This window comes from Zootoca vivipara, chromosome 9 (genome assembly GCF_965207765.1).
Source record: "Zootoca vivipara chromosome 9, rZooViv2.hap1.1, whole genome shotgun sequence".
Classification (NCBI taxonomy): domain Eukaryota; kingdom Metazoa; phylum Chordata; class Lepidosauria; order Squamata; family Lacertidae; genus Zootoca; species Zootoca vivipara.
This window is the reverse complement of record NC_142592.1, coordinates 68,999,920-69,243,712: the sequence shown is the minus strand read 5'-3', so window position 1 is coordinate 69,243,712 and position 243,793 is coordinate 68,999,920. Positions and strand designations below refer to the sequence as shown.

The 243,793-nt window shown below is 47.2% G+C and overlaps 12 protein-coding genes across 21 annotated transcripts; 6 read left to right on the top strand and 6 right to left on the bottom strand.

Moving 5' to 3' along the window:
• The first annotated feature begins 809 nt into the window (after positions 1 to 809).
• On the top strand, positions 810 to 11,545 carry LOC118090873 (uncharacterized). Its single transcript, XM_060279279.2, has 2 exons — positions 810 to 948; positions 1,845 to 11,545. Exon 2 carries the CDS (start codon positions 2,028 to 2,030, stop codon positions 4,287 to 4,289), a length of 2,262 nt encoding a protein of 753 aa, XP_060135262.2. The 5' UTR covers positions 810 to 948; positions 1,845 to 2,027; the 3' UTR covers positions 4,290 to 11,545.
• A 3,617-nt stretch (positions 11,546 to 15,162) lies between these two features.
• Positions 15,163 to 82,852, top strand: LOC132592710 (uncharacterized). Its single transcript, XM_088676553.1, is given in 11 exon segments — positions 15,163 to 15,304; positions 21,843 to 23,004; positions 25,424 to 25,536; positions 42,091 to 44,185; positions 44,187 to 44,261; positions 44,263 to 52,236; positions 53,417 to 53,591; positions 69,861 to 70,034; positions 73,417 to 73,547; positions 74,454 to 74,636; positions 82,552 to 82,852. Coding segments are annotated over 5 exon segments (3,444 nt in total). The 5' UTR covers positions 15,163 to 15,304; positions 21,843 to 21,970; the 3' UTR covers positions 44,390 to 52,236; positions 53,417 to 53,591; positions 69,861 to 70,034; positions 73,417 to 73,547; positions 74,454 to 74,636; positions 82,552 to 82,852.
• Positions 44,400 to 46,131, bottom strand: LOC148684693 (uncharacterized). The gene is made up of 3 exons (XM_088652551.1): positions 45,936 to 46,131; positions 45,090 to 45,616; positions 44,400 to 44,411 (listed from the first exon to the last, which is right to left on the bottom strand). The coding sequence occupies exons 1-3, from the start codon at positions 46,129 to 46,131 to the stop codon at positions 44,400 to 44,402; spliced, it is 735 nt and encodes a 244-aa protein (XP_088508677.1).
• On the bottom strand, positions 46,131 to 48,066 carry LOC148684692 (uncharacterized). The gene is made up of 2 exons (XM_088652550.1): positions 48,027 to 48,066; positions 46,131 to 47,201 (listed from the first exon to the last, which is right to left on the bottom strand). The coding sequence occupies exons 1-2, from the start codon at positions 48,064 to 48,066 to the stop codon at positions 46,318 to 46,320; spliced, it is 924 nt and encodes a 307-aa protein (XP_088508676.1). The 3' UTR covers positions 46,131 to 46,317.
• LOC118078815 (uncharacterized) lies at positions 53,453 to 78,315 on the top strand. Of its 2 annotated transcripts, XM_088676539.1 has the most exons (4): positions 53,453 to 53,591; positions 56,446 to 58,092; positions 58,175 to 58,222; positions 74,637 to 78,315. In XM_088676539.1, the coding sequence occupies exons 2-4, from the start codon at positions 56,574 to 56,576 to the stop codon at positions 76,079 to 76,081; spliced, it is 3,012 nt and encodes a 1,003-aa protein (XP_088532665.1). In that variant the 5' UTR covers positions 53,453 to 53,591; positions 56,446 to 56,573; the 3' UTR covers positions 76,082 to 78,315. The 2 variants fall into 2 exon arrangements, with proteins under 2 accessions (XP_088532665.1, XP_088532664.1); XM_088676538.1 differs by lacking the exons at positions 53,453 to 53,591; positions 56,446 to 58,092; positions 58,175 to 58,222 and having other exon boundaries at positions 74,637 to 74,702; positions 74,787 to 78,307.
• Positions 81,661 to 148,083, top strand: LOC118091222 (ciliary microtubule associated protein 1A). 7 transcript variants are annotated; one of them, XM_088676547.1, is made up of 9 exons: positions 129,503 to 129,706; positions 130,198 to 130,310; positions 132,613 to 132,835; positions 135,137 to 135,277; positions 136,084 to 136,287; positions 138,476 to 138,577; positions 142,563 to 142,684; positions 145,487 to 145,627; positions 146,716 to 148,083. In XM_088676547.1, exons 4-9 carry the CDS (start codon positions 135,169 to 135,171, stop codon positions 146,794 to 146,796), a joined length of 759 nt encoding a protein of 252 aa, XP_088532673.1. In that variant the 5' UTR covers positions 129,503 to 129,706; positions 130,198 to 130,310; positions 132,613 to 132,835; positions 135,137 to 135,168; the 3' UTR covers positions 146,797 to 148,083. The 7 variants fall into 7 exon arrangements, with proteins under 7 accessions (XP_088532678.1, XP_088532673.1, XP_088532672.1 ...); XM_088676546.1 differs by having other exon boundaries at positions 130,198 to 130,339; XM_088676548.1 differs by lacking the exon at positions 132,613 to 132,835.
• Positions 92,208 to 106,377, top strand: LOC118078816 (regenerating islet-derived protein 3-gamma-like). Its single transcript, XM_088676516.1, has 6 exons — positions 92,208 to 92,430; positions 100,049 to 100,129; positions 101,686 to 101,798; positions 101,902 to 102,039; positions 102,935 to 103,046; positions 105,698 to 106,377. Exons 1-6 carry the CDS (start codon positions 92,343 to 92,345, stop codon positions 105,769 to 105,771), a joined length of 606 nt encoding a protein of 201 aa, XP_088532642.1. The 5' UTR covers positions 92,208 to 92,342; the 3' UTR covers positions 105,772 to 106,377.
• On the bottom strand, positions 108,471 to 127,227 carry HDAC8 (histone deacetylase 8). 3 transcript variants are annotated; one of them, XR_004693380.3, is made up of 11 exons: positions 127,097 to 127,227; positions 125,552 to 125,604; positions 124,042 to 124,172; positions 122,207 to 122,348; positions 119,322 to 119,434; positions 116,694 to 116,771; positions 114,656 to 114,764; positions 113,764 to 113,936; positions 111,494 to 111,592; positions 109,868 to 109,973; positions 108,471 to 108,872 (listed from the first exon to the last, which is right to left on the bottom strand). XR_004693380.3 is itself a non-coding variant. In XM_035128397.3 (11 exons), exons 1-11 carry the CDS (start codon positions 127,193 to 127,195, stop codon positions 108,850 to 108,852), a joined length of 1,122 nt encoding a protein of 373 aa, XP_034984288.2. In that variant the 5' UTR covers positions 127,196 to 127,227; the 3' UTR covers positions 108,471 to 108,849. The 3 variants fall into 3 exon arrangements, 2 of the variants coding, with proteins under 2 accessions (XP_034984288.2, XP_088532671.1); XM_035128397.3 differs by having other exon boundaries at positions 111,494 to 111,588; XM_088676545.1 differs by lacking the exons at positions 108,471 to 108,872; positions 109,868 to 109,973; positions 111,494 to 111,592; ... (2 more) ...; positions 116,694 to 116,771; positions 119,322 to 119,434 and having other exon boundaries at positions 122,203 to 122,348.
• Positions 148,084 to 154,428: 6,345 nt separating the features above from the next.
• TYMP (thymidine phosphorylase) lies at positions 154,429 to 188,178 on the top strand. Its single transcript, XM_060279272.2, has 10 exons — positions 154,429 to 155,170; positions 163,399 to 163,566; positions 166,057 to 166,259; positions 167,608 to 167,706; positions 170,871 to 171,000; positions 172,607 to 172,725; positions 177,720 to 177,882; positions 179,949 to 180,179; positions 182,912 to 183,052; positions 187,427 to 188,178. Exons 2-10 carry the CDS (start codon positions 163,449 to 163,451, stop codon positions 187,594 to 187,596), a joined length of 1,374 nt encoding a protein of 457 aa, XP_060135255.2. The 5' UTR covers positions 154,429 to 155,170; positions 163,399 to 163,448; the 3' UTR covers positions 187,597 to 188,178.
• A 1,352-nt stretch (positions 188,179 to 189,530) lies between these two features.
• On the bottom strand, positions 189,531 to 196,132 carry LOC118091448 (ciliary microtubule associated protein 1A-like). Its single transcript, XM_035128468.3, has 6 exons — positions 196,024 to 196,132; positions 194,826 to 195,029; positions 192,532 to 192,633; positions 191,330 to 191,451; positions 190,209 to 190,349; positions 189,531 to 189,760 (listed from the first exon to the last, which is right to left on the bottom strand). Exons 1-6 carry the CDS (start codon positions 196,130 to 196,132, stop codon positions 189,680 to 189,682), a joined length of 759 nt encoding a protein of 252 aa, XP_034984359.1. The 3' UTR covers positions 189,531 to 189,679.
• A 7,423-nt stretch (positions 196,133 to 203,555) lies between these two features.
• LOC148684691 (C-type lectin lectoxin-Thr1-like) lies at positions 203,556 to 213,117 on the bottom strand. The gene is made up of 6 exons (XM_088652549.1): positions 213,113 to 213,117; positions 208,116 to 208,321; positions 206,583 to 206,662; positions 204,810 to 204,944; positions 204,387 to 204,498; positions 203,556 to 203,638 (listed from the first exon to the last, which is right to left on the bottom strand). The coding sequence occupies exons 1-6, from the start codon at positions 213,115 to 213,117 to the stop codon at positions 203,556 to 203,558; spliced, it is 621 nt and encodes a 206-aa protein (XP_088508675.1).
• Positions 213,118 to 213,765: 648 nt separating this feature from the next.
• LOC148684690 (ovocleidin-17-like) lies at positions 213,766 to 221,410 on the bottom strand. The gene is made up of 6 exons (XM_088652548.1): positions 221,331 to 221,410; positions 219,909 to 220,114; positions 218,778 to 218,857; positions 215,871 to 216,005; positions 215,453 to 215,558; positions 213,766 to 214,972 (listed from the first exon to the last, which is right to left on the bottom strand). The coding sequence occupies exons 1-6, from the start codon at positions 221,408 to 221,410 to the stop codon at positions 214,890 to 214,892; spliced, it is 690 nt and encodes a 229-aa protein (XP_088508674.1). The 3' UTR covers positions 213,766 to 214,889.
• Positions 221,411 to 243,793: the final 22,383 nt, after the last annotated feature.

Here is a 243,793-nt window from a genome sequence, read left to right as displayed (position 1 = left end):
AGGAGGGGAACCACTGCATAACAGGGCCCCCAGGGTCCAGAAGGATACCATGATCAAATGTCTCCAAAGCCACTGAGAGATCTAGCAGAACCAGGAAACAGGTTTTCCCTCGGCCTCTAGCCCTTTGGAGATCATCAGCCAGAGCAACCAGGGCAGTTTCAGTCCCATTATGAGGCCTCAATCCCGATTGGAAGGATAATGGGGGCAGAAGCTTTCCCGGTCATGCAGCTCACAAAAGGTCCAGGCACAATACTTTCATTAGCTTTGAAGGGGCCATTGGTTACTTGGTGGTCTTTTCTTCAAAAGACCAATATATTGAATACTTTTTCAGTGACGTATGATGTAAATAGTGCTTCTGTTTCCTTATTCCAAATAGGAGAGACTTTGATAAACAGGTCTGAGTTCATCGCTCCGCCTGAAACTGCTGTGTTAGCAGCAATGGAAGCCTGGGCAGTGTGGTTGGGGGTCCTGGGCTGCCTAGAACCCCTCCTCAGCCTGTCTGATATGGTCCCAAGGAAGGCAGAGCAGAATGTTTGGCACCAGTTTGGCTGCAGGAGTTCCTGGACGGAGGTGTGCAGGACAGCATCCAACGGTCTTAGAGAGGTTCTCCTCCAGAGCCTTTTCTTCTCCTGAGGATAGCCCACGAGGCAGCGAAGGTTTAGGATCAGGGTTTTCCTTCTCAATGGGCTCCCTTCCCCGGTTGACGAGCCCCATCTTCCCTTCCCTTTCCTCTGCAACATGGACAGAATCTGCCTTCCTGACTGTGAGATTCACTATTGTTCTCATCCTCTCCATCCACCAGGGCCTGCCTTCACCTGCAGCAGAATTCCCCAACCCACCAAGGATTTGAGACCCATCAGCTATCCTCACTTTGGTTTAGCCGGCCAGTTGAAGCCGTTGCTTGGATCACGGCCCCTGTTACACGCTGACAGCTTCTGGAAGCCACAGGTGAGCGCTGAGTGCAGGGTGGGGACCAAGGGTGGATAACTTACCTTAAAAGGTGCATGACATGTCCCCCACCAAAAGTACTACCGCTCCCCTAATAGCCCAGGACACCCTATAATGATGATATTTAAGATGGATCAGGAATAAATTCATATCTCAAGATAACACAACTTCAGGTTGCTAATGAGACAATACTGCGTATTTAAGGTTGACGTTTCCACTAAGTATAGTTATTCATTTGCCTCTAATATCCTGCGTCTCAGTGTCACAAACAGGATAGTCCTGTGTCAGAAGACAAGATCAGGCAGCACACCATCATTATAATGAACAATGGGGGAGGGTGTTTCCACCTGGGATTCCCAGGCTCCAACTGCTTTCCTTCAGCTTCTCCTGCTTTCTCCATGCAGTGTGAGGCATGTAGACCTTGTTACGACTTTTACTTCCTCTAGGTCCATCTCCAAGAACAGGAGCTTCCCTGAGCACCCATTCAGTTGACCCCAAGCGCCAAGCCTTGTCACTGGTTCTCTGACTGACCCAGACCACAGTCCCTGGAAAAGACGTAGACCTGGGTCTCACAGAATGGTCCATATGGACCTCCTGAGGCCAATGGGACTGTGCAGGGGATTCATGAAAATCTAGAGGGGGAAACGGGGTGGATGGAGGAATGATGAACCAGAGAAAGAGAGGGCCTATTCATTGATAGAGAGCAGCTGATGATTGAGGATTATGAAAGGTTCCTGGTGTATTACTATCATTTGATGACATTGCATCTTCATTTCCTAAAAGCTGGGAACATGTGTAGGAGGTGGGGGAATGTAGGAGACGTTGAAATAAGAGAAGGGGCTAATGGCGCTTGGTGTGCCCTATTTTCTGTGTTCTCTTCCTTGAAACCCAAACAGGACTTCTTCTCAGCCCACCCTGAGGAAAGTGGTGGAGAAGAGAGTCAGAATTCCAGGGGACCGGGCACCTTTCGTTTCATTAGGAATAGACATCAAATGTGTGAAATGTGTAATATGCTTCACTGACTGAGCACAAATAGCTCACATCAACTATCTCAAAGAGCGAAGAAACCATTTAAAGGTATGGAGAGTGGAAAGAGTTTTAGTGAGAATGCAACCCTTAGAACACAGCAACGGGTTCACACAGGGGAGAAACCATTTAAATGCATGAAGTGTGGAAAGAACTTCACTTTCAATGCATCCCTTAGAAGACATCAACGGACTCACACAGGAGAGAAACCATTTAAATGCATGGAGTGTGGAAAGAGCTTCACTTTCAATGCATCCCTTCGAAGACATGAACGGACTCACACAGGAGAGAAGCCATATAAATGTATGGAGTGTGGAAAGAGCTTCAGTCAGAGTGGACACCTCAGTATACATCAACAGACTCACAAAGGGGAGAAACCATTTAAATGCATGGAGTGCGGAAAGAGCTTCAGTTTCAATGCAAACCTTAGAAGCCATCAATGGACTCACACAAGTGAAAAACCATATAAATGTATGGAGTGCGGAAAGAGCTTCAGTCAGAGTGGACACCTCAATATTCATCTACAGACTCACACAGGGGAAAAACCATTTAAATGTATGGAGTGTGGAAAGAGCTTCAGTTTCAATGCGTCCCTTAGAAGACACCAATGGACTCACACAGGAGAGAAGCCATATAAATGTATGGAGTGTGGAAAGAGCTTCAGTGGGAGTGGAGACCTCAATATTCATCTACAGACTCACACAGGGGAGAAACCATTTAAATGTTTGGAGTGCGGAAAGAGCTTTAGTCGGAATAGAGAGCTTAAATTACACCAGCGGACTCACACAGGTGAAAAACCATATGAATGTATGGAGTGCGGAAAGAGCTTTAGTGATCATAGATACCTTAGAATACACCAACGGGTTCACACAGGGGAGAAACCATTTAAATGCATGAAGTGTGGAAAGAACTTCACTTTTATTGCATCCCTTAGAAGGCATCAATGGACTCACACAGGAGAGAAACCATTTAAATGCATGGAGTGTGGAAAGAGCTTCAGTCGTAGTGGACACCTCAGTATACATCAACAGACTCACACAGGGTACAAACCTTTTAAATGCATGGATTGCGGAAAAAGCTTTAGTAGCAGTAGAGCCCTTAGAAGACATCAACGGACTCACACGGGTGAAAAACCATATGAATGTATGGAGTACGGAAAGAGCTTCAGTCAGAATGCTGTCCTTAAATTACACCAGCGGACTCACACGGGTGAAAAACCATTTAAATGTATGGAGTGTGGAAAGAACTTCAGTGGGAGTGGAGACCTCAATATTCATCTACAGACTCACACAGGTGAAAAACCATATGAATGTATGGAGTGCGGAAAGCGCTTTAGTGAAAATGGAAAGCTTAGAAGACACCAACGGGTTCATACAGGGGAGAAACCATTTAAATGCATGGAGTGCGGAAAGAGTTTTAGTCAGAATGCAACACTTAGAACTCACCAACGGATTCACACAGGGGAGAAACCTTTTAAATGCATGGCGTGTGGAATGAGCTTTAGTCAGAATGGATACCTTAAATTGCACCAGCGGACTCACACAGGGGAGAAACCACATGAATGTATGGAGTGTGGAAAGTGCTGCAGTTGCAATGAAACCCTTAGAAGACACCAGCGGACTCACACAGGGGAGAAAACTTGGAAATGCATGGAGTGTGGAACAAGCTTCAGTAACAGTGGAAACCTTAGAAGACATCAACGGACTCACACGGGTGAAAAACCATATAAATGTATGGAGTGTGGAAAGAGCTTCAGTGGGAGTGGAGACCTTAGAAGACATCAACTTACTCACACGGGTGAAAAACCGTATGAATGTATGGAGTGTGGGAAGCGCTTTAGTGATAATGGAAACTTTAGAAGACACCAACGGGCTCACGCCGGAGAGAAACCATTTAAATGCATGAAGTGTGGAAAGAGCTTCACTATCAATGCATCCCTTAGAAGGCATCAACTGACTCACACAGGTGAAAAACCATATAAATGTCTGGAGTGTGGAAAGAGCTTCAGTCAGAATGCGGGCCTTAAATTACACCAGTGGATTCACACGGGTGAAAAACCATATAAATGTATGGAGTGTGGAAAGAGCTTCCGTCAGAATGGTGACCTTAAATTACACCAGCGGACTCACACGGGTGAAAAATCATATAAATGTATGGAGTGTGGAAAGAGCTTCCGTCATAGTGGACACCTCAGTATACATCTACAGACTCACACAGGGGACAAACCTTTTAAATGCATGGATTGCGGAAAAAGCTTCAGTATCAGTGGAGACCTTAGAAGACATCAACGGACTCACACGGGTGAAAAACCATAGGAATGTATGGAGTGCGGAAAGAGCTTTAGTCAGAATACGGGCCTTAAATTACACCAGCGGACTCACACGGGTGAAAAACCATATGAATGTATGGAGTGTGGAAAGAGTTTCGGTCACAGTGGACAACTCAATATTCATCTACATACGCACATAAGGGAGAAACCATTTAAATGTATCGAGTGCGGAAAGCGCTTTAGTGAAAATGGAAACCTTAGAAAAAAATCAACAGATTCACACAGGGGAGTAACTACCATATTTTTCGCTGCATAAGACACACTTTTTCCCTCCTAAAAAGGAAGGAGAAATCTCTGTGCGTCTTATGGAGTGAAGGCCCGCTTGCAACAGCAGGCTTGGTGTGCCTTATGGTCTGGTGCGCCTTACGGAGCGAAAAAATATGATAATTAAATGTATGGAGTGCAGAAAGAGCTTAACTTTCAATGCAACCCGTAGAAGACACCCAACAGGTTCACACAGGGAAGAGGCCATTTAAATATATGGCATGTGGACAGAACTTCACTCAGAGTGGAACCCTTGATTTACATATACAAACTTGCACAAGAGACAAACCATGTAAATGTCAGGAAAGTAGATAGAGGGTCAGTCCTAGTGGAAGTCCTATATCAACAGACTCATGAGCAGGAAGAACTTTAATAGTTTAACCGTACAAACCCATCAACAACTCAAGGAGGAGAAGCAGTTTAAATGGAAAGATTTGCAGAAAATGCTTTAGTTACAATGGAGTGTTTAAGAAACATCTTGGGACTCTCAAAAGGGAGAACCCATTTAGATGTATGGAATGTGGGACCTGTTCCTCTCAGAGTCCACTTTTTTCTTCACAGCAATGAACTCAGCAGGAAATCATTCTTAAAAGCATGATGTGTATGTGAAGTTCTTGTGTTTATATGTAAAACTGAACAGTAATGAAATATTGAAGGCAATGTCTCACAATAGGGAGTATAATTTTAGATGTAAGATACCTTTTGATAGAGAGGGGAAATCTGAATTGCTGGTGGGGAGTGAGGATTAGGGCTGGGCGATATACTGATATCTCATCCAATACCAGTTTCTACATCGTGATAACCTTTGAAAAACAATTGATATGGCAATAAACCGTGAATCACAGCGTGTGTTTCTGGGATGTGCCTGGAAGCAGCCGGCAGAAAACTTTGCTTCGTGAAGCCCCTGAAGATGCCAAGTTGCTGACTTCCCTCCCAGACGACAGGAAGCGAAACACACACCTCCATTGCCCTGTGTCGTTCCAGCCTCTTTCCTCCCTTGCTCCCTTCTGCTGGTGTGTGTGCCTGACTTAGTTATCCTGTGTGGTGCATTCTTTTACTGCTGAAACTGGATTTGCTCTCAGGAGCTAAATTTTGTGCCTCACTGGGGACGCAATGAGAACTGTATGCCTTGAAAGCTCAGAAACTATGACTGAAGAAGTCCTACTTTCCCTGTGTGTGTTTTTGACCTCAGTGTGGGAATTGCTCTACATGTGGCCCCTATCCCACTACTTGGCTCATGCCCTGGAGTTGCTGTACTCAGGCATGCGAGACAGGTGTGGGTGTGTCAGACTGGTTTTTGCACCAAACTCTGTCACCCCCCCACCACCACCACCACATGATCTCCAAACACTGCTTCTTCACCAGAACATTATCCCCGCTCCCTGCACGTTCCGAAGAAAACTTAAAATTAGTCTAAATTCAAATAAACTAAATCATATAAACACAGACTTCCCGTCATTCCCCGATGCAAATTACGTCTACAACATTGAATGCACTTAATACTTCTTACCCTACTCTTACTAAAAATTTCCAGTACTTTCTTATAACATATTGTGCCATATTTCCCTATTTCATAATATAGCGGAACCTCGGTTTATGAACACCTCGGTTTATGAACTTTCGGTTTACGAACGCCGCAGACCCATCTGGAACGGATTAATTCACTTTCCATTACTTTCAATGGGAAAGTTCGCTTCAGTTTATGAACGCTTCAGTTTAAGTACTCAGCGGACCGTCTGGAACAGATTAATCCACTTTCCATTACTTTCAATGGGAAAGTTCGCTTCAGTTTATGAACGCTTCAGTTTATGAACAGACTTCTGGAACCAATTACACCCATGCTTCGGGTTAAGTACGCTTCAAGTTGAGTACTCCGCAGACCCGCCTGGAACGGATTAATCCACTTTCCATTACTTTCAATGGGAAAGTTCGCTTCAGTTTATGAACGCTTCAGTTTAAGTACTCAGCGGACCGTCTGGAACAGATTAATCCACTTTCCATTACTTTCAGTGGGAAAGTTCGCTTCAGTTTATGAACGCTTCAGTTTATGAACAGACTTCCGGAACCAATTGTGTTCATAAACCGAGGTACCACTGTATATGGTTTACACAAGAGTCATTCTAGTGCTGCCATAGAGATTATGTCGCTATTGTCTTTTTAGGTATTTCTTGAACATATCCCATTTTTGTACAAATGATTGTTTTGTATTTCCCCTTAGTTGGGCCAGTTCTGCATAATCTAATAACTTGTTCTGCCCCCCCCCCCCTACTGTTGGTATTTTTTCACCTTTCCAATTTGATGCAATTAATAATCGGGCAGCGGCTGTTGCATATAAAAATATTTCTCTTATATTTTTTGGGGATGTCACTACAGTGGTACCTCGGTTTATGAACACAATTGGTTCCGGAAGTCTGTTCATAAACTGAAGCGTTCATAAACTGAAGCGAACTTTCCCATTGAAAGTAATGGAAAGTGGATTAATCCGTTCCAGACGGTCCGCGGAGCAACTGTTCATAAACTGAAGCGAACTTTCCCATTGAAAGTAATGGAAAGTGGATTAATCCGTTCCAGACGGGTCCGCAGAGTACTTAAACTGAAGCGTTCATAAACTGAAACATGGGTGTAATTGGTTCCGGAAGTCTGTTCATAAACTGAAGTGTTCATAAACTGAAGCGAACTTTCCCATTAAAAGTAATGGAAAGTGAATTAATCCGTTCCAGATGGGTCCGCGGCGTTCATAAACTGAAAATTCATAAACCGAGGTGTTCATAAACCGAGGTTCCACTGTACTTAAGATTCCGAGAAGAAAAGCCTCTGGTTTCTTGCAAAAGTTATGAAGATCTTTTTCATCTCATCATAAATGAGATTCCAAAACTCTTTAATTTTTCGGCAAGTCCACCACATATTGTACATACCTGTATCTCCTTTTGTTTCTCCGCACCGCCAACATTTATCTGAGATCAATTATACATCTTGAAGAGTTTCGATGGTGTAAGGTACCATCTGAATTGCATTTTCATCATGTTTTATTTCATTGTATAACATGCCGTAAAGTTCATATTCGTTTTCCAGAGGGCTTCGCATTCACTCATCATGATGGTACGTCCGATGTCTTGTGCCCATTTAATCATTACAACTTTCACCTCCTCCTCCTTGACTTCCCAGTCAAGGAGGAGGCGGTACATTCTGGAAACAACTTTGGTATTTTTTTTAGCAGTTCTTTTTCTAACTTTGAGGATTCATCATTAAATCCATTGTTTTTGGTCTTGTTTAAATGTCTCAAAGAGCTGGTGGTATTCTAGCCATCCTGATAGTTGGTCTTTTATTTCTTCGTATCTCTTTAATTTTATTTGATTGTTTTCTTTTATTAATAATGAATTATAAGTCAGCCAGTTTCCTTTCATATTTTTCTTTTTGACTGTCTTTGCTTCTAAGGGAGAAATCCAACGTGGAGTTTTTGGTTCCAACAGGGCTCTATATTTTGCCCATACTTTAAACAATGAATTTATTCTTATGTGATTTGTAAAACCTTTGTGTACTTTAGACTTTTCATAATTTGGATAGGCATGCCAACCAAAACTTAAATATTGCCCCACAATATCTAGTACATCTGTGTTTTTAAGTTGAAACCAATATTTTATCCAAGAGAGGCATGCTGCTTCGTAATATAATTTTAGATCCTCAATAAGTAAGTTATGTTTTATCCTCTACAACCCCTAACAAAGGCATGCAAGTCCTTATATAGACATTTTGAAATTGCCCACCCTGGAGCCCAAGACTGTCCCCAGAACCATCTTAAATACATCACAGAAGGGGTATAGCCCAAGACTGCCCCCAATACATCATACCTACATCAGAGGAGGGGCGGACTACAACAGAAATCTGGGTGTGCTATTTTTCTCCTGTCTGCCAGGTTACCTGATTGGATTACCTGGGCATCAGGGCCTATTTCCCCCCCCCCTTATGATAACTACTCAATTCCTGAATCCAGGTCACAGGTCACAGGCTCACCCTATTCATATCTTAAATGTGCCCTTAAGACAGGATTTGTGAGCAAAGAGACAGTGGGGAGGTTTCCCACTTTCACCTTGCAGAGAAATATTTGAGGTCCATTTGGGAGGGACAAAATGGTTCCAGGACTTTTTCCGTGGGCTTCAGACATGTGGTGTTTGTGTGTATACACAGTGAGGGGAAAAATATTTGATCCCACTGCTAAATTTGCCCATTTGCCCTCTGACAAAGAAATGACCAGTCCATAATTTTAATGGTAGGTTCATTGTAGCTGTGAGAGACAGAACAACAACAGGAAAAACACCAGAAACCCAGAAGACAAAAGTCACTGATTGATGTGCATTATAATGTGTGAAATAAGTATTTGATCCCTTTGCAAAAGATGACTTAGTACTTGGTGGCAAAACCCTTGGTGGCAATTACAGAGGCCAGACATTTCTTGTAGGTGGCCACCAGGTTTGCACAGATCTCAGGAGGTATTTTGTCCCACTCCTCTTTGCAGATCCTCTCCAAGTCAGTAAGATTTCGAGGCTGATGTGTAGCTACTCGAACCTTCAGCTCCCTCCCCAGATTTCCGATGAGATTAAGGTCTGGAGACTGGCTATGCCACTCCAGGCCCTTAATGTGCTTCTTCTTGAACCACTCCTTGGCCATGTGTTTTGGGTCATTGTCATGCTGGAATACCCATCCTCGACTTGGCTGAGGGAAGGAGGTGCTCACCCAAGATTTGACGATACATGGTCCCGTCCATCGTCCCTTCGATGCAGTGAAGGTGTCCTGTCCCCTTAGCAGAAAAACATCCCCGAAGCATAATATGTCCCCCTCCATGTTTGAGGGTGGGGGTGGTGTTCTTGGGGTCGTAGGCAGCATTCCTCCTCCAAACACGGCGAGTTGAGTTGATGACAAAGAGCTCGATTTTGGTGTCATCTGACCACAACACTTTCATCCAGTTCTCCTCTGGGTCATTCATATGTGCATTGGCAAACTGCAGACGGGACTGTACATGTTCTGTCTTGAGCAAGGGGACCTTGCGGGCTCTGCAAGATCTCATTCCTTCATGGCGTAGTGCAGGCATCCCCAAACTGCGGCCCTCCAGATGTTTTGGCCTACAACTCCCATAATCCCTAGCTAACAGGACCAGTGGTTGGGGAAGATAAGAATTGTAGTCCAAAACATCTGGAGGGCTGAAATTTGGGGATGCCTGGCGTAGTGTTACCAACTGTTTTCATGGTGACTATGGTCCCAGCTGCCCTGAGATCATTGACAAGTCATCCCCCCCCCCTGTGTAGTTCTGGGCTACTTCATCACCGTTCTCCTGATCATTGAAGCAAAATAAAAAAAAATCATTCCAGTAGCACCTTAGAGACCAACTAAGTTTGTAATTGGTATGAGCTTTCGTATGCATGCACACTTCTTCACCAGACCCTTATATATAGGGAGAGGGTGGGTAGGGGTATTATTCAGAAGGGTGGTGGGAATGGGTGATTGGTTGATAGGTGTGGTAAACCTGTTAACAACTGTTAACATTTTATTTTATTTTAATCTTTGCTGGAAGCCGCCCAGAGTGGCTGGGGAGACCCAGCCGGATGGGCGGGGTACAAATAATAAATTATTATTATTTTTATTAACGACTGCAATTGGTCTTACAGGAAAAAGCAAGGGGTGAGATGGCTAATGTCTCCGTAACACTAAAAATAGCTATATCATGTATAATGAGATAAGAATCCAATGTCTCTATTCAGACCAGGTCTCTCCATCTTTTTAAGTTTGGTAATAAGTTGCAATTCAGCAACTTCTCATTCCAGTCTATTTCTGAAATAGCTCCTGATCATTGCAACTCCACGAGATGAGATCTTGTATGGAGCCCCAGACTGAGGGAGGTTGGCAGTTATTTTGTGTTTCTTCCATTTGCGAATTATTACACCAACTGTTGTCACCTTCTCACCAAGCTGCTTGGCAGTAGTCTTGAAGCCCAGTCCAGCCTTGTGCAGGTCTACAATCCTGCTCCTGACATCCTTGGACTGCTCTTTGGTCTTGGTCATGGTGGCTACTTTGGAATCTGCTGGATTGATTGCTTCTGTCGACAGGTGTCTTTTGTACAGGTACTGTAACGAGCTGGGATTACAGGTAAGACCTCTCCCTTACAGCAGGTGCTTCCATTACATACAGTGAAGATACCAGGTAGCCTGACATCTGGCTGGTTGATAGGGGATCAAATACTTACCGTATTTCACTCATTATAATGCACACCAATCTCTTACTTTTGTCTTCTGGGTTTCTGGGGTTTTTCCTGTTGTTATTCTGTCTCTCACAGCTACAATAAACCTACCATTAAAAGTATGCACTGGTCATTTCTTTGTCAGAGGGCAAGCGGGCAAATTTAGCAGGGGATCAAAAACCTCCCCCCCTCACTGTATATATGCTTGCTTGGAACATTTATTTTACATATATATTAGACCTTAAAATTCTTACAACAATTGCATATGGTTGCATGAACTTTTATGATCTCTCCCCATTTCCCACAATACATTTTTTCACACAATTTTTAAGTACTGTCTCCCCCAAAATAATAATAGTATTTACACTACCCCCCCCCCCCCCAGCTGCAAGGCTTTCCTTCTCTTCACCCTGGAAAGTATTAGGATTCAATCCACCATCCCGATGGATTTCTGTCTGGGGCATGTGCTGCCTTTGGTCGCCTCCTGCCCTCTAAGGGATTATGGAGTCAGGGGGAGCCCTGGATTCCCCTCTTCCAGAGGAGGCATTAGCCGTGGGAACCAATTAAATCCGTCAAACCGTTGAATTTTGAAGATTATTTGAAGTTTCTACAGTTTTCTATATTGGATAGTCGGAGGAAAAAGTCCGATTCATGGTATCCGTTTATTGGTACAATTTTAAGGCTGCTTTTCTTCCTTTTCTTTTTAAAAAAATGTATTTTTATTAAAGATTTCTTGAGTTACAAAAGTATGTGCGATGTCTCTCTCTCGTATTTTTCCCATGTAGTGTATCACCTTTTTAAAGGCCAATTTTCTGGGGCTCTTTGCTGTTGTGCATTTATGGTCCCTGTGTCAACGGTCATTGCCCTGGCCTTAGGTAGAGGCTGCGGTGGGGACTTGGGATTTTTGGGGAGCTGTTTAACTGCCCCCAATTCCTGGTGTTAACAGCACCAATACCTCAAACGTAGAATCATAGAATCATATAGTTGGAAGAGACCACAAGGGCCATCCAGTCCAACCCCCTGCCAAGCAGGAAATACCATCAAAGCATTCTTGACATATGCCTGTCAAGCCTCTGCTAAAAGTTCCAGTCTTTGGCCTTCATTCAGCCCAGTGTTGCCTCCAAGCAGCCGGTCTTGATTCAGATTCATTTCATGGACAATTACTGGCCCAAAGTCACCCACTGAGCTTCATGGCTGAGTGGGGATTTGAAACATAGGCTCTCCCAGACCCTAGTCCAATTGTTTCTCCATTATTTTCTAACATATTTCCTGTTACAGGTAGGTAGCCGTGTTGGTCTGAGTCGAAGCAAAATAAAAAAATTCCTTCAGTAGCACCTTAAAGACCAACTAAGTTTATATTTTGGTATGAGCTTTCGTGTGCATGCACACTGTGTGTATCTGAAGAAGTGTGCATGCACACGAAAGCTCATACCAAAATATAAACTTAGTTGGTCTTTAAGGTGCTACTGAAGGAATTTTTTTTATTATATTTCCTGCACTTTCTGCTGCCTGGATCCGGGATCAGCCCCTCCGTTGCTCTCTAGATCCACAGAAGGAAGAGGGGAGGGGGGGAACCTTCCTCTCCCCCCCCCCACATTCAACTCTTCCTCTCTCCTCCCGGGTCCGGCACATCCTTCCCTCACACAGCACCCACAACCCAAATCCCCATATGTTGCACTTCTTCTCCTTCCCCCCGCAATACTGCTTCTGTTAAGGGAATGGGGGGGGGTGGAGAGCCCCCCCTCCCAAACTGCCTGCTTCTCCCGGAAGTGGAGCTTCTACACCGGATTGCTGCTCTGCGACGTAGCTCTAGGGGCGCGCGCTTTCGGAAAGGGGAGGAGGGGCGGCAGGGGAAATCCCCCCCCCACGTGGGAAAGAGAATCGGGAGCGAGGACAAAGAGGTAAAGGGGCCGCGGGGGAGGGGGGGAGAAAAGGACCCAGAGACCCCCCCGCCAGCTCCCCAGAGCGCCTTTCGTGGGTCCCATCGGCAGGGCCTGGATCCCTGCACGCGCCTTGGCAGGGGGGGGAACATGGGGCGCCCACCCAGAGGTTCCCCACGAGGACCCCCCTTGCCCCGTTTCCCCCACGCAGGGATCCCTGAGGTCTGCGCATGGAGAAAGGCGGGCCGTGAAAGGGTTAAGGGGCGCGGGGGACGCCTGGATAGAGACCCCCCTCGTCCCTTCTCTACTCGTCTTGGGGGGGGGGGCTCCGGATGGAGAAACAAGGGGTGCGGAGGGGAGACACAGGGACAGAGAGGGGAGGTCGAGGAAGTGGGGGGGAGCATCCCTGGGGCAGGGAAGGGCAGCATTGGCGGGGGGGGGGGGAAGAGAAGAGAGAGATCGGAAGACCAGATTTTAGGGAGACGTCCCCATCGTGGAGAGGGGGGGGGAGCTCCGGAACGACCGTCTTGGTTTCTCCCTCCCACCCAGGAATCTGCCACCCCGTCAAGATAACCAGAGATGGATGGGATCCCTGGAAAGGGGGGGTCCAGGCCCCCCACCATTTCCTTCCTTCCTGCATGCTCCATCCTCTTCCCACCCCAGAAGCCCCTTCCCTTCCCTGCCCAGACTCATAGGTTCCGCCAAGTCCAACTGTTATGTATTAAGTTAACTGCAGTACTCCTTCTGGCCAACGTGGCTGCAGTTCTCACTCAGGTCCACAACATGCAAATGAAGGAAGTTTGTTACTGTTGCAAGTTACTGTTCAGTCTGGACTCAGAGCTGGTTGTTTTGAGAGCTGTGTCTTCATAATAATAATAATAATAATAATAATAATAATAATAGTAAATTATTTATACCCCGCCCATCTGGGCGGCTTCGAACAGAAATATTAAAATACACTAATTTCTTAAAGATTAAAAGCTTCCCTAAACAGGGCTGCCTTCAGATATCCTCTAAAAGTCTGGTAGTTGTTTTTCTTTTTGACATCTGGCGGGAGGGCGTTCCACAGGGCGGGTGCCACCACCAAGAAGGCCCTCTGCCTGTTTCCCTGCAACTTGGCTTCTCGCAGCGAGGGAACCGCCAGAAGGCCCATGGTGCTGGACCTCAGTGTCCGGGCAGAGCGATGGAGGTGGAGACGCTCCTTCAGGTATACTGGACCAAGGCCATTTAGGGCTTTAAAGGTCAGCACCAACACTCAGAAACGTACTGGGAGCCAATGCAGGTCTTTCAAGACCGGTGTTATGTGGTCCCGGCGGCCGCTCCCAGTCACCAGTCTAGCTGCTGCATTCTGGATTAGTGCAGTTTCCGGGTCACCTTCAAAGGTAGCCCCAGATAGAGCGCATTGCAGTAGTCCAAGCGAGAGATAACTAGAGCATGCACCACTCTGGCTAGACAGTCCACGGGCAGGTAGGGTCTCAGCCTGCCTACCAGATGGAGCTGATAGACAGCTGCCCTGGATACAGAATTGGCCTGCGCCTCCATGGACAGCTGTGAGTCCAAAATGACTCCAAGGCTGCACACCTGGTCCTTCAGGGGCACAGTTAACCCATTCAGGACCAGGGAGTCCTCCACACCTGCCCGCCTCCTGTCTCCCACAAACAGTACTTCTGTCTTGTCAGGATTTGTCCTCAATCTGTTAGCCACCACCCACCCTCCAACCACCTGCTGACAGTCAAACAGGGCATTCACCGCCTTCACTGGTTCCAATTTAAAAAGAGAGGTAGAGCTGGGTATCATCCACATACTGGTGAACGCCCAGCTCAAATGCCCTGATGATCTCTCCCAGTGGCTTCATATAGATGTTAAAAAGCCTGAGGGGGGAGGAAGATAATGGTGGCAGGAGCTTTCCTGGTCCTGCACCCCCAAAAGCTCCAGGCATAATACTTTCATTAGCTTTGAAGGGGGCACTTGATACTTCTTCAAAGGACAAATATTCTGCATACTTTTTCATTGACGTATGATATAAAAAGGAGTTATGTTTTATATATTCCACATAGGAGAGACTTTGATAAACAGGTCTGAGTTCATCGCTCCGCCTGAAACTGCTGTGTTAGCAGCAATGGAAGCCTGGGCAGTGTGGTTGGGGGTCCTGGGCTGCCTAGACCCCCTCCTCAGCCTGGCTGATATGGTCCCAAAGAAAGCAGAACAGAACGTTTGGCACCAGTTTGGCTGCAGGAGTTGCTGGAAGGAGGTGTGCAGGACACCATCCAACGGTCTTAGAGAGGCTCTCCTCCAGAGCCTTTTCTTCTCCTGAGGATAAACCACGAGGCAGCGAAGGTTTAGGATCCGAGTTTTCCTTCTCAATGGGCTCCCTTCCCCAATTGACGAGCCCCACCTTCCCTTCACTTTCCTCTGCAACATGGACAGAATCTGCCTTCTTGACTGAGGGATTCACTATTGTTCTCATCCTCTCCATCCACCAGGGCCTGCCTTCACCTGCAGCAGAATTCCCCAACCCACCAAGGATTGGAGACCCATCAGCTATCCTCACCTGGTTTAGCCGGCCGGTTGAAGCCGTTGCTTGGATCCTGGCCTCTGTTGCATGCTGGCAGCTTCTGGAAGCCACAGGTGAGCACTCAGTGCAGGGTGGGGACCCCCAAAACATGTCGGCCACCAAAGGTACTACTGCTCCCCCAACACCCCAAGACATCCTATAATTGTGATATTTAAGATGGATCAGGAATAAATTCATGTCCCCAGAAATAACACAACTTCTGGCCATTAATGAATCAATACTACATGTTCAAGGTTGAAGTTTCCCTTAAGTACAGTTATCCATTTGCCTTTGATATCCAGCTTTTTCAGTGCCAGATTAGGATAGTCCTGCGTCAGAAGAGGGGCACGAGGTCCGGCAGCACATCATTATAAAGAACAATGGGGGTGGGTGTTTCCATCTGGGATCCCCATGTTCCAGCTGCTTTCCTTCGGCTTCTCCTGCTCTTTCAATGCAATGTGAGGCATGTAGACGGAGGTCCATCTCCAAGGACAGGAGCTTCCCTGAGCACCCATTCAGCTGACCCCAAGCGCCAAGCCTTGTCACTAGTTCTCTGACTGACCCAGACCACAGTCCCTGGAAAAGATGTAGACCTGGATCTCACAGAATGGTCCATATGGACCTCCTGAGGCCAATGGGACTGTGCAGGGGATTAATGAAGATCTAGATCTGTTTGTTTCTGGTTGGTGACCTTGCAGTGACCTTCTGGTGAGTCAGGGGAGCCAGGTGATTAGCTGTGGGCGGAGCTAGTCAGTGCTTGGAGTGCAGCAACTGAAGAGGGAGCAGAAGGGCTTCTGCCTCTTGGATTTAGGTGACTGTCCAGGCTTGTGTGTCCAGGCGCGCAGTTTGACCCATCTTTTAGTTTTAGCTCAGCAAGTCTCACACATTTATTAGGGGGGGGGGGGAGCCTAGGCTTCTTCTTCTTCACCACCGACTTCAAGCTTTTCAAGATGGAGGGGGAGGGAACAACTGTAGTCACTTGCAATTCCTGCGCAATGTTTGTTTTCTTGCCAAAGGATGTAGGCAGCTACACTTTCCGCAATTGCAAGTTGGTTGCCCTACTGGAAGGCAAGGTTGCCCTACTGGAAAACAAGGTCCAGCAACTTCGGGTCCGTGTTTCTACACTCCAGAGAATCAAAGAGCTGGAGCTTTACTTGGATGCAGCAGAGCACACTGTCTGCACCAAGGAGGAGGAGACAGGGGACATCCCTGAGGAGGTCAGTTCCCCAAGACAGCAGCCAGATGTATGGAGGAACGTGACTCATAGAAGTAGAAGGCCCAGGGATCGCTCTGAGTGTTTAGAGCTACACAATCGATTTGAAGTCCTCTCCCTTAACATGGAAGACGAGGAACAGACTCCGTTTGAAGATCTCTCCCTCATCACAGTTGATCAGGAATATGAAGATGAGCAGCAAAGTCAGTCCTCCGGGAATATGCAGGTAACCTTGGAAGAGACAGCACATGGAAGAATCCCGAACAAGCCTATGAAGAGGCGTGTAGTGCATAGCTGCCAAGTTTTCGCTTTTCTCGCGAGGAAGCCTATTCAGCATAAGGGAAAATCCCTGTAAAAAAGGGATAACTTGGCAGCTATGGGGTGTAGTGGTGATAGGGGATTCCCTACTGAGGGGTACAGAAGCAGTGATCTGTGGGCCTGACATGATGTCTCGAGAGGTGTGCTGTCTCCCCGGGGCCAAGATCAAAGATGTAACAGAACAGAACGGCTGCAAGGAATCACAAAACCCACTGACAAATACCCCTTCCTTTTGGTGCATGTGGGAACCAATGACACTGCAAGCCATAGCCTCCAGAAGATCAAAAGTGATTATGAGGCTCTGGGCAGGAAGTTGAAGCAATTAAATGCACAAATTGTCATCTCATCTGTCCTCCCAGTTGAATGACATGGCCCAGGGAGAGAGGGGAAAATAGGGGAAGTGAACAACTGGCTTCGCAAATGGTGCAAACAGGAACGGTTTGGATTCTTAGATCACGGTCTGCAGTTTCTTGAAGACGGACTTCTGGCAAGTGATGGGCTGCACCTCACAAGGGTTGGAAGGAATGTTTTTGCCATGAAACTCAAAAACCTCATCAGGAGGGCTTTAAACTGACTTATGTGGGGGAGGGAGACAGTGGTCCTGAAGGTAGGAGTCTATCAAATGCTGAAGATGATCATCCAAATGTCAAGGACCAAATGGAGCAAACAGCATGCAGACCTAGTGGCGGGAGGAAAATATCATTAAATAAGACACATGGGGGAATGATCAATGGTCTTCAATGTCTGTATACTAATGCACAGAGCATGGGAAATAAACAAGATGAACTTGAGCTCTTGGTACAGCAAACTAAATACGACATAATAGGCATCACTAAAACCTGGTGGGATGAGTCTCATGATTGGAATGTAGAAATAGAGGGATACAATCTATTTCAGAGAAATAGACCAAAGAGGAAAGGAGGAGGCGTAGCGTTATATGTCAGGGATGTGTATACCTGTGAAGAGATCCAGGATTTAAAACTTCAAAGCCAAGTTGAGTGTATCTGGGTCAAAATTAAGGGATGTGTATACCTGTGAAGAGATCCAGGATTTAAAACTTCAAAGCCAAGTTGAGTGTATCTGGGTCAAAATTAAGGGAGAGAAAAATAACAGTGATCTCATTGTGGGAGTTTACCGGTACTATAGCTCCCCAAGCCAAACTGAGGACACAGATGATGCCTTCCTGGAACAGATGACCAGGCATTCAAAAGGAAGTGAGATAGTAGTAATGGGGGATTTCAACTATCCTGATATTTGTTGGATGTCAAACTCAGCCAAGAGCATAAGGTCGAACAGATTCCTCACTGGCCTTGCAGACAATTTCATTGTCCAGAAAGTGGGAGAAGCAACAAGAGGATCAGCCATTTTAGATCTGGTCCTAACCAATAGTGATGACCTGGTTAGTGGGGTAGAAGTGGCAGGATCATTAGGTGGGAGTGATCATGCTCTTCTGGAGTTTATTGTTCAGCGGAAAGGAGCAACCAAGCATACTAAATCTCAAATCCTAGACTTTAAGAAAGCCGACTTCAGAAAACTTAGAGAAACGCTGGGTGAAATCCCATGGACAGAAATGCTAAAAGGGAAGGGAGTTCATGACGGTTGGGAGTGTGTTAAAAGGGAGATATTAAAAGCACAACTTCAGGCAATACCAATGAGACGGAAACATGGAAGGTGCCTAAAGAAGCCAGGGTGGCTATCTAAAGAACTTTTAACTGAGTTAAGATTTAAAAGGGAGATGTACCAAAAATGGAAAAAGGGGGAAATCACCAGAGAGGAATTCAAACAAATAGCCAGCACGTATAGAGACAAAGTCAGAAAAGCTAAAGCACAGAATGAACTTAGACTTGCTAGCGGTCACTCTGACCTGCACATCACCACTGGACGTTTTACGGTCGATTGGTGACGTGCCAACTACAAAATAAACACCTCCACCAAAACACCACAGACCAGGATACAGATAAAATAAAACGAAGTTGCTTTATTGTGTGTTCATATGCTTAATGGTTGCAGTACAAATCTTAGGTTGTTCTAAATTTCAGATGGTTCCTATACCGGCCTATTACCTCTAATTATAAATTACCGGCCTATTACCGCTAAAGTCAACTAAGTAAATATTTATTAATAATCTCACAACTTTGTATCCCGTCTGACTAAATCACCACCTATTCTCCTTCCTCAATATATTAAACCAGCTCTCTCTGCATATAACCAACCACTCCTAGCTCAACACCAACTCCCACTCCCTCAACCTCAACTCAACTCCAACCTCAACTGACTAACTACCACTCGGGAGGGGTTTTTATCCCTGGGCTGAGCCCGCCCCCGAGGGTTCTATCTGCTCTAAGCTTAACCCCTCACATGCTGGGTTTGTCTAGGTGGCGAATCGCCACATACCTCCCCCCATATTAAATTTGTAACAGGGCGTTGCTAGTTTTAAGTAACCCCCTGTTACAAATGGCATATTAAAAGGTCACACAACTAACTAATTTCCTAACATAAACATTTAAATCATGTTACTCTTACCTTTTAATTTCTTTTACACATATAACATAACAGTTTCAGCAACAGTAAAAATACATACCCTTTTGAAACCTTTATTTACATGTAATAGCATATTTTACCCAGACATGCAATAGTTCATTACTGGCATGGTGACTCAGTTATGGCTCAGTCCGAGAGATCAGGTCTTCTTGATAATGCATCAGCGATGACGTTCATAGTCCCTTTAACTGGTCGGATGGAGAAATAAAAGCAACAAAAAGGGCTTTTATGGGTATGTCCGTAGCAAAAGGAAGAACAAGGAAACACTGGGGTCACTTAGGGGAGAAGATGGTGAAATGCAAACAGGGGACAGAGAAAGGGCAGAACTCCTCAATACCTTCTTTGCCTCAGTCTTCTCCAAGAAAGAAAACAACGCCCGACCTGAAGAATATGGAGCAGATGATTCAGCAGGGGAAACACAGCCCAGAATAAGTAAGGAGGTAGTACAAGAATACTTGGCTAGTTTAGATGTATTCAAGTCTCCAGGGCCAGATGAACTACATCCAAGAGTATTAAAAGAACTGGCAGAGGTGATTTCAGAACCACTGGCAATAATCTTTGAAAATTCCTGGAGAACAGGCGAAGTTCCAGCAGACTGGAGGAGGGCAAATGTTGTCCCTATTTTCAAAAAGGGGAAAAGAGAGGACCCAAACAATTACCACCCAGTCAGCCTGACATCAATACCAGGAAAGATTCTAGAGCAGATCATTAAGCAAATGGTCTGTGAGCACCTAGAAAGGAATTCTGTGAACAGCTGCTTAAAATCCCAGGACTTTGGAGCATGGGGAGTCGAAAAAAAATTGTTTTAAGGATTTGGCATAATATTTGGTTTAATTGATATGTATATGTATAATTGGATATAATTGAAATAATTGAATTGTTTTTTTTAATTGGAAAATTTAATAAAAAAGTATTTGTAAAAAAAAAAGAAAGGAATTCTGTGATCACTAAAAGTCAGCATGGGTTTCTGAAAAATAAGTCATGTCAGACTAATCTGATCTCATTTTTTGACAGAATTACAAGTCTGGTAGATGAAGGGAATGCTGTGGATATAGCCTATCTTGATTTTAGCAAGGCCTTTGACAAAGTGCCCCATGATATTCTTGTAAAGAAGCTGGTAAAATGCGGGCTAGACAATGCTACCATTCAGTGGATTTGTAACTGGCTGACTGACCGAACCCAAAGGGTGCTCATCAATGGCTCCTCTTCATCCTGGAGAGTAGTGACTAGTGGGGTGCCACAGGGTTCTGTCTTGGACCCAGTCTTATTCAACATCTTTATCAATGACTTGGATGATGGGCTTGAGGACATCCTGAGCATGTTTGCAGACGACACCAAATTGGGAGGGGTGGCTAATTCCCCAGAGGACAGAATCACACTTCAGAATGACCTTAACAGATTAGACAACTGGGCCAAAGCAAACAAGATGAATTTTAACAAGGAGAAAGGTAAAGTACTACACTTGGGCAAAAAAAATGAAAGGCACAAATACAGGATGGGTGACACCTGGCTTGAGAGCAGTACATGTGAAAAGGATCTAGGAGTCCTGGTAGACCACAAGCTTGACATGAGTCAGCAGTGTGATGCAGTAGCTAAAAAAGCCAATACAATTCTGGGCTGCATCAATAGGAGTATAGCGTCTAGATCAAGGGAAGTAATAGTACCACTGTATTCTGCTCTGGTCAGACCTCACCTGGAGTACTGTGTCCAGTTCTGGGCACCACAGTTCAATAAAGATACTGACAAGCTGGAACGTGTCCAGAGGAGGGCAACCAAAATGTTCAAAGGCCTGGAAACAATGCCTTATGAGGAACGGCTTAGGGAACTGGGTATGTTTAACCTGGAGAATAGAAGGTTAAGGGGTGATATGATATCCATGTTCAAATATATAAAAGGATGTCATATGGAGGAGGGTGAAAGGTTGTTTTCTGCTGCTCTGGAGAAGCAGACGCGGAACAATGGATTCAAACTACAAGAACGAAGATTCCAGCTAAACATTAGGAAGAACTTCCTGACAGTAAGAGCTGTTCGGCAGTGGAATTTGCTGCCAAGGAGTGTGGTGGAGTCTCCTTCTTTGGAGGTCTTTAAGCAGAGGCTTGACAGCCATCTGTCAAGAATGCTTTGATGGTGTTTCCTGCTTGGCAGGGGGTTGGACTGGATGGCCCTTGTGGTCTCTTCCAACTCTATGATTCTATGATTCTAGAGGTGGAAACAGGGGTGGATGGAGGATTATGATGCAGAGGATGGGAAATGTCCAAAGGAACGAGGAACCAGAGAAGGAGACAGAGAGCAGCTGCCTTTCCTGTGAGGAAACAATGGATTTGAAAAGGCTGTATTCCCAGATCATGCTGCTTTATTAACGATGATTGAGGACTGTGAAAGGTTGCTGATGCATTACTATCATTTGATGACATTCCATCTTCATTTACTACAATCTGGGATCATGGGTGGAGATGTAGGAGGCATAGAAATAAGAGAGGGTGCTAATGGTGCTTGATGTGTTCTTTTTTTCTTTGTTCCCTTCCTTGAAACCCAAACAGGACTTCTTCTCAGCCCACCCTGAGGAAAGTGATGGAGAAGACAAGTCAGAATTTCAGGGGAGGGAGCAACTTTAATTTCACTAGAAAAAACCATTATAATGTGTGAAATGTGGAATATGCTTCACTGAATGAGCACACATAGCTCACATCAACTATCTCAAGGAGCTAAGAAACCATTTAAAGGTATGGAGAGTGGAAAGAGTTTTACTGATAGTGGAACACTTAGAACACATCAGCGGACTCACATGGGCAAGAAAGGATTCCAATGCAAGGAGTCTGGAAAGAGCTTCAATCAGAGTGAACACCTCAATATTCACCTACAGACTCAAACAGGAGAGAAACCATATGAATGTATGGAGTGCGGACGACACTATAGTGATAGTGGAAACCTTCGAAGACACCAACGGGTTCACACAGGAGAGAAACCATATAAATGTATGGAGTGTGGAAAGAGTTTCAGTCACAGTGGTCACCTCAATATACATCTACAGACTCATACAGGAGAGAAACCATTTAAGTGCATGGAGTGTGGGAAGAGCTTCAGTCAGAGTGGAAACCTTAGACAACACCAATTGGTTCACACAGAGGAGAAACCATTTAAATGCATGGAGTGCGGAAAGAGCTTCAGTCAGAGTGGAAACCTTAGACAACACCAATTGGTTCACACAGAGGAGAAACCATTTAAGTGCACGGAGTGTGAAAAAAGCTTCAGTCAGAGTGGAAACCTTAGACGACACCAATTGGTTCACACAGAGGAGAAACCATTTAAATGCATGGAGTGCGGAAAGAGCTTCAGGTTCAATGCAAACCTGAGATGCCATCAACGGACTCACACAGGAGAGAAACCATATAAATGTATGGAGTGTGGAAAGAGTTTTAGTGATAATGGAAACCTTAGAAGCCATCAACGGACTCACACAGGAGAGAAACCATATAAATGTATGGAGTGTGGAAAGAGCTTCAGTTTAAATGCGTGCCTTCGAAGACACCAACGGACTCACACAGGAGAGAAACCATATAAATGTATGGAGTGCGGAAAGAGTTTTAGTCAGAATGCAACCCTTAGAAGACACCAACGGGTTCACACAGGGGAGAAATCTTTTAAATGTATCGAGTGCAGAAATAGTTTTAGTGATAATGGAAACGTTAGCATACATCAACGAACTCATAGAATCATAGAATCATAGAGTTGGAAGAGACCACAAGGGCCATCCAGTCCAACCCCCTGCCGAGCATGAAACACCATCAAAGCATTCTTGACATATGCCTGTCAAGCCTCTGCTTAAAGACCTCCAAAGAAGCAGACTCCACCACACTCCTTGGTAGCAAATTCCACTGTCTAGAGCAGCAGAAAACAACCTTTCGCCCTCCTCTATATGACATCCTTTTATATATTTGAACATGGTTATCATATCACCCCTTTACCTTCTCTTCTCCAGGCTAAACATACCCAGCTCCCTAAGCCGTTCCTCATAAGGCATTGTTTCCAGGCCTTTGACCATTTTGGTTGCCCTCTTATGGACATGTTCCAGCTTGTTAGTATCCTTCTTTAACTGTGGTGTCTAGAACTGGACACAGTACTCCAGGTGAGGTCTGACCAGAGCGGAATAGAGTGGTACTATTACTTCCCTTGATCTAGATGCTATACTCCTATTGATGCAGCCCAGAATTGCATTGGCTTTTTTAGCTACTGCATCACACTGTTGACTCATGTCAAGTTTGTGGTCTACCAAGACTCCTAGATCCTTTTCACATGTACTGCTCTCAAGCCAGGTGTCACCCATCCTGTATTTGTGCCTTTCATATATTTTTTTTGCCCAAGTGTAGTACTTTACATTTCTCCCTGTTAAAATTCATCTTGTTTGCTTTGGCTCACTTGTCTAATCTGTTAAGGTCATTTTAAAGTGTGATCCTGTCCTCTGGGGTATTAGCCACCCCTCCCAATTTGGTGTCATCTGTAAACTTGCTCAGGATGCCCTCAAGCCCATCATCCAAGTCATTGATAAAGATGTTGAGTAAGACTGGGCCCAGGACAGGACCCTGTGGCACCCCACTAGTCAGTACTCTCCAGGATGAGGAGGAGCCACTGATGAGCACCCTTTGGGTTCGGTCAGTCAGCCAGTTACAAATCCACTGAATGGTAGTGTCACGGTGGCCGGAGAAGGCTACTTCAGAGTAACTACTCTACACAGCTCTGCATTTTATGCTTTTATTGGTGCTGAGTATTTACAGTGCTAATGGCAGTGCTATTTACAAAGACACATCTGTTCAGCTTGAATCAGAACCTCCAAGTGGCTTTTGGCGCGTCTTGCGCCAGCATAACAACTTGGGGAGACCCATCCTCTTCCCCCGACGCTTTCTGCGAAGTTCCGGAGTTGGGGGGACTGGCCTCCCCCCCTTCCTTCCCCCTTCCTGTCCCACCTGGGACGATGGCTCTTCTACCCTGCCAGAGCCTTGGACACCACTTCCTGTTTCCCCACTTGAGCTGGAGCTTTCCCTCTTTTCAGCCTCACTCGGGGCTGGGCTGGAACTCAGGAGGGGAGGGGCTTCGCGATATCCCTTGCCCCTCACATCCAGCATTGTCTAGCCCGCATTTTACCAGCTTCTTTACAAGAATATCATGGGGCACCTTGTCAAAGGCCTTGCTGAAATCAAGATAGGCTATATCCACAGCATTCCCTTCATCTACCAGGCTTGTAATTCTGTCAAAAAAATGAGATCAGATTAGTCTGACATGACTTATTTTTCAGAAACCCATACTGACTTGTAGTGATCACAGCGTTCCTTTCTAGGTGCTCACAGACCGTTTGCTTAATTATCTGCTCTAGAATCTTTCCTGGTATTGATGTCAGGCTGACTGGGCGGTAATTGTTTGGGTCCTCTCTTTCCCCCCTTTTGAAAATAGGGACAACATTTGCCCTCCTCCAGTCTGCTGGAACTTTGCCTGTTCTCCAGGAATTCTCAAAGATTATTGCCAGTGGTTCTGAAATCACCTCTGCCAGTTCTTTTAATACTCTTGGATGTAGTTCATCTGGCCCTGGAGACTTGAATACATCTAAACTAGCCAAGTATTCTTGTACTACCTCCTTACTTATTTTGGGCTGTGTTTCCCCTGCTGAATCATCTGCTCCATATTCTTCAGGTCAGGCATTGTTTTCTTTTTTGGAGAAGACCGAGGCAAAGAAGGCATTGAGGAGTTCTGCCCTTTCTCTGTCCCCTGTTTGCATTTCACCATCTTCTCCTCTAAGTGACCCCACTGTTTCCTTGTTCTTCCTTTTGCTACGGACATACCCATAAAAGCCCGTTTTGTTGCTTTTAACCTCTCTAGCAAGCCTGAGTTCATTCTGTGCTTTAGCTTTTCTGACTTTGTCTCTACACGTGCTGGCTATATGTTTGAATTCCTCTCTGGTGATTTCCCCCTTTTTCCATTTTTGCACATATCCCTTTTAAATCTTAACTCAGTTAAAAATTCTTTAGATAGCCACCCTGGCTTCTTTAGGCACCTTCCATGTTTCCGTCTCATTTGTATTGCCTGAAGTTTGCTTTTAATATCTCGCTTTTAACAAACTCCCAACCATCAAAACTCACACAGGGGAGAAACCTTTTAAATGCATGGAGTGTGGAAAGAGCTTCAGTCAGAGTGGATCCCTTAATTTACGTCAACAAACTTACACAGGAGACAAACCGTATAAATGTCAGGAAAGTAGATAGAGGTCCAGCCGTAGTGGAAGTTCTACATCAACAGACTCATGGACAGGAAGAACTTTAAGAGTTGAAACCCTACAAACCTATCAACAAACTCAAAGAGAAGCAGTTTAAATGGAAAGATTGCAGAAAGTTCTTTACGTAGTTACAATGAAGAAGAGTTTGGATTTAATATCCCACTTTATCACTACCTGAAGGAGTCTCAAAGCGGCTAACATTCTCCTTTCCCTCCCTCCCCTCCACAACAAACACTGTCTGAGACTTCCGGTCTGCCGCCATCGTCGTTCGGCGGGGATCGTCTTGGTCTCCGAGACCCCCACCACCACCGAGTAGGGGGTGAGTTGTGTGAGCGCCGCGCCCACCCGGAGAACCCCAGATAGAGTGTTCTGGGGGCTTGGATTTCCCAGCTGTGCCCCATAAAGTCACGTTCGCTGTCCGGAAAGCCCCTTTTTGGAGCCCTGAGAGCAGAGGGAGCGTGACGGAGCCTTTGGTCCATTGCTACCTTGACGGCGGAAAGCTCCGATCCAAAGACAACGGAGTGGCAGATACCTCCAAAAATAGAATTTGACTGTGAGTAAAAGGCAATAAGATTGACTTGAGACATTATTTAAATTTGGCCACGGGAGGAGAGTAAAAAAAATAAGGGAACGGAGGTCGCTCCCCCCCCCCACCGAAATACCATTCCGCAGCTAATTTACTGCAGCCACGTTGTATGAAAGGACACGAACTCTCCTAAGAAAGTTAACTTGAATTCTTCCCTTAGGTGGCAGAGCCAAGGGGAGAGGGTATTTTAATTTTGGATCTCTGCAAAGTACGTCTTGGTGGTCAAAAGACCCCTCCCCCGTACCCTGGGAGCAGGACTCTCGAATGCCACTACCAGTTGAAACAGCAAGGCTACGAGGGGAAAGATTGTATCAACAATGGTGAACTTGGGATTTATAGTTGCAATATAATTGGTACATTGATTTGACTTTGAAGAGACTTTGGAATCTAAGAAGTCTCAGAACTTGGAAATAAAAGAAAGGACATATTTTGGATAAAATAAACAAAAGGAAATAGCACCACCCCTGGCACCATATTACATGCCTTCTGTTGTAATATGAGAAGACAAAGGATGCAGCCAGACAAAACATCTGACATGCAGCTAGATGAGAACAGTGTACAACAGATTTTGGATCTAACCCAAGAAATGACTAAAGAATTGTGCAACTGTAATAGAAATCCACAGCCACTAATGGAAAATCTACAAATACAAGAGCAGGAGGAAGAAGAGGATAATAAGGAAAATCCACAAGAAGAAGAAAAGAAGGATCAACTGATTGAAAAGCAACCTGTGAGAGAGGCTGCGAAAGACTTTTATTTGATTCAAGAATCTCCAGATCAAGATGAAACTTGGGGTCCTGATCTGCCAGTGGGAGAGGGAGACCAGGCCCCACTTAGAGATAATCAAGTTGTGGCAGAAGAAGATGATTGGGACTGGTTTTGTGCCTCTCTAGTGAGAGAAGGTCATTGACTATGCAAAAGCCTTTGACTGTGTCGACAACAGCAAACTATGGCAAGTTCTTAAAGAAATAGGTGTGCCTGATCATCTCATCTGTCTCCTGAGAAATCTCTACATGGGACAGAGAGTCCCATGGACTGCTAGAAGATCAAACCTATCCATTCTGAAGGAAATCAGCCCTGAGTGCTCACTGGAAGGACAGATCGTGAAGCTGAGGCTCCAATACTTTGGCCACCTCATGAGAAGAGAAGAATCCTTGGAAAAGACCCGGATGTTGGGAAAGATTGAGGGCACTAGGAGAAGGGGACGACAGAGGACGAGATGGTTGGACAGTGTTCTCGAAGCTACGAACGTGAGTTTGACCAAACTGCGGGAAGCAGTGCAAGACAGGAGTGCCTGGCGTGCTCTGGTCCATGGGGTCACGAAGAGTCGGACACGACTAAACGACTAAACAACAACAACAAACAAGTGAGAGAAGGGGGACACAATCCAGACAGAAGCCTCGTAACAACAGGGGACAAGGAAAATGAAGATGTTGGATGGAGACTGGCTGAACATTTGAAACAACAAAAGGGGAGAAAGGGGTGAATGGTATGGGATGGAGTGGTTAAGGGAGGGTGTGGGGTGAAAAACTTTTATGAAATGTTAATTAATGGATGGTTTATGAGGTCTGAGAAATGGAAAGGATTAAGGATCTGGTGGTGGAGTTGAGGGAATTGTTACCCAGGGGAGGGAGGGGAAGATTTAAGAGGATTTGTAAATATATAAGAAGATGGAGGATTTGGGGGAAATGATATATATTTTTGGGGAGTAATTAAAGGCTAAAGGAAATAATTAGTTAAGTTGATGTCTAATATTGAGTAAGATATACGACTGAGTGAAGAATAATAATTGTAATTGCTGAACTATTTTGTAAGCATTGTGAAAGCTGCATAATGAGATATAAAATAGATTCGGGAAGGGAGGGACAGGGAAGTCGATGATATGATATTAATAAGATTTTGTTATTTGGTTCTGTTTATTTTTCTTTTTATTTCTTTTGGTTTTTATCTTTTTTTACTATTCTTTATATATTTTCTATATTGTAAAATCTCCAATAAATATATTATGAAAAAAAACAGGTTTTTGGGCCACGGTGTCGCCAGGAAGCTGTGGATCCTTGATTTTTGTGGTGCAGGCTGTGCCCCTAGGCATGATATGTGATTTGAGGGTGAGTTAGGGGTGGCCCCATGCAAAAAGGTGGAAGATCCGTGAGGATCTGTGCTTCAAAACCACGTTTTTGGGCCACGGTGTCCCCAGGAAGCTGTGGATCCTTGATTTTTGTGGTGCAGGCTGTACCCCTGGGCATGATATGTGATTTGAAGATGAGTTATGGGTGTCCCAATGCAAAAAGCGTGCAGTTCCATGAGGATCTGTGCTTCAAAACCACGTTTTTGCACCATTGCGGCCCCACAAAACAGTGGATGCGTGATTTTTTTTGGTGGTGCCTACAGACTAAGATGTGGTCTAGAGTATCATGGTGGTTTTATTTTGTTTCTATATAAAAATCATATGAATTCATGAGGACCCGTGCCTTGGAACCAAGTTTTTGTGGCGCTGCAGGGCAGCAAAGTTTTGGATCCACGTTTTTTTATAGTCCAGTCTGTAGTCGTGTCTTCCAGATGTGATTTGACACTGGATTTGTTGGAGTTGTTTTTTAAAAAGTGGAGGGTCCATGAGGATCCATGTAGATCCGCGTTTTACCCTCTTCCCAGAGTGGGGGTAGGCAACCTTAGGCCTGGGGGCCGGATGTGGCCCAATCACCTTCTCAATCCGGCCCGCGGACGGTCCGGGAATCAGTGTGTTTTTACATGAGTAGAATGTGTCCTTTTATTAAAAATGCATCTCTGGGTTATTTGTGGGGCATAGGAATTCGTTCATCCCCCCCCCAATATAGTCAGCCCCCCCCCCAAGGTCTGAGGGACAGAGGACCAGCCCCCCTGCTGAAAAAGGTTGCTGACCCCTGGTGCAGAGGCTTGGATTCTGTGACTCCTGTGTTATGGGGAAAATGGGGCTTTGGCTTTTGCGCGCGCGCGCGCACACACACACACACACAAAAGAGACATCCAAGTAAAATACAGCCGGTTATAGAAAATTCTCGGTGCGTGGCTGCTCAGCCACCCAGCTGCTCAGCCAAGAGCCCACGGTCGGAATAAAGGAAGGAATCCAGCCACCAACCGGAGCAAAATAGCAAGGTTTATTGCGCAACAGGTTTGAGCAGGTGAAGCAGGGTTGCAAGAACTTTTAAAACATTCCCACCTAAATTCCAACATTTGGTTTCGTTGTATACCAGGCGTTCTAGTTTTAGGAAAGAGCCAGAAAAGCTGTTCTCTATCTACTTTCTCTTTACCATTCATCTATACAGTAGTGCCTCGGGTTACGAACACGATCCGTTCCGGATCGCAGTTCGCAACCCGAAAAGGTCGGCAACCGAGCGCCGCTTATGCGCGTGCGCAAAGCGCACACGCCGCTTCTGTGCATGCACGGGTGCGCGAGCGCGCCGAAGACACTTCCGGGGTGGCGGAGTTCGTAACCCAAACTGTTCGCAACCCGAGCGGTTCGTAAACCGAGGTACGACTGTATATATAAAAATGTAAAAATCTTGAAATTGTCGGCCCCTATCTTCTCCGTAACCGGTTGACCGATCGTCCTGAAATTTTGACACAACGATCCAGGCCACTCCCCGAGGGTTGTTGGGGACAAAAAACCCTCAAATCACACACCTGTGCAGGTGTAGACCTGATTTTCCACCAAGTCAAACAGCGCCCTCAAGTGGAATTCCTCCCACAGTACACCCCCTCCCTTCCTGTGAAATCTAAGCCACACCCACAAATCAAATGACATCATCAACCAAGCAACTGAATCCACCAAGTCGGCCATTATCAGACCCCTAGGCCCTGCCAGGCTGCTAGGCCTCCACTAGGCCCGGGGGGGGGGGTAAATAACCCACAGCAACGCACTTGGGGGGCACCGCAAGGGGTTTTTACTTTACAATTTAGCACCATTACCCCCCCCAAAATCCCCCACCAAATCATCCTTCAAAACGTCATGAGATACGCCAGTCATGGAGGGAGGGGGGAACAAACAGAATAGATCATGGATCGGGACACGTGGGGGCAGTCACAGGGATTAGCCACAACAACGTGCCACACCCACAAACCCCGCCTCCGCCAAAAGATCCTGTAAAATAGGAGGCCTTGGCTCCATTTTACAGACTAGGCCTCAGCTCTACAGCCCTTTAAATACTATCCCAAATGGAGCCCTGGGTGGGAGGTGGGGGGAGGAGGAGCCCAAATAGGTCATGGGCTGACGTAGGTTGGGGGGAGCAACTGTCCAACAGCCACCAAAACAGCCATTCCACCCCAAGCCCAAAGCCTCTCCCAGCGGCTGCATTAATAAACGCCTGGCAACATTAGGCAGTCGTTCATCATTTCTCCTAGCACACACTTGGGGGCACAGCGAGGGGTTTTCGCTTTATAATTTAGTGGGCGTTGTGTCACATGCGAGGCTCTGGCGGCCATTTTAAGTAAGGGCAGTCATGCCCCTTTTAACCTAGGCTTTACCGTGTTTCTCTGAAAATAAGACACTGTCTTATATTTATTTTTCCTTTTTAAAAAACCCCCACATTGGCTTATTTTCAGGGGATGTCTTATTTTTTATTACGCGTCCAGCCTTGCCTCTTCCTTGGGGCCCTCCAGAACTGCGCCTATCACTATGACTTATTTTCGGGGTATGGCTTATATTGCGCAAATGCTTAGAAATCCTGCTATGGCTTATTTTATGGGTATGTCTTATTTTAGGAGAAATAACTGATTGTAAGCCTCTGTGTCTTTTTAAAAAAAACAAAAACAACCATGCACTTTCTCTCCCCAGATATTTGCAGTGGCCACCCCCCCCCCACCCCATTTACAATCCCCTACCTTCCCCTTGCCACTTCCTGGGTTTTTATGGAACTGAACAACTTGGGTGCTTCAGAACCCGCCTTCTGTTGCCAGGCCCTTACAGGGCCCGGGCCAGGTAGATAATGTGGCCCTGTTTTTAACCCTTTTGTTACTTTTTTCATTTTACTGATTGTGAATATGCTGACCGAGGCCCCCTTTAGATTCGGAGGCCCGTGCCAAGTGGCCCATATGACCCCCCCTCCTTCTGTCTGGGCCTGTCTGTTGCTACGGGGCTATGGGGCTTTGCTATTTGACCCCCCCCCCCCGTCGGGATTTTTAAAGTAGTTCTCTGCGTCCCAGGGCACATCACCACCCCCCATCCTTAATCTAAATATATAGAAATGTTCACGATGCGTGCGCAGGGGCCAATGTATGGAGATACAGGGGGAGGGGACAACAGAGGGCTCAGACAAAAGTAAATACTGGGAAATGGAACCCAGAAACTGACATTTCCTTCTCCAAGGGTGGGGGCCAATGTAGGAAGATACCGGGGGAAGTGGCCAACACTCCCCAGGGACAACAGAAGGCTCAGACAGAAGTGCATGCTGGGAAATAAAACCCAGAAGCTAACAGTTCCTTCTCCAAGGGTGGGGGCCAAGGTATGGAGATACATGGGGGGGCAACACTCCCCAGGGACAACAGAGGAAAGGGTATGGCAGGTCGCTGGGCCTTAGTTTGGGGACCCCTGTTCTATGAGGTGTGATGGAACTGCAGAGAATGATATCAGAGCCAGAGCATGGCTTTCATTCCCTTTTCAATGTCCGGTGCTGAATGGCCCCGATTGTGTAGCCTAAATGACACCATCCACACGAGGGAGGGATCAGCACAGACTTTGGGGGAACTCAAGGTTTGCAGACATTAGTGATGGCATCTCCTGAAAATCTCAATCACTGGTTTTATTGTTATACTAGCTGACCCGGCTACGCATTGCTGTGGTTCTTTCCTGTGATCCCCACCCCACCCTGTCCTGATCCATGACGTATCCTGTCCCTCCTCCCTCCACCCTGGCTCATCCCTGTGTTTCGGTAGGATACCCAGGGATGAGGCCAACACCACTTCCCAGGGACAACAGAGGGAGGAGGGGCAGGATACACCATGGATCGGGACGGGGGGGGGGGATCACAGGAAAGAACCACAGCAACGCGTGGCCGGGTCAGCTAGTATAGAATAAGAGAAGAAGAAGAAGAAGAATGTACATTTAAAGTAGACTGGAAAATGTTTACTGGATATATGAGTGAAAATGTGTTCATTTAAAAACGCTGGTAGCATTAAGATAAATTCAACAGTGTAAATAGGTTTTGATGGTGTAAGAATGGATTAGTGAATGGTTTAGTTCATGTAAAATATGCAAGGGTGTATGGCATGCAAAATGAACCATGGAAAGAGAAGAATGGAAGTCATTCACCTGAACCACTTTCAGTACTTTAAATGGGTTTGTATGTGTCTCGGTCTCCTGTTTGGCCTGATCGGAATAACATCTGTGGGACCCATCTTTGGGCTACAGGAAACCATGGCTAAGGAGACAGTGTTGTGCAGTGCTTAGTGAAGGAGCGTCTCCACCTCCATTGTTCTGCCCGGACACTGAGGTCCAGCACCGAGGGCCTTCTGGCGGTTCCCTCATTGCAAGAAGCCAAGTTGCAAGGAACCAGGCAGAGGGCCTTCTCGGTGGTGGCGCCCGCCCTGTGGAACGTCCTCCCATCAGATGTCAAAGAGAAAAACAGGTACCAGATTTTTAGAAGACATCTGAAGGCAGCCCTGTTTAGGGAGGCTTTTAATGTGTAATAGATTACTGTATTTTATTTTTCTGTTGGAAGCCGCCCAGAGTGGCTGGGAAAACCCAGCCAGATGGGCGGGGTATGGAGAACTCAAGCATTTTCATCAATATGTTAGACACAGTCAAAGCCATGAACATGATAATCTGACACATCAGGATCTGTACAATCAGCATTCCCTAATGTAGAAGCAATTCTGAGAATGTTCCTTTGTCTGATGATTGCAAATTGTCATGGAGAAAGATCCTTTTCTCAGCTGAAGAGGATAAAAAAATGAAAATTATACAGTAGTGATGTATGGAAGTGAGAGCTGGACCATAAAGAAGGCTGATCGCCGAAGAATTGATGCTTTTGAATTATGGTGCTGGAGGAGACTCTTGAGAGTCCCATGGACTGCAGGAAGATCAAACCTATCCATTCTGAAGGAAATCAGCCCTGAGTGCTCACTGGAAGGACAGGTCCTGAAGCTGAGGCTCCAATACTTTGGCCACCTCATAAGAAGAGAAGACTCCCTGGAAAAGACCCTGATGTTGCAAAAGATTGAGGGCACTAGGAGAAGGGGACGACAGAGGACGAGATGGTTGGACAGTGTTCTCGAAGCTATGAACATGAGTTTGACCAAACTGCGGGAAGTGGAAGACAGGAGTGCCTGGCGTGCTCTGGTCTATGGGGTCACGAAGAGTTGGACACGACTAAACGACTAAACAACAACAACAACAACAACATACAGTTGAATGAGTATTGGGTAGATGCATTAATATAATTAGTCCTGTTAAATAATTTTCTGATGTACATGTGTGTATAGTATTGGTATTATTTATGAATGTGGCATATTACTAGAAATACTGTCTTTTACACTTAGGAAGTGTAACAGGGTACAAAGGTCTGCTGCCCCATTGAACAATATCACTACTATGGGTGATATTGATATTATATTAAAAATGCATTGTATTAACTACAATTGCATTGTACAGGTTATAGCACTTAATTTCTTATTAATAAAGCTATTTATAATTATTAGTAGTTTGCATCATATATTTACACCTACTGTATTATTATTTCATGTTATAGCAAGTTTCTAGAGACTAGATTGAGTCTTTCTAAGTTGCATTTCTAAAGGAACTTTTGTTATTGCCAAATGCCAACGTGTTTGCATTATTAAGTTTGTTATGAATTAAAAAATGATTTTAAGTTAGAGCTTAATAATTATTTAACTATTAATATACTTCTTAATTGTATTTCAGTTCAACAATTACTTTGATAAAATATGTATTTTGTTATGTGCAAATGCCTTGAGATACCTATTAGGTCCATCAATTACCATAAAGCATACATTCAACACAAAAAACTGCGACAATTTGTTGTTGACAGCTGGACATATAAAGGGCCCATTACCCCATTAGGGCCTCATCAATAGGAATATAGCATCTAGATCAAGGGAAGTAATAGTACAACTGTATTCCAGAAAAACGTCTACTTCTGCTTCATTGACTATGCAAAAGCCTTTGACTGTGTCGACCACAGCAAACTATGGCAAGTTCTTAAAGAAATGGGAGTGCCTGATCACCTCATCTGTCTCCTGAGAAATCTCTATGTGGGACAAGAAGCTACAGTTAGAACTGGATATGGAACAACTGATTGGTTCAAAATTGGGAAAGGAGTACGACAAGGTTGTATATTGTCTCCCTGCTTATTTAACTTATATGCAGAATTCATCATGCGAAAGGCTGGACTAGATGAATCCCAAGCAGGAATTAAGATTGCCGGAAGAAATATCAACAACCTCAGATATGCAGATGACACAACCTTGATGGCAGAAAGTGAGGAGGAATTAAAGAACCTTTTAATGAGGGTGAAAGAGGAGAGCGCAAAATATGGTCTGAAGCTCAACATCAAAAAAACCAAGATCATGGCCACTGGTCCCATCACCTCCTGGCAAATAGAAGGGGAAGAAATGGAGGCAGTGAGAGATTTTACTTTCTTGGGCTCCTTGATCACTGCAGATGGTGACAGCAGTCACGAAATTAAAAGACGCCTGCTTCTTGGGAGAAAAGCAATGACAAACCTAGACAGCATCTTAAAAAGCAGAGACATCACCTTGCCGACAAAGGTCCGTATAGTTAAAGCTATGGTTTTCCCAGTAGTGATGTATGGAAGTGAGAGCTGGACCATAAAGAAGGCTGATCGCCGAAGAATTGATGCTTTTGAATTATGGTGCTGGAGGAGACTCTTGAGAGTCCCATGGACTGCTAGAAGATCAAACCTATCAATTCTTAAGGAAATCAGCCCTGAGTGCTCCCTGGAAGGACAGATCGTGAAGCTGAGGCTCCAATACTTTGGCCACCTCATGAGAAGAGAAGAATCCTTGGAAAAGACCCTGATGTTGGGAAAGATTGAGGGCACTAGGAGAAGGGGACGACAGAGGACAAGATGGTTGGACAGTGTTCTCGAAGCTACGAACATGAGTTTGACCAAACTACGGGAGGCAGTGCAAGACAGGAGTGCCTGGCGTGCTATGGTCCATGGGGTCACGAAGAGTCGGACACGACTAAACGACTAAACAACAACAAATTCCGCTCTGGTCAGACCTCACCTGGAGTACTGTGTCCAGTTCTGGGCACCACAGTTCAAGAAGGATACTGACAAGCTGGAACGTGTCCAGAGGAGGGCAACCAAAATGGTCAAAGGCCTGGAAACGATGCCTCATGAGGAACGGCTTAGGGAGCTGGGTATGTTTAGCCTGGAGAAGAGAAGGTTAAGGGGTGATATGATAGCCATGTTCAAATTTATGAAAGGATGTCATATGGAGGAGGGAGAAAGGTTGTTTTCTGCTGCTCCAGAGAAGCGGACACGGAGCAATGGATTCAAACTACAAGAAAGAAGATTCCACCTAAACATTAGGAAGAACTTCCTGACAGAGCTGTTCGGCAGTGGGATTTGCTACCAAGGTTTGTGGTGGAGTCTCCTTTTTGGAGGTCTTTAAGCGGAGGCTTGACAGCCACCTGCTAGGAATGCTTTGATGGTGTTTCCTGCTTGGCAGGGGGTTGGACTGGATGGCCCTTGTGGTCTCTTCCAACTCTATGATTCTATGATCAAACCTAAATCCGGCCCCGGTAGCAGAAGATTCTTCCTGAGCCTCCCCTCCCTGAAACGGGTGTGACATCATGGATGCAGAGCAGATCCAAGGAGCAGATCTCTACGCCTGAATGAAACTGATCTGCGATGATGGATTCCGGAGTCAAGAAATCCAAAAGGGAGTGAGCAGGAATCGTCAGGCATCCCGGTTGAGAGACTTGTAATGTTGCCAAAACATGAACTCTGAGTGTGATCTGATTTCCATGCACAACTCATTTGGTGACGTAACCGGGGGTGTTTTTGGGGTGTTCTCTCTGTGACGGGGAGGGGGCTACTATCTGAGGGTGTACAAATTGCAACGCGCTTTAGTTCTGGGCTGCTTCACTCCTTGCATGGGGGGCGGGGGCTCTGCGCGCAAACAGATCAACAGCTGCATCGCTTTCTTACTGGCCTCATTGTGTTACCTCTGAAGGGAGACACAAGGGATGAATTTACCTGGGTGTCTCGTGCGTGTGCGCGTCGTGTGTGTGTGTGTGTGTGTGTGTGTGTGTGTGCAAAAGCCAAAGCCCCATTTTCCCCGTAACACAGGAGTCGCAGAGACAGAGTCCAAGCTTCTGCACCAATACCTAAAACATGGACGGATCTAATATCGTGGCGTGGGGTGGGGGAGGGGAGGATTTTGCTTTTTGCAACGTACTGTAAACATTGTGGGGGGGATTGGGGAACCCAATTTGCAGCTCCCTCCCCCACTCTAAACCGTCCTCCCCCCCCCTAAATTTCTCTCCTCCCCTCCCGGCATATCCTTCCCTCACCCCGCCCCCACAACCCCAAATCCCCTCCCCAACATGTTGCTCCTCCTCCTCGCCATCCGGCTTCTGTTCCGGGAATGGGGCGGGGAGAGCCCCCTCCCAAACTGCCTGCTTCTCCCGGAAGTGGAGCTTCTACGCCGGATTGCTGCTCTGCGCCGTAGCTCTAGGGGCGCGCGCTTTCCGAAAGGGGAGGAGGGGCGGCAGGGAAACCCCCCCCCCCGTGGGGAAGAGAATCGGGAACGAGGACAAAGAGGTAAAGGGGCCGCGGGGGGGGGGGGGAGGCAGAAAAGGACCCAGAGACCCCCGCCAGCCCCCCCTTGCCCCGTTTCCCCCATGCAGGCATGTCTGGGATGGTGTGGGTTCCGCGCGGAGAAAGGCGGGCCATGAAAGGGTTAACGGGCGCGGGGGACGCCTGGATAGAGACCCCCCCCCTCGTCCCTTCTCTACTCGTCTTGGGGGGGGCTCCGGATGGAGAGACAAGGGGCGCGGAGGGGAGACACAGGGAAAGAGGGAGGGGGTCGAGGAAGTGGGGCGGGGAGCATCCCTGGGGCAGGGAAGGGCAGCATTGGCGGGGGGGGGGGGAAGAGGAGAGAGAGATCGGAAGACCAGTTTTTATAGAATCATAGAGTTGGAAGAGACCACAAGGGCCATCCAGTCCAACCCCCTGCCAAGCAGGAAACACCATCAAAGCATTCTTGACATATGCCTGTCAAGCCTCTGCTTAAAGACCTCCAAAGAAGGAGACTCCACCACACTCCTTGGCAGCAAATTCCACTGCCGAACAGCTCTTACTGTCAGGAAGTTCTTCCTAATGTTTAGGTGGAATTTTCTTTCTTGTAGTTTGAATCCGTTGCTCCGTGTCCGCTTCTCTGGAGCAGCAGAAAACAACCTTTCTCCCTCCTTTATATGACATCCTTTTATATATTTGAACATGGTTATCATATCACCCCTTAACCTTCTCTTCTCCAGGCTAAGGGAGAGGTCTCCATCGTGGAGCCCGCGGGGAAGCTCCGGAACGACCGTCTAGGCTTCTCCCTCCCACCCAGGAATCCGCCACCCCGTCAAGGTAACCAGAAGAGAGGGATCCCTGGAAAGGGGGGGTCCAGCCCCCCCACCCCTTCCTTCCTGCATGCTCCATCCTCTTCCCACCCCAGAAGCCCGTTCCCTTCCCTGCCCAGACTCATTGGTTCTTCCAAGTCCAACTGTTATGTATTAAGTTAACTGCAGTACTCTTTCTGGGCAAGGTGGCTGCAGTTCTCCTTCAGGTCCACAACATGCAAATGAAGAATTGAGAGTGCTGTTCACGGATTGGGTAGCGGTAGCTAGGGGAAGTTTTGTTACTGTTGCAAGTTACAGAATACTATATAAGCCAGTTGGCTAAACTACTGTTCAGTCTGGACTCAGAGCTAGAATAAAGAGCTGGTTGTTTTGAGAGCTGTGTCTTCAGCCTTCTAATAATAATAATAATAATAAATTATTTATGCCCCGCCCATCTGGCTGGTTTTTCCCAGCCACCCTGGGCGGCTTCGAACAGAAATATTAAAATACACTAATTTCTTAAAGATTAAAAGCTTCCCTAAACAGGGCTGCCTTCAGATATCCTCTAAAAGTCTTGTAGTTTCTTTTCTTTTTGACATCTGGCGGGACGGCGTTCCACAGGGTGGGTGCCACTACCGAGAAGGCCCTCTGCCTGGTTCCCTGTAACTTGGCTTCTCGCAACGAGGGAACTGCCAGAAGGCCCTCAGTGCTGGACCTCAGTGTCCAGGCAGAGCGATGGAGGTGGAGACGCTCCTTCAGGTATACTGGACCAAGGCCATTTAGGGCTTTAAAGGTCAGCACCAACACTTTGAATTGTGCTCAGAAACGTACTGGGAGCCAATGCAGGTCTTTCAAGACCAGTGTTATGTGGTCCTGGCGGCCGCTCCCAGTCACCAGTCTAGCTGCCGTATTCTGGATTAGTGCAGTTTCAAGGTCACCTTCAAAGGTAGCCCCAGATAGAGCGCATTGCAGTAGTCCAAGCAAGATAACTAGAGCATGCACCACTCTGGCGAGACAGTCTGCGGGCAGGTAGGGTCTCAGCCTGCCTACCAGATGGAGCTGATAGACAGCTGCCCTGGACACGGAATTGACCTGCGCCTCCATGGACAGCTGTGAGTCCAGAATGAATCCCAGGCTGCGCACCTGGTCCTTCAGGGGCACAGTTACCCCATTCAGGACCAGGGAGTCCTCCACACCTGCCCGCCTCCTGTCCCCCACAAATAGTACTTCTGTCTTGTCAGGATTTGTCCTCGATCTGATAGCCACCACCCACCCTCCAACCACCTGCAGACAGTCAAACAGGGCATTCACCGCCTTCACTGGTTCCAATTTAAAAAGAGAGGTAGAGCTGGGTATCATCCACATACTGGTGAACGCCCAGCTCAAATGCCCTGATGATCTCTCCCAGTGGCTTCATATAGATGTAAAAAAGCCTGAGGGGGGAGGAAGATAATGGTGGCAGGAGCTTTCCTGGTCCTGCACCCCCAAAAGCTCCAGGCATAACAGGGTGGATTTGATTTAAATCAAACTGATTTAAATCACGATTTAAATCACTAGCCAGTAAGGCTTGATTTAAATCATAGTTTTCTACATAAAGACTAATTCTTGCTGGTATAACTTTAATATGCAAGTAGATGAAGATTTTTAGAATAACAACTTTTCATATGAGTTTTTTTATCCCGAGTTTAATAGGTTAATCATTCATATTTGGACAACTTTTCTGCTGTACTTACCGTGTTTCTCCAAAAATAAGACACCGTCATATATTTATTTTTCCTCAAAAACAAAACAAAACAAAACAAAACACGGTGGCTTATTTTCAGGGGAAATTATTAAGTATGGTACAGTTTAACCTACAAGGTTAAACTGCCTATCAATATGGCTTATTTTTGGGGTATGGCTTATTTTCGGAGAAACACGGTAGGAAGGAGAAAAATAATCATTACCTTAATAATAACAATTTAAATAGATTTATTCCACTGAAACAAGAACATCACAGCATATGTTATTTGCTTAAACAAACATCCATGTTTGTTAACTAATTTGGCTAAACAAAAACAAAAAATATATTTTTAAAGAAACTTTAGACTGTCAGCCCAGCCTACACATGGAAAACGTAAATGCTGTCCACTCCAAACAACCAGAAAAATATTGTTTCTATTCTATTCACTGAACTTCTTGCTAACATTTTTGCTGTGAAGAAGAGGCATGTGATTTCTGCTGAGTCAAATTCAGTTTTGAGAACTGCAAAAGTAAACCAAGCTGTGATTAATGGAATTTATTTACCAAAAAAATTAAACATATACAACCTTATTCTACATAATTAAAAAACTAATCTTTATTTCATGATGGAATAACCTTTGGATGGTAATATATTTTCCTCAAAAAGCATTTTATTTTAAAAAATCCGATTTAAATAAAAAAAAATTCATTTTTTTATTTTTTTTAAAAAATCATTGATTTTTATCCACCCTGAGGCATAATACTTTCATGAGCTTTGAAGGGGGCACTTGATACTTCTTCAAAGGACAAATATTCTGCATACCTTTTCAGTGACATGTGATATAAAAAGGAGTTATGTTTTATATATTCCACATAGGAGAGACTTGGATAAACAGGTCTGAGTTCATCGCTCCACCTGAAACTGCTGTGTTAGCAGCAATGGAAGCCTGGGCAGTGTGGTTGGGGGTCCTGGGCTGCCTAGAGAACAAGACCCCCTTCTCAGCCTGGTTGATATGGTCCCAAGGAAAACAGAGCAGTACGTTTGGCACCAGCTTGGCTGCAGGAGTTGCTGGACGGAGGTGTGCAGGACACCATCCAAAGGTCTTAGAGAGGTTCTCCTCCAGAGCCTTTTCTTCTCCTGAGGAGAACCCACGAGGCAGCAAAGGTTTAGAATCAGGGTTTTCCTTCTGGGTGGGCACCCTTCCCCGGTTGACGAGCCCCATCTTCCCTTCACTTTCCTCTGCAACATGGGCAGAATCTGCCTTCTTGACTGAGGGATTCACTATTGTTCTCATCCTCTCCATCCACCAGGGCCTGCCTTCACCTGCAGCAGAATTCCCCAACCCACCAAGGATTTGAGACCCATCAGCTATCCTCCCCTGGTTTAGCCGGCCGGTTGAAGCCGTTGCTTGGATCACAGCCCCTGTTGCATGCTGGCAGCTTATGGAAGCCACAGGTGAGCGCTGAGTGCAGGGGGGGGACCCCCCAAAACATGTCGGCCACCAAAGGGAGTTCTGCTCCCCTAACACCCCAAGACATCCTATAATTATGATATTTAAGATGGATCAGGAATAAATTCATGTCCCCAGAAATAACACAACTTCTGGCCATTAATGAATCAATACTACATATTCAAGGTTGAAGTTTCCCTTAAGTACAGTTATCCATTTGCCTTTAATATCAAGCTTTTACAGTGCCAGATTAGGATAGTCCTGCGTCAGAAGAGGGGCACGAGGTCAGAAGAGGGGCACGAGGTCAGCACTTCATCATTATAAAGAACAATGGGAGTGGGTGTTTCCATCTGGGATTCCCATGTGCCAGCTGCTTTCCTTCCGCTTCTCCTGGCCTTTCCATGCAATGTGAGGCATGTAGACCACAGTCCCTGGAAAAGACGTAGACCTGGGTCTCACAGAATGGTCCACATGGACCTCCTGAGGCCAATGGGACTGTGCAGGGGATTCATGAAGATCTAGAGGTGGAAACGGGGTGGATGGAGGATTATGATGCAGAGGATGGGAAATGTTCAAAGGAATGATGAAGTGGAGAAAGAGAGGACCTGTTGATGGACAGAGAGCAGCTGCCTTTCCTGTGAGGAAAGAATAGATTTGAAAAGGCTGTATTCCAAGATCATGCTGCTTTATTAACGATGATTGAGGACTATGAAAGGTTGCTGATGCATTAGTATCATTTGATGACATTCCATCTTCATTTACTACAATCTGGGAACATGGGTGGAGAATGTAGGAGACATCGCAATAAGAGAGGGTGCTAATGGCGCTTGATGCGTTCTTTTTTTCTTTGTTCTCTTCCTTGAAACCCAAACAGGACTTCTTCTCAGCCCATTCTGAGGAAAGTGATGGAGAAGAGAAGTCAGAATTTCGGGAGAGGGAGCAACTTTCATTTCACTAGAAAAAACCATTATAATGTGTGAAATGTGGAATATGCCTCACTGAATGAGCACACATAGCTCACATCAACTATCTCAAAGAGCGAAGAAACCATTTAAAGGTATGGAAAGTGGAAAGAGTTTAACTGATAGTGGAACACTTAGAACACATCAGAGGACTCACATGGGCAAGAAAAGATTCCAATGCAAGGAGTCTGGAAAGAGGGGAAACATCAATATACATCAGCGGACTCACACAGGTGAAAAACTATATTAATGTATGGAGTGTGGAAAGAGCTTTAGTAATAGTGGAAGCCTTAGACAACATAAACAGACTCACACAGGAGAGAAAGCATATGAGTGTATGGAGTGCGGAAAGCACTTTAGTGATAATGGAAACCTTAGAAGACACCAACGGGTTCACACAGGGGAGAAACCATTTAAATGTATCAGGTGCGGAAAGTGCTTTAGTGAGAATGGAAAGCTTAGAAGACACCAATGGGTTCACACAGGGGAGAGGCCTTTTAAATGCATGGAGTGCGAAAAAAGCTACAGTCAGAGTGGAAACCTTAAATTACACCAGCGAACTCACACAGGAGAGAAACCATGTAAATGTATGGAGTGTGGAAAGAGCTTTAGTAATAGTGGAAGCCTTAGACAACATCAACGGACTCACACAGGAGAGAAACCATATGAATGTATGGAGTGCGGACAGCACTATAGTTATAGTGGAAACCTTAGAAGACACCAACGGGTTCACACAGGAGAGAAACCTTTTAAATGTATCAAGTGCGGAAAGTGCTTTAGTGAGAATGGAACGCTTAGAAGACACCAATGGGTTCACACAGGGGAGAAACCATTTAAATGCATGGAGTGTGGAAAGAGCTTCAGTTTAAATGCAAACCTTAGAAGCCATCAACGGACTCACACGGGTGAAAAACCATATGAATGCATGGAGTGTGGAAAAAGCTTCCGTTTCAATGCAAGACTTAAAACACATCAATGGACTCACACAGGAGAGAAACCATTTAAGTGCATGGAGTGTGGAAAGAGCTTCTGTCAGAGTGGACAACTCAATATACACCTACAGATTCACACAGGGGAGAAACCATTTAAATGCATGGAGTGTGGAAGGAGCTTCAGTTTAAATGCAAACCTTAGAAGCCACCAACAGACTCACACGGGTGAAAAACCATATAAATGTATGGAGTGTGGAAAGAACTTCAGTAAGAGGGGACAACTCAATATACATCAACAGACTCACACAGGGGAGAAACCATTTAAATGCATGGAGTGTGGAAAGAGCTTCAGTTTCAATGCGTCCCTTAGAAGACACCAACGGACTCACACAGGAGAGAAACCATATAAATGTATGGAGTGTGGAAAGAGTTTTAGTGATAATGGAAACCTTAAAAAACATCAACGGATTCACACAGGAGAGAAACCATATAAATGTATGGAGTTTGGAAAGAGTTTCAGTCACAGTGGACAACTCAATATACATCTACAGATTCACACAGGGGAGAAACCATTTAAATGCATGGAGTGTGAAAAGAGCTTCAATTTAAATGCGTCCCTTAGAAGACACCAACGGACTCACACAGGGGAGAAACCATATAAATGTATGGAGTGTGGAAAGAGTTTCAGTCACAGTGGACAACTCAATATACATCTACAGATTCACACAGGGGAGAAACCATTTAAATGCATGGAGTGTGGAAAGAGCTTCAATTTAAATGCGTCCCTTAGAAGACACCAACGGACTCACACAGGGGAGAAACCATATAAATGTATGGAGTGTGGAAAGAGTTTCAGTCACAGTAGACAACTCAATATACACCAACAGATTCACACAGGGGAGAAACCATTTAAATGCATGGAGTGTGGAAAGAGCTTCAGTTTAAATGCTACACTTAGAAGCCATCAACGGACTCACACGGGTGAAAAACCCTATAAATGTATGGAGTGTGGAAAGAGTTTTAGTGATAATGGAAACCTTAGAAAACATCAACGGACTCACACAGGAGAGAAACCCTATAAATGTATGGAGTGTGGAAAGAGTTTCAGTTACAGTGGACACCTCAATACACATCAACGGACTCACACAGGAGAGAAACCATATAAATGCATGGAGTGTGGAAAGAACTTCAGTATGAGTAGACAACTCAATATACATCTACAGATTCACACAGGGGAGAAACCATTTAAATGCATGGAGTGTGGAAAGAGTTTTAGTGATAATGGAAACCTTAAAAAACATCAACGGACTCACACAGGAGAGAAACCTTATAAATGTATGGAGTGTGGAAAGAGTTTCAGTCACAGTGGACAACTCAATATACATCTACAGACTCACAGGAGAGAAACCATATAAATGTATGGAGTGTGGGAAGAGTTTTAGTCACATTGGAAATCTTAGAAGACATCAGCAGACACACAGGGAAGAAACCATATAAATGTATGGCATGTGGAAGGAACTTCAGTCAGAGGGGAGCGCTTGATTTAAGTCAAGAAACTTACACAAGAGACAAACCATATAAATATCAGGAAAGTAGATAGAGGGTCAGTCCTAGTGGAAGTCCTGTATCAACAGACTCATGAGCAGGAAGAACTTTAATAGTTTAACCGTACAAACCCATCAACAACTCAAGAGGAGAAGCAGTTTAAATGGAAAGATTTGCAGAAAGTGCTTTTGTTATAATGGAGTGTTTAAGAAACATCTTGGGACTCTCACAGGGGAGAACCCATTTAGATGTATGGGACGTGTTCCTCTCAGAGTCCATTCTTTTCTTCACAGCAATGAACTCAGCAGGAAATCAGTCTTAAAAGCATGATGTGTATGTGAAGTTATAATAATAATAATAATAATAATAATAATAATAATAATAATAATAATAATAATAATTTATTTATACCCCGCCCATCTGGCTGGGTTTCCCCAGCCACTCTGGGCGGCTTCCAACAGAAAATTAAAACACAATAATCTATTAAACATTAAAAGCCTCCCTGAACAGGGCTGTCTTCTAAAAGTCTGGTAGTTGTTTTCCTCTTTGACATCTGTTGGGAGGGCGTTCCACAGGGCAGGTGCCACCACCGAGAAGGCCCTCTGCCTAGTTCCCTGCAACTTGGCATCTCGCAACGGGGGAACCGCCAGAAGGCCCTCGGTGCTGGACCTCGGTGTCCGGGCAGAATGATGGAGGTGGAGACGCTCCTTCAGGTATACTGGACCAAGGCCATTTAGGGCTTTAAAGGTAAGCACCAACACTTTGAATTGTGCTCGGAAACGTACTGGGAGCCAATGTAGATCTTTCAAGACCGGTGTTATGTGGTCTCGGCGGCCGCTCCCAGTAACCAGTCTAGCTGCCGCATTCTGGATTAGTTGTAGTTTCCGAATCACCTTCAAGGGTAGCCCCACGTAGAGCGCATTGCAGTAGTCCAAGCGGGAGATAACTAGAGCATTCACCACTCTTGCTAGACAGTCTACAGGCAGGTAGGGACTCAGCCTGCGTACCAGATGGAGCTGATAGACAGCTGCCCTGGACACAGAATTGACCTGCGCCTCCATGGACAGCTGTGAGTCCAAAATGACTCCCAGGCTGCGCACCTGGTCTTTCAGGGGCACAGTTACCCCGTTCAGAACCAGGGAATCCTCCACACCCACCCGCCTCCTGTCCCCCACGAACAGAACTTCTGTCTTGTCAGGATTCAACCTCAATCTGTTAGCCACCATCCATCCTCCAACCGCCTCCAGGCACTCACACAGGACCTTCACTGCCTTCACTGGTTCTGATTTGAAAGAGAGGTAGAGCTGGGTATCATCCGCATACTGATGAACACCCAGTCCAAACCCCCTCATGATCTCTCCCAGCGGCTGCATATAGATGTTAAAAAGCTTGGGGGAGAGGACAGAGCCCTGAGGAACCCCACAAGTGCTGAGCACTCATCCCCCCCACCACTTTCTGAACATGGCCCAGGAGGAAGGAGCGGAACCACTGTATAACAGTGCCCCCAGCTCCCAACCCGTCTTGACGGTCCAGAAGGATGTTATGGTTGATGGTGTCAAAAGCCGCTGAGAGATCCAGCAGGACTAGGAAACAGCTCTCACCTTTGTCTCTAGCCCACCGGAGATCATCAACCAGTGCGACCAAGGCTGTTTCAGTCCCATGATGAGGCCTGAATCCTGACTGGAAGGGATCCAAATGGTCCGCTTCTTCCAGGCGTGCCTGGAGTTGTTCAGCAACCACTCGCTCAATCACCTTGCCCAAGAATGGAAGATTTGAGACTGGGCGATAGTTGGCCATATTAGCCGCATCTAACGATGGTTTTTTAATAAGCGGTTTAATGACCGCCTCTTTCAGCGGGGCTGGGAAGGTTCCCTCATAGAGGGAAGCATTTACCACCATGCGGAGCCCATCGCCCAGCCCTTCCCGGCTAGCTTTTATTAGCCAGGATGGGCAAGGGTCAAGGAGACAGGTGGTTGGTTTCACTCATCCAAACAGCCTGTCCACATCCTTGGAGGTAACAGATTGAAATTGATCCCATGAAACATGACTAGACAGGACTCTAGCACTCTCCCGCCCCGGCCCTGCTCCCATGGTGGAGTCTACCTCCCTCCGAATCTGAGCGATTTTATCTGCAAAAAACTTTGCAAAAGCATTGCAGGAGATATTGGGGTCCCTATCAGGCCCCGATGAAGAAGGTGGTTCAGATAGATTGCGAACCATCTGGAAGAGTCTCCGGCTGCTGTTTTCTGCAGATGCGATAGAAACGGTGAAGAAGGTCCTCTTCGCCGTCGCTATTGCCACTTGGTAGGCTCGAAGTTGAGCTCTAGCCCGTGTTCGGTCGGATTCAGAATGAGTTTTCCGCCACCGGCGCTCTAGCCGTCTCAGCGACTGTTTCATCGCCCTCAGCTCCGGGGAAAACCACGGGGCTGTCCGGGCTCCATGCAATCGGAGAGGGCGCTTCGGAGCCAAACAGTCAATGGCCCTGGTTAACTCTACATTCCAGCGGGCCACCAGGGAGTCGGCTGAGAGGCCATCAACATGGGATAAAACATCCCCTACCACTCTCTGGAAACCATTTGGATCCATTAAGTGGTGGGGGAAGACCATCCAAATAGGTCCCACCTCCCTGCAGAGGGGAAGGGTCGCGGAGAAGTCCAGTTGCACCAGGTAGTGATCTGACCATGGCACTTCATTGGTTTCGCTTTTACTTAGTGTCAGATCACCAACATCCATAGAGGTAAACACCAGGTCCATGGCATGTCCACGGCTATGGGTTGGGCCAGACTTATTCAGGGACAGCCCCATGGAGGCCATGCTTTCCACGAAGTCCCGAGCGGCCCCTTGCAAGGTCGTGTTTATATGTAAAACTGAACAGTAATGAAAAATTGAAGGCAATGTCTCACAATAGTGAGTATAATTTTAGATGTAAGATACCTTTTGATAGAGAGGGGAAATCTGAATTGCTGGTGGGGAGTGAGGATTAGGGCTGGGCGATATATTAATATCTCATCGAATACCAGTTTCTAGACCACATCGCGATAAGTGAAGCCCCTGCAGATGCCCAGTTGCTGACTTCCCTCCCAGACGACAGGAAGCGAAACACACACCTCCATTGCCCTGTGTCGTTCCAGCCTCTTTCCTCCCTTGCTCCCTTCTGCCGGTTTGTGTGCCTGACTTAGATATACTGTGGGTGTATTTTTTTACTGCTGAAACTGGATTTGCTCTCAGGAGCTAAATTTTGTGCCTCACTGGGGACCCACTGAGAACTGAATGCATTGAACCCTCAGTAAACTATTACTGAAGAAGTCCTGCTGCCTGTGTGTGTTGTTGTTGTTGTTGTTGTTGTTGTTGTTGTTGTTGTTGTTGTTGTTGTTGTTTTGACCTCTGCATGGGAATTGCTCTGCATGTGGCCCCTTCCCCGCTGATACTTAGTTTATGCCCTGGAGTTGCTGTACTCAAGCATGCAAGATGGTGTGTGTGTGTGTGTGTGTGTGTGTGTGTGTGTGTGACTGGTTTTTCCACCAAACTCTGTCCCCCTCCCCCCACCACATGATCTCCAAACACTGCTTCTTCACTAGAACTTATCCCTGCCTCCTACGCATTCTGAAGAAAACTTAAAATTCTGTAATTTAATGGGAGATTCCCCGCCCCTAAGTCTAATTGCAAGAGGGAGAAGGAGGGGCTGCAGGTACCAGGGAAGTCTCCTGGGGGGGGGGGTCCATCTTCACTCATGTACCCCATGGGGCACCCCAGAGCTGCTGCTTATTCTGGGGTTTGGGGATGATAGTACTTTCCCATTGTCCCAGAGGTTTTTATTCTTCCTGCTAGAGGACCACAGTGCATATTGTTGTTGTACTGATTTTATTGCTGCTGCTGCTGCTGCTGCTGCTGCTGCTGCTCTGCTGTCATGGACTGGCAGGGAGAGAGGGGGGGGGAGGCACCAGCTGGGGAACCGACCAGGGAAGAAGGCTTGGATACCGGGTGTTGTATGCCCCCCCCAAAGGTAGGGCCGGTGCTTGGGTTTTTTTGTGCCCTAGGCGAGATCACCTTTTGGCGCCCCCGCCCCCCCCCCCCGGTGGCCAATCAACAGTTCTCTCAGCAGCCCTAAGAGGAGGATAGCTGGCTGCACATACATATTTATCCATTTGTATCAGCAGTGATCTGCATTGGACCAGCACAGGCCACCTGTGTATTGCGGGTACCCACTGATAAAAGTGAGACTGATGCAGAACCCCGTTCTGTCAAAAGTTTGACTGTGGGACCTGTTTCACCCTCCTCTATATGACATCCTTTTATATATTTGAACATGGCTATCATATCACCCCTTAACCTTCTCTTCTCCAGGCTAAACATACCCAGCTCCCTAAGCCGTTCCTCATAAGGCATCGTTTCCAGGCCTTTGACCATTTTGGTTGCCCTCTTCTGGACACGTTCCAGCTTGTCAGTATCCTTCTTGAACTGTGGTGCCCAGAACTGTGGTACTATTACTTCCCTTGATCTAGACGCTATACTCCTATTGATGCAGCCCAGAATTGCATAGGCTTTTTTAGCTGCTGCATCACACTGTTGACTCATGTCAAGTTTGTGGTCTACCAGGACTCCTAGATCCTTTTCACATGTACTGCTCTCAAGCCAGGTGTCACCCATCCTGTACTTGTGCCTTTCATATATATTTTTTTGCCCAAGTGTAGTACTTTACATTTCTCCTTGTTAAAATTCATCTTGTTTGTTTTGGCCCAGTTGTCTAATCTGTTAAGGTTGTTTTGAAGTGTGATTCTGTCCTCTGGGCTATTAGCCACCCCTTCCAATTTGGTATCATCTGCAAACTTGCTCAGGATGCCCTCAAGCCCGTCATCCAAGTCATTGATAAAGATGTTGAATAAGACTGGGCCCAAGACAGAACCCTGTGGCACCCCACTAGTCAGTACTCTCCAGGATGAGGAGGAGCCACTGATGAGCACCCTTTGGGTTCAGTCAGTCAGCCAGTTACAAATCCACTGAATGGTAGCATTGTCTAGCCTGCATTTTACCAGCTTCTTTACAAGAATATCATGGCGCACCTTGTCAAAGGCCTTGCTGAAATCAAGATAGGCTACATCCACAGCGTTCCCTTCATCTACCAGGCTTGTAATTCTGTCAAAAAATGAGATCAGATTAGTCTGACATGACTTATTTTTCAGAAACCCATGCTGACTTTTAGTGATCACAGCGTTCCTTTCTAGGTGCTCACAGACCGCTTGCTTAATGATCATGCTATAAAGAAGCTGAGCCACTTCATCAAGTTAGCTAATGGAATTAAATTCCATTGTGCAGACAAAAAGGCAGTCAATAATGGGGGTTGATCAGGACGCATCTGCTATGAAACTAATGAAGTTGAAGTTTCAGGGCCCCTAACCCGAGAAGGGGCCCAGTCACAAGCAACTTTACCCCACATTGCTTTTAAAAAAAATTGCTTTAAAAAGTGCATTATGCATGTATATGACATTTCTCTAATTTTCATCACAGAATAGTCTGAAGGGACCACAAGGATCATCAAATATTTCACCCCACATGGGACTTGAACCCATGACCCTGGGATTAAGAGTCTCTTGCGCTACCAACCAAGCTATAACTCAAAAACTATAGGGCATTGGAAATGTTCATTCACGCCAGTGGCTTTCCAGTACTGTACAGAAATCTTAAGCAAAATCTAAGATGTAGTAGCTATTTTTAAATAAATAAATGTGATCTTTCTTGGAGCAAACCCACTTAAGAAGATAACAGTGGTTTACAGGTCTCTGGTAGAGAGGGAGGCAGAGGGAGGGAGGGAAGGCAGCAGAAATGAAAGGAGAAATTGGGCACACACTCTTTCTTAGGGGCCAAACCCAAAGCGCCCGCCTCGCCGGCGCACTTACTCCTGAAAGGCCTGCGCTTGGTCCTGCGCCTCCAAGGCCGGTTCCTCAGAAGGCAGCGACAGTTCAAGCGCGGAGGGAGTTCCATGGCCACGAGAGGCTGCAGCTCGAAATGACGCATGCCCAGCAGGAAGCAAGAACACCTCGTTTCCTCTCTGGCCGGTGGGGTGTGTGGCCACCAGCAGCAGCAACGGCAGCGGCTCTGGGGAAGCCCGGCGACGCGGGGCAAGTGGCTCTGCTGGGCGCCCGCCGCCGCCTCCCCCTCCTCCCACACCATGTTTTATGCATGAGGGCATGTGGGCGCTACTGAGGGGAAGGAAGGCACGCGCTTCGCTTTGCGCCTCTGGCTTGTGTGAGCAGCTGCAGCGAAGTAGCCCCTCGAATCGGCGCAGAGGCTCTGAGGCGCGCTGGCGGTGGCCGGCTGGCTGGCTGGAGAGCGCTGAAGCCTTGCCCCCGCTGGGCTCAGGGCGCTCGGCCGGCCGGACAGTGCCATCGCTGATGCGCTGGGCGCGCGCACGCTCGAATTCCCACGCCTCCCCGTCATGCATCGCGGCCCTGCGCCCCCTGCAGGGCATTGCAGGGAAGCGCCTCAGCAGCAAGGGAAACAGGAGGGAAAGCGGCGGGCGGCGAGTGGAGGGCAGGGGGCAGGCTGGCAGCGCCCCCTCCATGACAGAGCTCTAGGTGGTTGCCTAGCTCGCCTTTGTGGACACTCCGGCCCTGCCCAAAGGCTATCAAAACTCCTAGCTCTAGGTCTAGCCAGTGTGGTGTAGTGTGGTGTAGTGCTTAAGAGCGGTAGACTAGACTCGTAATCTGGGGAATCAGGTTCGAGTCTCCACTCCACATGCAGCTGCTGGGTGACCTTGGGCTAGTCACACTTCTCTGAAGTCTCTCAGCCTCACTCACCTCACAGAGTGTTTGTTGTGGGAGAGGAAGGGAAAGGAGAATGTTAGCCGCTTTGAGACTCCTTAGGGTAGTGATGAAGCGGGATATCAAATCCAAAATCCAAACTCTAGGTCTGGCCAATAAAAGGCTGATATGGGAGCGGTTGGGGGCCAGGCTGGTTCTTTCTTTTTCACGTCTCCTCTGGAAAAGTGCTCTTTCTTTTGGGCTTTGATTACTTCTGCCTCCTTCAGTGCCCACGGCACCATCAACGAGGTACAATACTGTCCTTTGAACTTCTGTAGCCACGTAGGGCTCTCTCTCAGGACCGCTACCCAGGAGTCGGCGTATGGAAACTGCTCCCAACATCCAGGGTGTTTTGTCACACTTCGAAAGATCTGGTTGGTTAGGTCCAGGTCCTACGAGCCCGGGGGGAGGGGGGCTGTTTGCAGGGAGTTCTCAGTCATTTGGGGTTCATCCCTCCACCGTATTTGCGTTTGAATTTGCCAAAATTATTCACCATGCCTTGTAATGGAGTCCATTTCTCCTATGAGTGTGCCCCCCCCCATTATGCCTCCTGCTTGAGTTGTCAGCCTTCAGTGCCCACGGCACCATCAGCGAGGTACAATTCTGCCCCCCATTCCTGGTGTTAACAGCACCAAGACCTAAAACATGGATGGAGCATTCTGAGGTCATGGCGTGGAGTGGGGGAAGGAAGGATTTTGCAACGTAACCATTGTGGGGGGGGGGCACTTTGCAGTTGGATTGCTGGGATCAGCCCCTCCCTCGTTCTCCTGATCCCCAAAAGGAAGAGGGGAGGGAAAAAACCTTCCTCTCCCCCCACTAAATTCCTCCCCACTCCTCCCGGCACATCCTTCCCTCCCTCCGCCCCCTCAACCCCAAATCCCCTCCCCAATATGTTGCTCCTCCTCCTCGCCATCTGGCTTCTGTTCCGGGAATGGGGGGGAGAGCCCCCTCGCAAACTGCCTGCTTCTCCGGAAGTGGAGCTTCTACACCGGATTGCTCCTCTGCGCCGTAGCTCTAGGGGTGCGCGCTTTCGGAAAGGGGAGGAGGGGCGGCAGGGGAAACGCCCCCCCCCGTGGGAAAGAGAATCGGGAGCGAGGACGAAGAGGTAAAGGGGCGGGGGGGGGGGAGAAAAAGAAACAGAGACCCCCGGCAGCTCCCCAGAGCGCCTTTCGTGGGTCCCGTCGGCATGGTGTCGATCCCTGCACGGGTGCTGCGAAGGCGGCTTTCCTTGGTCCCTTAGGCGCCTTGGCAGGGGGGGGACATGGGGCGCCCACCCAGGGGGTCCCCACGAGGACCCCCCTTGCCCCGTTTTCCCCACGCAGGGATCCCTGAGGTCTCCGCATGGAGAAAGGCGGGTCATGAAAGGGTTTACGGGCGCGAACTACGCCTGGATGGAGACCCCCCTCGTCCCTTCTCTACTCGTCTTGGGGGGGGGGGCTCCGGATGGAGAGACAAGGGGTGCGGAGGGGAGACACAGGGAAAGAGAGGGGAGGTCGAGGAAGTGGGGGGGAGCATCCCTGGGGCAGGGAAGGAAAACATTTGGCGGGGGGGGGGAGAGAGATAGGAAGGCCAGATTTTAGGGAGACGTCTCCATCGTGGAGACCGAGGGGAAGCTCCGGGACGACCGTCTTGGCTTCTCCCTCCCACCCAGGAATCCGCCTCCCCGTCAAGGTAACCAGAAGAGAGGGATCCCTGGAAAGAGGGGGGGGGTCCAGTCCCCCCACCCCTTCCTTCATGCATGCTCCATCCTCTTCCCACCCCAGAAGCCCCTTCCCTACCCAGACTCATAGGTTCTTCCAAGTCCAACTGTTATGTATTAAGTTAACTACAGTACTCGTTCTGGGCAACGTGGCTGCAGTTCTCACTCAGGTCCACATCATGCAAATGAAGGATTGAGAGTGCTGTTCACGGATACAATCCATCAGCATCCCATGACAGCGACTGCATGAATCTTCCCAGGCAAAGGACCCATTTTCATGATTGACAGCGCCTGTGGCTGGAGGCTATATACAAAGGGTTTGCCTTTGTTCGTCATTGGTCCCCCTGGAGAGGAGAGGAAATCCCGAGAGGAAGCGGCTCTTTGTTTCCGCAATCCCACCCTGGAAACAGCCAGAAACCTTTTCCTCTCTCTCAGGCTTCCATCTTGAAAGTGTCTTTCCCACTGCCTGGTTCATTGAGGATGAGGATAATGTACACCTGTCATCAGAAACACGGGTGCAGAGTCCCTGGAAAGGCTCTCAGGATTGATATAGAAGTTGAAAGCATTTCTGTTCCTCTTATTGTAGGCAGTGACAGAGAGTGACTGACAAGCTGAGATACAACCCATCAGCATCCGATGACAGTGACTGCATGAATCTTCCCAGTCAAAGGACCCATTTTCATGATAGACAGTGCCTGTGGCTGGAGGCTCTACACGCAGAGAGTGCCTATTCGGGCCAAAGACTGCCAGTTTTAGCACAGGTGAGGCGTGTGACCTCCCCAAAATTACAGACTGTTTGTGAATTAGAATTTGTGGGTGGGATTATAGTTTACGGCAACCCTGTGACTTTCTCCACCCATAATGTTTTGAGATCTGATATTGCAGTACAAATCCAAAGTAACTACAAAAAAATCACAATATAAGAATAACAACAACAACAACAGATAGTGGTTCATTTCCATGACCTCTGGTGGAAGAGCGTTCCACAGGGTGGTTGCCACCACCGAGAAGGCCCTCTGCCTGGTTCCCTGTAACCTCATTTCTCACAGGGGTGGGGTGGGGGGGAGGGACACTAGCAGAAGACCCCCGGAGGAGGACCTCAGTGTCTGGGCTGAGTGTTGGGCTTTAGGTTGCAGATTTTTCTCCTCCATAATGATCTCCAGATCAAGTGCGACATATAATTAGCAGAGTAGGAGAAAACAGCAGCAAAAAAATTCAATCAGCAGAGAAATTTGTTACTGAAGGTTAATAAGCATAACAGGAGCAAAAAATTAACTTACAATAAAACCCTAACTTAGCAAACCAAAACAGCACTCAAGTAAGAAACACACAAGCAGAGTACAGTACAGAATAGCAGAATAGGAAGTGGGAGCAGGCGCCTTTCAAGCTTCATCTGGTTCCCAAATAAAAGTAAGGATCTCCTTCTATCTCAGGTCGGGGACAGAGGGTGGCGCTAAGGAAGGACTCATTGCCACAGCCCTCCTTGGTGTGTGGAGTCCCCAGGGCGCAATCCTTTCCCTGATGCTTTTCAACATCTTTATGCGCCCCCTTGCCCAGATTGTCCGGAGTTTTGGGCTGGGTTGTCATCAATATTCTGATGACACCCAGCTTTATCTTTTGATGGACGGCCGCCCTGACTCGGCCCTGGACACACTGACCAGATGCTTGGAAGGTGTGGCTGGATGGCTGCGTGGGAGAGAGTTAAGCTAAATCCTTCGAAGACAGTCCTCTGGCTGGGTCGGGACGACATGGAGTTGGGGAGCCAACTCCCATCTCTTGTTTTGTTGTTGTTTAGTTGTTTAGTCGTGTCGGACTCTTCGTGACCCCACGGACCATAGCACGCCAGGCACTCCTGTCCTCCACTGCCTCCCGCAGTTTGGTCAAACTCATGTTCGTAGCTTCGAGAACACTGTCCAACCTTCTCGTCCTCTGTCGTCCCCTTCAACTAGTGCCCTCAATCTTTCCCAACATCAGGGTCTTTTCCATGGATTCTTCTCTTCTCATGAGGTGGCCAAAGTATTGGAGCCTCAGCTTCACGATCTGTCCTTCCAGGGAGCACTCAGGGCTGATTTCCTTAAGAATGGATAGGTTTGATCTTCTAGCAGTCCATGGGACTCTAAAGAGTCTCCTCCAGCACCATAATTCAATTCCCATCTCTTGCCGGGGCTCAATTAGTGCCAGCGCCTTCTGTCAAGAGTTTGGGTGTAACCTTCGACGCCTCCCTTTCCATGGAGGCGCAGGTTACAGCCACAGCAAAGGTGCCATTTTTCCATCCCCACCGTATCAAGCAGTTGGTCCCTTACCTCTCTCACCCTGATCTGGCCACAGTGATCCATGCGACGGTCACCTCCAGGCTTGATTATTGTAACTCGCTCTATGCGGGGCTGCCCAGAAACTCCAGTGGGTGCAGAATGCTGTGGCGAGGCTCCTTACGGGGTCCCTGCCATGGGACCACATTCATCCAGTGCTTTACCAGTGGAGTCCAGGATCAGATTTAAGGTGCTGGTTTTGACCTTTAGAGCCCTATGTGGCCTAGGATCCTTGTACCTACCGGACCGCCTTTAGGGGATTAGGTACTACTGCTCCCCTAACACCCCAAGACATCCTATTATTATGATATTTAAGATGGATCAGGAATAAATTCATGTCCCCAGAAATAAGACATCTGCTGGCCATTAATGAATCAATACTACATGTTCAAGGTTGAAGTTTCCCTTAAGTGCAGTTATCCATTTGCCTTTAATATCCAGCTTTTTCAGTGCCAAATTAGGATAGTCCTGCGTCAGAAGATGGGCACGAGATCAGGCAGCACATCATTATTATAAAGAACAATGGAGGTGGGTGTTTCCATCTGGGATTCCCATTTGCCAGTTGCTTTCCTTCCGCTTCTCCTGCTCTTTCAACAGTGGAATTTGCTACCAAGGAGTGTGGTGGAGTCTCCTTCTTTGGAGGTCTTTAAGCAGAGGCTTGACAGCCATATGTCAAGAATGCTTTGATGGCGTTTCCTGCTTGGCAGGGGGTTGGACTGGATGGCCCTTGTGGTCTCTTCCAACTCTATGATTCTATGATTCCATGCAATGCGAGGCATGTAGAGCGAGGTCCATCTCCATCTCCAAGAACAGGAGCTTTCCTAAGCACCCATTCAGCTGACCCCAAGCGCCAAGCCTTGTCACTAGTTCTCTGACTGACCCAGACCACAGTCCCTGGGAAAGACGTAGACCTGGGTCTCACAGAATGGTCCATATGGATTCATGAAGATCTAGAGGTGGAAACGGGGTGGATGGAGGATTATGATGCAGAGGATGGGAAATGTCCAAAGGAACAATGAAGCGGAGAAAGAGAGGGCCTGTTGATGGACAGAGAGCAGCTGCCTTTCCTGTGAGGAAACAATGGATTTGAAAAGGCTGTATTCCCAGATCATGCTGCTTTATTAACGATGATTGAGGACTATGAAAGGTTGCTGATGCATTACTATCATTTGATGACATTGCATCTTCATTTCCTAAAATCTTGGAACATGGGTGGAGAATGTAGGAGACATCGAAATAAGAGAGGGTGCTAATGGCACTTGATGTGTTCTTTTTTTCTTTGTTCTCTTCCTTGAAACCCAAACAGGACTTCTTCTCAGCCCATTCTGAGGAAAGCGATGGAGAAGACAAGTCAGAATTTCGGGGGAGGGAGCAACTTTCATTTCACTAGAAAAAAACGTTATAATGTGTGAAATGTGGAATATGCTTCACTGAATGAGCACACATAGCTCACATCAACTATCTCAAAGAGCGAAGAAACCATTTAAAGGTATGGAGAGTGGAAAGAGTTTCACTGATAGTGGAACACTTAGAACACACCACGGGACTCACATGGGCAAGAAAAGATTCCAATGCAAGGAGTCTGGAAAGAGGTTCAATCAGAGGGGAAACCTTAATATACATCAGCGGACTCACACAGGAGAGAAACCATATGAATGTATGGAGTGTGGAAAGAGCTTCAGTTTAAATGCAAACCTTAGAAGCCATCAACGGACTCACACGGGTGAAAAACCATATAAATGTATGGAGTGTGGAAAGAGCTTCAGTGGGAGTGGACAACTCAATAGACATCTACAGACTCACACAGGGGAGAAACCATTTAAATGCATGGAGTGTGGAAAGAGCTTCAGTTTAAATGCAAACCTTAGAAGCCATCAACGGACTCACACGGGTGAAAAACCATATAAATGTATGGAGTGTGGAAAGAGCTTCAGTGGGAGTGGATACCTTAGAAGCCATCAACAGACTCACACGGGTGAAAAACCGTATGAATGTATGGAGTGTGGAAACAGCTTCAGTTTCAATGTGTCCCTTAGAAGCCATCAACGGACTCACACGGGAGAAAAACCATATAAATGTATGGAGTGTGGAAAGAGCTTCAGTCGGAGTGGATACCTCAGAAGACATCAACGGACTCACACGGGTGAAAAACCGTATGAATGTATGGAGTGTGGAAAGAGCTTCAGTGGGAGTGGAGACCTTAGAAGCCATCAACGGACTCACACGGGTGAAAAACCATATAAATGTATGGAGTGTGGAAAGAGCTTCAGTGGGAGTGGAGACCTTAGAAGACACCAACGGACTCACACAGGAGAGAAACCATATAAATGCATGGAGTGTGGGAAGAGTTTCAGTCACAGTGGTCACCTCAATATACATCTAAAGACTCATACAAGAGAGAAACCATTTAAGTGCATGGAGTGTGGGAAGAGCTTCAGTCAGAGTGGACAACTTAGAAGCCACCAGCGAACTCACACGGGAGAAAAACCATATGAATGCATGGAGTGTGGAAAAAGCTTCCGTTTCAATGCAAGCCTTAAAATACATCAACGGACTCACACAGGAGAGAAACCATTTAAGTGCATGGAGTGTGGAAAGAGCTTCTGTCAGAGTGGACACCTTAGAAAACATCTACAGGTTCACACAGGGGAGAAACCATTTAAATGCATGGAGTGCGGAAAAAGCTTCTGTCAGAGTGGACACCTTAGAAAACATCTACAGGTTCACACAGGGGAGAAACCATTTAAATGCATGGAGTGCGGAAAGAGCTTCAGTTTAAATGCGTCCCTTAGAAGACACCAACGGACTCACACAGGAGAGAAACCATATAAATGTATGGAGTGTGGAAAGAGTTTTAGTGATTATGCAAACCTTAGAAAACATCAACGGACTCACACAGGAGAGAAACAATATAAATGTATGGAGTGTGGAAAGAGTTTCAGTCACAGTGGAAGTCTTAGAAAACACCAGCAGACACACAGGGAAGAAACCATATAAATGTATGGCATGTGGAAGGAACTTCAGTCAGAGGGGAGCCCTTGATTTACATCAAGAAACTTACACAAGAGACAAACCATATAAATGTCAGGAAAGTAGATAGAGGGTCAGTTCTAGTGGAAGTCCTATATCAACAGACTTATGAGCAGGAAGAACTTTAATGGTTTAATCATAGAAACCCATCAACAACTCAAGAGGAGAAGCAGTTTAAATGGAAAGATTTGCAGAAAGTGCTTTTGTTATAATGGAGTGTTTAAGAAACATCTTGGGACTCTCAAAAGGGAGAACCCATTTAGATGTATGGAATGTGGGACGTGTTCCTCTCAGGGTCCACTCTTTTCTTCACAGCAATGAACTCAGCAGGAAATCCTTCTTAAAGCATGATGTGTATGTGTGAGGGACAGGGGATATCGCGAAGTCCCTCCCCTCCTGAGTTCAAGCCCAGCACTGACCACAGGGGAAAGCAGAGGGAGCTCTGATTCCAGTGGGGAAGCAGGAAGTCGGGTCCGAGGCTCAGGCAAGGTAGCGGAGCCAGGGTCCCAGGTGGGACAGGAAGGGGCAAGTAAGGGGGGGAGACCCATCCCTCCAACGCCAGAATTACGCAGAAAGAGGAGGGGCAAGAGAATGGGGCTTCCGAGGCTTTTGTGCTGGGGAAAGACGCGCCAAAAGTCATTCGGAGGTTCTGATACCGACTGACCACATCACTCCGTGTAAATAGCAATGACTTCAGCACTGTAAATACGCAGCACCAATAAAAGAATAAAATGCAGAGCTGCGTAGCGTCGTTACTCTGAAGTAGCCTACTCCGGCCACTGTGACAGCAACCTCCGAATCCTTTTTTGGGCTACTTTGGAGTTGCCGGGATGAGTGTGTCAGAGGCGGAGAGATGGCGGCAGATCGCGGAGCAAGCACAGGAGGAGCTGCAGCAGCTGACGCTGCAGGCACAGGGAGAATTAAAGGCAGCTAAAGAAGAGACTAAGAAGGTCCAGGACGACCGGCTACAACTTGCGGAACAGGTGAGAGCGCTTCAGGAAAGAGAGCAGCAGTTAAGGGCGGTGGCGGTAGACCTCCAAAGCAAGCTGGATGCAGAGAAAGACAAGGCGGGAGGGGCCCCCCAAGTCCAAGTGCTGCCAGGAAGGAGAGCCGGGACCCTAGTAAGCAAGTTCAATGGAGACCCGAGGGAATATCATGGCTTTGAGACTGAGATCGTGTATGCTCTTGAGCTGCACCATAATGAGTTCCCTGATGATGAGCACAGAGTAGCGTTTATTGTGGAACATCTCACCGGGGCAGCCAGGGAGTGGCTAAGACAGTTAATCGCAACCAAGAATCCTTGCATGAAAAATGTCCAACAATTTCTAGAAGGTTTGAGGACGATGTATTCGTCCGATAGTCATATGGACCAGACTAAGGAGGAACTTCATAATTTACGCCAAGGAAATATGACAGTTCGCGCATATTGGGCGAAATTCACCATGCTGGTGCACAGACTGGGGTGGGTACTGGAGTCCCCTCCTATGCAAGCGGCGTTCTACTTGGGTTTGCACGAGGAGGTGAAGGATGAGCTCTCGAGAGGTCCAAAACCCAGTACGATGGATCAGCTGAGCAAAGCGGCTCTGGCGGTGGGGGTGAGACAGGAATCCCGGTGGAACGACAAGCAAGCAACGCGCGCAAAGCGGGCTTGGTTCCCACGGTCGCAGGAGAAGCCACTCCCCCAACAACCCTTTCAAGCCACGCCTGGGGCCAGCCAGGACCAGGAGCCCATGCAGATTGATAGCGCGCGCGCGCGGGCTTTTCAAACCCCAGCGGCGCCAAGACGCAAGGAGGGAAGGGGCGGGAATTGCTTTCTCTGCAACTCCCCCCAGCATCTCGTCAGAGACTGCCCACATCGCAGGGAGTGGCAAGGAAAGGCGGGAACGGTGGTGCCCTCCCCCACTGACGCAGCACCACAGCAGGGAAACGGGAAAGCCTGGCTGCAGGAGACAAGGGGCAGCAGCCAGGCACAGTCAGCAGACAACAGCCCCAGCCCACCCACCCGCACAGAGAGGAGCAGAGCCAGCCCACCCCTCCCAGAGCAGGAGTGGTTCTAGAAGTCACGCTAACGCTCCCAAATGGCTATCCACTGACAGTCCTAGCCTTAATTGACAGTGGTGCCTCAGCCAACTTCTTCTCGAGAAACTTTGCAGAAGAGCACCAGATCCAGCTTCTGCAGCTGGATTTTCCTCTGCACGTGGCAACCATTGACGGCAGAGAGCTGCTGGGAGGGGCCATCACACATCAACCCCCCCCCCATGAGAATGACGGTGGGAAGGCACTCAGAGACACTGGCGTTCAACGTCACCACCATCTCAGACCCCCCCCATCGTCTTGGGCATGAGCTGGCTGGCGCGCCACGACCCCTCCATCAGTTGGCACCAGAGATGCATCACGTTTGGGTCGGACTTTTGTCTGGAACATTGCATGCAGCACCAACCAGGGGAGGGGCCTCCGATAGCCACGGTGGCCACCATGCATGTCAAAGGGGGTGAGGCGATACCCAAGCCGTACTGGGACCTGCAGGAGGTCTTCAGCGAAGCGGAGTCCGACCACCTACCACCGCACAGGCCTTTTGACTGCCAGATCAACCTGGTGCCAGGGGCGACGATACCCCCAGCCAAGCTGTACGCCATGTCAGACCAGGAACTGGAGGATCTGCGCGCTTTCATCGACAAGAACCTCAAGCGGGGGTTCATCAGAGAAAGCAAGGCAGCAGGGGGCAGCCCGGTCTTCTGGGTGGACAAGAAAGACACGCAACAGCGCCGTCTTGTGGTGGACTTTAGACGGCTGAATTCGGTGACAGAGCCAGTGGCTTTCCCCATGCCCAGAGTGGACGATCTCCTGACAGCGGCACGCAGGGGCAAGATTTTCACCAAGCTGGACCTACGGGGGGCGTACAACTTGATCAGGATCCGGGAGGGCGATGAATGGAAAACCACGATGTTCACGCCTCTGGGCTCTTTTGAATATCTGGTGATGCCCTTCGGGTTGCAAGGGGGCTCAGCATGCTTCCAGGCCTTCATGCACCACGTCCTGGGGTCCCTCCTCTTCAGGAAATGCTTGGTCTTCCTAGATGACATCCTTATCTATTCAAATGACCCAGTGCAGCATGTGAAAGATGTCAGGGAGGTGTTGCAGCGCCTGAAGCAGAACCACCTGTATGTGAAGCTGGAGAAGTGCAAGTTTCACACCAAAGAGGTAGACTTCCTGGGCTACAAGCTGTCAGACAAGGGGCTGGCGATGGACAAGAACAAGGTGCAGGCCATCCTGGACTGGCACAGCCCCAGGACGCGCAAAGATGCCCAACGCCTACTAGGCTTTGCCAACTTCTACAGGAAGTTCATCAAGAATTTCTCTCGCGTTACGGCTCCCATCACTGACTGCCTGAGAGGCAAGCAGAAGTTCAGGTGGACACCAGAGGCGCAAGCAGCGTTCGAAAGCCTCAAGAGGGTGTTCGCCTCAGACCAGAACCTGTTCCACGTGGTTCAGGACGCGCCCCTACGCGTGGAGACAGATGCTTCTGATAAAGCTGTGGGCGCCATTTTGTTGCAACTGGACGCCAACAGGGAGTGGAGACCCTGTGCCTTCTTCTCCAGGAAGCTGACACAGCCTGAACGCAACTACACAGTGTTTGATAGGGAACTTCTCGCGATCCACGCTGCGTTCTAGCACTGGCGACACTTCCTGGTGGGCGCAAAGCACCCCATCCAGGTGTGCACAGACCACAAGAACCTGGAGTTCTGGAGAACTGCCAGGGTGCTCAACCAGCGGCAGATACGGTGGGCAGAGTTCTTCTCGAACTTCAACTTCTCCATCCACTACATCCCGGGAGAGCAGAATGTCAGGGCGGATGCCCTCTCCCGCAAGCCAGAGTACATGGAGGAGGAGGCGCCACCAGCACCCAGGCACATTTCCCCCCCGTCAGCATGGTCATGCGGAGCAGCAGTGGTGAGCGAGGCAGAACTCACAGCACTGACGGCAGCGGATGAATTTGCCAACCGCATCTTCAGAGAACTGAGAGGGGGGAGGGAGCAGGCAAAAGACTTTGCAGAACGCAGGGGGCTGCTTTTCTACAAGGGTGCACTGTACCTGCCCACCACCCAGCTGAGACGTACAGTCCTCAAGCAGATGCACGACAACCCAACGGCGGGTCATTTTGGAAGGGACAAAACCGCCCACCTAGTCATGAGACACTTCTGGTGGCCAGGGGTGCGGGAAGATGTTCGAGACTATGTACGGGGCTGTGACACCTGCCAGCGGGCAAAGGTGGTCAGAGCAGCGCCACCAGGATTGCTGGAGCCCTTAGCCACCCCACACAGGCCGTGGGAAGTGGTGTCCATGGACTTCATCACAGATCTGCCTTCTTCCAGGGGCAAGACCGCAGTGTTGGTGGTGGTGGACCTCATGTCCAAAATGTGCCACTTTATACCGTGTGCCAGGGCGGTCTCGGCAGAAGAGACAGCCAAACTGTTTGTTGACCACGTATTCCGACTGCATGGCTTACCCTTAAGAGTTATTTCGGATCGTGGCCGCCAATTTGTTTCCAGGTTCTGGCGGCGGCTCATGAACCTCCTGCAGGTGGAGGTCAGCTTGTCGACAGCTAGACACCCGCAGACCAACGGACAGGCGGAGAGAGTCAACGCCATTCTGCAGCAGTACCTGAGATGCTACGTCAGCCAGCGGCAAACAGACTGGGTGGATCGACTGCCACTGGCAGAATTTGCCTACAACAATGCGGTGCACGTCTCCACAGGGGTGTCGCCCTTTAAGGCCAATTACGGGCGCGACCTCAGATCTTTCCCAGAGAGGGAGGGGGAGGAGGAGGAGGAGGGCCCACAGGCTGAGGATTGGGCAGAGGAACTGGAGACGGTGCACCAGCAGCTCAGAGAACACTTGGAGAGGGCCAAGGAAGCGTACAAAAGGGGGGCAGATCGCCACAGGCGACAAGGGGAGGTCATCAGGGTGGGGGACAAGGTTTGGTTGTCCTCGGAGGGCCTTCCCACCAGAGGGAGGTGCAAAAAGCTGGCGCCCAGAAGGCTGGGCCCCTTCACAGTCACGCAACAGGTCAACCCGGTGGCATACAGGCTGGCACTGCCAGAGGACATGAGGGTGCATCCAGTGTTTCATAGATCGCTGCTGTCGCCGTACAGGGAAAGCAGCAGGCTCCGAGACAGCGAACACACCCCCGAGGGAGGGGGGGAGAGGGGAGGCAGGGAGCAACTCAATGAAGCCACGGCCATCCTTGATTCACGGAGGGGGGTGGGGGGCCTGGAGTACCTCATGGCAGGGGAGGACGCTCCGCCCTCCCAGAATGAATGGGTCCCCGCCACTCAGATACAGGAGGAATTCTTGGTGGAAGAATTTCACGCCCTCTTTCCCCACAGACCCAAGCCCTGGCACATGGAAAGGGAGGGGGAGGAGGAGGAGGCACGGGAGAGCAGCTCACCATGGCGCTGGGAGGCGGAGTTTGAGGAATCGGGAGACGAGATATGGGTGTCACCAAGATCCACCCAGTCAGAGGCAGAAGCAGATTGGCAGCACATTTTTACCCCCACCAGCTCAGACGCCACGGACTTTTTGGGATTCCAGTCCTCCCAGGCGGAAGGGGGGGCCTCGCAGGACTGGGCGGAGGTGTTCACACCAACGGGCTCGGAAAGCACTGAGTTCCTAGGCTTCCAGTCGTCACCGACACCTGGGGGGGACCTGGGGAGGGGAGAAGGGGAGCTTGGGAGGGGGGTGGATGTGAGGGACAGGGGATATCGCGAAGTCCCTCCCCTCCTGAGTTCAAGCCCAGCACTGACCACAGGGGAAAGCAGAGGGAGCTCTGATTCCAGTGGGGAAGCAGGAAGTCGGGTCCGAGGCTCAGGCAAGGTAGCGGAGCCAGGGTCCCAGGTGGGACAGGAAGGGGCAAGTAAGGGGGGGAGACCCATCCCTCCAACGCCAGAATTACGCAGAAAGAGGAGGGGCAAGAGAATGGGGCTTCCGAGGCTTTTGTGCTGGGGAAAGACGCGCCAAAAGTCATTCGGAGGTTCTGATACCGACTGACCACATCACTCCGTGTAAATAGCAATGACTTCAGCACTGTAAATACGCAGCACCAATAAAAGAATAAAATGCAGAGCTGCGTAGCGTCGTTACTCTGAAGTAGCCTACTCCGGCCACTGTGACAGTATGTAAAGTTCTTGTGTTCATATGTAAAACTGAAAAGTAATGAAATATTTAAGGCAATGTCTCAAAATAGTGAGTATAATTTTAGATGTTAGATACCTTTTGATAGAGAGGGAAAATCTGGATTGCTGGTGGGGAGTGAGGATTAGGGCTGTGCGATATATTAATATCTCGTCCAATACCGATTTCTAGACCACATTGTGATAACCTTTGTAAAACAATTGATATGGCAATAAACCACGAATCACAGCGTGTGTTTCGAGGATGTACCTGGAAGCAGCCGGCAGAAAACTTTGCTTCGTGAAGCCCCTGAAGATGCCAAGTTGCTGACTTCCCTCCCAGACGACAGGAAGCGAAACACACACCTCCATTGCCCTGTGTCGTTCCAGCCTCTTTCCTCCCTTGCTCCCTTCTGCCGGTTTCTGTGCCTGACCTAGATATACTGTGGGTGTATTTTTTTACTGCCAAAACTGGATTTTGTGCCTCACTGGGGACCCACTGAGAACTGTATGCTTTGAACCCTCAGTAAACTATAACTGAAGAAGTCCTACTGTCCCTGCGTGTGTTTTTGACCTCAGCATGGGGATTGCTCCACACGTGGCCCCTACCCCGCTGATACTTAGTTTATGCCCTGGAATTTCTGTACTCAAGCATGCAAGGTGTGTGTGTGTGTGTGTGTGTGTGTGTGACTGGTTTTTCCACCAAACTCTGTCCCCCCTCCCCCCACCACATGATCTCCAAACACTGCTTTTTCACTAGAACTTATCCCTGCCTCCTACGCATTCTGAAGAAAACTTAAAATTCTGTAATTTAATGGGAGATTCCCCGCCCCTAAGCCTAATTGCAAGAGGGGGACGGAGGGGCTGCAGGTACCAGGGAAGTCTCCTGGGGGGGGTCCATCTTCACTCATGAACCCCATGGGGCAGCCCCAGAGCTGCTGCTTATTCCGGGGTTAGGGGATGATAGTACTTTTCCATTGTCCCAGAAGTTATTATTCTTCCAGCTAGAGGACCACAGTGCATATTGTTATTGTACTGATTTGATTGCTGCTGCTGCTGCTGCCATGGACTGGCAGGGTGAAAGGGGGGGGAGGCACCAGATGGGGAACCGACCAGGGAAGAAGGCTTGGATCTTGGGTATTGTATGCCCCCAAAGGCTATCCAAACTCCTAGCTCTAGGTCTAGCCAGTGTGGTGTAGTGGTTAAGAGCGGTAGGCTAGACTGGTAATCTGGGGAACCGGGTTTTCGTCTCCGCTCCTCCACATGCAGCTGCTGGGTGACCTTGGGCTAGTCACACTTCTCTGAAGTCTCTCAGCCTCACTCACCTCACAGAGTGTTTGTTGTGGGGGGAGGAAGGGAAAGGAGAATGTTAGCTGCTTTGAGACTCCTTAGGGTTCTGATAAAGCGGGATATCAAATCTAAAATCCAAACTCTAGGTCTGGCCAATAAAAGGCTGATACGGTAGCCGTTGGGGTCCAGGCTGGTTCTTTCTTTTTCACCTCTCCTCTGGAAAAGTGCTCTTTCTTTTGGGCTTTGATTACTTCTGCCTCCTTCAGTGCCCACGGCACCATCAACGAGGTACAATACTTTCCTTTGAACTTCTGTAGCCATGTAGGGCTCTCTCTCAGGACCGCTACCCAGGAGTCGGCGTATGGAAACTGCTCCCAACATCCAGGGTGTTTTGTCACACTTCGAAAGATCTGGTTGGTTAGGTCCAGGTCCTACGAGCCCGGGGGGAGGGGGGCTGTTTGCAGGGAGTTCTCAGTCATTTGGGGTTCATCCCTCCACCGTATTTGCGTTTGAATTTGCCAAAATTATTCACCATGCCTTGTAATGGAGTCCATTCCTCCTATGAGTGTGCCCCCCCATTATGCCTCCTTCAGTGCCCACTGCACCATCAGCGAGTTACAAAACTGCCCCCCCCCCAATTCCTGGTGTTAACAGCACCAAGACCTAAAACATGGATGGAGCATTCTGAGGTCATGCCGTGGGGTGGGGGAAGGAAGGATTTTGCAAAGTAACCATTGGGGGGGGGCACTTTGCAGTTGGATTGCTGGGATCAGCCCCTCCCTCGCTCTCCTGATCCCCAAAAGGAAGAGGGGAGGGGGAAAACCTCACTCCCCCCCACTAAATTCCTCACCTCCCGGAACATCCTTGTCTCACTCCGCCCCCTCAACCCCAAATCCCCTCCCCAATATGTTGCTCCTCCTCCTCGCCATCTGGCTTCTGTTCCGGGAATTGGGGGGGGGAGCCCCCTCCCAAACTGCCTGCTTCTCCCGGAAGTGGCACTTCTACGCCGGATTGCTCCTCTGCGCCGTAGCTCTAGGGGCGCGCGCTTTCGGAAAGGGGAGGAGGGGCGGCAGGGAACCCCCCCCCCCGGTGGGAAAGAGAATCGGGAGCGAGGGAAAAGAGGTAAAGGGGCCGCAGGGGGGGAGAGAAAAGGACCCAGAGACCCCCGCCAGCTCACCAGAGCGCCATTCGTGGTTCCCGTCAGCATGGTGTCGATACCTGCACGGGTGCTGCGTAGGGGGCTTTCCTTGGTCCCTTAGGCGCCTTGACAGGGATGCCCCCCTCCCCACGAGGACCCCCCTTGCCCCGTTTTCCCCAGGGTTTGCGGGCGCGAACTACGCCTGGATGGAGACCCCCCCCTCGTCCCTTCTCTACTCGTCTTTGGGGGGGGTCTCCGGATGGAGATACCAGGGGCGCGGAGGGGAGACACAGGGAAAGAGAGGGGAGGTCGAGGAAGTGGGGGGGGCATCCCTGGGGCAGGGAAGGGCAGCATTGGCAGGGGGGGGAGAGAAGAGAGAGATCGGAAGACCAGATTTTAGGGAGACGTCCCCATCGTGGAGAGGGGGGGAGGCCCCCGAACGACCGTCCGTCTTGGTTTCTCCCTCCCACCCAGGAACCTGCCACCCCGTCAAGGTAACCAGAGAGGGACACCTGGAAAGGGGGGGGTCCAGTCCCCCCACCCCTTCCTTCCTTCCTGTATGCTCTTCCCACCCCAGAAGCCCCTTCCCTTCCCTGCCCAGACTCATAGGTTCTTCCAAGTCCTACTGTTATGTATTAAGTTAACTGCAGTTCTTACCCTGCCCATTTTTGCTGCAGTTCTCACTCAGGTCCACAACATGCAAATGAAGGATTGAGAGTTCTGTTCACGGATTGGGTAGCTAGAGGAAGTTTGTTACTGTTGCAAGTTACAGAATACTACCATGTTTCCCACATTTTAAGACACCGTCTTATATTTATTTTACTCAAGAAAATAAGCCTATGGCTTATTTTCGGTGGGGTGTCTTATTTTTTTTAATTAAGCAATCTACATTTTGACATTTGGAGCTGGGCGCTCGTCATACTTTTTCACCGGTGAGCGTGGTCAGAGCCAGGAGCACGCCCAGCGCTGCCCGCGCTCCTCCTGGGGCCGCCACGCTCAACTCCCGTGCCCAGCCAACCCAGAGACCCTCCCCTCATTGCCGCCAATGCCGTGGGGCATTTCTTTTCATAGAATCATATGATTCTATGCCTCTTTTCAGGAAGAGGAGGCAGACGCCCGGAACCGGCTGCTGCAGCTGGGCCAGGCGGAGGCGAGGCCACTGCTTGCCCCTGGGGGCTGCGGAGGCGGCTGGGCGGGGACAGCCGGACCCCAGCCGGGTAGCAGCAGCAGCGGGAGGACGAGTATGGTGCTGCTGCTGGCCATGGCAGGAGGAAGCAGGCGCCCGAAAGCGGCAGCTGCTGCAGCCCCGACAGAGCGCGCAGCAGCGCCGCTCGTCCCGGGGCAGCGGGACCCAGCAGCAGCGCCGTCCTCATCCTTCCGCTGCTGTTGCTGCTGCTGCCGGGCCAGCTGCTCACCCCGTTCCTGGGGGTCGCAGAGGAGGCTGGGCGGGGACAGCCGGACCCCAGCCGGGTAGCAGCAGCAGCGGGAGGACGAGTATGGTGCTGCTGCTGGCCACGGCAGGAGGAAGCAGGCACCCGAAAGCGGCAGCTGCTGCAGCCCCGACAGAGCGCGCAGCAGCGCCGCTCGTCCCGGGGCAGCGGGACCCAGCAGCAGCGCCGTCCTCATCCTTCCGCTGCTGTTGCTGCTGCTGCCGGGCCAGCTGCTCACCCCGTTCCTGGGGGTCGCAGAGGAGGCTGGGCGGGGACAGCCGGACCCCAGCCGGGTAGCAGCAGCAGCGGGAGGACGAGTATGGTGCTGCTGCTGGCCACGGCAGGAGGAAGCAGGCACCCGAAAGCGGCAGCTGCTGCAGCCCCGACAGAGCGCGCAGCAGCGCCGCTCGTCCCGGGGCAGCGGGACCCAGCAGCAGCGCCGTCCTCATCCTTCCGCTGCTGTTGCTGCTGCTGCCGGGCCAGCTGCTCACCCCGTTCCTGGGGGTCGCAGAGGAGGCTGGGCGGGGACAGCCGGACCCCAGCCGGGTAGCAGCAGCAGCGGGAGGACGAGTATGGTGCTGCTGCTGGCCACGGCAGGAGGAAGCAGGCGCCCGAAAGCGGCAGCTGCTGCAGCCCCGACAGAGCGTGCAGCAGCGCCGCTCGTCCCGGGGCAGCGTATCCCCCCAGCAGCGCCGTCCTCATCCTCCCGCTGCTGTTGCTGCTGCTGCCGGGCCAGGTGGAGGCAAGCCGCTGCTCGCCTCGTTCCTGGGGGTTGCAGAGGAGGCTGGGCGGGGACAGCTGGAGCCCAGTCACGCAGCAGCGGAAGGACGAGGACGGCACTGCTGCTGGGTCCCGCTGCCTCGGGAGGAGTGGCACTGCTGCGCGCTCTGTCGGGGCTGCAGTAGCCGCCGCCTTCGGGCGCCTGCTTCCTTGCCGCGGCCAGCAGCAGCACCGTACTCCACCTCCTGCTGCTGCTGCCCGGCTGGGCTCCGGCTGTCCCTGCCCAGCTGCCTCCGCAGCCCCCAGGGGCGAGCAGTGGCCTCGCCTCCGCCGGGCCCAGCTGCAGCAGCCGGTTCCGGCCGTCTGCCTCCTCCTCCTGAATAGAGGCAGACGTCCTCCTCCTCCTGCGGCCAGTGTGCTGTGTCCCACTGGCTGGCTGGGCGCTAGCGGTCTCACTCCGCGCAGCGCAGAGGTATGGCTTATTTTCAGGGGGTGTCTTCTATTTAACAAATACTTTAAAAGCCTGCTATGGCTTACTTTATGACTACGCCTTAAAAAGGGGGAAACACGGTATATTAGCCAGTTGGCTAAGCTACTGTTCAGCCTGGACTCAGAGCTAGAATAAAGAGCTGGTTGTTTTGAGAGCTGTGTCTTCATCCTTCTTACCCACTATTCAACACCAACCATTGTGGTCCTCCTGGAGAGGAGAGGAAATCCCGAGAGGAAGCGGCTCTTTGTTTCCGCAATCCCACCCTGGAAACAGCCAGAAACCTTTTCCTCTCTCTCAGGCTTCCACCTTTAAGTGTCTTTTCCACTGCCTGGTTCATTGAGGATGAGGATAATATACACCTGTCATCAGAAACACAGGTGCAGAGTCTGTGGAAGGGCTCTCAGGATTGATAGAAGTTGCACCTCAAAAGCATTTCTCTTCCTCTTTTTGTAGGCAATGTCAGAGAGTGACTGATAAGCTGAGATACAATCCATCAGCATCCGATGACAGCGACTGCATGAATCTTCCTAGTCAAAGGACCCATTTTCATGATAGACAGTGTTGTGGCTGGAGGCTCTACACACAGGGTGTGCCTATACGGGCCAAAGACTGCCAGTTTTAGCACAGGTGAGGCGTGTGACCCCAAAATTACAGACTGTATATCAATTAGAATTCATGAGTGGGATTATAGTTTACAGCAACCCTGTGATTTTCTCCACCCATAACATTTTGAGATCTGATATTGCAGTACAAATCCAAAGTAACTACAAAAAAATCACAATATAATAATAATAACAACAACAGCAGCAGCAGATAGTGGTTCATTTCCTTGACCTCTGAAGGAAGAGTGTTCCACAGGGTGGGTGCCACCACCAAGAAGGTCCTCTGCCTGGTTTCCTGTAACCTCATTTCTCACCCGGGGGGGGGGGAGGGGGGACTAGCAGAAGACCCTCGGAGGAGGACCTCAGTGTCTGGGCTGAGTGTTGGGAGTGGAGATGCTCCTTCAGGTCTTCAGAGCCAAGAATGGGTTTTAGCTTGCAGATTTTTCTCCTCCATAATGATCTCCAGATCAAGTACGACATATAATTAGCAGAGTAGGAAAAAACAGCAGCAAAAAAATTCAATCAGCAGAGAAATTTATTACTGAAGGTTAATAAGCATAACAGGAGCAAAAAAAAAGCAGCAAAAAATTAACTTACAATAAAACCCTAACTTAGCAAACCAAAACAGCACTCAAGTAAGAAACACACAAGCAGAGTACAGATGAGCAGAAAAGGAGTGGGACCAGGCACCTTTCAATACTGTAATTTATAAACAATTCAATGGCAGAGTAACCTTGGGACTGGATAACAAGCCTGGCTCACTCCAGTTCCAACCAGCTTCATCTGGGAACACAAGGAAGGATCTCCTTCTATCTCAGGTCGGGGACAGAGGGTGGCGCTAAGGAAGGACTTGTTGCCGCGGCATTCCTTGGTGTGTGGAGTCCCCAGGGCGCAATCCTTTCCCCCGATGCTTTTCAACATCTTTATGCGTTCCTTTGCCCAGATTGTCCAGAGTTTTGGGCTGGGTTGTCATCAATATGCTGATGACACCCAGCTTTATCTTTTGATGGACGGCCGCCCTGACTCGGCCCTGGACACACTGACCAGATGCTTGGAAGCTGTGGCTGGATGGCTACATGGGAGCTGATTGAAGTTAAATCCTTCGAAGACAGAGGTCCTCTGGTTGGGTCGGGACGACATGGAGTTGGGGGGCCAACTCCCATCTCTTGCCGGGGCTCAATTAGTGCCAGCGCCTTCTGTCAAGAGTTTGGGTGTAACCTTCGACGCCTCCCTTTCCATGGAGGCGCAGGTTACAGCCACAGCAAAGGTGCCATTTTTCCATCCCCACCGTATCAAGCAGTTGGTCCCTTACCTCTCTCACCCTGATCTGGCCACAGTGATCCATGCGACGGTCACCTCCAGGCTTGATTATTGTAACTCGCTCTATGCGGGGCTGCCCAGAAACTCCAGCGGGTGCAGAATGCTGTGGCGAGGATCCTTACGGGGTCCTTGCCATGGAATCACATTCATCCAGTGCTTTACCAGTGGAGTACAGGGTCAGATTTAAGGTGCTGGTTTTGACCTTTAGAGCCCTATGTGGCCTAGGATCCTTGTACCTACCGGACTGCCTTTCCTGGTATGCCCTGCGGAGGACCTTAAGGTCCACAAATAACAACACATTGGAGGTCCTGAGCTGCAAGGAGGTTAGGTTGGTCTCAACTAGGGCCAGGGCCTTTTCAGCACTGGCCCCGACTTGGTGGAACGCTCTGTCACAAGGGACCAGGGCCCTGCGGGTTTTGACATCTTTCCACTGGGCCTGCAAGACGGAGCTGTTCCACCTGGCCTTTGCTTTGGGCTCAGTCTGACCCTTGTGTTCCCCCCCCTTATGGTTTTGATTTATGGGCTACTATTAAAATGAGGCTGCATTTTAAATTGTATTTTAACCCGTATTTTAATTAACTGTTTCTTTCTTTTTCTATTACGTTTTATTGGTGTTAGCTGCCCTGAAACCATTTCTGGCCAGGGAGGGTGGGGTATCAATTAAAATTTATTAATATTATTATTCTTAACCTCATAACAACTTATCCCACCACCTGCTCTCAGCAGAAAGGAAACTGCCTTATCAGCTAAAATGTTCCAGTTAGAGAATACAACAACTTTGAATCGCAGAGTAAAACTACCAGAACCTTCTTGAACCAATAGACTAGGAATCATCTCTCTACATGAGACCAATACTTTTCTCTGCCTGAAAAATGCAACCGTGACACTTTAAAGGTCAGCACCAAGAGTTGGAATTGTGCTCGGAAATGCGCTGAGAGCCAGGGAAGATCCTTTAGGACCAGTGATATGTGGTCCCGGCGGCTGCTCCTAGGTCCACATTATTTGGAGTTTTTGAGTCACCTTCAAAGGTAGCCCCATGTTGAGCACATGGCAATACTCTAAGCAGGAGATAACCAGAGCATGCACCACTCGGGGGGGGGGGGGAGAGAGTCTGCAGGCTGGTAGGGTCTCAGCCTGTGTACCAGACAGCTGCCCTGGACCCAGAACTGACCTGCGTCTCCATGGACAGCTGTGAGTCCAAAATGACCCCCAGGCTGAGTACCTGGTCCTTTAGGGGCACAGTTAACCCATCAGGACCAGGGAGTCCCCCCCACCTGCCCGCCCTCTGTCCCCCCAAAAGGTTACTTCTGTCTTGTCAGGGTTCAACCTAAATCTGTTAGCCGCCATCCATCCTCCAACCACCTCTGGAAATGCGCACAAGGAATTGCCTGCCTTCACTGGTTCCAATTTAAAAGAGAGGAAGATCTGGGAATCATCCACAGTTTCAGTTCCAGGATGAGGCCTGAATCCCAATTGGAAGGATAATGGTGGCAGAAGCTTTCCTGGTCCTGCAGCCCACAAAAGTTCCAGGCACAATACTTTCATTAGCTTTGAAGGGGCCATAGGATACTTGGTGGTCTTTCCTTCAAAAGGCAAATACGGTATTTGGAATACTTGACGTATGGTGAAAATAGGACTTCTGTTTTCCTTATTCAACATCGGACAGACTTTGATACACAGGTCTGAGCTCATCTCTCCATCCGAAACTGCTGTGTTAGCAGCAATGGAAGCCTGGGCAGTGTGGTTGGGGGTCCTGGGCTGCCTAGACCCCCTTCTCAGCCTGGCTGATATGGTCCCAAGGAAAGCAGAGCAGTAGGTTTGGCACCAGATTAGCTGCAGGAGTTTCTGGAAGGAGGTGTGCAGGACACCATCCAACGGTCTTAGAGAGGTTCTCCTCCAGAGCCTTTTCTTCTCCTGAGGATAAACCACGAGGCAGCGGAGGTTTAGAATCAGGGTTTTCCTTCTGGGTGGGCACCCTTCCCCGGGTGACAAGCCCCACCTTCCCTTCACTTTCCTCTGCAACAGGGACAGAATCTGCCTTCCTGACTGAGGGATTCACTATTGTTCTCATCCTCTCCATCCACCAGGGCCTGCCTTCACCTGCAGCAGAATTCCCCAACCCACCAAGGATTTGAGACCCATCAGCTATCCTCACCTGGTTTAGCCGGCCGGTTGAAGCCGTTGCTTGGATCCTGGCCCCTGTTGCATGCTGACACAGGTGAGCGCTCAGTGCAGGGTGGGAACCCCCCCCCCCAAAAAAAACAAACATGTCGGCCACCAAAGGTACTACTGCTCCCCTAACACCCTAAGGCATCCTATAATTATGATATTTAATATGGATCAGGAATAAATTCATGTCCCCAGAAATAACACCACTTCTGGCCATTAATGAATCAATATTACATGTTCAAGGTTGAAGTTTCCCTTAAGTACAGTTATCCATTTGCCTTTGATATCCAGCTTTTTCAGTGCCAGATTAGGATAGTCCAGCGTCAGAAGAGGGGCACGAGATCAGGAAGCACATCATCATTATAAAGAACAATGGGGGTGGGTGTTTCCACCTGGGATCCCCATGTGCCAGCTGCTTTCCTTCAGCTTCTCTCCTGCTTTCTCCATGCAGTGTGAGACATGCAGACAGAGGTCCATCTCCAAGAACATCAGCTTTCCTAAGCACCCATTCAGCTGACCCCAAGCACCAAGCCTTGTCACTAGTTCTCTGACTGACCCAGACCACAGTCCCTGGAAAAGATGTAGACCTGGGTCTCACAGAATGGTCCACATGGACCTCCTGAGGCCAATGGGACTGTGCAGGGGATTAATGAAGATTGAGAGGTGGAAACGGGGGTGGATGGAGGATTATGATGCAGAGGATGGGAAATGTCCAAAGGAATGATGACCCGGAGAAAGAGAGGGCCTGTTGATAGACAGAGAGCAGCTGATGATTGAAGATTATGAAAGGTTCCTGGTGCATTGCTATCATTTGATGACATTGCATCTTCATTTCCTAAAAGCTGGGAACATGTGTAGGAGGTGGGGGAATGTAGGAGACGTTGAAATAAGAGAAGGGGCTAATGGCGCTTGGTGTGCCCTATTTTCTGTGTTCTCTTTCTTGAAACCCAAACAGGACTTCTTCTCAGCCCACCCTGAGGAAAGTGATGGAGAAGACAAGTCAGAATTTCGGGGGACCGGGCACCTTTCGTTTCATTAGGAATAGACATCAAAATGTGTGAAATGTGGAATATGCTTCACTGAATGAGCACACATAGCTCACATCAACTATCTCAAAGAGAGAAGAAACCATTTAAAGGTATGGAGAGTGGAAAGAGTTTCACTGATAGTGGAACACTTAGAACACATCAGCGAACTCACGTGGGCAAGAAAAGATTCCAATGCAAGGAGTCTGGAAAGAGCTTCAATCAGAGTGGACAGCTCAATATTAATCTACAGACTCACACAGGGGAGAAACCATTTAAATGTTTGGAGTGTGGAAAGAGCTTTAGTCGGAATGGAGACCTTAAAATACACCTGCGGACTCACACAGGGGAGAAACCATTTAAATGTATTGAGTGCGGAAAGAGTTTTAGTCGGAATGCTGACCTTAAATTACACCTGTGGACTCACACAGGGGAGAAACCATTTAAATGTATTGAGTGCGGAAAGAGTTTTATTCGGAATGCAGGCCTTAAATTACACCTGCGGACTCACACAGGTGAAAAACCATATAAATGTATGGAGTGCGGAAAGTGTTTTAGTCAGAATGGAGACCTTAAATTACACCTGCGGACTCACACAGGGGAGAAACCATGTAAATGTATGGAGTGCGGAAAGAGCTTCAGTTGCAATCTAACCCTTAGAAGACACCAACGGACTCACACGGGTGAAAAACCGTATAAATGTATGGAGTGCGGAAAGAGTTTTAGTCAGAATAGAGACCTTAAATTACACCAGCGAACTCACACGGGAGAAAAACCATATAAATGTATGGAGTGTGGAAAGAGCTTCATTTCGAGTGGACAGCTCAATATTCATCTACAGACTCACACAGGTGAGAAACCTTTTAAATGTATGGAGTGCAGAAAGAGTTTTAGTCAGAATAGAGACCTTAAATTACACCAGCGGACTCACACAGGTGAAAAACCATATGAATGTATGGAGTGTGGAAAGCGCTTTAGTGAAAATGGAAACTTTAGAAGACACCAACGGGTTCACACAGGGGAGAAACCATTTAAATGCATGAAGTGTGGAAAGAACTTCACTTTCAATGTATCCCTTAGAAGCCATCAATGGACTCACACAGGTGAAAAACCATATAAATGTCTGCAGTGTGGAAAGAGCTTCTGTCAGAATGCGGGCCTTAAATTACACCAGCGGACTCACACGGAAGAGAAACCATATAAATGTATGGAGTGCGGAAAGAGTTTTAATGATAATGGATACCTTAGAAGACACCAACGGACTCACACAGGAGAGAAACCATATAAATGTATGGAGTGTGGAAAGAGCTTTAGTGATAATGGAAAATTTAGAAGACACCAACGGGTTCACACAGGGGAGAAACCATTTAAATGCATGGATTGTGGAAAGAGCTTTAGTCAGAATGGAGACCTTAAATTACACCAACGGACTCACACAGGCGAAAAACCATATAAATGTATGGATTGTGGAAAGAGCTTTAGTCGGGATAGAGACCTTAAATTACACCAGCGGATTCACACGGGTGAAAAACCATATATTGTATATTCCTGCGTATAAGACTACTTTTTAACCCAGGAAAATCTTCTCAAAAGTTGGGGGTCGTCTTATACGCTGGGTCGACATATACGCCGGAATATAAGGTAAATGTATGGAGTGTGGAAAGAATCATAGAATCATAGAATCATAGAGTTGGAAGAGACCACAAGGGCCATCCAGTCCAATCCCCTGCCAATCAGGAAACACCATCAAAGCATTCCTGACATATGCCTGTCAAGCCTCTGCTTAAAGACCTCCAAAGAAGGAGACTCCACCACACTCCTTGGTAGCAAATTCCACTGCCGAACAGCTCTTACTGTCAGGAAGTTCTTCCTAATGTTTAGGTGGAATCTTTTTTCTTGTAGTTTGAATCCATTGCTCCGTGTCCGCTTCTTTGGAGCAGCAGAAAACCACCTTTCTCCCTCCTCTATATGACACCCTTTTATATATTTGAACATGGCTATCATATCACCCCTTAACATTCTCTTCTCCAGGCTAAACATACCCAGCTCCCTAAGCCGTTCCTCATAAGGCATTGTTTCCAGGCCTTTGACCATTTTGGTTGCCCTCTTCTGGACATGTTCCAGCTTGTCAGTATCCTTCTTGAACTGTGGTGTCCAGAACTGGACACAGTACTCCAGGTGAGGTCTGACCAGAGCGGAATAGAGTGGTACTATTACTTCCCTTGATTTAGATGCTACACTTCTATTGATGCAGCCCAGAATTGCATTGGCTTTTTTAGCTGCTGCATCACACTGTTGACTCATGTCAAGTTTGTGGTCTACCAAGACTCCTAGATCCTTTTCACATGTACTGCTCTCAAGCCAGGTGTCACCAATCCTGTATTTGTGCCTTTCATTATTATTTTTTGCCCAAGTGTAGTACTTTACATTTCTCCCTGTTAAAATTCATCTTGTTTGCTTTGGCCCAGTTATCTAATCCGTTTTGAAGTGTGATCCTGTCCTCTGGGGTATTAGCCACCCCTCCCAATTTGGTGTCATCTGTAAACTTGCTCAGGATGCCCTCAAGCCCATCATCCAAGTCATTGATAAAGATGTTGAATAAGACTGGGCCCAAGACAGAACCCTGTGGCACCCCACTAGTCACTACTCTCCAGGATGAGGAGGAGCCACTGATGAGCACCCTTTGGGTTCAGTCAGTCAGCCAGTTACAAATCCACTGAATGGTAGCATTGTCTAGCCCGCATTTTACCAGCTTCTTTACAAGAATATCATGGGGCACCTTGTCAAAGGCTTTGCTGAAATCAAGATAGGCTACATCCGCAGCGTTCCCTTCATCTACCAGGCTTGTAATTCTGTCAAAAAATGAGATCAGATTGGTCTGACATGACTTATTTTTCAGAAACTGACTTTGAGTGATCACAGCGTTCCTTTCCAGGTGCTCACAGACCGTTTGCTTAATGATCTAGAATCTTTCCTGGTATTGATGTCAGGCTGACTGGGCCGTAATTGTTTGGGTCCTCTCTTTTCCCCTTTTTGAAAATAGGGACAACATTTGCCCTCCTCCAGTCTGCTGGAACTTTGCCTGTTCTCCAAGGATTTTCAAAGATTATTGCCAGTGATTCTGAAATCACCTCTGCCAGTTCTTTTAATACTCTTGGATGTAGTTCACCTGGCCCTGGAGACTTGAATACATGTAAACTAACCAAGTATTCTTGTACTACCTCCTTACTTATTCTGGGCTGTGTTTCCTCTGCTGAATCATCTGCTCCATATTCTTCAGGTCGCGCATTGTTTTCTTTTTTGGAGAAGACTGAGGCAAAGAAGGCATTGAGGAGTTCTGCCCTTTCTCTGCCCCCTGTTTGCATTTCACCATCTTCTCCTCTAAGTGACCCCACTGTTTCCTTGTTCTTCCTTTTGCTACGGACATACCCATAAAAGCCATTTTTGTTGCTTTTAACCTCTTTTAAAAATGACAGAATGATCTCGATACGAATCCAAGGCAGACCTTTTAACATCACAGTAATCCAAGTTTATGCACCAACTACCGGTGCTGAAGAAAGTGAAATTGACCAGTTCTATGAAGACCTACAACACCTTCTAGAAATGACACCAAAGAAGGATGTTCTTCTCATTACAGGGGATTGGAATGCTAAAGTAGGGAATCAAGAGATAAAAGGAATAACTGGCAAGTTTGGCCTTGGAGTTCAAAATGAAGCAGGGCAAAGGCTAATAGAGTTCTGTCAAGAGAACAAGCTGGTCATCACAAACACTCTCTTCCAACAACACAAGAGACGACTCTACACATGGATATCACCAAATGGGCAGCATCGAAATCAGATTGATTATATTCTCTGCAGCCAAAGATGGAGAAGCTCTATACAGTCAGCAAAAACAAGACCTGGAGCTGACTGTAACTCAGATCATCAGCTTCTTATAGCAAAATTCCAGCTTAAACTGAAGAAAGTAGGAAAAACCACTGGGCCAGTAAGATACAATCTGAATCAAATCCCTTATGAATACACAGTGGAAGTGAGGAACAGGTTTAAGGATTTAGATTTGGTGGACAGAGTGCCTGAAGAACTATGGATGGAGGCTCGTAACATTATACAGGAGGCAGCAACGAAAACCATCCCAAGGAAAAGGAAATGCAAGAAAGCAAAATGGCTGTCCAACGAGGCCTTACAAATAGCGGAGGAGAGGAGGCAAGCAAAATGCAAGGGAGATAGGGAAAGATACAGGAAACTGAATGCAGATTTCCAAAAAGCAGCAAGGAGAGACAAGAGGGTCTTCTTAAATGAGCAATGCAAAGAAATAGAGGAAAACAATAGAATGGGGAAAACCAAAGATCTGTTCAAGAAAATTGGAGATATGAAAGGAACATTTCATACAAAGATTACCATAATCCAGGACAAAAGTGGTAAGGACCTAACAGAAGCAGAAGACATCAAGAAGAGGTGGCAAGAATACACAGAGGAATTATACCAGAAAGATATGGAGGTCTCGTACACCCCAGGTAGTGTGGTTGCTGACCTTGAGCCAGACATCTTGGAGAGTGAAGTCAAATGGGCCTTAGAAAGCACTGCTAATAACAAGGCCAGTGGAAGTGATGATATTCCAGCTGAACTATTTAAAATTTTAAAAGATGATGCTGTTAAGGTGCTACACCCAATATGCCAGCAAGTTTGGAAAACTCAGCAATGGCCAGAGGATTGGAGAAGATCAGTCTACATCCCAATTCCAAAGAAGGGCAGTGCCAAAGAATGCTCCAACTACCGCACAATTGCCCTCATTTCACACGCTAGCAAGGTTATGCTTAAAATTCTACAAGGCAGGCTTAGGCAGTATGTGGACCGAGAACTCCCAGAAGTGCAAGCTGGATTTCGAAAGGGCAGAGGAACCAGAGACCAAATAGCAAACATGCGCTGGATTATGGAGAAAGCTAGAGAGTTCCAGAAAAACGTCTACTTCTGCTTCATTGACTATGCAAAAGCCTTCGACTGTGTCGACCACAGCAAACTATGGCAAGTTCTTAAAGAAATGGGAGTGCCTGATCACCTCATCTGTCTCCTGAGAAATCTCTATGTGGGACAAGAAGCTACAGTTAGAACTGGATATGGAACAACTGTTTGGTTCAAAATTGGGAAAGGAGTACGACAAGGTTGTATATTGTCTCCCTGCTTATTTAACTTATATGCAGAATTCATCATGCGAAAGGCTGGACTAGATGAATCCCAAGCCGGAATTAAGATTGCCGGAAGAAATATCAACAACCTCAGATATGCAGATGACACAACCTTGATGGCAGAAAGCGAGGAGGAATTAAAGAACCTTTTAATGAGGGTGAAAGAGGAGAGCGCAAAATATGGTCTGAAGCTCAACATCAAAAAAACCAAGATCATGGCCACCGGTCCCATCACCTCCTGGCAAATAGAAGGGGAAGAAATGGAGGCAGTGAGAGATTTTACTTTCTTGGGCTCCTTGATCACTGCAGATGGTGACAGCAGTCACGAAATTAAAAGACGCCTGCTTCTTGGGAGAAAAGCAATGACAAACCTAGACAGCATCTTAAAAAGCAGAGACATCACCTTGCCGACAAAGGTCCGTATAGTTAAAGCTATGGTTTTCCCAGTAGTGATGTATGGAAGTGAGAGCTGGACCATAAAGAAGGCTGATCGCCGAAGAATTGATGCTTTTGAATTATGGTGCTGGAGGAGACTCTTGAGAGTCCCATGGACTGCTAGAAGATCAAACCTATCCATTCTTAAGGAAATCAGCCCTGAGTGCTCCCTGGAAGGACAGATTGTGAAGCTGAGGCTCCAATACTTTGGCCACCTCATGAGAAGAGAAGAATCCTTGGAAAAGACCCTGATGTTGGGAAAGACTGAGGGCACTAGGAGAAGGGGACGACAGAGGACAAGATGGTTGGACAGTGTTCTCGAAGCTACGAACATGAGTTTGACCAAACTGCGGGAGGCAGTGCAAGACAGGAGTGCCTGGCGTGCTATGGTCCATGGGGTCACGAAGAGTCGGACACGACTAAACGACTAAACAACAACAACAGCAAGCCTGAGTTCATTCTGTGCTTTAGCTTTTCTGACTTTGTCTCTACACGTGCTGGCTATACCGTGTTTCCCCCTTTTTAAGACACCGTCTTATAACTTTTTTTCTTCAAAAAAACACAGGGTGGCTTACTTTCGGTGGGATGTCTTATTTTTTTTATTACTGGTACGGTTTTTACGGCTCAGGGCACTGGCTCAGGGTGCTGCTGGGCTCTCTTGAGTGCTCGGCGCTGCAGCAGCCACCGGTTCTGAGTGGCGGGGCTGCAGGAGTCCTTGGCCGGGCAAGGTGGAGGCCGCTGGCTCAGGCGCTCCGCCTGCCACTGCAGGGCGCTCCAAGCTCCTTGGCCGGGCCAGGCAAGGAAGAAGCAGTGAGCCCAGTGGTGGCGGCAAGCATGGAAGCGGCAGGGATGACTGTGGACGAGAAGGTGGAGCGCGGGAATGCAGCCAGCAAGGCGAGAGCGCGATCAGCTGTTAAGCGGAGCTCTTGGAGCGCCACTTCACAGCTGATCGCACTCCTGCAGTGCCGGCCGCATGGAGCGACTCTGTGAGTGGAGGTGCCTGTGGGGGTTGGTTTCCGCAGCGCGGAAGTATGCCTTATTTTCGGGGTATGTCTTATACTTCTCAAATGCTTAAAAACTCTGCCATGGCTTACTTTACGACTACGTATTAAAAAAGGGGAAACAGGGTATGTTTGAATTCCTCTCTGGTGATTTTCCCCTTTTTCCATTTTTTTGTACATATCCCTTTTAAATCTTAACTCAGTTAAAAATTCTTTAGATAGCCACCCTGGCTTCTTTAGGCACCTTCCATGTTTCCGTCTCATTTGTATTGCCTTAAGTTTGCTTTTAATATCTCGCTTTTAACAAACTCCCAACCATCAAAACTCACACAGGGGAGAAACCTTTTAAATGCATGGAGTGTGGAAAGAGCTTCAGTCAGAGTGGATCCCTTAATTTACGTCAACAAACTTACACAGGAGACAAACCATATAAATGTCAGGAAAGTAGATAGAGGTCCAGCCGTAGTGGAAGTTCTACATCAACAGACTCATGGACAGTAAGAACTTTAAGAGTTGAAACCCTACAAACCTATCAACAAATTCAAAGAGAAGCAGTTTAAATGGAAAGATTGCAGAAAGTGCTTTACGTAGTTACAATGAAGAAGAGTTTGGATTTGATATCCCGCTTTATCACTACCCGAAGGAGTCTCAAAGCGGCTAACAATCTCCTTTCCCTTCCTCCCCCACAACAAACACTCTGTGAGGTGAGTGGGGCTGAGAGACTTCAGAGAAGTGTGACTAGCCGAAGGTCACGCAGCAGCTGCATGTGGAGGAGCGGAGACGCGAACCCGGTTTCCCAGATTACAAGTCTACCACTCTTAACAACTACACCACACTGGCTCTCACCAGTGTTAATGCAGTGTTTAAGGAACATCTAGGGAGTCTAAATTAAAATAAAAATAAAAAATAATAAGTTGCATTACTGAAATAAATGCACTTTTCGCCAATATTCTAATTTTCCAAGTTTCACCTGTATAATGGAGTGTTTAAGGAACATCTAGCGAGTCTCACAGGGGAGAACCCATTTAGATGTGTGGAGTGCAGAACGTCTTCCTGTCAGAGTCCACTCTTTTCTTTACCGCAATGAACTAGGCAGGAAATCAGTCATAAATGTATGACGTGCATTATTTGAAGTTATTGTCTTTACATGTAAAACTGAACAGCAATGAAATATTGAAGGCAATGTCAAACAATTTGAGTATAATCTAAGAGGTAAATAGTGAGTATAATTTTAGATGTAAGATACCTTTTGATAGAGAGGGGGAATCTGGATTGCTGGTGGTGAGTGAGGATTAGGGCTGGGCGATATATTAATATCTCGTCCAATACCAGTTTCTAGACCACATCGCGATAACCTTTGAAAAACAATTGATATGGCAATAAACCGCGAATCACAGTGTGTGTTTCTAGGATGTACCTGGAAGCAGCCGGCAGAAAACTTTGCTTTGTGAAGCCCCTGCAGATGCTGAGTTGCTGACTTCCCTCCCAGACGACAGGAAGCAAAACACACACCTCCATTGCAGTTTGTCATTCCAGCCTCTCTCCTCCCTTGCTCCCTTCTGCTGGTGTGTGTGCCTGACTTAGTTATCCTGTGTGGTGTATTTTTTTACTTCTGAAACTGGATTTGCTCTCAGGAGCTAAGTTTTGTGCCTCACTGGGGACCCAATGAGAACTGTATGCTTTGAAACCTCAATAAACTATTACTGAAGAAGTCCTGCTGCCTGTGTGTGTGTTTTTGACTTCAGCATGGGAATTGCTCTACACCTGGCCCCTTCCCCGCTGATATTTAGTTTATGCCCTGGAGTTTCTGTACTCAAGCATGCAAGATGTGTGTGTGTGTGTGTGTGCAAGCATGTGTGCAAGCAAGATGGGTGCATTTGTGTGTGACCAGTTTTTGCACCAAACTCTGTCACCTCCACCACTGCATGATCTCCAAACACTACCGGTACTTATTCACCAGAACTTCATCTCTGCCCCCTGCGCGTTCTGAAGAAAACTTAAAATGCTGTAATTTAATGGGAGATCCTCCCCCCCCCAAGCCTAATTGCAAGAGGGGGAAGGAGTCTCCTGGTGGGTCTGTCTTCACTCATGAACCCCATGGGGCAGCCCCAGAGCTACTGCTTATTCTGGGATTTGGGGAAGATAGTATTTTTCCATAGTCCCAGAAGTTATTATTCTTCCTGCTAGAGGACCACAGTGCATTGTTATCCTACTTATTTTCCTGTTGTTGCTGCTGCTGCTGTTGCTGTCATGGACTGGCAGGGTGAAAGGGGGGGAGGTGTTAGTACGCTCTGTCCAGCCCACGTCTTAAGCATGTGCATGGGCTAGGCGACTGGAGCACCTTCACCGACCTTCTGATCACAGGAACATAGACACAGCATTCCCGGAGAACAGGTCCTGGTGCAGTGGACTCACATCTGCTCATTGTGAGCACCAAAACTCAGCAGAGTAAATAACAGTCACTACAAATCACTACAGACATGCATGAGAGGAGCAGCTCTCATACAACCACCTTTTCTCTACACAGATGAAAACGAAAACATTTTTGTTCCAGAGACAGAAGAACTGAAGAGCAGCTTCTGCCCCCTCCTTTCTCATAACATGAAAGTAAAAAAAAAAGATCAGGCGATTCTTGCAATGGGAGGGGTGAAAATGCCAACAACCTCCCCCTTTTCATACCAACCATTGCAGAATCTTACACATTTGCAATTTATGTACATATGCACTCAGCTGTTCTCTGTTAACAACTTTAGTCAGTACATCCGCAGGAATTTCTTTCCCTGGCATGTAGGACGCTTTTACAATTCTTCTTGGGATGCATTCTCTTGCACGGTGAAGCTTAATTTGTAGGTACTTTGTCCTCTGTTTGCACCCTTCAGAATGGAGTAAAGCTATGCAAGCTTTATTGTCCTGATAGACTTGAACAGGACAGGTAACCTTCACTTTTACATCTTCACACAGCTGTAATAACAACTCTATGTCCATAAGGGAAAGAGTCAAAGTGTTAAGTTCCGCTTCGCATGAACTTATGCTTACCGTTGCCTGCTTTTGACAAGACCAAATAGACATTGATTATACAGATAGCACACACCTGAAGCTCTTTCTATCAGTTGCATCACTCCCAAAACTGGCATCGGCGTAAGTTTCAAGACCTCCAGATTTTTGGCTTGTAAGCCTTAATCTGTAATGCATAGTGCCCTTTAAATATCTCGCTATGCGTTTCAGCGCCTTCCAGTCTTGAATTGTGGGATGATTTGCATATCTGCTGAGCAGATCCACACTAACAGCAATGTCTGATCTAGTACACCTTGCGATAAAACTGAGTTTACCTAATACACTTCTGAAGGACGTGGTATCAGGAAACACATCAGCAATATCGTCATGTTGGTAACCTGTCACCATGGTGGTGTCTACAGCATTGGCATCACTCAGGTTCAACTTTTCAATTACATCATTGATTTTACGCGACTGATGTAGTAAAACATCACCCTGTGTATTCCTCGCTACCTCTAGAGAGAGATAATTGCTGACTTCTCTGAGATCTTCCATATCAAAGTGTTTGTGGAGCTTTGTGAGAGTGTTTTCTATATATTTTCATTTTTCCACAAAAACAATATATTGTCTACAAAGCACATGCATTAGAGCTTGTGCTGTTTACACTCTTTCACAAAAACACAAGGATCAGCCTTCCCTTGTTGAAAACTCGGAGCTGTGGGAGATAGCCAGCCCAGCGTTCGCCCTTATTATTTGTCTTTGTAACTTTTATAAAGTATATAAATAAAGCTCTTTTTAAATATTAAATAAAAAGGCATTCTCAGAGCTGGGAGCCTGTTGTTGCCTGGGAGGGGGGGTTCCCACACTCCCACACAAACACACACACAGCTGGCCCTCCAGCCCCAGCTCCCGTGGCTGAACTGGAAACGCAAGTCTCAATGCAAAGCACACCAAAAGAAATAAAGCTCTTCCCCCAAAAACGTGCAATGTAACTGCTAGCAAAACACACAGAGGAGCCCCCCCCCTTGCCTGAGACACACAGAGCTGGGAGGCTGCTGCTCCCTGCTTGAGGCATCCACAGTTGGCCGATACACAGACGAAAAGGAAATATATCAAACACTTTTATTTTCAGAGCAGACAACCAACAAGAAGACACAACCCACCTCGGCTGCACAGGGCATTTTAGTTAGCAGACGGGCTACCAAATGACCCCCCCCCCCTCCTTGTTAAAAAGAAGCAGCAGCTCCAACCCCAATGAACTCCTCCCAAGAACCAGCCGCTTTATAAAAGTGGGCAAGGAGCCGGAGCCGTGATGGGTTGGTGGCCAGGGGGCCTGCCAGAGACCCCCAGAGGCTTTCTTCAAGAATCTGGCAGCGGCAACCAGTGTATTTGCTCTCCCAGGAGGCCTTTGGCAGGAGCGAAGGCAGGATCCGCCCTCTTCCACAACACCACATTCTTCAGGTTGTCTGCAAACAGACCAGCATTCGCAAAGCCCTCCCTTTTACCTGGGGAAGAAAGACAGGCTCTCCTTCACGGGAGGTTTTTAAGGAGAGGTTGGACCAATTCTTTAGCTCAGATTCCTGCACTGCAGGGGGTTGGACTAGATGGCCCCCGGGACCCCTTTCACCTCTACAATCCCATATCGAGACAATGGGGCTTGAACCCTTCTGCACACAAGGCAGAAGGGCTCACTACATGGGCTCCCAGTACGTTTCCGAGCACAATTCAAAGTGTTGGTGCTGACCTTTAAAGCCCTAAACGGCCTCAGCCCAGTATACCTGAAGGAGCGTCTCCACCCCCATCGTTCTGCCCGGACACTGAGGTCCAGCGCCGAGGGCCTTCTGGCGGTTCCCTCGTTGCGAGAAGCCAAGTTGCAGGGAACCAGGCAGAGGGCCTTCTCGGTAGTGGCGCCCTCCCTGTGGAACGCCCTCCCATCAGATGCCAAAGAGAAAAACAGCTACCAGACCTTTTAGAAGACATCTGAAGGCAGCCCTGTTTAGGGAAGCTTTTAATGTTTGATGGATTTCTGTATTTTAATATTTTGTTGGAAGCTGCCCAGAGTGGCTGGGGAAACCCAGTCAGATTGGTGGGGTATAAATTATTATTATTATTATTATTATTATTATTATTATTATTATTATTATTATTCAGTATTTGATTTTTAAAATGGGACCCCATGGAGGTGGGGGGAAGTCCTGAGATTTGGAGGAATCTCTTCATATGGATGTACACTACTTTTTGATTCTTTGTTTGTAACATTGTATTCGTAAAAACAAATAAAAACAATTTCAAAAATATACATATGTAAGGAAAAATAAAGTTGATTCTTACAAAGAATTTTTTTTTAAAGTTGATTTTTTTAAAACAAATGCAAGCAGGGCAAAGCAACAGGGACATTAAAGCAATGTTGTTGTTGTTGTTTAGTCGTTTAGTCGTGTCCGACTCTTCGTGACCCCATGGACCATAGCACGCCAGGCACTCCTGTCTTGCACTGCCTCCCGCAGTTTGGTCAAACTCATGTTCGTAGCTTCGAGAACACTGTCCAACCATCTTGTCCTCTGTCGTCCTCTTCTCCTAGTGCCCTCAATCTTTCCCAACATCAGGGTCTTTTCCAAGGATTCTTCTCTTCTCATGAGGTGGCCAAAGTATTGGAGCCTCAGCTTCAGGATCTGTCCTTCCAGGGAGCACTCAGGGCTGATTTCCTTAAGAATGGATAGGTTTGATCTTCTAGCAGTCCATGGGACTCTCAAGAGTCTCCTCCAGCACCATAATTCAAAAGCATCAATTCTTCGGCGATCAGCCTTCTTGATGGTCCAGCTCTCACTTCCATACATCACTACTGCGAAAACCATAGCTTTAACTATACGGACCTTTGTCGGCAAGGTGATGTCTCTGCTTTTTAAGATGCTGTCTAGGTTTGTCATTGCTTTTCTCCCAAGAAGCAGGCGTCTTTTAATTTCGTGACTGCTGTCACCATCTGCAGTGATCAAGGAGCCCAAGAAGGTGAAATCTCTCACTGCCTCCATTTCTTCCCCTTCTATTTGCCAGGAGGTGATGGGACCAGTGGCCATGATCTTGGTTTTTTTGATGTTGAGCTTCAGACCGTATTTTGCGCTCTCCTCTTTCACCCTCATTAAAAGGTTCTTTAATTCCTCCTCGCTTTCTGCCATCAAGGTTGTGTCATCTGCATATCTGAGGTTGTTGATATTTCTTCCGGCAATCTTAATTCCGGCTTGGGTTTCATCTAGTCCAGCCTTTCGCATGATGAGTTCTGCATATAAGTTAAATAAGCAGGGAGACAATATACAACCTTGTCGTACTCCTTTCCCAATTTTGAACCAATCAGTTGTTCCATATCCAGTTCTAACTGTAGCTTCTTGTCCCACATAGAGATTTCTCAGGAGACAGATGAGGTGATCAGGCACTCCCATTTCTTTAAGAACTTGCCATAGTTTGCTGTGGTCGACACAGTCAAAGGCTTTTGCATAGTCAATGAAGCAGAAGTAGACGTTTTTCTGGAACTCTCTAGCTTTCTCCATAATCCAGCGCATGTTTGCTATTTGGTCTCTGGTTCCTCTGCCCTTTCGAAATCCAGCTTGCACTTCTGGGAGTTCTCGATCCACATACTGCCTAAGCCTGCCTTGTAGAATTTTAAGCATAACCTTGCTAGCGTGTGAAATGAGCGCAATTGTGCGGTAGTTGGAGCATTCTTTGGCACTGCCCTTCTTTGGAATTGGGATGTAGACTGATCTTCTCCAATCCTCTGGCCATTGCTGAGTTTTCCAAACTTGCTGGCATATTGGGTGTAGCATTAAAGCAATACTGTAATTCAACTACCCTATCAGGACAATGGCCCTGAGATTAAGTCTCCTACTCTACCAACTGAACTGTCCCAGGGGCTCATATTAGAACAAAATAAAGAACTCAAATATTATGTTAACTACAATCAGAAGGGGGAAAAGAATATAATAGAATGTCCACTTATGTATTATATTCGTTAGTTGCTTTTCTTACAGAGTGACCCCAAATGACTTACATTAAAACTAATGAAGAACACCCAATAAAAGTCTAAAAACAACTTGAGGGACGTATAAAGGGCCATGACTTGCAGATCCCATCCCACTAAACGCAGCCACAATGCCACCGTTCAGACTGAAAAGCCTGGGGGAAAGAAATGTCTTTGCTGGCAGCGTCGGTGGCGTACCTGGCGGCCGCGGGGAAACCATGCGTTGGACGGAGGCCGAGGGCAGGTTGTAGCGTGGAGCTTGGCCACCTCTCAGGAAGCTGGAGGGCACGGCGCGGCAGGCGGGAACACCAAACTCGTGCTCCGCCGGGCTGTGCTCTGCCTCCGCCTCTGCCCACCAGCCCCGCCGGCCCTGCTTCTGGGGGGGCAGCTGCCCCCTGCCCCGCGCTGGGCACGCCCATGCCCCCACCCCCAGCGCCTTGCAAGGCAGTGTTCCCTTCCTGAGCGCTGTGTGCGCCTTCCTCGCCTGCCGCCCCGTTTAATGAGGGAGGACAATCCGGACTTCCTTCCGAGGAAGCCTGGTTTGGATGGGGCTGTTCAGGGGCGACGGCAGGGGGGAAGCCCCGTCAGGGAGGCTGGCAGCGAGGCTTCCCACGCCCCTCCCACACACCAGCCCTTCCTCGCCCTGCTCCTGGGGGCCCTTCGTCCCTTTGCACTACTGTGTTCCCTTCCTGCGGCCGGCGCGCATTTGCTCAACGCTGTGTGCGCCTTCCTCGCCTGCCACCCTGTTTAATGAGGGAGGCCGTTGCTCTGCGGCTATTAGCCTCCTCCTCCGCTGCCTGACGACAGCCCGTCGATTCCTTGCAGCCAAGGGAGAGGCGGCGGCAGCGGAGCGATAAGGCTTAGTGGCTGGTTGCGCCCCCCGCAGCGCCCCTGAGAGACCGGCGCCCTGGCTCAATGAGCCACTAGGCCCTATGGGAAAGACGCCTCTGCTTCCACAGAACATCCCTCTTAGCATCTTCAAAGATAGTTAGTGTTGTAAACAAAATCTGCCCTCATTCCCTTATGGGGTACACAAGAGCCCTTATAGAGTCCTTTGTAGAATATCGAGAAGCAAAGCAGCTAGTAAGCCTGATCTTTATTAAAGCTGTTGCAACAGGGTGCTCCCCTCACATGCAGGAGCGAGGAGGAGGACCCACAACAAGGGTATGCCTGCCCTTATATAGACATTTTGAAATTCTCTGCCCTTGAGCTCAAGACCACCCCTCCATACATCATACCTACATCACAGAAGGGGTGTAGCGCAAGACCAGCCCCCAGATACAACATACCTACATCACAGAAAAGGCGGTCTATAACATAAATTTGAATGTTGTTATTTTTCCTGTCTGCCACGTTATCTGATAATGCCTTATCTGATTGCCTTTTCTGGTAGTCTGGCCATTCCTTTGAGATGGTAATCACTTAATTCCTGAGAAAATGGGAAGGTTTTCTTCCTCCTTGCAGAGAAAAACTTGGTCAGCTTGGGAGTCAAAATGGTTTCAGGACTGTCCGCTGCCTAGTCTTTATATTTATGTACGTGTTTGTTTGGTACATTGATGAACATTTATTATATATCTAAGACCTTAAAATTCTCATAACAATAGGTAGAGGTGTCCTGACGAGTTATAATGTGCATTTATCCATCTATAGAGCCTGCCTTTCTGTAAGAAATTCAGGCTGGAAGATTCTTACAAATGAAAACGCAGAGCACCAAAATCAAAAAACCAACAAACCTAACTATAAAACAGCAGCAAAACAGGACAGTAAAACATCATAATCAAAAGCCTTATCAGCAACTGCAGGCTACAAAGGACCATTGGATGAGCCGACTGACAACAGGATAAAAGAGTCTTTTGTATCCAGCAAAGAACAGCTGTACAAAACTCTCCATTTGTTACTTCTTAAGGTATTGCAAGGCTTTTTTTGTGCTTGGTTTTTCTCAAAAGAGCAGCATGCAGATTTGTGCGTTGACAGATCCACCTCTTCCCGTGATGAGGTGCCATCTTGTCCTCTGCCTCAGGTCACAAAATGTCATGAGCTGACTCTGGCTCTTTTGGCTTTTTGGAAAATGCAGCTTTGCCTTTTCTGTTAGGTGGAGCCCTCTAGTTCAAGAGATGCCCAATCACAGTGTTATAGGAATTCTAAGGTCTCATATATATAAATCCTATGTTCATAAATTTGCAAGGCAAAAACACATACATAAGTATGTAAACCACGTGTCTGAAAAAGTACAGGAGAGTAATCCTGGAGCAATTTTGACTCTCCCAAATGGACCTCGAATATTTCTCTGCAAGGAGGAAGGAAATGGGAAACCTCCCATTGTCTCTTTCCTCACAACTCCTGTCTTTAGGGCTTATGAACAGGGTGAGCCTGTGACCTGGATCCAGGAACTAAGTATTTAGCATCTCAAAAGGAATGGCCAGGATGCCCAGGTAGAGCAATGATTGACAGACAGGTTTTCTGCTGTAGACGCCCCCCCCCCCTGATGTATTTCTGCTGGAGACCACCTCTTTCTGATGTACCGTGTTTCTCCGAAAATAAGACACCGTCTTATATTTATTTTTCCTTTTAAAAAAACCACACTATGACTTATTTTCAGGGGATGTCTTATTTTTCCCCCTCCTTCTCCTGCCGCAGCTGGCATTGCTGCTGCGCCTATTACTATGTCTTATTTTCGGGGTATGGCTTATATTCCTTGAATGCTTAAAAATCCTGCTATGGCTTATTTTATGGCTACGTCTTATTTTCGGAGAAACAGGGTATGTATGATGTTTTGGTGGGTGGTCTTGAGCTACAGGGGAGGCAATTTCAAAAGTCTATAAAAGAGCTTGCACACCATTGTTCTGGTTTCCTCCCCTCCCTCCCTGCGTGGGGGGTGGGGGACCCTGTTGCAACAGTTTAATTAAAGATCAGGTTTACTAGCTCCTTTGTTTCTCAATATACTCTGCTTGGCCTCTGTTATTTTCTCCTAGTGATAGAGAACCTACATAAAGACTCTATACGGACTCTTGGATACTGGTCAGGATGCCTGATTATCATCTTCCAAAGCAACTACTCTATTCCAAACTTAAAAATGGAAAGCATAATGCTGGTGGTCAACAAAATAGTTTTAAAGATGCTCTCAAGGCAAAACTTGAAAAATGTAGTATAAACACCGACAACTGGAAAACATTGGCCTGTGAGTGCTCCAACTGGAGAGCAGCCTTTACCAAAGGTGTCGTGGGCTTTGAAGACACTCGAACTCAGGACGCAAGGGAGAAACGTGCTAAGAGGAAGGCACGCTTGGCAAATCCACACTGTGATCAACTCCCACCCAGAAAGCAATGTCCCCATTGTAGAAGGACTCACTGTTAAGGACTCACTTACGGACTCACTGTTAAGACCGTGTTTATGGAAGACAATCTTACTTGGCTTTGAGGGGTCACAAAAGAAGACGAAGACGAAGAAGAAGACCCTATAAGGGAAAAGGAGCAGATTTTTTCTTATAACCATAGTATCTGTCACTGGAAGACAGCAAAATTGGGCAGAGAAGCCTTTTGTTGTCCTTCTTAACCTGGGATGGTGGGGTGGAGTTTCCTGAGATGAAAGGGCTGATGAAAGAGCTCAGATTAAAGGGGAAGAGAGCAGGTGGAATCCACAAAGAGGGATTAGCAGAGCTGGACAAGAATAATAAGGGAAAGGACCTTGTACTTCCCAGCTGTGCCTCCCCAAGATAAAGAAGGAGCACTGTTTGCCGATTGCACTTCTTGGCATTTATTTGCAATGTTTGCATGATGTCGGAAACCTCTTAGATTGCTTTGAAATACGGTGCAATATCTCAATTACCTAAATCAATAAAAGCAAATGTCCTGAATTATCAGGGAAATTAACAACATAGATACAATATCATCATTTGAACGAAGTATTTAAGAAAGATGGGATACGAGGGTTTGGGGGGACACATAGAGACCACTGGTCCAGTCCAGCAAGTTTGTTTTCAGTTAACAACTGCTGTAATTCCGAGAACTGGAACACAAATCATTCCCAGCTTATCTCCCAGCCGGCACCTCTGAAAGTGAGCCTCGCCATAAAACGGTGTTTTCCAAGAGCAAATTTTCCTGCTAGTATCCATCGTGTGGTTTCTCCTGTTTGCTTTCTGACAGGTGGGATACGTGGGTTTGTTTGCTTGGAAGCCATCATCACCGCCCCCCTTCCCTTTAAAATGGTCCAAGGGTGGCTGAGTATCCTTCAGAATTTGGTCCTCGGACTACGCCACTCCAGACCAGCCACCCAGGAAGGGACAAGCAGAGCACCCCCAGAATCCCCTCCTTCCTCACTTGACATCTGTGTGTTTATTGTTAAGGCACTGGTAGTGAAAACAGGTCAGCAATGAGCTCCGTGCTTACAAGGAGTAAGAAGGATGGGAGGGAGATCTGCGCTCTCTTTGCATGTAATTTGGAAGCACCTAATTCACATGTTTTCAACCAATATGCACTTCTCTGAACCAATGTGCAGAACTTTTTGAACCAATTACTCTCGTGTAGAAAAATGCATGTATTAGGGGATAGTGTGTCTACAAACAAACCTATTAGTGAAATAAGAGGCAAAAATGCACTCTGCTTAGGGAAATGGCCCTGCAAAAATGTGTACACTATTAAGAACTGTATGTGAAAATAAATTTTATTGGGAAAAAGTCACACTAACACGCTGAAGATATTTCATGAGGATCCCCTGCCCCCCCCCAAATGTAAACCGTGCACTCCCGGAGAACTGAATTTAAGACTGGAAAAATAAGAAAAACAGAGAACTAAATGGGGTATTTTGTGAAATGACTGTTATTGGAATTGTAATGGATTATAGTCTTGAATATACACTGACATTATTTTAGTAGGGATACTTACTTTGAACAGGAATATACAAGCTTGTATTAAGAATTATGTATGAAAATCAATAAAAAGTATTTTTTTTAAAAAAAAAGAGAACTAAATGGGGTAGATTTGTCGATCCCAATGTCCTTAGAAACCAGACCAGCCAACTTTCCCACATTCAGTTTCTGGGTCAATCAACTTTTGTCCCCCACTAAGGGCAAAACTTCCAAATTGGCCTCTGCACTGAACGATTGTGAGTGTCCTATACAATATGGGTAGCAGGCGCAGCCTCTTGCCCCCCCCCCCCCAGCCTCACTTTTCAGGGTTTCACCATGGCAGGTTCTGGTGAGATCTCATCAGGGCCAGATATAGGTTTGATGAGGCCCTAAGATACTGAAGGTAATGGGGCCCTTGATATGTCCAGCTGTCCTTTGTCAACAACAAATGGTCGCTGTTTTTTGTGCTGAATATATGCTACATGGTAACTTATGGACCTAATAGGTATCTGGGATGCAGGTGGCACTGTGGGTTAAACCACAGAGCCTAGGGCTTGCTGATCAGAAGGTCGGTGGTGTGGGATGCAAAGGGTTAAGTGCAGTCAAGTCACAACAATCCCTAGATAGTCCACTTGGAGGACTGAGGAGGAGGATATGACTAAGCGTAGTTTCCTCTTCCTTCACATGCAAATGAGTTGAGGAAGTGGCAGATAAATCCTGAAGGAAACAGCCATTTCCCTCTCTTGGACCAGACCTCTTGGACTACACACATCTTAGTGAGTCTCTCCCTCAAGGCCTCCAGCCTAGAGAGAGAGATGAGATGGAGTCTCACTTCTTATAAGTGAACTTCACAATGTATATATTACCTTTTAACTAAGCAAGTCTACCTCTTGAGTGTGCTGTACCTCGAGATGCTTGTAAGTAAACATCTTTTATACTTTTAAGAGCATTGTGTTGTGTCTTTTCTTTTAAGAGGGAAAAAGGGGAAATACCAGGAAAATACACTTTATTTTAGTGGCTTAAATCAAGCCTGCGCAAACGTTCTTCTGCTGTGTATTTTGCAAAAGGGGAATGTTTTTACTCTGCTAAAGTTTTGTGCTTGCTAGCGCAAGCGGGGATAGGATATATTAAACAATATCTCCTCATCCACATTCCTGAACATTCCCACATAGGGTTATGGGCCCAGAGTTGCGTATTTTGTGTATTTTTGAAGGATTGATTTGGATTGTGATTTTGAACTCTGTAGGATTTTTCCAGTTAGGATTTCCTGGTTGAGCACATGGTCTCTTTGTTCTGCAGTGTGCTTGGGGGATTAACTACCCCTCCCCTCCCTCAAAGTTTACAGCACTGAGAAAGCTCAGAGGTAGTGAAGATATTTTTGAGATTTTGAGATTTTGAATTTGATTTTTGAAAGATTTTTGAATTTTGGAAATTTTTGAAGTTTTAAGATGGCAAGCTCCAGTTTTGATAGTGAGGCAAGACCAAGTTTTATGCTGCTGGATGACAATAATTTTGTGCAGTGGAAGCAGCGCATTTTAGTTTATCTTGCTGCTAGGCGTGTTCTGCAGGCCATTAAGGAAGAAAAGCCTACAGGAACTGATGAAGAAGCTTTAGCCAAGATAGAAGCTTGGAGTATTAAGAATGATGAAGCCAAGCATATAATTTTGAGCAGTTTGAGGAATGAGCATCTAAGATCCTAGAGGACATTGAACGCATTTATGCACAATCTACAGAGAGTTCCTATAGATATTTGTTGGATAAGTTACTCAAATTGAAGATGAATTCTAGAGAAGAGTTTACAGAGCATTTTAAGGATTTTTCTGAGATTGTTCAAAGAATTGCCCTTACTCCCAGAGCCTTTGATGATGTGACTAAAGTAACGTTTATGCTTGCATCATTGGGACCTACGTTTGCTCCATTTAAAAGTATAATGGATCACACAAAGGATTTAACTTTTAATGAGCTTATCAACCATTTAAGAGAGGAATGCAGAGATAGCCTTGATTCTCAAGAAAGGAATCCAAGGAGGAAGGATAGCAGCTATGCATCCAAGCATTTTGGAAAGTCCAGAGAGACATCTAGAGAAATAATTTGTTTTAAATGCAATGGGAAAAACCACATAGCAAGGAACTGCAAGGGTCCAAATGGGGATAAAGTTGAATCCCACCCCTCAAAAACACAAGGTGTTAAGAAGGGGAGTCGTGAGCAAACCATGTTGATGCAGGAGAGGAGTTTAGCTGTCCAGGATCATGAAAATAAGCGCAATAAGTGGATTCTTGACAGTGGAGCGAGTTCTCATTTCTGTTATGAAAAGGAGTATTTTAATGAGATTAATGGGGATGAAACTTCTGAAATTGAGATTGCTGATGGCAACATTGTAAAGGCAATTGGTGCAGGAACTGTGAATTTGAAATTCAACGTAGATCATGAAACAATTAATACTAAGATAACTGAAGTTAAGTTTGCACCAAAGCTTAATTGCAACTTACTCAGCGTGTCCAGTTTGGACAGGAAAGGTTTTAAAATTACATTTGAAAAAGGGCAATGTATTGTGACTAAGCATGATGAAGTTTATGTTCAAGGCACACTAAAGGATGGTGTATATGAGCTTAATGTTTCAGAGAACCAGCAGAACCAGTCTGCAAAGGTGGCGCAACCAAGTCAAAAGGACGAAGGAAGTCTGGAACTCTGGCACAAGAGACTTGGACACAGAGACACCAACGTTATTCTGGAACTACAGAAAGGTGATCTTGTGAGAGGTCTGCAGGTAAAGCAAAGCAACACAAATACACCAACATCAAAATGTATTACTTGTGTTAGTGAGAAAGCAACTAAACCTTCTTTCCCACGTTGTGCAGAGAAGAGAAGCACTAAAGTATTGGACATTGTCCATACAGATCTATGTGGACCAATGAATGTGTCTTCTCTAGGAGGTAATAAATATATTTTGATATTTTTGGACGATTTCTCGAGATTCTGCGTAGCCTACTTTATCAAGGAGAAGAGTGAGACAGTGGAATTGTTCAGGGACTATCTTAACATGGTCAAGAACAAGTTCCAGCGAGCCCCTTCCATTTTAATGTCCGATAATGGTGGGGAATTTTGTTCACATGAGATGCAGGCCGTCATGGCTAGAGAAGGCATATCACACGTGACCACAGTTGCCTACACACCCCAACAAAACTCAATTGCAGAGAGGAAATTTAGATCCATTTTGGAAATGACAAGGTGCATGCTAAAGGAAGCTAACTTGTCACACAGGCTGTGGGGTGAAGCGGCTCGTTGCTCAGTCTATCTTCAGAACAGACTGCCCACAAAAGGCGCAGAGCGCACACCATTTGAACTTTGGCATGGAAAAGCCCCAAATTTGTCACATATACGTGTATTTGGAAGTTTGTGCTACTATCATGTGCCCAAGGAGCACAGACACAAACTTGATTCCAGAGCGAAGGCAGGGATCCTAGTTGGGTACGCTTCTGGAGGAAAAGGATATAGAGTCTTGGATCCGCAAACTGGCAAGACAAGTTCGCAGCATGTAATTTACTTCGATGAGCAAGGCAAAGTTGATACAAAGGACACTGCCATTGATTGTTCCAAGGAGCCACAGGATGAGGAATTTGTGATTTTTCCTTTTGAACCAATACAAAGTACTAATCCAACTTCTAGTGTCGTAGCACCCCCTATAGGTGACACCCGAGAAGACGTGGAGGTCCAGGCCCCTGGCAGCACCAGAGACGAAGATGATGACGAGCAGCTGTATGGGGATATGCCACTGCTGGAGGAGGATGAGGAAGCTGATGCGGTCGAAAGACCAGAGGTCAGACGCTCATCCAGAACCAACAGAGGTGTTCCACCATTACGGCTGTCCTACCTTACAAGGTCGGCGTCTCCACAGGAACCTTCCAAATGGGAAGAGATAGAGAGGATGCCACCAGATGAAGCCAGTCTCTGGAGGAAAGCTGCTCAGGAGGAGATAGATGCACTTCATCGGAACAGGACCTGGACACTCACAGAACTACCTCCTGGTAAGGAAGCAATTGGAAGTAAATGGGTGTTCAAGGTTAAAAAGGGTTCAGAAGGGGAGGTGCAACGCTACAAAGCTAGGCTTGTGGCACAAGGTTTTTCCCAGAAGTATGGAGAGGATTACGATCAAGTGTTTGCACCGACAGTTCGATACAGCAGTGTCAGACTACTTTTAAGTATTGCAGCATCTAAGCAAATGTCAGTTTACCATATTGACATTGCGACAGCCTTTCTTCACGGCGAAATTTCTGAGCAGATTTATATGAAGCAGCCCAAAGGTTTCATTAAACCAAATGAGGCACATCTAGTGTGCAAGCTGCAGAAAGGACTTTATGGTTTGAAGCAAGCAGCGAGGGCTTGGAACCAGAAACTCCATGAGATGCTGGTGCAGCTTGGGTACAAGCAAGGGACTGCTGATAAGTGCTTGTACACCAAACAAAGGAATGGACAGTTTTCGTACATTTTAGCCTTTGTTGACGACCTTTTAATTTCTACGTCAAATGAGAAAGACTATAAAGACATAGTCAAACACCTCAACAGGGAAGTAGAGGTCAAGGAACTTGGAAAAGTGAAATACTACTTGGGAATTCAAGTTGAGAGAGAAGAGGATGGATCGTTCTTACTCAGCCAAAGGCAAAAGATAACTGAACTGATTGAAAGCATGCAGATGCAGGACGCACACCCAGTTGCGACACCGATGGCCACAGACTTCTTGAAGAATCAACAAGGTTCGAAGTTGCTGCCAAACAACACGCAATACAGGTCAGCGATCGGCAAACTTTTGTATTTGGTTACCACATGCAGACCTGACCTGGCAAGTGCAGTGGGGATCCTAAGTAGGAAAGTAAGTTGTCCCACTGAGCATGATTGGGCTGGAGTTAAGAGGGTTGTTCGTTATCTAAAGGGAACCATGGACTGTAAATTAAAACTGCCAGCTGTCAGAGACCCTAAACTGCTTGGGTACACTGATGCGGATTGGGCTGGGGACAATAAGGATTATAAATCCACAAGTGGCTATGTTTTTATGTATGGGGACGGAGCTATTGCATGGGGCAGCTATAAACAGAAATGTGTAGCTTTATCGTCCACAGAATCTGAGTACATTGCGGCTTCGGAAGCTTGCAGAGAGATCCCCTGGCTGGATCAGCTCCTGAAGGACTTTGGCGTGCCAAGAACGGGGCCTGTCAGCTTGATGGAGGACAATCAGAGCAGTATGAAGCTGACACAAAGTGAAAAGTTCCTTGCACGCACCAAACACATTGGGGTCAGGTACCACTACATACGCCAGGTGATCGAGGATGGACTTGTTGAAATGTGTTACTGCAACACTGACCAGATGACTGCAGATGTCCTAACAAAGCCCCTGCCAAGAGAGAAGTTCCAGGATCTTCGTGGCAAGCTGGGACTCTTGGGTGGTTGATTAAAGTTATTTATGTATGTTTTTGTGTATGTTGTGAATTGCCTGAGAAGGGGTTTGTGGGATGCAAAGGGTTAAGTGCAGTCAAGTCACAACAATCCCTAGATAGTCCACTTGGAGGACTGAGGAGGAGGATATGACTAAGCGTAGTTTCCTCTTCCTTCACATGCAAATGAGTTGAGGAAGTGGCAGATAAATCCTGAAGGAAACAGCCATTTCCCTCTCTTGGACCAGACCTCTTGGACTACACACATCTTAGTGAGTCTCTCCCTCAAGGCCTCCAGCCTAGAGAGAGAGATGAGATGGAGTCTCACTTCTTATAAGTGAACTTCACAATGTATATATTACCTTTTAACTAAGCAAGTCTACCTCTTGAGTGTGCTGTACCTCGAGATGCTTGTAAGTAAACATCTTTTATACTTTTAAGAGCATTGTGTTGTGTCTTTTCTTTTAAGAGGGAAAAAGGGGAAATACCAGGAAAATACACTTTATTTTAGTGGCTTAAATCAAGCCTGCGCAAATGTTCTTCTGCTGTGTATTTTGCAAAAGGGGAATGTTTTTACTCTGCTAAAGTTTTGTGCTTGCTAGCGCAAGCGGGGATAGGATATATTAAACAATATCTCCTCATCCACATTCCTGAACATTCCCACAGGTGGTTCAAATCCCCGCGACGGGGTGAGCTCCCATTGCTCGGTCCCAGCTCCTGCCAACCTAGCACTTCGAAACCAAGTAGATAAATAGGTACAGCTCCAGCGGGAAGGTAAACGGCGTTTCCATGCGCTGCTCTGGTTCGTCAGAAGCGGCTTTGTCATGCTGGCCACATGGCCTGAAAGCTGTACGCCGGCTCCCTCGGCCAGTAAAGCGAGATGAGCGCCGCAACCCGAGTTGTCTGCGACTGGCCCTAATGGTCAGGGGTCCCTTTACCTTCTGAAGCCATTTCACATAACAATTAGGAGCCCACACTGTTGCTGTATGTCGGCTTTATTTTATTTGTTTTTTTAATCTTATATTTTGGAAATGTAGTACATCCAGGTTTTTTCACCCTTTAAATTTTTGGGGGGCCCCCAAGAGAGTGGGGCCCTAAGCTAGAGCTTGTTTAGCTTATACGTAAATCCGGCACTGGATCTCACTGAAAGCTATCGCTGCAGGACCCCAGTGATAGCAGGAGGGGTGGGCAAGGCTCAGGGGAGTTTGAAGCCAGCCCTAGGTAAGGTAAAAGGTCCAGTCGTGACCGACTCTGGGGTTGCGGCGCTCATCTCGCGTTATTGGCTGACAAAGCATGACAAAGCCACTTCTGGCGAACCAGAGCAGTGCACCGAAACGCCGTTTACCTTCCCACCAGAGCGGTACCTGTTTATCTACTTGCACTTTGATGTGCCTTTGAACTGCTAGGTGGGCAGGAGCAGGGACCGAGCAACGGGAGCTCACCCCATCACAGGGATTTGATCCGCTGACCTTCTTAACCCACAGCGCCACCCGCATCCCTGATACCAGCCCTGGGGGGTAGCAATTAAGAGTTGCCCTCCAGAATCTGAGCCTACCCCATCAGAGCATAAGATCGAGGGGCTCTAGAATGTGGGGGATGTGAGAATACACTGAGATGCTGTTGACACCTTGTTTTCCCAGGAGAACCAGAAGATGGGGCACGTTGTCTACCTTGGGCTCTGCCTGTTGGGCTGCCTGATCCCTAACACTTTGGCGGAAGGTGAGCATTAGGAGAAGGGGCAGATCCAGCTGCTGCAGCTGTTGGTTTTGCAACTTTGCTGTGTTTCTGGTTCTTAAGCAGGAGGTTGGGGGGGTTGAGCCCAACTGTGGGCAGGATTCCTGCACAGCAGGGATTTGGGCTAGATGACCCTGGGGGTCTCTTCCAACTCTACAATTCTGTGATTCTGTTTCTAATCAGTGCATTAGATCTGTGTAAGTTTGCCTATGTAAAGTTGGCAGCTTTTTTCCTGGCCTTGCTGCTCTTGATAGTGGCTTCCCATCTGTGGAATCTCCCAGAGGGGGTATTTATATAGTCCCCCCTGGGGAAATGAAAAAAAATGTTCTTGCTTTATGCCTTTATGCGGCATGTTTATTTTAAAGAGGCAGTTCTACAGCACTTCTATATATTGTAAATTTATAGAAGATATGAGTTACCATTTTTGCTTGGATAAATAAATAAATAAATAAATAAATAAAGTAATAGATAAATTAATAAATTAATAAATTAATAAATAATAAAGGAAATTATTGTTCCTAACTGGAAAAAGCCCTTCCAATAAGTTGTCTGTCTGGAGCTGCTCTCTGCCCCTTTTTAAAATGATGGAAGTTTTTGGCCTTTCCTTTCATCCTGTGCATGTTTGTTAAAGGCATCTGAAGGCAGCCCTGTTTAGGGAAGCTTTTAATGTTTAACAGACCAATATACAGTACACTTAAGTGTATATGTATGTGGTTTTTTTTTTTTTTTGAAAATATGTTTTCTTTTTGAAAATGTGAAAAACATATATAAATAAAAAAGTATAACAATTTTATTTGAAAGCACCAGTGGCGCCTTATCTTGCCATGCTAGTTGGATGGCTGTCGCAATTGCACTGTACATGGGCTCCCAGTACGTTTCCAAGCACAGTTCAAAGTGTTGGTGCTGACCTTTAAAGCCCTAAATGGCCTTGGTCCAGTATACCTGAAGGAGCATCTCCACCCCCATCATTCTGCCCGGACACTGAGGTCCAGTGCCAAGGGCCTTCTGGCAGTTCCCTCCCTGCAAGAAGCCAAGTTGCAGGGAACCAGGCAGAGGGCCTTCTCGGTAGTGGCACCCACCCTGTGGAACGCCCTCCCTTCAGATGTCAAGGAGATGAATAACTACCTGACATTTAGAAGACATCTGAAGGCAGCCCTGTTTAGGGAAGTTTTTAATGTTTGATGTTTTATTGTGTTTTTAATATTTAGTTGGAAGCTGCTCAGAGTGGCTGGGGAAACCCAGCCAGATGGGCGGGGTATAATTATTATTATAATTATATTATTATATCACAGATCAGATGTGGAAAAGCCCCTGCTGGAGTTGCATAGACAACATGGCGCTGCAACAATTTCAGCAATAATGTCTGGGTTCCCATAAAGTGGGGAGTGAGCAGGTGGAAGGTCAAGGGGGAAAGATTAGTTTGGAAAGAGCCGGAAGGAACAGGATTCCTAACGCCAGGGCTTCCTCGAGGGGCTCCACCTGTCAAGGAAAGGGTTGGGGGTCTGGGGCATCTATACCACTCTCTATCCAATTTCTCGCAGGTGCCGCCAATCGCACCCAGAGCGCTCGCGCTCCCTGCCCTCCAGGAGCCATCTTCTACATAAATTACTGCTACGAGTATTTTAGCTCCAGCCTCCCAAAGTTTGATGCCGAGGTAAGTTTCGCCAGGGGGAATGGGAAGAGCTCAAGGGCCAAGTCCTTGGGAATCCTGGCTGTGGGCAGCATCTCACTGGTTGCCCCCTTTCTCCTCTCTACAGATCAGCTGCCAGAGGAGACATGGGTCCCAGCTGGCCTCCATTCTTTCTGCAAAAGAAGCAAACTTCATTTACCGTTACCTGCAAAAATATGACCCTAGCAGCGTCTGGATCGGTTTGGAAGCTGCACGTGGTAGCTCGGTAGGTGCCTTTAGGACTCTCTGGTCTAAACCAAAGAGCCTAGAGCTTGCCGATCAGAAGGTCGGCGGTTTGAATCCCTGTGACGGAGTGAGCTCCCGTTGCTCGGTCCCAGCTCCTGCCCACCTAGCAGTTCGAAAGCACATCAAAGTGCAAGTAGATAAAATAGGTACTGCTCCGGCAGGAAGGTAAACGGCGTTTCTGGGCACTGCTCTGGTTTCGCCAGAAGTGGCTTAGTCATGCTGGCCACATGAGCCGAAAAAACTGTCTGCGGACAAATGCCGGCTCCCTCGGCCAGTAAAGCGAGATGAGCGCCACAACCCGAGTCGTCGGTGACTGGACCTAACGGTCAGGGGTCCCTTTACCTTTAAGATGCAGACTGTACGAGCTCCTCAGCTCCCTTGAGGTCCTTCAAGTGTAGCTCACAGGCTCTCACTTCACTCTGAAACCACTTTCTTCCCCAAACGTCAAACCTTGAAGTCCTCATATGGAGATGGGATTATTTCTCGGAGTCATAGCTGCCAAGTTATCCCTTTTTTAAAGGGATTTTCCCTTATGCTGAATAGGCTTCCTCGCGAGAAAAGGGAAAACTTGACAGCTATGCTCGGAGTGGCTCTGTGGGAGGTTCTGAAGCTCCAGCTCCTCATTGTCTTTCCTCCTTGCCAACTCTCCGTGCGCTATCTATAAAGTCACAGATTCTGTGACATCTCCCCACCACCTCACAAATTGTCAGTCCCCTTTCACCTTTATGGCTCCAGCCGCTGGAGACTCAAACCAACCCTTTGGCCTTGTCAGTTGCGCTGATTCCCCAGCTGTGTCCTCTCTGGGGATGTGGGGAGCCATGGGCTTGCATTCCTCTTTTATCACAGGACGTTCCTTTCTCCTTCTCTCTCTCCAGAAATTGACCTGGTATTGGAACGATGGATCTGTCTTCTCTCAACCTCTCTGGGACGGCCGCAGCATCAGCACCTCCATCTCTACATACGAATGTGTCTCCCTGACTCCTTTAGGTATGCAGGAAGAGAGACTGGGGAAGGAGGGGAAAACCCCTCTCCATTCAAGGAATTGAGGGAAACTTAAACACAACTGTCTTCAGACACTCTGAATGTTGCAATGCAGTTCTCCAGCCAAGTGTGTGCAAAGCCACATATACTTGGGTAAAGGGTGCTTTAAAATGCTAACATCTGCAAAAGTAACATGCAAAGGTCTGCTGTATATGGGGAAATGGCCTTGCAAAATTGTGTTGACTGGTTGATAGTGGCCTTAAAATGTGGATGAATGTTCAGGAGGAGCTTAAAAAAAACCCAAACCCACCAAGAATCACAAACTGATGTGGAAATATACAGGTAGAGAACTCAAGAATGGGAAAATGGGAAACTGACAAAAAAAAAAAAAAAGACGGGCGGACGGACTTATTCCTGTGCAGAAAGGACTTGGCAAGGAAACTGAGGACAGGGAGAGATGAGGCTCCAGAGAGAGAACGGCACTAGTTTCCTCTTTATACTTGGCACTTCGTATCACCTGGGCTGCATTTCTGTTTTTGATCTGTTACCTCCATTGGGGTCGGTAGGCTAAGTCCCATGGACTGCAAGAAGATCAAATCTATCCATTCTTAAGGAAATCAGCCCTGAGTGCTCCCTGGAAGGACAGATCGTGAAGCTGAGGCTCCAATACTTTGGCCACCTCATGAGAAGAGAAGAATCCTTGGAAAAGACCCTGATGTTGGGAAAGATTGAGGGCACTAGGAGAAGGGGACGTCAGAGGACAAGATGGTTGGACAGTGTTCTTGAAGCTACGAACATGAGTTTGACCAAACTGCGGGAGGCAGTGGAAGACAGGAGTGCCTGGCGTGCTATGGTCCATGGGGTCACGAAGAGTCGGACACGACTAAACGACTAAACAACAACAACAAACAAGTGAGAGAAGGGGGACACAATCCAGACAGAAGCCTCGTAACAACAGGGGACAAGGAAAATGAAGATGTTGGATGGAGACTGGCTGAACATTTGAAACAACAAAAGGGGAGAAAGGGGTGAATGGTATGGGATGGAGTGGTTAAGGGAGGGTGTGGGGTGAAAAACTTTTAGGAAATGTTAATTAATGGATGGTTTATGAGGTCTGAGAAATGGAAAGGATTAAGGATTAAGGATCTGGTGGTGGAGTTGAGGGAATTGTTACCCAGGGGAGGGAGGGGAAGATTTAAGAGGATTTGTAAATATATAAGAAGATGGAGGATTTGGGGGACGTCTCTGAGGACGTTCAATACAGGATCCCAAAAGAATTTCAGAAATAGACTTGAAAGAGAAGTTGTTGAATTACAACTTATTACTAAACTGAAAACTATGGAGAGACCTGGTCTGAATAGAGATACAACTGGATTATTGACTCATTACACATGCTAAAGCTATTATCCCATGCTTTTTCCTCTAGGACTAATTGCAGTCGTTAACAGTCGCCAACAGGTTTACCATACCCACTGAGTCAATCACCCATCTCCCATTACTCTAGTGAGAAAACCCCCACCCACCCTCCCACTATATATTACAGTGATACCTCTACTTACGAATGTTTCTACTTACGAATGGAGCTCCGTCCGCCATCTTGGATGCGGTTTAGATAGGATTTTTTCTACTTACGAATTTTTAGATAGGGTTGCTTTGACTTACAATTTTTTTCTCCCAATGCATTCCTATGGGATTTGACTTACAATTTTTTTCTACTTACGAATGTGCGTTCGGAACGCATTAAATTCGTAAGTAGAGGTACCACTGTATAAGGGTCTGGTGACTTCTGTTTTAGTTATGGTGCTGGAGGAGACTCTTGAGAGTCCCATGGACTGCAAGAAGATCAAACCTATCCATTCTGAAGGAAATCAGCCCTGAGTGCTCACTGGAAGGACAGATCCTGAAGCTGAGGCTCCAAGACCTTGGCCACCTCATGAGAAGAGAAGACTCCCTGGAAAAGACCCTTATGTTGGGAAAGATTGAGGGCACTAGGAGAAGGGGACAACAGAGGACGAGATGGTTGGACAGTGTTCTTGAAGCTACGAACATGAGTTTGACCAAACTGCGGGAGGCAGTGCAAGACAGGAGTGCCTGGCATGCTATGGTCCATGGGGTCACGAAGAGTCGGACACGACTAAACGACTAAACAACAACAAAACAACAACAACAGGCTAAGTCTAGAGTGGTTCTTTGGCCCAGAGTAGGGAACAGGGAACTCTGCCCCACGCAAAGGTGGAACTTAAATTTAAATGCAGAATTCAGCTTTTTGATAGGCGGCTTCAGTGATGTTTCATTTGTGCAGGTGTGGGGAATGCTTGAAAACATCTCAGATGTCACAAAGATCTCACAAACCACAGGGAAAGGGTTCTTCATCTCTCTCTCTCTCTCTCTCTCTCTCTCTCTCTCTCTCTCTCTCTCTCTCTCTCTCTCTCTCTCTCACACACACACACACACACACACACCCTACTGGCAAAAGTAGAATGGCTTGTTCAAAATACTTCTGCTTATGTATTTATCAAATCTCTTGGTTCCTTTTCCTCATAATTGTCCCTCCTCCAAAACAGGGAAGGAAATACTTTATTTACTCAAAAGGAAGTCTACATTCTCTCTCCTTCTGGACACTCCCTAGGATTCACTCTCAACCTTCTGCCCTGCAGGTTCCACGAAATGGACCCAGTGTTGCTGTACGACTAGTTTGCCATTCCTTTGCAAATTCAAGGCCAGCTATTAGGCTATTAGGAGTGCCTGGCGTGCTATGGTCCATGGGGTCACGACGAGTCGGACACGACTAAACGACTAAACAACAACAAATTAGGCCTGAACTGCCACCCTCGGCCTGAGAGGAACACCCAAAGACCTCCAGCTTCCTGACAGGTCCGAGGCCAGCCTCCTTTCCCAACTGCTCTCTGTTCATCTGCAGGAAATCTATTCCCTCCCCTCCTCTATTGGCCTGGAGCAGAAAAAAAAACAAGAGGCGTTTCCCAAAATAAATCCAGTTTGGACTCTTGATTCCACCAAGACCTAGCCAAATCCAAAGCTTGAGGCTGTGAGCAACAGTACCACATCCCTCCAAACTGGGAAACTTGCCCCAGGAGATATGAAATCTGTCTCACTTTTCTGCATAGAGATGAGATGCTTTTGTGGACTGGTTAGCCGAGTCAACGAAGCTTTCCTTGTGCTTTGCAAAGTGATGGGGCCAACTTTGGAACCCCCTTACCCAGGCCACACCATGGAAATTTGCAAAGGGCTTTGGAAATCTTTGCAAGTCGTCTGCTCTCTCTCTGGCCAGCTCCCGTCTTCCTCCATAGTAACAATAAACCTCCTTCTTTGCGTGCAATTCTGTGATTGTGTCCTCTGTATTCTTGAAATAGTGGTTTATTGTGACATTCAGACCCCACCTTTCCCCCCCCCCCAAGAAGGTCCATGTGGCAGGCATGGTTCTTCCCTACCCCCCAGTTTTGAGTCGCTCCTGCCCTGCAGGTCGATGTTATCAAAAGCTGCCGAGAGGTCGAGGAGAATTAACAGGGAGATGTTTCCCTTGTCTCTCTCTTGACAGAGGTCATCGTACAGTGCGACCAAAGCAGTTTCTGGGCCAAAACCGGGCCAAAACCCCAACTGAAATGGATCCAGAAAACCAGTTTCTTCCAAAAGTGCCTGGATCTGGTCCAAGACCATTCGCTCCAGAACCCTGCCCAAGAAAGGGAGATTAGCAACTGGTCAGTAGTTGGATAGGTTTTCTGAATCTAGGGAAGGTTCCTTAAGGAATACAGTGGTCCCTTGGTTCTCAAACTTAATCCATTCCGGAAGTCCGTTTCAAAACCAAAGTGTTCCAAAACCAAGACATGCTTTCCCATAGAAAGTAATGCAAAATGGATTAATCTGTTCCAGACTTTGGAAAACAACCCCTAAAACAGCAATTTAACATGAATTTTACTATCTAATGAGACCACAGATCCTTAAAATGAAAGCAATAAACAATGTGCCGCAGTCACACAACTGATCCATCAGTAGCTGAACTGGGTTCCACAGTCACAAAAACAAAACAAAAAGAGCCGCAAAAACCAAAACGCAAAATAAATAGTTGTGAGGGACAGAAGCTACAGGCAGGTCCCTCCCATCTTAAGTACCAGCTCGTCGCCCAGCGCTAGTGCAAGTGGGGAGGGAGATATCTCCAGCGGCGACTCAGGAAGTGGTGACCGAGGCTCAGGCAAGGTAGCGGAGCCCATGCCTAGTATGGGAAGGGAAGTGGGAGGCAAGGGAAGAAGGCCGATCCCGCCGACCCCGGAATTGTGCAGGAAACGACGGGGGCGGAGATTCAGTATCCCTAGACTACTTTGCTGGAAGAAAACGCGTGAATCTCCATTCGGAGGTTCTGACCCCTAACTGACAACATGTACATAGTACTGTTCTGCACTGTAAATAATCAGCACTAAATAAAAGCATGAAAAGACAACGCTTTGAGGAGTCGTTACTCTAGAGTAGCCGCTACCGCGCCTGTGACAATAGTAAAGACAGACAAACCTCAGCGTAACATTCAAATCGGAAGCGTAACACTCAAAACGGAGCACGTTTGGCTTCTGAAAAAAGTTCGCAAACCAGAACACTTACTTCCAGGTTTGCAATGTTTGGGTTCCAAGTTGCTTGAGTACCAAGGCATTTGAGAACCAAGGTGCCCCTGTAGTTTTCCCACTGCCTCCTTCAAACAGGGAGGGAACACCCGCTCTCGTAAAGAGGCATTGATCACCTCCCTGGCCCAGCCAGCTGTTCCATCCCTGCTGGATTTTATCAGCCAAGAGGGGCCAGGGTCTAGGGCACAAGCGTTCGCCCTGACTGATCCGAGCCCCTTGTCCACATCCTCAAGCTTTACCAACTGAAATAGCTATTTATTGTGACATCCAGATCCCACCTTTCCCCCAAGAAGGTCCATGTGGCAGGCATGGTTCTCCCCCAACCCCACTCTATCCCCACAACAGCCCTGGGAGGTAGGCCAAGCTGAAAGACAGTGATCGGTCCAAGAGCACCCAGCAGGAGAGGGGATTCGAACCCTTGTCTCCCAGGTCCTATGGGTGCTAGAGCAGGGATGCCACATGGACACAGGCCCTTTCAGGGTGGGCTGCCAGCAGGGCCAGCCCAAGGCACTTTGGCACCTGAGGCAGACACCAAAATGGCCCCTCTCCTCCCTGCCAGGGATGAGGGGAAATCTGTATCAGGGGCAATGACTTTACTAAGCATTTCCTGCACAACAGGGAGATTGTTTGGAATTGATATTTTTTGGGGGGGTGTGTGCTTCTGCTGTGGAAACTAGAGAGGCCACGTCGAAGGCTTCAAACAGATGCAGCCCCTGCAATGAAACCCCAGAAAGAGGGACTGGGACGAGACCAGCCACCAACTGGGGAAACGACAGAGAACCAAGGAAAGACGAAAAGGAAATATATCAAACACTTTTATTTTCAGAGCAGACAACCAACAACAAGACACAACCCACCTCGGCTGCGCAGGACATTTTAGTTAGCAGACGGGGCTCTGCCTGGGGGAGATAACGCTTTTCTAACAGCAGAACCAGGCCAGGGTACCAAATGACCCCTCCTTGTGAAAAAAAAAAGAAGCAGCTCCAACCCCAACAAACTCCTCCCAAGAACCAGCCGCTTTATAAAAGTGGGCAATGAGATGGAGCCGTGATGGGTTGGTGGCCAGGGGGCCTGCCAGAGACCCCCAGAGGCTTTCTCCAAGAATCTGGCAGCGGCGACCGGCAAATTTGCTCTCCCAGGAGGCCTTTGGCAGGAGCGAAGGCAGGATCCGTCCTCTTCCGCTACACCACATTCTTCATGTTGCCTGCAAGCATTATTATTATTATTATTTATTCAGCTTCTACACCGTCCTATACCCGGAGGTCTCAGGGCGGTTCACAACAAGACCACAAGATATAAAATCAAACCAAAAGCAATCCCCCCCCCCAAATGCCATATTCTAAAAAGGTGTTGGGTGTCAATAAGATCAACCAGAAGCCTGGTTAAAAAGGAACGTTTTTGCCTGGTGGCTAAAGGTGTATAATGAAGGCACCAGGTGAACTTCCCTGGGGAGTGCATACCACAGACAGGGAGCCACTGCAGAAAAGGCCCTGTTCCCATGTTGCCACCCTCCGGACCTCTCGAGGAGGAGGCACATGAAGAAGGGCCTCAGAAGATGTTCTCAGGGTCTAGGTAGGTTCATATGGAAAGAGGCGGTCCTTGAGATATTGCGGTCCTGAGCCGTTTAAGGCTTTATGGGTCAAAACCAGCACTTTGAAATGGGCTCAGAAACTAGATCGGTGTAATATGCTCAAACCGTCAGGTAAGCCGCTGAATTCTGCACCAGCTGGAGTTTCTGAACCGTCTTCAGAGGCAGCCCTATGTATAATGCATTGCAGTACTCTAACCTTGAGGTTGCCAGAGCATAGACAATAGTAGTTAGGCTATTCCTGTCCAGATAGGGGTGTAGCTGGGCCACCAGCCAAAGCTGATGGAAGGCACTCCGGGCCAATGAGGCCGCCTGAACAACATTCACAAAGCCCTCCCTTTTACCTGGGGAAGAAAGATGGGCTCTCCTTCATGGGAGGTTTTTTTAAAGGCGTGGCTGGAGCAATTCTTTAGCTGAGATCCCTGCACTGCAGGGGGTTGGACTAGATGACCCCTGGGGCCCCTCCCACCTCGACAGTCCCACCTGGAGACACTGGGGCTTGCTCCCTTCTGCGCCCAAAGCAGATGCTCTGCCACCGAACGACGCCCCTTCCCTGGGACCAGGCTCATCTCTGCGGCCTCCTTCCCCCAGGTGAGGAGGGCAGGACTCACTTTTAATGCAGCCGAGGATTTCTTGGATTCTCTGGGGCTCGTTGCGGTCCAGCCTGCAGCTTGGTGTAACTTCCAAGACGTAATCAGGGCCGTATTCCGTGAAGTACTGCCAGAGGAGGAAGGAAAGGGTGAAAGGAAGGAAACGGGAGCCACTCCTGGCAGATCTAAGCGAGGCAAGACACACAGAGGGAGGTAACCCATCCCGCCTTGGCCATGTTGCACGCGAGTCTCTTGACTTCACAAGCAAAGGGCTGTTTCCTCTCCCTGGGAATAGAAACCTGCCCTCTTGCCCTAACCACCCACCGACCTTACATATGGCAAACTCTTATACACTGATCTTCTGTTCCAGGGGGAGGAGGGTGGGAAAGAGGGGAACTTGTTTGCTTATACGTTGATGAAAACCAATTTATTAAAAGGGGCAGGAAGCTTGGGCTACTGCATTTCCGTTTCTGAGTAGCTAATGCACGTATCCCGTAAGAGAGTTTTGTGCAAGCAAGCAAGGGACCCTACTCTCAACACATGCCATCTGATTTGGGCTGGCTTCTGAAGCCCCTCGGAGGGGATGGCAATGCAACAAGGCAGTGCGACTTAACAGTGGTACCTTGCTTCTCAAACGCTTTGGTTCTCAAACGCCGAAAACCCAGAAGTGTCCCGGTTTGCAAACGTCTTTCGGAAGCTGGACATCCGATTCGGCTGTCGGCTATTGTTTCCAGGGCACCTGCACCAATCAGAAGCTGCGCCTTGGCTTTTGAACATTTCGGAAGTCGAATGGACTTCTGGAACTGATTAAGTTTGGCGCTTTTGTTTTTGCTATTTATTTGTGGTTTTGTTTTTGAGGCGTTTTCGGTTAATTTGTTTTTGTGACTGTGTGGAACTCAGTTCAGTTATTGATTGACTGATTGTGTGACTGTGGAAATAGATAAAAGTCCCCCATCCAAACAATGACTATCATCAGTGCAGGTAAGTATTTTTTTTATATTAAATTATCACGTACAATAGTGTCTTATTTATTTTATAGTACGGTACATTGATTACTGCTTTCATTTTATGGATTGATGGTCTCATTAGATAGTAAAATCCATGTTAAACTGCTGTTTCAGGGGTTGTTTTTAAAAGTCTGGAACGGATTAATTCATTTTGCATTACTTTCTATGGGAAAGCGCACCTTGGTTTTGGAACGCTTTGGTTTTGGGAAGGACTTCCGGAACGGATTACTTTTGAGAACCAAGGGACCACTGTATTGTTACTGAGGTCCACTTCCAAGAGCCTTCTGGCAGTTCTCCTAATGCGAGAAGCGAAGTCACAGTGAAACAGGTAGAGGGCCTTCTCGGTAGTGGCACCTGCCCTCTGGAATGCCCTCCCATCAGATGCCAAGGAAACAAGCAGCTGTGTTACATTCAGAGGGCATCTGAAAGCTGCCCTTTATTGGGAAGTTTTCAATGTCTGACAGTTCACTATTTTTATATCTCTTCTGTTGGATGCCATCCAGAGTGGCAGGGGCAACAGGGGTATAAAGAATACTATTATAGTATTATTAATGTGACTAGGAGGACTCTCAGCAAAAGGCTGGCAGGGGTTTCTGCCCAAGAGGAATGGCTCGGTTCTTCTACGTAGCTGAGGCCTCACCTTGTGATCCGGGATCTCGGAGGGCAACGTCTTCCCCAAGATGACCGCCGTCAAATACGCCCAGCAGCGAGCCGTGTTGGCGAGATGGTAGCCTCCTGCCTCCAGGAGCGAAGGAGCAGGAAGTCCGGAAAGGGAAGAAAGAGGAGGCGTGAGGGGCGTGGAGGGAAGGAGCCCGTGGTGAGCAGCTCCGCTTCTCCAGGTGAGGCGGCAGGTGAGCTGAGCGGCTGTCTTGCCTCAATAATGGACTGGATGACAGCCAAGAAACTGAAGCTCAATCCAGATTAGACATAGGCTAAACTGGATGGCTGGGAGGTCGCCTGCTCTTGATGGGGTTATACTTCCTCTGAAGGAGCAAGTGCGAAGCTTGGGGAGGGGGGGGGGGCGAGTCCTGGATCCTTTGCTGTTGCTTGAGACTCAATAAAAAAAATTCCTTCAGTAGCACCTTAAAGACCAACTAAGTTTTTATTTTGGTATGAGCTTTCGTGTGCATGCACACTTCTTCAGATACACTTGAAACAGAAGTCAGACCCTTATGTATATACAGAGGGTGGGGGTGGGAATGGGTGATGGGCTGATGGGAGTGGTAAACCTGTAGATGGCTGTTAACAACTGCTGATGACTGCAATTGGTCCTGCGGGGGAAAAGCAAGGCCTGAGGTGCTAAAGAAAGCTTGATCATGCATAATAAGATAAGAATCCAATGTCTTTATTCATCCCAGGTTTGTCCACTGTTGCCAACAGTCCCCTTCAGCTCTCTATATTGGACAAACAGGCCAAACCCTATGCCAAAGGATAAATGGACATAAAGCTGACACCAGAAATTACAAGACAGAGAAACCAGTAGGAGAACACTTCAATCTCCCAGGACATTCTATACAAGATCTCAAAGCAGCTGTTTTATTACAGAGAAATTTCAGGAACAGACTGGAAAGAGAAGTTGCTGAATTGGAACTCATTACCAAGCTTAAAACCATGGAGCCACCTGGGATGAATAAGTGCCTCAGCCCTTGTTTTCCCCCCGCAGGACCAACTGCAGTCATCAGCAGTCGTTAACAGCCATCTACAGGTTTACCACTCCCATCAGCCCATCACCCATTCCCACCCACCCCCACCACCCTCTGTATATACATAAGGGTCTGACTTCTGTTTCAAGTGTATCTGAAGAAGTGTGCATGCACACGAAAGCTCATACCAAAATAAAAACTTACCGTAGTTGGTCTTTAAGGTGCTACTGAAGGATTTTTTTTATTTTGCTTCGACTCAGACCAACACGGCTACCTACCTGTAGCTTGAGGCTCAGGTAGCCTCAGTGTCACAGAGGGCCTTCCATCAGCCTCGGCTGGTGGCCCAGCTGCGCCCCTGACTAGCCTAACTTCTGTCATCTCTGATCTTGTCTTTATTATTAGTTCACTTCTCAGGTCAGGAAGCCTGAGCTCCCACAGCTGCCGCCTGCCGTGAACCACCGTGGGCAAGATTGGCAGCAACAGCAGCAGCAGATATGTTAATAATAATAACAATAAATAATAATAATAATAATAATAATAATAATAATAATAATAACAACAATAATAATTTATTATGTATAGCCCGCCCATCTGGCTGGGTTTCCCTAGCCACTCTGGGCGGTTCCCGACAGAATATGCTTACCCAATGTTCTATGCTTACGATTATTCATGCTTTGTTAAATGCACATTTTATTTTTGATTCCCTTTAGTAATGTTCTCTTTTGAAATGTTTAAGGTGTTGGTTTTTTTGTCAACTTTGCCGTGTTGAATGTGTGTTTTATAGTCGACCACCTCTGTCACATTTCCTTTTGAAACCTCTAACGTTCTAGTTCCTTGTTAATTAAGTTTCTTTGAATGTATACTTTATGTTCCCTGTTTAGGGAAGTTTTTAACGTTAGATGTTTTAATGTGAATATTCTGTTGGGAGCTGCCCAGTGTGGGTGGGGTATAAATATATTATTATTATTATTATTATTATTATTATTAGACTTCCTTCTGCCATGTTTTATTCCGGACTGCTTTATTTGATGTTTTCATGTGGGTTGTAAAAAACTGTGAGACATATAGAAGAGAAGATGGAAATGGGAGAGAAATGGAATGAACAAAAGCACCCCAGGACTTGCTTCAGAAGGAACTGGTCCTTGAGAAGTTGCCCTGGGAACTCCCTGCCACTCTGGGGACTCCAAGGTGGGCTTGGAAGCCCAGTTGAACGGTGGCCAAGCCCCAAACCCGATGCCCCTCTGCCCTCCCGGCCGCCTTCACTCACCTCCTCCCAGGACGAGGGTCGGGCGCTGCCACTGCAACACGTACTTCAGGCACCGTCCGACCCCTTCGGGGGTCAAGTTGAAGGAGCACATGGGGTCACCAGCAATGGTGTCCGCCCCCAACTGCAGGACGACGGCCTCAGGGCTGAACGCTGCGTAGACCTCCTTCAGAACACTGCAGGGAGAAGAACGAAGCCCCGTTACCCGGAGAGCAGGCAGGCAGGGAGCCACTGGCAGCAGAGGTTACGTCCAGTCCAAGGCGACTCTGGGGTTGTGGCGCTCACCTCGCTTTTGGGCCGAGGGAGCTGGCGTTTGTCCACAGACAATTTTCCAGCAGGACTCAACCGCTTCTGGCACAACCGTGACGGAAACCAGAGCGCACGGAAATGCTGCTTACCTTCCCGCCGCAGCGGTACCTATTTATCTACTTGCACTGGCGTGCTTTAGAACTGCTAGGCTGGCAGGAGCTGGGACAGAGCAATGGGAGCTCACCCCATCGCGGGGATTCGAACCGCTGACCTTCCGATTGGCAAGCCCAAGAGGCCCAGGGGTTTAAACCACAGCAGCCAGGTAGGGAGCCACTGGCAGGAGAGCCCCAGCCCAATCTTCTTGGCCATGTGGAGTGTGTGATGGCCTTGCCCAGAGGTCTGGTGACTGGGCTGCATCTGCATATGCTAAAGGCGGCCCTGCTTCCTCATGGAGCCCGGAAGTGTTTCAAAAGCCGCAGGGCCAATTCCAGCAGCTCGCCTAGAACAATCTGATGGGAGACAGAGCGAGCCCTGAGTGCGGGTTATGCCAGGAGGGGCAGAGGGAGCAGGAGCGCCAAAGGAGGAACTGCAGGAGAACCACCGGAAACCTTTGCTCCCAAAGGGCCACCGGGTGGTGGGTTCTTACCTCTCGCAGATCTGGAAGTATCTGTCGTTTTGGATGCCGTCTTGAATGGGGACGTTGACGCTGTAGTAACGCCCCTTCCCCAGGCCCACGTCCGTCACATCTCCTGTTCCTGAGCAAGAGGCAGAAGAGAGGTTTTTTTTTACTGACTTGGGACCAGGAATCATAGACTTGGAAGAGACCACAGGAGGAGACCACAGGAAGAGAAGCAGGACCTTGAAGGATGCTTTCTGCCTGTGGGCTGCCCATCGAGGGGCCTCCTGTTGGCCATTATGATAGCAGGATGCTGGCCTCTCTGGCCTGATCCAGCAGCCTCTTCTCAGGTTCTTATGTCTCTTGGGATTCAGAGAATAACATGGACAGAGAACTGGGGAAATAAACAGGGGGTACTCATGTGATACACTTTGTGAACACAAAATATAAATAGAGCGGTACCCCAGAAGTCGAACGGAATCTGTTGCGGAGGACCATTCGACTTCCAAAACTTTAGGAGACCAAGGCGCAGCTTCCAATTGGCTGCAGGAAGCTCCTGCAGCCAATCGGAAGCCACAGAACCCGCGTCAGACGTTCGGGTTCCAGAAGAATGTTTGCAAACCGGAACACTCAATTCTGGGTTTGTGGCATTCGGGAGCCAAAATGTTCAACTTGGAAGGCGTTCGACTTCCGAGGTATGACTGTATACAACATGTATAAAAACTAATAAGGTAAAAAGGTAAAGGACCCGTGGACGGTTACGTCCAGTCAAAGGCGACTATGGGGTTGCGGCGCTCATCTCGCTTTCAGGCCGAGGAAGCCGGCGTTTGCCCACAGATAGCTTTCCGGGTCATGGGGCCAGCAGGACTAAACCACTATTGGTGCAATAGTGATGAGTGCCAGAGCGCACAGAAGCACCATTTACCTTGCCCACCACAGTGGTACCTATTTATCTACTTGCACTGGTGTGCTTTCGAACTGCTAGGTTGGCAGGAGCTGGGACAGAGCAACGGGAGCTCACCCCGTCGCGGGGATTCGAAATGCTGACCTTCCGATCGGCAAGCCCAAGAGGCTCAGGGGTTTAGACCGCAGCGCCACTCGCGTCCCATGTGATAAAATATGAACATACAAAGTGTATAAAAACCAATGCCACCAAAAGAAAGAAAAGAAAAGGAGGAAATTGTTTGGATGGTTATTGTATAAATGTGAAATATGTAATAGAAATGTTAATAATAAATTTAATAAAAGAGGAAAAGGAGAAATGATCTCGTGCGGTTTATTCATTTTTAAATATATTCTTTAAACACACACAGAGATCCAAGAGAAACCCTGGGATCAAGGAACCGATCCTGAAACTTAATGCAGTTTACATAGGAACCAAAGTATCGCCAAACCCCTAGAGCAGTCCTTCCCCAATCGAGTGCACTCCAGCACCCATCAGCATGGCCATAGGATGCTGGGGCTTATGGGAACTGTAGTGTGGAACGCCTAGAGGGCACCTGGGCTGCTCCGAGGGCGTGTGTGTCCCTGTCCATCATTTCTGTTGCATGGAGCTGAAGGGCTGAGAGAGCTGACGGAGAATGGAATCTGGTTTGGTAGAGGCGGAAGGAGAAATTGCAAGGGATAATAATAATAATAATAATAATAATAATAATAATAATAATAATGATAATTTATACCCTGCCCATCTGGCTGGGTTTCCCCAGCCACGCTGGGCAGCTTCTAACAGAATGTTAAAGTACAATAAATCATCAAACATTAAAAGCTTCCCTAAACAGGGCTGCTTTCAGATGCCTTCTAAAAGTCAGGTAGTTGTTTATTTCCTTGACATCTGATGGGAGGGTGTTCCACAGGGCAGGCGCCACCACCGAGAAGGCCCTCTGCCTGGTTCCCTGTAACTTCACTTGTAGCAGGGAGGGAACCACCAGGAGGCCCTCAGAGCCGGACCTCAGTGTCCGGGCAGAACGATGGGGGTGGAATTGTGCCTGGAAACGTACTGGGAGCCAATGGGGAGCTGAAGGGAAGCAACACTCAAGCACAGTAAAATAAATACATAATAATCACTTGCCTGGGAAAAACCCTGGAGAGAACTTATGCAGAGACACCGTCATCACTTTGGAGGTGAAGATGAAGGCATCTTCTACACCTGGGTGGAAAGGAAGAGAGAGAGAAGTGAAATAATTGCGACAGGCTCCTTGCCCACCAGCCACTCACATCAGCTACAGAGTCTAGTCCTGGAGTCCAGAGACCCTATAGCACAGGGGCCGGCAACCTAAGGCCCATGGGGGTTGTTTAACCAGCCCACGAGCCGCCCCCAAACCGAGCCACCCACTCAGTGAGTCCCCGTGTGTGGCACTAAACCGGCACAGCGTGGTGCCTCGCTTCCGCGGTGGCAGAAATCGTGTCTGCGCATGCTCAGACGCCAGAAATCGCGTCTGCACAGAGGCAGACGCCGGAAATCATGTCTGCGCAGACACAGACGCTGGAAATCGCGGCAGAGCACATGTGATCCAGCCCACGGAGGGATCTCCGCTGGAGTGAACCGGCCCAGGAGAGGTAAACCTTGCCGACCCCTACTATAGCAGAACAGAAGGGGGCTTATCAGGGAAGGAAGCTGAAAGACAACACAATCTCATAGCTTTTATGACAGTTGCTAAAGATCTTTCTATTTTTCTATTGAAGTTACATTCTAGTCCAAAGGCTATTCATCAGGAAATAAGGATTTGTTTCCTGTTTTTCATGTGTGCTAAAACTCAGTCTAAGTTTATTATTGTTGTTTTTGTTTTGTTTTTTGTTTGACCACATCAGTTAACAAACATGGATACATATGCTATAATGTTATTGTTTTAGTTAAATAAATTGTTATTAAGGAACTGATTATTTTCCTCCTTCCAGCAAAGTAAAGCAGAAAAGTTGTCTAAATATAAAATTAAACCTCACAGTAATTTCATAATTATCTCTCTATGTATTTCTAGTAGTATAACCAAATCAGTAATTTTTGATATAACTGTAAAAACTACTCTGAAAATTTATTATTCCAAAAATGGAAACTTCCTCTGGTTGTCAATATGAAGGTTATACCAGCAAGAATTAGTCTTTCTGTAAAAAAGAAAAGAAAAAAAGATTTAAAACAAATCTTAGTGACTAGTGATTTAAATCAAGTCTTAGTGACTAGTGATTTAAATTGATTTGATTTAAATCAAATCCACCCTGGTGGTTAGCGTCAAACGAGGACCTGGCTAATTGGAATCAGCCACTGAGTGCCAAGGTTTTGATCTGGAGAAGGAATTTTTGTCGTAATTGGATCTGTATGACGGCGGAGGTGAGCCTCCATTATTTTCTTTTGATACATTTTCCATTTGCTGTTTTATTGACTGACTAGTGGTTTTCAGCCCGTTCAATAACGGGCGCTAGAATCCTGGGGTTCGGAGAAGCGCTTGCGCAGCGCTTCTCCGAACCCTGGGACCTGTCCTTGCTGTCGACGGCAGGGGGACAGGAACGGAGGAGGAGAAAGCGCTGCTTTCTCCTCCTCCGTTCCTCTCCCGCAGCCGCCGGCAGGAAGCAGACATCCCAGGGTTCGGAGAAGCGCTTGCGCAGCGCTTCTCCGAACCCTGGGACCCGTCCTTGCTGTCGGCGGCAGGGGGACAGGAATGGAGGAGGAGAAAGCGCTGCTTTCTCCTCCTTCCTTCCTCTCCCCCAGCCGCCGACAGCAAGGACGCGCGCACTCTCCCCCCCGCCTCCTCCAACCACCGCTCCTCACGGCCAGGGAGGGTTGTGAGGAGGCCTTCGCCGGCCTCCACCCTCGCTTCCCTGACGTGCCCTGCAGTGAGGCGGTGTCCGGCGGGAGCGGCGGTTGGAGGAGGCAGAGTGGGGAGAGAGTGCGCGCGCGCAGTCTCTGCTGTCCAATCCCTGTATCCCTGGGGCACATGCGCAGTACCCCAGGGACACACGGGACAACTGGACGCAGGGACAACATGGACTTTATATATATAGATATGCAAGCAGGATTGAAAGAGTATCTCGTTATGGTTAACTACAAAATTGATTGTGTGAAATTTTGATTATTATTCTGGCAACGGCCCTCAATGCTATGATAAAAAGAATTCTTGATGGGAGTTATGGTGTTTGCGCTGGGGCATCAGCTGGTCAGCAGCTGGAACAAGATCACAGAAGGGAATTTTGGATATCTGCCCGGGGCTAATGGCAGAAAGCTAGTTCTCTGTCTTGGATGTGACACACTGAGATTTGCCCTTGTGTGCAGAAACCAAAAGTTGCGTCCCTGAGGTCTTTGGATTACAATAGGAAAATAAAGAAGAAGAAGAAAAGTAAAAATATTTCACGCAGAACTAAAAACTCGCTTGCTAAATTAATTCAGTGACTGTTAAAAATAAAAGAAGGATCAACATCGGAAATGTTTTATTTGGACTATTTGCACTAACTAAGAAATGGAGTATGATATTAGATCATCACTCCACGAACTTCAGAGCATGGGAAGTCACCCAAAAGATATATAATTTGGCATTGAATATTTGGCTTATTTTTGATGGTATTATAATTTGGAATGTTTTATTGTGGTTTTTATTGGATTGTTAAAATGGAAATTTAATAAAAAAAATTATTTAAAAAAACACACACAAAAACCAAAGCAGCAGGAACAAGTCAAGTCACATCACCCATGTGCTGGCAGGATCCTTACCATCCCCGTGATGGAGATCTAAGTCCACATAGAGAACGCGGCCAAATTTCTGCCGGAGCCGCAAGATGCCCAGGACGGCGTCGTTCAGGTAGCAGAAGCCGGAAGCTTCGTCCCTGCAAATAAACATGACTGGTGAAATGTGAAGGTTCAGAAGCTGCCAAACGAAGCCAAGAACATGGCGCTCTCCACTGTGAGCGGGCAGATTTTGTAGAGGAAAATTAGGCATACGGAGAGGAAGAAGTTATAGTGACATTAATCTTATAGTGATATGAGATTTCAGATATAATATCCAGTTAGAATCCCGGGAAAGGTTGTGGAAGGCAGGCAGCACGGTAAAATAATAATAATAATAATAATAATAATAATAATAATAATAATAATAATAATAATTTATTATTTATATGTCGCCCATCTGGCTGGGTTTCCCCAGCCACTCTGTGCGGCTTCCAACAGAAAAATGAAATAAAATAATCTATTAAACATTAAAAGCCTCCCTAAACAGGGCTGCCTTCAGTACTTTTGGAATAAAAGATCTTGGGGGGCGGTGAATGAAATAAAAAACCCAAACCCCAAATAAGAAAATGAGGAATCTCGTTTTGAAACAGTAAGATCTAGTTGAAATAATTTTTTTAAAAAATTGTCCTGTAGCACCTTAAGAGACCAACTCAATTTGTTCTGGGTATATGTAAGGTGGTCTCTAAGGTGCTATGGGACAATTTTTAATTTTTTTTTTACTGCGTCAGACCAACACGGCTACCTACCTGAATCGAGTGAGATCTAGGATTGAGATAGAATTATTGGATGATAGTAGGAAAATATTATCGGAAATGTATAAATGATTACTGGAGTGGCATGCTAACAATGAGGAGGTTAAAGGGGTGATGAGGTTACAATGGGCTAAAGATTTTGGATATAATATTCAGCTAGAATCCTGGGAAAGGTTGTGGAAGGAAGGTATCAATTTTACTGCAGGCAGCGCACTTAAAGAAGATGTTACAAAAATGATGTACAGATGGTATTTAACACCAGCTAAATTGGCTAAAATCTTCAAGACAAGAACTAACGAGTGCTGGAAATGTAAAGAGAGGGAAGCTATCTTCTACCACATGTGGTGGACTTGTAAAGAGGGAAAGGCTTTCGAGGAAATGGTATATAATGAGCTAAAGAAAACGTTTAAAAATACTTTTGTTAAAAAACCAGAAGCCTTTTTACTGGGTATAGTGGGGGAAGAGATACCAAGGGAAGATAAAAGACTGTTTATGGATGTGACAACTGCGGCAAGAATTCTTTTTAGCCCCAAGATGGAAACATCAAGAAGTACCAACGAAAGAAGAGAGGCAGACGAAGATGGTGGACTTTGCGGAACTGGAGAAGCTGACGGGGAAAATCCGAAACCGGCACAACCAAGTATTCCAGAAGGACTGGAGTAAATTTATAAGATATTTGAAAGATCATTGTAGCCAATTAACATCACTAGCAGGGTTGTCTGAAGACTTGTACTTTAATGAGAAATTTTCTCCCTTTTTATATTTATTTAAATTTGGAGGTATTTTGTAATGAGTGTCATTAGAATTGGAAAATGCATAAAATGCTATGCTATAAAAGTTAATTTTGGAAGTCGATAGGATCTAGAGAGCCAGGGAGCTAAAGTGGATCATAATGATGTGATTATATATCGCTAAATGGAAAACTAATAAAAATTATAAATATAGATAGTGACAAACCAGAAGACAGAACATTTTTGATGGCAGGTCTCCCCCCTCTGGTAGGCAAGAGGAATATTCCCAGCTGCAGAAATGACCTCAGTCACTGCTTGCCCTCCTCCTTGGTCATCACCCTGAGCTGCTTAGCTAGCCGAGAGGAAATATGATAGGCATCTTTAGGTATCTAAAGGGCTATCCCAGGGGGAAATTGATCAAGCTTGCTTTTCTCCTGCTCTGGAGGGTAGGACCCAAACCAACGGCTTCAGGTTACAAGAAAGGAGATTCCGACTCAACATCAGGAAGAACTTTCCAACAGCAGGAGCCGTTCGACAGCAGAATAGACTCCCTCAGATGCTGGTGGAGTTTAAAAAATTATTATTAGGTTTTTACATTAGCAGGATTATTGCAGTAACCTGCAGTTTTATAAGAGTATCTATTTATAGTTGATAATGAAATGAGCAAGTTAAATGAATCTGGATATGCAGAAGATATTAAAAAATAAATTTAAGGAGCGGTAGAAGGAGGGGGAAGGAAGTCCAATTTTGAAATGTTACATGGATTGTAAAACTAATGAAATGTATACATTTGAAAAATCTAAAGTTTTTACATCGAGTTTAAGGTGCGTAAAAGTAAAATGAACAGACAACAAACAAACAAAACAGACAAGTGCAGGACAATCAAATTTAAAATCAATGGTGAGTAGGTTCTAAATCTATGTCAAATATAGAGGTTGGATGCCCATCTGCCATGGATGCTTCAGTCGAGATTCCTGCTTTGCAGGGAGTTAGGACTAGATGACCCAGAGAAGCGGACACGGAGCAATGGATTCAAGCTACAAGAAAGAAGATTCCAGCTAAACATTAGGAAGAACTTCCTGACAGTAAGAGCTGTTCGGCAGTGGAATTTGCTGCCAAGGAGTGTGGTGGAGTCTCCTTCTTTGGAGGTCTTTAAGCAGAGGCTTGACAGGCATATGTCAAGAATGCTTTGATGGTGTTTCCTGCTTGGCAGGGGGTTGGAATGGATGGCCCTTGTGGTCTCTTCCAACTCTATGATTCTATGACCCCTGGGGGGTGCTGGGATTCTATGATTCCTCTCCCCGCAGGCCTGGCGGATGCCAAGGTGGAACAGGCCTAAGAATGCAGGGTCTGGGAGAAGCAACAAGTCAAGACAGAACTTCCTTACTTCTTTGCGTGATGCCAGCCTCCGGGCCAGTTGATGGCAACAAGGCAGTCACCGTTCACCAAGCACTGGGCGGCCGTGATGGTGGCTCCTCCTACTGCGGCCGCATAGTCAAAGATCCCTTCGGAGGTCGGGCAGTCGTAACCTGGAGGGATCACGAGCGGAGGGAACAGGGGGAAAGGGGTGAGCGTGATAGAAGAAGTAGAGAGCTTAGGTGTATATTTTTATCCTTTATCTTTATTTTTAAATCTTTATTGCATATTATTATTATTTTTACAAAGAAAGCAATATTGAGCATCACACCCACATCTTTGAAGAATAAAAAGAAAACTACAAAAAATACAAAATTATAAAAAGGAAAAAAGACAAGAAAATCTATAAAAAAATAAATAAATTGATCATGTACACAAAGTTATTCAGAGGATTCAAACAGTAATTGGATTTTTCTGTACTCCAAGTTCCCAGAAAGAAATTGCATTTATGCTCCCTCTTTTCTTACTTTCTTTACAGACACTTTCTTTCTGCTACAGAAATCTTGTTTGAATCCCTTCTGTATTTCTTGACTTCCCCCCTCTATCTCCTTGCGGCTTCAACTTTTCATAAGTAACAAATATTCTGCATTCCTTTATTACATCAGTTTTGTCCCGTGTGTCTGTGAGCAGTGCCAGATTTATGTATAAGCTAAACCAGCTATAGCTTAGGGCCCCACTCTCTTGCCCCCCCGCCCAAATATACTTCTTCTTAATTGTATTTCACTATTTATATACAGTAGTACCTTGGGTTACGAACACGATCCGTTCCGGGTCGCAGTTCGTAACCCGAAAAGGTCGCAAACCGAGCGCCATTTCTGCGCATGCGCAAAGCGCGCCGCTTCTGCGCATGCGCGGAATGAGCAAAGTGTGCCGCTTCTGCGCATGCGCGCGCCGAAAACACTTCCGGAGTTGCGGAGTTTGTAACCCGAACTGTTCGCAACCCGAGCGGTTCATAAACCGAGGTACGACTGTACAGCGGTACCTCCGGTTACGAACGGGATCCGTTCAGGAGACTTGGCCGTATCCCGAAAACTTTGTAACTGGAGGTGCTCTTCTGCGCATGCGCATGGCGCAATTGAGCGCTTCTGCGCATGTGCGCGTGACGAAACCTGGAAGTTTATACTTCCGGGTTTGCTGCGTTCACAACCCGAAGTTTACGTATCCAGAGGGATATGTAAGCAGAGGTACAACTGTACTTCTTAACTGTATTTCAGTCCGACAATTACTTTGATAAAATACCTATTTTGTGATGTGCAAATGGCTTTAGATACCTATGAGGTCCATCAATTAGCATATAGCATATATTCAAAACAAAAAAACGGCGACCATTTGTTGTTGACAAAGGACAGATGGACATATCAAGGGCCCCATGACCTTCAGTAGCTTAGGGCAGTGTTTCCCAACCTTGTGCCTCCAGCTGTATTCGGACTACAATTCCCATCATTCCTGACCACTGGTCTTGCTAGCTAGGGATGATGGGAGTTGTAGTCCCAAAACAGCTGGAGGCACAAAGTTGGGAAACACTGGCTTAGGGCAGGCACCCCCAACCTTCAGCCCTCCAGATATTTTGGACTACAATTCCCATCATCCATGACCACTGGTCCTGTTAGCTAGGGATCATGGGAGTTGTAGGCCAAAACATCTGGAGGGCCGCAGGTTGGGGATGCCTGGCTTAGGGCCTCATCAAACCTAAATCCAGCCCTGGCTGTGAGACAGATCTCAGCACCCCAAGCCTGGAGGCAGATGTTCCCTGGCACCTTGCGAGGAGTTCTCCAGGGGAAAAACCGCAAGCGGCCACCTCCTCACCTAGTCCAAATCCCACCGATTCTGGATGGTCATCGTCGCCTTCCTCGCTCACTTTCTGCAGGTGCTGCAGGTAGGCATCAGTGTGGAAGCCGGCCATCTCCTCCATGGAAGCTACTTTGGGCTTGACAACCCTATGGAAATGAAATGAAGAACTTGGTGGGTGGGGCAGACGCAGAATATGGAAGGCAGCCCCTCAACCGCTCCAAGGGCTCGCCCAAACTTTCCATGTTCCCCTTGCCCTGCTCCTCTGCAAGGAAAACCTGCTCTTTGGCTTTAAATTGGAATAAACGGCAATGCAAAAACAAAACAAAACCTAACTGCTGTTTGCTCCGATGGAGCGCCAAAGAGCAGTTTTCCCAGGCGGGAAAAGAAGACAAGAAGAAGGATGGATAATCCTCAAACAGAGCAAGGTGTTGCTGCTAAAATCTGTCCAGATTTTAATTTGCTCTGAACTAATTTTAAGATGTATTTTAACTAATTGATTGCCTGTTTTTATGTTCTTATGTTCTTTGTATACTGTCTTAGTTTCATGATGTTAGCCGCCCTGAGCCCATCTCCGGCTGGGGAACAAATTATTTTATTATTATTGTTATTGTTATTATGGGATGGATTAGGAGCAGAAGAGAAGTCCTCTGAGGCTGCCCCTCTGTATCTCCTGGACTACAGGAAAGTCCCCCCCCCCCAGGGCAATGTCCCCCTGTTGTCAGTCAAAGAGATCTCAGCTGCTTAGCAAGTATTCTTCAAGAGCTCTGAGAAATGTGGCCTAAATAAAATATTTTTATCATCAGTTTCCTTTCTATGCTGCTTTATATTTTTAAGGAAAAAATCCGAGCTGTTTGCAGCCTGCCTTAAAGCATCAAACGAAACAATCTGGAATAAAATGCCATTGAAGAATGTCAGTATATCTTTCTAAAGATAGTTTTCTATTTAAGTTACATTGTAGTCCAAAGGCTATTCATCAGGAAATAAGGATTTGTTTTAAGTTTTTCATGTGGGTTAAAACTCAGTCTAAGTTTTTTGTTAATTAAAAAAATTGTTTACCCACATCAGTTAACAAACCCTAACCCTAACCCTATAATGTTACTGTTTCAGTTAAATAAATTGTTTAAAGTGTTATTAAGGAAATGATTGTTTTTCTGCTTCCAATAAAGTACAGCAGAAAAGTTGCCCAAATATAAACAGTTAGCTTATTAAACCTCACATTAATTCCATGATGATCTGTCCACGTATTGCTAATAGTATAACCAAATCGGTCATTCTTAACTGTAAAAACTACTCTGAAAATTGATTATTCCCAAAATGAAACCTTCACCTGGTTGGCGATATTAAGGGGATACCAGCAAGAATGACACACAATTTAAATCAAGTCTTACTGATTAGTGATTTAAATCGATTGGATTTAAATCAAATCCAGAACAGGCGGAAGCTGCAGGAACCCCTGGCAGAGGGACCCCCCCCCCCCCCGTTGCCCAAGAGACCTCCATCTGCCCCATGGCAAACTTGTGCCTACCTCATGTGATCCAGCAGCGAGTAGGATTCGATCAAGGAATGCACCATGCTGGCCTGTGGGGAAAGGGAGGGAGGGAGCAAATAAGCCAAACCACATCATCCTGATGGAATCACAGACCTGCAGTGTTGGAAGGGTTTCCCAGTGGTCATCTAGCCCAACCCCTTGCAACGCAGGAATCTCAAGCACAGCATCCCTTGCGGGCGGCCACTAAACTTCTGCTTAAAACCCTCCGAGGAAGGGGAGGCCATAGAACCGTAGAGTTGGGAGGGAATCCGCCCCAGGGGTCATCTAGTCCAACCCCCTGCAATGCAGGAATTCTGTTTTTTTGTTTTTGTTTTTTATTTTCCACAGAAAAACGTAAAGAAAGATAAATTGGTTTTACAGGAGATATTCTTAGACTGAAATAAATGTGGCATTGCACAAAATAAAGTCAGTTAAAAATCTAAGAGAACTCTATAGGTATAATAAACATTAAACATGAAAACAATTACATGAAAACAACGTATAGTAAAATTCCTTCCAGCAGCACCTTAAAGACCAACATAGTTTTTATTTTGGTATGAGCTTTCGTGTGCATGCACACGTCTTCTGCTGCTGCAAGGAATTTTTTTATTTTGTTTCGACTACGTCAGACCAACACGGCTACCTACCTGTAACTAATGTATAGTAAGTTATTGTATAGTAAGTATTATTCCTTACACACCCAATGGAGGATTCTCATGTTTTTTAATAGATCAGGCTATTGCGTAGTGGTCCAATATTTAGATTAAGATCAATTTATGACCACATTTCCTTATCCCACCTGGCACTTTGTAGTGTGCCAGCCTTCTTACATATTTTTAGATGGTTTTAAATCCATTTTATCTATAGATACCCTGTTTCTGAAAAAATAAGACATAGCCATAAAATAAGCCGTAGCAGGATTTTTAAGCATTCAAGGAATATAAGCCATACCCCGAAAATAAGACACAGTAATAGCCTCAACAGCAATGCCGGTCGCGGCAGGAGGAGGAGGAAAAAAATAAGACATCCCCTGAAAATAAGCCATAGTGGGGGTTTTTTTGAGGAAAAATAAATATAAGACAGTGTCTTATTTTCAGAGAAACGTGGTATAAGTAAACAAATAGAATACAGTACCATGAAAAAGGAAAACGGGAAAGGGGGAGAAAGAAAAAGAAAACAACAAAATGGAAAAATAAAAATACTGATCAATTGATAAGCGGTTAGGAATTTGCTTATGAATTTTGTTTTTAATGTTCTGTTGAAAGCCGCCCAGACTGGCTGGGTAAACCCAGATGGGTGGAGTAGAAATAATAAATTATTATTATTATTGTTGTTGTTGTTGTTGTTGTTGTTGCAGGAAAGGGATCCCTGACGAAGCCCCCCCCCAAAAAAAACCTGTTTTAAAACCTCCAACCTCCTTTCAAGGGAGCCCGCCCACCCCACTGTCCAAAGGCTCTTGCCCTGACGATCCCACTGAGGACTAGCGCCTTGGCCAGTGCGCCTCCCCCCTCCCTCCCCCGGCCCCGCCCCCCGGCCCCTCACCCGCTCGGGGACTTTGCAAAGGGCGTCGCATCGCGCCAGGTACTCGGCGCTGTGCACGTAGACCGGCGGCGGAGGCGGAGGGGCCGCCTGCTCGGCCATGGGCGCCACGGGAACCGCGCTTCCGGACGCCTGCTGCAGCCCGGGCGGCCTTTCCGGACGGGCTTTCTGCTGCTGCCGCGCGGCATGACGGGAGTCGTAGTTCCCTAGGGGACACGGGCCTAGCGAGCGCGGCAAGGGGAGGGCGGAGCTCCTGCAAGAGAGGCGGGGCTTTGCCCTGCTCTTAGCCATGAAATGAAATACTGTACTGCAAGCGAAGCGATGCTCTCCCCGCTCTTTCTGGAGAAATGAAATGAAATAAAATAAATAGTGCAAGCGAAGCGATGCTCTCCCCGCTCTTTCTGGAATCATAGAATCATAGAGTTGGAAGAGACCACAAGGGCCATCCAGTCCAACCCCCTGCCAAGCAGAAATGGAGAAATGAAATGAAATGAAATAAATAGTGCAAGCGAAGCGATGCTCTCCCCGCTCTTTCTGGAGAAATGAAATGAAAATAAAATAAAATAAAATAAAATAATGCTTCTGTTTCAATGCCAAGTTGTGGCATTGACCTAAAGTTCTGTGGCATTTATCTGCAATGAACAAGCCCTGGCGTGAAGCCTCTGTTCCAGGAACATGGATTGAGAATTAGCACCCGACAGGCACATTGGTGACTTCCTTGTTCCTGGTCCTTTATTCCCTGTGCCCAAGTGCATTATCTGAGAACAACAGAGCAGTGCCCACAGGTGCAAAAAAACTGATCACTGCTCAGTCCTCCATTCTTTTGCCACAGTGCTGTGCTCTATTCTAAAGGCTCAGTTCAGGTAAAATCAGTATACATTCCAGCTGAACTGCCCTAAAGGACGGTGTCCCAACATGACCCAGTAGGTGGCTCCTGGCCAACTGTTCTATAAAGTGGAAGAGGCATAAATCAATTGAGGTGATGATTTGATTCTGAAACCACCTGCCATTTAAAAGCCATTGAAGGAACTGTGCTAAAATCAATATTGTATAGTAATATGAACTTACAGAATCACCTAAAATCAATCATATCAACTTACAGAATCACCACCAGGCAGGAATATGCATCACAATACATTGGCACGGTTATTGCAATAACCTGCAGTTTTATAAGAGGATATATTTAAAGTGGATAAATAAATGAGCGAATTAAGTTAATTTGGATATGCAGAAGATATTAGAAATAAATTTAAGGAACCGCAGAAAGAGAGGGAAGGAAGTCAAGTTCTGAAATGTTAAAATGATTGTAAAATTAATGAAATGTATAAACCTGAAAAGCATAAATAATTTCTTTAAAGGCATGCAGTAGTTTTAATGACACAACTGGACTCACTTCTGAGCAGACGCCTAGAGGGTTGGATTTGAGTGCCCCCTTGTTTCCCCAGAAGGTGTGTAGCGCAGGCATAGGCAAACTTGGCCCTCCAGATGTTTTGGGACTACAACTCCCATCATCCCTAGCTAACAGGACCAGTGGTCAGGGATGATGGGAATTGTAGTCGCCAAACATCTGGAGGGCCGAGTTTGCCTATGCCTGGTGTAGCAGAAGCGAGTTGTGTGACGCTATTGATTTTACGGTTGTAGAATTGGAAGGGACCCCCAAGGGCCATCCAGTCCAACCCCCTGCAAGGCAGGAATATCAGCTCTCGAATCCAGGACATCCAACCTCTGCTTAAAAACTTCCAAGGAAGGAGAGTCACTCTACCATCTCCCGAGGGAGACCATTCTGCTGTCCGACGGCTCTTGCCGTCAACTGGGATGTGAGTTCATTTGCAAAGAAAACGGAAAAGGCAGTTAGTTCTCTGATCCTGTGTAGAATCATGCCCGCCCCAGTCAGCGGTTTTCGTTTCTTTAAATTTATATAGTGTAATTCACAGTGCTTTTTCCCCCCAGGGGGGACGCATACCCCTAAACATTTTGTGAATTGTCCACTTACTGTATTTATTTTTCCCGATTTGAGCCATAAAACGGTGGTTTTCTTGAGTCAAAATGAGAGTACCCCTAAAGATTTTTTTTTTAAGAAAAAAAGGACCGAGTTATTCATAAAACCAAACCAACAAGAGCGGCTTGCAACATTTTTTCATAAAACCATTCGATGGGGGAACCTGTTTTAAAAATTTGGAAATTCAATAAAAATTACATTGCAAAAAAAAGAGAAACCCCGTAAAAATGTTAAAATAAGAAACCCGAGTCCTACTAGGAGCCCGCCTGACACCTCCCCCCCCCCCGCCCGCTCTCTTGAACCCAGGACAGCCTTTCGCGGGCAGACCAGACACAGCGGGCGCTGCGCTGGAGCCGCCCGACGGAGCCGCCCCGGGATCGGGGAAAGGAGGAGGCGCCGTTGCCGGGAAACAGCGTACACACTGCGGGCCGGAGGGACGGAGGTTGGGGCAGCTCCGGGCCGGCTCAGTCCGGCGGCCTCTCTTTCTCTCTCTCTCCTAGCGGCGGTCCAGCAGCTCTCCCTGCCGTCCGCTCCCAGCCGCAGGTCGGTGCTCCGGGATCCCAGCCCCATCTCCCGCAGGATCCATCCCTTCTCCGCCTCTTCAGTGGCTGAGGGTGAGAGCTTTAAGTGGTGGGGATCCCACACCCCGTCGGGGAGCGCTTTTCTGAAAGGCTCTCCCTCTCCTTCCAAGATCTCCCCACCCCACCCCCGCTGGATCTCCTTCCCTTGGCTGGGATCTGTCCTCTCCTGGCTGGAAAGGCGATGGGGGGTGTCCTCGTCCGTCGCCCCGTGTCTGGCTGGGATGAGTGGCAGAATATTGGGGAAGAAACTGGGGGTGGAATCGAGGCAGCTGTGTTGCCAGGGGTTCTTTAGCCGAGATTCCTGCATGGACGGGGAGGGGGGGGGTTGGACTAGATGCCTCTTGGGGGTCTCTTCCAACTCTACGATTCCCTGATTCTAGCGATTCGTGGGAGGTTTTTCAGCAGAGGCTGGGTGGCCGTCTGCCGGGTTTTTAAAGCTGTCATTTCTGCATTGCAAAGAGCGTGGGGTGGTCCCTTCCGACGTTACAATTCTAGAATTGCTTGGAATGACTCTCCCTTTGCAGGGACTCCCTCGCCTTGACCGTCCACGGAAGGTCTCATCCAGACGGCTATGCGAGTCTAGCTCAGCCTGCCCTGGCGCCAACGCTTCCCTGCTTACACCTGAAGACCTGGCCAGGTATTCCTCCAATAACCTCAAGAGATCAGGCGAGGGATCATTTTGAAATACCGCCTTAGAACTAAATTGCAATAAGATATATCTGCTCTACATAGGGGTCTATGTCCCCCCCCCCTTTAGCCGTGATTCCTGCATTGCTTGCGGGCAGGGGGGGTGTTGGACATTTTGGGTTCCTTATAACCAGTGCTTTTCTCCCCTAGGGGGACGCAGGGGGACACATACCCCTAAACATTTTGTGAATCTAAGCTTGGCCTCATTGAAGGACAGTATTTCAATATGAGTAGGAAAATGAGAGTACCCCGAAACATTTTTTTTTTGGAAGAAGAAGAAAAAGCACTGCTTATAATTACTATGCTCTCTCTCTCATTGAAACATTTCCATCTCCCATGCACATGCATGAAGGCATGTCCAAAGTCCGTTTCGGGGGCCTAATCCTGACCACCGGCTGGTTTAATCTGGCCCCCGTGGCAGTTTATTTCCTTGGATAAAATCCTAAAAAAACATCAAAAACCCCAACCCTAAAAAAAGCTCAGAAACATCAATCCTAAAAAAAGGTCAACAACTCTGGTCGGCCCCTTAGTCGGCCCCCACGGCCCTTCACTTCATCAAATCTGGCCCTCTGGATACCACTGCATGAAGAAGATTAGGAGTTTCTCATGGCTTCAGACAACTCCACCATCTCAAATAAGATGCCCTCCGTTTTTTAATTTATTTTTTACTGCTCTTTTTTTGGACTCCAGCTCCCAGAGCTAGGCTGGTTGGGTCTCTCTCTGTGTGTGTGATGAATTAAAAGAAGACAGCACAAAATACTTTGAAGCAACACAAAATCCAAGGACTTAAAAATGTGAAATAATTATTGTAATAATCACACTTGTCATTATCATTATTATTACTAGGACCCTGGGGATTCCTCGTTGCCTGGTGTCCAAACAACTCACTCGTCCAGGACAGATCTGACTTTGGCTAAAAAAATCAAACTCGGAGAGGCAGGAGCAGGCAGACTGGGTCACCTCTCGCATAGAAGGGGGCTTGTGCATTTTGCGTAGTAATTCTCACCCTAGGAGGGCTAGAGACTGCCTTTTCCTTTCTTTCTTTTTTTAAAAAAAGATCCCTACATTTCTGGGGGGCTAGACTGGACAACCCTTGTGGCCTCTTCCAACTCTACAGTTCTGTGATTCTAGGAAGTTTTAAAGGGCAGAGCGTGGGTGCTTTTGTGAAGACCATACCCCCCCCCCTTGCCCCTGCCTGCCACCAGCACATGGCCAATCTCTGTTTTGCTGTCCCCGCTGGCATGGCAACTGGGCTAGAGAGAGGAGGGAGAGGGAGAGAGATTGAGAGAGAGAGAGACCCACACAATGCTGTGTGTTTGCTGGTTTTGTTTGGAAACCACACGGGAGACTAACCCGACAGGCACAGGGAAAGAAACAACTACAAAGTGCATTAAGGAATATCACACTGATTATGGCACAAGCTTCTGTCCACTTCATCAGATGCCTGGAATTATTATTATATATGCATGCACAGAATCGTGGAGCTGGAAGGGACCCCGTGGGTCATCTAGTCCAACCCCCTGCAATGCAGGAATCTCAGCTGAAGCACCCAGGACAGATGGCGTTTGTGTGTGTTATTATCTGCAGGGGGAAATTGTCACCTGTCCCGGGACTGCTCCTGGAGCATGGCCTGACCTGACCCCACAACTAAGAGGCAAGGGAGCGGCAGGGGGAGCTGGAAGTGTCAATGACTATCAGACTTTGAACAGCTGGAACCAATTCATCAGATTTGTTGCATTAATTAAACTAAATAGTTGGATTTTGCAGCATTGTTTTGTTGGTATCCATATGCCTTGGGAGGCAACAGAAGAGTATGCCTTTGGGCAGGCATCCCCAAACTTCGGCCCTCCAGATGTTTTGGACTACAATTCCCATCTTCCCTGAGCACTGGTCCTGTTAGCTAGGGATCATGGGAGTTGTAGGCCAAAACATCTGGAGGGCCGCAGTTTGGGGGTGCCTGCCTTTGGGGGTGAAGTCAAACTGTTAGAAGTTTGTAGAGACCAATGCAGGAGAGACATGTTTTGTTGCAGCTGGGGCAGAGGAAGGCGTCTGATGTACAGCTGTGGTTGCACCTTGGCATTTTTTCGCTCTTCGCTCCTCCCAGCAGTCATTCCTCCTCTGGTCACTGATGTGGATGCATAACTTTGTGGGAATGTTGTGAGTACAGGAGAGGATATATTGATTAGTATTATCCTTCCTAACTCGTGCTAGCAAGTTTCTTCACCTAGCAGAGTGCATTCCCCTTTACACAGCAGGAAGAAGAAGAAGAAGAAGAAGAAGAAGAAGAAGAAGAAGAAGAAGAAGAAGAAGAAGAAGAAGAAGAAGAAGAAGAAGAAGAAGAAGAAGAGGAGGAGGAGGAGTAGGAGTAGGAGTAGTAGTTTGGATTTGATATCCCGCTTTATCACTACCCTAAGGAGTCTCAAAGCAGCTAACAATCTCCTTTCCCTTCCTCCCCCACAACAAACACTCTGTGAGGTGAGTGAGGCTGAGAGACTTCAGAGAAGTGTGACTAGCCTAAGGTCACCCAGCAGCTGCATGTGGAGGAGCGGGAAGCAAACCCAGTTCACCAGATTACGAGTCCACCGCTCTTAACCACTACACCACACTGGCTGATTGCAGACTCGTTAGAATCTCTTACTTAAGACAATAAGCAATCCAATCAGGCTTGCCCAGATTGGGATATGTTCCTGGTAATATCCCCTGAACCCCTCCTAAAAGAATAAAGACACAACAGTCTTATTCATAAGTAACCAAAAGAAGTTCACTCACGATGAGGCAGAGCGCAGTGTGACCCCTGAAGGCAGGCTTTAGGCTTAAAGTTACCAATATGTACAAACAGGTTTACCCCATATGGGAGATAGCCCAGGGACTGCCGGCTGAGAGCCTAAAACATCCTGTCTCAGTCACTTCCCACAACGTGGAATGAAAACATAAACCGTCATGTGATAAAAATAACCCCATGACTGCAACACGGGGAAAGAATCCTAACAGTGAGAAGCAGGCAGGATGAAAAAGAAGGAAAAGGGAAGATGGCCTTTTACCAGGTCTAGAAAGGTCATGCCCAAAGGAAGGATGACTTTCTCCATGGTTCTAGATTCAGGTAGGTAGCCATGTTGGTCTGACGCAGTAGAAATATATATACACACATACACACACATATATAGTCCAGTAGCACCTTACAGACCAACTAAGTTTGTTCTTGGTATGAACTTTCGTGTGCATGCATACAAAGAACAAACGTAGTTGGTCTCTAAGGTGCTACTGGACAATTTTAATTATATATATATATATATATATATGGTAAAGGGACCCCTGACCATTAGGTCCAGTCGTGACCGACTCTGGGGTTGCGCGCTCATCTCGCATTATTGGCCGAGGGAGCCGGCGTATAGTTTCCAGATCATGTGGCCAGCATGACAAAGCCGCTTCTGGCAAACCAGAGCAGCACATGGAAACGCCGTTTACCTTCCCGCTGTAGCGGTTCCTATTTATCTACTTACATTTTGACGTGCTTTCGAACTGCTAGGTTGGCAGGAGCTGGGACCAAGCAACGGGAGCTCACCCTGTCATGGGGATTCGAACCGCTGACCTTCTGGTTGATGTGGCCAGCCTTTATGTCATCTTTGTAGCCCAGAGTTACCTGCCAATGGGAGTGGTGCCTGGAGACAGCTCCCCATAGAGGGGATCCTGCCCCATTCCATTCTGTGGACACGATAAATGTGCAATTAAATGCAACTGTTTTGAATTTTATTGTCTTTTTAGTGGGTCGTGCAAACCACTATTCTGGACGATGCTCCCCCCCCCCCCACATTCCAGGATAAAATAATTTTTATTAAGCTTTACATTTTTGTATTCAACACAATCATCATTATCAGAAAAAGAAAACAACGTATGCGAATCCCAGTCTTCCCCCACCTCCTCTCCCCTCACTTCCTCTTCTGGTTCTTTAAATATTTGTTTCTTCTGCTTGTTTTATTCTACCTTAATTTGTAATCTTTTAGCTAAATATTATTGCACTCATATCATTCATATTTTCCAAATTACATCTTACATGCTTGTTTTCTTAATTGTAAGTGTTTAGTTAAAGCCTGCTAGTGAGTCTACACTTCTACTTCATTATTATTATTATTATTATTATTATTATTATTATTATTATTATTATTTATACCTCGCCCATCTGGCTGGGTTTCCCCCCGCCACTCTGGGCGGCTCCCAACAAATACCAAAATACTGTACATTAAAATATCACAAATTAAAAACTTCCCTAAACAGGGCTGCCTTCAGATATCCTCTAAAAGTCTGGAAGTTGTCTTTCTTTTTGACATCTGGCGGGAGGGCGTTCCACAGGGCGGGTGCCACTACTGAGAAGGCCCTCTGCCTGGTTCCCTGTAGCTTTGCTTCTCGCAGGGAGGGAACCGCCAGAAGGCCCTCGGTGCTGGATCTCAGTGTTTCTGTACAACATAAACAGTTCCCAGTCTATTTTTAAAACAGACAATGCTTTTTATAGGGTAGAAGGCACTTGGATTATGGAACCAAGGGGCAGTGACCCAAAAAGATTTGGGAACCACTTGCCTAGAGCTTGGGGCTGCCAAGCCCGTGTTCTCCAGATGTTGATGGACTCCAAATCCCATCAGCCCCAGCCAGCATAGCCAGTACAAGGGATGCTGGGAGATGGAGTCCAGCAATACCTGGAAGGCGTCTCACTGGCTGCCTCTGGCCAAAGGCAGCCTGGGGTGAGCCATTTGCTGAAGATAGTCTTCTTTCTCCTCCTTTCAGAGCAAGCGGAAGGGTAGCACCAAGAACTGGACATGTCTACGGATGTGTGGGTGGGATCCTGGCGCCCTCACCGGCCCAGAGGGCCAATCGCTGCCCTCTACAGCAGCCCTGGGCCCAAATATGCTCTCCCATCAAACGTAGGTGAGTGAATTTGGGGTGGGTATCCAGGCACTGGGCGCCTGAGCCATTTCCACAAGTGGGGACAAACTCCAGCTTCCATACCCTAGAACGGGCTAAACAGGAGCAGTCTACCCAGCACAGAAACAACTTGTGGAACTCCTTGCCACTGAATGTTGCAGTGGGCATGGGAATAAAAGGCTGAAAAGGGAAAGGAAGCATCAGCTCAGAAAGGAAATGTCAACCACTTGCAGAAAACGAAAATCAGTTCTCCAAGACAGCATCGCTCTTCTTCCTCCAGCTGCTGGGGACAAGCAAGAGGGGGGGGGGCAATTGTCATTCCTCTCTCTGCTTTTGAGCTTTGCTGTGATTGCTCACAGGATTTTAAAAAACTGATTCTTGAAAAGGGGTGGTTGGGAAGAAACTGTACCAAAACAATATTTTATGCTCTAAATTTCCTTCCCCCTTATGTTTCCGTTGGGGAGACCGCGTAAAAATATTTCTCATGCAATATCTCGTATCAGACTTATTTTTTTTTTGAATTAACTAAATGCTTTAAATTCGATTTTGAGCAAATGTGCAATTAATTGTTACTGTTTTGAATTTTATTGGGTGATTAGCTTCCCTAGTGGGTGACGAAAGCCGCTATTCTGCATAATGTATTTCCTAGGGTTTGGGAGGGGGCCTTGGGGTGTGTTGATGGAACCTAGTGGGCAGTGGCCCCAAATGTTTGGGAACCACTGGGGTAGAGCATCGCCCTCCCGCCACCCCGCCATGTCTCTCTGGCTCAACGGCTAACCTCCCCTCCCTGCTGCTGCTTCTCCTTGCAGGCTACCAGCTGCACGACCCTTCTCGCTCCCGGGCTCCCGCCTACAGCTTCGGCACTCGCCACTCCCAGGACCAAGAGAGCTGTTCCCCCGGCCCGGGCTACCTCATCCCAACCAACATGACCATGCGGGGCAGGGCTGGGATTCCTGCTTATTCCATCTACGGGCGCCCCAAGGATGTGCCGCCTTTTAGGACCCCCGGGCCAGGTCTGTCTTGAAATCTGGGCCTGAGGTACCCCATGGTGTCATTTCCAGGGGGGTTCAATGGGGTTTAGAGTTAGCGAAGAGGCACTTCCCAAGCTGGTCGCCCCATTTTTCTATTGGGAAGAATGGGAGCAGCCGCGAGGCCAAAACTCCCCTTTCTAACTCAGCAGTATTCCAATGTTCTTCCATTGGGGAAGATGGAGTAAGCTTGCTTTTCTGCTGGTTTGGAGGAGATGTATTCAAGTTACAAGAAGGGAGATTGTGACTATACCTTAGTAAGAACTTCCTGATGGTGAAAAACCGTTCATCAATGGAACGGATTCCCTCAGAAGGTGGTGGACTCTCCAGTGGAGGTTTCCCAACAGGGGTTCATATAATCATAGAATTAAAGAGCTGGAAGGGACCGCTGAAGATCATCCCTGAAGGGTAGGTGGGTTCCCATGAGGCAAGACGCAATTAAGGCAAGAACCTTAATTATAATAATAATAATTTATTATTTATACCCCGCCCATCTGGCTGGGTTTCCCCAGCCACTCTGGGCGGCTTCCAACCGAATACTAAAAACAGTACAGCATCAAACATTAAAAACTTCCCTAATTGAACTGCTCAACTGGGAAACATGGGACACGGGTGGCCTGTGGTCTAAACCACAGAGCCTAGGGCTTGCCAATCAGAAGGTCGGAGGTTCGAATCCCCGCAACGGGGTGAGCTCCTGTTGTTAGGTCCCAGCTCCTGCCCACCTAGCAGTTTGAAAGCATGTCAAAGTGCAAGTAGATAAATAGGTACCGCTCTGGCGGGAAGGTAAACGCCGTTTCCGTGCGCTGCTCTGCTTCTCCAGAAGTGGCTTAGTCATGCTGGCCACATGACCTGGAAGCTGTACGTCGGCTCCCTCGGCCAGTAAAGCGAGATGAGCACGCAACCCCAGAGTCATCCGCAACTGGACCTGATGGTCAGGGGTACCTTTACCATTTTAACTGGGAAACAGAGGCAAAACAACTGCTTATATACATTCCTGGAAGCCTGGGCCACTCCTACTCCCAACGTGATTGGCTGTCTAAACTTCCAAGCTTCCAAACTGCGAATCACGACTCAGAGTTCAAGGGCCAATGGCAGAGGCCCAAATCCTGAAATGTTCTGTGATTGGACATCATGTATCAAATCAGAACACAGGAGCTCAGAATCCTTAGTCCAGACTCAAGCTCAGGCAAACACAGACCACTGAATACATAACAACCCCCTCCAGGAATCTTTACTAAAGAATCCATAACAGATGGCCATCCAATCCCTGATATAGTCTGCCCCCTTGCCCAGCTCTTCTGTCCATCTCTCCTGGTATAAACAGAACTGAGAAATTGCAGATCTATTTAGGCATTTGATGTTGATTCCTAGAAATGCCCATATTTTATCCTCTGTTGCTTTTGTCTGAGAATTGCTTAAAAATCCACTGGGGTTGTTTTGCAAGGAAGGAGAATGGGGAGGAAACCAGAATAAGTTGACCCCCCCCCCATGACACCTCTGGCTCCCCCCCATTCACTTCCTCCCTGCCCCCACCAGCTCCAGCGGTTACCAGCCATCACAGCCTATGAAAACCTGGCGCTCATATTTCTCCCCCTGCTGATGTTTCTCTGAACTTGTTCTTTTGTCCAGATGTTACTGGGAAGCCTCAAATTTGCTGCTGCTCTGGGCGGTTCTTGCTTTGTGCAAGTCAATATAAAATGCTGCATTGCTTAGTGGAACTACGGCACTCGCTCCTGCAGGAGGCAGGGTTGGCTTTAAAAGTGGGTTGGAGAAATTCGTGGAGGGGGAAGAGGGTTATCGATGGCTACTAGCAATGCTCTGCCTCCACATTTTGATGCCTAAGCTCTGCCTCTGAATCCCAGTTCCTGGAAGCCGCAGGAGGGAAGAGGGCTCTTGTGCTTGAATCCTGCTTGCAGGTTTCCCACAATGGGCACTGTGAGAACAGGAGGCCAGACTAGATGGGCCACTGGCCTGATACAGGACGTTCTGCTTATGCTATGTTCTCATGCTCACTGTCATGACAAAGGCCTCTCTTCTGTGTTGGCCATGACCACAGAGGAAGACGAAAACTTGTGAGAGGCTCAAAAGCTCATGTCTGAACAGCGCCGGGCAATAGGACAACTTCCGTGCCCTTCTGCATCCTGATCAGATTGTGGCTTTCTGCTTCCAACAGGCTGCTATTCCCCAGAGAAAGCTGGGAGATGGGCCTACCGCTCTGCCCCCATGTACTCCCTTGCCTACCGGACGAAGGAATTCCAGAACGACAAGACACCAGGTGAGAGAGAGGTCGCCATGTGGGAAGGGTGTTTGCAGACAAAAGTAAAAATGACATTTCTTGGTTATAAGAAAAAACCTGCTCCTTCCCCCTTATGGGGTATCCAAGAGCCCATATAGAGTCCTTAAGTGGGTTCCCTATCAGTAGGAGAAAAAAACAGAGGCCAACCAGAGTATATTGAGAAGCAAAGCAGCTAGCCTGATCTTTATTCAAGGAACTGTTGCAAGAGTCAACTGTGACTGGACCTAACAGTCAGGGGTCCCTTTACCTTTACCTTGGTTTACTAACTTAATCTGTTCTGGAAGTAGGTTCTTAAACCAAAACGTTCTTAAACCAAGGCGTGCTTTTCCATAGCAGTGGGGGGGACTCCATTTACAAATTGAACACACTCAACACTCAACATGTTCTGCTTCCAAGGCAAAGTTCACAAACCAAAACACCTACTTCTGGGTTTGCAGCATTCTTAATCCAAATTGTTCATAAATTAAGCTGTCCTTAAACCAAGTTACCACGGTACTTACATATGTGTCTGCCATATACATTTATGAACATTTAATTTATATTTGAGACCTTAGAATTCTTATAACACCACTTTGGCCTGAGTGACATAGACCCAGTGGAGGACTATGGGCTCTCCAATTTTAGCAGTGCCCCGTGCAGTGCGAAAATTCAGTGCTCCCCGGCTCTCGCTCCCCGTTCTATAGCATTATGGTGGTGCCCCGGGCACCATGGTACCCAGTGCTGTCAACCAGCAGCTGTTGTTGTTGTTGTTTAGTCGTTTAGTCGTGTCCGACTCTTCGTGACCCCATGGACCATAGCACACCAGGCACTCCTGTCTTGCACTGCCTCCCGTAGTTTGGTCAAACTCATGTTCGTAGCTTCGAGAACACTGTCCAACCATCTTGTCCTCTGTCGTCCCCTTCTCCTTGTGCCCTCCATCTTTCCCAACATCAGGGTCTTTTCCAAGGATTCTTCTCTTCTCATGAGGTGGCCAAAGTATTGGAGCCTCAGCTTCACGATCTGTCCTTCCAGGGAGCACTCAGGGCTGATTTCCTTAAGAATGGATAGGTTTGATCTTCTAGCAGTCCATGGGACTCTCAAGAGTCTCCTCCAGCACCATAAATCAAAAGCATCAATTCTTCGGTGATCAGCCTTCTTTATGGTCCAGCTCTCACTTCCATACATCACTACTGGGAAAACCATAGCTTTAACTATACGGACCTTTGTCGGCAAGGTGATGTCTCTGCTTTTTAAGATGCTGTCTAGGTTTGTCATTGCTTTTCTCCCAAGAAGCAGGCGTCTTTTAATTTCGTGACTGCTGTCACCATCTGCAGTGATCAAGGAGCCCAAGAAAATAAAATCTCTCACTGCCTCCATTTCTTCCCCTTCTATTTGCCAGGAGGTGATGGGACCAGTGGCCATGATCTTGGTTTTTTTGATGTTGAGCTTCAGACCATATTTTGCGCTCTCCTCTTTCACCCTCATTAAAAGGTTCTTTAATTCCTCCTCGCTTTCTGCCATCAAGGTTGTGTCATCTGCATATCTGAGGTTGTTGATATTTCTTCCGGCAATCTTAATTCCGGCTTGGGATTCATCTAGTCCAGCCTTTCGCATGATGAATTCTGCATATAAGTTAAATAAGCAGGGAGACAATATACAACCTTGTCGTACTCCTTTCCCAATTTTGAACCACTCAGTTGTTCCATATCCAGTTCTAACTGTAGCTTCTTGTCCCACATAGAGATTTCTCAGGAGACAGATGAGGTGATCAGGCACTCCCATTTCTTTAAGAACTTGCCATAGTTTGCTGTGGTCGACACAGTCAAAGGCTTTTGCATAGTCAATGAAGCAGAAGTAGACGTTTTTCTGGAACTCTCTAGCTTTCTCCATAATCCAGCGCATGTTTGCTATTTGGTCTCTGGTTCCTCTGCCCTTTCGAAATCCAGCTTGCACTTCTGGGAGTTCTCGGTCCACATACTGCCTAAGCCTGCCTTGTAGAATTTTTAGCATAACCTTGCTAGCGTGTGAAATGAGCGCAATTGTGCGGTAGTTGGAGCATTCTTTGGTACTGCCCTTCTTTGGAATTGGGATGTAGACTGATCTTCTCCAATCCTCTGGCCATTGCTGAGTTTTCCAAACTTGCTGGCATATTGGGTGTAGCACCTTAACAGCATCATCTTTTAAAATTTTAAATAGTTCAGCTGGAATATCATCACTTCCACTGGCCTTGTTATTAGCAGTGCTTTCTAAGGCCCATTTGACTTCACTCTCCAAGATGTCTGGCTCAAGGTCAGCAACCACACTACCTGGGGTGTACGAGACCTCCATATCTTTCTGGTATAATTCCTCTGTGTATTCTTGCCACCTCTTCTTGATGTCTTCTGCTTCTGTTAGGTCCTTACCACTTTTGTCCTTGATTATGGTAATCTTTGTACGAAATGTTCCTTTCATATCTCCAATTTTCTTGAACAGATCTCTGGTTTTCCCCATTCTATTGTTTTCCTCTATTTCTTTGCATTGCTCATTTAAGAAGACCCTCTTATCTCTCCTTGCTATTTTTTGGAAATCTGCATTCAGTTTCCTGTATCTTTCCCTATCTCCCTTGCATTTTGCTTGCCTCCTCTCCTCCGCTATTCGTAAGGCCTCGTTGGACAGCCATTTTGCCTTCTTGCATTTCCTTTTCCTTGGGATGGTTTTCGTTGCTGCCTCCTGTATAATGTTACGAGCCTCCATCCATAGTTCTTCAGGCACTCTGTCCACCAAATCTAAATCCTTAAACCTGTTCCTCACTTCCACTGTGTATTCATAAGGGATTTGATTCAGATTGTATCTTACTGGCCCAGTGGTTTTTCCTACTTTCTTCAGTTTAAGCTGGAATTTTGCTATAAGAAGCTGATGATCTGAGTTACAGTCAGCTCCAGGTCTTGTTTTTGCTGACTGTATAGAGCTTCTCCATCTTTGGCTGCAGAGAATATAATCAATCTGATTTCGATGCTGCCCATTTGGTGATATCCATGTGTAGAGTCGTCTCTTGTGTTGTTGGAAAAGAGTGTTTGTGATGACCAGCTTGTTCTCTTGACAGAACTCTATTAGCCTTTGCCCTGCTTCGTTTTGAACTCCAAGGCCAAACTTGCCAGTTGTTCCTTTTATCTCTTGATTCCCTACTTTAGCATTCCAATCCCCTGTAATGAGAAGAACATCCTTCTTTGGTGTCATTTCTAGAAGGTGTTGTAGGTCTTCATAGAATTGGTCCATTCCCTTCCATTTTAGTTCACTGATGCCCAGGATGTCGATATTTATTCTTGTCATCTCATTTTTGACCACATCCAGCTTACCTCTATTCATGGTTCTTACATTCCAGGTTCCTATGCAATATTTTTCTTTACAGCATCGGACTTTCCTTTCGCTTCCAGGCATATCCGCAACTGAGCGTCCTTTCGGCTTTGGCCCAGCCGCTTCATCAGCTCTGAATCTACTTGTACTTGTCCTCCGCTCTTCCTCAGTAGCATGTTGGACGCCTTCCGACCTGAGGGGCTCATCTTCCAGCGTCATAACTTTTATATGCCTGTTGTCTTTGTCCATGGAGTTTTCTTGGCAGGGATACTGGAGTGGCTTGCCAGTTCCTTCTGCAGGTGGATCAAGTTTAGTCCAAACTCTCCACTATGATCTGCCCATCTTGGGTGGCCCTGCATGGCATAGCTCATAGCTTCTCTGAGTTATTCAAGCCCCTTCGCCGCGACAAGGCATTGATCCATGAAGGGGGTCAACCAGCAGCGCTACCCTTAAAATACCTCTTTTGGACTTGGACCGGTGGTTTGGCTCAGTATGGGGCAGTTTAACACGTCTCTAGTTTGGAAAGGCCATTCTTGCTCAGCAATAGGAGGTTTGCTTTGAGCGCAGAAGGTTCCAGCTTCTCACACACTTCTATCCCTTCCCATATGCCCCACTGAATCTCTTATCTCCACTTCCTGCCCCCCACCTCTAGGGCCTGCAGCCTACTGGCTCCCTCCCATGCTGGGGCCCAATGTGGTTGGCAAGACCTCAGCCCCCAACTTCTCCATGTATGGGCGTAAGTCAATCGGCAGCTTCTATGAGGACCTCAGCAAGGTAAGTAGCAGAATAGCAGAACGGACAGGTTTTGGAGACCGTGGAGTGAGAGATTTAGGAAATCCTCTTTCCCCCTTCCCGGTGAGCTTGAAATTGTCTGATGAATGCACAACCAAGAAATCCAGGGTAGTTATTTTAATACATGCATTGATCTGGTTCTTAAACAAGAGAGTAACAATATTTTCAAATATGAGATTATTTTCAAACACTTAAGTCAGAGGTTAGCAACCTAAGGCCCATGGGCCGGAAGCGGCCCATGAGGGTTGCTTAACTGGCCCATGAGCCGCCCCGGAACTGTGTCGCCTGCTCGGCGAGTCCTTGCGCACTGTGCTAAACCAGTGCAGCGCAGCGCCGGGACTCTCTTCCGCGGCTCCAGAAATCGCTTCTGCACATGCCCAGATGCCGGAAATCGTTTCTGCACAGGCGCGATTTTCGGCATCTGGGCATGTGCAGAAGCGATTTCCGGCGCCACGCTGTGCCAGCCTGGCCCACGGCGGGAGTGATCCGGCCCATGCCCAGTAAGCCTTCCCAACCCCTGACTTAAGTCTTCACTGGTCACTGATGATTGTAAAGTCTAGTCTCAGCACCTCTGCTACGTTTAATAAAGATCCTAAGGTTTTTTTGCTTTAGTTTCCAAAACCTAAGATCCAATCTACTTAGCAGCTCCTATTTTTAATGCAAAGGAGGCAAATTCTGCTTTCATTCACCTGCAGCTCTTGTTTCGTAACCTTCGGTCAGTTTGGGAGAGAGCTGTGTTGCAACAAAGGGTTTTGCTTTCATGTAGCAAGGTCATGTAGTTTTAAATGCTGTTTAGGCAAACCTCTGTACACTGAAAAGTGAAGTGTGCCTTTCAGGCTGACTTTGCTTGCTGTGGAAGCATCCTGCAAATGCTTAAAGAGCCGCGAGCCAATCGCCGGGGTCTCCTCACCTATATGGCATTTAGGCAAACTTGGGGAACGTGAAATGACACAGAAGAAAGACCAGCTTTTCTGAATAGATAGAGGAGGAGTGGAATCCTGCCGCTAATCTTCCACTGCCTTGCAGGATATCTTTGGGAGAAGAAAAGTCTCAATAATAATAATGATAATAATTTTATTATTTATGCCCCGCCCATCTGGCTGTGCCTCCCCAGCCTCTCTGGGCGGCTTCCAACAAAAGATTAAAAATAAATAAAACATCAGTCATTTAAAAACTTCCATAAACAGGGCTGCCTTCAGATGTCTTCTAAACATCAGGTAGTTGTTTATTTCTTTGACATCTGATGGGAGTGCGTTCCACAGTCTGGGCACCACCATCAAGAAGGCCCTCTGACTGATTCCCTGTAACTTGACTTCTCACAGTGAGGGAAACACCAGAGCTGGACCTCAGAGCTGGACCTCAGTGTCCGGGCAGAACGATGGGGGTGGAGACGCTCCTTCAGGTATACTGGGTAGAGGCTGTTTAGGGCTTTAAAGGTCAGCACCAACACTTTGAATTGTGCTCAGAAACATACTGGGAGCCAAAGTACGTCTTTCAGGACTGGTGTTATGTGGTCCTGGCGGCCACTCTAAGTCACCAGTCTAGCTGCCGCATTCTGGATTAGTTGCAATTTCCAGGTCACCTTCAAAGGTAGCCCCATGGAGAGTGCATTGCAGTAGTCCAAGCGAGAGATAACTAGAGCATGCACCACTCTGGCGAGACGGTCAGCAGGCAGATAAGGTCTCAGTCTGCGTACCAGATGGAGCTGAAGAACAGCTGCCCTGGATACAGAATTGGCCTGCCCCTCCATGGACAGCTGTGAGTCCAAAATGACTCCCAGGCTGCACACCTGGTCCTTCAGGGGCACAGTTACCCCATTCAGGACCAGGGAGTCCTCCACACCTGCCCGCCTCCTGTCCCCCACAAACAGTACTTCTGTCTTGTCAGGATTCAGCCTCAATCCGTTTGTCGCCACCTATTTTCCAACCGCCTCCAGGCACTCACATAGGACCTTCACCACCTTCACTGGTTCTGATTTGAAAGAGCTGTAGAGCTGGGTATCATCCACTCAGGAATAAACCCTGCACAAATTTGGACGGGAGTCCCTAAAATGGTTGGATTGCGCCTTGTACGCCTCCTTCCGGCAACTCCTGCAGCCAAGCTGGTGTCAAAGCTATCGCTCTGCTTTCCTTTGGACCACACCAGCCAGGCTGAGAAGGGGGTCTTGTCATCTGGGCAGCCCAGGACCCCCATATACACATCCCAGGCTTGCACTCCAGGGAGGTCTCTTCAGTGCTGCTAATGCGGCGGTTAGGCTTCACCCCTGGAGGCACACTCCATTGTCTCTTGAGACAGACGGGTGCCAACCATGATGAGAAGGGGAGTGGGGTTCTGCTGGATGACTTCTATATGCCACAAATACACATCTGTCCGCAAGAAGGGCAGTTGGCTAGTCTAATCCTCCTTTCGGCTTCTGCAGCATTTGGGGCGCCAATGGGAAGTTCCTCCCTCCCCCTGACTCCTTAGCTCTCTGATACGTTCGGACCTCTGAGTCCTTGGTGGGGTGGGGGTGTCCCCCGTGCTCTCAAGTGACGCCAGCTAGCTGCCCCCTCCCTTCTGGTTTTGTCGTCATTATCTCGTAACTGGGTAACTCCCCCATAAGCTGCCCAGCTTCTGCCTCTCTCTCTCTGCTTCTCAACACGCTGTGGACAAGGGGCGGGTGACTCTTCCCTCTCCAGCTCTCCATCGGAGAGAAGCTGGTCTACCATAGAAGGCATTCCCCAGTCCTTGTCTCCAGACCGTTCCCTAACATCTAGTGACCCTTTCCCCCTCCTTGCATGACAGACACCAGGGCCCTGCAACTACCGCCTGGTGGATCCCAGCGTCTACAAGAAACGGCCGCCACACTTCAGCATGCTGGCTCGCAACATGCCTCCAGGAGACAACACTTTGAAGCCGGGTCCAGGAGCCTACAGCCCAGAGAAGGTGAGGGCAGGTGGCAGCAGAAGGCATTATGCGGGGTTGTGTGTGTGTGTGTGTGTGTGTGTGTGTGTGTGTGTTGAGATTTTCCATTCCACCTTTAGTTGCAGACATGGGATTATTATGTGTCACATGTCTGTTTACATTCCAGCACAGTTTGCTGGCATGAGCGGAACTTCCGCTGTATTGCCTTTGCTTTTGACTCTATCTCCGAGGGGACGGCAAGGAGAGGCGACATGTTTCTTTGTCTTAAGTTTAACAAATCCGTAGTTAATAGTATGTATTCACAAGCCTCAGCCTCATCTGTTGTGCGGTTACACTGCTAAGTATAGTGTGCCCAAGTCTGGGAGGCTTGGGTCATTGATTAATGTCGGAGTCACAGGTCTATGGATCTTCGCAGCAGCACGGCTGGAAGGAGATGATGCAGCTGGGGGCTAGCCAGCTGGCCTTTCGGCCTCAGAAGCTGACAGGATGCAGCTGTCCTGCAGCAAAGATGTGGGTCTTATGGGATGGTGGGAGCGGGGCGTACCCCGGCAGGAGAACTGGAGTTGGCAAGGTGAGCTTCACCAGCCTCTCCCTCCTCTGAGGAACAAACCTCTGCAAGCAGGAGCATGTCTGCAGATGACCTGGCCAGAAACTTGACACTTTATGCATTTATTAAATTTATATCCTGTATGGCAGGGGGTTGGACTAGATGAGCCTTGGGGGTACCTTCCAACTCTACAATTCCGTGATTCTATGGTATCCCACATTCCCTCCAAAGAGCTCAAGGTGGCATGCATAGTTCTCCCCTTCACAACAATCTTGCGAGGTAGATGAGTCTGAGAGGCTGTGACTGGCCTTAGGTCATACAATCATAGCATCGTAGAGTTGGAAGGGACCCCCATCTAGTCCAACCCCCTGCAGTGCAGGTCACACACCGAGAAATTCATGGTCAAGTGGGGGCAATTTGAAGCCTGGTTTCCAAGGTCCTAGTCTGACGCTCTAACCACTGCACCAGCTTTCCAGCCACTCTCCATTCTTCGGTGCCCCCACCCCTTCCCTTCCGCTGGCGGTGCCTAATCCTGCCCCTCCGTCTCTCCTTCCTCCTGCAGCACACCCCACAACGTGGCTTGACCTTTGGGATCCGCCACTCGGACTACGTGGCTCCTCTCATTGTGGATGTGGCAGATTAAGCTGGCCCCACCGGCGGAGATGGTCTGGACAAGAAATGTTCCTTTGGAAACACATGGATATCTCGATGCTCTGTATTGTTGCTGGAGATTGGGGCCTGGGGAGGGAAGTGGGGTGGGCAGCATCTGAGGCCTGGGAGGGTCCTCAGAGCTGAGGGACTGGGTTCAGCGAGGCTCATAGCCTACCCTCTCAGTTCCCTTGGGAAATGAGAAGAAAGTTGCACCTTTGATTCTCCCTGTTCCCAGATCCTTTGGCTGCATTGCTCTGATTCATTCACCCCCAAGTCACCCCAGTTGTCTCTAAGGGTGCGTGAGCTGAAGAAGGTTCCGGAAGGCTGTGCAGTGAGATTGGGGCAGGAGGAAAATATCTTCCTATTTGTACCTCACAGCTATTACAGCGGAACCTCGGTTTTTGTACGTCATCCATTTCAGGAGACCATTTGACATCCGAAATGTTTGAAAACCAAGGATCAAAGGGTGGTCGGGGCAAAATCCATTGAAAAAATGGAAAGAAACACGCACTGGAAGCCGTTCGACTTCCGAGGCACGTTCGAAAATGGAAGCAATTACTTCCAGGTTTTCGGCGTTCGGCTTCTAAAACGTTCAAAAACCAAAGTTCCACTGTATCTCAATTTTGTGTGCTTGAATCCAAATTCTGTGCCCAGAAAGGCTGAATTCTGCAATCTGTATGAATGACATACAGATATGTAAGATAGTTAGAGAACATTACAGATCTTCCCTAGTTTGCATCCTCTGCTCTCCTTCTGCCAGTCAAGGGATCCCACCTCAATTTTGTGCCAAACTGGCCTCTCCAGACTCCATGCTTCCAAGGTAGACTTACACCCCAGAAGTGAAATGACCTTTCCTTGGCTCTGACTCCCTGCATTGATCACCTCTAAGCCCATTTACAGTGGTACCTCTACTTACGAATAACTCTACTTACAAATTTTTCTACTTACAAATGGAGCTCCGTCCGCCATCTTGGATGCGGTTTAGATAGGATTTTTTCTACTTACGAATTTTTAGATAGGGTTGCTTCGACTTACGATTTTTTTCTCCCAATGCATTCCTATGGGATTCGACTTACATTTTTTTCGACTTACAAATGTGTGTTCGGAACACATTAAATTCGTAAGTAGAGGTACCACTGTACTGGGTGTCGGCCCTGCAACCGGCGACCTCTTCCTCCCAAGACTGTGCAAAGGTTGCTGCTTGTACAGTCCTCGGTTCATTGAGTAAAAAGAAACGGTGCCAATAAAATACTTTGCAATACGATTGCAATGATACAAATGGTGTGTGACTCTTTCTTGACTTGGGGTTGTTATAGGGAAATCCTTGGGCTCACTTGGATTTGCCAAACAAAGACACCAACCAAGAATATAGGAGCAAAACAGCAGCCTGTAGGTCTGGTCTTTATTCAAAAGGACTTCTACCCACCCCATGGAAGAAGCAGGAAGAAGCCTCAAGCAAAAGATGGCTCCCACTTTTATATGTTTTCCCCTTTACCCACAACACCCTTAGTGAAGCATCATGCATACATCACAAATACATCGTGGTTGTTTTTGTTGTTTAGTCGTTTAGTCGTGTCTGACTCTTCGTGACCCCATGGACCAGAGCACGCCAGGCACTCCTGTCTTCCACTGCCTCCTGCAGTTTGGTCAAACTCATGTTCGTAGCTTCGAGAACACTGTCCAACCATCTCGTCCTCTGTCGTCCCCTTCTCCTAGTGCCCTCAATCTTTCCCAACATCAGGGTCTTTTCCAGGGAGTCTTCCCTTCTCATGAGGTGGCCAAAGTATTGGAGCCTCAGCTTCAGGATCTGTCCTTCCAGTGAGCATTCAGGGATTCAGCCTTCATGGATCAATGCCTTGTTGTGGCGAAGGGGCTTGAATAACTCAGAGAAGCTATGAGCTATGCCGTGCAGGGCCACCCAAGATGGACAGCTCATAGTGGAGAGTTTTGACTAAACGTGATCCACCTGGAGAAGGAACTGGCAAGCCACTCCAGTATTTTGCCAAGAAAACTCCATGGACATCATGGTTATGTAACATTATAGGAGGGAGTTTCTGGCAGATCATCAGGTTTGGCCCCATCTCTCCCTTGTCCTCCACCTCACACCCATCAAGTGATACGATAGGAATATTTTCAAATTCCTGGTTTTCCCCATTAGGCAATCACACTTCTTTGTCCTGAGCGAGAGCACAATCCATTCTTGGATGGTCTGCCATTGTCCATGGGATGAATAACTCTCTGGCACCCATCTGCCAGGATGCCAAGGATGAGCTCTTGTGCAAGAGACTGCTGAGCATAGCTGCCAAGTTTTCGCTTTTCTCGCGAGGAAGCCTATTCAGCATAAGGGAAAATCCCTGTAAAAAAGGGATAACTTGGCAGCTATGCTGCTGAGTACATGATCACAGGTTTCAGGGATTATGGCTGCCTTTACTCATTTCCCAAGCTCCCCCCTCTGGTAGTCCTTTGTTCCCTGAGTAAAATGAAGTTGGAATGGTGTCGATCCGACGTAGGGCTGATTTTATATGAATATTTGGAGGTTTTGCTGCACAAGGGAAGGTGAAACTGTGGTTTTTATGGGGATATTTACAAATTTGAATGGTGTCGGTTTTGGGGTGGTGGTCTGTGGGTACAGTGTCCCATTTAACCCCCAACCTTAATGAAAATTCCGGTAAGAGGGTCATCCCTTGCACACTTGTTTGTTTCACAGATAGGGAAAGATTTCTCTCATAGAATCATAGAGTTGGAAGAGACCACAAGGGCCATCCAGTCCAACCCCCTGCCAAGCAGGAAACACCATCAAAGCATTCTTGACATATGCCTGTCAAGCCTCTGCTTAAAGACCTCCAAAGAAGGAGACTCCACCACACTCCTTGGTAGCAAATTCCACTGCCAAACAGCTCTTACTGTCAGGAAGTTCTTCCTAATGTTTAGGTGGAATCTTCTTTCTTGAAGTTTGAATCCATTGCTCCGTGTCCGCTTCACTGGAGCAGCAGAAAACAATCTTTCACCCTCCTCTATATGACATCCTTTTATATATTTGAACCTGGCTATCATATCACCCCTTAACCTTCTCTTCTCCAGGCTAAACAGACCCAGCTCCCTAAGCCGTTCCTCATAAGGCATCGTTTCCAGGCCTTTGACCATTTTGGTTGCCCTCCTCTGGACACGTTCCAGCTTGTCAGTATCCTTCTTGAACTGTGGTGCCCAGAACTGGACACAGTACTCCAGGTGAGGTCTGACCAGAGCAGAATACAGTGGTACTATTACTTCCCTTGATCTAGACGCTATACTCCTATTGATGCAGCCCAGAAATTCTCTGGGAAATTCTCTGGGGTGTTGATCCCAGCTCTCGACACCTAAAAGTGCCACAGCCCCAGGGTTGCCTGGGGCCCCCTGTGAAGGATGGGGCTGTCCAGGCTATGTGGGGAAAGTCCTTTTCCATGGGGGAAAAAATGGTGTCCATCCTGCCTCAATTTTGTTCCTACAACATAGCAGACAAACCCAGCAGTGGAGCAAGACGACCGGGCACCTGGGGCGGTGTGCGTGCCCTGTGCCCAGGGGTGGGGCCAGCTGCCCTTGGGGAGGGGTGAGCCGCGGCAGGATGCTCTGTGGGGCCTGCCTCCTCCCACTCAGCCGCCCTACAGCTGGGGGAAGGCAGAGGGCAGACCATTTGGGACAGCGCAGAGCCTGTGGACACCCAAGCCACCGCATCACTCCCAGGAGAGACGCATGGCTCGGGTGCGCTGCAGGCCCCCCAGTGAGTGCCGTCCGGCATTTTGTCGCTCCCCTCAGTGGTGACACCCGGGGCAGACCACCCCCACTGCCCCCCTTCCTCCACCCCTGGACAAACCACCCCAACCCTTTCCCCCAAAACTAGCATTGCCCGTTTGGGAGGGCCTGCCTGTGCGTTGCGCAGCTGTTGCTCTATCTTAGAATCATAGAATTGCAGAGTTGTTCTCAGGTCCCCCCAGACATTTATTTTCTCCTCTCAAGAAAACAATTCAGCAATGATAGCCAAGACCAGTGCAATAATTGATTGCGGCAGATTAATCAATAGCCCAACCTCCTGGGAGCCAAGTAAATGAGAAAGCAAGAGGTGGACTCCCGGCCACAGATGACCTTCGCTTTGTAAGAGACTGGGCAGAACGAAGGCACGCTCGGTGGGTCGGTGCTGCAAGAGAAACCATTGCCTTTTGCACTTTGAGGGCAGACCAAGCTGCAACCTTAATTTTGGATTGCTGACCAGCTTGCAGGAGAGGGAACCTGAGGCTCAGAGAGGCTGAGAGAGCAGCTATGGGCCCCAGAAGGTCCTGATGGGCAGAGCATTTGGGGCTGCTGCAGACTTAAAGCAACACTCTCTCCTTCTGTTGAACTTCGTGACCTTCCCAAAGGAGCTGTTATCTCACAGAGGGCTTCCAAAGGCTGGGATTAGTCTCTGGGAGAATTTGTGCTCATCAGAACATAAGAGCTTGCTGAATCAGGCCAATGGCCCATCATCTAGTTCAACATCCTGTGTTCGCAGTGGCAACCCAGACGCCTGGGGTAAACCCACAAGCAGGGCCCAAGTACAAGAGTAACACTCATTCAAAGTATTGGTGCTGACCTTTAAAGCCCGAAATGGCCTCGGCCCAGTAGATCTAAAGAACTTTTAACTGAGTTAAGATTTAAAAGATATGTACAAAAAATGGAAAAGGGGGGAGATCACCAGAGAGGAATTCAAACATATAGCCAGCACGTGTAGAGACAAAGTCAGAAAAGCTAAAGCACAGAATGAACTCAGGCTCGCCAGAGAGGTTAAAAGCAACAAAAAGGGCTTTTATGGGTATGTCCGTAGCAAAAGGAAGAACAAGGAAACAGTGGGGTCACTTAGAGGAGAAGATGGTGAAATGCAAACAGGGGACAGAGAAAGGGCAGAACTCCTCAACGCCTTCTTTGCCTCAGTCTTCTCCAAAAAAGAAAACAATGCCCGACCTGAAGAATATGGAGCCGATCATTCAGCAGGGGGAACACAGCCCAGAATAAGTAAGGAGGTAGTACAAGAATACTTGGCTAGTTTAGATGTATTCAAGTCTCCAGGGCCAGATGAACTACATCCAAGAGTATTAAAAGAACTGGCAGAGGTGATTTCCGAACCACTGGCAGTAATCTTTGAGAATTCCTGGAGAACAGGCGAAGTCCCAGCAGACTGGAGGAGGGCAAATGTTGTCCCTATTTTAAAAAAGGGGGAAAGAGAGGACCCAAACAATTACCGCCCAGTCAGCCTGACATCAATACCAGGAAAGATTCTAGAGCAGATCATTAAGCAAACAGTCTATGAGCACCTAGAAAGAAACTCTGTGATCACTAAAAGTCAGCATGGGTTCCTGAAAAATAGGTCATGTCAGACTAATCTGATCTCACTTTTTGACAGAATTACAAGCCTGGTAGATTAAGGGAAAGGGACCCAGGTGGCGCTGTGGTTAAACCACTGAGCCTAGGGCTTGCTGATCAGAAGGTCGGCGGTTCGAATCCCTGTGACGGGGTGAGCTCCCGTTGCTTGGTCCCAGCTCCTGCCAACCTAGCAGTTGGAAAGCACGTCAAAATGCAAGTAGATAAATAGGAACCGCTACAGCAGGAAGGTAAACGGCGTTTCCATGTGCTGCTCTGGTTTGCCAGAAGCGGCTTTGTCATGCTGGCCACATGATCTGGAAGCTATACGCCAGCTCCCTCGGCCAATAATGCGAGATGAGCGCGCAACCCCAGAGTCGGTCACGACTGGACCTAATGGTCAGGGGTCCCTTTACTTTTACCTTAGATTAAGGGAATGCTGTGGATATAGCTTATCTTGATTTCAGCAAGGCCTTTGAAAAGGTGCCCCATGATATTCTTGTAAAGAAGCTGGTAAAATGCGGGCTAGACAATGCTATCATTCAGTGGATTTGTAACTGGCTGGCTGGCCATACCAAAAGGGTGCTCATCAATGGCTCCTCCTCATCCTGGAGAGAAGTGACTAGTGGAGTGCCACAGGGTTCTGTCTTGGGCCCAGTCTTATTCAACATCTTTATCAATGACTTGGATGATGGGCTTGAGGGCATCCTGAGCAAGTTTGCAGATGACACCAAATTGGGAGGGGTGGCTAATACCCCAGAGGACAGGATCACACTTCAAAATGACCTTAACAGATTAGACAACTGGGCCAAAGCAAACAAGAAGAATTTTAACAGGGAGAAATGTAAAGTACTACACTTGGGCAAAAAAAGAATGAAAGGCACAAATACAGGATTGGTGATACCTGGCTTGAGAGCAGTACATGTGAAAAGGATCTAGGAGTCTTGGTAGACCACAAACTCGACATGAGTCAACAGTGTGATGCAGCAGCTAAAAAAGTCAATGCAATTCTGGGCTGCATCAATAGGAGTATAGCATCTAGATCAAGGGAAGTAATTGTACCACTGTATTCTGCTCTGGTCAGACCTCACCTGGAGTACTGTGTCCAGTTCTGGGCACCATAGTTCAAGAAGGATACTGACAAGCTGGAACGTGTCCAGAGGAGGGCAACCAAAATGGTCAAAGGCCTGGAAACGATGCCTTATGAGGAACGGCTTAGGGAGCTGGGTATGTTTAGCCTGGAGAAGAGAAGGTTAAGGGGTGATATGATAGCCATGTTCAAATATATAAAAAGATGTCATATATAGAGGAGGGTGAAAGGTTGTTTTCTGCTGCTCCAGAGAAGCGGACACGGAGCAATGGATTCAAACTACAAGAAAGAAGATTCCACCTAAACATTAGGAAAAACTTCCTGACAGTAAGAGCTGTTCGACAGTGGAATTTGCTGCCAAGGTGTGTGGTGGAGTCTCCTTCTTTGGAGGTCTTTAATTGACAGCCATCTGTCAGGAATGCTTTGATGGTGTTTCATGCTTGGCAGGGGGTTGGACTGGATGGCTCTTGTGGTCTCTTCCAACTCTATGATTCTATGACCTGAAGGAGCATCTCCAATCCCATTGCTCAGCCTGGACACTGAGGGCCAGCTCCAAGGGCCTTCTGCAAGAAGTGAGGTTACAGGGAACCAGGCAGAGGGCCTTCTCGGTGGTGGCGCCTGCCCTGTGGAATGCCCTCCTACCAGATGTCAAGGAAATAAACAACTATCTGACTTTTAGAAGACATCTGAAGGCAGCCCTGTTTAGGGAAGTTTTTAATGTTTGAAGTTTGGTTGATTTCTTACTAATTCTGTTAGTTTCGCCAACTCAAGATATTCACATAATTTTAATAACCATTCTTCTTTTGTTGGAATTGTGTTGCTTTCCCAATATTTTGAAACCACACTCCTGGCGGCCGTTATTGCATACAGAAAGACTCTTTTATTATCCTTTGGGATGTCTCTTGTGAATATACCTAATAAGAAAAGCTCTTAAGATACACCTTTCTACTCCCATTTCTGGTTCCAAATGCCATTTGGGGCTTGAATCTCATTCTGTCCAGACTTTAGGATTTTGCGGCACAAGGGGTGAACCTGCTCCAGTAGCGGCCGAGTGGACAGGCTTGGCGGAGAGCCAGCCACAACACTGACCCGCCTTGGCTGTGTGTGGAACAAGCAGCTGTTGCGCAAACAAGTAGGTCAGGTGGAATCAAGTGCAAAGACCAATCAGTTCAAGAACCGTCCTCTCCATGCCCTGGCAGGGGAACGGACTCTCTCAGAAGGTGATGGGCTTCCCTTCATTGGGGGTGTTTTAAACAGAGGCCAAATGGCCCGCCACCAGGGATGCTTCAGCTGGGATTCCCGCATTGCTAGATGACCCTTGGAAGTCCCTTCCGACTCTGCAGCTGTGATTCTAGGCTGTGTGCCTAGTCTTGAACGGGTACCAGGCCTGGAGACCTCGGAGGATGAGGCAGGCACCCCGCAGGTCAAGCGCTTTGAGGAGAAGGAGGAGGCAGGGCCCTCTGAATTGAGTGCTGTGGATCCCTCTGGGCTGACGTCTGGTGAAGAACCTATGGAGGTGGAGCTGCTGGAGAAGGTGGAGCCGCCACCACCCAGTCCTCGAGAGGGTGCCAGAAGCTTGAGGTCGGCGCTGAAGGGCGATCACACAGCATGTGCCAACAGACCCAGGGTTCTGCATAAGGGAGATACTCACAAGGAAGCAATCCCTGCCAGCACTTGTGGTCAGGGTGTGGTTCAGGGCGGCAGAGTATATATGGTCTCCCTTGTGAGACTTCTCATTCTTGGAAATGCTACTGAGTCTAGGCGCCCAAACACTTTTGCCTGAATTCCCCGGGTTCTAGATCTTGGAAGGTTTGTCTCTGGCTTCATCCCTGTTCGGACCCGGACAGATTCTCTGTGCTTGACCACGCTGGATTTGGACTGGGCTTCACTGGCAACCCTGCCCTTGTTGGTGAGTACTTTCGGGAAGGATTGTATCCTCAGTTCCTGGAACTTTAGCCCTGGGGGTATCCTCTAGAGCAGTGATGTCCAACAGGTCAATCGTGATCTACTGGTCGATCCCTGAGTGATTTGCTGTAGATTGCAGTCGATTGCAGGCTCCCTTCCGACAGCGGGCTCCCTTGTGATATCTCCCTTCCGATTGCTTGTTGGGGAAAAACATTGTGTTTAATGTCTCCGCCCCTCTCCATCCTCGCTCTGCCCATCTGTTACGTGAAATGGGCGATCGGTATTGCTAATTTAGTTTCCGGTATTGCCGCATTCGCCTGTTATCGTCTGTGTTTGTTTTGCGCATCTTATGATCCTCCCCACCCCCAAAGAAAGCTAGACAACTTTGTCACCCTCGCAAAAAGCTCAACAACTTTGTTGTTGTTTAGTCGTGTCCGACTCTTCGTGACCCCATGGACGAACTTTGGGCTCCCCTAAAAAAGCTCAACAACTTTGGCTTCCCTCCTCCCTCCAATGACAATGGGTAGATCACTGCCAGTTGTTTTATACTGGGAGTAGATCATGCTCTCTAGTGTGCTAGATCAGCGGTTCACAAACCTTTGGCTCCACAAACTCATGCCCAGTGCCCTCTACCCTGTAAAAAAGCATTATCCAGAATAATAGTTTGCATCACCCACCAAGGAAGGTAACACAATAAAATTCGAAACAGTAACAATTAGTTGCACATCTGTTGCAAACCCAATCAGAACTTTAGTTTAATTAATTCAACAAAACTGATGAACTTGGTCCAGTGATACCAGCTTTTCAAAGCCTGGTAGTTATTTATACCCCCAGCACCCCACCCCGGGAATTTATTTATTCCATAACATTTACGCACTGCTTGATTGTTTAAAAAATAAACCCTTCAAGCAGTTTACAAAGAGAATGGAATCGAAAAATTGTCAGGAAGAATCCGGAAAGCAACTCCTAAAAATATTCAAAAAATAAAACCAGCAATATACTGAAAACTCATTTGTGTTCTTCTACATGCCTGGGTGTTGTTGTTTAGTCGTTTAGTCGTGTCCGACTCTTCGTGACCCCATGGACCATAGCACGCCAGGCACTCCTGTCTCGCACTGCCTCCCGCAGTTTGGTCAAACTCATGTTCGTAGCTTCGAGAACACTGTCCAACCATCTTGTCCTCTGTCGTCCCCTTCTCCTTGTGCCCTCCATCTTTCCCAACATCAGGGTCTTTTCCAAGGATTCTTCTCTTCTCATGAGGTGGCCAAAGTATTGGAGCCTCAGCTTCACGATCTGTCCTTCCAGGGAGCACTCAGGGCTGATTTCCTTAAGAATGGATAGGTTTGATCTTCTTGCAGTCCATGGGACTCTCAAGAGTCTCCTCCAGCACCATAATTCAAAAGCATCAATTCTTCGGCGATCAGCCTTCTTTATGGTCCAACTCTCACTTCCATACATCACTACTGGGAAAACCATAGCCTTAACTATACGGACCTTTGTCGGCAAGGTGATGTCTCTGCTTTTTAAGATGCTGTCTAGGTTTGTCATTGCTTTTCTCCCAAGAAGCAGGCGTCTTTTAATTTCGTGACTGCTGTCACCATCTGCAGTGATCAAGGAGCCCAAGGAGGTGAAATCTCTCACTGCCTCCATTTCTTCCCCTTCTATTTGCCAGGAGGTGATGGGACCAGTGGCCATGATCTTGGTTTTTTTGATGTTGAGCTTCAGACCATATTTTGCACTCTCCTCTTTCACCCTCATTAAAAGGTTCTTTAATTCCTCCTCGCTTTCTGCCATCAAGGTTGTGTCATCTGCATATCTGAGGTTGTTGATATTTCTTCCAGCAATCTTAATTCCGGCTTGGGATTCATCTAGTCCAGCCTTTCGCATGATGAATTCTGCATATAAGTTAAATAAGCAGGGAGACAATATACAACCTTGTCGTACTCCTTTCCCAATTTTGAACCAATTGCCTTGGTAGACTTGTCTAAGTAAATACGTTTTTAGCAGGCGTTGCAACATGTACTGTGAAGGCGGCTGCTTGATGTCATAAGGCAGGGAGTTTGAGTTTCCGTGCTGCTACACTAAAAGATATCATTCCCTATGAGGAACGGCTTAGGGAGCTGGGTATGTTTAGCCTGGAGAAGAGAAGGTTAAGGGGTGATATGATAGCCATGTTCAAATATATGAAAGGATGTCATATGGAGGAGGGAGAAAGGTTGTTTTCTGCTGCTCCAGAGAAGCGGACATGGAGCAATGGATTCAAACTTCAAGAAAGAAGATTCCACCTAAACATTAGGAAGAACTTCCTGACAGTAAGAGCTGTTCGACAGTGGAATTTGCTACCAAGGAGTGTGGTGGAGTCTCCTTCTTTGGAGGTCTTTAATTGACAGCCATCTGTCAGGAATGCTTTGATGGTGTTTCCTGCTTGGCAGGGGGTTGGACTGGATGGCCCTTGTGGTCTCTTCCAACTCTATGATTCTATGATTCATTTTCTTACAAATGCATAATGGGTATTATGTAGCACCTGTGACAGGGCCAGTTCTACCGATCGAAGGGGTCAAGTGGGCAGGAAAAGCCTGGGAAGGCAGTGATTTGGAGGAGGATGTCGTGTGGACAAGGAAGAAAATTACTGTCCATGTTAAATGGCAGTGTGCATCAATGCCAGATTTACGTATAAGCTAAACAAGCTATAGCTTAGGGCCCCACTCTCTTGGGGGCCCCCAAAAAAATTAAAGGAAAAAAAACCTGGATGTACATTTCCAAAATATAAGATAAAAAAACCAATAAAATAAAACCTACATACAGCAACAGTGTTTTGTGTTGCGTAGGCTCCTATGATGCAAGGAATGGGCCCCACCTGCTCCCTCAAATATCCCTGGTTTGCTCCTTTCTATATATAGGGTGCCTACATTCTGCGTGGTCTGGTTGCATGGCAACATATGCAAATGGCTTGAAATACCTATTAGGTCCACAGGTGTAGTCCTTCATATACATTGTTGTTCCAGACCTGGTGTGCTGGGAGATTTCATAACGATCTTCCCTTGTTCAGTTCTTTGCAGTGTTTATCTGGACGGTCCAAGGTCACATTCCATTCCTTCCGCAGTCATAAATAACTCACAGAGTGCATATCCAAACTCTGCCATTAAAACTGCACTCTGGAGTTCTTCCTCGGCGCACAGTTAAAAACAAGATCTTCTCTCAAATTCAGCCTCTCTGCCAGATCTGTTAGGCAGCAGTTCCTCCCCGCCTCCCATTACATTGCTCCATCACACCACACAGTCCAAGAATAATTTTGAATAAAGTCCATTCAGCCTTGGTCGAGGGGGGGAGGGCATAATAAAACCTTGTTAAATTCCTTGTTGAGCATAAATTAAAAGGATCCCCCCTCTTTTCCGCGGTAACAAACAGAATAACTTAACAGCGGCTACACACGTCTGTTTCGTTTTGCAGGGGAGGACAAGAAGAAAGGAGACCATTTGAAAACCATATGAAAGCATAAAGCACCTTGTCCTCCCCTTCCTTTCCTGGCTGTTGTAAGGATTCTCAAGCTTCAAATAAAGCATTCAGATACCTTCAAAGAGCCAAGCCCAGTCCCTTTGGCATCTGACCAACTGCAGCCCATTGGCCAGGAGCGCCTCTTGATTATAACCAATTGTCCGAATTATGTAGGAACCAACCACAAAATCATGCCAGAGGCAGAGGCTCGTCCGTGGCAGGGACGCACTCCCCGGTCATACCCGCTCTGCCTTCCAGGTTGGCAGACATGGGCTTGAGTGGCACAGCAGGATGCAGTGAGCCCCCCAGGCCCCACTGGGGGAAATTGCCAGGATTTGTGCCTCATAAATCCTGGCTTCCCACTGCCTGAACCTCCTCGCTGCTCATGGAGGGTAGCGAGGAGCAACCACCATTGACTCGTGACAAAGCGGGAAACCCTAAGACAGCAGTTTAACTTCACCCCTGCAGGCATACTCCATTGTCCCTTGAGGTAGATGGGTGCTCATTTTTTGTTGCAACGAAAAAAAAAGATGCATTGCACACACTCTAATTCTGTACACACCGTCAGACTCATTTTCTGCTTCCTTTGGCACTGAACAGAGTTGTTTCAATATCTCCACAACTGAGGGCCACTTATTTTTTACCACCTTTTGGCAGAGACAAACAGTCCGGCACTTTTTTACTTTCCCAAATGCCTTCAAGAAAGCTTATGTATTTATTGCCTTTTTATCCCACTGATAGAAGAAACTGTAGTCTCCTAAAACAAATGCACGTACTGCAATAATACACATCATCCGCTCTGCATTTTATGAAACCAAAGTCATGTATTATTATTATTATTATTATTATTATTATTATTATTATGTAATAAATGTATATTTCGCCCTACACCTGCAGGTCTCAGGGTGGTTCACAGGATAAAATCAGAATATACAGTAAAAAACACAGAATGCATACATTTAAATCGGTTTCTACCACAAATAGGAGGAATAAAGAGAACCCAAGGCGACCTTGCAGCTAGTTCGCCTCTCGAATAAAAACAACAAACTTTAAAGCCTCCTGAATCTAACCCCACAGCCCTGGCCGTTAACACCTGAACTGGCCCGCCTGTTCCCAATGCTGCCCAAGCCCAGTAGGGTGGACCAGGGTGACCCAGGCAGCAGTGTCTGACCTGCCCTTGACTTGCCACCATGTCCCTGACCTGCCAAAATGTATCCAAGAACTTCCTTAAGGAACTGGCGAATGAGCCATAAGGGTGCAACCGGTCACGTCAAAGGAAGTAAGATCCGAGGAAGGGTGGTTGTCCTGCATGCCAGTAGGAGGGTGTTTGAACAAGGTTGACGAGGAATGAGCAAGAGTGGAAGGAGGGATCAAGTTAGCTAGAAAGCAAAAAAGTAAAGATGCTCCAGACAGATGGGGGAAAACAAATCACAAAGTATACTGGTAGACAGGCTGGAAGCCACATATCAATTTTTTTAAACGATGCCTTATGAGGAACGGCTTAGGGAGCTGGGTATGTTTAGCCAGGAGAAGAGAAGGTTAAGGGGTGATAGGATAGCCATGTTCAAATATATGAAAGGATGTCATATAGAGGAGGGAGAAAGATTGTTTTCTGCTGCTCCAGAGAAGCAGACACGGAGCAATGGATTCAAACTACAAGAAAGAAGATTCCACCTAAACATTAGAAAGAACTTCCTGACAGTAAGAGCTGTTCGGCAGTGGAATTTGCTGCCAAGGAGTGTGGCGGAGTCTCCTTCTTTGGAGGTCTTTAAGCAGAGGCTTGACAGGCAGATGTCAGGAATGCTTTGATGGTGTTTCCTGCTTGGCAGGAGGTTGGACTGGATGGCCCTTGTGGTCTCTTCCAACTCTATGATTCTATGAGTCTCTTGATGTATTCTAAGGTTTCCATTATCACTAAAACTGTTTCCACAATCCATACATTTTAAAGGTTTCTCTCCTGTGTGAGTCCGTTGGTGTAATTTAAGGTCTCTACTCCGACTAAAGCTCTTTCCGCACTCCATACATTTACCGTATTTTCCGGCGTATAAGACGACTGGGCGTATAAGACGACCCCCAACTTTTGAGAAGATTTTCATGGGTTAAAAAGTAGTCTTATACGCAGGAATATACAGTATATGGTTTTTCACCTGTGTGTGGCCCTTGTGGTCTCTTCCAACTCTATGATTCTATGATTCTACGGTATGATTCTACTGGTCAACCCCTCCTTCTTTAACATTTTGGTGACATTTATGTTATGCTTTCGGGTGTTCTGTCAAAGAGGGGATACTTGCTGGGGGTTTAAAGGTTATTGCGTGATATTGTATGGCACTCCTCACCTATTTACAAGGGTGGGGATGGGGGGCAGGGGAGATTCAGTTGCCGCAGACCAAAAAGATCAACAGCTTGCCTTTCAGAGGTAAATTCACAGACCCTCCAACTGTCCCTATTTTCCAGGGACAGTCCCAGATTTACAGAAGCCATCCCAGTTTCTGATTTGATCCTGGAATGTCCTGCTTTTCCTTAGGATGCCCCTATTTTCCTCGGAGAAATGTTGGAGCGTATGGAGTTATGTGACCCCTGAGCCAAGGAGATAAGTAAATATACAAGCTTTAGAAGACATCTGAAGGCAGCCCTGTATATAGAAGTTTTTGAAAAAATGTTTCATTATGTTTTTATGTATGTTGGAAGCTTTCCAGAGTCATAGCTGCCAAGTCTCCCATTTTTTTTGTGGGAAAACCCTGTATTTTGTTACCGTTTCCTGCTGTCATCCCGAATTGATTAATATCCCGTAAATCCTCCGGATTTAGCTCCTGCCGGTGGCCATGTCCTGGCTCCCGGCTGTCTGCACATGTCTGGACATGCGCAGAAGCGATTTCGGGTGCCCAGACATGCAGACACGGGCAGCCCGTTACCGGAAGTCGCTTCTGCACATGCGTAGAAGCGACTTCCGGTGCCGTGCCGTTGCTGATCCCGGATTTTTCAATCTGGGAGTTGGAGGGTATGCCCAGAGTGGCTGGGGCAACCCAGTTAGATGGGTGAGGTATACAGAATGCAATTATTATTATGGAATAGGAAGTCCCTATTTTCATCGGAGAAGTGTTAGAGGGTATGGATTCGGTTGTACAGGGTGTGGAGCCTTGTGGGCACCACTGGGGTTACTTGGAAAGGAGCGTGAGAGGCCGGAGGGGGGCACATGCTGAATTTCGGCATTGCACAGGGTGCCACTGAAATTTGAGACCCTAAGATCCGCCACTGTTGCCTTGCTTCCTTGGTAGCCTCCATTTGTATGTATCTCTGAACCCTAGTGGACCTCACGGGATCCTAAGTCCCTTGATGGGGAGTTGGGCTGTAAAAGCCAACTCCAATTTTCTTAGAACATCACCTTTTTTTTACTCCAAGGGGCTCAAGGTGGCGAATATGGTTCTCCCCCTCATTTAAACTCCACAACAGCCCTATGACAGAGCTGCCCCCCCCATCGACCCCACTGCTTCTGCTACACCAGTTTTCATATACATATATACAATAGAATCTACCGGAGTTAAACTCAGGAAATGGACAAGGAGACCATTAGTCATTTCTCACTAGGTTTATACTCTTTCCACTCCCAGTAGAGCAGAGTAGACAGAATAGGAAACAGGCAGGGACTTTCAGGAAGAGACAACAGAACAATAGAATAGAGGTTTTATAAGAAATTAGTCATCCCAAAGACTAACTTCTCCTCTCCGTAACTTCTGAATAGCGTAAAATCCCTAGATTAATGGTTCCCAAACTGGGTGGTTCCACCTCCTTGGGGGCAGGGGGGAAGTCTTGAGTGGAAGTCAGGCTTCAGCTGCACAGAAGCTGGTGGTGGAGAGGACTTGCTGGTGTTTTGTATTTCTATATTTTTAAATGGTAATAAGAATAAGCAGAGGGGAGGACTGTGGCAAGAGGTTGGGGCTCCCGGATGAGGAACAGTGAGAGGGGCAGCAAGCTCAGTGAATGCCCGGGCGGTGAAAACCCTCGCTATGCCACTGGCAAGAACTTGGAAAAGGGGAAATTGAGGGGAGATGTGAGAGCCAACTTCAAATATCGAAAGGGCTGTCCCATGGAAGATGGAGCAAGCTTGGAGCAAGGAGATTCCGACTAAACGTCAGGAAGAACTTTCTGACAGTAAGAGCTGTTCAACCGTGGAATGGTCTCCCTCGTGAGGTTTTGGACTCTCCTTCTTTGGAGGTTTTTAAGAAGATGTTAGACGGCCTTCTGTCAAGGATTCTTTAGTTGAGATTCCTGCCTTGCAGGGGGTTGGACTAGATGACCCATTGGGGGTAATTTCCAAATCTATGATTCTATGAATCCTTCCAGGACACGTCCAGTATAAGGACTTCTACCAGGGTCTACAATATTCTTTTTGACCCAAGGCAACCAGACCTGGACACAGTACTCCCGATGGGGTGGCACCATAGATTTGCAGAACGGCACTAAGATTTTCAATTCCTTTCCTAATAATCCCTAACATGGAATTTGCCCTTTTCACGGTTGCCACACAATGGAGAAATATCTTCATTGAGCTATTCGCTACAACCCCCTCGAGTCCCTGGCAGGAAAGAATGCATTAAAAAAAAAACCCTAAGGTCTCGTTCCTGGTCCACCAATGCCAGCTCAGGACCCACAAGCATATCTGTGAAATTAAGATTTTCTATTCCTCACTTTACACTTGTTTCCATTGAATTGCATATGTCATTGCATGTACCCCTGCAGTTTCTGGACCCAACACCAGCTCCGTCTCTGTAGCCCCCAATTCTGGCAGCATGCTAAGCATCCCAGAAATAATCCGGAAGAAGCGGGATGGGGAGAAGCTGCAGCAGGAGGAGATCCTCTACTTTGTCCAAGCTGTGTCCAGGAAGGCCTTGCAGGAAGGGCAAATTGGTAAGGAAGGTTGTGGGACCGGGGAATCAGGGAGGGTGGGATTGTGGGTGGAGGGGGGGAGGGAAAGATGCGTTCAAGAATGAGGCGGAAACTCTGCAAACAGGCACAGCCAAGGCAACCCCTCCCATGACTTCCTTGTATGTGGGGAGAGGACTTATTCTTACGGCTCTCCAAGAATTATCCTACAGGGTTCAAAGACTTAGAATGTTTTCATAGGGTTTGCTTAACTCACAAGGAGACCCTGGCACAAGCAGACTGACACTCCTGCAGCAGAAAACACAACCACTGGTCCTGCCTCAGGATCCTAGGAATTCACCTTTTCAGTCCCCAAAGTCTGCACCCCATGTTGAATTCACTCCATCTAATCCAGGCATCCCCAAACTGCGGCCCTCCAGATGTTTTGGCCTACAACTCCCATGATCCCTAGCTAACAGGACCAGTGGTTGGGGAAGATGGGAATTGTAGCCCAAAACATCTGGAGGGCCAAAGTTTGGGGGTGCCTGATCTAATCCTTTTAAGCTCTCTCTCCCCAATTCGAAACTGGGGGGGAAACATGGCTCTTAAGCTGATTCATTGTCTGTTCTTGAAACTTGAAGGGTGCCATGCTTCTAAATTCTGATGGCTACTACACTCTAAAGGAAAGAATTACTTCAAAGTAATTATGGAAGGCAAGAGCTGGTTGATTTCATCTTGTGCAGCTGGATAGAATTCTCCTGAAATCTTGCATGCCTTTCTTTGTTATACGGTAGTTGTAAGTAGAATATCCATTGATTTCTTTAAAACTAAAAAAAGGTTTAAAAAAATCTACCTAAAACTTGTGCAATCATATCTGTACAAATATCTCTATTTAGCTATATCTTTACAAATAGAGCATTGGGTGACCATCCACAACAGAAGACCCTCTTGTGGACTAGAATAATCACCTTGCTAGTGATCAAAAGAATTGATTACAGGTAGGTAGCCGTGTTGGTCTGGATCGAAGTAAAAATAAAAAAATTCCTTCAGTAGCACCTTAAAGACCAACTAAGTTTTTATTTTGGTATGAGCTTTCGTGTGCATGCACGAAGGGTATCTGAAGGGTATCTGAAGAAGTGTGCATGCACACGAAAGCTCATACCAAAATAAAAACTTAGTTGGTCTTTAAGGTGCTACTGAAGGAATTTTTTTATTTTTAAAAGAATTGATGCTTTTGAATTGTGGTGCTGGAGGAGACTCTTGAGAGTCCCATGGACTGCAAGAAGATCAAACCTATCCATTCTGAAGGAAATCAGCCCTGAGTGCTCCCTGGAAGGACAGATCGTGAAGCTGAGGCTCCAATACTTTGGCCACCTCATGAGAAGAGAAGACTCCCTGGAAAAGACCCTGATGTTGGGAAAGATGGAGGGCAGAAGGTGAAGGGAACGACAGAGGACGAGATGGTTGGACAGTGTTCTCGAAGCTACGAACATGAGTTTGACCAAACTGCGGGAGGCAGTGCAAGACAGGAGTGCCTGGCGTGCTCTGGTCCATGGGGTCACGAAGAGTCGGACGTGACTAAATGACTAAACAACAACAACAACAACAACAACAACAACAACAAGAAAGACAAAGTGATCCAACTCTTCGCTGTTCTCAGAATTCAAATGGTCAAGGTTCCACAGTATGGGCAGGTTCTTAAAACAATATAAAAACCTGCACAACCTGCTGACTGAGCCAAATCCAGCATGTGTGACATGCCAGGTCATTTCTGTGGCTTGTGCTTTGTTGTTTAGTCGTTATTCGTGTCCGACTCTTCGTGACCCCATGGACCATAGCACGCCAGGCACTCCTGTCTTGCACTGCCTCCCGCAGTTTGGCCAAACTCATGTTCGTAGCTTCGAGAACACTGTCCAACCATCTTGTCCTCTGTTGTCCCCTTCTCCTAGTGCCCTCAATCTTTCCCAACATCAGGGTCTTTTCCAATGATTCTTCTCTTCTCATGAGGTGGCCAAAGTATTGGAGCCTCAGCTTCACGATCTGTCCTTCCAGGGAGCACTCAGGGCTGATTTCCTTAAGAATGGATAGGTTTGATCTTCTTGCAGTCCATGGGACTCTCAAGAGTCTCCTCCAGCACCACAATTCAAAAGCATCAATTCTTCGGCGATCAGCCTTATTTATGGTCCAGCTCTCACTTCCATACATCACTACTGGGAAAACCATACTTTAACTATACGGACCTTTGTCGGCAAGGTGATGTCTCTGCTTTTTAAGATGCTGTCTAGGTTTGTCATTGCTTTTCTCCCAAGAAGCAGGCGTCTTTTAATTTCGTGACTGCTGTCACCATCTGCAGTGATCAAGGAGCCCAAGAAAGTAAAATCTCTCACTGCCTCGATTTCTTCCCCTTCTATTTGCCAGGAGGTGATGGGACCAGTGGCCATGAACTTGGTTTTTTTGATGTTGGCTTTTTTGATGTTGAGCTTGTGCTAGCCCCTCTCAGAATATCTCTCACCTGCGTCACCTGTTGTCTTCTAGGAGCGATGCTGATGGCCGTCCGACTACAGGGCATGGAGCCTGACGAGACTCTGGTGTTGACGCAGGCAATGGCTACATCTGGGAGGGTCCTTGAATGGCCGGCGAAATGGCAAGGGCTCCTGGTGGACAAGCACTCCACTGGGGGAGTGGGCGACAAAGTCAGCCTGCCTCTGGCACCAGCCTTGGCTGCCTGTGGCTGTAAGGTGAGTTAAGAAGGTTCTTCCAACCTCTCTGGTTCCCGGGCAAAATTTAAAGAGACCCACAGCCCATTCTCAAGCCACGATGAACTAGGTCAGCCATTCAGCAGACTCCTCTGAGGTTCTTAAAGAAACACCCAGAGCCGTCTTTCCCATAGAACTGAGTGGTGCATTGCGCCACAGCGCTACCCTCTCAGGGGCGCCCCAGCGAGTGGGGGAGCTGCACAGCTTTGCCGGCAACCTCCCCTTTCTCTGCATGCCCAGGCATGCAGCTTGCCTCCCATGCCTCTTGTGCATGGCAGGAGCGTGGGAGGGGAGCCCCGAAAAGGTGGGAACGGTTTCAACGGGGAAGCTGGAGTCTCTCCCAGCAGCTCCCTGTCAAAGCTCTCCACCAGCAAGTGAGGACCCCGCCTCTACCTTTTTGGTGTGGGGGCTTCCCAGCGGGCAGAAGGGAACTCCAAAGCGTTTGCAGATACTCTACTCCTCCTTCTCCTCCTCACCCAGGAGCAGAAAGAGTTGCTTGGGCTGCTGCCCCTGCAACTCAATCTATGCTCTTTTCTGGAGACCAAGCTGAACTCTGACTGAAAGAATTATTTCAACGTCTGCCCAAGGCGTTTGGCTCCCCCCCCCCGACCTGTCCTTAGCTGTGCCCAAGTGCACTTTTATTTCTCCCTTTAAGCAGCGTTGCAAAATGCAGCGGGCTGCACATGCACACCCCGGGCCGTACGCTGCGCCAGATCCACACACTACCTGCATTTTTGCATTCCTTGCAGGCACAGCAATCTACTCTCCTTGGGGACTTTGGTGCCAAGCTTGGTTATTGGATGAGCATAATGTATTATGGATTTGACAGCCTTAAAATGCATAAGCCAATCAGAGAGCCAGTGTGGTGCAGTGGTTAAGAGCGGTAGACTAGTAATCTGGGGAACCAGGTTCGCGTCTCCGCTCCTCCACATGCAGCTGCTGGGTGACCTTGGTCTAGTCACACTTCTCTGAAGTCTCTCAACCTCACTCACCTCACAGGGTGTTTGTTGTGGGGGAGGAAGGGAAAGGAGAATGTTAGCCGCTTTGAGACTCCTTCGGGTAGTGATAAAGCGGGATATCAAATCCAAACTCTTCTTCTTCTTCTTCTTCCTACCATCTCAGCCAATCTGCTGCTGTCCCGCCACACCCACCCACTCACTTCGAGGGGATCAGGGAAGCCTGCGTGGGCTGGGGGAGCGTTGGTATTCCTGCCCCGGCTCAGCTTCCCAACCACCCTCCTCCTCTCCATTGGCGGGTTAAATGCCCTCTTCCTATGCTACTCATAACCAGTCCTAAGACAACCCAGTCTTTCCTCTTTACCTTTCAACAGGTGCCCATGATCAGTGGCCGAGGTCTGGGCCACACCGGAGGCACGCTGGACAAGCTGGAGTCCATACCTGGCTTCACGGTCTCCCAGAGCCCAGAACAGGTGAGGTGTCCCAGGTTGTGATGGAGCCAAAGGGGCTTATGGGGGGTGTTGGGGGTATGTGGCTGTCTGTTTCTGTCGGCCAGGAAGAGTAGGCGTGGATGGAGGAGGGAATAGGCATAAGCCAGGGAGACAATGCTAGCAAAAGGGATTCCGGCACTGTACTGCTCTCCTAAGAGAGAAGCAAGAGCCTGTTCTAAACTGCAGGAAAGTCCCTTTAATTGGGACTACGGTTGGAGGAGAAACTCAATTCAGTTCAGAGCTGTAGATGAATTTACTGGATTTGCACCGGATTTGAACTGAATCACAGGGATCCTTCAAAATTTGCACTAATCCAGATTTTACAATGTAGTTTTGCAGCCGAGTAATTTGCACAGAAATACACACACTAGTCCAGTGGATCCCAAAGTGGAGAGTAGCGCTCCCTGGGGGGCAGTGGGATTACTTAGGGGGCGCTCAAAGGCAAGAGGTTGGCAGGGTGCACTGGAGGTGGTGATTTAAGACTCCTTGTAAGTGATTTTAAGCCAGGGATTGGGAAGCTGGTATAATAATAATAATAATAATAATAATAATAATAATAATAATAATAATTTATTTATACCCCACCCATCTGGCTGGGTTTCCCCAGCCACCCTGGGCAGCTTCCAACAGAAAAATGAAATAAAATAATCTATTAAACATTAAAAGCCTCCCTAAACAGGGCTGCCTTCAGATGTCTTCAAAAAATCTGGTAGCTGTTTTTCTCTTTGACATCTGATGGGAGGGCGTTCCACAGGGCGGGCGCCACTACCGAGAAGGCCCTCTGCCTGGTTCCCTGTAACTTGGCTTCTCGCAACGAGGGAACCGGCAGAAGGCCCTCGGCAGTGGACCTCAGTGTCCGGGCAGAACGATCGGGGTGGAGACGCTCCTTCAGGTATACTGGATTGAGGCCATTTAGGGCTTTAAAGGTCAGCACCAACACTTTGAACTGTGCTCAGAAACGTACTGGGAGCCAATGTAGATCTTTCAAGACCAGTGTTATGTGGTCTCGGCGGCCGCTCCCAGTCACCAGTCTAGCTGCCGCATTCTGGATTAGTTGTAGTTTCCGGGTCACCTTGAAAGGTAGCCCAACGTAGAGCGCATTGCAGTAGTCCAAGCAGGAGATAACTAGAGCATGCACCACTCTGGAGACACAATCCGCAGGCAGGTAGGGTCTCAGCCTGCGTACCAGATGGAGCTGATAAACAGCTGCCCTGGACACAGAATTGACCTGCGCCTCCATGGACAGCTGTGAGTCCAGAATGACTCCCAGGCTGCGCACCTGGTCCTTCAGGGGCACAGTTACCCCATTCAGGACCAGGGAGTCCTCCACATCCGCTCGCCTTCTGTCCCCCACAAACAGTACTTCTGTCTTGTCAGGATTCAACCTCAATCTGTTAGCTGCCATCCATCCTCCAACCGCCTCCAGGCACTCACACAGGACCTTCACTGCCTTCACTGGTTCTGATTTGAAAGAGAGGTAGAGCTGGGTATCATCCGCATACTGATGAACACCCAGCCCAAACCCCCTGATGATCTCTCCCAGCGGCTGCATGTAGATGTTAAAAAGCATGGGGAGAGGACAGTCCATGAAGCCGACACATCACATTAAGAATTTGCAGAACATTGGGAATTTATCGTGAACAGTAACAATTTAACAACTTGGGAGTTACTGCATCATTAAAATTCGAATGACAGGCTTGGACAACAGCCCAGATTGGAAGATTGGAATGAAGTCAGGAAAAGCTGCGCTGGCAAATAGACAGTTGAAAAAAATATATACAGTATACACAAATAAAGCTGTACCCGATGGTTGAAAGGATATATGATTTCTGACATGATTGAGAATAGCACAGCCAGGAAAGGGGAACTTTAAAGCGTTAAGATCGGAATGTGGAAAATATGAGAACAACAAGAAGGCAGAAAGGAAAATATTGGAGATATACTTCAGAGGTCCAGACAATGGGAAGCCCGAAAAAATAATAATTAATAATTCAGATTGTAATTTGGCTTATTATTATTATTATTATTATTATTATTATTATTATTATTATTAAATTATTTGGAGTATGATTTGATGGATTTGTTAATTGGATGTTATTTTTGAAAAACTAATAAAATGATTCGTGTGTGTGTGTGTGTGTGTGTGTGTATATATATATATATATATATATATATATATATATATATATATATAAAATAGAACAGGGATGCCCATTCTTGGTAAATGACTGGCATCAATGGACCAAGCTAATCAATTTTTGTTGAATCAATTACACAAAATGGTTTTGATTAGATTTTGAATAAATCTAATAAACAGTTGTTTATTACATTTGTTTATTGCCTTACCTCTCTAGTGGGTCATGTGAACCATTATCCTGAATAAAGCTTTCGATAGAGTAGGGTGGGGTGAATTTATGAAACCAAGGGGGCAGTGGTCTGAAAAAGTTTGGAAATCCCTGCGCTAGACTCTCCTCCCTCTGCACTAGCTACCTTGGCAGCAAAGGGAGGTGGTGGTGGATGTCAGGAGTATGGGCAGGAGTCAGGCTCTGGGGCCTGTAGTGCTTTGCAGGACTGGGGCATGCCTCAACTTGTGCTGGAGAAGCAAGGCGTGGCCACACAGGTGAAGTCCTCAGCTTGTGCTGGAGAAGCAAGGAGTAATCACCCAGGTGAGGCCACTTGAGATCTCACTGCACCTGGTGGCAGGAGCTGGGAGGGATAAAAGCCCAGCATTTCCCTTCAGCTCTTTGCCACAGCAACGCTATCCCTGCATGGTTGCATCTGGCCTCCTGTTCCTTGGACCCTTGCCTTGTTGCTGCTGTGCTTCTTGGACCCCTGCCTCGCCTTCGCCTTGCTCTTGCCCCGTGGACCTTCGCCTTGCTTCTTGTTCCTGGATCCTTCGCCTTGCTCCTTGCTCCTTGGACCATTGCTTCGCCTTCGCCTTGCTTCTTGTTCCTGGACCCTCGCTTTGCCTTCGCCTTGCTTCGTGCCCCGTGGACCTTCGCCTCTGTCTTCGACCCTGCTTCTTCACCACCATCTTGCCTCTGGTCCTGACGCCCGCCGACCGGACCGTGACAGTGGAGTTCCTGGGTGGAGCTGATGACAAGTGAGTGGCCCGTGCGGACAGCCCAGGACTTGTTCTCTTGCAGATGAAGCAGATCCTGGAAAAGGTTGGTTGCTGCATTGTGGAGCAGAGTACGGAGCTGGTCCCAGCAGACAAGGCCCTCTATGCCCTGAGAGACGTAACAGCCACAGTGGACAGCTTGCCCCTCATCACAGGTATGGGGTGAGATCCAGTTACAGGAGAAATCTCGGTGCTGAGGCCCTGGCTGTGGGCTCCTTCCAATCAGGCAGGCTTAGGACCCTCGTACTTACGGGACTGCCTCTCCTGGTATGTCCCGCAGAGGACCCTAATAATAGCTTAAAGGTATCAGGGGTGGCGGGTGGCACTGTGGGTTAAACCACAGAGCCTAGAGCTTGCCGTCGTCGGTTCGAATCCCTGTGGCGGGGTGAGCTCCTGTTGCTTGGTCCCAGCTTTTGCCAACCTAGCAGTTTGAAAGCACGTCAAGTGCAAGTAGATAAATAGGTATCGCTCCAGCAGGAAGTCTTTTGCCAGCATGATTTCCCATAATGAAGTTTACAAAGCGTTTTACTGAAATGCTTTTTTGATTTGTACATACTATGCTGCTCTGTGGGAGGTTGGAATAGCAAACTTTTTCAGCAGGGGGCTGGTCCACTGTCCCTCAGACCTTGTGGGGGGGGCGGGCTATATATATTGGGGGGGAAATTGAACGAATTCCTATGCCCCACAAATAACCCAGAGATGCATTTTAAATAAAAACACACATTCTACTCATGTAAAAACACACTGATTCCTGGACTGTCTGCGAGCCAGATTTAGAAGGTTATTGGGCCGGATCCGGCCCCCGGGCCTTAGGTTGCCTAGCCATGGAATAGATGATGCTTTGGGACCAATCGTACTCTACAAAGATATGACTTTGTCTAGCGCAGTGATGGCGAACCTATGACACGTGTGTCAGACGTGACACGCAGAGCCCTCATTGCTGGCACGCGCCCCATCGCCCCATTCACGCTGTTCCCCCCCCATTTGTTCTCCTGCTCCTCCTACAGCTTGTCTCCACTAGAGCTTGTCTCCACTGTTAAAACCCGGATCCTTTGTTGTTGTTGTTGTTGTTGTTGTTGCTGGTAGCCAGAGGTTGGTTTTTAACCCTTTCTGTGCTGTTTTTTCTGGCGCTTTGGCAGACTATGTCGGTGCTGCGTGTTAGTTCCAGGGAAGGTATTATTCGTTATTTATTTCTGTTCTCTCCCCCCCCAAAGCGCAGCAGCTTTGGGGCACCCCCCCAAAAGCAAAGCAACTTTTGCACCCCCCCCCAAAAAAACCCTCCAAAACTTTGATCAGCAGCTCCCCCCAAAATGCTCAACAACTCTGGGCACTTTGTGATAAATAAGGGTTTTTAGGTTAGATTATGTCACAGAGGATTTTGGTTTTATGTATTACAATGATACATTTTTGTTATTTAAACTATAATTATCACACAATTATGGATTTTTCCTCGAAGTGACACACCACCCGAGTTATGCTGTTTTTTTGGTGAATTTTGACACATCAAGCTCAAAAGGTTGCCCATCACTGGTCTAGCGTGTACCCCCCCCCCAATTGCATCCAAGGCTACTACCTGGATCATTCCAGCGCCCCCTACCCCCAGGAGACGGTATTGCCCACTTTGGGAAACACTGGCCTAGGTGAACACAAGTTTTTGATTTTGTGAATAAAAGCCAATCGCACTTTGAGTCCTCTTCCTGACCTGTGGATGCACCTGCATTCCTGACAGCCCCTTGACACTGCCTCTCTCTTGCCTCACAGGCTCAATCCTGAGCAAGAAGGCTGCGGAGAACATCTCTGCCCTGGTTCTGGATGTGAAGTTTGGCAGCGCAGCCCTTTACCCCACTCTGGAGAGTGCCCAGCAGCTGGCTGAGAGCCTGGTGAGTCCCCAGAGAAGGGCCAGTGGCTTCTGGGGGCTTTCAGCTCCTTCATGGAGGAGAGGGCTATCGAGGGCTACCAGCCAGGGTGGCTCTGCTCTGCCACCATAGTCGGAGGCAGCTGTGCTTCTTGTGGGCTTGACACAGGCATTTGGTCGGCCACCGAGAGAAGAAGAACAGGATCCTGGACTAGATGGGCCATTGGCCTGATTCAGGAAGCCCTTCTTAGGTTCTGCTGCTTGGGATGGGGATTTGGCATCTGAAGAAGTGTGCATGCATGCGAAAGCTCATACCTATGACAAACTTAGTTGGTCTCTAAGGTGCTACTGGAAGGATTTTTTTTTATTTTTTTTTGGACAAAGATGATGGACTCTGCAGAATTAGCCAAGCTGGACCGGTAGACTCCGGAACCAAAAGTTTCAAAGACACTGGAGTAAATTGATTGGGTATATGAATCATTATTGTAAAAATGTGGAAATAATAATAATAATAATAATAATAATAATAATAATAATAAATATATTATTTATACCCCACCCATCTGGCTGGTTTTCCCCAGGCACTCTGGGTGGCCTCCAACAGAAGTATTGAAATACAATAATTTATTAAACATTAAAAGCCTCCCTAAACAGGGCTGCCTTCAGATGTCTTCTAAAAATCTGGTAGCTGTTTTTTTCTTTGTACTGAGAATTGTATCTTTTCTGACTGACAGTCGAATAAAGAATGATGATAAATATAAATATAAATATATTATTTATACCCTGCCCATATGGCTGGGTTTCCCCAGCCACTCTGGGCGGCTTACAACAGAAAAATGAAATAAAATAATCTATTAAACATTAAAAGCCTCCCCAAACAGGGCTGCCTTCAGATGTCCTCTAAAAGTCTGGTAGTTGTTTTTCTCTTCAACATCTGGTGGGAGGGCGTTCCACAGGGCGGGTGCCACTACCGAGAAGGCCCTCTGCCTGGTTCCCTGTAACTTGGCTTCTCGTAGTGAGGGAACCGCCAGAAGGCCCTCGGAGCTGGACCTCAGTGTCCGGGCAGAACGATGGGGGTGGAGACACTCCTTCAGGTATACTGGACCGAGGCCATTTAGGGCTTTAAAGGTTAGCACCAACACTTTGTCTTGTGCTCGCAAACGTACTGGGAGCCAATGTAGATCTTTCAAGACCAGTGTTATGTGGTCCTGGCAGCTGCTCCCAGTCACCAGTCTAGCTGCCGCATTCTGGATTAATTGCAGTTTCCGGGTCACCTTCAAAGGTAGCCCCACATAGAGCGCATTGCAGTAGTCCAAGCAGGAGATAACTAGAGCATGCACCACTCTGGTGGGACAGTCCACCGGCAGATAGACAGCTGCCCTGGACACAGAATTAACCTGCGCCTCCATGGACAGCTGTGAGTCCAAAATGACTCCCAGGCTAGAAAAGAAGATCAAACACTGTTTATGTATGCAACAACCGCGGCTAGGACTTTGTTAGCCCAAAAATGGAAATTACAGGAATTACCTACAATTGTGGAGTGGCAGATAAAAATGATGGACTATGCTGAACTTGCTAGATTGACATGCAAGATTCGTGACCAGGGGGAGACAAGGTTTCAAAAGGACTGGAGTAAATATGTGGACTATATGGAGAAAAACTGTAGATCATTAAAAACTCTCGCAGGATTAAAATAAACCTTACGAATTGACCAATATGTTAAAAAAGGAACTGCAAAAAAAGGAATTAATAAGAAACCCGCATGAAGGGAGGGGGGGAAGTCATAGCTCGGCGGAGCAAGGTAAAAGTTGTGAATATAAGATTTTGTATAAAAGATTGGTTTTGTTAATTTGTTGAATTTGGAAAATTGGAATAAAATGTATTTTTTTAAAAAAAACAAAAACAAAACAAAATGACTCCCAGGCTGCGCACCTGGTACTTCAGGGGCACAGTTACCCCATTCAGGACCAGGAAGTCCTCCACACCTGCCCGCCTCCTGTCCCCCACAAACAGTACTTCTGTCTTGTCAGGATTCAACCTCAATCCGTTAACCGCCATCCATCCTCCAACCACCTCCAGGCACTCACACAGGACCTTCACCGCCTTCACTGGTTCTGATTTGAAAGAGAGGTAGAGCTGGGTATCATCCGCATACTGATGAACACCCAGCCCAAACCCCCTGATGATCTCTCCCAGCGGCTGCATATAGATGTTAAAAAGCATGGGGGAGAGGACAGAATCCTGAGGCACCCCACAAGTGAGAGCGCAGGGGTCTGAACACTCATCCCCCACCACCACTTTCTGGACACGGCCCAGGAGGAAGGAGCGGAACCACTGTATAACAGTGCCCCCAGCTCCCAGCCCCTCTAGACGGTCCAGAAGGATGTTATGGTTGATGGTGTCAAAAGCCGCTGAGAGATCCAGCAGAACTAGGAAACAGCTCTCACCTTTGTCCCTAGCACGCCGGAGATCATCGACCAGCACAACCAAGGCAGTTTCAGTCCCATGATGAGGCCTGAATCTCGACTGGAAGGGATCCAAATGGTCCGCTTCTTCCAGGTGTTCCTGGAGTTGTTCACCGACCACCCATTCAATCACCTTGCCCAAGAATGGTAGATTTGAGACTGGGTGATAGTTGGCCATATCGGCCGGGTCTAAAGATGGTTTTTTAAGAAGCGGTTTAATGACTGCCTCTTTCAGCGGGGCTGGGAAGACTCCCTCATAGAGGGACGCATTTACCACCCCGCGGAGCCCATCGCCCAGCCCTTCCCGGCTAGCTTTTATTACCCAGGATTGGCAAGGATCAAGGAGACAGGTGGTTGGTTTCACTCTTCCAAGCAGCCTGTCCACATCCTCAGAGTCCATATCCACATCCTTCTTGCAGATGTTGCAGTTCAATGGGCTGCTGGCTCCCTGCATTTATATTTTGTAAAATTTATGCACCGCCTGAACGTGAACGAAACCCTCAAAGCGTTTTACAAAGAGATAAAGCAACAGAATCCATAAAGGTCTACAAGAATGCTTTAAAAGATACAGGAAGTTAAAATAGTAAAACAGATTAAAATTCACACCAGCTTTATTCTAAAGAAGAATGTTTTTAGCAGATGCTGAAAAGAGTTCAGTCGAAGGCGTCTGCTTGATACCAATAGGCAGGGAGTTCCAAAGTGTAGGTGCTGCCACACTAAATGTTCGAGTGCCTACGAATGTGGAACGGGCAATGCGTGGCATTGGTAACAATGCCAGTTCAACTGATTAAAGTGTTTGGGTGTGCACAGGTGGACTAAGGTGACCTTGCAGGTAAAATTGGTCCCACGTTAAGGGCTTTATATAATGTATTGGCCCGAATATAGGACGCACCCGCAAATAAGACCGCAGGTTTAAAATTCAAGGCTTATTTGCGGGTGCAGCCTGCCTCCTGGCACTACCGCCCTTGTTGCAAAACAAAAGCGTCTGGGATGAAAGGAAAAAAACTCCACGCAGCAAATGAGGAATAACAAAAGGTTTATTGCTTGGCTAGCCAGCAAGTTGACTCAGAGGAATCAGTCTTCAAAGTCAGAGCGCTGAATAAAGGGTGGGGCTCCTTAATATACATTTCTGTTATCTCTTAAGGCACTACATATGCAGAGACTGTGGCAAAATTCCTCCTATCCTAGGCTACACCCCCCTATTAGCATACCATTTACGGTCTTTCCTTAATTACATATACACACACAAAGAACTCTCTCTAAGCCAGTGATGGCGAACCTATGACACGCGTGTCAGACATGACACGCAGAGCCCTCACAGCTGGCACGCGCCCCATCGGCCCATTTGCGCTGTTCCCCCCCCATTTGTTCTCCGGCTCCTCCTACAGCTTGTCTCAGCTAGAACTTGTCTCCGCTGTTAAAACCCGGATCCTTTTTTGTTGTTGTTGTTGCTGGTAGCCAGAGATTGGTTTTTTAACCCTTTCTGTGCTGTTTTTCTGGCGCTTTGGCAGACTATGTCGGTGCTGCGTGTTAGTTCCAGCAAAGGTATTATTCGTTATTTATTTTTGTTCTCTTCCCCCCCAAAAAAGTGCAGCAGCTTTGGGGCACCCCCCCCAAAAGCAAAGCAACTTTTGCACCCCCCAAAAAAACCTCCAAAACTTTGGGCGGCTTCCAACAGAAAAATAAAACACAGTAATTTATTAAACATTAAAAGCCTCCCTGAACAGGGCTGCCTTCAGATGTCTTCTAAAAGTCTGGTAGTTGTTTTCCTCTTTGACATCTGTTGGGAGGGCATTCCACAGGGCGGGCGCCACCACCGAGAAGGCCCTCTGCCTAGTTCCCTGCAACTTGGCAACTTGGTTCCCTGCAACTTAGTTTTTGGTTTATTAAATACAGTTATATATTACAATTATACATTTTTGTTATTTAAACTATAAATATTGCAAAATTATGTTTTTTCCCCCCTCGAAGTGACACACCACCCAAGTTATGCTAGTTTTTGGTGAATTTTGACACACCAAGCTCAAAAGGTTCCCCATCACTGCTATAAGCAGCAGCTCGCTGCACGTGATCCCTTTGTTACCTTGAGGGAGTTTAGGACATGAAGCAAGGCCCGCCTCCCTTTCTTATGCACACACTTTGGAATGTGTTTTTGCAAGACAAAGATAACAACTCATGGTACGAGATTAGGGCAGCCTGGCTTGAAGGTCTTTATACGCATCACCCTGAACAGGGTGCCGGTGCTCGGTTCCGAGATCGCTGCACCCATGCCTCCTGGCACTCCCGGCACTACCTCCCCAAGCTGGAGCCAGCCCCCCCGCCCCCCATTCAGGGCGGTTGTGCCAGGAGGCGGGCACGCAGTGCTCGGTTCCGAATATAAGCCGCACCTTAACTTTGGGGGTGGGGGAAGTGGGGCTTATATTCAGGCCAATACGGTACTAATAACAACACCTTAAACTTGGCCTGGAAGCAAATCGGCAACAAGTGCAGTTCTCTGAGCAAAGGCATAGCTATTCATTCATTCATTCATTCATTCATTCTCTCTCTCTCTCAGGTGTCTGTTGGGACCCAGCTAGGGATAAGCACATCGGCGGTGCTCAGCAAGATGGACGGACCTTTGGGGTGTCGTGTGGGTCACTCCTTGGAGGTCCTTGAATCCTTGGAGTGCTTGGAAGGACAAGGACCTGGGGATCTCTGTGAGCTGGTGACCACGTTAGGTCTGCGCTGGGGGGCACACGAGCGGCATTATAAAACGTTTCACTGTGTTGTGTGTGAGCGGAAGGGAGAGGGAGGGAAGGAAGCAACGAACCCCAAGGCCCACTTGCTGCGGTTAAGTCCAGTGGAGTCCCAGGGGTTTCTCTCAACCAGCACCCACAATTCCACTCTGGACTTTAAGAAGGCCAATTTCAAAAAGCTGAAGGAGTTACTGGGTATGATCCCGTGGTCAGAAATACTCATTGAGAAGGGAGTCGATGAAGATGGGAGTTTCTAAAAGGAGAAATATTGAATGCCCCCAAGCAGACAAGACCATCAAGAAAGAAAAGTGGGAGGCATCTAAGGAAACTGGTGTGGCTGCATAAGGAGCTTACAGATGAGCTGAGAGCTAAGAAGGGCATGTGTAAGACATGGAAGAAAGGGGAAATGACTAGGGAGGAGGATACACGAGTAGCAAACAGTTGCAGGGGGAAAGTCAGGCTGGCTCAAGCTCAGAATGAGCTCAGGCTTGCAAGAGAGGTGAAAAAGAATAATAAAGGGTGGTTTGTTTGTTTTTTGCTGTGTTTGAAGTAAGAGGAAGAACAAGCACGTGGTAGGTCCTCTGCGTGGAACACGGAGAAATGCTATTGGGTGACAGGGAAAAGACGGAACTACTCAACACCTCCTTTGCCTCTGTCTTCACCCAAAAAGAAAGTGATGCTCAACCTGGTGATAAAACAATAATTTATGCAAGGAGGGAAAAGAGGTAGTAAGGAAATACCTTGTTGTTGTTTAGTCGTTTAGTCGTGTCCGACTCTTCGTGACCCCATGGACCATAGCACGCCAGGCACTCCTGTCTTCCACTGCCTCCCGCAGTTTGGTCAAACTCATGTTCATAGCTTTGAGAACAGGGCCTGATGAGCTGGATCCAAGGGTACTAAAGGAGCTTGCGGATATAATCTCAGAGCCTTTTACTTTGAACTTGACAGATTGGAGAACTGAGTGCAAGCTCACACAATGAATTTCAGTAGGGACAAATGTCAGGTTCTGCCCTTAGGCAGGAAGAACCAGATGCACAAATATAGGATGGGGGACCCCTGGCTTACTGGCAGTACACGTGAAAAGGATCTCGGGGTCTTGGTGGACCACAAGCTGAACATGAGTCCACAGCGTGATGCAGCAGCTAAAAAAGCCAATGCAATTCTGGGCTGCATCAATAGGAGTATAGCATCTAGATCAAGGGAAGTAATAGTACCACTGTACTCTGCTCTGGTCAGACCTCACCTGAGTACTGTGTCCAGTTCTGGGCACCACAATTTAAGAAGGACGTTGACAAGCTGGAAGGTGTGCAGAGGAGGGCGACCAAGAAACAAAGCACCTGGAAACAAAGCCTGATGAGGAATGGTTGAAGGAGCTGGGTATGTTTAGCCTGGAACAGAAGACACTGAGAAGAGATATGAGAGCCATCTTCAAATATCAGAAGGGCTGTCACATGGAGGACGGAGCAAGCTTGTTTTTCTCTTGCTATGGAGGGGAGGACTCGAACCCATGGCTTCAAGTTTCAAGAAAGGAGATTCCGACTAAACATTCGGAAAAACTTTTTGGCAGTAAGAGCTGTTCAGCAGTGGAACAGACTCTCACAAGAGGTGGCGGACTCTCCTTCCTTGGAGGTTTTTAAGCAGAGGCTGGATGGCCATCTGTCATGGATGCTTTAGCTGAAATTCCTGCATTGCAGGGGGTTGGACTAGATGACCCTTGGGTACATTCCAACTCTAAGAATCTATGATTCTATGATTTTATTTCAGTATAAACAGGACTCTGTCTTTGCAGCTACACACACTCACACAGCAGAGACTCCCGTTTCCAAAAAAGGACAGGAGGGGGGGGGTCTTTTCTTTCCACCGCTTTTAATTGTGGAGGGGAGGAAAAAAAAGGAAAGCTAGGACATTATGGGATCAAATCAGAAACCGGGATGGCTTCTGTATTTCTGGGAAATCAGGACACATGGAGGGTATGAGTTTGGGGGGAGGGGGGAAGCCTCTCTCTCCATGGACCACCCAACTCATCCATTTTCCTTCCACCTCTCCAGGAGGAACCTTGTTGTGGCAGTGCGGGAGAGCCAGCTCTGCTTCCCAAGGCGCTGCCCACATTGCCAAAGCCCTGGACAATGGCTCTGCCCTGAGGACTTTCCAAGCCATGCTGGAAGCGCAAGGGGTGGAGGCCAGCGTGGCCCATGCCCTATGTGCCGGGGATCAGGAACAGCGCTTCCGGGTGCTGGGGCAAGCCTGGGCGCAGGAGGAACTGGGGGCTCTGTGTGACTGTAAGGATGGGGGTGAGCCTGGGCAGAACTCCCAGGTCGTCCTTCCACTTCCACTGGAGTATTTAGCCATAAAACAAGGGAACAGGGCCTTTTCTATGGTGGCTCCCCGTTCACGGAATGCTCTCCCCAGAGAGGCTCATCTGGTGCCATCATTACATGTCTTTAGGCACCAAGCAGAAAGCATTCCTCTTTACCCAGGCTCTTAAATAATCTATGGCCTGTGAAAGTGTGGGGGAGATGAATGCTATTGTGAGGATTGTTTTATTTTTATGCTGTATTTTATTATGCTGTATTTTATTATGTTTTTATTATTGATGCTCTGTAATGTGTTTACACACACACACACACACACACACACACACACTGAGTGCTTTTTTCAGGGACGACGACACAAACACCTAAACATTTTGTGAATTTAACGGGAGAATAAACTAAAGTTTAATTTTTTTTAGCTTCTTCTCTAGCACAGTGAATCATCAGTTCCGTTGCTACCCCCGATGACGGCCTCATTTCCTGAGTCTCATAATGTATTTATTTTTCCCAATTTGAACTATAAAATGGTAAATTTCCGGAGTCAAAATGAGAGTACTCCTAGACATTTTTAAAGAAAAAAGCACTCTGTGTGTGTGTGTGTGTGTGTGTGTGTGTGTGTGTGTAATTAAATTTTCTGTTTTACGGTACAATTTAGAGTATTCATTTAAACAACCTTAAAATATCAGTGACTTCCCTTCTTCTCTTGAATGAATGAATGAATTTATTAATACGGTCGCAGACCAGCATCAACACATACAGTAATACAGATCAACACAAAGCATAACAAAATACAAAAGGCAGTGTGAAAATAACGAGGATTTAAATACAAAAAATTAAAATCACTTCTTAACGGACTCCCTATAGTTGACATTTAGGGGTTGGGTCATTATGGGATATCACTTGCTTCCTGCGATTGATTGCAGACAAGCAGAATTTGGCTACATTTAATGTAGTCTTGGAATTCTTGTCCTCTAGCAGTAGTTTTAGACTATGATGATCAGATTCTTTCATGGACTTTTGCAAGACAGGTGTAATAAAAGTCAAACGTATATCGTCATACAAACGACAGCGTAAAAGTACATGTGAGGCAGTTTCTACTTCCATAGAGCCGCAAGGGCAGACCCGTGCAGTATATGGTTTACCCTCAAATCTGCCCTGTAGTAAGGCAGAAGGGAGAACATTGAATCTGACGAGGGTAAAAGATCGTCTGTATTTGGGGATCTGAATTTCAGACAGATAGCTTGCTGGGGCGAAACCTCTCCCATGGTCCCTTATTACAGAATATTTAGTCATTTCACTCATGTGGCATTGTAATTCCACGTCCCAGATTCGCTGGCGAATTAAAGTCCTGGCTCTCTCGTATCCTGCCGCAATTAAGATTTGCGGGGAGAGTCCCAGGCTTCTTATCTTCTCAAACAGGGAGGCTTTCCAGGTAGAGTGGTAGGAGTCTAACAATGTTAAATGTGCCAACCCGGCCGGGAAGAAGATGAGTTTTAGCCAAAAATGGATCTTTGCTATCCACAGCCGTGCATTGATGGATAATTGTCCGACTTCCAGTCGGACAGCTATGTTGGCTACACAGGGGGGGATCCCCAAAAGACAGCGATAAAATTTGGTTTGGAATGCCTCGACCGGCGCGAGATTTTTAAAAGTGCAAACCTGGGAACCATAGGTGAGTTGAGGGAGTATTTTTGTGACAAAGACCTGGGAGGCTGCTGGAACATATTGACCCCCTTTCCCATAGAAGAATCTTGTTAGGGCTTTGGTGGTCCTTCCTGTGTTGGCAATGGCCTTTTTCATCTGATGATGCCATGAGCCCCTTTCCTGAAACATTATTCCCAGATATTTATATGTTTCCACCTGATCAATGGGTTGGCTATCAATTCTCCATTTGTGTTTCCTTCTTTTTTTTGAAAACACCATGTTTCATTTTGCATTACATAAAAAATGCAATATGTTTTTTAATGTTGCACATTGCCCTGGGATCTTTGGATAAAGAATTGTATAATAATAATAATTAATAATAATAATAATTAATGGTGAGATAATAAATGGGGATCACTTTCTGAGGGTTTCAGTGTGCTGAGCCTAGCCTTCCCCAGCCAGATGACCTCCAGATGTTTGGGTTAAAGTTCCCATCAGCCTGAGCCAGAATGCCACCATGTCTGGTCAAGCGCACATGAGCTAGATTGAGCGCCGTGGCTGCTACCTGCTAACTCTGCCCTAATACCAAGCACCACACAGGAAACAATTGCTTGCCACTCTTAGAATAATAGAACTCTTGAGTTGCAAAGGGTTCCAACAGTCAACTAGCCCAACGCCCTACAATGGGGAAATCCCTGGCAGCTGGCCATCCAACCTTTGCTTAAACCCTCCAAGGAAGGAGAGCCTGCTACCCTGTAAGTCTGTTCCACTGTCGAATGGCTCTCACTCTTAGAATGTTCTACCCAAATGTCTGTTCAGGGCCGGCTCTAGGTATAGTCCCGGTGGCGTGGAAGCTATACTGCACGCTGCGAGGGCGGGGGCGCCGGAGCAATCTCCGCGCCAGGGCGCCCGACCTGCTCGAGACTGCCCTGCTTCTGTTGGAATCTCCTGTCTTGGAATCTGAATCCATCAGTTCAGGTCCTACTTTCCGGAGTAGGAGAAAACAAGGTGGCTCCTTCTTCCATGCTAACCCTCCTCCTGACTTTCCTCTGCAGGGACAGTCCAGCAGATCCTCGGCCTCCCCATTGCCCGGGTAATACATGCTCTGGGAGGCGGCCGCAGCCAGAAGGGGCAAATGATCAATCACAGAGTGGGAGCTGAGGTGCTGGTCTCTGTGGGGCAGAAAGTAAGGAAAGGTAAGAACTTCAAGCGGTGTGTGTGTGTGTGTGTGTGTGTGTGTGTGAGAGAGAGAGAGAGAGAGAGAGAGAGAGAGAGAGAGAGAGAACCAAGTGCTCATGTTCATCTTCTAGGTCTGCTTTCGTACATGGGGTGGGGCAGTCGGGTGTTATAAGAATTCCAAGGTCCCAAATATAAAATAAGCGTTCCTAAATGTACAAGGCAAACACATACATAAGCAGATAAACCACACGTCTGAAACAGGAAAGGTAAAGGCAAAGGGAACCCTAACCATTAGGTCCAGTTGCAGATGACTCTGGGGTTGCGGCGCTCATCTCGCTTTACTGGCCGAGGGAGCCGGCGTACAGCTTCCAGGTCATGTTGCCGGCATGACAAAGCCGCTTCTGGCAAACCAGAGCAGCACACGGAAACGCCGTTTACCTTCCCGCCGGAGCGGTACATATTTGCACTAATCGAACTGCTAGGTTTGCAGGATCTGGGACCAAACAACGGGAGCTAACCCCGTTGCGGGGATTCGAACCGCTGACCTTCTGATCGGCAAGCCCTAGGCTCTGTGGTTTAACCCACAGCGCCACCCGTACAGGAGAGCAATCCTAAAGCCATTTTGACTCTCCCAAATTGACCTAAAATATTTCTCTGTAAGGAGGAAGGCAATGGGAAGGCCTCTCCATTGTCTTTTTGCTTATCTGTCTTAAGGGTGTATTGGTGTATAAATAGGGTGAGCCTGTGACCTGGACTCGGGAACTAAAATATTAACCATCACAAAAGAATGGCCAGGCTGCCCAGGTAAAGCAATCAGTGACCATTAACAGGTATCCTGACAAACAGGATTTCTGCTAAATAAAAAAATTCCTTCAGTAGCACCTTATTTTTTTTTTTTTGTATGAGCTTTTGTGTGCATGCACACTTCGTCAGATACACTTGAAACAGAAGAGCCAGACCCTTATGTATATTCAGAGGGTGGGGTGGGTGGGTGGGAATGGGTGATGGGCTGGTAGGAGTGGTAAACCTGTTGATGGCTGTTAACGACTGCTGATGCAATTGGTCCTGCGGGGGGAAAGCAAGGGCTGAGGCGCTAAAGAAAGCTTGATCATGCATAATGAGATAAGAATCCAATGTCTTTGTTCATCTCAGGTGGTTCGATGGTTTTAAGCTTGGTAATGAGTTCCAATTCAGCAACTTCTCTTTCCAGTCTGTTTCTGAAAATTTTCTGTAATAAAACAGCTGCTTTGAGATCTTGTATAGAATGTCCTGGGAGATTGAAGTGTTCTCCTACTGGTTTCTCTGTCTTGTGCGTTCCTGATGTCAGGATTTCTGCTGTAGACCATTTGTGATGTATGCATGATGTTTCGTGGGGTGGTCTTGGGCTACAGGGTGGGCAATTTCAAAAGTCTATATAAGGGCTTGCACACCATTGTTTGGGGTTCTCCTCCCTCCTGCGTGTGGTGAGTGGGGGACCCTGTTGCAAAAAGCTTAATATTCTCAATATTCTCTGGTTGGCCTCTGTTATTTTCTCCTACCGATAGGGAACCTACTTAAGGACTCTATACGGGCTCTTGGATACTCCATAAGGGAAAAGGAACATTTTTTTTTTCTTATAACACAGGGGAGGCACCATCTTGATTCAGGCAGCAGAATTTCTTGGTCCAGCCCTGCCAATAGGGTGTCCTCCACGTGTTTTGCTTCACAACTTCCATCAGCCTTAGCCAATGTGCGTAGGGATCATGGATGATGGGATTTGTAGTCCAAAACTCCCAAGAGGCTGTGATCTACTTTCAGAATTAAAATCTGGAGGTGATCTACCCCCATTTTTTGGGGTTCAGCTCAAAGTTGTTGAGCTTTTTTAGGGAGAAGGAAAGGGGGGTGACCAGATTTGGTAACCTTTTTTGGGGGGAGCACTGCCCAAATTCTTTTCTTACGGGAGACAACAGAAACTTTTAGAGATTTCTTGGGAGAGAGTTGCATAAAAGCACTCACAAAACTGTACACCGCACAAACTCCTTTGTCATTTTTAAATATGAAAATGCAGGTTCACACAAATAAGTAGAACCAAAACATGAGTGTAAAATTTCACTGCATCTTCTCAAATTTGAGGGCACGGGCCCTCAGAAAAATGTCCTTTTTCAGAGTTAATATCTCATTTTCAAAGATATTTTCCACAATGAGTAATTTGTACTGATAGTGACAGCATTTTTTTAAAATGTCCAAATCAGATTTGAATGGAAATGACATGTACTCTACAATTAATTGAATTTTTTGGAAGTTGCCAAATCTTTTTTCTAACTCCAGAATAACAGAACCAATTTCAGCCACATACTTCTCTGTTTGACAAACAAAGTCTGGATCCCCCCCCCCCCCCGATGGCCCTGCATATTAGGAAAGGGATCAAAAATTTTGATTGTAAGGTCAGCAATCATTAGCTTAAATTTTGTTTTGTAGGATGAAACTATTTTAATCATGTCGCCATTGCATTTACCTTTACCTTGTAGCTCAAGGTTCATGTCACTAAGTTTACCGGTGAAATCAGGAAGGAAAGTCAGATCAAACAACCATTCGTCATCTTTTTTAAGGGGGGGGGAACCCCAAAGTTGTTGACTTTTTAAAGAAAGGTTCCCCAGAGTTGTTGACCTTTTTTTTAGGGAGCTGACACCACCTCAATATTTAAGCTACATAGAAGGTCTACCCTTTGAGTAGTGTTTTAAAAAAGAAAGAAACAGAAGACACAACATATACATGCAGTTTATTCTATCTCATTTTCTGAACTACTGCTATCATTTTCCATTTTCTCTTCCTCTTCCTTTTTGTCATTTTTCTCATGGACATCTAAAAAACTGCTTTGGAGGAAAATGGGGGGGGGGAACTGTTTTTCCTCCCATTTTTCTGGGTTTTTTCTCCCAGGCCCTCATACACGGTAGGCCCTGTTCTAAGAGCTAAATTTTATAGTACTCACTTTATAGTACTCACTTTAGTGTTTTAAGCCTTAAATAACTTAGGGCTCACATAGCTGAAAGACCTCACAGATGGGAAGCTCTTGGGAGTTTCACAGCCCTCGGAATTTGGGGGGGAGGTGGCCCAGATTTTAATCTCTGTGGAATCCCCTAAATTGTGGAATTCCCTCCTCAGAGTTATTTGTTTGACTTCTTCACTATTCAGCTTTTGGCAAAAGATGAAGCTGGACCTCTCCACCTTTGAGATGTGTTTTTTCAGGGCCCACTCTATTCCTTTGATTGCTAACTGTTTTAAATTTTGAATTTTGAATTGTAACCCAATCTGGGACATGTTGGTAAAGGGTATGTAATTAATGGTGATGAGTACAACAACAACAACGACAACAACAACAACAACAACAACGTGAAATAGTAGAAATTGTGCCCTCCATCTTTCCCAACATCAGGGTCTTTTTCAGGGAGTCTTCTCTTCTCATGAGGTGGCCAAAGTATTGGAGCCTCAGCTTCACGATCTGTCCTTCCAGTGAGCACTCAGGGCTGATTTCCTTCAGAATGGAGAGGTTTGATCTTCTTGCAGTCCATGGGACTCTCAAGAGTCTCCTCCAGCACCATAATTCAAAAGCATCAATTCTTTGGCGATCAGCCTTCTTTATGTGAAGAAATAAAGAAAATTTATGGATCATGTTCACAACCTGAGTGTCCAATGTACCTGTGTAAGAACGAAGGGAAGTCCCTGTCACTCACAGCTTTCCTGATGGGGCCGATCAGCTGTAGAGTGTAAAATCACTCCCCCCAAAGTGTGGGCCAGCTGCAGTGCCGGATTCAAGCAGGGCTCTCCCCGAAGCTGAGTGCTCTCCTGGAACTCAGCAGCCAAGGAAGCATTGTTGGAGCGGAAAAGTGATGCGAGCAGATCGAGGAAGCGAGCCAGAAGGAAGCTCTCCGGCTTGCACCTCGGTTTAAATGCCCCCCCCCCGCCAGCAGATTGGCTGGCTGGAACTGTGACATGGCCAGGACCTCCGGTGCTGCTCACTGCTGTGGCGCCCACCATGTTGCCTCACCGGAAGTCCCCATATGATAAATCTGAGGACATTAAATGAAATCCGGGGACATTTTTGTCCGGGGACAGATGTGTAAATTCAGGGACTGTCCCTGGGAAACGGGGATGTCTGGTAACCACATTTTAAAACAGGATTGGACGAATCCATGGAGGAAAGGGGGTATCAATGCTGTTAGAACCACAATTGCTATTCTCTGCCATCTGTTGTTGGAAACCTCAGGATAGGAGATTTGCTCTTGTGCTCGAATCCCGTTTGTGGCATCTGTTTGGCCCCAGTGGGAACAGGATGCTGGGCTGGGTGGGCCATTGGCCTGATCCAGCAGGCTCCTCTTATGTCCTTACAACTGCTTCTTCCCCCTCCCTTCCAGGGGATCCGTGGATCCGGGTCCATTATGAGAACCCAGAGCTGGGCGACGCTGGCCGGCATGAGCTGCAGGAGGCGTTGATCCTGGAAGACTCTGAGCCCTTCGTTCCTGGTTCAAAGGTGGCAAGGACTATTCTCCCACAGGGCCAGTGGGCCAGGGCAGACAAAGATTAGCAGGACTCAAGAGGCCCCTGTCGACTGTCAACAGGATGCGGGACGAGACTGGCCATGGAACCAATCACGTTATGGTCACTGTGGTTAGCTCTTGAATCAACTACAGTGGTACCTGGGTTTATGAACACAATTGGTTATGGAAGTCTGTTCATAAACTGAAGCGTTCATAAACTGAAGTGAACTTTCCCATTGAAAGTAATGGAAAGTGGATTAATCCATTCCAGACGGGTCCGCGGCGTTCATAAACTGAAAATTCGTAAACCGAGGTGTTCATAAACCGAGGTTCCACTGTACAGCCTTGGAATGGGGGAACTTCTTCTTTATTTACTGAACCCATGGCAGGATGAGAGAATGTGAGTTTCGATTTGGCAGGATTTGAGTAATACTTGTAATGTACTAAAAAACTAAGGTAAAAATGGATTACTTTAAGAAAAAATGGAGAAATTATATGATGCAGCAAGTTTGATGATGGGAACCATGGAGGGGTGGAGGGAAGTCTAGGGAATCCTAAATGTTGAGGATTATGATTACCGTTTGAATTCAAATGTATAGTGTAAAACCGAATAAATTTTTTTTAAAAGAGAACATGTGAGTTTTGCAATGCTCCCCCCCCCCTTCCCTGATAGCAGTGGCACAATGCAATTTTTGTTGCATGTTTTGAAATTTGCAATATACTTCCATGTCCCTGTGTTGTCATAATGCCCATTCTTGAATGGCACTCAGGTCCATTTAATATCTGAGAAGTTTCTGCTGTGTATGCTTAAGAAAACCGTAATTAGGGGCACTTTCAGAATTCTGCTATTATGCGGGTGGAAATGAGTCGTATCCTGACAAATTCTGGTTGTGCACTTTAAAGGTCTTCCTAGCCAAGGTTGCGCCTAGGCCCTGGATTCTACAGAGCAAAAAGAACAGATGGTGCTCTTAGGCACACAGTTCAGCTTCCTAAGAAACTCGCTTTCCCTTTGAAACGATCCTGAGTGCCTTGCCCAGATGGTGTAGAGATGTTTTTGGGAGCACTGGAGCCATGGCAAGTACATTGTAGGAAGCCAGAGGATTGGCTGATTAAGGCTTCCTGCAGTCAGAGGGGCGGGACATCTGACTGCAATGCCAGATTTACGTATAAAGTAAACAAGCTATAGCTTAGGGCCCCACTCCCTTGGGGGCGCCCCAAAAAATTAAAGGGAAAATACCTGGATGTACATTTCCAAAATATAAGATAAAAAAACCAAATACAATAAAACCTACATACAGCAACAGTGTCTTGTGTTGTGTCGGCTCCTAGGATGTAAGTCATGGTCCCCGCCTGCTCACCTGCTCCCTCAAATATCCCTGGTTTGCTCCTTTCTATATATGGGGTGCCTACATTCTGCATGGACTGGTTGCATGGCAACATGGGCAAATGGCTTGAGATACCTATTAGGTCCATCATCCATCAATGACCATATAGCATATATTCAAGACAAAAAACAGTGGCCATTTGTTGTTGACAAAGGACAGCTGGACATATCAAGGGCCCCATTACCTTCAGGAGCTTAGGGAGTCATCAAACCAAAATCTGGCCCTGTGTGACTGGCAAAAGGAGAGCACATGATGCAAATTGGGAAAGGTATCTACAGTTTTCTCAGGCTCCAGAATTTATACAGGTTGCAGAATTTCGCCCTTATGGGCATAGAATTTTGATTTTTTTCGCTTCAAGCTCACAAAACAGGGAAATTAGCAAATATTACAGTTATGGAGATCTTTGCCTCCCTGCCCCCTATAAAGCCCACCACACAGAAATGGGAAAACCCCCACTTCCCAGCCCTGCTTCAACTCACCCACACTTAAGACACCTTGGATAGACTAAGGGGTGATTCAATCAGGGGAATCCAGCCAAGGAATCTGGGAACAGGGAGACCCAAAGGTGCAGCCGCCTCACTAAACCCAGCCCCCCAGCTGTGAGGACCCTCCCAGGCCTCGGATGCTGCCCACCCCTCTTCCCTCCCCAGGCGCCAGTCTCAAGCAACAACACAGAGCATCGAGAGATTCACGTGTTTCCAAAGGAACATTTCTTGTCCAGACCATCTCCGCCGGTGGGGCCAGCTTAATCTGCCACGTCCACAATGAGAGGAGCCACGTAGTCCGAGTGGCGGATCCCGAAGGTCAAGCCACGTTGTGGGGTGTGCTGCAGGAGGAAGGAGAGACGGAGGGGCAGGGTTAGGCACCGCCAGCGGAAGGGAAGGGGTGGGGGCGTGGAAGGTTCTTGGCAGGCAAAGATCTCACATCACACCCTGTTCTGCCTTGGTCAGATCACATCCAGAATACTGTGTCCAATTCTGGGCACCGCAGTTTAAGAAGGGTGTTGACAAGCTGGAACATGTGCAGAGGAGGGTGCCCCAGGGTATATTTAATTTCTGGTTAGCTTGTCAACACGCCTGCTCATGCTTGCAGAGATTGGCTTCTCCCTCCTTGCAGAAGCCACAATGAAGATCACCTTGCCCTTGCCCGTTTGAATGTTGGGGTAAGAGCTATCCACCTCTCCCACCATCCTATAAGACCCATATCTTTACTGCAGGACAATGCACCCCTCGCCTCGGAACAATACCAGGCCTTCTGCTGCCACCTGCCCTCACCTTCTCTGGGCTGTAGGCTCCTGGACCCGGCTTCAAAGTGTTGTCTCCTGGAGGCATGTTGCGGGCCAGCATGCTGAAGTGGGGTGGGCGGTTCTTGTAGACACTGGGATCCACCAGGCGGTAGTTGCAGGGCCCTGGCGTCTGTCATGCAAGGAGGGGGAAAGGGTCACTAGGCCAGGCATGCCCAAGAACAGTCCCAGGCACACACCCTGCGCCTCTCCAGCCCCTTCTAGGGTGCTTCCCTGTCCTCTGATTATGGACATGTGAACGTCATCCAGTAGAACCCCACTCCCCTTCTCATCATGGTTGCCAGCCAACTGTCTTGAGAGACAATGGAGTGAACCTTTCAGGGTATATAATAATAATAATAATAATAATAATAATAATAATAATAATATCTTTATACCCCGCCCATCTGGCTGGGTTTCCTGAGCCACTCTGGGTGGCTTCCAACAGAAAGATAAAATACAGTAATCTATTAAACATTAACGCCGAACCACTCCATTAGCAGCCCCAAAGGACCGCTCTGGGGTGTGTGTCTGGAGGTCCTGGGCTGCCCAGGCGACAAGACCCTCCCTCAGCCTCGCTAATGTGGTCCGAAGACGTTTGGCCCCAGCTTGGCTGCAAGAGTTGCCGGAAGGATGCGTGCCAGGGGCCTTGCAACCTTTTGGAGTCTCCACACTGGATTGTATAAGGCACGCTTGGCAAATCCACACCGTGATCATGGACTTTGAAGACACTTGGACTCAGAACGCAAGGGAGAAATGTGCTAAGAGGAAGGCACACTTGGCAAATCCACACCGTGATCAACTCCCACCCGGAAACCAATGTCCCCACTGTGGAAGGACGTGTAGATCCAGAGTTGGCCTCCACAGTCACTTACGGACTCACTGTTAAAACTGTGTTTATGGAAGACAATCATACTCGGCTACGAGGGATCGCAGAAGAAGAAGAAGAAGAAGAAGAAGAAGAAGAAGAAGAAGAAGAAGAAGAAGAAGAAGAAGAAGAAGAAGAAGACTTAGCACATATTTAAAGAACTCCCCCAGTTTTCTTGATTTTGCTTTCATCAAATCGTTTCAGGGTCTCCTAAATCTCCCACTCCTGGCTGTTATGCTGCTTACCCTGCTGAGGTCCTCATAGAAACTCCCAACCATGCTGCGTCCAAAAATGGAGTAATTGGGGGCGGTGCTCTTGCCGATCACCTTGGGCCCAAGCATGGGAGGGAGGCCGTAGGCTGCAGGCCCTAGAGGAGGAAAATGGGAGGTTGAATGGGAGAGAAGGGATTCAGTGCGATATGGCATCTGCATTCCGACTGGAGAATTATCCTATTCCACAACCCCCTGCAAATTGCTCTGTTTATCTTGTATCCGGAAGAGTTCCAGAGAACTAGAATGCCTGCACAGTATTTTGTGATATTATTGGTTGGCCAAATAAAGAGATCTGCACCCAGACAGAATCCACATGTGACTGAAATCCAACAACGAGGCCTTTTCCAGTGTAATTGATTTGGATAAAAAAACCACCCGAGGGGAAGTTTTGTTAGGAAAGAAAAACCTTGGAGACTTCTGAAGTCTCCCCCTTAGCTCAAGGGATCTGTGATTCCTCTCAAGCTCCTCTTGTTGGTCAGAGATGAAGAAATCAGAGATAGCAACCAAGTATATAAAAAACAAGGTGGCAAGTAAGCCTTTGCGTTTTATTGATCTGTTGCAACAGAGGCCCTGGCACCCGGAAACAAGAGGAAGATGGGTTGTACAGGTAAATCAGGACATGCACAGAATATATGTCCCCCTCCCCCAAATATTTGCAAGTCTGTCATTCGAGGTGCTCGACCTGCTCAATGCTTTTCTTGGGCTGCCCCAGACCATAGCTGCCAAGTTCTCCCTTTTTTTTAAGGGAAATTCCCTTATGCTGAATAGGCTTCCTCACGAGAAAAGGGAAAACTTGGCAGCTATGCCCCAGACATCCTTTAGAAATGTTGAACAACCTGGCTCCAGAATCCGTTGACAAAGACAGGTATTGTTTCATTGATAAATTGGCCCTTTCATTGAGAAAAAAGGATTGATTAACAGTATCTGCAAGCAACTGACAGATAAGTGGAGACATTGTAAGTTTCAGCTCAGCTGAGCTCTTTTGCAGATTGCCTTTGCAAAGGGATCCTGTTGGAGCCTGTAGATGGAGCTGTTTTGCAATAGATCTTGTTCTTTTAAGTTTAGGGAATATGCATTTACAGTATAGATCATTGATGCACATGCACCCTATATTAGTATAACAGGAGATCAGCAGCCAGATAGAGGGAGCTTCTCTGCAGGTGCTGCTCTCTCACCTGGTGACTGGTCGTAATCGAAGTTCTTCGTCCGGGAAGCGAGAGAGTAGTTGGGGGCAGAAGGGTAGGCCACATTCTTTGCTTTCTCTGGCGAATACCGGCCTGCAAAAAGCAAAGCACACAGGAGGAGGCTGAATTCACAACACCGTCCTGCATTTCTGTTACAATTGTTTATTACATTTATACACCGCTCTTCATCCTAGGATCGCAGAGCAGTTTACAATACAAAAACACAAACACACATAACATAACAATGAACAAAGCAATAGCTTCCCCCCACAACACATTTAAGAAGGTAAAGGTAAAGGACCTCTGACAGTTAAGTCCAGTCGTGAACGGCGGTGGGGTTGCGGCGCTCATCTCAATTTACTGGCCAAGCACAGTTTTTCCGGGTCATGTGGGCCAGCATGACTAAGCCGCTTCTGGCGTACCAGAGCAGTGCACAGAAACTCTGTTTACCTTCCTGCCGGAGCGGTACCTATTTATCTACTTGCACTTTGATGTGCTTTCGAAATGCTAGGTTGGCAAGAGCTGGGACCGAACAATGGGAGCTCACCCCATTGCGGGGATTCAAACTGCCGACCTTCTGATCGGCAAGCCCAAGAGGCTCAGTGGTTTAGAGCACTGCACCACCCGCGTCCCGCACAACACATTTAAAAGGCCATAACTTGTTTAATTAGACCAAGGCCTGGGAGAAGAGGAATGCTCTTACCTGGTCCCTGGCATGGCCATTGTGATTAATTTTGAATTGTTTTGTAGATAGATGAAACAGGGTATCAGGAGACATTAATGAGTATGAAAATTAGTCGTAATAAAGAAATACATTGGAATTTTAAAAATATATAATCAACCGCATGAGATTATGATGAGGCAACTGAAGAAATAAATGATTTTGATGGGTGCAGGATGAAGACATTGGGCTGCAATTGTTAAGATTGCTGTGGTCCTTTGATTGGGCAAATGAAATGACCATAGCTGCCAAGTCCGGGTCGTAAAGATCCGGGATCGGCAGCGCGCGCATGACCGGAAGTTGCGCGGCGCCCTTCTATGGGCACCAAAAAATGGCGTCGCCAGCGCCGGAAGTCGCTTCCGCACATGACCGGAAACACGTAAAAGCGACTTCCGGCACCGGCGCCGCCATTTTCTGATGCCCATAGAAGGGCAAATCGCCACCAGAAGTTGCGTCACGCAACTTCCGGTCATGCGCGGAAGCGACTTCTGGCGCCGGCGCCACCATTTTCTGGTGCCCATAGAAGGGCAAAGCGGCACCAGAAAAATGGCCGCCGGGCAGAAGCCAATTTAAGGGACAATACCGAGATTTTTCACCAAATGGGAGACCGCCGGGAAACGGTAAGAAAAAAGGGGTTTTCCTGGCGGATACGGGATACTTGGCAGCTATGGAAATGACGTGTGTGATCTGGAAGTGTATTAAAAACACGGCTTTGGATGTGGTTCCTTGCAGCCTCCCCCCCCTTTTTTGAGGCTGTCCCTATGCACATTTGTGTTTCAATAAAGAACTCTCTTTTCACTTGGAGCCTGCGTCCTTTTTGGGGGGTTTCTGGGAGGGATACGTCAAGTCTAGGAACCCCTTTAAATTTTTTCCAACATCCCTACTGTTCTAGAAGTGGAATGGCCCTGCTTTCCCAGATGAAAATGTGGAGACCAGTTGGGGAGTTGTCTTGTTACTCTCTCCCCATTTCCCCCCCATGAAATGACATCATGGGGGAAGGAGTGCCCTCCCCAGGGCCATCTTAAGTCTATCTGGCGCTGTGGTGCAGGGATCCCTCGGGCGCCCCCCTTCCCTTCCTTCCGCCGCCTCAATGGAGCGCAACAGGAGGTCCCCAGCCTGGGAATCCGGCCCCCGTCTCTTCCCTCCGGCCCCAAAGACGAGGGCTTGAGGGCGGCTCCTCCCGCAGGGAGGAGGCTCTGGGCACGGCACGGCACGGCACGGCACGGCACCCTCCAAAGCGCCCTCCAGAACATGGCACCGTGGCGCCTTGCGCCAGAAGCCTCTATGGCTAAGATGCCCCTGGCCCTCCCCACAAACTCCGGTCCCTGCCTTAGTGAGGCATGACTAGGAAAGAGAGAGAAGACGGGGATTTCTTGGTGGGATGTATCCCATTTAAGGAATTCCCTCCTGTGTGAAGCCAGGATAGCCCCTCAACTTTAGCTACGTTTCGAGTAAATCCTGAAAACTCACTTATTGTCTTTTGAGGGGTTTTTTTTATTTAAAATATATAACTGGTCTCAGGCTCCACGGGGGAGGCGTTTCATGCCCAGATTTCAAGACTGACCTGGGCCTGGGGTCATAAAAGACATCACATCCCTGGGGCGTCCGTAGATGGAGAATGCCGGAATCCCGTCCTTGCCTCTCATGGTCATGTTGGTTGGGATGAGGTAGCCTGGCCCGGGGGAGCAGCCCACTAGCTCTTGTGGCCGGCGGATCCCAAAGCTATATGCGGGAGCCCGGTAGCGAGAAGGGTCGTGTAGCGGATAGCCTGCAAGGAAGAGCGAGCACAGAGAGGGAAGAAGATAACTTGAGATGGATAGGATCCTGTATTCCATTTTGCACAGCATCTTGTCCATTAACAGCAACCAAGTGGGGCAAAATGGCAACTTCCAACCCCCCCCTTTTTTTCTCCCATGAGATGGATGAAGAAGAGCTATACTGCCTCGGAGTAGGGACAATATTTTCGGTTTTGCAATTAGTAGACCTTTCCACCCTCTAGTATTTGATCAGCCTTCTACACCCCTGCTCATCACAACACCCAGTGGTGAGGAGTTCCACAAGTTGATTCGATGCTGGGGAAAGAAGTATATTTGTTTAATTCACACTGAAATGGAGAGTGCCTGTGTGTTTTGCTGAAAGGGTTTAACGGGAAGATTCCATTGGAGCGAAAGAAGAGCAAGAAGAGCTCTCTGTGCACCTAGATGGGCTGATAATTAACTGTTAATGCTCTCTGCCAACTGACATGTGAGTGTTTAACCTTAGATCAGGTGATTAAAGTGTTCAATTGCAAATCAGCATCTTGGGGAGTTGGTCTTTGGGCTTTTTCTCCCAGTCAGAGTGGGAGTAAGATGTGAAAATGAAGCTCTCCAGGAGATACATAGCCTTAGGCAGGTGAATGCAGGCTAGAACGGGAGAGAGGCACAGTTTTGATTTCTGGAAGAAATAAAGTTATTTCTCATAAAATTATGAGCTTGTGCTGGACTTGCTCTTGATATTAAGGAACTGTTTGGGTGTATCATTTACTGCTTTTTGATCTGTTGGGAAGAAAGTTCTGCAAGTAAAGCTTTGAATCAAACTGGACAATGTTCTATCCCCAAAGGAGTTGTTTTTTAATGCATCCAGTTGCTTCAAGCTGCACAATGTTATTATCTGCCATAGCAGCAACCCAAACTTCTCCCATTCTAGGATTTTGATGCTGGACTATATCACCTCTTGCAGAAATGGGCTAGAGCCAGTATTTGGAGTCCTTGCTTTTCACTTACCTACATTTGTTGGGAGAGCATATTTGGGTCCGGGGCTGCTGTAGAGGGAAGCGATTGGCCCTCTGGGCCGGTGAGGGCGCCAGGTCCCCACCCACACATCTGCAGACATGTTCAAAGCTTTGTACGATTCTTTTTGCCCTGAAAGGAGAAAGGAGATTAGCAGGGCTGTGCAACTAATGGATGCAAATCCTGAACTGAATCTGATCAATTTGAGTCAAATGCGTATCATTCTGAGGCAGCTACAGTTGCTGCAAGGCAGGATGAATGGACCCAAATCAACTTGTCCTGAATTATGCTGATCCAGAACTCAAAAAGCTTTCGGGGGGGGGGGGGGAAATAAACAAGACGGTCTCCAGAGTGTTGTAGTAATTAATCACATCCTGCAAGCTAGGGAGATGGGGAAAAGGAGGTGAGCTGGATTTTGCTTCCAGTCTAGTTTCTACTCCAGGCCACACTCTCATGAAACAGCCTTGACTAACAATGCTTGCTGAAAGAGACGGTGGGACCCATCTTTATTCCAAACATGCCTTTGGGATTTCTTGGTTTGTCCCATATACGTGGACGGTGGTAGTTCTATCTGCGCATCATCTTTAGCTTAGGCTGTGGTCCAGAGTCACACACCACCAATCGGCCAGAGGACCACAGAGTGCTGGGATTCCACTTCGGTTTTGCTCTGTGCAGAACAGAGGAACATCAGAAGAGCCTTCTGGATCAGGCCAATGGCCCACCTAGCCCAACATCCTATTCTCGCAGGGGCCAGCCAGCCACATGCCTGTGCAAGTTGGGTCCAAAGCGATAACAACTAATTGCACATTTATTCCAAATCCAGTTATTCAGAAGAGATTCACATGGGCACTTTGCCCGCCTTTTCAAGCTCTTTGGCTTCATTGCCGGTTTAAGCAAAAGGTTAAAATATCATAGCTGCCAAGTCTCCCATTTTCCCCGGGAAATCCCCGTTTTTCCAGCTGTTCCTAGCTGAAAAATGGATTTTTTTGTTTTTCCCCACCGAGTTTATTCTGGCACGGCGGCCATTTTGGAACTGGGCGGAGCATGCTCAGAAGCGACTTTTGATGCTGCTCTGCCCAGTTCCAAAATGGCTGCAGTGCGACTTCTGGCGTGGAGGCCATTTTGGAACTGGGCAGAGCAGCATCAAAAGTCACTTCTGAGCATGCTCCGCCCAGTTCCAAAATGGCGGCAGCACTACTTCTGGTCTGCTATTTCTGGCCCAGTCCCTTATTTCTCTGACAGCAACTTGGCAGGTATGAATCATAGAATCATAGAATCATAGAGTTGGAAGAGACCACAAGGGCCATCCAGTCCAACCCCCTGCCAAGCAGGAAACACCATCAAAGCATTCCTGACAGATGGCTGTCAAGCCTCTGCTTAAAGACCTCCAAAGAAGGAGACTCCACCACACTCCTTGGCAGCAAATTCCACTGCCGAACAGCTCTTACTGTCAGGAAGTTCTTCCTAATGTTTAGGTGGAATTTTCTTTCTTGTAGTTTGAATCCGTTGCTCCGTGTCCGCTTCTCTGAAGCAGCAGAAAACAACCTTTCTCCCTCCTCTATATGACATCCTTTTATATATTTGAACATGGTTATCATATCACCCCTTAACCTTCTCTTCTCCAGGCTAAACATACCCAGCTCCCTAAGCCGTTCCTCATAAGGCATCGTTTCCAGGCCTTTGACCATTTTGGTTGCCCTCTTCTGGACACGTTCCAGCTTATCAGTATCCTTCTTGAACTGTGGTGCCCAGAACTGGACACAGTACTCCAGGTGAGGTCTGACCAGAGCAGAATACAGTGGTACTATTACTTCCCTTGATCTAGATGCTATACTCCTATTGATGCAGCCCAGAATTGCATTGGCTTTTTTAGCTGCTGCATCACACTGCTGACTCATGTCAAGTTTGTGGTCTACCAAGACTCCTAGATCCTTTTCACATATTCAGCTTTCTCTTCCCCACCCCCCTTTTTTGTACATAATATTTTGTTTCCCTTTTCTTGCTTGTGTTAGAATATTTCTTTTAAAAAGGGAGGGGGAAAACCTTCAACATCTTTTTTAATAAAAAAAATCCAACCTCTGTCACAGCAAAGAAGATGGTCGCGTGCTCTTCGAGTTGCCCACCTCAGTTTAGAGACTGTTCCCGTCCACTCTGGCCTGTGCCTGCCTGCTTGCCAGGAGAGGTGATTTGGTGACATTGTGACCTCATGCTGATGACACTTCCCTGAAAAAGGACTGGCCTGCAAATGGACACCTGCAAGTAGGAAGGACCATAGAAAGTTGCCAGGCACTGAGCCAGACCCATTGGTCTATCAAGCTCACTGCTCTCCACGCTGACTGTCAGGGGCTCTCCAGGATTCCACGCAATATTCTCTCCCAGTCGCAGCTGGGAGATTGTGGGGACTGAACCTGCGAGCTTCTGAGTGCAGGGCAGATTCTCGGCCACTGAGCTATGTGTCATTGAAATTCTACTCAGTACGATCCAGAGCAGAACTCCGGCGTATAGTTAGCAGAGGAACAACTTTAACACGTTGCCAGGATTCCCAAAAACAGACCAGAGGCAATTGCAATTCATCCAGCAGAGCTTTACTGCTACTGAAGGCAAATGAGCTTTGTTGTTGTTGTTTAGTCGTTTAGTCGTGTCCGACTCTCCGTGACCCCATGGACCAGAGCACGCCAGGCACTCCTGTCTTGCACTGCCTCCCGCAGTTTGGTCAAACTCATGTTCGTAGCTTCGAGAACACTGTCCCACCATCTCGTTCTCTGTCGTCCCCTTCTCCTTGTGCCCTCCATCTTTCCCACCATCAGGGTCTTTTCCAGGGAGTCTTCTCTTCTCATGAGGTGGCCAAAGTATTGGAGCCTCAGCTTCATGATCTGTCCTTCCAGTGAGCACTCAGGGCTGATTTCCTTCAGAATGGATAGGTTTGATCTTCTTGCAGTCCATGGGACTCTCAAGAGTCTCCTCCAGCACCATAATTCAAAAGCATCCATTCTTCGGCGATCAGCCTTTTTTATGGTCCAGCTCTCACTTCCATACATCATCACTGGGAAAACCATAGCTTTAACTATATGGACCTTTGTTGGCAAGGTAATGTCTCTGCTTTTTAAGATGCTGTCTAGGTTTGTCATTGCTTTTCTCCCAAGAAGCAGGCGTCTTTTAATTTCGTGACTGCTGTCACCATCTGCAGTGATTCTGTTGTCTATGTCCATGGAGTTTTCTTGGCAGGGATACTGGAGTGGCTTGCTAGTTCCTGCTCCAGGTGGATCACGTTTAGTCAAAACTCTCCACTATGACCTGTCCATCTTGGGTGGCCCTGCACGGCATAGCTCATAGCTTCTCTGAGTTATTCAAGTCCCTTCGCCACGACAAGGCATTGATCACAAATCCAATACATTCAGGACTGGCACTGGCCATAAGAAATCCAGTTGCAGCAGACTTTACAATAGATTATAATAAGACTAAACCTGAACACTAAGCATACTATGTACAGAAGACCCCGCCAGAAGGGAAAGAGACAGAAAGAGAAACCCAGGCTCCTTCTGGCCTCTTATAGTCAGCCTAACCTTGACTGAAAGAGATAACAGGACCAGTTTATGCCAGCTGCACTCTCTGAAGGAATAACCCAAACATCACGAACCTTCTGCTTGTTTCTTTCACACAGAGAAGCTTCCAGAACCCTCTTGAATTAAGTAGATTAGGAAAGATCTCTATACATAAGATCAATACTTTATGCACTAAGAAATGCAAACTGACACTATGACCTTTCCCAAATGCTGCCCAATTGAACGAGGGGGAAACTGGGCACTCCCCCTCCCGCCATTCCAGTGCGTCTGAAGGAGGCGCACACCGGCTGATGTGTCGGTGATCACTTTCCCGAGAAAATATGCTCTCTCTTCTCCCAGGCAGTCCAATCTGGGGGCCATGTCAACTAAGATTGCTCTCATCTGAGATTCCAATTAAATCAGGAAGAACTTTCTGACAGTAAGAGCTGTTAGACAAGGGAATGGTCTCCCTTGGGAGGTGGTGGACTCTCCTTCCTTGGAGGTTTTTAAGCAGAGGTTGGATGGCCATCTGTCATGGATGCTTTAGCTGAGATTCCTGCATTGCAGGGGGCTGGACTGGATGACCCTTGGGGTCCCTTCTGACTCTACAATTCTTCCCATTGCAGGCTTCCCATTAGGACATGTGGTCAGCCACTGGCAGAACAGGATGTTAGACTAGGTGGTTCATTTGCCTAATCCAGCAGGCTCATCCAGAGCCGTAGCTACCGTTTTCCTCCAAAAATAAGACACCATCTTATATTTCTTTTTCCTAAAACACACACACACTATGGCTTATTTTCAGGGTATGGCTTATATTCCTTGAATGCTTAAAAATAATGCTATGGCTTATTTTATGGCTATGTCTTATTTTCGGAGAAACAGGGTAGGTGATCTTGTGCCCCTGGCAGAACCGTCCAGATAGCGCCCCCTAGCCATGAACAAATTAGCTCTTCTTTCTGCCTCTCCTCCACCCCCCCCTTCACCCATTCATTTCACCCTCTATGAAAAACCTTTTCTTATGAGGAAATCAGCCCTGAGTGCTCACTGAAAGGACAGATCGTGAAGCTGAGTCTCCAATACTTTGGCCACCTCATGAGAAGAGAAGAATCCTTGGAAAAGACCCTGATGTTGGGAAAGATGGAGGGCACTAGGAGAAGGAGACGACAGAGGACGAGATGGTTGGACAGTGTTCTCGAAGCCACGAACATGAGTTTGACCAAACTGCGGGAGGCAGTGGAAGACAGGAGTGCCTGGCGTGCTCTGGTCTATGGGGTCACGAAGAGTCGGACACGACTAAATGACTAAACAACAATGAGGCAATAATTGATATTTTTATTGATAGACATATTTATGAGCATGTTTTAAGCCGATTTTGCACCCGTCCCTCCTTGCCTGCACCCCTGGTGGGGGCCCACCTCACTACCCCCTAGCTACAGCCTTGGGCTCATCCTAAATTCTTTAAAAGTGAAGTCTTGTCCAAATTAAGAGAACAAGAAAGGAACAAGAAAGGAACAAATTAAGAGAACAAGAAAGGAACTATTCAGGCAAAGGGAATGCAAGCAGACAAGGAAGGATGCTGATAGAAGTTGAGGAGCACTTTCCTGGAAACAGAAAGATCGCAAACGAAAGCAACCTTTAAATACATTAGGAGGAGCAGAGGACTAGCTAGAGAAGTAGTTGGATCCTTGGAGGACTAGGGAGTGAAAGGTGTGCCCAAAGAAGATTCTGAGGATGCAGGGAACATGAATGTGTGAATGGAGCTGGGAGGCCCAAATGTACGGTAGCCCCCTCAGGTAGGGATTCTCTGCATTTCTCATTTTTCAATTCTTGAATTCACTTCTCTGCACCTCTGCAGCCAGTTCTCTCTCTCTCTCTCTCTCTCTCTCTCTCTCTCTCTCTCTCTCTCTCTCTCTCTCATCCTCACCTCTCTCATATCCTCACCTCACCTGTGAAATGCCCTCCCATCAAATGTCAAGGAAATAAACAACGACCTGACTGCAAACCAAGCCTTATGAGAAACGGTTGAAGGAGCTGGGTATGTTTAGCATGGAAAAGAGGAGACTGAGAGATGACAGCTATCTTCCAATAGCTGAAGAGCTGTGCCTATCCCCATGGCCCCACTGGCTTCCCAAACAAATACAGTTCTGATTTTGGGGATTCTTGAAGGGGAGACTCCCTGAGATGCCTCCACGAGTTTCATGGCTTATAGAGGAGTCGATTGCCCTCAAGGCCAACGTGTTGAAGGCTCTAACCAGCACTTTGAAGTGGTTACACAAATGACACAGAAGCCAGCGAGGCAGGTGCAATATAGAAGTATTTATTTCTGAAGCATATTTGTAGTGGCATGACACATTATAGACAGTTATGCTTCCCTATCAGAATGACTTATAGGTCAGCGATCTGCAGTGAAGGAGAGCTTTTTCTTCTGCTCATTGTCCAGTAGATCCAGTGGGTTTTTTCTGGAGGGATGCAGGGGGATGAATACCCCTAAATATTTTGTGGCCTCATTGAGGGGAAGTATTTCAATATGAGTAGGAAAATGAGAGAACCCCTAAACATTATTTTTAAAGAAAAAAAGCACTGAAACTCAAAATGGTTGCGACATTTCTTTCTGCAAGCGGGTCTGTTGCCCTCACTCCACATCATCTTAGGTATAATATACGAGGGATGGGGCACCTGCAAGGCTGTTCCCCTCCCAACTATACCCTCAATGGATTCAAGTTCAAAGAAAGGAGATTCCAGCTACAGACAAGGAAGAACTTTCTGAGCGTAAGGATTATTGGACAGTGGAATGGACTCCTTCAGAAGGTGGTGGACTCTCCTTCCTTGGAGCTTTGAAAGCAGAGGTTGGATGACCGTCTCCCAGGGATGTTTTCGTTGAGATTCCTGCATTGCAGGGGGATTGGGCTAGAATACCCTCAGGGTCCCATCCACTTCCACAATTTTATGATTCTTTGTAACATTAGGTGTGGCCAACGGGACAACGGGGAGCTGAAAGTGAGCTCCTGATTAATCCTCTGCAAAGAGGAATGGGGACAGCAAGCACTCCTTGAATTGGTTGCATTACATATGGTATTCCCCCCCCCCATAGATGTCTCTTACAAATTGATTGGAAAGTGCATCTCAGAGGCCCTCCTCTTCCCCACTGATTGGTGCTAAGAGCAAGTCCCATTGGGAACGTCCTACTGCCACCGGGGTGGTGGTGGTGGTGTTTGCTCTCATCTAATTAGTGCTGGACCCAAGCCCCTTTGGAGACACCCTTTTAGCAAAAGCAGCTGGTTTGCGCTGAGAGCACAGCTGCAAGGGGGCTGGCTACTAGTCCCATTTTGTCTTTTTGCAGGTGTGGTTTGGATTCAAGCCGCACCTGCAAACAGTCATTTCTCCTCTGCAGAGGGCTTGCTTTCATTAATCGACTTTCACCCTTACCAGGGCTCTAGTAGACACTGCCATAAAAGTGCATTGGTTCTTTGCAAAGTAAAAGAGACCAGTTGAATGTCCTCGATGGCTTGCAATCTGAATCAGGATATTGGAGACATGTGAGTTGGGAGGGGCAGAAAGTAATAAAGGGAAGTAATTGACTCTTGTTTCAGGGGGAAGTGTTTAAATTCACAATGGAGTGAGGCATCTATTAGGGATGAGGAGACAGTTGTCCTCCTGACCTTGGTGGACTCCAACTCTCATCATCTCCACTCATCAAGGCCAGTTGTCTAGGATGATGCTAGTGGTGCTCAAGAAACACCTGACAGGCCACAAAGGTTCTTCATCCTGGGCTCCCAGGGAAGGGGGCTCTTGCTACTTGCAGGATTCAATTAGGTACATATTGCCGGCTACAGTGAGAGCAGGTCGCTGGAATACATGAGGCACTGGAATGGGGCAGTAGGGCAGTTCTGGTGTTTTCATATTCTGAAATAGGTGCAGGTAGAAAGACAGCGTTGGATGGAAGCCTCTGAGATTTGACGGGGTCAGCCAGAGAGAGCGAAGAGGTCAGGAGGATGGCAATTTTGGCTTATGTTTGCAAACATAGGACTCTACATTTTTGCAAGTTTCAGCTCTAAATTTCTCAAAACCTGGAAAAACACAGAAAAAATGGGCTTAGGCAGAGTGACATCAGGGGCTCCTAGGCATGCTGCTGCTGCTGGTGAGACCCCCACACCCTCAAAATACATGTGTTCCCCACCCCACGGTGGCCACAAAGAATGTCCTTTCTTATTATTCCATTCAAAAGAAACCCAGCCACCCATCCAATACTAAATTGGCCAAGGCGGGTGGTGAGATCTATGGGGAGGACCTTGAGTGGAAAGCAAAAGTGGATTAGGATGGTGTTCCCTGTCAGTCTGAGCCACTTTGGGAAGGCTAGATTCTTGTAAGGCAGCTTGGAAATACCTCTACCAAACAGATGAACGGGCTCTAAAGGAAGCCCTTCACTTCTGACTTCTTGGCCAAAGAGCAGGGAAGAAGCACATCTCATAGCCACAGTAGAAATTTAGAAAATACTGCAACCCGCACTGCATTGAGTGCAGCTGCTGCAAAGTACCAGTTCTGAGAGCAGACTTCTTACCGTCATACCTGCCAAGTTGCTGTCGGAGAAATAAGGGACCGGGTGGAAGTAGCAGACCGGAAGTAGCGCTGTCGCCATTTTGGTACTGGGCGAAGCATGCTCAGAAGTGACCTTTGATGCTGCTGTGCCCAGTTCCAAAATGGCCGCCGTGCCAGAATAAACTGGGGAAAAACAAAAAAATCCGTTTTTTCAGCTAGGAACAGCTGGAAAAACGGTGATTTCCCGGGGAATACGGGAGACTTGGCAGCTATGCTTACCGTCCGCACGAAACAAGGTGGCACATGAGTTGATGTCCTTATCATGAGGTTCTCCCTCAGCCCACGGTATGAACTCAGCTGCAGAGTCATCTGTCCACTTCCAGTTTCCATCCTGTACGGAAAAGAGAGTTGGTATGCTCTTTAGAAAGAACACATCACAGGGAGACACTTCCAAGACACAACACACTCCTTGATGATTCCACCCAAATGAACCACAGACAACATTATTTGAGCTGTAGGACATCAGCCAGGAGCCGACCATGACTGTTTGCGCCTCCAGAATGTCGAGTCCAGAGAACCTTCTCATAACATTTCAAGGACATCAGCTGGGGAAGCACCATAGAAGAATCTTCCCACTGAATTCATTGACTATCAGCTCCAACAGTCCTGACTGAGGAGGAGGAGGAAGCCCTGGAGCCTCACCTTATCCTCATCTGACAAGCCAATCCACACACGTAGTTCCATTGATTGTTTAAGGTTGTCAGCCAAGAAACCCAGTTCGTCCTCATCATGGATAGAGGCAAGCTCAGCAGTCTTGTCAAATACACGGCAGGCTTTCTGAGAGGTGGAAAAAAAGAATGAGTTTTATGCAACTAGAGCAGGCATCCCCAAACTTCAGCCCTCCAGATGTTCTGGACTACAATTCCAATCATCCCTGACCACTGGTCCTGTTAGCTAGGGATCATGGGAGTTGTAGGCCAAAATATCTGGAGGGCCACAGTTTGGGGATGCCTGAACTAGAGTTACGTTTGAATTGTCCTCAAGGTTGAATATTGGAAATTGCAATACATGGAAATCCAGCTCCAGACATGTGACTGATTGAAATGCAAGCTTTGTTTGGCCACCTGAGGTCCAGCATGGTGCAGTATCCCCTTTTGTGTCTCGCTCAGTTTCTTCATTATCTGATTTTAAATTAAATTCACCACTTTCAGTTTGTGATTTTGTTTATAAAAAGAAAAGTTCTCAGGAAAATTGAGCAGCGTTTGAGTGGACATTGCCCCAGTACAAAAACATTTGTTTGCAATTTCCCCTGATATACTGCAGCTTTGGCTGTTATTTTCTTTTTAATTTTTTAATGCTTTATTGAAATTAAAAAGAAACAGCAAACAAAAAAAATTATCCAGAAAATAGAGACAATAGTAGTAATTGTTACCTCAGATAACAATAAATTCTTCTTATATTTATGTCGACTTCTCGTCACCCCATCCTGTATCTACCACTTAATCCACCTAGCGCACTATTCATTCTCTTTTATTAATTTTCATTAATGATTTCTTCTCCTATAATTATCCATCATACCACAGAAGTCATTCAAGGCCTGTCATTGACATCATGTTATTACAATGTTCCTTAAGGTATTTTTGGTGCATGTCCCAATCTTTAATAAATGTTTGATCAGTATGGCATTCTGGCAGCTACCGTGGCATACAAGAATATCTACCTCGCTTTCTTAGGTATGTCTGAACCTAATATCCCCAAGCTTCCAGTTTTTTAATAAAGGAAATCTTAAAGATCTTTTTGAGCTCATTGTAGATTACCTCCCAAAATTCCTGCAGTTTCCAGGATTCTTAGGGGAAGTTCATGTTCCTCAAATGTGTGTTCAATGGCTGTTGTGGATTCTGCTCGCATCGTCTCTAAGATATGGTGGGTTTTCCAAGTTGTTCCTGATAAAATGATGTTGCTTATGAACCTATCTGTCCCTGGGGGCCCAGCTGAAAGCAGAACATGTTGGAGCCTTCTTCAAACCTGAGTAAGTGCTCCAACCTTTGGGGCAAGAGGGTCTTTTCTGGGATGATGAGCCCACCATCTCAAGCCATCTTAAAGAAGACCTGCCTACTTCCAGCTTATGAACAGCGTATCTATCCAATCACTATTCCCCAGAGCCTGCATATTTCCAGAATTGAGTTTCAGCCTGGTGACCCTCATCCAGCCCACTAGTGCTTCCACAGCTTCCTCAGCCTCATCTGAATCTGAGAAGAAAGATAAACAGATAAACTGAGCTGGTTGCCCAAGGCCTACTGAAGTAAAACCTCACTTCAGATCCATAAATGACATCCCATCAGCTCTTGAGATGAAAAACATGGCCATGAGATTGAGATTCATAACAGGTCTTCTGCAGAGACTCACAAGCATATCTTGTGGTTTGTGTCCTTACTCTTTCTAGACCCACTCAAAGCACCTGGAGGCCCCTCTTACCACTGCCTCGTGCCATGTCAGTGGGTTGGAAAAGACTCGATAGCAGCTTCTCTCATCTCTGATCCAGTTCTGCAGGCATCCTTGAGGTAACGGAGAGGGAGAACATTAGCATTCAACATGGTCGTGTCAGCATATGAAACAGTGGAAATAAGAAATATCTTTGGGGTGTCATAAAAGCCAAAGGGAAATTGAGCAGCCACAAAGAGGTGCCTAGTTATGGGGTCCACCACTTTTTTCTGCCCAAATAACAGAATATATTTTTATTGTATTGCATTAAATTATTTACCTGCCAATTTTCCACCCAACAGAAGCTAACGAGACTAACAGCAATAAATAACCTTATTTCAACCAATAATAAAAACCAGGAAGAAATAAATATTACTAAACCAAGAAAGTGTAGCTGTTCACTGCAACTATACTGGGGGGGGGGTTCCAAAGGTGTGGAGCCACCACAGAAAAGACCTACGGACAGATGAAGGTGGTGGACAGTCAAGTTTCCAAATGGAACAACTGTGTGCAGGGAAGAGGATACAGGCACAAACAAGTCCACAGTTTGCATGGGTCCATCCCATTCAGAGGCCTCAAGGTCAGCATGTTAAAATACACTGGGAGACATTAAAACTGGTACGATCTAAGTGCTATTGAAGCTGCGTGCTGTAAACAGAACAGGATTCTGTCTACTGCATTTTGAACCAAACAGTCTACAGAGGCAGACCCACACCTGACACATTACAGTAGTCTAGCCTGGACCATGACCAGCACATGGATCACAGTGGCTAAAATTCACCTCTTCAGAAAGGGGTGCCACTATTTTTATCCTCGGAAGCTGATTAAACACAATACACTGTTAGGGCTTTAAGTCATTAAGTTGTTAAGATGCTCAGTATATATATAGAGCATTTGTTTGGTTTGCCTGTGGGGTGTGGAGCAGCCATGCCTGAAAGCTCTGGAGGTGTCTGTGTTATCTGTGTGCAATAAAACTGTCTTCGAAAGTTGGGCTTCCGCGGGTTGTTACTGGCAAAGCTACAAGGCTTTTACCGCAACAAGAATCCAGCCGCTGTGCTTGATTAATTCTCTGCAAAGAGAACTGTTTCTGGTCTAGTTACAGGTAGGTAGCCGTGTTGGTCTGAGTCGAAGCAAAATAAAAAAAATTCCTTCAGTAGCACCTTAAAGACCAACTAAGTTTTTATTTTGGTATGAGCTTTCGTGTGCATGCATGTATCTGACGAAGTGTGCATGCACACGAAAGCTCATACCAAAATAAAAACTTAGTTGGTCTTTAAGGTGCTACTGATGGAATTTTTTTTATTTTGTTTCTGGTCTGCGCAGCAGAAGCGTTTTACTGGACTAGTGCAGAAAAAACTCTTATACATATCATCCAAGACTGGCTGGAATTGCCTGCTCTGATGCTTTAACCCAAAACGGCACACGAGAGTTTGGGCAGAAATGCCAATGGATCTACACTGGACTTTCTAATGCTGCCAGAAGCTGCAAGGAAACACCAACCACCTCCGAGATGAAATGATACCTTACCAGATGGACCATAGGGATTTTCTGCTTTTCTTATTCTCGTTGCAATGCCAAGATAGAGCTGGCATATCAGAACAAGGCTGATGCAAAGGAGGCTGAGCCTGGGGTCGGAGGAAGGCTGCATCTGGAGACAGAAAACACAAAACAGACAATTGCTAGGCTGAGTTTCCTGTATCCATTGGTCAGAAGGTGAGGCATTTTCTTTCTTTCTAATTGGAAAGAAGACACATTATCTCACCCACATAGAACAAAGCAAGGAGTTACAAATCCTCAAGTCCAAATCATTTTTACTTTATAGATTTATCAACTATGATTTGTTGGGGAGCTGGTTCATGAGATGCAAAGGTGCCCCATTGTTAGTTTGCTGCTCATTTTGGAGATATAGCTGCCATTCAAAGTCCAGCATGGAGAGTCAAAGAGATCAGAAGGGGGAAGATAACTCACCTGGTTTATCAACTTCTCTCTCTCTCTCTCTCTCTTTCTTCCTTATTCAAGTGTGCCAGTTGAGCTATGCCTGGGTGGGAAGCTGGTCCTTTTGTGTCATTTATAGTCTGATAGATGGGCAATGGCATGTGGTTAGGGTTGCCAGACTCAATCGAGGATAGGACTTCTGTGCCTTTAATTGCCCTGCTCTCTTTTGAGTCTGGAAACCTTAAACCAGCAGACCCTTTGTTTAATTTCCAAGCAAAGGGTCCACAGCTATGAGCTATGCCGTGCGGGGATAGTATAATAAAATAAATAATAATAACAATAATAACAATAATAACAATAATAATAACAATAATAACAATAATAATAATTCAGCACTGGATCCAAGCTGAAACAAAGCTGGAAAAAAGACTTCAAACATATTCTCCTAATACAGTACATCCCTCTCCCTCCCTCCCTTCTATCTCTTTATCCCTCTCTCCCTTCTCTCTCTCTCCCCCTTTCCTCCCTTCCCCTCTCCCTTCCTTCTCTCTTTCCCCTCCTCTCTCCTTCCTTCTCCCTCCCTCCCTTCTCCACACTCTCCCCTTCTTTCCTTCTCTCTCCCACTTCTCTCTCTCTCTCTCCATCGCTCCCTACTCCCTCTCTCTCCCTCCCTCTCTCCCTTCTCTCTCTCTCTCTTCCTTCTCTCTCTCACTCTCCTTCCTTCTGCCTCCCTCCCTTCTCTCTCTCTCTCTCTCTCTCTCTCTCTCTCTCTCTCTCTCTCTCTCTCTCCTTCCTTCTCTCCCTCTGTCTTTTCCTTCTCCCTCCATCCCTTTCCCTCTCTCCTCTCTCTCCCCCTTCCCTCCCTCCTTCCCTCCTCTCTCTCTCTTCCTCTCTCTCTCCCTTCCTTCTCTCCCTTTCTCTTTTCCTTCTCCCTCCCTCCCTCCTCTCTCTCTTTCCCTCTCTCCCCCTCTCCCCCCCTCTCTCCTTCCTTCCTTCTCTCTCTCTCCATTCCTTCTCTCTCTCTCCTTCCTTCTCTCTCTCTCTCTCTCTCTTTCTTCTCTCTCTCCCTTTCCCTCCCCACCATCTCTCCCTCTCCCCCTCCCTCCCCCCTCTCGTAGATTAAAAAATCTAATTGATGGTCCAGAGATGTTTGCTTTGCATTGACAGTTTGGGATTTTTCTTTTCTCATTTGAAAAGAATGTGTTTTATTGACTCTTAATTTCTTTGCCATGAAATGTACCATCAACGTTTGAGATTTAACGTTCATGACTGTGTTGAATGTACCCCATCCCCACCTGAAACACCTCCCCAGCTTTGACTTTTGGCTTAGTCTCTGCAATGGTGCTATGGTCTAAAGCTCTGAGCCTCTTGGGCTTGCCGATCAGAAGGTCAGCGGTTCAAATCCCCACAACAGGGTGCGCTCCCATTGCTCTGTCTTGGCTCTAGCAAACCTAGCAGTTCGAAAGCACACCAGCGCAAGTAGATAAATAGGTGCTGCTGTGGTGGGAAGCTAAACAGCGTTTCTGTGCACTCTGGTTTCCGTCACAGAGTCTCATTGCAGCAGAAGCAGTTTAGTCCTGCTGACCCAGAAAGCTGTCTGTGGACGAACACCGACTCCCTCGGCCTGAAAGCGGGATGAGTGCCACAACCCCATAGTTGCCTTTGACTGGACTTAACTGTCCAGGGGTCCTTTACCTTTTTTTAAACCCCTTTAGTTCCACTTCAAAACTGCTGTGAGAATCTGGTACCACTGAGCACTTCTCCAAGGACTGGCCAACTAAACAGCAATCTGGGAAAGCTACTCACCTGTCTGTCTGTCTTTCTTTCTTTCTCTGCTTCAGTTGCTGAAAATCATGTCAACTTTAACTTCTCCTGTTTGCGATCGTTTCAGAGGCTTTATAGATAATATTGTGGGGGGTGGGGTGGGGTGTCATATGCATTTGAGTTTGTAATAATCAGACAGATGCACTCAAGCCAAAAGCACACCCAGACCACTTTCCTTTCAAAGCTCTATGGATGAGCAGCCATCCAGGCAGCAGAAAGTGCAGGAAATTCTATAATGTTAGAAAATTATGGAGAAAGCATTGGACTAGGGTCTGGGAGAGCCCATGTTCCAAATCCCCACTCAGCCATGAAGCTCAGTGGGTGACTTTGGGCCACTAATTGTCCATGAAATGAATCTGAATCAAGACCGGCTGCTTGGAGGCAACACTGGGCTGAATGAAGGCCAAAGACTGGAACTGAATCTAGAGAAGGCTGCAAATCTTACTAGGCATTCTGTCTAAATCCTCAATCACTGATGTGTGTTTATCCAATTCAGAAAGTCAGCAATCGAATTCATTAATTTTCATACAGTTGTTCTATATTGAGGGTGCACCTGAGAAACTAAACTTTGTGTTTTTTTTGTGGCCTCCTTGTGTGAGGCCTATGAGTGTCTCAGAGTATGAATGGAGATATGTATGTTTGGAGTGTGAACAAAACCAGATGGTATGTGACTCTGAAGATAAAGGTAAAGAGATTGTTTGATTCTGAAGATAAAGATAGAGGGACTATTGAACCAGCTAATAGAATATAGAAAGCAGGATGGATAAGCAGGATGTACCAGGTCCGTATAGTTAAAGCTATACCACATCTTGTACTCCTTGTACATAAATATTATTTCTCCATCCTCCAGAGGATTCGGCTAATAACTTCCTGGAAACGTTAACTAATTGCACACAACTAAACCACTTTGCTTTGAATGAGATAGCCATCTTCACAAATCTGAAGCGCCCTCACATGGAAGATGGTCTGCAGTGGAGGACCTGAACCAGTAGATTCAAATGACAAGAAAGGAGATTCTGACTCAACATTAGGAAGAAATTTCTGGCAGTAAGAGCTGTTTGACGATGGAACAGACTCCCTGTTGGACTCTCGTTCCTTTGAGCTTTTTAAACCGAGCTTGGATGGCCACCTGTCCTGGATGCTTCAGTTGTGATTTCTGCATTGCAAGGGGTTGGGCTAGAGGACCTTTGGAGTTCTTTCTCATGTTACAATTCTACGATTCCATCAGTATCTATGTTCACCCCACTTTCCTCAGGGCCCTTCTGCTTGTCAGACACACTCTTGGGGAGCCTCTACTTCACACTGGGGCACTTGGCTTTAAGAAAAAGATGGAGAATTTCGGTGGTGGGACCGAAAAAAAGACTGCGGAATTTGGGTCCACTTCTACAGTCCATTTTGTGCTGAGCAGTAAGAAGCTGCCAGAGTAGCTTTTCACACAATTTTTCTGCCACCACCAGCATTTCCCACCATCGGGGAATATGCTGGTTCTTCCAACAGCCTCAGAAGATTACTGTGAACATTATCTGCATTACTCAAATCAGAAATATTTCCATTAAACCTAACAGGCAGGTTGCGGTGTTTTTTAAGGCTACTGCCGAGACAGTCTGTATTATTGCAGGCTGCTAGTTTATTAAATGTGCGTTTCTTTGGCTTACTCCGAGAAGCTGGCCATCTGACTGTGAAGTTGTTTTCTGCCTTCTGGTACAGGGAGAACTTTCCTTATGGAATAAAGTATCTGAGCAATGAGCAAAAGATTGCAGATAACCACGACTATTGCAATGATGTCCACCCACCTGATGGAACCCTGGGTTGGGTCATGAGTTGCTTCGGTGCATGTTTAGGAAATATAATAGAAGGTGGAAAAGGTTATCTACATACATTCATGCTCCACCAGAACCTCTGTTTTTTTAATGCAAATTTGTTTGTGCTTCCTGTCATGTCCATTCCTTTCAGCGTCCAAATAGCGCAGAGATACTTCACTTCTTGCATAAAAGTAATAGATGTTTTTGTCACTCTGGGAAGCTAATTGGAGGCAGACCCACAGAGATGAGTATCTCTCACAAGTTGCTCCGAAGGGAACCAGGTCCACAAAGGAGTCATTGGTTCCCAAAGTGGGCAGTAGCACCCCTTGTGGTGGGCAGTGGGATTACAAAGAGCAGTGGGGGTACAAAGAGGAACAAGGGGGGAGGGAGCACTGAAGCCTAGTGAATTCAAACCAGACAATGAGAAACTTATATCACTTCATGAAACCCATCCGTCGCATTAATAATCAACTGAATGGGGAAGTTGTTTTGAATGTGGGATCTTTCTGATCTTTCGGCAGTATTCTTTTACAGCTTCCTTCCATAATAATAATAATAATAATAATAATAATAATAATAATAATAATAATCTCATTTCTCCATACCAATTCTGGTTCCCATTTTTCTTTAATATAGATTAAAACTCCTCTCTTTTTCCTTTCTTCTGCCGCAATGAATTCCAATTCCAATTTATTATTTTTAATATCCTTTCATGTTTTTTTTATTAATATGCATTTCTTGGAGACATATTACATCCCAATTTTGTTTTTTCAATAAATGACTGAGTCTATTTCTTTTCTTTTTATTATTTAATCCATTTATGTTCCTAGAAACAGCCTTCAATTTCATTATTTTATACTGACTGTTTCAAAAAAAGCAGTTGGGCTGCTTGCCCATATAGGCTGGGTCTAATGAGGGTTTTGTTTTGTTTTTTAAAAGAAGCAGTTTAAGAAAGTTCTCTACGCCATCGCTATCACCACTTGGTGGGCTCGAAGTTGAGCACTAACCTGTGTCTGGTCCTATTCAAAATGAGTTTTCCATCACCGGCGCTCTAGCCATCTCTGCGATTGCTTCATCGCCCTCAGCTCCAGGGAAAACAATGGGGCTGTCTGGGCTCCATGCAATTGGAGAGGGCGCTTTGGAGCCAGACAGTCGATAGCCCTGGTTAACTCTGCATTCCAGCGGGCCACCAGGGAATCAGCTGAAAGGCCATCAACATGGGATAAAACATCACCTACCACTCTCTGGAAACCACTTGGATCCATTAAGTGGTGGGGGCGGACCATCCGAATTGGTCCCACCTCCCTGCAGAGGGGAAGGGTCACAGAGAAGTCTGGTTGGACCAGGAAGTGAAGGGGAGACTCCCCGAGATGCCTCCATGAACATCAAAGCTTATAGAGGAGTTGATTGCCCTCAAGGCACCATATTGCCAATGTGCCAAAGGTCTTATCCAGCACTTTGAAGTGGGTGCACAAATGACAGAGAAGCCACTGGGGCGGATGCAATATAGGAGTATTTATTACTGAAGCATATTTGCAGAGGCATGCACACATTTTAAAAAGTTTTGTTTCTCCATCAGAATGACAAAAACGTCAGGGATCTGCAGTGAAGTAGATCTCTTGGCATCTCAAAATGGTTGCGACGTTTCTTTCTGCAAGTGCGTCTGTTGCCCTCAACTCCACATCATCTTATGTATATTATACGAGGGATGGGGCACCTGCGAGGCTGTTCCCCTCCCAACTATATCCTCAATGGATTCAAGTTCAAAGAAAGGAGATTCCAGCTAAACACAAAGAAGAACTTTCTGAACGTAAGGTTTATTTGACAGTGGAATGGACTCCCTCAGAAGGTGGTGGACTCTCCTTCCTTGGAGGTTAGCAGAGGTTGGATGACCGTCTGTCAGAGATGTTTTCATTGTGATTCCTGCATTGCAGGGGGATTGGGCTAGAATACCCTCAGGGTCCCATCCACTTCCACGATTTTATGATTCTATGTACCATTAGGTGTGGACAACGGGACAATTGGAAGCTGAAAGTGAGCTCCGGATTACCAGGACGTGGGGACAGCAAGCGCTCCATGAATTGGTGGCATTACAGATTCCCCCCCCCCATAGATTTCCCTTCTAAATTGATGGGAAAGTGCATCTCAGAGGCCCTCCTCTTCCCCACTGATTGGTGCTAAGAGCAAGTCCCATTGGGAACGTCCTACTGCCACCGGGGGGGGGGGGTTGCTCTCATCTAATTAGTGCTGGACCCAAGCCCCTTTGGAAGACACCCTTTCAGCAACAAGCAGCTGGTTTGCGCTGAGAGCACAGCTGCAAGGGGGCTGGCTGCAAGTCCCACTTTGTCTTTTTGCAGGTGTGATTTTGATTCAAGCCGCACCTGCAAAGAGTCATTTCTCCTCTGCAGAGGGCTTGCTTTCACTAAGTCTTCAACCTTCCCAGGGCTCTAGTAGACACTGCCATAAAAGTGCATATTTGGTTCTTTGCAAAGTAAAAGAGACCACTTGCATGTCCTGAATGACTTACAATTAGGGGAAAAAAAGATACAGGAGACATGGGGGAGGGGAGAAGTAAATAAAAGGAAGTAGTTGACTGCTGTTTCAGCGGCATGTGCTGAAATTCACAATGGATTCAATTAGGTATATCGCAGGCTACAGTGAGAGCAGGACGCTGGTAGAAAGACAGCATTGGATGGAAGCCTCTGAGATTTGATGGGATCAGCCAGAGAGAGTGAAGAGGTCAGGAGGATGCATTTGCTGGCCTATGTTCACAAATAAAGGCTTCTTCATATAGGCAACTCTCAGCTCTAAATCTCATAAAAACTGGAAAGAAAAACAGAAATGGCAGAGTGACGTCAGGGGCTCCTAGGCATGCTGCTGCTGGTGGGACCCCCACACCCTCAAAATACATGCACCCCCACCCCCACGGTGGCCCCAAGAATGTCCTTTCTTCTTATTCCATTCAAAAGAAACCCAGCCACCCATCCAATACTAAATTGGCCAAGGCGGGTGGTGGGATCTCTGGGGAGGACCTTGAGTGGAAAGCAAAAGTGGATTAGGATGGTGTTCCCTGTCAGTCTGAGCCACTTTGGGAAGGCTAGATTCTTGTAAGGCAGCTTGGAAATACCTCTACCAAACAGATGAACGGGCTCTAAAGGAAGCCTTTCACTCCCGACTTCTTGGCCAAAGAGCAGGGAAGAAGCACATCTCATAGCCACAGTAGAAATTTAGAAAATGCTGCAACCCGCACTGCATTGAGCATGGCAGCTTCAAATCCCCAAGCCATGAGAGCGGACTCCTTACCGTCCGAGCGAAACAAGTAGACACATGAGCTACCACTCTGAGGTTCTCCCTCAGCCCACGGCATGAACTCGGCTGCAGAGCCATCTGTCCACTCCCAATTTCCATCCTGTATGGACAAGAGAGTTGGTATGCTCTTTAGAAAGAACAGATCACAAGGAGACACTTCCAAGGACACAACACACTCCTTGATGATTCCACCCAAACGAACCACAGACAACATTATTTGAGCTGCAGGACATCAGCCAGGAGCTGACCAAAACTGTTTGCACCTCCAGTATGTTGAGTCCAGAGAACCTTCTCAAAACATTTCAAGGACATCAGCTGGGGAAGCACCATAGAAGAATCTTCCCACTGAATTCATTGACTATCAGCTCCAACAGTCCTGACTGAGGAGGAGGAGGAAGCCCTGGAGACTCACCTTATCCTCATCTGACAAGCCAATCCACACACGTAGTTCCACTGGAATTAGAAGCATATTAGACACCAAACGCAGTTCTTCCGCATCATGGATAGAGGCAAGCTCAGCAGTTGGGTCAAATACACGGCAGACTTTCTGAGAGGTGGAAAAAAGAATGAGTTTTATGCAACTAGAGTTACCTTTGAATTGTCCTCAAAGTCAGGCTCAAGGTTGAATATTGCAGTCGCAATACATGGAAATCCAGCTCCGGACATGTGACTGATTGAAATGCAAGCTTTGTTTGGCCACCTGAGATCCAGCATGGTGCAGTATCCCCTTTTGTGTCTCGTTCAGTTTCTTCATTATTTGATTTTAAATTAGATTCTCCACTTTCAGTTTGTGATTTTGTTTATAGAAAGAAAAGTTATCAGGAGAATTCAGCAGCATTTAAGTGGACATTGCTCCAATATAAAAAACATTTGTTTGCAATTTCCCCTGTTATACTGCAGCTTTGGGTGTTAATTTCAATAATATACTTTATCCACAATTTCCTCTAATACAGTGGCGCCAACTGGGGGACAGGGGGCCAAGAGCCCCACAAATCTTCAAAGAAGTGGCCAGGGCCCCTCAAAATTCTCTGGTGTCTGTGTGTGCATACCTCATAATGTGCTTACCTCACTTGCATACACTGCATGTCATGCGCAGTGTATGTGTGCTTGTTCAAAATATTTTTTGATGTGTGTTATTTCAGGACATGCTAGATCGAGTTGCTCTCATAAAAAGGTGCTTCAGAGCCAAATTTTTCCCCATCATCCCTGTAAGGGGGGGGGATTATAGAGAACCCTCCCCCCTCATCAGAAGCAGCCCGTCTCCAAGCAGTCATGAGAGCGAGGGGTCTGAAGGGGTGAGTCAGGGAACGGAGAGGGAGTGCCAGGGCTCTGGCAACACTAAAGAGCCTCTGCTCCATAGGGAGGAAGAGAGGGAGGCGGGAAGAGTGGACAGGAATAGGTCAGACAGAAGACCTGTCCCTCCTACGCCAGAATTGAGAAAGAGGAGGAAAGGGAGGCGCTTCTCAGTTCCGAGGCTTTTATGCTGGTCGCGAACGCGGAAGGATTTAGTGCAGGAATCTGACTCGAGCGGGTAGACATGGGATGAGCAATCCGTTACACTGTAAATAATGTGCACCAATAAAAACGTCTGAAAGACAAGCATGTGGATGGTCGTTACTCAAGAGTAGTCACAACAAACCCTGACAATCCCCATCTAATGAATTGCATGTGCAGTTTTAAGGCAGCCAGATCCATCATGCAGCACGCTCGGGCAATGTCCAGTGGCGTAGTGGTCATTTTATGTCTGCGCAGAAGCTGGACACAACAGCCAACATGTCCCCAAGGAGAGGTGAAAGCCTTGCCTTGAAAGAATGAAAAAGTGCAGGTAGTTGTGTTGATCAGTTCATATATTCCTTTCCCCAAGGAGGAACAGTACCTGGCAAAAGACCCATTCTATTGGGATAGACTTGGCTGATTGGGACATGGTAGGAGAATGCCAGGAAAGGCCCTACCATAGCAGGGGCATCACTGCTATTTATTTGGACAGGGCAGCTTGAGGTCAGAGCAGTGCAAGCAAACTAGCTGGTGCATCAGATGACATCCCTCAGGGTACTCAGCACGGCTGTTATTTTCCTGGTGGGCTTCAGTGACTCCCACACCAAACATTTCAAGCACCTTTAGTAAACATGTAGCTTATACCCAAGAACCATGGGAACTGTAGCCCTGTGGACAGCAACCTACAGCTCCCTGCACTCTTAGGGGAACTCCACGTTCTTCAAATGTGTGTTCAGTGGCTGTTGTGGATCTTGCTTGACTCATCCCTTATTGTATAAGTTGTTCTGACTTGCTCTAACATACTTTGGGTTCTCCATGCTATTCCCAACAAATGGGCATCATTTATGAACCCACCTGTCCCTGGGGGCTCACTTGAAAGCAGAACATATTGGAGCCTTCTTCAAACCTGAGTAAGTGCTCCAACCTTTGGGGCAAGAGGGTCTTTTCTGGGATGATGAGCCCACCATCTCAAGCCATCTTAAAGAAGCCTATGAACAGCGTATCTATCCAACCACTATCCCCCAGAACCTGCACCTTTCCAGGATTATAATAATAATATCTTTATTACGGTCATAGACCAGCAAAAAAAGAAAAAGAAAACCAATAATACATAAAATAGATAGTTCTTGAGTATCATCTTTGAATAATACTGTTTCATAATCCTATTTTAAGTTAAAATTCGGTTAAAATTTAATGAGGGATAGTTCCCTTTAACTATTGTCCGCTGAGAATTAATAGGCGGCTTTAGCCTTTCCAGGATTGAGTTTCAGCCTGGTGGCCCTCATAGGGCTCGTAGGGCTTGCAAGACAGAGCTGTTCTGCTCGGCCTTTGGACTGACGCAGGGGGGTTACCCTCCCCTAAGGTTTTCTCTTATAATGGTTTTATCTTACTTAATTTTATTTTAAAATTGAATTTTAACATTGTATTAATCTGCATTTTAATTGAATTGGTTTTTTTTTAACTTGTGTTGATATTTTTGCTGTTAGCCGCCCTGAGCCCGGTCTTGATTGGGAAGGGCGGGGTATAAATAAATAAATAAATAAATAAATAAATAATCCAGCCCACTAGTGGTCCACAGCTTCCTCAGCCTCATCTGAATCTGAGAAGAAAGATAAACTGATATACTGAGCTGGTTGCCCAAGGCCTACTGAAGGAAAACCTCACTTCAGATCCATAAATGACATCTCATCAGCTCTTGAGATGAAAAACATGGCCATGGGATTGAGATTCATAACAGGTCTTCTGCAGAGACTCTCAAGCATATTTTGTGTTTTGTGCCCTTGCTCTTTCTGGACCCACTCAAATACCTAGAGGCCCCTCTTACCATTGCTTCGTGCCATGTCAGTGGGTTGGAAAAGACTCGATAGCAGCTTCCCTTTTCTCTGGTCCAGCCCCGGAGGCATCCTTGAGGTAATGGAAATGAAGAACATTAGCACATGAAACAGTGGAAATAAAATATATTTGGGGTGCCATAAAAGGCAAAGGGAAATTGAGAACCTGCAAAGAGGTGCCAGGTTACAGGGTCCACCATTTTCTTGGTCCCCAATATGACGTATAATATTTTCATTGTATTGCATTAAATTATTTACCTGCCAATTTTCCAGCCAAGGGAAGCTAATGAGACTAACAGCAATAGATAATCTTATTTCAACCGATAATTAAAACCAGTAGGAAATAAATACTATTAAACCAAGAATGATTCACTGCAAACAAGTTGAAATTCTAATAGCAAAAGGCTATTCCAAAAATATGGGGAAAGAATGATTCATGTGAAGTCTCTTTGGCTCTTTAAGGCCTTCTGAAAAGTGTAGCTGTTCACTGCAACTATACTTGGGGTAGCTCAACTGACAGATGAAGATGGTGGACAGACAAGTTTCCACCTGGAACGTCTGTGCGCACGGAAGAGGATACAGGCACAAACAAGTCCACAGTTTGCATGGGTCCATCCCATTCAGGGGCCTCAAGGTCAGCATGTTAAAATGCACTGGGAGACATTAAAACTGGTATGATCTAAGTGCTATTGAAGCTGCGTGCTGTAAACAGAACAGGATTCTGCCTACTGCATTTTCAACCAAACAGTCTACAGAGGCAGACCCACACCTGACACATTACAGTAGTCTAGCCTGGACCATGACCAGCACATGGATCACAGTGGCTAAAACTCACCTCTTCAGAAAGGGGTGCCACTATTTTTATCCTCGGAAGCTGATTAAACACAATACACTGTTAGGGCTTTAAGTCATTAAGTTGTTAAGATGCTCAGTATATATAGAGCATTTGTGAAACACAATACACATCATCCAAGACGGGCTGGAATTGCCTGCTCTGATGCTTTAACCCAAAACGGCACACGAGAGTTTGGGCAGAAATGCCGATGGATCTACACTGGACTTTCTAATGCTGCCAGAAGCTGCAAGGAAACACCAACCACCTCCGAGATGAAATGATACCTTACCAGATGGACCATAGGGATTTTCTGCTTTTCTTATTCTCATTGCGAAGCCAAGAGAGAGCTGGCATATCAGAACAAGGCTGATGCAAAGGAGGCTGAGCCTGGGGTCGGAGGAAGGCTGCATCTGGAGACAGAAAACACAAAACAGGCAATTGCTAGGCTGAGTTTCCTGTATCCATTGGCCAGAGGGCGAGGCATTCTCTTTCTTTCTAATTGGAAAGAACACACATTATCTCACCCACATAGAACAAAGCAAGGAGTTACAAATCCTCAAGTCCAAATCATTTTTACTTTATAGATTTATCAATTCTTGGGGAACCAAGAGATGCAAAGGTGCCCCATTGTAAGTTTGATGCTCACTTTGGAGATATAGCTGCCATTCAAAGACCAGCATGGAGAGTCAAAGAGATCAGAAGGGGGGAGATAACTCACCTGGTTTATCAACTTCTCTCTCTCTCTCTCTCTCTCTCTCTCTCTCTCTCTCTCTCTCTCTCTCTCTCTCTCTCTCTCTCTCTCTCTCTCTTGCTGATTCTTCCTTATTCAAGTGTGCCAGTTGACCTACGCCTGGGTGGGAAGCTGGTGTTTATGTGTCATTTATAGTCTGATAGGTGGGCAATGGCATTTGGTGGGAGACACTTGGCAGCACAAGGGAAGATTTCTGGTTGAACCCAAACACACACCAAGAGCCTTTACATCTGAACACATAAGTACAGAAAGATCTCTTTCTCCTGAAAGCTGCCATGGATTGAAAAATATCCAACTGCTATGAAGTGGAAATTAGCCAGGAGGAGGAGAGTCATCACTGGCAAGGAGAAAGTAAGAAGGTAGGAAGAGTGCTGCTGGATCTGCCCACCTGTTTTGCAAAATGTGGTCATTGCTGCTTCTCTCCACATTGCAATCTGGCTGAGATGGACATGGAGAGTGTCTGTTCTACCACAAGCACATCTCCAGGGTGATCATGAATGGCCGGGTGAGATTTTTGTCCACTCAGTTTCCTGATCTGGAATGGGGTGGGGGATATCACCTTCTGCGCAGGGTGCAACCGAAGTGGAAAGGTAGGGCTGTGTGATCCCCTGATCCACTGGGTCTCTGGGATTGTGGGACAGTGGACCAGAACCTGCCTTAAAGGTGTGGTGCTTGCTATAACAGCGGTGTCACTGAACACCTCTTGCTTGATCAAAGGCAGGGATCAAAAGCAGTGGAAGCCACTGGTGAGAAATCTTTTTCGGGGTTGGCATAACTCTGTGGTGGAGGCTCTGCTTTTGGAGACAGAAGGCTCCAGATTTGTTTCCCCACCATCTTCCACTAGGGCTGGAAGAGAGTCCTGCCTGGACCATACTGAGCCAGATGTTCCAGTGAGTGGACCTAACATGAAGGAGTGACATCTGTTCCTCTGAACTTTTTCACTCTTGCATGAAAACTTACTGGTCCAAGGTGTCGCCCAGAATGGCACCTTCCTTCATGCTATCTTCCTTCCTTGCTATCCTCTTCTGATCCAAATGCATGAGTGCATAAGACTGGTGTATACCAGGCAACCCCAAACTGTGGCCCTCCAGATGTTTTGGCCTACAACTCCCATGATCCCTAGCTAAGAGGACCAGTGGTCAGGGATGGTGGGAATTGTAGTCCAAAACATCTGGAGGGCCGAAGTTTGGTGATGCCTGGTGTATACTTTCCCACATGTCGTCATCATCAACAAATGTTCTTGCAACTCAGTTGGCATCATCAAGAGGAATCCATTCGCCATCAACTGATAAGACAGGGCATGAAACATTGCATTCCTTTGCCTAATCAGAGTACAGATTGAAATCCTGCCCACCAACTGATGCAGTTTGTGGGCTGTTATGAGCACATCCTGATATACCCAGGAGGAGTTTAGTTTCAGAAGAACTGCTCCCCTGTCTTCTGTAGCAGACGTACAGAGTGTTCACACCCACAACAGTGCACTTCAAAGGCCACATCTTGCTTTTCAATGAATATGTAGTTAAATAACCTCAGGCTGTGCACCTTACAGGGGGGACAGTTGTGCAAGGGTTCTGAGGTGGATGTGAGTGTGGTGCCTTAGCCCCACAAAGCAGAGGGTGAAATCATGATACCATTCACTTTCATTGTATATGTAGGCGAGTAATACACTATTTCAATTTGTTTTTAAAGTCCAAAGGAAATCCAGATTTAGTGAAAGATGGCTCCATATACTGCTCCTTTTCAGCAACTAGTGATAAAATTGGGAATTGATCTTTACTTTTGTTTAATTCTATCAATGCCATACTAATATGATATAATCTGATGTTTGTCTCATTTTTATAAAACTGGTTTGGTCATTCTTAGCAACTGATGCTATGGCTTGCTGGATTCTGTTTCCTAAGGATGCTCTTAAGATCTTTGAATCGGCATCAATCAGTGATCAGCAACCCTGATGAACCCTCCAATGATGGCACCACTCCTCTGCAAATGGCATATATATAGGCGTCTGTGCCACTACTAAAAGTCTCCCCCAGGCCCATTGATTTTATCGTTTTTTAATAAAATTCCATGACACATTGTCAAATGCCTTTTCTGCATTGACAAACATTAATGGTAGCCTTGTTTGTCTAACACAGTCAAAATAAAATAAAAAATTGTCCAGCAGTACCTTAGAGACCAACTAAGTTTGTTCTGGGTACAGTGGTACCTCATGTTGCAAATGGGATCCGTTCCAGTGGCCCGTTCACAACATGGAAAGGCTGCAACATGAAGCGCCGCATCTGCCCATGCGTGTGATGCAATGCGGTGCTTCTGTGCAAAGCAAGATTTGGCACTTCTGCACATGTACAAAGCATGAAATCGCACTTCTGTGCATGCACGCAGGTTACAGACGCGCTGAACCCGGAAGTAACCCATTCCAGGACTTCCAGGTTCAGCGTGTCTGTAACCTGAAAAGACGCAACATGAAGCGGATTTATCAAGAGGTATGACTGTATAAGCTTTCGTGTGCATTCACACAGGTATCTGAAGAAGTGTGGATGTACACGAAAGCTTATACCCAGAACAAACTTAGTTGGTCTCTAAGGTGCTACTGGACAATTAATAATGGCTGTTTGTCACTTCTCTCCTCCAAGTACTCCAATATGTCAATTACAGTTCTGATGTTATCTTTCATTTGACGTCCCTGTAGGAAACCTGCTGGTTCTTCATTTATTGTGTCTTTTAATATACTTTTTAATCTATTTGCCAGAATAGCTGCAAAAAGTTTATAATCATTATTTAAGAGGGATATTGGTCTATAATTATGAACTGATGTTGAATCTGTATCCTGCTTCGGGATTAGTGTTATGAATGCGTCTTGCCACGATTCTGGCAATTGCCCTTTACATAATATCTCATTCATAACCTCCATAAGCGGTTGTGTTGGGATTCTTTCAATTTCTTATAAAAAGAAGCTGGTAAACCATCTGGGTCTGGTGTTTTCCAAGTTTTACATTAGAAATTGCCTGCTGAATTTCCATCATAGTAATTGGAAAGTCCTGTAAAAGAAATGGAGTGGCCCTCATAGTCAACAAAAGAGTGGCAAAAGCTGTACTGGGATGCAATCTCAAAAATGATAGAATGATCTCGATACGAATCCAAGGCAGACTTTTTAACATCACAGTAATCCAAGTTTATGCACCAACTAACGATGCACAGTAATCCAAGTTTTTGCACCAACTAACGATTGACTACAGTAATTCTATGAAGACTTAAAACACCTTCTAGAAATGATACCAAAGAAGGATGTTCTTCTCATTATAGGGGATTGGAATGCTAAAGTAGGGAGTCAAGAGATAAAAGGAACAACTGGCAAGTTTGGCCTTGGAGTTCAAAACGAAGCAGGGCAAAGGCTAATAGAGTTCTGTCAAGAGAACAAGCTGGTCATCACAAACACTCTTTTCCAACAACAGAGAACGCAAAATATGGTCTGAAGCTCAACATCAATAAAACCAAGATCATGGCCACTGGTCCCATCACCTCCTGGCAAATAGAAGGGGAAGAAATGGAGGCAGTGAGAGATTTTACTTTCTTGGGCTCCTTGATCACTGCAGATGGTGACAGCAGTCACGAAATTAAAAGACGCCTGCTTCTTGGGAGAAAAGCAATGACAAACCTAGACAGCATCTTAAAAAGCAGAGACATCACCTTGCCGACAAAGTTCCGTATAGTTCAAGCTATGGTTTTCCCAGTAGTGATGTATGGAAGTGAGAGCTGGTGAGAGCTGGACCATAAAGAAGGCTGATCGCCAAAGAATTGATGCTTTTGAATTATGGTGCTGGAGGAGACTCTTGAAATTTTTTAAACAGGTATTTTTTCTGTTTTGTCTTGGTTTTCTTTCCCTTCTTGATATAATTCCCTAAAGTAGTTTAAATTATTTTAAATTATTTCCCTTGGATCATCAATAATTTCCCCCAACTTCGAATTTGTTTATCACATTTTCTTTTTGTTTACTCCTTAATTGCCAAGCTAACATTCTTCCCAGTTTATTAGAGAATTCAAAGTTTCTTTGTTTTGACATTTTTATTTTCCATTCGATTTTTGGTTCAAGAGTATTGACATCTGAGTTTGTAACGTTTTAATGTTTTGTTTCGCTTTCGCATTTCCTGGAGTTTGGCATAAATCTTTTTCATTTTCCTTAATCTCTTCCAAAATTTCCAATCTTTTCTTTGTCCTTGCCACATCTATAACGCTGAGCTATCTTGGCTAACCTTTTTTTTATGCAACCATAAAGGGGTCCAATAAACACTAAATATTATTTTCTGTTGTATTAGTCTTAATTTTAAATCTAATAACACCTTAGGTTTTGGATCTAATACATTTCCCAAATGTCTGGGTAATAATGAAAGTTCAAGTTCTGTATTCCAATCAGCTTTTGCAGTCTGTATATTGAACTTGTGTGTTGCTATAAAAATAAAAATCTCCTTATGCTCAGTTGGTAGCTCTGCTTTGGAGACTATTTGCCACTAATGCTTGGATATGTGTGTTTCCTTGCCCCTTCTGACACAGAAAATAGCTGGGAATCTGATGTAGAACTCCAGATTAGCTTCTTTTTGCCATGCATCTTGCTGGGAGGGTTTTGGGGACAGTTGAAGGGGAGACTCCCTGAGATGCCTCCATGAATATCAAAGCTTATAGAGGAGTCGATTGCCATCAAGGCACCATATTGCCAACGTGCCCAGGGCCGGTGCTAGGGTTTTTTGCGCCCTAGGCGAGATCACCTTATGGCCCCCCCCCCGGGCGTCTGCCTCCTTTTTGCGGGCCTGGCCTAGCCTTCACCCCCTTCCCTTCCCAGTGCCCCTCTCGCTTACCTGCAATGGCTGGGTTGCTCTGGCCGCCCTCGGGCTTCAGCCATGGACCCCTGGGTGCAACAGCAGCTGCTCCCGCCTGCCCGAGAAGTAGAGCGCGCCGACAGCGCTTGGAGCCGCAGGCCCGGCTCTGGCACTTGCGCGCTGCAGGAAGGGGCTGCTCTCGCCCCACGTGTCCTCCACACGCTGCTGTCCTCGGCGCTCTGGGCACGCCTGAGCTGCACCAGTGCCACTGCTGCCGCCCGCCCTGGATGCGGGTAGGTGGCGTCGGGGCGCAGCAGCCGTGTGACAGAGCGACTCCTGCGAAGCCAGCAGCACTCCCCATCGTGCCAGCGCCCCCTCCATTTTGGCGCCCTGGGCAACTGCCTAGTTCGCCTTAATGGATGCACCGGCCCTGAACGTGCCAAAGATCTTAGCCAGCACATTGAAGTGGGTGCACAAATGAAAGAGAAGCCACTGGGGCGGATGCAATATAGGAGTATTTATTACTGAAGCATATTTGTAGAGGAATGCACACATTTTTAAAAGTTATGCTTCCCCATCAGAATGACAAAAACATCAGGAATCTGCAGTGAAGGAGGGTCCTTTCTTCTGGTCATTGTCCAGTAGATCTCTTGGCATCTCAAAATGATTGTGACATTTCTTTCTGCGAGCGGGTCTGTTGCCCTCACTCCACATCATCTTATGTATAATATACGAGGGATGGGGCACCTGCAAGGCTGTTCCCCTCCCAACTATACCCTCAATGGATTCAAGTTCAAAGAAAGGAGATTCCAGCTACAGACAAGGAAGAACTTTCTGAGCGTAAGGATTGTTTGACAGTGGAATGGACTCCTTCAGAAGGTGGTGGACTCTCCTTCCTTGGAGCTTTGAAAGCAGAGGTTGGATGACCATCTCCCAGGGATGTTTTCATTGTGATTCCTGCATTGCAGGGGGATTGGGCTAGAATACCCTCAGGGTCTCATCCACTTCCACAATTTTATGATTCTATGTAACATTAGGTGTGGCCAACGGGACAACTGGGAGCTGAAAGTGAGCTCCTGATTAAACCTTTGCAAGCAGTACATGGGGACAGCAAGCACTCCTTGAATTGGTTGCATTACATATGGTATTCCCCCCCCATAGATGTCTCTTACAAATTGATGGGAAAGTGCATCTCAGAGGCCCTCCTCTTCCCCACTGATTGGTGCTAAGAGCAAGTCCCATTGGGAACGTCCTACTGCCACCAAGGGGGGGGGGGGAAGCTTGCTCTCATCAAATTGGTGCTGAACCTAAGCCCCTTTGGAGACACCCTTTCAGCAACAAGCAGCTGGTTTGCGCTGAGAGCACAGCTGACTTGCTTTCCCGTCTTCACGTCCTTGGTGAGAGAGGTTGGATCCAGCCCAACTCTCAGAACTGGTTTCCCAGGGCTCTAGTAGACATTGCCATGGGAGTGCATTGGTTCATTGCAGGGTAAAAGAGACCAGTTCCATATCCCAATCAGCTTTCAATCTGAAAAAAGGCAGAAGAGACAGAGGGGGAAGCGAGGGGGGAGAAGTAAATAAAGGGAAGTAATTGACTCTTGTTTCAGGGGGAAGTGTTTAAATTCACAATGGGCTGAGGCATCTATTAGGGATGAGGAGACTGTTGTCCTCCTGACGTTGGTGGACTCCAACTCTCATCATCTCCGCTCATCATGGCCAGTTGTCTAGGATGATGCTAGTGGTGCTCAAGAAACACCTGACAGGCCACAAAGGTTCTTCATCCTGGGCTCCCAGGGAAGGGGGGTCTTGCTACTTGCAGGATTAAATTAGGTACATATTGCCGGCTACAGTAAGAGCAGGATGCTGGAATAGATGAGGCACTGGAATGGGGCAGCTGGGCAAGTTCTGATGTTTTCATATTCTGAAAAAGGTGCAGGTAGAAAGACAGCATTGGATGGAAGCCTCTGAGATTTGATGGGGTCAGCCAGAGAGAGCGGAGAGGCTATTCGTGCTGAGACTTTGGTTCATGCTCACAAATGTAAGCATATTTATTCTTGCAGTGCTGAGCTCTAAATAGCATATAACCTGGAAAGAAAAAGAGAAACAAGCTCAGAGAGAGTCAACAGCAGACAGCAGGGGCTCCTTGGCACCCCCCACATGACCCCCCCCCCATCGTTGCCACAAAGAATTTCCCTTAGTGTTCCCCCATTCAAAAGAGGTCCAGCCACCCAGCCAACACTAAATTGGTACTGGTGGACGCTATGGTCTTTGCTGTCAGTATGAGTTGTCTTGGGAAGGTTAGGTACATGCTAGGCAGTTGAGAAATATTTCAATCAAACAGATGAACGGGCACCAAAGGAGCCCAAGAGCAGGCAAGAAGCACATCTCATACCCACAGTAGAAATTTAGAAAATACTGGCACCCCCCTCTGTCAAGCATGTGAGCTCCTAAGCACCAGTTATGAGAACTAACCCCTTACCGTCCACGTGAAACAAGGAGGCACATCTCTTGGTACCAGGATGTTCAGCCCATGGTTTGAATGCAGCTGGAGAGCTATCTGTCCACTCCCAATTTCCATCCTGTAGGGACAAGAGGGTGAGTATTCGCTTTAGAAAGAACAGGTCACAAGGAGACACTTCCAAGGACACAACACGCTGCTTGATGATTCCACCCAAACGGACCACAGACAAGATTATTTGAGTTGCAGAACATCAGCTAGGGGCGTCCCTGACTCTTTTGGGCTCAAGTATGTTGAATGCTGAGAAAGTCCTCCTCGTATGTCCTTTACACTCTCCACACACCAGCCTGAGGAAACTTCACTCATTTCCGTCTCTGGGCACACCACACCATGCAAGATTCCCCTTTAGATCTTCCTTCTCAACTTGGGATGGTTGGACAGTTGGAATGGAGGAGGAAGCAGGGAAGGTGGTGGTGAGGGGGCACCAGGCATAGTTCTGCTCCCCCTCTAGGAGATCTTTGAGTGCCCGGAAGAATAGCATCCAAACAGGGGTACCCATTTGCAGTCAAAAACGAAAACAAGAATGAGCAAGAGAAACGACTGTATTCTCATGTGTTTCTCAGTTGACTTTCACTTGTCACATAATGTTGAGATGCTATTTTGGTAATGTGGCTTTGGCGGGTAGGAATTGTTGCCCATAACATCTCAAGGACATCAACTGGGGAAGTTTCATAGAACAGCCTTCCCACTTTATTCTTTTATTATCAGCTCTGACAGTGCAGACGGAGGGGGTGGGGAAAGCCTTGGGGACTCACAAAATTTAGGTCAGAGAATCCGATCCAGATCCGATCGAGTTTTGACTGTTTAATGACTTTGGCCAAGAAATGCAGTTCTTCCGCATCAGCGACAGAGGCAAGATGACCATTGGGGCCAAACATCGTGCAGAGGTCCTGAGAAGAAAAAATAAGAAGAAAAGAATGAGTTTTATGCAGCTAGACTTCCTATGAAATCTCCCAAAAGTCTGGCTCAAGATTGAATATTGCACCGGCAATACAGTGATACCTCGGTTTTTTTAACAGCTTAGTTCACGAACAACTTGGAATTCGAATGCTGCAAACCCGAAAGTAGGTGTTCCGGTTTGTGAACTTTGCTTCAGAAGCCAAATGTGCTCCGTTTTGAGTCCCGAGCTTCTATTTTTACTGGTGCGCTGCTAATTTGCATCCCCCCATAGTAATTGAAGGCTTACCTTTCCTATTTTACTGTTGCACTGCTAATTTGTGTCCCCCCCCCATCTTAATTGAAGGCTTCCCCTTCTGCCTTTATGGTTGTGCTGCTAATTTGCAGGGGGCCTCACTGTAATTGCAGTGTTCTGAGGAGAGCTCTGCAGCCCAGCTAGTTTGAGGAGGGAGGGAGAGAGAAAGAAAGAGAGCAGGGCCGTCTTAAGCAGGCATCCCCAAACTGTGGCCCTCCAGATGTTTTGGCCTACAACTCCCATGATCCCTAGCTAACAGGACCAGTGCCCGGGGAACATGGGAATTGTAGTCCAAAACATCTGGAGGGCCGAAGTTTGGGGATGCCTGGCCTTAAGCCTTTCCAGCCCCAAGGTTCAGAGATCCTTCCGGCGCCCTGCCCCCACTTTCCTAGCCGGAAAGCCGGAGCAACGCGCTGTCCTGGGGATGTGCACGCGCTTCGTTTGAGCAAATGCTCCTTGTGTGGCGCTGCGCAAGGTGCTAGACCTGTTGCCTCACTTTCCCATGCTTTTGCAGAGCGGTGGGTGAACGCAGAGCTGGCTCTGGTCTGGGCCGTCTTAAGCCTCCTCCGGCGCCCCGACTCCTCCCTTTTCCAGCTTTGCTGCCAGCAGCATGGCGGGACTTGAGGAGGCAGGCAGCGGCTGGAGGGCAGCTCCTCTGGCGGGGAAGAGTCGGAGGCTCCAAGCGTGGCGCTGCTTCAGCGCGGCAGGCAAGGGCGCTGCACCTGGCCTCTGCCTCTTCCCTGGCGCCCATGCCTCGGTGGCCACGATAGGCGGAGGCTCCGGGCACGGCGCTGCTTTGGTGCAGCAGGCGAGGGCAGTAAGCCATTACCTGCCAAGTTCCGGCCTGAGAAATAAGGGACTGGACCGGACATAGCAGACCGGAAGTAGCGCTGCCGCCATTTTGGAACTGGGCGGAGCATGCTCAGAAGTGACTTTTGATGCTGCTCTGCCCTGTTCCAAAATGGCCACCGCACCAGAAGTCGCGCTGCAGCCATTTTGGAACTGGGCAAAGCACATCAAAAGTCGCTTCTGAGCATGCTCCGCCCAGTTCCAAAATGGCCGCCACGCCAGAATAAACTGGGAAAAAACAAAAAAATCCATTTTTTCGGCTGGGGACAGCTGGAAAAGGGGGTTTCCTGGGGAATACAGGAGACTTGGCAGCTATGCAGTAAGCCGATGCCAGGAGGCGCCGTGTCCAGCCTCCGCCTCCTCCCAGGCTCCCTCCAGAACTGGGTGCGAACTTGGCGCCCTGATTCCCCATGCCACTTGCCTCTATGGGCAAGACACCAGAGAGAGAGAGAGATTGTGTGCTGGTTTTTTTTGGGGGGGAGGAGTGTCTCCCAGGAGAGCTCTGCAGCCCAACTGGTTTGAGGAGGGATGGTGGGAAGGGGGAGAGAAAGAGAGAGAGAGCTGCTTTTCGGGGGGGGGGAGAAAGGGCTGGCTTGAAAACAGAACATGTTGGAGCCTTCTTCAAACCTGAGTAAGTACTCCAACCTTTGGGGCAAGAGGGTCTTTTCTGGGATGATGAGCCCACCATCTCAAGCCATCTCAAAGAAGAGGTGCCTACTTCCAGCCTATGAACAGCGTATCTATCCAATCATTATCCCACTAAGCCTGCATCTTTCCAGGATTGAGTTTCAGCCCGGTGGCCCTCATCCAGCCCACTAGTGCTTCCAGGCAATGGTCCACAGCTTCCTCAGCCTCATCTGAATCTGAGAAGAAAGATAAAGTGATAAACTGAGCTGGTTGCCCAAGGCCTACTGAAGGAAAGCCTCACTTCACATCCCTAAATGGCATCTCAATAACTCTCGAGGTATAGATCATAGCAATGGAAGTGAGATTTAAAAACAGGTCTTGTGCAGAGACTCTCAAGTGTATCTTGTGTTTTGTCGCCCCCCTGCTCTTTGCCCCCACCCAAAGCACCCAGAGGCCCCTCTTACTTCTGCGTGGTCCCACATCAACTTCTCGGAAAAGACTTTATAGCAGCTCTCCCCTCTTTTCTTGAAGCCCCGCATGCATCCTTGAGATAATGTGGAAGGAGAGCATTAGCATTTGACATGGTCATATCAGCACATGAAACAGTGGAAATAAAATCTCTTGGGGAGGGGGAGTTTAATCTGCTATTGTGTCCAGTGATGGGCTCCCCCACCCCCTTTCCTTGTGACAGAGTATGGAAAGTCTTTATGTCTGGAACTGCCGCCTCAGTTTCCAGCCAGGGGCCTCATTTCATGGTGGATGTTCTCCTCTGCCCCTCTGGGGGCTGTGAAGGAGTTCAGGCAGTGTTATGTACTGAGCTGAATCCTAGAACAATAGGATCCAGAATCAGCAGTCTGATTGGTCCACAGGAGCCACCCAATCCAACTCCAGGTGGAAGTGAATCCGCAACCTGATTGGCCTGCAGGAGCAGCCAATCAGGCTGCTGGCAGAAGTCAATCCACAGCCTGATTGGCCTGCAGGAGCAGCCAATCAGGCTGCCGGCAGAAGTCAATCCACAAACTGATTGGCCCACAGGTGTAGCCCTGAAGTAGCCAATCACGCAAAGCCCATTGTGTAAATAATGTATATAAGCAGGTGGTTTTTGGGAAAAGGGCATTCTTCTTCTCCTTGATGACTACGAGCTGAATAAAGAGCATGAAATTCACTCTCGACTCAGAGTATATTTCAGGCAGGGGGGAGGGAACGAGGCATAAACCCTCCTGAAACTCTCCAGGGGTACTGGGAAGACTATGGCACCTAAGGAACTGCGTGATCCTGTGTTTGGGAGGCAGAAGGGGAGCGATCTGGGAGCATGTTTCTGGCATGGATGAGCCTCTGTCACCAGCATGATTTCTGGAAGGTTCCTCCTTAATTTGGATAATTGGCTTAGATCTCGAGGCGCTTTTCAAGCAAGATATGGAAATAAGCTGAGATGAATCAGTTGCCGAAAGAACCAGGACTTTGGAAGGTATCTGAATGGTGTTCTGAAGCACTGAAAAACCCTTGGGTCGAGGACTGAATGGATGACATTTATGAACACCTCTGGATGGGTATTGTTGAAGAAGGAATGGAGTGAAAAAAATGACCCACAGCTGGATTGCTATGGAGCCGAGGAGAGACATTGGTGTAATGCAGGGGTAGGGAACCTAAGGCCTATGGGCCGGATGCGGCCCAATCGCCTTCTCAATCCGGCCCATGGACGGTCCAGGAATCAGCGTGTTTTTACATGAGTAGAATGTGTGCTTTTATTTAAAATGCATCTCTGGGTTATTTGTGGGGCATAGGAATTCGTTCAATTCCCCCCTAGATAGATAGATAGATAGATAGATAGATAGATATAGATATAGATATAGTCCAGCCCACCACATGGTCTGGAGGATGGTGGACTGGCCCACGGCTGAAAAAGGTTGCTGACCCCTGTTGTAATGGATGCATTTTGTACTGAAGGAGAAGGTACTGCAGGGTGGAATCTAATGGCTGAGAGAAAGGTCTGGAAGATTCACTCTGCAAAGTATTCTAGCTGTAGTATACAGTCATACCCTGGGTTACGGCTGCTTCAGGTGGCGCGTTTTGAGGTTGCTCACCGCGCCGAACCCAGAAGTCCTGGAATGGGTTACTTCCGGGTTTCGGCACTTGCGCATGCGCAGAAAACCAAATCACGACCCGCACGTGTGCAGATGCAGCGCTGCGGGTTGCGAACATGCCTCCTGCACGGATCACATTTGCAACCCGAGTGTCCACTGTACTTGCTATGCTATTAGTGGAGTGGAACATGGCCTTGAACACTGCTATGAAACACTTGACTAGGGAAAGATCTATGATGGGAACAACGAGAGAGGGGACTGGAGTTGTAACAACATGTTGGAGACTGGAATCAAGGATTTAAAGAAAGAGCAACACATTCTGCTATGGATTATGTAGACTTAAGGCTGAATTGAGAATTGCTCTTTGCAGGATAGTAAAGGGGCAGCTGAACGAATGGAATTAATGGCAAGTGAAGTGAGGTCAACTAGAGACTAATGAGAAATGACTCAGCAAAGGCAGTACATCTTGGCGATATCCTGTAACCGAAAGTGGGAAACCGGTTTTTAAAGAAATTGTATGAAATTAAATTAATACAGTCTGATCTGTAACGATTTAGAAAATCAATAAAAAATAATTGGGGAGGAAAATGGAATCTCTGGCTCTGATACTTTGGCCCAAAATGGCAAATGAGAGACTGGGCACAAATGCCAATGAATCTACATTTGGCTTTCTAATGCTGCCCCAAACTGTTCCTTCCCTCAAGAAGGCAGCAGCCACCTCAGAGATTAAAAGATACAGTACCCGTCTCTGGGGAAAAGAGGCTGTTCGAGCCTAATACCGGCATTTCTCCGTTTAAGCCAAGGGGGAGCAGACATATCAGAACAAGGCTGGTGCAAAGGAGGCTGAGCCTGGGCTTGGAGGCAGGCTGCATCTGGAGACAGAAAACACAAAACACACAATTGCTAGGCTGAGTTTCCTGTATCCATCGGTCAGAGGGCGAGGCATTCTCTTTCTTTCCAACAGGACAATATACACCTATCTCACCCAGAGAGAACAAAGTAAGGAGTTACACATACTCAAGTTCAAATCATTTTACTTTATAGATTAATCAACTCTGTCCATGGAGGCAAAGGTCAATTCTGTGTCCAGGGCAGCTGTCTATCAGCTCCATCTGGTACGCAGGCTGAGACCCTACCTGCCCGCAGACTGTCTCTCCAGAGTGGTGCATGCTCTAGTTATCTCTCACTTGGACTACTGCAATGTGCTCTATGTGGGGTTACCTTTGAAGGTGACCTGGAAACTACAACTAATCCAGAATGTGGCAGCTAGATTGGTGACTGGGAGCTGCCACCGAAACCACATAACACCGGTCTTGAAAGACCTACATTGGTTCACAGTACGTTTCCAAGCACAATTCAAAGTGTTGGTGCTGACCTTAAAAGCCCTAAACGACCTCGGTCCAGTATTCCTGAGGGAGCGTCTCCACCCCCATTGTTCTGCCCAGACACTGAAGTCCAGCACCGAGGACCTTCTGGCTGTTCCCTCGTTGCGAGAACCCAAATTAAAGGGAACCAGGCAGGGGGCCTTCTTGGTGGTGGCACCCGCCCTGTGGAACGCCTTCCCATCAGATGTCAAAGAGAAAAACAACTACCAGACTTTTAGAAGACATCTGAAGGCCGCCCTGTTTAGGGAAGCTTTTAATGTTTAATAGATTATTGTATTTTAATATTCTGTTGGAAGCCAGCCAGAGTGGTTGGAGAAACCCAGCCTGATGGGCGGGGTATAAATAATAAATTATTATGATTATGATTATATTTGATTTGTTGGGGAGCAGGGTCATGAGATGCAAGGGTACCCCATTGTTAGTGTGCTGCTTACCTTAGAATGGAGCTGCCATCCAATGGCCGACATGGAAAGTCAAAGAATCATAGAATCATAGAGTTGGAAGAGACCACAAGGACCATCCAGTCCAACCCCCTGCCAAGCAGGAAACACCATCAAAGCATTCTTGACATATGCCTGTCATGCCTCTGCTCAAAGACCTCCAAAGAAGGAGACTCCACCACACTCCTTGGCAGCAAATTCCACTGCCGAACAGCTCTTACTGTCAGGAAGTTCTTCCTAATGTTTAGGTGGAATCTTCTTTCTTGTAGTTTGAATCCATTGCTCCGTGTCCGCTTCTCTGGAGCAGCAGAAAACAACCTTTCTCCCTCCTCTAGATGACATCCTTTTATATATTTGAACATGGCTATCACATCACCCCTTAACCTTCTCTTCTCCAGGCCATACATACCCAGCTCCCTAAGCCGTTCCTCATAAGGCATCGTTTCCAGGCCTTTGACCATTTTGGTTGCCCTCTTCTGGACACGTTCCAGCTTGTCAGTATCCTTCTTGAACTGTGGTGCCCAGAACTGGACACAGTACTCAGGTGAGGTCTGACCAGAGCAGAGTACAGTGGTACTATGACTTCCCTTGATCTAGATGCTATACTCCTATTGATGCAGCCCAGGAATTGCATTGGCTTTTTTAGCTGCTGCATCATACTGTTGACTCATGTCAAGTTTGTGATCTACCAAGACTCCTAGATCCTTTTCACATGTACTGCTCTCAAGCCAGGTGTCTCCCATCCTGTATTTGTGCCTTTCATTTTTTTTAATTTTTTTTTTGCCCAAGTGTAGAACTTTACATTTCTCCTTGTTAATATTCATCTGTCCTTGTTTGCTTGTTGGCCCAGTTGTCTAATCTGTTAAGGTCATTTTGAAGTGTGATTCTGTCCTCTGGGCTATTAGCCACCCCTCCCAATTTGGTGTCATCTGCAAACTTGCTCAGGATGCCCTCAAGCCCATCATCCAAGTCATTGATAAAGATGTTGAACAAGACTGGGCCCAAGACAGAACCCTGTGGCACCCCAGTTCATAACTCACCTGGTATATCAGTTTTTCTCTCTCTCTGAGCTGATGATTCTTCCTTATTCAAAGTGATGACTGTGGAACAACTACAGGGTAGAAAACTGGTGTTCCTTGGTCATTTATAGCCTGATAGGTGGGCAATGGCATGTGGTGGGAGGCACTTGGCAGGAAGCCTAATGGTCCAACGCAAACATACACCGAGATCTTTTGCACCTGAACATGAAAGAACTCAGAGATCTATTTCTTCTGAAAGCTGCCATGCATTGTCAAATATACAACTGCTTTGAAATGAGCAAAGAGGAGGAGAGTCATCCCAGTTGAGGAGAAAGGAAGAAGGTGGAAAGAGTCCTGTTGGACCTGCCCACCCATTTTGCAAAATGTGGTCCTTGCTGGCTGCTTCTCTCCCCTGCTCCTCTTACTTTGAATAATTTGCTTCAGCTAATGAAGCCCCCACCCTTTCCCTCACCCTGAGTAAGTGGTCCATCTTCAGAGTGAGGCAGGAGAGTTTAGATATCGTTGTTGTTGTTTAGTCGTTTAGTCATGTCCGACTCTTCGTGACCCCATGGACCAGAGCACGCCAGGCACTCCTGTCTTGCACTGCCTCCCGCAGTTTGGTCAAACTCATGTTCGTAGCTTCGAGAACACTGTCCAACCATCTTGTCCTCTGTCGTCCCCTTCTCCTAGTGCCCTCAATCTTTCCCAACATCAGGGTCTTTTCCAAGGATTCTTCTCTTCTCATGAGGTGGCCAAAGTATTGGAGCCTCAGCTTCACAATCTGTCCTTCCAGTGAGCACTCAGGGCTGATTTCCTTCAGAATGGAGAGGTTTGATCTTCTTGCAGTCCATGGGACTCTCAAGGGTCTCCTCCACCACCATAATTCAAAAGCATCAATTCTTCGGCGATCAGCCTTCATGGTTCAGCTCTCACTTCCATACATCACTACTGGGAAAACCATAGCTTTACCTATACGGACCTTTGTAGGCAAGGTGATGTCTCTGCTTTTTAAGATGCTGTCTAGGTTTGTCATGGCTTTTCTCCCAAGAAGCAGGCGTCTTTTAATTTCGTGACTGCTGTCACCATCTGCAGTGATCAAGGAGCCCAAGAAAGTAAAATCTCTCACTGCCTCCATTTCTTCCCCTTCTATTTGCCAGGAGGTGATGGGACCCGTGGCCATGATCTTAGTTTTTTTGATGTTGAGCTTCAGACCATATTTTGCGCTCTCCTCTTTCACCCTCATTAAAAGCTTCTTTAATTCCTCCTCACTTTCTGCCATCAAGGTTTTGTCATCTGCAAATCTGAGGTTGTTGATATTTCTTCCGGCAATCTTAATTCCGGCTTGGGATTCATCTAGTACAGCCTTTCGCATGATGAATTCTGCAAATAAGTTAAATAAGCAGGGAGACAATATACAACATTGTCGTACTCCTTTCCCAATTTTGAACCAGTCAGTTGTTCCATATCCAGTTCTAACTGTAGCTTCTTGTCCCACATAGAGATTTCTATGAAGCAGAAGTAGATGTTTTTCTGGAACTCTCTAGCTTTCTCCATAATCTAGCGCATGTTTGCAATTTGGTCTCTAGTTCCTCTGCCCCTTCGAAATCCAGCTTGCACTTCTGGGAGTTCTCGGTCCACACACTGCCTAAGCCTGCCTTGTAGAATTTTAAGCATAACCTTGCTAGCGTGTGAAATGAGCGCAATTGTGCGGTAGTTGGAGCATTCTTTGGCACTGCCCTTCTTTGGAATTGGGATGTAGACTGATCTTCTCCAATCCTCTGGCCACTGCTGAGTTTTCCAAACTTGCTGGCATATTGGGTGTAGCACCTTAACAGCATCATCTTTTAAAATTTTAAATAGTTCAGCTGGAATATCATCACTTCCACTGGCCTTGTTATTAGCAGTGCTTTCTAAGGCCCATTTGATGTCACTCTCCAGGATGTAGTTAGGAGTTGGAAAACATTTGAATTAAGGAAAGAGGGAGAGCAGCGGAGGAAAGGCAGCCCTGGGCTGGTCTCTTGTCCCTCCTATCTCCCTCACTGTGAGAAAAAGACCCTGTGTGTCCGTGTGTGTCCTCTCCCCTAACATGAAGGCTGAACATTTCTCCCTCTTCCAACCTTCTGGGGCAGCTAGACATTCTCCTTTTAACCTTATTTAAAGTTTACTGGCACCTTCCTTCATGCTGTCCTCCTTCCTTGCTATCCTCTTCTGCCACAAATACAGAAGTGCAAACTTTCCCGCATGTCGTCGCCATCAATTAATGTTCTTGCAACTCAGTTGGCATCATCAAGAGGAATCCATTCTCCATCAACAGAGAAGACAGGGCATGAAACATCACATTCCTTTGCCTAATCAGAGTACAGTTTGAAATCCTGCCCACCAGCTGATGCAGTTTGCGGGCTGTTATGAGAAGAACTGCCCCCGGTCTTCTGCAGCAGAGGTACAGATTGTCCGCACCCCCAACAGCGCACTTGGAAGTTGGGCTTCTTGTTTTTCAAGTTACATGTTATTAAATAACCTCAGGGCCGTGCACCTTACCGTGAGGAAGGTGGCTCAAGGGATTTGAGGTGAATGTGAGGATGGTGCCATAGCAGAATTATTGATGAACCACCCAGCCGCTCAGAGTGGTTCGGAGTATAAATAATATATAAAACTATTATTATAACCAGGACTTATTTTACAGAGGGAACTCACAGGAACTCAGTTCCAGCACCTCTCCGGTGGGTGCCAGTGCCATTCTAAGAGAAAGAGCGAGGTATTCATGGTGAGTCTAGACACCTCTTTTCCTAGAAAAATAGCACTGGATGCGAGAGTTGGTGTTAACCATAGGAGCAAACTCTTAGGGGCCAAGTTCCCTTCAGGACCCCCCCCCCCAATAAAACATTTGAGAGGGCTCCCCCCCCCCCAAAATTATGGGCATTCCCATTCAAATGGTTTGCGTGTCGTATTTCATGATTGACTATGCAGGGCGGAGCTTACCTCCCCCCCCCCCCCCCAATATTTTCTTCAAGTTGGGATGCAAACAAAATTGGTGTTCCCCAAATACAACTTTTGGCTTTCAAGAAGGAGGCACTGATTGAGACTTACAACATGCTGCCCCTGGGATATGATAGGGGAAAGTGTGAAGAAGTCGAGAAGAGCAATCCTTCAATTGTCAAGGTCTAGATATGGTATGGAAATGTCTAGAGGTAAAAGTCACAGGCTCTGGGCATTTAGAGATTCGGTGGGAACAAAACAAGATCAGTACTTTAGAGCTTGAGGAGAAGGATAAAGAGACACAGACAGAGCCCCCCCCCCCTCCCAAGGAGGGGGAAAGAGAGAGACAGTTTGAGCTTAATGGAAAGACTGAGGTGGGAAGCAGAAACATTGATGGCTGGGGAATTTTGGCAGGAAAAACAAAAGGGGCAGAGAGTCTTAAAAAACCCAAAATATCCCTCCCAGATGCTGTGGCATATGTGCCTGGTCCACCTATATGTTCACATTTGAAAAGACTGCCCAAGTTTATGAGATAGAACCATAGGATCATAACATTGTAGAGTTGGAAGGTACCCAAGGGTCATCTAGTCCAACCCCCTACAATGCAGGAATCTGAACTAAAGCATGCATGGTAGATGGCCATTCAATCTCTGCTTAAAAACCTCCAATGAAATAATGTGCACCACCTTCTGAGGGAGTCTGCTTCACTTTCAAACAGCTCTTACCATCAGAAAGTTATTCCTGATGTCGAGACATGATCTCCTTTCTCATAACTTGCATCCATTGGTTTGGGTCCGACACTCCTTAGCTCCAGAAAACAAGCTTGTTCCATCTTAAACTTCTTGTTCTGGGAAAGGACCCCACTTACTTTCCTCAGGGTGAGGCAAAGGGACCACAGACCAGCCACCGCTGCCCTTCCTTCTCTGCTCTCCCTCTTCCTACTTCATTTTTTTTGTACCTCCTAAGTTATCTCAGAGAGCAGGGCTGGCCCCATGGCCAGGCTGGGTGGCGCAGGGCACCACGGCGCCAGCCCGCCAGGAGGGCGCCGCGAGCTGCGCCCGCCCGCTGCCCGGCCGGTCCGCCGCGCAGCTGCGCCCATGGAAACCGCGCTGTGCCTGCCCGCCCGCCCACCGCGCAGCAGCGCCTGTGGCAGCCGCGCTGCGCACTGCGCCCGCCCGCCCACCGCGTTGGGAAACAGGGCGGGGGGGCGCCGGAGGGATCCGTCGTACCACGCGCCAGGGGCGCTTAAGACGGCCCTGTCAGAGGGGAAGAGAGACGGGAGCGATTCGTTCAAAGTAGGAAGAGCATCAGAAAGGAGCAGCAATCACCACATTTGGCTAATGGGAAAAGGGCACATGGGACGAGACACCACCGTTCCCTTCTCCTTAGCTCTCATTGTTGTTAGGTTTCTATTCCTCTCACTCTGCAGGTCACATGCCTGTGTTATGCATTCCAGCAAAGATTGCTGGAATCATGGGAGCGGATGTTTGCTGCATTCTGTTTCCGTTTGTTTTTTCTTCTTCTTTGGACTTCTCTCAGCAAGAGGAGACATGTTTTCCTTTTGTTCTGCCTTACGCTTAATATAGTAGCTTTTAGTACACAACCTCAGCCTGGCTCCGCCTGCATTTTATCTCTGCTGGACTCTGAATATGTGCTCAGTGTCTCCAAGACATGAGTCGTAATAAATCATTGGGAAGGGCTGTCGGAACTCCCTAGAGCTGAACGCTGATGGGAGAGGTGGGCTGGATTCGTTCCTGCATTATGCCTCTGGATCATTCCTGCCCCCGGCTGACCCGAAAAGTCTTCCCTTACTTTGAATGTTTTGAAGCTCATAAAATTCTATGAAAAGTAGCAGGAGAGGAACAGCCTTCACCTCATCTTGTCCAATGCATGGGCTGATGCAGCAGGACGTTCCTGCATTGTCCTCCTCCAGGATGATTCTCCTGGCTAATTTCTACTTCATAGCAGTTGGATATGGTAGCGCTCAGATGAAATAGATCTCTGTGTACTTTTTGTGCTCAGATGAAAAGATCTTGGTGTGTGTTTGGCTTCTCTTGTGCTGCCAAGTGTCTACCACCACATTCTCTCACCCACCTTTTAGGCTATAAATGCCCCATAACCACCTGTTTTCTAGCCTGGAGTCTTTCAACACTCATTTGCTGGAACAAGGAACAAGAATCAACCCAGAGAGAAAGAAACTGATAAACCAGGTGAGCTATCTTTCCCCTTTTGAGCTCTTTGACTCTCCATCAGGGCAAGTGGAGCATGTGGAGACACTTGCCTCATGTGTGGCTCTGGTGGCATCAAAGATTTCTTTGGATGGTGCCAGGAATGAGCCAGCTCCAAGCGAAGGTTTGCAGCCAACTGCAGAAAGCAGCCAGGAACAGAGAGGCTTAGATGTTAGTCAGGCAGGGGAGAAGCAGCAGCTGCAGACTTTGGCTCTTCCTGACCTTGATTGCTGAAAGCACACTAGAACACAGCCAAAGCTCGCAAGAAGCACAAACAGGCGCAAACAGATTAAGGGATAGCCTCTCAGAACAGGAAGAGGTTGGAGCTGATCCATTAAGTCTGAGGAGTCGGTGAATGGGAGGGCTGCTAGATAGGAAGCAAAACAAGAGACGCAAGGGTCATAAGTTCAATATCTTCTGTCAATGCCGGAAGAAGTCTTCAGAAGGGTCATCCTGAGTATTCATGCCAGAGGCTTTGTTTGAGCCTTCCGGAGCTATCTGTTTGTTTTTGCGATAAATCCTCCTTTTTAATTACCTATGCTTACTGTGTTATCAAGCTGGGAACCTGGACTCCTGACAGATGGCATTAAGAAAAAGCAGCACTGATGCACCACCTTCTTTTAGCCCAGATTGGAAAGCCGTTTTCTTTCAGCTTTTCTCCTTTCTCTCGCCAAGGACAGATGCAGCCCATATCCTCCGGCAGGCCCAGCCTCCTCATCACAAGCCTTGTTCTGTTCTGTGAGCTCTCGGTGGGCCTTTCCTCCCCATCAGGTGGTAATGTATCTTTGCATCTCACGAGTGGTAGATGTGATCTGTATGCGTCTCATTCTCCAGACTTCACTACTGCAATGTGCTTTATTGGGGTCTTTCTTCCTAACCCATTTGCAGCCATCAGCTTAAGTAGCACTTGTATGTTGTACCAGCTCTACCGGCTTCCGGTACATATGCTGGCCCAATTTAACATTTTGGTTTTGACCTTTGAGGCCCCTGAATGAGTCAGTCCTGTGCTATATCTGTTGAACTTCTCATGCCTTTACTCTCTTGCCTGCACACCGATTTCCCAATTAGAAGCTGTCTTGGTGCGACGAACCCCCTCACCGACGTTGCCAATAGATTATGAGACGAAAGGGTACAGGGGTAAAGCAATCCCCACCCAAATCCTTACGCCTTAAAATAAACTCCACAATTCTGGGCTTCTCAGTAAAGAGAGTCTAATTCCAGCTTCCGTGGCCTGATCTCACAAACACTCAGGGCTACTTGAAAGAACAACCTCTTGCCTACAGAACAGGGACTCCTTCAACTCAGATCCCCACTGTATCAGTCTGCCATATCACCCTGGCAAACTTGTGGCACTCTAAGTTTTCATCATACTACCCTTCCTGTGTGACTCTAGGACACAAACTATCCCCCTTTCCTTAGGTAAGTTTTGCCCTTTTCTGAGTCTCCACCTCTGTGAGTTTTAATACGCTGCTGGAATAACCAAGATGATACTCTTTGGCAGGAAAAGAAGATGAATTTTATTTTCTTGGGAACATAGGTTTTTCTTTTCTTAATGATGCTTAAGTTTACAATCTTAGCTGTCAGTTAAGCTGGAGGTGGATTAACTCTTTCTAATCCAGGGTGTAATAAATCTTCCATCCTGGGGCTAATCTGTTACATCCACCACCTTGACCTGTCCGGTGAGTGACCATATGAGAAAAGGCCTTTTCTGTGGTGGCTCTTCATTTTTGAAACTCCCAGTACAGCTGCAGAGGACAGCCATGCCTCAAAGAGGCACTTGTTTCGAATAGCCTTTCCTTGAGTCATTTTTGCTCCATTTTGGGGAATAGCTTTCTTTATTGTTCATTTGTTTGCCCAGGCCAGGAAAACGGCATATACCGTATTTTTTCATGTATAACACGCCCCCGTGTATAAGATGCCCCCTATTTTGGGGGACTCAAAATTAAGAAAATAGGGGGGGGGAGATTGCCAAGAGTTGTTAAGCTTTTTTGGGGGGGGCGGATTGCTAAAATTCGCTCACCCGTCGCACTGACGCTTACAATCGCACACATCGCCAAAGACACCAATCAACTGCCCAATCTCTAACGGCAGACTCCAATCAAACGCCCAATTGCCGCAAAGGCAGCCAATCGCCAACAGCACTTGCCACCATCAACAATCACCCACCCTATCGTCGCTGATAATCTCCTCCTCGTGGCTGCAACCAATTGCCCATCACACCTCAGCACTACCCATGTATAAGACGAGACCAAATTTTAAACATATTTAGTAAAAAAACCAAACCCCTAGTCTTATACATGGAAAAATACGGTAAATTGGGGGGGGGGGTTTAGGGGGGGAACCCCACAAGCAAACAATGAAAATAAAGTGAGTGATATGGGACATGACTCTTCCCCACATTCTTTCAACAGGAGGTGGGGGTAGGGATCGCCCTGAGCAGATTTTATTATGCTCATTTCATGTGCAGCTCCTGTCATGTTGAATGCTAATGCTCTCCCTTTCCTTTACCTCCAGGGTGTCTCAGGAACTGGCTGGGATGGGGTGATGGCTGCTATAAATTCTTCGACGACCCACTTTCATGGGACGAGGCGGAAGTGAGAAGGGCATCTGGGTGTTTTTTTTTTTTTTAACCTATAAAAATGCAATGGCACAAAACGCAAGACACACTTGAGAGTTTCTGCAGCAGAGTAAACCAAGGACCTGTCAGGATTGTGGCTGCTATTGCAACGGTCTTTATCAAAAGAGCTGGCGGGTAAAAGTCCCCCCACAGGATGGGTCCCAAAGCCAGAACGCACGTCTTCCTGGCAGTGCTCCTGTGTGAGGCTTGTGACCCATGTGAGATCATGAAGCCCAAAATACATGTTTGTTTTTTAAATTGAGGTCCCAGAAAAAGCACTTTTTCTAGGCAAGATGGTGGCACGAAACCACGTGAGATCGCTGCGCCAAAAATAGCTACCCAGTTTTGACTGGGGAAGGCAGGGTATAAATAAAAATGTATTATTATGATTATTACCTGCATTTTTGCATTCCTTGCAGGCACAGCAATCTACTCTCCTTGGGGACTTTGGTGCCAAGCTTGGTTATTGGATGAGCATAATGTATTATGGATTTGACAGCCTTAAAATGCATAAGACAACCAGAGAGCCAGTGTGGTGTAGTGGTTAAGAGCGGTGGACTTGTAATCTGGTGAACTGGGTTCGTGTCTCTGCTCCTCCACATGTAGCTGCTGGGTGACCTTGGGATAGTCACACTTCTCTGAAGTCTCTCAGCCTCACTCACCTCACAGAGTGTTTGT

Excerpts from the sequence above, each read along its gene's own strand:
- LOC118090873 (XM_060279279.2), top strand. The coding sequence starts at position 2,028 with ATGGAGAGTGGAAAGAGTTTTAGTGAGAATGCAACCCTTAGAACACAG.
- LOC148684693 (XM_088652551.1), bottom strand. The coding sequence starts at position 46,131 with ATGGCCAACTATCGCCCAGTCTCAAATCTTCCATTCTTGGGCAAGGTG. Across the intron at positions 45,617-45,935 it reads CCGGTGGGCTAGAGACAAAG|AACCAGTGAAGGCAGTGAAG; the intron begins GTGAGAGCTGTT and ends CTTTCAAATCAG.
- LOC148684692 (XM_088652550.1), bottom strand. The coding sequence starts at position 48,066 with ATGAGTGAAGATGGACCCCCCCCCCCAGGAGACTTCCCTG. Across the intron at positions 47,202-48,026 it reads CCCCCCAGGAGACTTCCCTG|TTTTACATATAAACACGACC; the intron begins GTACCTGCAGCC and ends ATTACTGTTCAG.
- LOC118078815 (XM_088676539.1), top strand. The coding sequence starts at position 56,574 with ATGAGCACACATAGCTCACATCAACTATCTCAAAGAGCGAAGAAACCA. Across the intron at positions 58,093-58,174 it reads GAGTTTCAGTCACAGTGGAA|CCCTTGATTTACATCAAGAA; the intron begins GTCTTAGAAAAC and ends GTCAGAGGGGAG. Across the intron at positions 58,223-74,636 it reads AAGAGACAAACCATATAAAT|GTATGGAGAGTGGAAAGAGT; the intron begins GTCAGGAAAGTA and ends AACCATTTAAAG.
- LOC118078816 (XM_088676516.1), top strand. The coding sequence starts at position 92,343 with ATGGTCCAAGGGTGGCTGAGTATCCTTCAGAATTTGGTCCTCGGACTA. Across the intron at positions 101,799-101,901 it reads TCCCAAAGTTTGATGCCGAG|ATCAGCTGCCAGAGGAGACA; the intron begins GTAAGTTTCGCC and ends TCCTCTCTACAG. Across the intron at positions 102,040-102,934 it reads AAGCTGCACGTGGTAGCTCG|AAATTGACCTGGTATTGGAA; the intron begins GTAGGTGCCTTT and ends CTCTCTCTCCAG.
- HDAC8 (XM_035128397.3), bottom strand. The coding sequence starts at position 127,195 with ATGGCCGAGCAGGCGGCCCCTCCGCCTCCGCCGCCGGTCTACGTGCAC. Across the intron at positions 125,605-127,096 it reads TTTGCAAAGTCCCCGAGCGG|GCCAGCATGGTGCATTCCTT; the intron begins GTGAGGGGCCGG and ends CTTTCCCCACAG. Across the intron at positions 124,173-125,551 it reads TCGCTGCTGGATCACATGAG|GGTTGTCAAGCCCAAAGTAG; the intron begins GTAGGCACAAGT and ends TCATTTCCATAG.
- LOC118091222 (XM_088676552.1), top strand. The coding sequence starts at position 135,169 with ATGTCTACGGATGTGTGGGTGGGATCCTGGCGCCCTCACCGGCCCAGA. Across the intron at positions 136,288-138,475 it reads TTTTAGGACCCCCGGGCCAG|GCTGCTATTCCCCAGAGAAA; the intron begins GTCTGTCTTGAA and ends TGCTTCCAACAG. Across the intron at positions 138,578-142,562 it reads CCAGAACGACAAGACACCAG|GGCCTGCAGCCTACTGGCTC; the intron begins GTGAGAGAGAGG and ends CCCCACCTCTAG.
- TYMP (XM_060279272.2), top strand. The coding sequence starts at position 163,449 with ATGCTAAGCATCCCAGAAATAATCCGGAAGAAGCGGGATGGGGAGAAG. Across the intron at positions 171,001-172,606 it reads CAGCTTGCCCCTCATCACAG|GCTCAATCCTGAGCAAGAAG; the intron begins GTATGGGGTGAG and ends CTTGCCTCACAG. Across the intron at positions 177,883-179,948 it reads TGAGCTGGTGACCACGTTAG|GAGGAACCTTGTTGTGGCAG; the intron begins GTCTGCGCTGGG and ends CCACCTCTCCAG.
- LOC118091448 (XM_035128468.3), bottom strand. The coding sequence starts at position 196,132 with ATGTCTGCAGATGTGTGGGTGGGGACCTGGCGCCCTCACCGGCCCAGA. Across the intron at positions 191,452-192,531 it reads CGATTACGACCAGTCACCAG|GGCCTGCAGCCTACGGCCTC; the intron begins GTGAGAGAGCAG and ends TTCCTCCTCTAG. Across the intron at positions 189,761-190,208 it reads GAGCCTACAGCCCAGAGAAG|CACACCCCACAACGTGGCTT; the intron begins GTGAGGGCAGGT and ends TTCCTCCTGCAG.
- LOC148684691 (XM_088652549.1), bottom strand. Across the intron at positions 206,663-208,115 it reads AAATCCCTATGGTCCATCTG|GATGCCTGCAGAACTGGATC; the intron begins GTAAGGTATCAT and ends CGTTACCTCAAG. Across the intron at positions 204,499-204,809 it reads GCTTGTCAGATGAGGATAAG|GATGGAAACTGGAAGTGGAC; the intron begins GTGAGGCTCCAG and ends TTTTCCGTACAG.
- LOC148684690 (XM_088652548.1), bottom strand. The coding sequence starts at position 221,410 with ATGCATTTGGATCAGAAGAGGATAGCAAGGAAGGAAGATAGCATGAAG. Across the intron at positions 220,115-221,330 it reads CTGGGCGACACCTTGGACCA|AAAGAAAGAGAATGCCTCGC; the intron begins GTAAGTTTTCAT and ends CTTTCCAATTAG. Across the intron at positions 214,973-215,452 it reads CTACTTGTTTCGCTCGGACG|TTTTTATGAGATTTAGAGCT; the intron begins GTAAGGAGTCCG and ends TTTTCTTTCCAG.